The sequence below is a fragment of the Melozone crissalis genome, unplaced genomic scaffold (assembly GCF_028551555.1).
Source record: "Melozone crissalis strain CALT ecotype California unplaced genomic scaffold, PUWL_Pcris_2 ptg000111l_1, whole genome shotgun sequence".
Lineage (NCBI taxonomy): Eukaryota > Metazoa > Chordata > Aves > Passeriformes > Passerellidae > Melozone > Melozone crissalis.
In genome coordinates this window covers 9,526,910-9,815,267 of record NW_026535888.1, presented here as the reverse complement: position 1 = coordinate 9,815,267, position 288,358 = coordinate 9,526,910, and the positions used below count along the sequence as shown (strand labels likewise).

General features: G+C 46.7%; 1 protein-coding gene across 2 annotated transcripts; it reads right to left on the bottom strand.

Annotated features, from left to right (window-relative positions):
- Positions 1-130,988: 130,988 nt before the first annotated feature.
- On the bottom strand, positions 130,989-257,153 carry GRIK3 (glutamate ionotropic receptor kainate type subunit 3). Of its 2 annotated transcripts, none has more exons than XM_054292492.1 (16): positions 256,943-257,153; positions 185,742-185,918; positions 184,496-184,753; positions 182,970-183,151; positions 178,863-178,916; positions 173,754-173,927; positions 171,089-171,232; positions 168,585-168,692; positions 164,986-165,099; positions 162,263-162,466; positions 152,478-152,701; positions 146,610-146,728; positions 144,034-144,251; positions 136,317-136,539; positions 135,117-135,367; positions 130,989-132,758 (listed from the first exon to the last, which is right to left on the bottom strand). In XM_054292492.1, the coding sequence occupies exons 1-16, from the start codon at positions 257,055-257,057 to the stop codon at positions 132,240-132,242; spliced, it is 3,084 nt and encodes a 1,027-aa protein (XP_054148467.1). In that variant the 5' UTR covers positions 257,058-257,153; the 3' UTR covers positions 130,989-132,239. The 2 variants fall into 2 exon arrangements, with proteins under 2 accessions (XP_054148467.1, XP_054148468.1); XM_054292493.1 differs by lacking the exon at positions 130,989-132,758 and adding an exon at positions 133,058-133,257.
- Positions 257,154-288,358: the final 31,205 nt, after the last annotated feature.

Genomic DNA, 288,358 nt, shown 5'->3' with positions numbered 1-288,358 from the left:
AGCCTCATCATTTGTGTCTCTAAAAAGTGACCTTTCCCCACCTGGTCGGAGGGGACTGAGTGACAGCACGGGGCTGATGGCAGCTGTAAATCTTGGCCCAAGAATGAGTTAGAGATGGAAATTCATTGCTGCACCTTCAGCAGGTGGTAAAACCCGTTGTAAATCTCTGAAAGGCTTGTCAGGACGCTAATGGATTGAGCTCCCGATGCTTAAATTTCACAGCTTCCAGTTCTCCTGAAATGTCACCTGGAGGACTCTGCAGAAGGACAAGGGCACAGGAGAGAGCCCCTTTGGCCTTTGGTGAGCTCTGACAGTGGGACAGCCCTGAATTCTGGCGCTGGAAGGGAGAGATGGGGGCTTGAGGCTCGCACGGGGAGCTCGGCTCCTCTCCAGCACCACTTTTGGGCCAACACAGAGCAGCCAATTTTGGTCTCCACCTCCACTGCCTGGCTGGACACATCCCCCAGGCCCCCATGTCCCCTTCCTGGATGGATGTACGTCCCTCTGCCACCACTCTGCTGCTCTCTCCCCTCCTGTGCTGCCTTTGGGCTCCGGGACAGGGCTTGCCCAGCTCCAGCCCTACATCTGGGGGCAGCTGGGGTGGTCACCAGTGAAAAACCAAACTCCTGCCTGGCTTGGCTGCCTGCAGCACAGGGAAGGTGCTGGGGCTGGCCTGGAACTCAGCAGCAGGAGACAAATGGGCTGGGGGTGAGTGGCATTAATGTGCCTGTGGTGGCATTAATTTTACCTCTGCCTTGCCCAGGTGAGCAGCGCTGTGGCAGCACCTCCCCGAGTGGAGGAATGATGATCCCTATTTATCTTGTCTGGCACCTCAGCTCTGGAAGCATTTTTAATTCAGTTTCTCCATTTTCCCCTCTTTTTGTCTTCCTGAATGTAAGTCCCATTAAAATCTGTCTTGTTGGCTGCTTTGTGGAGCCCGGTGATGGCAGGCAGGGGAGAGGGATTTCAGGTATTTCTCTTCTGAAGGTCTGTCCTGACTCAGAGTGAGTTAACTCATTGCTATTTCTGAGCTAATCCTGTTGTAATTTCTGTCGCAGACATCTTTTATGAAAAATCCTTTTCTTTAGGATTTTTCCTCCTGAGAAGCTGAGAAGCCTCAGGAACAAAATGTAAACATTGATTATCTGCTGCTGTGAAATGCAACAGGTGCATCTGTGATTGGCCCATGTTGGATGTTTGTAATTAATGGCCAATCACAGTCAGCTGGCTCGGACAGAGAGCCCGAGCCACAAATCTTTGTTATCATTCTTTGCTATTCTATTCTTAGCTAGCCTTCTGATGAAATCTTTTCTTCTATTCTTTTAGTATAGTTTTAATGTAATATATATCATAAAATAATAAATCAAGCCTTCTGAAACATGGAGTCAGATCCTCGTCTCTTCCCCAATCCAAGAACCCCTGTGAACACCTTCACAAATTTCTTTCTTTTTTTTTTTGAGTAAACAAAAGGCAAAGGAAGATTCTGCTCTGTGACAATCCTGAGTCAGTGCTTGTGGGGGCCTCAGGAGTGGGGGAAGAGTGGCTTGGAAGAGGGAACACAATGCAACCATTTAGAAAAAGGAAACATTTCCCCTTACCCTGTTCTAAGCAGGACTCCCAGTTCTGCCTCTCTGCCCCTCCCCATGGCTCATGCTGCTGGCAGACACTGACCTAAAAGTGCATTTTACAGCCCTGATGCCACTGGTAAACTGCTGCCAGCTGGGAGCTTTCAGTGCATGAACTGGCTCTGGTGAGACTGCCGGGATTTGCAGTGAGCAAACAATAGGAAACAACATTTTTCAACAAATCTTCTGTAATTTCAACATCATGCCATTGATTTTGAGTCCCTTGGGCTGCAGTAGTTGAACCATTATAGGTTTGTGTCATTAAGGACTGGGGCAGGGGAGCTGTGCAAATCCCTGAGGCAAGGGAGTAAATATTAGGGCTGTTTTTTTCTTTTTGTACCTTACTGCCTTCCTTTCCAATAAGCTCCTACGCCACAGAAGACCCCAATCAATTAAAATAAAGCAAATTAAGAGTGGAAAAATATCAGGCAGAAAGACACAAACTGAAGGGATTTGCTGGTGCTGCTGAGGGTCGTGGTGGGAGGCTCTGGAGCAGCACTGGAACTTCTCCCTTTCCCAGATTTCGATGTCTCAGCCCTGCAAAGGAGGATTAGCAGCGGCCTTAAGAGTCAGGATAGATTTTGGGCATCCTAAAAGCATCCCATGGTCTCGGGTGTTGGTTGTTAATTGCTGCCCCGAGATGTGCAGGATGTCTCTGCTTCGGCCCGTGCAACTGAAGAACGAGTCTGGACTCTTCAGTTTTCGGTCTTGAGGTTGTTTATTAATTCTTATCTATAAAATTTTCTTTCTGCCCAGCTGAGGTCTGCTCAGCAGGGCAGCCACAGGCACTCTGTGTTGTCCTTTTATACTACAAACTACGTATAACATATTTACACTTAATTCCCAATACCCATCACATATGTTACACAGTGCACTTCTACTCTAAACCAATCCCAAAGTGCCAATATCACTGCAGAAAATGGAGACCAAGAAGAAGAAGAGGGGCTGGACACGCCCAAGTTCCTCCATCTTGTCCCCATAACCCCAATACCAAAAAATCCTAAAATCTACATTTTCACGCTGTGATAATTTTATCATTACACTATTCAAACTTGTGTGACTTTCAGGTCCTCATACAAAGCTGGTAACTTTCTCCAGGGGTCACAATCAAATCCCCAGGTGTTCTGGGCTGTGTGCCAGGGTCTCTGAGCCCCTTGGTGGGGTCCTTGGCAACTCTGGACACCGAGAGGGATGTGCTGAGTTTTAACACCAAAGGAAGCAGCTCTGCCACACCACAGCACAAAACCAGCAGAGAGCACTCACTCCCCACCATGGGGGCTGTGGTGTTGTTCCACATCCCCTTTCCAGGGGTCCCCAAACCCCTCCCAGTCTTCCCCAAGCATGGAAGGAGCCACAACACCCAGAAGAGAACCCTGAGGGGCAGCAGGAGCACCTGCTGGGGCAGTGGGCAGCATCACCTGGGCTGGGATAAAATGTTCAGCCAGAGAGCAAACAAGCTGCCAGCAGTGAATGGATTCTGGGGTGCAGGTTGCCTCCTGCACAAAAGGAATATCATAGCATGCAAATGTCGTTTGTATTGTGATCATTAGCTCGAGCTGTGGGAGGTGCCTTATATCAGTTAAATTCTTCCAGGGTCTCCTGCAGAGCTGCCTTAAGTGCACAGTGGCATTTAAGAGATTGCTGCCTGCTTGGAGCAGATGTTCCATGGATTAGACAGCTCAGTGTGCAAGACAGCTTCAAATTAAAACAAAAAAATATGCAATATTTATGGGCTGCTCTGCATGTGCTGGAAATCCTAGAGGAACACACCGTGTCTGGTAGCGAAGGGACAACCAGAAATGTACCTGAAAACATCCAGAGTTTGGCTTCAAAGGCAGAGCAGCAGCAATGGAGGCTGGTGCAGGGATGGCTGAATTAGCATATCTTGAATATTTACAGTAATTTACACATTTCTTCACTGTGAGGGTGCAGAAGCCCTTGCACAGGTTGTCCAGAGATGCTGTGGCTGCCCCTGGATCCCTGGAAGTGTCCAAGGCCAGGCTGGATGGGGCTTGGAGCCACCTGGAACAGTGGAAGGTGTCCTTGCCATGGCAGGGGGTGGCACTGGATGGGCTTCAACTCAAAATATTCTGTGATTTCATTTATCTGGATAGTGATCATCAGCTTTGTTTGTGTCTGCATCTGCAGCAATCCTGGCCTGGCCCTGCCAGGATGGCAGAGCTGGGGCAGCCCAGAGAGCCAGATTGTTAGAGATGTGTCTTTGTCTTTCTCCTTCTCCTTGGCAGCACGGACCCAGACTGTGCACAGGCTGTTTGTGCCTATCAGAACAGAAAAATTAATCCAAGGAAGGAGAGGGCAGCTCTGAAGGCAGCAGACTAAAAGGGAAGCACAAGGAAGAGGAGCAGGCGTGGGTGAGGAGGGCTGAGGTACAAAAGAGCAGCATCAGCTGAGCCTTGGATTGACTCAGCCATGAAGGGAAGGGCAGGTGGGGGCTGTCTGTGCTGCTGACCCCTCCTCAGTGGCAGTGGGGCTCTGGTAAGGCTGGGGATGTGCTGGTGCTCATTCCAGGAAGGCTGGCACCACTGCCAACTCATGCTGGTTTGACAGTGCAAAGTAACTCCTGCACACGGACACCAGGAACCTGCTTAGAGATTTGAAAACCACAAAGCCCAAACCACCAAGCATACTGCAGCTGCAAACAGGCCTCTGAACATCAGCTTGGGTGGGCAGTAAAAGCAGCCTAGAGCTAAGGCTGGTTCCAAGGAAAAAGCTGTGGTGGAAGCCATGTTGTGGCAGTTTTGTGTTCCCCTTGGGATGCCTTTTGCAGCTGCGGTGTGCCTGGAGCCCTGGGCTTTGTGGTTTTAAAACCCTAACCCTAGGCAGTAAATGCAGCCTAGGGCTAAGGCTGATTCCAAGGAAAAAGCTGTGGAGGACGGCAGGTCTTGGCTGTTTTGTGATCCTGTTGGGACGCCTTTTGCTGCTGCAGGGTGCCTGGAGCTCTGGCCTTTCTCATTAAAAAACCCTAACCCTAGCTCTAACCCTTATCCTAACCCTAGGCAGTAAACAGTGCCTTATGCTAAGGTTGGATCCAAGGAAACAGCTGTAGTGGAAGCCTGTCTGGGAGGCCTCCTGCGCAATGCGGAATTTCAGGAGCCAGCTGGCCACTCCGGCCCAGAGGCCCCTGAACAGCAACGCCAGCCCTTTTCCCAGGGAAACCAAAATCACCCTTCCAGGTTCCTGATGGCAGATTGCAGGAGCCCCTTGGCACTGTCAAACCAGCCTGAGTTGGCACTGGTGCCAGCTTGGGTCTGGGAGGCCTCCTGCACAATGCGGAATTTCAGGAGGCAGCTGGACACTCCAGGCCAAAGGCCTTTGAAGCACAATGGAAGCTCTTTTTTTTAGGGAAACAAAACTCACCAGGTCAGGTTCCTGATGGCAGATTGCAGGAGCCCCTTGGCACTGTCAAACCAGCCCGAGTTGGCACTGGTGCCAGCTTGGGTCTGGGAGGCCTCCTGCACAATGCGGAATTTCAGGAGGCAGCTGGACACTCCAGGCCAAAGGCCTTTGAAGCACAATGGAAGCTCTTTTTTTTAGGGAAACAAAACTCACCAGGTCAGGTTCCTGATGGCAGATTGCAGGAGCCCCTTGGCACTGTCAAACCAGCCCGAGTTGGCACTGGTGCCAGCTTGGGTCTGGGAGGCCTCCTGCACAATGCGGAATTTCAGGAGGCAGCTGGACACTCCAGGCCAAAGGCCTTTGAAGCACAATGGAAGCTCTTTTTTTTAGGGAAACAAAACTCACCAGGTCAGGTTCCTGATGGCAGATTGCAGGAGCCCCTTGGCACTGTCAAACCAGCCCGAGTTGGCACTGGTGCCAGCTTGGGTCTGGGAACCATCCTGTGTATTGTGGAATTTCAGGAGTCAGCCGGCCACTCCGGGCCACAGGGCCCCTGAACACCAAGGCCGGCCCTTTTCCCTGGGCAACAAAACTCACCAGCCCAGGTTCTGTCCTCTACCCTCTCATAGCTCTGACAGAATTCCAAGGCTCCCTATAAGACTCTGATATTTCTGGTGTTTCTTTACTGAAAGTCTGTCCTGATTTAGAATGAGTTAACCTGTTGTTATTTCTGAGCTAATCCGGCTGTATTTCCTTTCATTTCTTTGATTAGAAAAAGGGCAAAGGAGGATTCTGGTCTTGTTACAGTCCTGAGTCAGTGCTTGCAGGGGAGTCAGGAGTGGGAGGCCTCTGGCAGGCTGCTGGGGGGACACTTCAATGGCATGGAAGAGGGAACAGTGCACCCACACTTTGAAAAAGCAAACATTTCCCTTGTTTCTGTGTGTGCTTCAGGGGTTATTACAGGGCAGGCTGGGCACAGGTGGGCTCTGTGCCCAGGTCTGTTCTGTGCTCTCTGGACATCATCTCCAGAGGCTCCTGCCCGAGCGCCGAGCCCAGGTGTGGCTGCAGGAGCTCCTGGAGCTGCTCGCTGCTGCACAGTCACTATAGGTGGCAGCATTGGTGAGCCAGAGGGAAAATTCAGGCACAGAACAGCAGCAAATATGACTCAGGTAATCCCGAGCACGAACCCTTCCCTTGCTGAGCTGCAACTCCCGAGCGGATCTGTCCTCAAGGCTGGGCAGGATCAGCTGAGAAAGGATGAGCTGGGCCAGAATCACAGAATGACTGGGTTGGAAGAGACCTTCAAGACTGAGTCCAACCCAGCCCCAGCACCTCAACTCAACCCTGGCACCCAGTGCCACATCCAGGCTTTGTTAAACACCCCCAGGGATGGTGACTCCACCACCTCCCCGGGCAGAACATTCCAGAACTTTATCACTCTTTCTGTAAATTTTTTTTTCCTAATATCCAACCTGTATTTCCCTTGGCACAGCTTGAGACTGTGTCTTCTGGTTCTGTCAGTTCCTGGAGAAAGAGACCAACTCCACCTGAGCACAGCCATCCTCCAGGAAGTTGTAGAGAGCAATAAGGTCTCCTCTGAGCCTCCTTTTCTCCAGGCTAAACAATCCCAGCTCCCTCAGGAGCCTCCAGCTCCTCTGTGGTTTGGGACACTGTCACCTTCTTCAGGCAGGTGTGATGTTTTCTCACCCCAAATCCTTTCCTGGGTGAAGGGATGCTGCCACGGGTGCTTTGGGAATGCTGCAGGGAGGATGGGGAGCGAGGTTTTCCCTTGCAGGGAGGATGGAGAGCGGGATTTTCGCTTGCAGGGAGGATGGGGAGCGAGGTTTTCCCTTGCAGGGAGGATGGAGAGCGAGGTTTTCCCAAGCCCTGGTGACCCCAGTGTTTATAACAGTGACTGACAGTAGCTCCAGCACAGTTTGTGCTTCGACCTGATGGACCTGGAGCCCTAAATCACACGGATGTGCCAAGGGAAGCACTTTAGCCTCTGCCCTGGCTGCCATAAACAGCGCCCGGCTGCGGCTCCTGGGAGCATTTAATGAACTGCCAGCAGCCTCCTTAATGCTCCATGTCCAGCAGCCTCCTTAATGCTCTCTGTCCCCCCTCTGCACGTCCCCTGCCCCTTCCCCAAGCTGCCTAAAACCTTCTCCTGCAATTGCTGCCCTTCTGCGAGGCAGAAGGAGCAGCTGGGCAGGGGATGGGCTCCTGAAGCGGCACTTCCCTGGTTGGGAAGATGGGATGTGCCAGTTCCCTTCACCTGGAGGGGAAAAGGGGGCACAGAGATGCCAGTGACTCTTTGGGGAGCAGGGACTCTGATTTGTGCCCCACAGGGGAAGGCTGCTGAGAGCAACAGCAGCTGTCCCCCAGGCAGGGACAGCTTCCCAAATGGATAAGGGAGGCCAATGTCTCCTGAGGGCACTGACTGTGAGAACGGGGCTGTGCAAAATCCCACCCAAAGCCTCTGTTATCTCAGCAAGTTCCCTATTTATTTTCCAGGCACAACACACTCTGTAACCTCCTGTTTTACTCAGAAGGGAAACCCCCTTTATTTATTTCATTATTTATTTTAATTGAGAATCCTGATGGAAAACAAGCTTTGCTTCCAGAATCAATTACATTCCATCCCTTAACAGGATTTGGTACCTTGATAAAACTCCAGTGGAAAAATATTTGCTCATATTTAATCATTTGTTGACTTGGCACCTCACGAAATAAAGCAAAATTAAATAAAAATGTGGAAAGGGCAATCCACTTGCTGATAAATCCAGCCCACTCCGAGCAGTTTATTACAGGAGCAACGATCCATTAGCTCACACATAAATTAGAATCATGCATCCGGTTTATGGAGTTGCGAATTGTTGGCTGCTGCTGTTGTGTCAAAAATAGGCTGTGCCAGGAATGAATCATGGTTGTTGTCTGGACTGCCTGCCCTCAGCAGTTTAGGGTTAGGCGGAATGAAAAGCAAAAGGAATTCAAGCCCTTTAATTTCATAGAATAATATAGAATCATGGAATGTCCTGAGTGGGAAGGCACCCACAAGGATCATACAGTTCAACACCTGGCCCTGCCCAGACACTCCAGCAGTCCCACCTTGTCCCTGAGAGCGTTCTCCAAACGCTCCTGGAGCTCTGGGAGCCTTGGGGTAATGAGCATTCCCTGGGGAACCTGGGCAGTGCCCAAACACACTCTGGGGGAAGAACTATTTCCTAATATTTAATTTAACCCCCCCCACCAACATAGCCATTCCCTTGGGACCTGTCTCTGTCACAGAGAGCAGAGATTGGTGCCTGTTTTTTTGTGCTGCTTGTATAAACAAAGCAATCAGCATGTTTGCATGGTAACAGGGTGTGCAGCTGCTGAATGAATCCTCTGCTGGTGCCCTGAAAACCAACCCAGTCCATCTATTGATCACAGCTCTGTGCTGTCCGTGCCCACGTGTGGGAATGCAGCCCCTGAAATGAAATCCAGCCATCAATATTCTCCCCAGGTGTACCTGCTGCTGGGCTCCTTATTGCAGGTCAGATCACCTCCTGAGGAGTTTCCCATTATTTCTCAGCCCAAGAGGAGAGAACACTGCCTGACACAGCCACTGCTACCTGTGTGTGCTGCTAACAGGGAAATGAGAGGTTCTGGGGTTACCTGGGCTTCCCAGGTGATTATTATACAGCTCCAGTGGCAGGAAAACAATTGGTCTGGGGGGAATTGCAGCAGGAATCGGTTCAGCCAGGTATTGGCATCATTAACCCTGACAAGGCTCTCTGATGTGCAGCTGGGCTGAGGCTTCAGGCTGGGTGGGATTTCCAGGAGCATCAAAATCAGCAGCAGGTGAGCCAATCCCAGGTGAAGCCCATCTGGGAGCCATGAGCTGGGCCATCCTCTGCCTTCCTCCTCCTCCTCCTCCTCCTCCTCCTCCTCCTCCAGAGCATCTGGTGCAGCCCTGGCAGAGCCCAGCCCCAAACCTGCAGCTCCTCTCGGGAATGTTTCCTTTTTGTAAGTGGCTGTGTTTTGTTCCCTCTTCCATGCCACTGATGTGTCCCCCCAGCAGCCTGGCAGGGACCCCCCATTCCTGAGACCCTCACCAGCACTGACTGCAGTGACAGGAGCTGCAGGGCACTGGGGATGTGCTGCTGTGGGGCAGTGGAGATGTGTTCCTCCATGGCTCAGCCTGGCAGGGGTTACACACACCCCTGCAGTGCTCACACAGGGCCCCAATGCTTCCAGGTGGCATTTTTGCCATTGTCAAAGTGACCTGTTTCACTCCTGCCTTTCCTGAGAGCTCAGCTCAGCTCTCACAAGGGAGGTAAATACCTGGGGTTCCCCAAAAATTTCTTCGCTAAAAAATTTCCCCTGCAGGTTCTCTGCTAAAATTGTCCTGTGAAGAGCAGTGTTGGGGAAACTGCAGGTTTGTGTTTCCTGAGATTCCAGGGGCTCTGAGGACCAGCCTGTGGCCTGTCCTCAGTGTGCTGCCAGCGTTGTGTCCCCTCCACACGCAGGTGTCAGATCAGACACAGATCTGGCACAGGTTCCCTTGGCCAGGCCATCGCTCCTGCTGGTGCTCTGCAGAGATTTGGAGATCTGGAGAGGGCAGAGCCACAGGGGAGGATTGCACAGCTTATTTGGTGTTCTTTGGCCCTTAGAGCGCTGCCCACACTGCAGGGCTGTGTTTAAGCTCCCCCCAAGGCCCAGCATCCCCATTCCAGGGTTTCAGCTCTCCCTTTGTTGGTGGCTGCAGCTGCTCAGGGTCTGTGAGCTGGGTGACCCTCTCCTTCCAGATGTGCTGATTTAAGCAGTGCTTAATAACCCCTGCTCACCTGCCCAGACAGAAGGAATGAAATAAAAGAGGTTCTGCTTTATTTATTCTTCTTAATATGAAATTCATGCCCTGATTGCCTTTCCTCTCTCCAGCCAGGCTTCTGGGAGGGAAGAGATTCAGTTCATGAATCTGAATTTGGGGAAGCTTCATCTTTTGAGCTTTCTGTTCAGGGAAAGTTACTTGATAGCCACAGAGCCAAGGGGGAAATACATTATTGAAAGAAAAGCTTCCTTTTTAATCTAAAATTCAGCAGGATCTTTGAGATGAAAAAGGTTATTTCCAAGAGTCTGTCCAGCATGTCTTGAGGGCTTCTCCTTCCCATACAATAAGTAGTGAGTGGGAGGGAGGGAGAAAAGAGCCTCAGTCAAAACCAGGCTGGTGTTCTCTCTCAATTACACCAGCATCCCATCTCCTGACAAGGGAATAGCAATTCCCCTTGCAGAGAAGTGCTTGGAGGCTGGCTGGAGAAAGAGCAGAAAGTAATTATGGCTAAACTGTGCAAGCAGGGACTCCTGGGAGCAGCCTGGCAGTGTGCAGGGGCTCCTCACAGGAGTAAAGTATGAGTTAAAACACTTCCACCCAGGAAAATCGCTTAAACAGGAGCCTTGGTCCCTTTGAACTCAATTTGTTGAATGCTGGTTAAGAGCATCTTGAAGCCCAGAAAAGGGAATTTGGGGATTTCTGAGGACAGGTGGATGCTGGTGGTTCCCAATCCAGGGGGTTGTGGCTGGATGCCAAAAGCTCCCTGCAAGAGACATAGCTTTTTGGGGGGATTGGTGCCTTCTGCTGCTTTGCTGTCCAAGAGTTTTGCAGCAAGGCCAGGATTTGGGGGCCTTTTCCTCTGAGATTTCCCCAATCCCATCACTGAGGTGGGATGTTGAAGCTGGTCCTCATGTGAGGCAGCAAGAGAAAATCTTGCCAGAGAGCCAGACTCATCCTTGGGAGAAACTTATTTTTCTCTCTGACCTGGAAAGGCTCCAGCTTTGCTTCTGCTCCCAATTTAAAACTATTCTCTTGCCACGGTCAATCATTTAAAATCCTCTCCCTGGACTGTGCTGTGCTCGAGGAGCTGCAGGAGCTGTGTGTGTGTGTCTGCACAGAGAAACAGGGAGGGACAGGCTCTGGCTCCTCTCTGGGGATGCCATTAGGTGGGATTTGTGTGCAGGATGGAAAAGCAGCAGCTCTGCTGTCAGCAGTTTTCTCCACAGCCACGCTCCTCTCCACTCCTCTGGGTGGATTTTGGGGTTTGCTGTGCTAAAGGGACGCTTTAATTGTGCCACTTAGATGGCAAATACCAAAAGAGACATTCTTGTTCCTAAAGATGTCCGAGCCACATCTCCCTGCATCACATCCAGGCTTGTCACAGACATCTTTTATGGAAAATCTTTTCCTTAGGATTTTTCCTCCTGAGAAGCTGGGAGGCCTCAGGAACAAAATGTAAACATTGATTATCTGCTGCTGTGGAATGCAACAGGTGGATCTGTGATTGGCTCATGTGGTTGTTTCTAATTAATGGTCAATCACAGCCCAGCTGGCTCAGCTTTCTGTCCGAGCCACAAACCTTTGTTATTCATTCCTTTCTATTCTTAGCTTAGCCAGCCTTCTGACGAAAACCTTTTCTTGTATTCTTTTAGTATAGTTTCAATGTAATATATATAATAAAATAATAAATCAAGCCTTCTGAAACATGGAGTCAGATCCTCATCTCTTCCCTCAACATAAGACCCCTGTGAACACCACCACGCAGGCTCTGCTGTGTCCTTACCCAGCCTTGAGCACCCACATCTCAAAATCCCAGGAATTCTCACAGAATCAGAGTCACCGAGGTTGGAAAAACCCTCCAAGACACCAAGTCCAACCTGTGATTGATCCCCACCTTGTCACCCAGCCCAGAGCACTGAGCACATCCAGGTATTCCTTGGACACCTCAGGGCATGGGGACTCCCCCATCTCCCTGGTCAGTCTGTTCCAACCCTTTTCATGCAGGCTCAGTTCCATTTATTTTGGAATGCCATTAATCTGGGAGGAAATGCAAACCCCTCTGTTGGTGCCAGAGAAACAGAATTACACCAATAATGTGCTCAGATCAAATTATCTCTGCTACTTTCCTTTTGCTGGGGACAAAACCTCAGTCATGGCATTCCAAAGCTAACTATGGCATTCCAAAGCTAACTATAAGGAATTAAAAATTTAAAATACTAGTGATTTAAAGAAGTTTCTAAACAATATTGATGTTCTTTCCTGGGTAAACAAGAAGTATTAAAACTTGTTTTGGGGCAGTACTCCCATGTAAACTCTGTACCACTATTCCTGTTGTTATTTCCATGTCTCTTCATCCCAGTTTTTGCCCTGCCTCACACAATGTCATTTTCCAGTGTTTTTATTCCTAAAGTCATCACCCAACAAACCTGCCAAAGCCTTTATCTGAGGGGAGGTCTCAGTTAATATTGGTTAAAACAGCTTTTTTCTGAGGACAGAATATTGCTTTTTTATTATTTTTTTTAACACCTAAACTGCAAAGTGATGCCTTGAAGATGAGATTAGTTCATTATTTATAAAAGCAAAATCCCTCAGAATGTATTAAATATGAAAACATTGTACCAGGGTGTAAGATTTGGGAGGATTAGGCTCTGAAGTCTAGACATTTATCTGCGACCGCATCGCATTTGCATTCATTACGTGTCCTGCTGTACCTCTAAACAGGAAAACTGATCTGCAGAACAGATGATCAAAGCAGGGAAATGCAGATCAGAAAACACGCTGTGTTCACTTAGGAACGAGAAATGGTGTAAAAAAAAATATAAAATTGTCTGATATTGTGGTACATGAGACTCTACCAGGCCCCCAGCAGCGAGGGGGGGACTCAGGAGCAGCTGCTGATGGGTTTGGAGATGCTGCTGGTGTTTGGATAAAGCTCCTTGGTGGGGATGGGTGTGAGGGGGGTTGTGGCCCTTAGGACAGTGCCCTGGGGTGATCCATCCTGTCACATTCATATTTTTTGAAAAATCCCTTGGCCAGGATTTCTTCTCCTGGGAAGCTGAGAAGCCTCAGAGAAAAATGAAAACAATAAATATCTGATTTGCTTCTCCTGTGTTTTGCTGCTTTGGAATGTGGTTTGGAGGTTGTTTATCCAACTGGTCATTGTTTGATTGGTTTAATGTAAATTGTTTTAAGTTAATGACCAATCATAGTTAGGCTGTGTCAGGACTCTGGAAGGAGTCACAAGTTTTTCATTATTATCTTTTTAGCCTTCTGTCTGTATTGTTTCTGTATTCTTTAGTATAGTTTTAGTATGGCTTTCTTTAATATAATATAGTAACATAAAATAATGAACATGGAATCAGATTCTCAATTCCTTCTTTGTCCTGGGGACCCAGCAAATACTAGACCATCACCTGTGCACCCATCCCCAGCACCACCAGCCCCTCACATCCCCATGTTGACAGCAACAGGTAGCTGTAGGTAGAGGCTGCTCCAGCACACCCCCAAACTCCTCAAAATCATGTCATCACTTCTTATTTTTCTCTAATCCATACCTTCCTACTCCTTGCACTGCTTGGATGATGCATTAATAGACATTCCACAGCTCTATCCCCACATCTTCCCTTTTCCAGCCCAGATGTGGCATCCACCTCACTCCGAGCCTCTGAGCTTGATCCACTCCTCCAAGCTTAATGCAAAAAAGTAAAAAATTCTGTATGACTGATGCAGAGCCCCCTTTGACCAGGCCTTCAGCAGCCATTGGATGACCAGCTGTCCAAATCAGTAGAGTTTAACATTGGTTTTAGCATGACTGACTGCTGTTGAACATTTCCCTGAGCTCCTGTTGCATGGAGGTCTGCTGGCATCCCAGTATGAACCAGTGGCACTAGGACACATTCTCCTTAACAGAATCTTGCAAAACTGAGTATTTCTGCCTTTTCTGTGGGAATACTGCCATCAAAGATGGCCAAGAAGTTTGAAGTTAAACCCTTGAAAATGGGTGCAATTTCAGGTGAAATTCATCTAATTTTCAAGGCGCTTTTATTCCACGCTGGGACTAACGCCAGGTCTGCTGGAAACATTCCCAAGGTTCATGAAGCATTCCAGCGAGTTTGGAATCACTTTAGGATGATTTATACGTTTGGAGAGGCACCAGGCTCCCAGGTTCCCTCTGCCTTTGACCCAGACACCGCTCCAGCCTTGATTTATCCCTTGATTTATAACGTGTGGGGTTTTTTTTTTGCGTAATTTCAAATCAGAATAAAATTTGAGTCCACAAAACCGTGCAAAGACTGACAGCCTGGTCTGCAGCAATCCCTTCTGGATGATTCATTTGCCTTATCTCTCCAGCGTGCTCATTTCCCAGCCCAAATGCATCCAAATCCCAGATCAGAGGTTCCATTGTTTCCAGGCTCTGTCTGCTCTACAAAGGAAAGCTCATTATGCCTGGAGTCTCCCTATCTGTTTAGTGTGACAACAGAACCACTGGAGCACTGTCACAGCTTGTGCTAACTGGTCCCAAACTCTGCTTTTAAATCAGAATTCCCTTTCTTAATAGAAATTATAAGTGACAAATCCATGGGATGAATCTGGTATTCATTGTTTGCGAGAGAGAAGAGAGGGGATTTAAACGAAGCAGATATTCTGCGAGGAGCCTCAGGAAATCAGCTCCAGTGAGAGGGGAGCTGTGTTATCAGCAGAATTTACATGTTACATTAGCCAGGAGTAGGAATCTTTCTATCCAAAATCTGCTTGCAAAATTAGTGGAATACTGTTGTTTTAATGCCCTTTTCTTGTTATTAACAGTGTAAATCTTCCCCTCTTTGTGGGAACCGGAGGAATTAAATTTGTGAACTACTGTCCATTCCCCAAATAACACTGCAACAGGAGCAGAGGCTTTCAAGGTTAAAAATGATGAAAGTTGCAAAAAAAAAAAAGAAGCATTTTTAGCCTCTAAGAACTGCTCACACAGAGAAACAACCGTTGCTCTGTCCTGCTGCTGCTCCATCTGGATCTGGAACGTGAGGGCAGAACAACCTGAGGCTTGCCACTGGCTCTGCTTCTCCCTGGAAACAGGGCAGGGGATGGACAAACCAAGGTGGGTTTGGTTCATCAGAACCCACCAGGTCGTGGGCACCTGCAGAGCCTTTGCTGAAACAAAGTTAAATAGTAAATTAAAGATTTTTCTCCCGTCTCTCTTATTGCAAACCTTGTTGCTTTTAACTCTGTTGGCCCAAAAGCAAAACTACCACGAGGCGCATGTAAATCTGAGTGTCAGCAAGGAATTCAGTGGAGCCAAGGATGTCCCTGTGTTTGGGATGCCCTTGGAACCAAGGAATCACTGGGGCTGGAAAAGAGCTCCCAGATAACCCAAAATCCCTTCCTGCATTGCAGCCCAGGTGCTAAGATTTCTCATGGTCAAAAATTTCCCCTTAATGGGAAAAAAAAAAAAAAGGAAAAAGACCCCCAGTACTCCCTGCTTAGACTGCTTCTTCTCAGCAGTAAATCCCTGCTTGGCCAAGCAGGAGCAGGAGGTGCCAGTGGGAAATCCTGAGTGTCCACCCAGCCCAGCTGGAAACAGGATTTTCGTGAAGGCAGCTGGGAATGTCTCTTGTGCAGTGGTTTTTTATCCCTCAATAACAAAACATCTGGAGTTAGGAGAGCCAGGAGTGAGGCAGAGAGGGGGATGCTGCACCCACAGTGTGCCAGGGGTTGTGGGATGCTGTCCCCTGTGCTCTGGGGGACAGAAATGCCCTGGGTGGTGTAATGTGATTCGGAAGAGCTTTATGCTTGGATTAAAAAGGCCTAATTGAGTGTCCTGGTAGGATAAGACACAGCTCCTGGTGCCCTGGAACGGAGGCAAATCTGCACCATGAAATATGCTCAAACCTGATTTTCCTCTGTAGCAAACCACTGCCCTGAAACCTCTTTATTCCTCCTCACAAAGGCTGAAAGCCATTTCCTGGCACCAGATCCCCCAAATTTCCAGTTAATAAGCAGGCTTTGTGCTGTTGACCTTACACATGCTGGCACAGCCAGATTTTCCAGCAGAAATGAGAGGCCAGCAGCCAACTTGCATTGCATTTTAGAGCTCTGCAGCTTGGAGAGGGAAGGGAAATGATCCAGCAGGGCCTCAGGCACGGCACGGTGACTGGCACCCTCGGCGGAGCGCGGTGGCACCGGGACACGCTGCTGAAATTACTTTTGGATGCTCTGTCAAGCACAAGATATAAATTGCACAATGTTTTTAAATGTTTTGGAGAGATTGCCTTTTGAGTGGCACCCTCCATTCCGGTGTGTGTCCAGTAAGGTGTAGAGAATTCATTTGCATTTTTCATTTTTATCGGTGTCTTTTAGCCAGGCTGGACCAGGAGAGTGAATCCAGCTGTGTGGAGGATGCCAGAAACAGCTCAACCTCCATCTGCTCAAAGATACAAATTTGATTTCCCCCCTCATCTTTATTTTCATGTCAAAAAATTTCTGCACTTTTTCAATATCCTTTTACTTCCTCTTTTATCCCTGGTGTAAATCCTGACTATCAAATGAAATGAAATGGAAGGGAATGGACTGCCTGAAGCTATTCACGGCACGGGAACTCACTACACCTCCTAATAACCCATTCCCTATTTATTTTTAGCAGCATACCATCCCTATCTTTCCTGTTACTGTTCAATACTCAAGTGGTGCTGCTGCTAAACATTATGACTTCCTTTTCTTTGCTTAATTACGTGCCAATCAGTGGAGAGCAGAGTGTGCTCTCAGCTGGTTGCTGGATAAATATTGAGTGCAACGTGATTCCAGCCATTACTACGGAAATGGGCATTTCCAAACCTCACATTGGTGGAGGTGTGTGCCAGCTGTGTTTCTAGGGAGCACTGGGAGCAGCTCATGGAAAAATTGGACATTTCCAGCTTGGATCACCCCCCACAGGGCTTAGAAGAGAGTGTGTTGATTTTTGGATCCAGTAATGAACCCCCCGTATTTTGGTACCCAGTTTTCAGCTGGTCCATGTATTTTTTACCTGTTCAGTCAGGAAGATGAGCATGCCCTGGGTAACCTGCCTTGCCCTTGGCTATTTCTGTAAATAAATCCCAGTTTCCAAGAGGTGCCCAATTTGCAGCAGCTGCCCCCAGTGATCCCTGCAGTGGAGCTGTCTGGGGATCAACATAGGAGAAACAAATCAGCCTTTTTCCTGTGTGTGGATTTTTAATTTTAATTTCAATTTTTAAAAAAAAAAAATTGTCTCTTCTGGTGTCTTTACTCTGCTCTTTGTTGTTGTTTTAACAGAGCTGAAAATATACTGTCTGCTGCTAATGAATAGCACAGAAACCATACGCTTGCAAGGCTCTGGGGTCGTGCCGAGTCGGCTGCTGCTCCCCATATACTGCTGGGATATATTTGCCAGCATTTCAATTAGATCATCAATAACCCAGTGCAGCTGCTGAGAGAAGAACTCAGATGTTCATAAATGTTATAGTCCATTAAGTTCAGATACTTCAAAGGCAGTTTGGAAAGAAAGTCATTTGTTAGGCCGAGTGTCAGTATAGTGGAATGCAAATCACGCTGGATGCCAAAGAAAGGGATTAAAAATGGAGTTTAAAGGTCAAATTAACTTAATTTGACCACTTCTGACACATAATGTTACTCCCTGACTCTTAAAATAGTGCAGCCATGTGCCGGGGTAAGGATTCCTCTGGGTGCAAGATGCTCGGGGCACTGCCATCAGCAGCACAGGGACATCCCAGTAACTGGGGGTTATGAGGGGTGTGGGAAGTTTGGGGTGTGTGTGGAGATGTAAGAGGGGTGTGTCAGTGTGTGTTTGTGTGTAATTTCCTCATTCAAAATCCCTGTGATATTTCCTGCCCTCTAAAATCCGAAAAGCAAGTCAGCGCTTCAAGCGCAGCAAATATTGAAGGAACTGATTAACATCATGTGAGATTTTTCCCCCATTTTAAGATTATTTCTGTTTGGAGCAGGCAGAGAACTAAAGCTCCTTTTCCAGGATGCTTCCCTGCAGCCTCCCTCTCCCCTGGGGTGTGTGCAGGAGGGAGAAGCAGCATGATTTGTGATGCTTTGGAAGGAGAGAGGAATGCAAACATCAGGGTGAATTAACAGCTGATGGGAAACGCAGCCAGCTCACCTCGGAGGAGGGATGGCATGACAGGGAGAGAGAGGAAAACACTACATCACCCTGGAACTGCCAAACTACAGCTGAGATTCAGCAGCAGAAGGAATCTGGGCATGGCATCTGCTTTCTGCAAGTGGAGCTGCAGCCCAGGCACGGAGCAGATTGGCACCGACCCGGGGGGAGCAGCACGGCAGATCCTGCCCCAGGAACGCAGCCAGCGCGTCCACGGATTGCAAGGACTTTCCTGCAAAGGTGGGAGCTTCAGGAGGCATAACAAATGCTTTCCCCACCTGGCAAGGGCAGGGACAACCAGGGGAATCTGTCCTTGGTGCTGTGTCCTTGATGATGGTGCACATATGGCCAGGCAGGGTCACCCAGCCTGTTCCCAGCTGCTGCTGTCCCACTGTCCTCTGCAGAAGCTGGAGATTTGGGATGGATAAAACATTTCTGTGACTGCTTTGCTGCAATATTGGTTGTTTGGTTTAACAGACACTTTCCCAGCAGATCCTTGCTGCTATGAAACAAGTTCTGTAGTTCAGGATATTGATATCAGGGCTGGTGAACCAGCTACGTGAAATGTCTGTGCCAGATTTTGACCTCAAATGGAATAGTTTTTAAAGTTACTTTAAAAATCAGGGCAGCATTTCTCAGAAACCTGCCCTAGCTTTGCCCAAAGCTTCTGAGCCTTGGCATCTCCATCTGCAAGGATGGGGACAGCACAGCTGGTGGGTGTGACCTGGGTTTGGGGGGTTTCAGTCCCCAGGATTGTCCTGGTGGTGGGGACAGGAGCCAGGCAGGGTTTGTGGCCCTGGTGATGAGGATCTGCAATGGGACACACAACTTCAACCCCATGAAAGCTCAGTAGAGAGGAAGCCAGTGGTTCTCCTCTTGGGAAAAAAATCTGTTTTATTCCTCAAGCCAGCTTCTTCCAGACAGCACAGAGGGAAGATCCATGTCGTGTTCTCACTGCCTCGTTCCTCCTACGAGCCCCAGGAGGCCTCCTGTGAGAGATCCCCAAGGATTTCTGTGGGGATGCCTCTAAGACATCTCTGGGGATGCCTTTAGGCAGCCTGGGGCTCTCCCTTGCCGCTCAGGGAAGGGATGCTCCTCCCTGGGGAGGCTGCTGGGATCACAGCCCAGGCAGAAAACAGGGTGGCTGCACTCCCAGGCTGCCTGCTGGGTACCTGCAGGAGCCTGTGCCCAGCCGTGGAGCTGCCAGGAGCTGCTGGAGTGTCCCCTCACACTCATTTTTGGGTCAGACAGTGTAGTGGTTTTGGTTTGAAAATTTGAGATTTCTCAGCCAATGAGGGTGGTGGGTTCAGGGCTAGCTAATTACTAGTGTACTCATTAGAATGTACTGACTCATTTTCTGTTGTGATATAAGGTTAGGAGAAAGGCAAAGCAGGCTCAAAACTTTAAAAGGGTATAAAGAAAAGTTTATTAAAGCAACTAAAAGAAAGAGTATAATAAGAGTACAATAAGAGTGTAATAAGAATCAGAACAAAACCTTCAGGACACTTCTCCTCCCCCTACAATCTTTTCTTTCCCAATGATAATGTAAAGAAATAAAACCTAAAATTTCAGTCAGTTTACCCCAGAATAGCCTTTTTTCAGTTCACCTAGGGAAGTGGTGGCAGGAAAAATCCCTCCTAGAAAGATGATTTAATATCTGGTTCATCATTGTCACTGGTGATGCACTCTGTGAGTAATGAGGGGAAAGGAGGAGGGAGGCAAGGACAAGGATGAAGCTTGGGAAGTGACTCATTAGCAGGATGTTAATGAAGATCTCGGCATAGCAGGGGCAGAGGCAGTTCATGGTGACTTGCCTGGTCTCCTCTGTGCCCAGCACCTGTGACAGTTCAGGGAAGGGCAGTGCGGTCACTGTGACAGAAATTCCTGGATGGAACGGGACAGGATCACAGCAGGTACAGATGCAGAATGTTGTGAAATGCAGAAACTCCTGGGTGCTGAGGCATCCAAACCTCACGTGGCTCCTGCAGTGAGTGGCACTGCTGTGCTCTGTCACAGCTGAGCTTCCACCAGCCAAGCTCTGGGAGAATTCACATCAGGTTATCAATTCCATCTCGGGCGGGAGACAGCAGGGAAATTTGATAAGCGCCTGCGATGGCTGATTAAGATGGAGAGAAGAGGAGCCCCAGGTTTAACTCCCACCTGACCTTTCCAGAAGGAGGCAGCGTGTTGAAAAATGCCATTTGCAGCTCTTAAAGGTTTTATGCCCCTGAACACCTCCGAGCTGTTTAAGGAGGATGATATTCAGCTTGCTCAGGCCCTGCCAGCTCCTGCTTCCCCTCACAGCAGCCCCAGTGGGAGGCTGAGAGGGATTTATGAAAGGTCAATATTTGAATGTGCAAAACTTACTAAGTCTATCAGAGCACGGGGAGAGATTCTGCATCAGCTCACTGAAAATCAGCCTAAATTCCCACTCAAATAGGACAGCAGCTGGAAAAACTCTACATGGCTCCATTGGTGCTGGCTGTGGTCAGATGTGCAGCAGCAGCTCCATGAATTCCTGTTCTCTGCTGGCACAACAAGGTCTCAACACGCTGCAGGATGGGGCAGAAGGAACAGAATCTGCCCCAGTGTGTCCAAAACCCCTGAGGTTCCTTCTCTCAGAGCCTGCTGCTCTACAGGAGCTGATGTGAGCTGCTGCAGAACCAGGACATTTCCCGTGGACTCCTCCTTCCCATTTCCAGGGAGGAGCATTCCCAGTCTGTCTGATAATATAAGGATCAAATATTGGGATAAAATGTGTCTAAAATCATGGGATATTCAAGGGAGTTGGAAAGAAGGGTTGGGCCTGGTAGGTCCTTGGAAAATGTTGAGCTTTACTGGATCATGTGAAACTGGACCTGTATAATAATTTAATGACTATGATAAAGTCATTCATGGTATGATTATTATACGATAGTAAATCATGGCATGACTATTATATGATATGATTGTTAAAGGTAATGACTGTTTGGTAATTGGATATAATTATTATTTAATTGTAGCAATAGTCATGAGAAACTATGTTGGGGGGTTTGATGGAAATTACAAAATCCATGCTTGGATGAGATCAATGTATGCAATAGAAAAATATAAGTTTAATAATTAATATGTAGTTATATAATGATAAGGGTATAAAAACGTGTTCATCCTGAATCCATGTCAGAGTCAGATTTGGGTTTGTGCCCCTGACACCCAGAGCTCTTCAATAAAAGCACCTACATAGAGTCATTCTGTGATTATGTGTTCCTGAACACCAGCATGGCCAAGCTAGGGACACTTTGCCAGTGCTGATCACTTGTGCTGGGCAGGTGACATCCCAGAACTTCCTCTCCCAAGCTGCAGATATGGAAAGCAAAGCTGCAAAGCAAGCCCAGCTCTGAATTGCAATGCCAGGGAATGTTATTCCTTGTTTGCAGGATCACAGCAGCTGCAGCTTTCACAGATTTTGAGGGAAAAGAAGCAAATTTCACTGAAGCAGAAGAATGAACCCAGAGCAGAGGAGCTGCTGCAGCCACTGACATCTGCTGCAAAGCCAGTGTGAATATTTCATATCACACAATATCCAAAGTTTGCTCATGTCTCCCAGATGGGGCTGGGTGGTGATGTGTAACCGAGGGGTAGCACTGCTTCAGCAGGAACATATGACATGAATTTGCTCCAGATTTCAGGATTCTTAGCTGTGATTTTATTCTCATTCAGCGATTTGACAGGCAGCCAGTTAAATTTCAACAGAAGAGAGAAAGCGAGAAAAGGCTCCCATTCCTTGGGATCATTCAGAGAACATGCTTCCCATTTTGGTGGCACTGTTGGTCCCAGGTCAGGACTCAGGACAGGGAGATTCCAAACCCTCCAGGCAGGGCTGGGCAGGCTGTGGCTGTGGTTCCAGCACAGGCAGATCTTCACTCTTGCTGTGCAGCCACAGTGTGACGGTGTTCACAGGGGTCTGAGGATGAGGGAAGAGATGAGGATCTGACTCCATGTTTCAGAGGGCTGATTTATTATTTTATGATATATATTACATTAAAACCATACTAAAAGAATAGAAGAAAGGATTTCATCAGAAGGCTGGCTAAGAATAGAATCAGAAAGAATGATAACAAAAGTTTGTGGTTCTCTCTGTCTGAGCCAGCTGACTGTGATTGGCCATTAATTAGAAACAACCACATGAGACCAATCACAGATGCACCTGTTGCATTCCACAGCAGCAGATAATCATTGTTTGCATTTTGTTCCTGAGGCCTCCAGCTTCTCAGGAGGAAAAATCCTAAGGAAAGGATTTTTCATAGAAGATATCTGCGGCACCACAGAGATTTTGGAATCCCCAAAACAAAAAGCAAATATTTTTGCATCTGGTTTGCAGCAGGAAGCAAATCCATGTGAGGTGAGGGGATGTGGGGTTATCGAGAGACTGGGATCCTGTCTGGGTGAATTTCAGGGCTTCCCCTCTACTTCCCAGCCCCTACAAGTATTAGCCAATTCCCCAGTATTTAAACTCCTTTCAAGAGCTGAAGTGTCGTTAAGTCTCCCATTTTGCCACAATTTACAATTAGTTTACCTCATTAAGCATTGTAAAAGCTGTCGGGAAGCACCTTGGAGGTTATCTATCACCCTTATTGCTGCTGCTGCTGCTGTCCTGGCTCTGCACAGCAGGAAAGTCCTGGGGGACCCGGGGCTCAGAGAGCCCTGAACAAGGGGGTGACACCACCAGGGACAGCACTGAGAGCAATGAGGGATTTGTCTTTACAAACAAGCTGTGGGGCTGCTGGAAGATAAAACCAGCACTGGGAGAGAAAATAAACAATGGCAAGGATTCCACTGATTGGTGAACGGAAGAAGATATTTGATTTTACAAATAAACTTTAGGTTTGCTGATAAATGAAATTAGAGATTGAAAGATGAAAGAAACAGTGAGGAAGAAAAACCCCTAAATTCAGTAAGAGTTAAAAATTAAAAGGGAGGGTTGTACATTAGAGGGGAATCTTTGTGATCAGGCATATCAGGGAGTCTGAACCTCTCAAGTACCTCAGAAATGGGGAAAGAGAGAAGGGAAATGCAACTGGGATATTGGGATAAAAAGGAGGCTGCATCCTCCAAAAATTTGAGAGATCCCAGGGGAATGCCCCATGGCCTCTGCCTTGATTGGAATAAAGTTCCAGGACTCCTCTGTCTCCTTTTTGGACACAAACCTCTGGTGTTTGTGGATGAATTTTCCTGGCAGCACCAAATCCACGTGTGGCACCTGCAGCCCCTGGCACCTGCCCCGGCCACCAAGGGACAGCAGCAGGTGTGGGGTCAGGGCTGCAGCTCCTCTGCTGAGCCCCTGAGCATCACCCAAGGGCCAGAGTGGTCACTGCTCCTTGTGCTGCCTTTTCTGGCTACCTAAACACAGAGGCCAGATGAAATTAAGGCAATAAAAATCAGTCCTATTTATTGAAGGCCTTCAGGGACATTTAGGGCAGGCAGGGGCTGCACCCAAAATGGACAATGGGTCACAGGTTTTCATATTTTTATAACTTCGGTCCATTTGCATGTTGGGAGTTCATTTCCCAATTACAGCTTCAGCTGATGAAGTCATTGACCCCAAGTTTGCTCCCTCAACTCACTTTTGTTTCCATCTCTCAGGGCCTGAGGCAGTGAGGTGTCCTTGACTGCCAGGCCCGGAGAGGAATTGTTGTGTCTGCCCAAAATGGGGAAGCAGCAGCTCACACTGTGTGTGGAGTTTGGAGTTATACACTAAAGAATTGCAGGATTACAAATACATGAAAAATAGAAAAGCTGAAATCCTGAGGCATCACTTGCATTTTCCTTATTTTAAAGCCTGACACTTGGATAACCAGAGAAGCAGAAGGAAGCAATGCACTCCGCACAGCACAAATAAAAGCAGCAGAAGAGAAATAGCCAGTTTTTACCAAATCCTGTGTAATAGCAGCCCAATATCAGCATGAGATTGGAGCTGCATTTTAAGAGAACAATCTCTGTTCTGCATGTAAGCAGCTCTTATCCCTTCCAGCAATCCTGGATCTATCCTGATGCTCTTCCTCTTGTCTTCTGCCTGTACTTGCAATTTCTAGTGAGTAGTTAAATTTGACCAAAAGATAAATCTCACATTTAGCAAGCACTGCCTGAGGACAGAGTTTGCATCCAGAGATGGGTCCTTGCTTAAGTGATGTAACTCAAACAGCTCAATTCCCTTGGGAGCTGGTGTGATGCTCAACTCTGGAAACCAAGACACTTCTACTGAGTCATTGAAATTGCAGGAAGAAGTTTTATTTTAAATAATTGAACTTGAATAATTTGGGAGGTGTTACCCCAAGCAGAACTTGCACATTGGCAGCAGGGAGGGTTAAACTACTCTGTCACCTGTGTCTGTGTCCCTTCAGGAACATTCCATTGGAGCATGTTGATTTTTTGCCAAATTTCCAACAATGATGTTTTAAGTTGCTCCACAGGTTGTCTTACAGCCTTGCTTTAGGTTCCAGCCCAGGGAAAATAGGGGGAATAAGTGAAAGCCACCAGAGCTGCCTGGTGCCATTGTTTACCCCAATTCCTGTAAAAAATCCTCATATCAGCAGCGGATATTTGGAATTTAATTGTTTTGATAAGCACGGGGCACTTTGCCAAACAGTCAATTGAACAAAACTGTGGCAATTAGCAGAGAAGCTCTCCCTGCAGAATTACAGTCCTTAATCTCCATTCCTATTTACGAATGAGATTGGATGAGTGGGGATGTCCATGCTCATCCCTGTGCCCACCCCCTCCTGCTCCCAAAGTCTGTCCCAGCTCTGTGCTCTGACCTCCCATCCGAGTATTTCTGGTGATATTTACACACATTGAGAGAACAAAAGGTGATTTACACAGTCAAGTGAGGATTATATTTTGTAGAGAAGTTCCCGCTAGATTTGTGTCTCAGTTTGTCTCCAGTGTGGAATTGCAACCTCACTTTTATATCACGAAATATTAGTTTACAGAGTCGCCTCACCTCCCAAAATCCCAGCTGGAGGTCCAAGAAAAGGGCTCACTTACTCAGAACTTCCCCATCCTGGAGCTTTGCAAGGGAATATTTTCTCCCAGTCGAACACATCTATAGGAAAATTAATTCGGGAAAGCGATTCTTTGGGTTTATTGTATCTGCTTTTAGGGAAAAAAAAAAGAAAAAAAAAAAGGAAAAAAAGGGAAAGGAAGAAAAAAAAAGCTTTGTTTCCTTGTTTCCTCCAAGAGGAGCTGTGATTATCAGAGATCTGTCTGTGTTCATTTCCCTGCTCTCCTCACAGGGCCGGGTGTGCTGGTGCTGCTGTCGATGAGAGCTCAGAGATCGATCCGAGCTCTGACATTGATGAACAGGCAGGGCCCCAGCACCTGCAGGATCCCCACCGAGCCCAAACTTTTCTGAAAGGCCAGGCAAGGAAAGTCTCTGCCTGCTGGTGTCCTACAAGGCAGAGCAGGGGGTGAGACCGTGGTGAGGCCTGGAGGAAGTTCAGGGACTGTTCCCTTTGTTCAGGAATTTCCCTGCGCTGGTTTTAGGCTGCCTTGGTGGGGTAACCTCTTTCTGGGCACAATTTTTTGCCCCAGGATGGATGAGGAGCCAGGGGACAGAGCAGAGAGGCTGCTCTATGGAGAGGCTGCTCTACTTCACCCGTGCTTTCAATACAAATCCAGGGTGTGACACAGCCTGCTCAAATTTTTCCCATTTTCTAGGAATTCCCTTGGCTGGCAGCAGGTGTTCCCAGCAAAATCACAGTTTCAACAACCTGCCTGGCCCCGTGGTGCAGAATCTCCACATGGCAGCAATTGTGGCTGTCACATCCCCTTTGATAACCCCACCACAGCCCCTGGGGCTGCTGCTGATGTGGAACACACTGGGCCAGTCAAACCAGCTCGAGCTCTGCCTCTTGCTCTGCTAATTAATTTTATCTCCTACTCAAAGCCAGGCAATCCTCAGCCTTGTAGAATTGATTTCAGGGCAAAGGAGGGATATTTGTGTCTTACCAAAGCCACTCCACTTACAAATCCCAAGCACTTGCTCCTTGTTATTTGCATCAGCATGTTCCAAAGTAGGACACAGTGCTTGGACTGTTTCTATTCTGGGTAACCTACAATGTATTTTTATAATGTCTTTTTCCTTCCCCTCCCATCTCTTTTCTTTTCTCAGAGACAAACAGCAGCTGTGTTGTTGGCACAGTGCTGAGAAAGGGAAGCAGAAGGGCAGCAAGGGCATGGAGATAAGCAGTTCTGGTGTAAATCAGATCCTTCACAAAGCCGAGATTAAAAATTGTCGCTTGCCTACAAATAAGTGATGATTTCTTGCCCTCCCCGTATGTGCAGGCGCTTTGATTTCCCATTCAGACGCTTTCTGAGCACTTCATTTTGGAGTGGGAAAGGCAAGGATCAAGTCTCCACTCGTCTGCAGGAGGACAGAGCTCAGTTCTGTTCTCAGTGCAGGCACAGCACACAAACCCTGCAGTGATGCCATCACTAAAGCAAGGCTGAAGCAGCAAACCTGGCCCACTTTCGGTGACTTTTGGTGGCCCACTCACCCCATGGTGGCCACCAAAAGTCTCCAGGCAGGTGCTGGGCCAAACCTAGAGATGGCAAACCCAGCAGGACCTACCACACTCAGCTTCAGAGAGCTCTGCACAGGTTGGCAGGGCCGCTGAAGGGCCCAAAAAACCTCCTGGCCCAATAAACCAGGCTCAAGCCTGTGGTTATTAATTGCTGTGGTTTTGTTGTGGGTCCCAGGATGAGGTGAGAGATGAGAATTGACTCCAAGTTCTTAGAGGGCTGATAAATTCTATTCTATTCTATTCTATTCTATTCTATTCTATTCTATTCTATTCTATTCTATTCTACACTAAAGAAGGAAAGGAGACATCACAAGGCTAGGCAAGAATAAATAATAAAAAACCTGTGACTGACCAGAGAGTCTGACACAGCTGGACTGGGATTGATCATTAATTAAAAACAATTCACATGGACCCAATCAAAGATGCACCTGTTGGTAAGCAAACCCCAGACCACATTCCAAGCAATCAGATAGTTATTGTTTACATTTCTTTTCTGAGGCTTCTCAGCTTCTCAGGAGAAAAATCCTGGCAAAGGGATTTTTCATAACATATGACAGTGACACAAACCAGACCCAGCTCAGGCCATGGGCAGCTGGGTTTTAACTGTGCTGCTCCAGAGCCACATCTGTAACCCACAGCACCCTGAGATCCTGGGCAGGATGCTCCATCCCTGTGTCCAGAGGCTTTGGACAGGGATTGCTCAGCAGACATCACATGCTTGGCTTCTGGGAAAGCTGAAGGATGATCAATAGTTGATTAATCTAGTGAAGAAATTAATGTATTAAAAGCAGTGACTGATGTCAAATACATTCTCTCTTGGTCATCGATTTCCTTCATTTTAACCTGCATGTGCCAAAGTCCTGAAGCCCAATTCTAGTGTGCAGCTGGCACATCCATCTCTTTAATTTCATATGGATATAAGATACTGAGCAATGCATTTGATTGAGTAAATGTGGTGCCATTGATTTTGTGGCTGAATTATCTGATTTGATTGGCACCGTGTCCCGTTTAATAGAGAAAGCAACCAATTCAATAAGTAATGTTAGTAATTGGGTAGTTGTTCTCTGAAGAAAGATTACTTGAGTTTACAGGACTGATGTTTCTCGGCTGCAGCATAAACTGGATAAATTTCTACACGAGATGAACATGATAACATTTATCCATGTAATAACAGAGCTCTGGGCTCTCTAATGCAGCTCCTGGGCAGCCCCACTGAGCAGCTCCCACGCTGTGAATACACGAATACAAAGCTCAGCAGCCAGGGCCATTCATTAATTAACCCTCTAAAGGCACTGAGGAGTGCTGCAGAGTGTGTGTGTGCTCTAACAAACACACTGTGGGGGATAACACTGACTGTGGGCTTGAGTGGCAGCAGGAGCAGCCCTGGCTGCAGTGGGGCTGGATCAGAACCCCAGTGGATTCTGACCCCTGGATCACAACCCCAGAATTATTTAGGCTGGAAAAGAACTCGAGTCCAACCTGCAATGAGCCAGCCCAGAGCACTGAGTGCCACATCCAGCTGTTCCTTGGATGTGTGACAGCACATCCTTTCCCAAAACACCTTCCCAAGCCTGAATCCAAGGTGGGTTGTTGCTATAGGACACCAAATAAAACCATGCAGACACTGGAACCACCGAGGTAAAAAGAAGGGAAGTTTATTTTCTGATTCTAACATTTATAGATTTTCAGAAGTGGATTGGAGGATGACAGTGTCACCTCTCCAATGACACTGAACAAACTAACAGTTCATCAAATGTCTCTTCCTCCAGAAAAGAATGTAAAACAATAATTATTTACATAAAACTGCATGAGAAAGTTCATTACAAGAATGTAAACATCAGAAGGCTCAGAAGAACTTAAAAGAACAGCAGTGGGTGATTTTATTCAAGGTGGTGTTCAATACTAAGAGGAAAGATATTTAATTAAGTGTTATACTCAGCAAATTTGATACCAACAATCATCTGTCAAGTTCCTGTAAAGCTGATAGAAATAAAAGCAGGACGACTCATATACTGATTTTTCAGCCTGTGCTGTATTATTTTCAAAAGAGAAACCAGCACACAACAATTGGATTCCATGTTGATATATTACAAAATACAATCTAGCCATAACGCTGATGTGACAGCCAAAAGCAGATATTAGCAGAAGAAAGTGATTTTTTTTTTATTATACAATTTTATCAGTGGATGGAAATTTCAGGACTTAAATTTACCATCACATCCACATCTGAACCTGAATATCTGGGAGGTCATTTACTCCACTGTACAATAAAAGGGAGTCAGACAAGGTAATGCATAATGGAAATCAAAGTGGAGCTTCCATTTGCGACGCTGCTGCACATAAACTATCGGCTGCAGGATCTAAATTATGAGGAGATTCACTCCCAGGTGATGAATGCAGAACATGACGAGTGGGGAAGGACAGACCCCGAGGGAGGAGGAATGTGCCACTTGTAGAGGTGTTTATCAACACAGAGATATGCTTCTGTATCTTAAAATGTTATTTTTCTCAAAATTTATTTCAGATGCTGATAAGCGAGACCTGTTTATTTATTTCATGGCAATTACAGGGTTGCTCAGAACTGCCTGTTCTGGCAGATTTTCCCCACAGAAAAGGCTTTGCACTGAGCATTTCAGGGCTTTGCTTCTAAAAATTCAGAACTTCAAAACCATTTTTAAATGTAGAAATATTCGGTTTGGTTTTTTTTTTTTTTTTCTGTTGCGGAGGCCCAGGCTGCATCTTTCAAATTCCCGACTTCTTAAAAAAGAAGGAAAGATGTTTCAGGCTCCAGAACAGCAAAGGATATTTTGTTTTCCTCAGGGTGCTGCAGGGCAGGAGCCCTGTGGGTACCCCTGCCCCAGGGATGCTCCTGCTGCTGCTCTCTTCATCTGACACATCAGATTTATAAATCTGTGACAAACGCCAATCACTTGTTTATTAAAATTTTAAAAGTTTAATATTAATAAAATGGTTATAAAAATAGGAATTTAATTAGAGTACTAATAATTTGGACAATTAGGATTTAGGACAATATGAAGCAATAAAAACAAAGAGTTACAGACAGTCTGGATGTCCTTTCTGGGCAAAATAAGCCTGAAAAAGGACCCACGTTAACAGAGGATTAACCCTTAAAAGCAACAGCCTGTTGCATATTCATACACCTCATACATGATGCATAAATTCCATTCAAACAAAGGATTCTGTCTGGTCAGTGTCAACTTCTTCCTCTGAATCCTCTTCATGGCTGAGCAAGGCAGGAAGAAGTTTGGTTCTTCTGGTAATGGAACAATAAATTCTTTTTCTCTGAAAGATTTAGGTGTCCTGTGGCTGCTCTCTGGTGTGAGTACCTCATTCCTTTATTTAAAAAAATATATCCCACATACATAGTTTCTATGTTATAACCTAAAACTATATTTAACACACTACTTAAAAAAATTAATACAGCATCACTTTCTAACATAACACATATAATATTCATTTTAATATTTGCCAAAAGCCAATCACAAAATACACATTTTTCACACAGTTATGGCCATAGAAAGTGGGTGAAGTAGACAGAGAACTGCTTTGTGTTAGGTTTCCTTGGCTTTTCAGAGGAAACACTCAGTGTTCAGCCTCTCCTGCCTCTCCTAAGCCGCTTTGTGCAAGAGCTGGAATGGAAAACAGCAATGACTCCAGTTTTATCTGCCCTTAATTAAATGCTGAAGTGCTCGTGTGTAGTGGTGGGATTGTGTTGTGGTGAAACCCAAACCCTGTGAATGGGGTAATTATAAGCTGAGGGATTTTGCTAATACCAGACTTCCCCTCATTTTCCCTCAGTAATTAGAACACAGCAAATAAATCAGTGTGCAGTTGACTTAAACAATCCGCCACTGGAAGAATTGCTTGCTGATGACTTCCCTGGCCAATCACATCCCTACAGCTGCCACATATCAAAGAAATTGGTTTTGTGTCTTCATATTAATGGCATTTCTTCCAGCTGGCAGGATCCCGTTTCCCTGCTCCTGGACAGGACAGGAACAATGTTGGAGGGAGAGGTAAGACAGGGGATGCTCAGAGTTCCGATGTTCAAACCTGAGAGCCAGAAATGCTTAAATTCAGAGTGGGGGTGTGACGGTGTTCACAGGGGTCTTAGGATGAGGGAAGAGATGAGGATTTGACTCCATGTTTCAGAAGGCTTGATTTATTATTTTATGATATATATTACATTAAAACCATACTAAAAGATAGAAGAAAAGTTTTCCTCAGAAGACTAGCTAAGAATAGAATAAGAAGGAATGATAACAAAAGCTTGTGTCTCAGACTGAGAGTCTGAGCCAGCTGACTGTGATTGGCCATTAATTCCAAACAACCACATGAGACAAATCCCAGATGCACCTGTTGCATTCCACAGCAGCAGATAACCATTGTTTACATTTTGTTCCTGAGGCCTCCCAGCTTCTCAGGAGGAAAAATCCCAAAGACAAGATTTTCCATGAAAGATGTCTGCGACATGGGGGCATGGATTTGAAAGCAAGATATTGGTGTCTAAGCGACTGACAGAGAGAGAGAGAGAGAGGTCTCCAGAAGTGAAGCCTCTTCCTGATTTCTGGCCAGCAGAACCAGATCCCCCTCAGGGCTCTGTGGCACACATCAGCTGTCCCAGTCTGGAGTTTATGGGATGCACACCAGCCTGTCATCCCTCTGAACCACGGGCTCCAGGCTGGTGCAATACACAGCGCTAAAAAGCTGAATCTGGAAGCATCAGTTTCGCTGAGCAGGATCTCTGCCGTGTGGTTGCAAGATCTGCAGTAGATCTGAGCCCTCCTGACCCACCTGAACCTCAGAGGGCAGAGGGATCCTGGTGTCTGGGTTAGGGTTGGGGTTAGGTTTAGGGTTAGGATTAGGATTAGTGCAAGAGTTAGAGTTAGGGTTAGGGTTGGAGTTAGAGTTAGGGTAAGGGTTAGTATTAGGGTTAGAGTTAGGGTTAGGGCAAGGATTAGGGTTGGGGTTGGGGTTAGGTTTGGTGTTAGGATTAGGATTAGTGTTAGGGTTAGGGTTAGGGTAAGGGTTATGGTTAGGGTCAGGGTTAGGGTTAGGGTTGGGGTTAGGTTTAGGGTTAGAGTTAGGGTTAGGGTAATTTTTAGGGTAAGGGTTAGGGTTGGGGTTAGGGTTAGGCTAAGGGTATGGTTTACAATTAGTTTTATGGTTAGAGTTAGTGTAACGATTAGGGTTGGGGTTAGGGTTAGGGTAAGGTTTAAAATTAGTTTTATGGTTAGAATTAGGGTTAAGGTAAAAGTTAGGGTTAGAGTTGGGGTGAATTTTAGGGTTAGGTTTAAACCAGTGAAACCAGCCCAGGTTTCCCACCATCAGTCACACTTTTCCCATTGCAGGGAGATATGTCCTTATGTAAGCACCATTTTCCCATCTCTGTGCATGTGCTGAGGCTGTAAAAGCCCTGACAATGTGTACCAGAGCAGGATCTCTGCTTACCAGCTGTCAGCTAATAACAGGAGGTGTTATCCCAGCCCTGAGACCACTGCCAGCACGAGCAGCAGCTCCCAAGCTAAGCTGGCTGATTTACTGACTGCTCACGCCCGCGTTGCATGAGCTGGTGTGAATGTAATCTGCTCAAAACACCCCGCTGGGACCCATAAACTTTATATAAGGAGCCTTAACTCAAACAGTAAGAGGCTCCCAGGGCCTATGGAGAATGGCTCAAATGCTGCTTGGGATGGATTTTTTAATGCGCTTTGGTTTTTTCTTTTGTAGTCACAAGGGGTGCTTTCTGTTTATTTTGCAAAACAAAAGCAATACCCCCTCCCCAAACTGTCCCCAAATCTCTCATGCCACAGGCACAGGCAAGGCAGGAAAGGTGTGCCAGCACCTTGTTATCCATGCAGACTGGGATGGGGAAACAGCTGGGCTGCATTTCCCGGTCCTTGTCTTCTGTGGGGATTTGTGAAAGGAATGATTGATGTTATTTGAAGGGACATTTGCCCTCTCAATGCAGCAGGGAAGTTTAACAGGAATGTAAAAGTGGTAAAACCTCGACCCTGGGATGAGCTGTGCCAGGGCTGTGCTGGTTGGTGCTGTGGCAGGAGCAGATGCTGTCTCTGGGTGACATTCCAGGACATTCCAGGACAGACAGAGCTCTTCCTGCTGGTGCTGCTGCTGTGCTCAATAACACACCTGCACAAACCCTTCTGATCCCACCTTGCACCCATTTCTTCCCAGAAAAAGAAATTTCTCTTGTTCAGCCTGGAGAAAAGGAGGCCCAGGGGGGACCTTGTGGCTCTGCACAGCTCCTGACAGGAGGGGACAGCCCCAGGCTGGGCTCTGCTCGCAGGGAATGGGACAGGAGGAGAGGAAACGGCTTCAAATTGCACCAGGGCAGGCTCAGGGTGGGCACCAGCAGGAATTTCCCCATGGAAAGGGTGCTTGGGCCTCGGAACTGCCCAGGGAGGTTTGGAGTGCCCATCCCTGGAGGTGTCCAAGGAATTCCTGGAGGTGACAATGTGGGGATTGGGCACAGCTTGGACTCGATGCTCTTGGAGAGCTTTTCTAACTTTAATGATTTATTTTTCTATGATTCTACAAAAAAAAAAAAAGAGTAATTTGAATGTCCACAAATGATGGAGAGAAGCTGGAACATTATCTCTCTGAACCCAACACCAATAAGGATTTGGCTGTTTGGCACCACTTTGAGATAATTGTTTCCAAGGATCTGAATGCAGAAAATACTTTAAAAACAACTTTAAAATCAATAGCTCTTTTAATTTGCAACTTGCAGCTCACTTTGACAAATAACCCAAAAAGGGAGGATAAATAATGCAGCTTCAATTATATTTCTGTACAAAATTTGTCTTATTTTGTGTAGTGTACTGCTGAGCTAATTCAATTTTCTGCTGCCAGCCCATGCTTGTTTCCCTTTCACTTGTAATATATAACTTTATGAAGAGGGACTAAATCTTCCTACGTGAATGGCAGTTTATCCTTGAATGTGAATGTTTCTGGAAAATAAGAGAAAATGAACCAACAACAAAACTCTTCATAAAACCAAGAAAAGCTGAGTTATTTTTTCAGCAGGGGCAAAGGATGCACAATAGAGGAAAGCAGGTGGCAGCTGGAAAACATCCAGAAACCCCCAGAGGCTTCTGGTTTTACAGCTGGAAACCAAGACCTGGTACCCCCTGCTTGAACACATTCCTTTGAATTCCCAAGCTGGAGGGAAGCTCTCTCCCTGCTCTTCCTGCTGCCTGGCTGAAGGATGCACCAAGTTCTGAGATGCAGGAATGGATCCTGGCCCCAAAAGATGAAAATTTAAATTGGTTTTAGAGCTTGGGGGTGGAAATTTTGAAATTTTAAGCATGAAGATAGAAGGGCACTGAGATGTTCCAAGGTGCCCAGGAGGTTATTGGAGCATGGTGCCACACCACAAAACCTGTGCTTGTTTTAATGGTGTCACTGTCTCTGCCTCTCTGCTGATATAAACTAGGGGTGGAATCTTCTTTGCAGTGACATAGGACATGTGCTGGCAATGGCCACAACCCCTCTGTGCTGAGCATAACAGGCAGGGGACACTAAAACTGTTACCCCATTGCTCACTTCCTGACATTTCCATAACTTCTGCATCCTGTAATCCACTCTCATGAGCTGCCATTGGAGCTATTTCTGCTCCTTTAATTTCTTCTTCTCTAAACTGCTGCCTCTGGAGGGGGAAAACAAACCACAAAGGCTTCTTTCATGTCTAAAGGCAAAATGTCAGTCAGGCTCTGCCTGTCCCTCATCTCACAGCGTCCCAGTGTGGCCAGCCTGGCTGCTGGGAGGGAGTAAAGAGAGAGAGGAGATGTTCAGCTAAAGGCTGGGAATTGTTTGCAGCAAACCAACAGATGTTTATGGTTCATGAGTACATTCCCAAAAGGACAATGTTAGCAGCCTGAAAAAAACGGGAGGGCGGAAAGATGGAGGAATTGATTTAACATCTGTGTTTTTCTTGAAAATCTGTTCTCTCAGGGATGTTGGGAAGCTGACATTTTCACAAGGCAGGAGTGGGGTTCGTGGCTGATTGTGGTCCTGATAGTGAAACAGCAGAGGATGCAAAGGAGAGAGTTGGAGGCTGCAGCATCTCCTTCACAGCTCCTGCACCACCTGGAGTACTGACAGTGAGGAAACATGGGCTTGCTACAACTTTGTCCTCTTGGCTTCTCCCACACACAGGTCAGAAAGCGATGGCTTTGCAGCCTGTCCCTTGTCTCAGCCGACACACAGCCTGGAGGGAGCACCACTGCTCCAGAAATGTGCAGGGAGAGAAATCCACCCTCACTCCTGGCTTGTCCCTCTGCCTCTCTCCTCTTCTGATCCTGCTGCTCTGCAGACTCTCCCATGCCACACTTTGTGCTACAGGTGCTCGATTATATTTTAATTTTCCCTTAAACTGGTGTTGCTCTCACACAGACACCCCACACAGCAGCAGGAGTGGGTGAGCTGAAAACTCAGAGCAATAACACTGTCCATGCCCCCACAACCCAGACTTACGAGATCCACATTCTCTGCATTTCAGCCTGCTTGGTGTTAATTTTAGATGGCAAAGTTCCTGTTTTGGAGCTGATAACATGGTTAACAACTGTCGCTGTGCCCTGTCTCGGCAGGAGGCAGCAGCATCCCTGTGTGTGCTGCTGCTGCACTGCCAGGCTGGGCTCACAGCTCCTCCCAAAATCGTACAGGTGCTGCTGAAGCCATGGGCACCTCGGCCCTGCACTCCCTGCTAGTCTGGCTGGATTGTTAGACAGAATTTAGGGTATTTCTGCCCCTGGAAATGTCAGCTTTTGTGTGCTGGATGGGTCTGCAGGCACTCCCTGAGTCTCCATCACCCATCTCTGCCCTGGCTGTCACCAGGACACTCTGCTGGCAGGACATATTTTTGTCGCAGACATCTTTTTATGAAATTCCTTTCCTTGGGGTTTTTTCCTCCTGAGAAGCTGAGAGGCCTCAGGGACAAAATGTAAACATTGATTATCTGCTGCTGTGGAATGCAACAGGTGCATCTGGGATTGGTCTCATGTGGATGTTTGGAATTAATGGCCAATCACAGCCAGCTGGCTCGGACACTGTCTGAGCTACAAACCTTTGTTATCATTCTTGTTTTTCTATTCTTAGCTTAGCCAGCCTTCTGAGATGAAACCTTTTCTTCTATTCTTTTAGTATAGTTTTAATGTAATATATATAATAAAATAATAAATCAGCCTTCTGAAATATGGAGTCAAATCTTCATCTCCTCCCTCATGTGAAAACCCCTGTGAACACCGCCACACATTTTTGGGAGCTGGAGGTAGGGTGTGCATTGAGAACACACAAAACTCCTTCCCTCATTTAGCTGGTGCTTGGTGCTCTCTCTTTGTCTGGAGCTCCTCATGGAGCTCCCAGTGCTGCTGGCCTGTGGGGATGCTCCAGCTCTGCTCCTCACTGCGGCCCTGGAGCTGCAGAGGCTTCTGGAACACACTGCTAAAGTTCTGGGGTATCCCAGCCCTGGACCTGCAGGGAAAACTAGCAGCTGCAACATCACTGTCATGTTTTCTCAACCAGGCCCAAAAGTGTGAAGCTGCAGACCCCAAAATTTGGTTTCAAAGAACAGGGTGCAAAAGGGAAGCCGCAGATCTCCAGGACACAGCAGTGGCAGAAATCCAGATCAGCCAAAAGCAGAACCAGCTGAAGCTGTGGAGTTGTCCTTATTTTCAAAGTAATAAACTCTGTAATTAACCATAGCTTAATAAGTCATCAATCTTATGTTAAAAAAGGAATAATGAACTAATTAACTAGAATGCATTTCCCAGTGTAGACAATCAATGCCTTATCTTAATGCTGGGTATCTCTAGAGGGGAAGGAGGGAGGTTAGAAACAGTAAAGATACTAAATATTGAGAGAGAGAATGATTTGCTTTTCCCCATAAAAGAAAATTGATTAAGAGACAAACTCCAGTGCTTGAAACCCAGGACACTTTTCCCCTGTTTTAATTCTTAGAGAAGATATAGACTAAGAGCTACCCTTAGTATTCTATGAGTAACTGTTTAATGTATAAGACAAGAACCACAAGGCTGGCAAAGTCCCTTTAGATCACCCTCCTTCCCCCTCCCCAAGTTTAAAGAAATGTAAATTGCCATTCCAGAGGCAGTGCCTTTAAAAAGAGGGAGTTTGCATTTCTGTGAGATTTTGGAATGTGTCTTTCTAATCTTCCAGTCTCACACATATTTATTCCAGCGATTCCCTTTGCTTCCTCTTGTCAGACTGAAGTTAATTCAAGTCATTTTATACTCCAAAAGCAAGCCTTTTCTTGTATGTTTAAAATCCAGTTTGAACCTCTCCCAGTTCAACAGAGTCACTTGGGCTGTGAGCAACTGCTGAAGCAATTGCTGCTTCTTCCCTGCAGAATATTACATTCTCTGGTGCTCACAACAAAGCCATCACGAGTGTTAATATTGTTGTCATGGTGACTGACAGCTGCTGCAAACATGGCTGATAGAAAGTTAAATTACTGCACTTTGGAAGCAGCACAAAGCTTTGAACGCCGCTGGGGGATCTCTTACATCCTCCTGGGGAAAGCTGAGAGCTCAGAGCCTTCCCCACCACAAAAAGCCTTGCACACCCCTGTCTCCAGTCAGAGATTTCTTATCTCATCCCCTGGGCAGGGAGTGGGGGGCTCCTCCAGCCCTGCAAGCAGGAACAGCCAGAGGGGAAGGGAGGTCTCTGTTAGCAGCAGCTTGTGACAGTGTTCACAGGGGCTCTTGGATGAGGGAAGAGATGAGAATGTTGACTCTATGTTCAGAAGGCTTGATTTATTGTTTTATTATATATATTACATCAAAACTATACTAAAAGAATAGAAGAAAAGGTTTCATTAGAAGGCTGGCTAAGAATAGAATAGAATAGAATAGAATAGAATAGAATAGAATGATAACAAAGGCTCTGTCTTGGACTCTCTGTCTGAGCCAGCTGGACTGTGATTGGCCATTAATTAGAAACAACCAACATGGACCAATCCCAGATGCACCTGTTGCATTCCACAGCAGCAGATAATCAATGTCTACATTTTGTTCCTGAGGTCTCTCAGCTTCTCAGGAGGAAAAATCCTAAGGAAAGGATTTTTCATGAATAGATGTCTGTGACACAGCTGGTCCCTGGAGGAACAAAAAGGCTCCCATGAGTAAGAGACTGAGACCAGAGATGTGGGACTCCAGGCAGCTCTTCAAAATGCTCTTTATTGTATGGAAGATGTCATTGCAGTCTCAGGTTTTTGGTAGCACTGCCACACCTACAGCTGTAGGCAAGCCTGAAGACCCTTTAGTTCTGGTTACATTGCATTATATACTTTTATTTGCTGAGCATCTTAATACATAAAAACCCATAAATACCTTTACTATCACCTACAGCCTATCATTACTGCTATTATTACCATATCATGGTCATTACTGTCCAATCACATGAGTTAGTACACTACAGTTTAAGCTTAAAGTTGTTTTTCAGTTTTCTTGCAGTGGAAAATTCTTACATCTTTTTTCTGCTTGCCACACTGGTATGTTTGCATGCCTGTGGTATCTTCCTGCTTTTCCTAAGAACTATTTCTGCTTGGTAAAAAACATCTTCTTTGTTTGTGGTCAACATATTGCTCTAGTCATAAAACCCTCTTCCAACTCAACATTTGCTGTTTGAGTTGTCCAGTAATGACTGGCTCAGCAACTGTCAATTTCTTGTCAACATCTATTTTCTTCTGTATCAAAATTTGTTTCCATCTCTATTCCACTCTCAGGTCCTACATTCAGAGAGCTTTCTGCCGAGCATAAACATCTGTTGAAATTTTCTTATCAAACTTTCATCTTTTAAAACATCCACGCCTGGTCCTGGTGGGCACAGCACAGCCCAGCTGAGTTCCCAGGGATGTGAATGTTCCCAGAGAGCTGCAGGATGTGCAAAATCCGAGCAAGCCAGGGTCTGAACACAAACATCTGAGAGCTCACAGGAACCAACACCTGCACCAGGATGCCTCTGCTCTGTTTATTCCCTTCTATTCCATGGTGATTTTATCTTCCTGCTTCTTACCTGGGGCTCTGGGATGGGCTCTGTTGGGGAAGATGAAACAGGAAAGCCTTATAAATATGATTGCCTGGCAAAAGATTTTCAGAATATGGAAACTATAAGCAAGATTGAAATGAAAGCAAGCTTTGAGATCCCTCAGTTACTGAACAACTGGAAAACAATGGCATGGCCAGCTGAAGGTGATCCCCTTTGGATCAAACAATCCCCTCTGCTTGCAGACAGGCCCAAGGCTCAGAGCAGACCCTGCCAGCTTGGCAGAAGGGGCCCAAAGAGGAGTTTTTAGGGTTTAAAATGTAACCCAGTGTGGTAATGTAATGATTCTTCTAGGCTGTATGTAAATGCTGTAGGATTTGTATCTTGTGCTAGATTGGTTAGTGAGAATGAGAATATTCAACATAGAGGAACATTTATTGTATTGTAATGGGAACCTCGCACTCTTACTCTTAGCTCTTACTTCTTGTCTCTGAGCTCTTGCCTTTTATGCTCTTACCACTTTTACTCTCTTACCCCTTTTACTCTCTTATGCTTTTACTCTCTCACCCTCTCATCCTCTCTCCCCCTCTCTTCTCTGGGGCCTGCTCTGAGCTGTGGCTGGCAGCTCCCAGCAGGGCCCTGCACCCAGGCCCTTTGCAAGAAACCCCAAATTCCAAGACCAGAAGAAGATTTATTGTATTGTAACGGGAACCTCACCTTCTGATCCTTTCTTTTACGCTCTCATTCTCTCTCTTTACCACTCTCTTTATCTCTCTCTCCCTCTTTAGGGCCTGCTCTGAGCTGTGGCTGGCAGCTCCCAGCAGGGCCCTGCACCCAGGCCCTTTGCAATAAACTCCAAATTCCCAGCCCTGGCTGCAGAGATCTCTCGTCTCTGTCCATCCTGACCATCCTACCTCCCCATCAATCCTACAGCCTGCACACAGCAGGGATGTGAAATGCATCAGAGCAGCCCTGCAGGATGGGCTCCCATAAGTGACATTCCCTGGGCAGGTTTAATGTTCACATCCAGATCCTGGTCCTTCACCAAGCCCCCAGCACAGCCCAGCAGAGCTGCTGGAGGGGTCAGTGCACCTGGAAACAGGTGAGCAGCACCTGGGCTCAGGAACTGCCTCCCACCAGGTCTCTGAGGGCTTCACCAAGGAATAAAACCCACAGGGGAGTCAGAGGAAGAATCAGTCAAATGGATGAAAGTGTGGGAGTGGAGTTAGGTTAAGAAAGGCCAATCTCAAACCTTATTTTTAATTAAATTGGGGGAAGTTCTTAACTGATAAAAACATCTTTAGTTGGACTTAATGGCATTTAGCTGCTTTAATTGGGATGTCTATATTTGGTGTTTGTAGACAGAAACAGATAATAAGGCAACAAAAACAGATCACAGGGGCTTAAAATCCTGGCATTTGCATAACCCAATTGTTCACATTATGAAACGGAAACCCTGTTATCAGCTTGCATAAAACAGCTTGTTTTGGTAGATTGCAAATACTGTGTTTAATTAACCAAGCTTCAGGGACAGGGAATCTTATTGTTACAAGATACCACTCTGTGGAAATAAAGGCATTTTCATTTAAATAAAACAAAAGGGGATGTTTATCAGGATGTTACTTAATTGTCAGCATTGCTAAAGAGTTTTGTTCCTACTACGATTTATGAAGTGGAATTGATCAGTGAAGCAGGGAACCAGACGCCTTTGTCCTGTACAATTAAAGTTCTGTCATCTTAAATCCTGGCATTAATGATGCCAGCAGCCAAGAGGAAAGGGGGGAAAAATCTGCAAGTGCATTGGAAATCCTGGGTTGGGCATTAAACCCAGTTTTAACCAATTGCCCCCTCAAAGGACCTCAGTAAAATTTACCTCTGGCTCTTCTAGAAAGTTCATTGCAATATTACTGAGGTCCCATCATGTTCCTCACCAAAAAGCAGGGCAGGAAGCTGAGGGTATTTGCCACTGACACATTCTTTGCCACCTCCTCCCTCAGCATTCAGATCCTTATCTGAAATCCAGGAGCTGTCCACGGAGTGAGATGGAAAATAACTGAGCTGCTGTGAAGAGAATGATTGGGTTTTCCTTGCAGAAAACACTGCTGGGAATGGAAAACATTTATTTTGAGCTTAAGACATGATATAAACTAAACATTTCTCTATCTAGATGTATATTCACATTTCCAGTATGTCAGAAATCATTTTTCTTTAGGGGAGGAAAAAAAACTACTCAGACATCTCCAGAAATGATTTTTGCTGTGCTGCAGCCTCATTGGGAGCAGCTGTGCCACAAGGGCATGGCAGAAGTGATAGTAAAAGGTTTTAAAATCACAAAATTCGGGAAATTAGAAAGAAGCTAGACTTAGTGGGGCCCTGGAAAAATGTTAAAAATGGATTCTGAAAATGTTTGGCTTTGTGTTTGCCAGATCATGTGAAATTGCACCTGCGTAAGCAGGATATGATAAATGATATAATTGTTAGATGTGATGATTGTTTAGTAATTAAATATAATTATTGTTTAATCATAAGAAGAATCATGAGAAACTATGTTAGAAGTTCGAGGGGAACCACGAGGAGCCCATGCTTGGATGAAATCTATGTATACAATAGAACAATATAAGATTAATAATTAAGATGAAAGTTATATAACGATAGCATATAAAAACATGTTCATCCCGAACCCATGTTGGAGTCAGATTTGGGGTTGCACCCCTGACACCCAGAGCTCTTCAATAAAAGCACCTGCATAGAATAATTCTGTGATTATGTGTTTCTGAATGCTAACAGGAGCATCCCCACCCTGGGAGCATCCCAAGCTCTGGGAAAAGCAAAGGGAAGGGAAGAGGATGCTGAGTGCACACAGGACAGTGCTGTCCACATTAACACAAATGCAAAGTACCAACCACAGGGTGTTTCTGTGAAATGTGCAATTGTGTTTGAAAGGACACAAAAGCTGCAGTTGTTGAGCTGCTTCCAGCAACAAATGTATCCTGTGGCATGAAAAAAAATCTTATTTATATGCTGTGTTTTCCTGTGATTGCTAAATATGCTTATCACACTGGTCTTGCTGCCATGCAAGGGCATTGAATTTCTTCTGTTCTGATGTGGCAATGTGCAACATCTGATTTCTAACCACAGCCAGACCCCCCAAATACCTGGAGGCACTGGGGGGTTCAGCCAGGGCAGGAGCTACTGGTGAAACCAGCAAGGCAGAGAACCAAAGAAATGTGCTGGAGTAATTGAAGGGGAGAGCAGATGCTGCTGGCAATAAAAGCCTGTGTGAAACCCAGCTGAGAAGCCAACTGTGAGACCCACAGGGGCAAACTTCCCCGTGCTGGGACAAAAGAGACCCAGCGAGTGAATAGCAGAAAAATCTCTTGCAAGGTGCCCATTATCAGGCAGCAGCCAAGCTGCAAAAAGGAGCAAATTGGATTTGAGGAGGGAAGGGAAACAGGCACCCTGCAGACACAATTACAGAGCCAGCTCAGGAATTGCAGGGTGTGTAAATGCAGGAGCAGCTGATGGGACAGCTCTGAGCAAGCACTGGGAGCCCTCTCCTCACACGTGCCAAGGAATTGTCAGCTCCTGCTCCTGTCCCTCCACACTGCCCAGTGCCACCAGCTCCTCCCTCTGCCTCTGTCCACACCTGTCACCATCATATTTTCTGAAAAATCCTCTTTGCCCAGGATTCTTCTCCTGGGAAGCTGAGAAGCCTCAGAGAAAAATGAAAACAATTTTATCTCATTTGCTTCTCCTGTGTTTTGCTGCTTTGGAATGTGGTTTGGACATTATTTACCAACTGGTCATTGTTTGATTGGTTTCATGTGAATTGTTTTGACTTAATGACCAATCATGGTCAGGCTGTGTCAGGACTCTGGAAGGAGTCAGGAGATTCATTATCAGTCTTTGTAGCCTTCTGTCTGTATCCTTTCTCTATTCTTTAGTATAGTTTTAGTCTAGCATTATAATATAATATAATATAATATAATATAATATAATATAATATAATATAATATAATATAATATATAGTATAATAGTATAGTATGTAATAGTATATAATAGTATAATATAATAGTTTATAATATAATAATAAATTAGCCTTCTAAGAACATGAAGTCAGGTTCATAATTTCCTCCTTCATTCTGGAGATCCAGCAAATACCTCACACCCCCTGGCAGCTCCATCCCCTCTGTGTCCCCAGTGCTGCCAAAGGCCACCTGGGGCTGCGCCCCAAGCACAGGAGGTGCCCAGCAGCAGGGCAGGACCCCACCAACACCCTGGGATTCTGCTCCCAGCTGGGATCCAGTGAGGAGAATGCGATGCTGTGACTTCCACTGGAGGAGGATCTTGTAACTGTGGCTGCCAGTGAGGTGTGGGATAAGGGAGTAATTAAAATAAAAAATCAAATCCTGCCCCGTTGCTGACTGCAAAAATCTGCTGGGAAATGAACCCCTGGGCTGTATTTGGGGGGGGGTGAAGGTTTGCAGAGGGTTGCAGGAGGTGGAACAGGGTGCAGAAACACCCTGGTGTGTGAATTACCAGCAGTGTCATTACCTCCCAAAATCCCAGATCAGTGAGGTTGGAAAAGCCCTCCCAAGTCACAGAGTCTAAACTGTGCCCAATCCCCACCTTGTCCCCAGCCCAGAGCTGTGACTGTCACATCCAGACCTCCTTGGACACCTCCAGGGATGAGACCCCAAACCTCCCTGAGCAGTCCCAATCCCTGACCACCCCTTCCATGCAGAAATTCCTCCTGGATCCACTGCACAGCCTTACCCTACCCCAGCCCTGGAACCTCCCAGGAAAACTTCCCAGCAGCCAGACTGCTCTTGGAAAAGGTGAACCTGCTTCTTGAAAGGCACTGAATCCTTTAATCCCTGCAGCCACTTTAACCCTTGGCCTCCAGAGCCTCGCTGAAGGATCTGAGAGCTTGCTGAAATCCCAGAGTATCACAAGGATCATTGTACATCCTTAAATAAACCTCCTTTCTTTAGCTCTCTCCCTTTGTGAGGATTTATGCTGCAAGAGGCACAGCTGCTCCTGAGGAAATGGCTTGAGGTTCCAAACCCCCTCCTGGTTTTCACTCCTTGCCTCTGGAGGGTTAACAGTCCTGGGGAGAGCACAGCAGCCTGTCTATCCACTTTGGTAATTGAAATCAATTTCTCTGCCTTATCTGTAGGAAACCTATATAGTCAAGACACTAATCTGCTGGCTCTGGCATCTTTTAAATGAAAACCTATTTTAGAAAAGAAAAAGGGTCCTTTCCCTGCCTGCTGCTGCTCCTTCCTTCAGCTTCTGAGGGTGGGGACAGACAAAACTCCAGGGTCTGGACTTATTTTAGGAGCTCACACTTTGGCCAAGAGGACACCCAGCTGGAGAACGATGCCAAGAACATTTGGGAGAGGGGCTTTCAGCTGGATTTCTGCCTGCTGCAGCCCCCTGCAGTTACCCCAGGCTCTGTTCCTGTCACAAAATGGATTGGAGTCACAAAATGCTTGTGGCATCGTGATTTTGTGGCATCCTGATTTTGTGACCCTTCTCCTACTGCATTAGGGTCACAAAATCAGGATGCCACAAGCACAGCCACAGGCAGGGATGAAGGAAATAAAGCCCCCAGCCTGCTCTGCTGGGATCAGTGCCTTCCTTCACAAACCTTGTCAATCTCCAGTTACCCAAAACCAATCCAGCAGAGAAAGAGCAGCCCCAAACCATGTTCTCTGCTAATCCTGGTCATTAGGAGTCCAGCCAAGCCAATAGATTTCTATTTTGCAGTCAATCAGGCTTGAAATCCCCGTGGTTTTGATTGTAATTACACAGATCAAGTAATCAATAGAGAATCACACCTTCCTGGGCCTAAAATATAGGAATGAGAACCCTCAGAGCAGGGAAAGTGGGACAAAGCACAGAACTGGGGCTCCCTCAAGGAGCAGAGGCTGAAAGGACCTGAATTATTACTGACCCAAGAGCTTTCTGTGTATTTCTGACCATTCCCAAACTGCCATCCCACTGCTGGCTGCACAAGGCACCAGCTCTCACCATCCTCTAGTGAGAAATGTGCATTTACCAAAAGTTAACAGTTTGTACTTTCCTTCAAACTAAGTGCACTTTTTGAGCAAGACAATATAATTAAATGAGGCACATTAATACTGTGAGATAAGCATCACTGACCACATTTATGACAATATTAAAGGAATTCACAGAGAAAAGGGACTTATACCCCATAAATCAAAGCATTTGGGTGCACATAATTTGGGAACACGAGTCTATGAATTGTAATAGAGCATGAAAAAGTCTCATCAGCAGAAGTAAATATTAAGCCCCTGATGACAAACAGACACACACATCCTATCTGAATGTTTTTTCAATTTAAAGCAGGTCCCGGATTCTTATTCTCTTAATTGAGGTAATTTGCTTGAAGTGTCCCCTTGCAGCTGAGAAATTACAATTGCCCCTTTAATATTCTGGTAATTCTAACTGCATTTCCCCCATCTGATCCTAATCCTCATGTTCCTCTGAGGAGGAATCCTCTTTGGGTGAAAAAAGCTTGATAAGAGGCCAACATGCACATCAGAAAATGAAATGTCTGTCAGTGATTTGACTGCATAAGGGTAGAGGAGGGAATGGCCATTTCCCTGGCCACTTATCCATTATGGGAAATTGCCATTATATTCCTTTCAGCTCCCTGAGAAGTCAATAGAACATAATGAAGTTATCACAAGATGCAGCTTCCTGAGCTAATTTGGTGATGGCAATATAAACCAGCTCTGGGTAAAGGTGGGGAAGAGCTTTGTTTGCAGAAGGGAAGACAGGAATTGTTGGGGTTATAGAGGACAGAGAGGAGTTTCTTCCATCCTCCTCCCCCTTCCAGACCAGCCCTTCTCACCCAGGGTCCCTGTGCTATTTAGATTATTACTAAATTCTGTGTACAAGCACCCCTGGGAAATTTTTTCAGCCTCTTGCTGTAGCAAGTCACCAAGGAAGGAGGGTGGTGTTTAGTTTGGGTTTTTGCAAGAAGAATTACCAGAATGAAGGTCAAGGAGCAGCGTGGGCTGACCTGTACAAATGTGGCATTTTTCCTCCTGTCTCCAAGCACCATGATAAACCACTCTGAGCACAAGCCTGCCTCAAAATGAATCACCAAGTGCTCCACAGAGCAGGAAATTGCCAAGGGGACACTGGGCATGGAGAGCAGATATTCTCTCAGCATTTCTACCAGTTTTCCTTCCCCCTCAAATTTCGATAGGCCATGTCTAATTATTGACTGACACGTGTTCCCCTCACTCACACCAGGGTATTGTCAGACCACGTCACTTGTGTCAGTCCACAGAATTAGCAGCCATAATTGGGCCCTTTTAACAAGGTACACAACACATTTTAAATTAAATTGCATTCCATAAATCAGGTTAACCTTTTCAACGTTGCTCTAAGAAAATTAATTACTCATATCGAAGCACATGACCTTTTCACAGTGCTTGGGATTAGCTTCCACATTTCTTCTATTTTCCCTTCTCTCTGCTCCTCCCTCCAGCCCAGATTTCTTTTTTGACTTAAAAGCATCAAAGCCCAAAAAGCATCGAGGCTGAGCACCTTGCTTCAGCTCTCATAGCTCCAGCCTGGCATGATTTAATTGCTTAATCTCCTCTGCTAAGCAAGCTGCCCCTTGTCCCCCTCCCCTCTCTCCTGCCCTGTGCCAACACTCAGTTTTATCATCAGACCCTTCACTTGTGTTTCATGTTTGCTCAAAACACCAGGGAACCTTGTTGTGTGAGGATCTCCATTTCCATCACCAGCAACTGGCAGTGTTTCTGCTTTATTAGCCTCACAACCGTAAATAAAGTGTGGATGAGTGCTTTTTCTAAAAAGCTCAGAGGGAAGAAAAGGGAGAAGTGCTTTGTGTTATTGAAGTTTGCCAGAACTTTCCACCACATTTCTGCAGGGTTAAGGGGAATAAATGTCAGCAGAGTCCCATCAGGGCACCCTCCAACCAAACCAGGTGGGAGAAACCCCAACAGGTACATTCCCATCACCTGCACTTGATCTAACCTGTAGTTTCCATGTGATTTGGGGTCTGGGAGCTTCTTTCCACCTTCCACAGTGAGTTCCAGAGCTGCGTTGCACTTACAGGTAACAAATCTCAATTTTAGAGAATTGGACAAAGCTCTCAGGGAGCAGCTGCAGTTCAGGTGAGCTCAGCCTGTCCATAGCTGAGCACCTGCCCCAAAATCCTACAAATTCTCATTGGGCTTTCCTCCTTGGAAATTAGCACTACTGGGGTATTCAGTGGGAGTTAAATAAACTAAATGCTCACTCTGGAACACAAGTGAGTGCCTGGATCCCTTCAGCCCTGTGTGTCATCCCAGAATCCCCTTTGGGATAAACCCAGGTGTTGGTGTCTCTGTCCTGTGGGACCCACAATGGTGGGGATTGGTGTCAAACTCCACACAAATGTGTGACTTATGGAAGATCCTCAGTAGTTAAGAACATCTGTTGTGCTGTTTCTCCCCTGAAATAGGATAATCTATGTAGTTTTACTATAGACTGTATTTCCCAGCTGCCTTAATTTCTTTAAATTGCTCTGTGAGTTGCTGAAGTCATCAGCAGAAATGCTGGAGTCAGCTGGATTTTAAACATTTAAAATGATATAGTGCCATTTTCCTTCAGAAAGAATCTTAAAAAATTTAATTATTCTTTTTTCTTTTTCCTATTTCTTTCCTTTTCATTTAATGATGGTGTTGTTGAAACCTCTCATTAAAAGTGCCATAAAATAAAACAGACAAAAAAAGGCTTACAGCAGAATCTTAGAGTGTGACAAAGTTTTGTTGAAAACACCAAGTATTTGCTGCTGCTTTAGTGCCTTTTTTTTACACAGAGAAGCAAGGAATGAGGAGGAGGGGGGTGATTGAAGGTGGCTCCTGTGTTTTATGCTCAAATTAATGCTTCATATTCAGCATTGCAGTGTGGTACCTGCTCCTTGGAAACCAGATATTGAATAGATAAACATGTTAATGACCTAAGCACAATTAAAACAGCTGTTGAAGCCTGGCCAGGCCCATCTGGCCTCAGGGTGAGGATGCTGAGTACTCTGAGCATGTGTTGCCCAAAGGATGGTGATGCAGGATTAAATTCTAGCCCCCTTAAACTCATTGGGAAGACTTATTCATTCTATAATTTCCCAATTAATCAACCTGCTTCAGAGTTTTAAGTTGGAGACAAAGGCAAAACCAGGAGCTGATTTGGAATGAGGAAAGAAACACAGCTTTTCCCCCTTGTAGTGTGCTTAAACTGTGTTTGTTTTTGTTCCTGTGTACCCAGACACACATTAAAAAGATTGAACATAATAAGTTAATTGTTTGCCTAATCCTTAATGAAGATTGCTATTTCCTCTCCAGAATTGCTGCTTGAAGTAAGATGCATTAAAGCTCCCTTGGAAGCATTGGGAGGTGCTGGAGCTCAGAGGGAGTTTTTGTCTTATCTCTCAGAGTCCCCTCCTAGCAGGGGGATCCTGTCACTGCTCTGCTCCTCAAAGGCAGATTCCCCAAAAGCTGCACAATTTTTATTCCTGCAAAATCCATTCAACATTAAAATAGTCCCATCAGCCTCAGTGTCCTGCAGCAATTGTCCAAGATTACTTTGAGGGTCATTTCTGGGCAAATGCCTGTAGTAAATGTTTGCTGGTTGGTTGTAACAGTGAGGAGCTCCTGAGGGGTCTGGGGACTCTTTTTTGTCCCTTGTTTCTATGAAAAAAATTGAGTTTTTGAGGTTGTTCTGAAGGCCTTTTTCTGTGGTTGCTTCTCTTCTCCGTGGCAGTGCTGGCTACCCCAGGCTTCTTGTCATTTATAATAATTATGATGGTTTTGCTGGAGTGATTTTGCATCAATCCATCCATTCCCTACCCTCCAGTTGTAATTAGGCTTTTTGATGCCATTGAATTGCAAAGATCTGGGGAAAAAAAAGCTTTCAACATCTTTGATAACAAAATGTGATCCATCACTCAGTGGGGCTGGGGCTGTGGCTCCTCCAGCTTGCTGTGAGCATTAAATCAGATGTTTTGATGGAAATGTCCCTCAAATCCAGGAGTTAAAGCCACAGCCCTGTCCATGACATTGTGGTGCTGATGCCTGAGCAGAGAGTGTGAACTCAAACAACCCAAACCAGCACCAAATCAAATAAAAGCAGATTTGCTTCTAGGAGATGTGTTTTGTCCTAAAGTTCCATTTGCTGCATTTCTCTTGTTTCAGATGTTGCTCCAGCAGCTCCTTCATTACAGCAAATCAAATAAACAAATGAAAAATTAAAGCTATTGTTATCCAGCCGTTCCCTGGGGGGGAGGTCTGTGGTTCTTTGCATATTTATGATGTTTTTTGGGCTATGTGTGGGATGAGAACAGATGGCTGATGGCTTCCACTGCCTTACCTGCTCCAGCAAACTGGCAGGTGTCCACACCTCCAGCAAATGCAAACCCACAGAGCAGGTTTGGGAAGAGAAGTACCTTGTACTCATTGAAAACTGCTTCCAATTGCTTACTGTGGGTTTTTTTCTTGTGGTCTCTTCTCCTGTGCTGTTCATTAGCCCTTCTGGAATTTAAATGGCACATTTTATGGATGAGAGTTAACTGGGTTTGCCAGATAGAATTGCTGCATTGCCATTGCCTCTGTGCATGAATATAGAGATGTGGACATTGATAGCAATGCAAGTCCCTCGGAATGTTCTCGCTGCTAGAATATTTCTTTTCCCTCCTTATTTAATTTTGCTGTTTGGAGTGAAAGGAACGCATTTAAATAATAAAAAAGAACCACAATGTGCCTGCTGCTCTATTCAGGGAGTTTTTCTAATTTCAGTCCTTTCTGCAGAACTGCTATAAATACCCTGACATGAGAATGCCTGAGAAATAGGTCACAAGGAAAACTGCTAATGTGTACATTTGATAGAAGTCCTTCCAAAGTTGATTTCTTTCAGAGTGTTTCATAAAGCAAATAATGTGAAGATTAGGCTGGAGTTTTCAAGAATACCTGCCTGAGAGTGGGAACCAGATGAACTCTGCCTCTGTTCACCCCCAGACATGCTCTGAATAAGAGACAGGTGAAACTGCTGCAGGCTGGAGTCCTGCAAGAGCATCAATAAGGTGATCATCTTCTCTTAGGACAGTTTGCTGTTTGAAATGAGCATAATTTGCTTTTTGAAATGACCATTTGGCAGATGCTGCTCCTCCCAGGGCTGGTTACTGGGGTGTCTCCTGCAGGGTGCACCCAGCAGAGCTGGAATGGAGTCTTCTTCTTGGAGTTCTTGGAGTCCTCTTCTCTTAGAGAAAACCCTCATCATCTTTGCTCAGAGAAAAAGGGAACAAACAAAGCATCAATGTGCTCACTTTCAGAGTTCTGTTCACCCCCAGACATGCTCTGAATCCAGATCTCATAAGGGACAGGTAAAACTGCTGCAGGCTGGAGTCCTGCAAGAGCATCAATAACGAGATTATCTTCTCTTAGGACAGTTTGCTTTTTGAAATGAGCACAATTTGCTTTTTGAAATGACCATTTGGCAGATGCTGCTCCTCCCAGGGCTGGTTACTGGGCTGTCTCCTGCAGGTTGCAGAGCTGGAATGGAGCCCTCTTCTTGGAGTTCTTGTAGTTCTCTTCACTTAGAGAAAACCTTCACCATCTTTGCTCAGAGAAAGAGGTAACAAACAAAACATCAATGTGCCCAGTGCCAGAATGAGCAGCAGTGGGGAGAAGCCCTGCAGCCCCCAAGCTGAGCAAACCTGGCAGGCAGGGCTGGGGCTGGGATACCTGGGTGCTGGAGTGTGGGGTTGTGAGGACCCCAGGATGAGGTGAGGGATGAGAATTTGACTCCATGTTTTCAGAAGGCTGATTTACTATTCTATTCTATTCTATTCTATTCTATTCTATTCTATTCTATTCTATTCTATTCTATTCTATTCCATTCCATTCCATTCCATTCCATTTTAAACTATACTGAGGAAAGAGAAAGGATACAGACAGAAGGCTACACAAGAATGAATAATAGAAACCTGTGACTGACTCAGAGTCTGACACAGCTGGACTGTGATTGGCCATTAAAAAAAACCAAACAATTCACATGCTGGTTAAACAGTTCTCCAAATCACATTCCAAAGCAGCAAAACAGGGAGAAGCTGAGGCTTCTCAGCTTCCCAGGAGAAGAAATCCTGGGAAGGGATTTTTCATAAAATATCCCTGGTGAAGGGATTTTTCATAAAATATCACAGTGACGCTGGAGCAGCCTTATCTTGTGTCACAGAGGTTTCCAGTCCTGCTTTATCAGGTTGTCCCCATGTGTGTCAGCACGTGGCACCTTCCCCCAGGTGCTGCTGTCACCTCTCTGGGAGGCCCCAAATGCTGGACAGGCTCCTAAACAAAAAAATCTTCTGGAAACGACTGGTTTCTGTAAGCAAAGCAGAAAAAAAGGCATTTAAGTCCTCCTTGACAAAATGTGTGACATAATAAAATTCTAAACTGGCTTTGGCATCAGACTAAGCAGAATTTTTGGCTGGGATTCTGGAGGTTTTGGTGTGATGTGAGCAGTCAGGCTGGAACTCCAGAGGAGGGTGCTGGGCACTAACAGGGATCAAAGCCCAGTGTGTTTGCTGCATTTTGGCAAAAGAATTGGAATTCTGAAAATCTCTTTTTAAGCTTTTCTCCCAGGGCCTGGGAGCTGGATCTTTTAAGAGCCACAATACACACTGGGCTCAATCTGATTTATTTTTTTCCCCACAGCAGTTTGGAGGAACTTCAGATAATCATCAGAATGTGTGGACACTTATTTAAACTGAACAGAACTTCTTTAAGCTGTGGAAAGTTGCTTAGAAAAGCTCTTTTGGGAGGAAGAGTAATCTTAAAAGACAGAATGGAAATATGCATTTTATTTTAAAAAATTCTTTGTGGTCTTCTAAGTATTTTTGATGATAAGGGAATTCATGGGCATGGTTGAACCTGAGTAGAAAATCCAGGCTAAACTTAGGTGTTTTCAGATTATGTATTACACAAAATCAAATTAAATTTTAGATTTTCATTAAGGTAATCTGTGTATTTTATTTACGTTAATATAAATGAACTGCTTTGATCTAAGATGGTTAATAAACCAAATATGTCCTGAGGTTTTCCAAAAGGATAACAAGGCTGGTATGCTTTAGGGCACTTGTATTAAATAAATCTGGAAGCATTGAAAAAGGGAGGAATAGGAAAACATGATGCAAACAGAATACACTGAACATTTCTTGTGGCAGCATAAATAAATGTTTGGAATGTTGGAGCCTGAATCTGAGGCAATAACTGGTAAAAGAAACCAGTAGGAAAAACCCACACAATAATGGCAGAATGGAAAAGTTAAAATTTCATTCCAGCACCAGAAGCAGAGCTACAACAATGATTGTTTTCCATGGATGCTGATCCCCTGGGGTGCTGCTGATATTCCCACCAGGATTAGGTCTTATAAATGACCTTTTATACCATACATTAATAGCATGAATTATCCCTACCATATATTACATTAGGGAGGCTGAGGGGTTCCCAGACTGTCTGTTGGCATCTTCTGGGGTCCCCCTGGTCTGCCCAGCCCAGGTGTGCAGAGTGGGAATTTGGTGTTTAATTACTGCTCTGCTGCTGTTAATTCTTAATATACTCACAGCAATAAGTGCAAGACGATCTATCCTAGCCAGGCTTCCAATGTTTATCATTAATAGAGAATGAACATAAAAGCTTTAAGTACCTCTTTCCCTTCCTGTAGTGAGTAAAAACTTGATTTCCTTAACTAATAGATTGCTGTCAGTGTAACAGGAACAGAGTTTCCAGCCTGTAGTTAAAGAAAAAAAAATCACTTGCTCCATTTACTTCATAGAGCAAAAAAACCCCAACCCCAGAACGCCGAGGAGCTCGTGCTTTGTGTGTGAAAAATCCCGTGTTTTGGAGGCAGGGATGGCATTAACATTCTAATGGTGGCTGCTGAAGTGCAATCAATGTATTGCAGGTGTTGGACAGATCCCGGGCGTGGAGCTCTCCTTGTCTGAAGCTGGAATTGGCTGCCTGCCTCCTGCTCTCTGGGGGCTGATTCAGTTTGTCTGTTTGCTCATATTTTACAGTAAATTAGAGACCTGTGACCATCATATTAATACTTGGAACAAAAGCCTTTGAGTGCTTTTATCTTTAGAGTAAATTATACTGACTCGAATTAAGGGACGTTTGGAATTTTCCTGATGAAACAGGAATGTCAGCAGAAGGAATATGTAAATCTCTTTTGCCATTTTTTTCTATGTCAAAGCCTGACATCCAGCACCAGGTTGGAGCTCAGGAGATGGACAAAGCACCAATGGCTGCTCTGTTTTATCTCTTTGGGGTAATATATATATTTTATATTGCTTTGGTACAGCATGAGCTGCAGGAATGCTCCTGGCTGGGCTTTCCTGACCTGCTCTTAAACCAGCACACAGCTCATAAGAATCCAGGCTTGGAATCAGCTGGACAAAGCCAGGAAACTGCTGATCCTCCCCTGCCTTGGGGCAGCATTTGCTCAGCAGAAATGGTCCCAGCTGGAGTGAAATGTAGTGACCAGAGTGATACCGGAGCTGAGGCACATGGATAAATGATTTATACCCGTGACTGGTGGTATTTTGTAATTTTTTTAAAAAATTACAAAATTTTTGTAATTTTTACTAAAAAGAATTTGGTAGTTTTTCTCCCTTGAGCACTTGTGGCCTTATTTGCAAGGATGTTGGTCCCTTTATACAACTATTTATGAAACTGGGTTTCAGAGGGAAAATGAAAACCAGGATTTCTCTATAGATTTTAATGATGACCATGTGAATTTTGGGGTCTGGTCCAGAGCATGCTGCAGGCAAGGGAGTCCTTCAAGTGACTGTTTGGGCAGTAGAGCCACAGAAGAACAAAAATTGGCACAGCAGCAGAGAACCCCCAAATGCCTGTGGGCACTTAAATGTGGACAAGGCTTTTGTCAAACTGGGAGTGACTGGGGGGCAGTGGCACCCCCAGGGAAAGGAGAACAGACATTTTAGAGAATGAATGTGTTCTTTCCAGCCCGATAGTCCCTGTGGACCTGGGGAATGAAGAGCAATCTCATTGTAAAATATTCATAGACAGCTGCTCTATAGCATTTATCCCAGTGTTACTTCAGTCTTGAGCTAGTCTATAATTAAAGCATTTATGTTTCAGATGCTTAACAGGGTGTTTTAAAATGTTTAGGTCTTGTAAATGATTTTTATTTATGGTTAGCTAATTAAGCCAGCAGAGTTCAGCTTGGTCTCCAATCCAGCCCAAAAGACAAGCAGTGACATTCCTGTTACTTCGGAGGCAGCTGATCCAAAAGGGATCCCCACTCCCTCATTCCCTGGGTCTGTGTTCCAGGCATGGGATGGAAATGGAAATGGGATGCACAGGGATCCAAGAGCTGTTAAATGAAGCTGCCTGTCCTGGGTGCTGACACTGTTGGAACTTTGGTGTCACCCATCCCTGCAGCCTCTCACTGCTCTGTTTGTGCCCAAGGTGATGCCTTAATTTTTAGCTTTTATATTTTTCAGATTCTGTGCTGCTTTAGTGTGTAGCTCTGAGCTTCATATTAAGTGTTAACACTTAATATGAAGTGTTCATATTAAGAGTTCTCTTCACAGGGTAGGTAGACAAAAATAATCCTTTTCCAGCATGACCAAGGACAACCATTGCAAGCTCCAGGCCCAAAGAAGTATAAACATATCATAAATAATATTATAATAAAGGGTGAATTGAAGAGAGAAAAACAAGAAGGATGGGAGTTCATGACCTAAAGCTGTAATTGGATAATTAACTCCAATATGCAAATGGAGCAGAACTTATAAAAGTGGGAGACCCTGTGAGTGGTCGTGCATTTTGTGACCATTTTGGTTCATCTTGGGTTAATTTTGGGACCATTTTGGTTCATCTTGGTGTAGCCCTGGCTGGGCTCTTGTGCTGCCCAAGGTGCATCCATTGAGGACTTTAATAAATCCCTGCTTTATTCTTTAGCTCTGCCTTGTCTCTGTTCTAGCCCAGCCTTCTCAAGGCTCCTCTTGGCCTCATCCCTGAGCAAGGGGGGTTTGGTGGCAGCTTTGCTGCTCTGCAGAGGGGTTTTGGTTATGGGAGGGGAGAGTAAAAGTGTCAGATGAGTGCTGGCTGCTGCCTGGAGCAAGGTGAGCTTTGGGACAGTGTCCTGCTGCTGCTTGGCCCTGGCCCATGGCATCCATGGGGACCAAATGGAGTTTGGGCTCTTGAAATGGAAGTGAAAGTTTGCAGCCACACCGCTGGCAGTGAGTGGGTTTGGGGCCAGCCCTGCCTTGCACAGGGATGCAGAGAGCCCAACCTTTACTCCCAGGAGCCTGGGGAGAACACCCAGCCTGGAGAGTGTGAAAAATGCATGTATTTTATGATTGGCTTTTCGCAAATATTAAAATGAATATATGTTGTGTTAGAAAGTAATGCTGCATTATGAATATTATATATGTTGTGTTAGAAAGTAATGCTGCATTAATTCTCTTAAGTACTGTTTTAAATATAGTTTTAAGTTACAAAAATTGTTAAAATAGAAACGATGCTATGGAAGATACTTTTTTAAAGAAAGGACTCGCAGCGAGATAGCAGCCACAGGACACCTGAATCTTTCAGAGAAAAAGAATTTATTGCCTTCTTATCAGAAGAAACAAACTTTTCCCCGCCTCAAAGGCACTGTTAGGATTCAGAGGAAGAAGTTGACACCGACCAGATAGAATCCTGTGTTTGAATGGAATTTATGCATCATGTATGAAGTGTATGAATATGCAACAAGTTATTGTTTTTAAGGGTTAATCCTTTGTTAATGTGGGTGCTTTTTCAGGCTCGTGCTGCCCAGAAAATGTACCCGGACATCCGTAACTCTTTGTATTTGTTGTCTCATATTGTCCTAATTCAAATGGTCCAAATCATTATTACTCTAATTGTATCACTATTTTTATAACCATTTTATTACTATTAAACTTTTAAAGTTTTAAAAACAAGTGGTTGGCGTTTTTAACAACAGGAAACCTGGTGCCAGCACTGAGGTGGGTGCTGCGGGCTGGAGCTCACTCTCCAAACGCACTTCAGCGCTTCTCTAGCGAGCAGTTAATTATCTTCCCTCTTTTTGTGAGCGTGAACTCCCAGGCTTTCAGGGCAGGAATCCTGTCTCTGCTGCTGGCTGGATGCTGAGCCCTGCTCACAATCTCTGCCATTGTGATGAAAATACCAATAACACGAGGCAACGAGAAGGTAAAGAGCTGCTGGCACCAGCTGGCAAGCTCGGGTGCATTTTGTTTCCACCAGATAATCCTGCAGGGCTGTGATACCCTGTCACTATTTCTCAATTTCTTTTTTCATGCAGTATTACTGTGAGGGGTTGGCCTTTAGCATCCTTAAGTTCTTGCTTTTAATCTTTGACTCCTTCTATTCATGTAATTATTTCCATCCTCTTTCTCCCCACTGTGAAGTTCTGCTTTCAGAAGAATTCTGCCTTTAAAGCAGCAACTAAATGAGGTCAAAAAGTGCATATATGGAAAGACTATCTTGTCTAAAACATGCCAGTTATGGTTCATCAGCCCCTTGGTTGTGTTCAAGTGGATATTAGCAATAGCATGTGTAACCTCCCGTTGCTTTACTACCCGTGTTTTTTACTTTATGCTTTATCCACCAATGCAAAACCCTCTGCTCAATGAGATTTGCTGATGGACTGGTCCTATAAAAAAATTCCTGATGGTGATCAAAGCACAGCTCAGACATTGCCCCCGAGGCTGTGATGCCCTGTGTGCTCTTTACAGGGGCCAGATGGTTGCTACGTGTGCCAAATGCCACATAGAAATTCATGGCATCTCCGTGGTGAACCAGTACATTTTAGTTAGCGTAAATCAAAACACAGCCCCAAATTACTTCTTAACCAAATTGTAACACTTTAATGTAACTGCTCCCAGGCCGGCTGGAGTGGGGTTTGCTTTTGTTCATTTCGGGAACCATCTGTGCCTGCGAGCACAGCTCCAGTGCAATAAAAATAACTCCAGAAAGCAGAGTGAACATACAAAGTGGGCTAAATCGGGTTAAATTAGCTTCAATATAAAAACTGGTAGAATTCCTCACTTCAGTGCTGCCTGGAAGAGAAATGTGTTGCCCCCTTGCGCAGGATCATCCAAATCCTGCTCCCTTCAGGTGAGTATGGAGGGAGGAGAAATGCAGGTGGGACGGAGCCACAATGGGTGGTTTCACCTTTGTGTCTCCCCCATGGGCTGCCCTGGTGTGGGACAGACAGAGAGACAGACAGACAGACAGCAGTGCAGCTCCACGGCACAGACACCACCAGGGTTATTAACCAGGGATGTATTCTCCAGTGCTGCACAGGAGGGGGAATTCTGGGAGCAATGTAATTCAGATTGGAGCTGTGATTCAGCTCCTGAAATTCATTGAAGCAGCAGGTCTAAAGCTGAACGATTTTACCTGGATCTATGCAAATTTATGGCATAATATAACATGGAAATGTATGTAAATGTTGTCAATTATTGTAAAGCAAAGAAGCACATAGATGGAATATTCCATAAAATGTTTTATACAGCATTTTTTGAATTCCTAAAAGAGAAAACCTGAGAAATAGCAAATGAACTGGAATTGAGTGTGGATGTTCCAAGCCCATTACATCGGGACATTTTCTTTGAACTGCTTATTAATCTCACCTTCCATGTAGGTTTTCAAGAGCTCACTTCTTTCCACTGCTACATTATACCTTTACAAATCAGGGAAATGTCAACTCGTGATTTACTGACAAAGCCGACAACTGACATAATTTATCTCACTTGAGATCAGTTCATCAAACTTGGGAACATCTTGGCTGCTGTAAAATCCAGGCATTTGATACAATCGTGGCTGCTTAAAATGCAAAGGCTAACCTACATTTTTAAAATGCTGTAAAAAGAACAAGAAGTGATGCCAGGATGAAAATTTATGAGGCACGGAGCCGGGATCTGAATTTAGCGTTTGCTGCGTTTGGAGTGTTGTTACTATCTTGTTTGCACAGTTGAAAACGAGTGTTAATGGGAGGATGGAGCTTTAAAATTCGAGTCCAGTACTGGCTGTGACCTGGTGCTATGCAGGAATTTTAAATGCTCATCCTTGATTTAATATTACATTGTTTGATACCAGTGGCTCCTTGTTAGTGAAGCTCTGATTAGAGCAGCACGTTCCGGCAGTTTGAGCACTTGCTGCATTCATATTCAGAGATAAACCTATGAAAACACAGATGAAGGTGGAGGGATATAGTTTAATATCAACTACTCTGATAATATTAAAATGGAATTAGCTTTTTGCACCTTCTGTCAGAAGGTGTTCTGTCTGATGTACCAGCCTTGTAAGGTTTTGGGGGTGTAAGGTTTGTTTTGGGTGTTTGCACAATGAATGCTCTGACAAACAACAGCTCCTACACCTCTAAGCACCAGGGTGAGAGATTTCCTAGGATATTAAAACACAGAGCTTCAGATTAAAGCCTGATAGCCCCTTTCTGTTATCTCCAAGTGCCTCGGTAATGGCCAAACTATTGGCACAAATTGGTACAGATTCCTCTGTGGGGACTGAGAGCAGAATAACTGCTGTGGGAGATGAGTTCTGGTGTTGTAAAACAACTTCGGGGAGCACTTTGCTCTTAAATATTCATGACCAAGCCATCAACTGATGTGCCAAGAGCCGCGTTGACACAAAACCTGATCCAAGGGTAAGCCAAGGCTCAGTCTCGATGTTTAGCTCAGATTTTGCACCCCAAATGTGTTGGATGCTCCTGATCTCTTTTGAGCCTGGGAAGAGCAGGGCTGGGAGTGTCTGGGGCTTTCTGCAGCTCTGCCCGGTGATGTGTGTCCTGCTGACACCCGAGAGAGCTCTGCAGGTTATGAGGAAAAGCAGAGCTCGGGTTAACATTTATCTCAGCTGTCATCGCTATTTGCAACACTAAATCTTCCTCATAAATAAGTGCAGAAATCTTCGCTTCAAAGTGAAAAATTCATGCTCCAGTTAAACCTCAATTATATTTCCAAACAATATTTATCAGATTTTCGGATGTGTGCTTAGCGCAGTTCAATTTTGTGCTATCAGTCAGGAGTGGCAGTGCTTGAGAAGGGGGGCTGGGGGTGTTTTTCAGGTGGGAAATGGAGCGTGCAGAGAGGAGGAGGCAGCGCTGCCAGGGCAGGTGAGAGGGGCCTGTGGCTTGGGTCCACTTCTAATGAAATATCAGTGCATTAAAAAGAAAAAAAAATCTCTGTAATGTTTCTCCCCTTGTAATGTTTCTCCCTGCAGAACAAGGGAAGTGGATCTGAATGTTAAAGTCTGCTCCCGGGGCTTGGAATGGGAAGCTATTGTTTCATCCCATAATTCTGGGGAGGTAAAAACCAAGCACCTCTAATTTCATGACTCTCTGAATTTATTTCACCTAATCTTTTTTTCTACAGCTATTTACCACATTAATTTAGCAAAAAACCTGACAAGTGTGCACATGCAGAACTTAAGCTCTGTCCTTAGGTACACATTAAATAAAGATTTAAGGTTTTAAATATAAGATTAATTCAACTCTTGCTTACAGTTCCATTGTAAAATTGTTGATTATGTAGAAACTCATGTTTCTTGTTCATGTGAATCTGACCAAGTGTAATTCATTCTATGTATAGTGCTAACACTTATGATCAGAGAAGCAAAACTCTGGAGCTGAATGGGAATGAAATGTGTGTGTTTTGAGGCTGCAACATGGAAGTGTTGAACAGATTCTTCTCAAAGTTTTGAGAGGAAACTTGTGGGCTGGAGCTGTGACAGGCTGCATACGTGAGGTGCTGGCTCTCAGCTCGTGTTTTAGGCAGCGTCCCCAGAATCTGGAGCCTCCCTCAATGTTCCTACTCCCACTCACCCACCCATTTACACCTGGAGCTGCTTCTTGGAGTCATTTGTGCTTCTTCCATTGATGTACTAAAATTGGGCTGTTCTCTTTGTTCTAAGGGAGCTTATTCTTTGGTCCTGTCCTCAAGGCAGGAATTAAACATTCATTTCAAAAGGGATTTGCTTTGGGCATGGGTAAATTTGATTCTTCGTAGGTTTGTGGGAGCACAAATTACAGCTCTGTGAAAGGAGGAATGGTAGGATGTTTCAGAAAGTCTCTGAACATGCAAGGCACATATTGTTGTTTATCTTTGATCTGTGCTTCAGAACGGGGCATTTTATATAGAAAAAGGAGGGACTGAGACAAGTGTTGGAAAAAACCACCAGTGCCCAGCGACCAGATTCCAAGATTCCCATTTCAGATACATATAAAGAGGGGAGCTATAGCAGTATCATTCAAATGTGACAGCAGTCACTCCAACCTTTGCTATTACGGCACAAAATTACATGTTCTTGCCAGAGAAATAGGAAGGGCTGATAGGGGCGACAGCTGGGATTTGCTTTCTTATCTATATTTTACACACATGCTCTTTCATTTCCCTCTCTCTCCCTCTGTTCCAGGATCCAGGCTGGCTCTTAGAGCTGCTGTTAGTTTGCAAACAATGGGGCAGCTTTGGATCCTTTCATCCTCAGCCCCATAGATCCAGGTTGAAAATTAAATTACTTAATTCCTGTGCTTTGTAATCGGTAGCATGAAGAGTGAAGCTCTGCCTGCAATGGGCTGTTTGTCCTGAAATGTCTCCAGAGGTCCCTTCCTGAGCTGTGGGTGAGGGATCCAGCTCTGGGGAATCGATGTGTGGTGAGTTTGACTTGGCTGTAAGGAAATGGGAATGGCAATCTCAGCCTGCAATGCTTCATGGCATGTGGAGAGAAAATGCTGAGCTGAAAATCCTCAGCAGAAGAGATTCTGGGAGCTTGCATGACCTTGCTCCGCTGGAGTTAATGGCAGCTATTACTTACTGCTAATAGCTCATCAAAGCACTTGAAATTATCCACCTCTTGGGTGCATATTATAGATTCCATAAGTTGTAAGATGTGTAGTACCCTCTTGTCTCTGCCTTCCTGCTTCGTTTCTTGATCTCTGCAGCACCTGCTCATGGGTTCACCCACCAGTACCATGGAGAAGTCCATTCCCATGTTCCATTAGAGATTATGAGGGATTTTTGCACGGGGAGACCCCTGTGACAGGGCTGTGCAAACTGGAGGGTGTGGAAAAGATGATCCAGCAGTCACACTGGAGAGGAGTGATTCTGAGCTATATTAAATGTAAAATCAAAGCAAGACGAGGGGCGCTGATTTGATGGATTAATAGAAAAGTTAATTGGCCTTCCCCAGAATGATTATCATTAACAAAATGCAGCTGCTAACCTGCCAGAACCAATCTGTGCAGACAGGGTTTGGGGCTTTTTGTTGGGCTGGTTTTTATTCTGCTCATGACTACTTGGGATAAAGGTGCTTTTTTCAGCCTTTGCATTCTCTCCTGATGGGTCTTGGCGTGGGCAGCTTCAGGGGTGGCTCTGGGAGTGGGTGAGCTGCAGCTCTGAGGATGGCCATGAAGCTGGATCCATGCCTGTGGTTCAGGAAACTTGAACTGACAGGCACTGTGGGCTGGCAGTGCGAATGCAGGGAAGTTTTCTGTGCCAAGTCACTTCCATTAATCTTGGGGCTGTGACATGTCTGTGCTCTTATTGATTTCCCAGCAGGCTGATCATCACCAGGCTGATCACGTTAGGAGCCAATATGGAGAAGGCACAGGGGGGAAATGGGGCTGGTGTGTTTATCTCTAGGGCACAGGATGCTCATAATCAATGCCACTTGGAGACAAAGCCAGATGGGCTGAGATAATTGATGAAAAGTGCCTTTAAGTAGGAGAGGTTCTACATAACTTACGGGGAGGGGGAGAAATGTTTTTGTTTTGTATTTTTTTTTTTAGGACAGCAGATATCTGTGTAGCCCTGGTAGGCAGGGCTGGTCCAGGGAGCACTGACCACACCTGGCCAGCCCCATAGGCCAGGTGGGCACTAAGTGTGGTTTGTGCCATGCTGTGCCCATGGGGAAAGTTCCTCTCCTTCAGCTGGACACAGCTGAAAAGGGTAAATAACAATCAGGAGCAGCAAATCTGGCCCATGGTCTGCACACGCACCACCCATTGCCACAGACCACCACAGAACCACCCTCAGCTCCTGCAGCACTTGTGCAATTCTCTTGCTGCGCCAAAATACACAAACTCCCCCCTGAGTCCTTCATTTGGTCTCTGAAACTCTCCTCAAAGTAGTCTCAAAATGTATTTTTCAGGAACTTAATTATTTCTCCTCTACTCAATCAATAATGAGCTATCCCAGTCAAGCCCTACATATTAAGTTGTTTTCTTGTTGTTCTTTAAGACAGCTGCTTGGAATTAAAATAGCTCTTAGGCAAATCTTAGAGAAACAATTAAAAGCCTGGTGCTTGGGAGATTTTTGCAATTATGAACTGATCATGGTTTGGTCCTGGAAACACTTGTGCCTCTGGCAGTAGTGGATGGGAGCTGTGTGCAGAGATAAGCACAGGAATATTTTTTTTCCCCTTGATTGTGGTCTGAATGCAAACTTGGATTTGCTGTTTGTTTATTTAGTATCACTTAATTTATCTTGTTGTCTGTCTTGCACATCCTGGAGTGGCTTTTGGCCAGGGGAGTGAGGACTGGGACAGGTCAGTCCCTCTGACCAGGTGTGCTCTGCAGAGAACAAGGCTGGTGGTTAATTTTGCTTTCATCTAAAGAGAAATTACAGCCCAAATCTGAAAATTCTTTCCTTTAAAAGCCCAAGGAGGGTGAGCTGCTCCCTTGAGCTGCAGGTGCAGTCCCAGGTGTGCACTGGCCCAGCAGAACCTCATCCCAAAGGCTGAACTCTGGACCTCTGGCCTTGCAGGGAAGGGAGGAGAGCCAGGCTGTGAGGGCCTGAATGGTGCTCTTGGAGTTCTTGTCTCCCTCCAACTATTATTTAAAAGAAACAAACCTTGAACAGCACCACAAAAAAACCAAAAAACCAAAACAAACACACACACAAAAAAAAAAACCAAACAAAAAAACCCCACAAAAAAACCTCCAAAAAACCCACAGAAAACCCCCAAAAATAAACCACCAAAAAACCCACAAAAAATAAAAAAAAAAAGCTCAAAAAACCCACAAAACCCCAAAAACAAAACAAACCCACCCCAAAATATTTGTGTATATAGAATCCCAGAATGGTTTGTGTTGGAAGGGACATTAAAGCCCACCCTGTTCCACTTATTTAAAAGAAGCAAAGCTTGAACAGTACCACAAAAAAACCCCCAAAAACCAACAAAAAACCCCCACAAAACAAAAAAACAAATAAAAACCAAAGCAACAACAAAAAAACCCTCAACAAAACAAACACAAAAAACCCAACAACAACAAAAACAACCCCACAAAAACCCCAAAAAACCCACAAAAAACCCCAAAAACAAACCACCAAAAACCCCACAAAAAATTAAAAAAAGATCAAAAAACCCCACAAAATCCCATAAAACAAAACAAAAAGCACCCCAAAATATTTGTGTATATAGAATCCCAGAATGGTTTGGGTTGGGAGGGACTTTAAAGCCAACCCAGTTCCACCCTTTGCCATAGGCAAGGACAACTTCCACTATCCCAGGTGGCTCCAAGTCCCATCAAACCTGGCCTTGGACACTTCCAGGGATGCAGCAGCCACAGCTTCTCTGGGAAATCTGTGTCAGGGCTTGCCCACCCTCACAGGGAACAACTTGTCATTATCTCTCTCTCTCTTTTTATATATATATATATATACACATATATATGTATAATTGACCTCACCTTGCTGATGGGAGCCAGAAACTTGGAAAAAAAACCAGAACAGGTTCCATTTTCAAAATTAAATTATTGTCTGGGTGTTATAACAATTTATTGTTTCATGTTTCTGGATATCAAAGAGCTTTTTCTACCTACATAGAGTAGAGGAAAGAAAAAAAATCTAATTTATTTTCTGTAGCTCATAAAAGGAAGCTCCTTCCCCATGGCAGGACTTCTTCCTGTCAGTTAATAAGCTCCTACAGCCAAACCTATTAGGAGCACTTTTAAGTGCTTGCCAGCATGGTTTAATCTGCAGTGCCCCAGTGTCTGTTCCCACCCTCTGACAACTTCAGGTTGACACAATTGTTAAACCTTTAAGCTGCAAATAATTACAGTTAGTGTCTGATCAGGGACACATTTATACACCATCAGTATCAAGAGTCTGTGCCATGGGGAGCTGCTGAGGGAGCTGGAAAGGGGCTCAGGCTGGAGAAAAGGAAGCTCAGGTGGGACCTTCTGGTTCTGCAAAACTCCTGACAGGAGGGGGTAGTTTGGGTCTGCTTTCATTGATGTCTTAGGATTCTAGCTTTTCTATTTTTTAATCTATTTGTAATCCTCCAATTCTTTAGTGTATAACTCTAAATTCCATAGGCAGTTTTAGCTTCTGCTTTCCCAGTTTGGGCAGGCACAACAATTCCTCTCCAGGCCTGGCAATCAAGGACACCTCACTGCCTCAGGCCCTGAGAGATGGGAACAAAAGTGAGTTGGGGGCAGCAAACTGGGGGTCAATGACTTCATTAGCTGAAGCTGTAATTGGAAGATGAACCCCCAATATGCAAATGGACCAAACTTATGAAAGTGTGAAAACCCCTGACTCATTGTCCATTTTGGGTGCAGCCCCTTCTGAGGGTCTTTGTCTGCCCTAAATGTCTCTGAAGACTCTTCAATAAATAAAACTGCTTTTTATTCCCTTAATTTTGTCTGGTCTCTGTTTTTAGGTAGCCCCAAAAAGGAATCCCAGGGAACAGGGACAGGAGAAGAGGAAACAGCCTTGAGGGTCAGGCTGGATATCAGTAGGAATTTCTCCATGGAAAACGGGTCAGACATTGGAGTTTTGGAGTCCTCATCCCTGGAGGTGCCCAAGGAGCACCTGAATGTGGCACTCAGTGCTCTGGGTTGGAGATCAGGCACAGCTTGGACTCGATGCTCTTGGAGGGCTTTTCCAGCCTTAATGATTCTGTGATTTTCTGCACCTTGGAGAGAAATAATAGTGTAAATTCTGTCATCCCTATCCAATGTCAGAGCTTATGAGAGAGAGCTCTGTAATTAATGTATTTCTTTCCCAGCTGTATTTCTTTTCTTTCCCTTTTTATAAAAGACTCTCATTCCCAAGGTGGGCACAGCAAAAGGTGGGCTTATAACGTGTCATTAGAAGCTTTAGACCTTGTGCCTTGCAGGCTGTTATTACTGTTCAGTGTGGGAGAACAGATGCTATTTTACTGGAAAAGCAAAACTGCATTAAATTGACAGCACTTTAATTTTTCATGGTAGTAGCAAGAATCCTTACTTCCCATTTTATTTGCATTTTTATTACTGAGGAGCACGGTGACTGAGCTACCTTGTGGTTTTGTCAGTGTTGCTCATCCAGTCTGGCTCTGACCATCCAAGTAGCAGCTGGACTATGAATATGTATCATTTATTCATGTGACAAAGTTTTGGTACAGGATGCTGAATAGATGGAGGCTTCCTGCAGTTAGTGACCTGTGGAGCAGAGGGCAAAATGAAGTGTTCTGAAGTGGAACACTCCATCAAGGCATTCATTTTTACCTAGAAGTGGTTCTTCTCTTGTTGACATTCTTGCCCAGACCATTATTTGCTGCTTTGGAGCAATGTTTAGGCAGTGTTTGATGTGGGTTATTGAAATCAAAGATGCTGCATTGAAAACCGCCAAGATTTTGGTGTTTTTCTGGCATTCTCCAGCCAAGAGTCCTGGTAGGCTTCAGAAAACCCAGAGAATTTACTTTTCCTTTTTAAATATAGCTTACATTAAAAGTTACCAAGGTTTCTGATGCCCTCTGACCCCCTTCCTACAGAGGGACAAAGGGCTGATTTATATATAAAAGTGATATTGCTGTTGTTCAGTCTAGAAAAGATTGGCTGGAATGTTCTTCAAATGTGCAAAAAGCCCCCCAAACAAACCCAAAAAACTCCTCAAACTACAGAGGGAGGAAATTCTCTTGTGTGTTCTAGACTGGCCTAGGAGAAATGGTGTTAAAAAGCAAAGAATAGAGGTTTTATTAATCTTGTGCAAAAGCTGTCCATGATGAACCAAGGGAAGCATGGGCTTGTCATGGCTGGGGAGCACAGGGTGCCTGACACTGGGGGCTCTTTAAGAAAGTTGAACAGGGATTTGCTTGAAATTCTTCCCTGCGAGGGTAGCTACTCTTTCCTACATGGATATGTTTAGCTGTGTAGTTATTTATAGCCAAAATGTCTGTCCTCCTGTGAAATTGTGACAGGAATCAGTAAAAATAGAAAAAACTTGTGATGCTTCAGGGCTGCATGGACGAAAAAAGTCTGGAAAGCCACGAGTGTGATCCCTCAGTTGGGTGAGCACCATCTGGAAGGGTCAGTCCCACTTCTCCTGATGTGGCTGATGATCCTCTGGGGCATTGCTGGCTGGTTTCACTGGAGGGGCAGGTGGGTGAGCTGCAGCAGCAGAACTGTGCAGGAGTTCAGAGTAAATAATTGAAATGTCTCATGGCCTTAAACTCTGTGAAACTGTGAAGGATTCAGTTTGCTGCTGATGGGAGCACCAGCGCTCTGGAGATGTTCATCCCTGTGCCTGGAGGGTGGCCAGGCAGTTCCAGCCCCTTGGTCTCTTTGCTACAATTATTTATATTTATAAAAAGAGTGAAGTGCCTGCAGCACTCTGCCAAAATGGTAATAAACACTCCTCAACAATGCAAAAGACTTTCTTTTGATAAGATCATTTTAAAAGGTAACTGCTTATGATAATACAATTTATTCGTAATGGCTTGAGGGCAAGCTAGGATGGAAATGAAGCATGTCTTCCATTAGAACCATACAGAAACAAACTAATAGGCTGCAGAGAGAACCATTTGTAATGTTACTATAATTCACATGATTCATTAAACTGAAATGGAAAATGATAGCATTTCCCCCTGAAAAAAAATCCGTATGGAATTACATGCTGAGATCACTTAGCTGAACTATTTTATTGACTAAGCATCTTGTTGTGCTGATGTGGAGATTACAGAGGCCTGCAGCCATTTATTTTTCTGATTTCTAAAATTAGAACTCTTTTTTCTTATGGGATTGTTGGGATTTGTTTCCTGTCTGGCTGTGGCTGAGGGGTTGCTCTTGGGGCATTTCCTGGCAGTGGGAATTACTGGATCCTTGGAAATGTGCTGCTGGTGCTCACCCTCGCAGGTCACTGCAGGGAAGTGAAGGATTGAAGGGCTTTGAGGCAGTAAAAGGCACACAAGTGATGGGTTTTTAGCAGCCAGAGATAAAAACACAGTTGCTTTCCAGGTGATTCATGTCTTTGGGATCTGGAGAAGTTTCTCTTGACATGCACACTCAGCCCTCCCTAGAATGTCACCCGTGATTAATGTCAGCAAACACGCTGTGCCATTTAAAGGATTTTTGGAAAACAGCACATTGAGCAGGTTTTAATGCTGATTTTTTGACAGCCTTCACGTTTGGCCCTGACATCCTGCAGAGGAGACTCTGTCTTCCACTGGCCATTTATCAGAAGTATCACAGGACAGAGAAAGAATATTTCAAATGAGCTCAGGATGACCTCAGAGTGGATTAATGTATTTGGGAGGACTGATCAACCTGACAATCTCACATTCATCAGTGTGAAATCAATCTGAAAGGTACAATGGATTGTATCTACTTAACTGTTGATAGAGGATGCCAGAACTGACAGAATAACCTGGCACTTGCTATTTATTGCATAGGGATGCAGAATACCTGCCTGTATACATAAACATCTCTTCCCTCTTTTGCAACACATTGTATGGCAAGAAAAACTAATGGCAGTCTGGGATAACTGGGCATTTTCTGACAGACCCACACATCTCTTCAGTCATCTGTAATTCCAGTGAATTCCCGCATCATGCAACAAAGGAAAGCAGGAGCTTTCCTTCATTCCAGTGATGGAATGTAACTCTTGTGCCAGTGTCATTTACATTTTGCTTTATTAGACAAAAGTCAAGTAATTAATCAGTTGATTGCTTAATTCAAAATTCAGTCGATTGCAATTGAGGCTTTATCACTCTGCTTTCCACATGATGAGATCTGGCTGATAAATTTGATTCTGTTTTGGTTGCCTGGCTCTAAATAAAGTGAGTTTGGGAACAGGCAAGCCAGGGGCTTCAGGTTTTGTGTGTGAGTAGAAGTTGAAAAACTGGGCTGTGAGCAACATTCCACAGGGAGGCTTTCAGACAACCCAGTTGGATTTCAGAAAGTGCACTCAGGGTTGTGTTTTCAGAAATGCTGAGCTGATGCTGGAGAGAGGGAATCCCATCAACCCATACAAATAACTCCACGGGGTGCCAAGAGGATGGTGCCAGACTCTTTTCAGTGATGCCAGTGACAGGATGAAGAGCAATGGCCATAAAAAAAAATACATCTCAGCATGAGGAAGAGTTTCTCTGCATGGTGTGCAGCTGAGCACTGGAATAGGTGTCCAAGGAGGACATGGAGTCTCCCTTTCCAGAGACATTCCAACCCCACCTGGACACCTGCTCTGGGTTCCTGTGGTTGTGTCTTGGTAAGAGATTGGACTGGGTCATCTCCAGGGGTTCCTTCCAACCCCAACTATTCTGTGATTGTGTTTGCTCCACTTATTTCAGCTCACTTTGGGTGAATTTACCTGTGAAAGGTCAGATCCTGTATGTTCAAGTGAGCAAAACTTCCCTGCTCTAGACACCCATACATTGTAAAATACACCTGAGCCCCTGTTCAGACCCACAAGGAGGAATCAGGGCTCTCTTCCAGAGCTACTTCTGGGCAGAATTTCTGCCTTTGTGCCAATGCCCAGAGGTGCCTCGTGCTGTGGAGGAGAGCACTGGGAGCAGTGGGTGCAGGCAGAGGGGGGAACATGAGGGGCTGTGAATTCCATGGATGTGTTGGGTCCCTCTCCAGCTTGGCCATCAGTGCCTCTGAGCAGACCTGAAGCAAGAGCAATACAGAAAAGACCTAAATTTCTGCTACAGAGGAGACCTAAATTCCTGCTTTTAAGCAAATTGAAGTATGAGTACAAAGAACAACCAAATGTGTGGCTTTGGAGATGCTCAGTTCCCCGTGAAGAATATGCATTCAGTGGTCTCCTACCTGCAAAGTCATAAATCTGCACTCCAGCCTGGATTCCCCCGGTAAGCTCCAGCAAAGCTGTCATTTCTTATTGTCTAAACAATTTACAGCTGCCTTAAAAGGGTGTCTCAGCAATCTTGACATCTTGACTTGATCATAAATTCAGAGCTATCGTTGAAGGAAATGCTTTTCCCTTTAGATAAGCAGGCCAGTGGAAATCTCCCCAGCCTGAGCTGCAGGAGGGTGGCTGTGTCTGCCCCTTCCCTGGGCTTTGCAGTGCCAGGCCCACGGGGTTTGTCCTCTTCCCAGGGCCAGGGGCAGGTACAGGGCTGCTGCTCTACCAGCAAGTATTTCATTATCAGCTTGTATTGCTTTAAGAAACTCTGCACAGTGGAATTGTAATCGGGTAAACCTGGGGCCCATGAAATGAGATTTTCAGTTCTGTGAGTTAGCAAGAGGTGTGATACATTAAAGCAGATTTACTCCCCAGGTGAGGGAGATTTTTATGAGAAATCTGATAAATTAAGCACAGAGATTTGTGGTACAGAGCACAGCTCACCTGCTGACCCACTACCCTCATTTGGCTTTTTCATCTGCTGGCTGTGTTTGAGGGAGTGCTCCACAAATAAAATTAGCCATAACATTACTGATACTTTTCTGCAGTGGCAAGGCCGGGAAATCTATTCTTGAAGATGTGTGAGGTTGTAAGAAGGTGAAACTGCAAGGATGTGTTCATTCCAGGGATAAAAATGGGGGTCTGGAGCATCCTGCTGACATCAGGAACATCTGCTCAGGCTGCTTGGCACTGGTAGAGCAATTCATTCTGGATCCCTGGTGCTTCCCCGGCCCTGCCCCTGCTTCCCAGGAGGCAGGAGAGGTGCCAGGTGTGCCAGGGCTGTGAGCTGTGGTGCAAGGAGCAGGTGTGACCCTGCCCTGATGCTGCCCTGGGTGTCCTGGGGCAGTGCCAGCCCCTGTGTGGGTGTGTGTCCCCACTGCCAGCCCCGTCCTGCTGCTCCTGTGGGGACAGCTGGTGCCTTTTCTGGCTACCTAAAACCAGAGGCCAGGCAAAATTAAGGCAATAAAAATCAATTATGTTTATTGAAGGGCCTTCAGGTACATTTTGGGCAGACAAAGCCCCCCAGGGACTACACCCAAAATGGACAATGAGTCACAGGTTTTCACACTTTTATAACTTTGGTCATTGGGGGTTCATCTTCCAATTACAGCTTCAGCTAATGAAGTCATTTACCCCCAGTTTGCTGCCCCCAACTCACTTTTGTTTCCATCTCAGGGCCTGAGGCAGTGAGGTGTCCTTGATTGCCAGGCCTGGAGAGGAATTGTTGTGTCTGCCCAAAATGGGGAAGCAGCAGCTCACACTGTGTGTGGAGTTTGGAATTATACACTAAAGAATTACAGGATTCCAAATATATGAAAAATAGGAAAGCTGGAATCCTAAGGCCTCACACCCAGATACACTTGGCACCAGAACTGGCCCAGTGCAGCATCAGAGGGTGGAAAGGCCCAGTGACATCAGTGAACTTCTGCTCATCATCCAAAAAACCACCGGGCTTCCTGGATTTCCACAGTTTTCTTTTCTTCTTTCCATTGCTGTTATTACAAATTTTCTTCTTAATACAATTTTTCTCTCTCTCTTAGCCTTCCTGGGCTGTTGTGCCCTTTGCCAGGCTTCTCCAGGTATGGCACAGATGGGGTCAGGGGGTTCAGCGTCCAACAGCCGGGGTCAGGCCAAGCCCATCTCTGGTATGACACCATGGAGACAGCTCCAGTGTTCACCTGTCAGCCTGTTTGGCCCTGCAACCATCTGAAATAAAGGGTCAGGAATAATTAAGGGGCTGTTTTGTTCTCTCTGTGCTGCCCTCCTTGCAGGAGGGTGGCTGTCCTGAGGCACTGGCAGAGCTTTGGTGTGGAATTGTTCCATGCAGAGGGAACTGAGCAGGAATCTCCAGCTGCACTGGGCTTCATGCAGCTGAAAAGCACGTTCCTTACAGGGAATAGCTAGAAATTCTATTTCTGTGAGGGGTTTTAACAGCCCCCTGGGTGAGATTCACAGCTGGGGTGGCAGTAAATGTAAAAGGAAACGGGATGGTGCAATATTGACCACAGTGAAAAGTGTCACTGGAGAGGGCTGGCAGGAGTGTGACCATGGAAAAGTTATGAGGGCAAAAGTTACAGGAATCTTCTTCCTATTCACCATTGGAGCACTAACAGGGATTGTCCTAGCAAACTCCTCACTAGACATTGCCCTACACGACAGCTGCTACGTGGCAGCCCACTTCCACTACGTACTGTCTATAGGAGCAGTGTTTGCAATCCTGGCAGGTTTTACCCACTGATTCCCCCTATTTACTGGGTACACACTCCACTCCACAGGCAGCAGGTCATGGGGTATCCTTGCAAGCACTTCTGTGTGATTCCTGAGGGAGAAATGAGCCTTGTTGTGTGTCTGTGAGCTGGGTACAAGGGTACCTGTAATTACCCTGTGCAGGTGGGGCTGTGGCACTGCCCCTCCCAGCTGTGACTGTTTGTGTTCACTGCACACAGACCACTCCTGCTATGTTCATTTATTCCAAGTTTTTAATAAGATGTAATTGGAAAGGACTTCTACAAGATCTGCATGTGGATTTGACATTTAAGGATATGATTAAGTGAAAGCTGCTGAGGTCATTGCTTGACTAAATTGGCTTAATGAATGTTGATTACACTGTACAAGTTAATTTAATTTAGTGAGATTTTTATCTTCTGGATTGGGTATCACCTTCTGTTCTGTTATTGATTGAAATATGGGAGGATGCCAGGGCTGGTTGTGTCTGAGTTGATGGGTCACTGCAGCCCTGGCTGCTCAGCATGCCTAGGAGCAGGGGCTGTGTGTTCCAGGAGAAAGCCTTTTTCTCTCAAAAAAATTCCTCCAGGACAAGGAAGGGCTGATGCAATGCTCAGATTCTCACAGGAGCTGCCCACGCAGACGTTTTTGGGCTGTGGTTTGTGAGTGTGTCACTGATGTGCTGCTGCCTTTGGACAGCTGTGAGAACAGCCTGGCCAGAGCTGCCTCTGCTCATGGAACTTTCCTGGCTGGTGGGCAGGAATCTGTCTGTGCAAGGCAGTGAAGAGAACAAAGTCGCCTCCACAAAAAGGCTGCAGGAAACTTTAGTCATGAGGAGATGAATTTGTCTGAGTGTGTTTTGTGCAAGGCTGTGCTGCCCTGGCCAGAGTTTCAGTGTAGTGAGGCTGGAGCTTTGCTGGCTGACACGTGTCCCTCTGGTGTTTTGGGCACTTCTTTCCCTCCATCCCTTTGCATTCCCATGTTTCTAGAGCCTGCCCCTGTCACTCCATCCTGTGATAATTCACTTGTGGGGAATTTTGTGGGGAATTTGAGATGGGATCTCTGAATTGTTTTTGATGATGTGGTTAATTTTCTTATCTTCTACTTAAGCAGGAAGGGTGAATTCAGCTCACATCTTTACTGCATGGTTCAGAAGGTCTCAAGACCCTTAGTTAAAAGACATTTTAAGGAGTTATTGACCAACAAAACACTGCTAACAAGGATGTTTATGCTTTTGACCCAATCCTTAAATATTCTGTCTTATGGACCCATGCAGTGTAAGATTTCTTAGCCAATCATGTTATGACCCACAAAGCTACAGTGCTGCATTTTAAACTCCTTTTTTACCTCTGTAACTACTTTTATTTTTTCTATATCTTAAACTCTAAAACTCTGAACTTTACTTAGCTTAACATGTCTCTCCTTTAAACTATAAATCCACATTCTCGATTCTAGCACCTCAGTTTGGAAGCCTTTTCCAAGGTCTCAGATCAAAATCCTGTGTTTAATTCCAAGCTTTGGCTTCCAGCCCCAAAGTTCTGAGAGTTCCCTGAACTTTGGATTCCAGCACAGCCTGGGATGGCAAAGGAGCCCAGAGAGCCCAGGGCGTCAGGGCTGTGACACTGCCAAGGAGCCCCTGCCCTCAGCACAGTGCTTGGGGAGCTGTGCTGGTGCCTTTGGAGAGAGCAGCTCCTCAGGGAGCCGTGCTCCATATGGAATGTTTCAGTGGCATATGCCCTTAATCCTGTGTGCTGAATTATTCAGCACTTTGGAATAATGAATCACTGAACAAAGCCTGCCTGTGCAGCTCCATGGGCCTTGGGCTGCCTGCTGCATCCGTCCTGGCCAGTGCTTCTGGGTGGGACTCTGCTGGAGCTGTGATTCCAGGGAAAAATTTGGATTCCAGCTTTTTGGGCCATTGCTTGTGGCTGCTAGAGCAGCACCTTCCAGCTGGCTGCCCAGGAAAGCTCAGAGGAGCAGCTCTGGCTCAGGCTGCTCCTCTCTTCCATGTAGATCTGCTAGAAGGTTGTTTGGTTGGAAAAACCATCCAAGATTGAGTCCAACCATTCCCCCTGCACTGCCAAGACCACCACTAACACACATCCCCTAGTGCCACATGTCCTAAATCCCTCAAGGGATGGGGCTCCACCACTACCCTGGGCAATCTGTGCCAGGGATTACCAATCATTTTTTAAAGAAATTGTCCCAAATATCCAACCTGAACTTCCGATGGTGCAGCTTGAGGCCATTTGCTCATATCCTGTCCCTTGTCCCCTGGCAGCAGAGCCCAACATCCCCCTGGCTGTCCCCTGTCGCAGACATCTTTTATGGAAAATCCTTTCCTTAGGATTTTTCCTCCTGAGAAGCTGAGAGGCCTCAGGAACAAAATGTAAACAATGGTTATCTGCTGCTGTGGAATGCAACAGGTGCATCTGTGATTGGTTCATGTTAGTTTGTTTGTAATTAATGGCCAATCACAGTTAGCTGGCTTGGACTCTCTGTCCAAGACAGAAGCTTTGTTATCATTAATTCCTTTTCTATTCTTAGCTAGCCTTCTGATGAAACTTTTTCTTCTATTCTTTTAGTATAGTTTTAATGTAATATATATCATAAAATAATAAATCAAGCCTTCTGAAACATGGAGTCAGATCCTCATCTCTCTTTCATCCAAGAACCCCTGTGAACATCGTCACAGTCCCTTCCTGTCAGGAGTTGTGCAGAGCCAGAAGGTCCCCCCTGAGCCTCCTTTTCTCCAGGCTGAGCCCCTCGAGCTCTGCCAATGTTTTCAGAATATTTTACTCTATGTAAGTATTGCCATTCTTGTGATCATTTAAGATTCCCGTAGTTCTACTGCTCATGAACTGAATTTGGAATTCCTGCCCACAGCCCAGCTCTGGTGTCACAGGCGTGGCGCTGCATGGAACCTCACCATGAATCTTTTGGGTGTTCAGAGGTGCCACAGGATTGATAAGGAGGGCAGGCAGCCCCTGCTGCAGGGTCCCCTGCTCCTCCCCTGGCTCTAAACCATGGTGTCCCAGGGCAGGCAGGTGAGGGGTCCCTGAGCAGCAGCCCTGGGCAAGCAGGAGCAGAGCTGGGCAGTGCTGGGCTCTGCAGAGCAGCAGCTCAACCCAGGCACATTTCCATGCAAATGCAGGCTGGCCCCCTGACCAGGCTCTGTGCAGCTGGGCAGGATTATTCTGGATGTGTGAAAACTATAATATAAACTATAATACCTCAGGGGGAAAACTGCCACCCATTTGTCCTCAAATCCCAGCCTTGGTGGGGCTGCTGAAGCTCAGGGGGGATTATGCATTTTCTGGCTTCATGTTCCTCTGTCCCTTGCCCTTCCTTCTGCTCCTGGAATGGTTTTATTGTGATCTATTTGTGCTCAGAATTCCTTTGCTCACTTGCAGCAGGTCTGAAGTGTGCTCCAGGACAGGCTGGGCACTGCTGGTGCCAGGAGCTGTGCTGGTTCTGCTTCCCCCACACGTGACCCACAGAGCTGAAGGAAAACGCTCAGGGCGAGGATTAAATCTAGATTTTTATCCAAGTGAAAACTTTGTCATCTCAGCAGATGTTATGTGCTCCAAAGCAGTAAAATCGCTGTTATTCATAGGAGAGAAGAGGAAAATGGGTCTTCTAATCTCTGTTCAGAGCTCAGCAATACACTTTGTTTTCAGTTAATATCAGGCTAACTTTCCAGGCAAAAGCAAAACCAAGTTGAATTTGGCTAAAATGTTGACCTCAAAAGTGTGGACTGCCTTAAAGGTTGAACTCTTTTGCTTTGTTTGACAAAATATTTTTAACAAGTAATTTTGGCATTTTTATAACAAGATTTCTCATTTCAGAAATGTGTTTATTTTGATAGTACTGCATTTTTCCTTTTAATTTCAGTGGCATTTAAAAATTAATGTTAAAATAATACAGTTCTGCTTAATATCTTTCCACTTGTTTTCCAAGTTGTTTATCTCCACTCTCCAGAGCATCCAGTGGTTCTGAACTGGTATCAGTTGCTGAACATTAGATTGCTCAGTGTAAAAAATGCTGGAGCTCTCTGGGGTGCTTCAGCAAAAATGTGGTCAACAGTTAAAAATGCTTAAAGACCAACCACCCTGGAACTTCTTGGGATGATGCACTGACACTGTCTGACATCTGCACTGATAGGTCTCATCACCCACCACAAACCCTGACCCTGCAGTCATGGACTGTGTGTGAAACAGAGAGAAAAAAACCCAGAGAATGTAGGGCTACAATTCATAATAACTTCCAAAATAAGTAAGTCCCAGAGCAACCCATTTAATGAGGAACTGAGCTGAAATACACTACAGTGGAATTGCTGACGTTCTGATGTTGTTCCCACAGAGCCCATTAAACCTCTTTATGTAACATTGCTGCAGCCACACGTTGCTGAAGATTTCCTCATTGTGCATTTTGCTCGATGGTTTCACGGATTTTAATAATCCTTCTTTTTGTCCTTTCAATTTAAAAAAGGGAAAATCACAGTTCAACAACTTAATAAGGGGCAAATGAAATGTCTCATTTCTTTTGAAGGCAAATTCTGGTGTTTCAGGTTTTAGCAGCGCAATTCCACCCTAGAAAATAAAAAGCAGTGTTTGTTGCCAGCCCTGAGAAGCTGAGCAATAAGAAAACTGTCAAAAGGAAAACATTCAGAACAGCATTCTCCGGCAAGCCTATGAAAGTTGCCACAGCCTGTTTATTGAAAGGAATGGGTTTAGCTTTGCCCTGTTGCATGGGGAAGTGGTGGCAATGGCTCTTTGGGACCAGAGATTTTGAATGGGAAATCGAAGGCCGTGCATGCTTAGCAAGGATTTTGGATGGAAAACTGGTGGCTGTGGCTCTTTGGGTGGGATTTTGAAAGGCACAATTACACCAGCTTGGAATTAGTGTGTGCTGCTCCCCAAAAGGCTGGAGGGGGAGTGGCTGCTGTGTGGGTGCTCTGCTGCCTTTGAGCACCCCAATAACACGTCTGTGCTGCTGCTGGAGGTGGGGACTGGTGCACAGTTCCTTAATCACTCTCTGACAAACACTGTTAAGCCTCATTAATGCAAATTACTACATGATCTATTTTTGCAGAGTCTCAGTCCCATCACTTGAACTTGCACTACACAGCAACTTTAGAAAAATCAATTTTTAGTCCTTACTACAAATTGATTTATGGTTTTTTCTGCTTGGAGCTGCTGGGACCTCGAGCCCTGATCAACCAGGCTGCACGTTCCCCTGTGTGCCCCCGTGGGGCAGAGGGGGAACAGTGGCATGGGGGAAGAGTGTCTAAAAGAAAAATTAGCCTTGAGAGTTCTTTCTGAAAGGGTGTGTAAAATCTTACAGATTCACAGGGTTGGAAAAGCCCTTTAAGGCCATTGAGTCCAACTGTTCCCCCAGCACTGCCAAGGCCACCATTGACCCATGTTCCTAAGTGCCACATCCACATGGATTTTAATTCTCCCCACTCCACCACTGCCCTGGGCAGCCCTTTGGATGAAGAAAAGTTTCCAAATATCCAGATGTGCAAAGAGAAGGAAAGAATTTGTGGTGGTCATATTTGAGTACTCTGCAATCCTTTCCTTGAAGTGTTAGAGTAAAAATGTTCAGATTAGTGACTTGTTTGGTTACATCACTGCTGATGCCTCATGGTTATCTTGGTGACAAGAATCCTCAACTGAAAGCTGGAAATCACAATCACTTCACTTGAAAGTGGTGTGGTCTCCTGGGCTCTGACCAAGTAATTACGTTTCAAACTTGAAATGAAATGTCTTCCTTGAAATGAGAATTTAAATGAATTAGCTGCATCTCTTGGCAGGCACTGGTTTAATTTAAACTCCAGGTATAGTCCTGGCTTGGCACACAGAGCTTAACTGCAGCCACTCCTAACAAAGAAAAACAAGGGGAGAGCGGAGCCTGGCTGAGGCAGTGCTGGGGTTTGAAGTTTTTTACAACTATTGAAATTGCTCTCTAATTAATTAACCTTGACATAATGGTTTGCCTGTTGAAGGATGTTCACTTGAGCCCACAGCTGAGTTCTCATTTGCCACTCAAATCTGACCCATCAGGGCAGGGCTGAGGGAGCTCCTGCTGGTTGACAAGGTGGGGTTTGGTCACAGGTTGGACTCAATGATCTTGGACGTCTGTTCCAACCTGGCTGATTCTGAGAGGCTGCAGAACTCCATGCTGTGGGGGAGGCTGTCCTGGTGCTGGTTTTGGGGTGTAAGAGCTGTCATTTCCCCCTGGGAGAGGTGGCAGGAGGCCTGGGATGGCAGCACCCTTGAGCAGGATGGCTGGGTGGGATCTGGGAATGGCTGTCTCTGTGCTGGGGCTGGGTGGAGTGACTGGGATAGTGGGAGTCAGCATAAAAATAAGTGCATTGGAATATTGGAAATGCTTTTAAATGTACTGCACCCCTAAAAAAAGGGAAGATTATACCCCAAATGCCAAAGCAACAAGAACAATTTCATTACTCCTGACGTGAAATTGTTGGGGGAACACCACGGAGCTTCCCAAAGAGAACTCTTAGCTAATCATGAAGTCATTTGTTGATACACCTCCTAATTTTGCATCTGATATTTATTTAGCTGCTTAAAATGTTTTTGTCACGTCCTGGAAGGCACCTCATTAGCTTTGTTATTTGTCCCATTAGTGCAGTTGATCACACGTTGGCGTTGGCGGCGCGTGCCTCAGAGCACGGGCTGGTGTGGAGGCAGATGTGTTTCACAGGCCCGAGTATGAGCTGGAGCTGGCAAAACAGGGAGTGATTTAATGAAGTTTTGATACAGCTCATCAGATACTGAAATGGGAAGATGCAATATTAATTTAGAAACGCATTATCATTTCAATTGTAGTCGTTCCGAAGAGTATTAATAACAGGGGAGCTTGTGGCGGTTTGGGAGGATGATGTATTATTCTAAAGGCAAAAATATTTTTCAGAATTATGTTTCATTTGACACCTAAACATCTAGCATATTCCTATTATCACTGTGTAATCAATTTTTTTTTGCTGTGTCTTCCGTGCTTACAAACATAATCACTGGAGGCATTTCAGCGCTGCACAGGAGGTTCTGGAGGGGGGAGGCAGGATGAGCTTAAAACACCAGGCTGACAACTTCTATCTTTTAATCCTCAATTCTTCTGTGGATTTAAATGACTTGAAATTCTTTTTGACAGCAGGAAGTCCTTTTGCTGTCACAAGCGAAAGAAAGAGAGAATGCAAATGTCATTTAAAACTTGTTCCATCTGTGTCAGGTCAGGCCATGTCCCACGGGAGGGACTGACCACCTCTGAAAGCTTTGATCCTTTTTTACATGGAACTTGGTGGATCCTGGGATGAGTGAGGGGTGTCCCAGTCTGCTGAAACAGATTTGGCTCAACCAGAGCAGCATTCCTGGTGATGAGAGATATAAAAAACATATCCTGATTTTTCTGACCCCAGGAGATTTGACAAGCCTGATTTGGACAATCCTAAATTAACTGTTGCTTGGTAATCTATGAAACCACCCTCCTTTTTACTGTGACACTTGTTCAGGGCATAGCCCCACCCTAAGTGCCCAGCCTGAAGTCCTCATGGAACCAAAAACCTTGAGGATCATTGAGTCCAACTGTGAAATGTGCAAATGGTGAGCTCAGCCTCTGAAGAACAGTCAGGAGGAGCTGGCAGGAAGGGATGTGCTTTAAAAGTCTGCTTGGGGATGTCCCTCCTGCTGTGCCTGCTCCTGTAGCATGTCCCTGCTCCTCAGCTTTCTGAGATGAGATAAAAAGGAATATTCTGGAAAATACTTAGATGGAACTGTGCATTGTACTGTTGAAGCATGGAAGCATTTAAGTGGCTCTCACTCCATCACTAGTAGGAGCCCTGCCAGCCTGCATTTGAATAATCCAGATCCTCCTGTGATGTGGGGATGTGACCAAGGCCATCAGTGTCATCTGTTCCTGCTGCCTCTTGGACCCATCCCAGTGGGGCAGCTCTGGAGCCTGTGAAGAATCTGGGGTTTTCTTCTATGGCTTGGGCTGTAATCAAGGCCTATTCACACCCTGATGGTGCTTTGGGAAAATGTACAGGTTCTCTCCAAAAACCCTGCTCATGGCTTGGGTGAGCTCCAGCCCAAACAACCACTTAATTACCACAGTCTCCTGGCACTGATGTATGAGCAAATTCCCAGATAACTGCAGAACAAAGCGATATTTTGTGTTCATTTGTAGTCACAACCATTTAATGCGTGAATTCTTGAAATCCTAAAGCTTCACAGTGAATCCCAGCCTGCTGCCTTCCTGCCCAAGATGCAGGGCTAGATCATGGGCTGCTCCAGGCTGATCTGGCTCAGAGGGCTCTGGGGGATTGGGGCAGTTGTCCAGCAGCCACACCAGCTCTGCACAGCAGGCACAGCATCCTCGGGCATCCCAAAGGGCTCATCTCACACCACATGTCATCTTCTGTTTCCAGCTGCTCCTGAAGATGCCTTTCTGGCAGTGTCCCAGGAAGTTCCTGAAGATCTCTACAGGGTCTCTGGACTTCAGCTTTTCTGCCTGGGTTTTAATAAACCCGTTACTGCTGCCTAGCTGGATGCTTGGCAGCTCTGCTGGGCTCCAGCTGCTCACACTGCAGCACCTTCCATAATTTTCCTGACACAGGCAGCAAAACAACCTTGGCTGGTTTCTCCCAGCCTGTGGGACCTGTCATTCCCCCAAGAAGGCTCTCAGAGCCTGCTGGCTTTTTTTTTTTAGCCATCCAGAGCTCTGGTGGGGACAGGCAGGTGATGGATGAGTAGTGTTCCCTCAAGTGTGCAAGCAGCCGTGCATCATCTCGGCAGGCAGAGACAGCTGGGCACGAGGCAGAGCCTGTTTGCTCGGAGCACACTCAGGCTCAGAAATATGTTTGCTGGACACTGTTCCCCCAGGGAGAATGCTGGAATTGAGCTTTTCTTAGGGAGCTGTGAGCCTGCTCTTACAGGCAGGGTAAGTCTTTCCTGACACTGATTTTTAGTGGAAATACCATCTAGTGATTTCCTAGTTCTGAGACTGTCACTGTGGGGGCTCAGCTGCACTGCTGTGCCCAAGGACTGCCATGGTGGGCACTGCTGGTGGCAGGGTTTTGGGCTCCAGGGAAAGGAAGGAATTTCAAACTGAATATTCAAATAGAATATTAGGAAGAAATTCTTCCTTGTGAGGGTGCAGAGGCTCTGACACAGGGTGCCCAGACAAGCTGTGGCTACCCCTGGATCCCAAGGCCAGGCTGAATGGGGCTTGGAGAAACCTGAGATAGTGGAAGGCGTCCCTGCCATGGCAGGGGGTGGAACTGGATTGCCTTCAATGTCCTTTCCAACCCAAACCATTCTGGGATTCTCAGTCTGTGCTCAGGCCTGAGGGATTGTGAAGGACAGAGTCACGGGAGGAAGATCTCACACACCTGATCTCACACACCTGATCCAGGTGTAGGTGAGAAAACTGCTTTGATGGTTTATGCAGAAGTTCAGAGGCAGCAGCCAGACATGTGTTGTTGCCTCCACCATCTCATGGAATGAGAAGGCACCCGTTGGTTAAAAAGGACCAGATGCTCCAACATCTGCCAGCAGACACCTCCTCCTCCTCTTAGGGTGTCTGTTCTTGGAACAAGGATTTTACCCTGTTGTGTGCCTATATATGCAAAAAGTAACCAAGGATGAGCAAAGGCAAATCTGTCACTTCAAATGAAATTACAAAATTCAAATTTAAGGGAATATTTCTGTTAGGTAGAGATGTAGAAAAATAATTTCCTCAGTAATTTTTTTACTTGATTCCCAAACCAGGGTAAAAAAAAGATGGGCTTAAACATCAGCTTTTACAGTGGTTTTCCTCTATGGGGACTGTTTTGTGGCTGCCCTCTGAGTTGGATTTTGAGCCTTACTTGAGTTTCAAATTTTTTGCACATTTGGGTGCTCTGAGTGGGAGTGCTGGAGCCTGAGTGTGCTGGAAGGGCCCATCACACAGTGCTGGGCCTGAGGAGTCACCATGGGTCACAGGAGCCTCCGGGACAGCTTTTGGCATGTTCTCATTGAATTGAATCTATAAAAATAAATCTTTGTGTTATACTGCTGGTTTCACAATAATTTAAATCAACAAAGGCCTGAGCTCCCTCTCCAGTGGCTGCTGCTCTTGCCATGTGATGGAGGAAGACAAATAACCAGGCAATATTTTACTCCTCAGGCTCTGCCACTGGCAAACACTTCCAAACATGCTCTGTGAATTTATGCTGCTGGTGGCAGACTTCCCTGGCAATCCTGGTAATTAATCACTCTGTTTAACAATGAGGAACATTTCACTGCTCTGATTAGCACCAGGTGAAGTGATCAGCACAATTAATCAGGTGCAGGGAAGGACTGGCATTGGATTTGGGCAGAAAAAGTTTCATTTGAAACCAGAGTTTCCTGTGTGTGGTGTGAGAAGAGCCTCAGCACTCGGTTGTCCCCCAGACTGGGGACAATGGTAGAATAAAGGGCACAAGGGTAGAATAAAGTGCATCTGGGAAAAAATACCCCAAATATGGCACCAGCTTCATCACTCAGGGAATCTGGGAAGGCCAAGTGACTCACATGAGCTGCCACAAGCACCCATGTTTGCACATTCCCCTGGGAAAAACTCCACTCCGAAACTTCCACAAGTCCCAAAACACTTCCTAAAAATATATTCTTTAAAGACACTTTTCCTCTTTTTGCTGTTTATATCAGCTTTGCACTGCCTGCTCTTTGACTGTAAGACTCTGGTGAATATTTCATGTGGCTCAGTTGCCAGCAGCTGCTCTGGAGAGCCCTGAAGGAGCCGCTTGTAGCCGTCACTGCGGTGCCAGGTGATGTGACAGTCCCTCCCACGCAGCTCTGCCGTCAGTGCCACAGCTCCTGTCCTGTCCTCACCTTCTGAATCCATCCTGGAGCCACAGTGCAGTGTTTGAATTGCAGCTCTGGTCCCTTTCTGTGCCCCACAGAGGCTCAAGCTCAGGGTTTTAGGGTTGTAGGATTGAACAGCCTTAGGGAACCACTGTCAGAACCAAGAGGCTCCCGGCGATGATTTGAATCTGTTGGTGAATTACAACATACATTTTTCAGATGTTCATGTGTTTATCCTTTCCCATGGTGCTGTGTTTCCTTTGGATAGATGTGCTGATGAATTACCATCACAGGACAGCTTTCCTTTGAGCCAGGTGACGTGGGCAGCCTTCAGAATCACTGAAAATAACAGAACAACTTGAAAACAATGAGAAATACCTTGATCTGTGCTTATTCTCTTACCCTGTGCTACCATGAAGCTTTTTTACATGTTCCCAAAGCTGGGCTGGCAGCAGAGGGGTCTGTCAGTGAACATCCAGAGGTGGAATCATAGAATCCTGGAAAAGACCTTTGAGACATATCCAACTATCAACCCATATTCACCACAAAATCATGTCCTCATGGTTTATGAACACTTCCAGGGATGGAGATGCTACCACTGCCCTGGGCAGTCTGTGCCAATGTTTTATGACCTTTTCTGTGAAAAAATGTTTTCTAATATCTCATCTAAACCTCTCCTGGCACAGCCTGGGGCCATTTGTGCCTGCAGCCCATGGTCTGCTGAAGCATTGCTGGCTGTGGGTGATTGTTCCATGGAATTCCTTGATACCTAACCAGGGGTTTTCCTCTCTGGGTGGCTGAAGTGGGAGGAGATTTTTCCTGGTCATGCTCTGCCTGCTCCAAGGATCAGTTCACACCTGACCCAGTTCTGCCTTGCTGTGGTTCCACTGAGTGCAGAAAAGGGATTCTGAGGGAGGAAATACCAAAAAATTAGAAGTTAGAATTAGAATTAGAAAGAATTAGAATTAGAACCAGGCCTGGTTGTGCCTGTTGCACCCTCTTTGAGGACCTTGAAGCAAGTAGGACACAGACACTCCAGACTGTTTTCTCTTCCTATTCCACAAGTTCCATGTTTCCCAAAGGCAGTGGGTGAGCACATGCAGGATGTGGCAGCACATACAGTAATTTCTGTTAGGCTGGAGTTTCATTATTAAGGCTTTCAGTGCATACCAACATCTCCCTATTGTTGCTGGTCCCCTCTGGAGTAAGAGGGAGGCTCTCCCAGGAGGAGGCAGCAGCAGCTGCTGAGCTGTGGAGCCTTTGTCAGCAAGTGGCAGAGAGGATCTGAAACACGGACAGGGTGATTAATCTGGATTACGGCAGGAAACATGTTTTCCTGTGTCAGATCCATCTTACAAATCCCAAGGCAGCTGCTGCTCTTCATCAGAGTTCAGTGAATCTTTTGCTGAAATTAAACAGTCCAGTGACAGGAGAGATGCATGAAATGGCTCTCATTCCCTTTAAGCTGACTGCTCACATTCCTTGCTGCCTCTGTTTGCCTTTTCCAAAGGTAAGACCAACCATTAATTTAGTAATTTGTGGGCCCGACAGACTCGGAGGCTTTCAAAGGTTATTGCTCGCACAGCCTCGTCTCCCAGCCCTGTGGGACGTGCTCTGTGAAGTGCTGGAAATGGTGCATGATGAGGGGGATGCCCTTTGGAAAAGGTTAAGCCTGCTGCTGGCTGATCAGGGCCCTGGAGCCGGGGGAGGCCGGAGGGAAATCAGGGAGAGCAGAGGGAGGAGGCCGGGACTGAGCCCGGGCCCAGGGGTGCAGGGGGGAATTCAGAGTGATGCCTTGGGATTTCAGCTTTTCTATTCTTCATACACATGTAATCCTGGAATTCTTTAGTGTATAACTCCAATCTCCATGTGCAAGGGAAAGAAGAAAAGCAAAATGGTGGAAATCCAGGAAGCCCAGTGGTTTTTAGGAAGATGAGCAGAAGTTCACTGATGTCACCAGGCCTTTGCACTCTCTGATGCCCCACTGGGCCAGTCCTGGTGCCAAGTGTATCTGGCTGTGAGGCCTTAGGATTTCAGCTTTTATATTTTTCATCTATTTGGAATCCTGGAATTCTTTAGTGTATAACTCCAAATTCCACACACAGTGTGAGCTGCTGCTTTCCCATTTTGGGCAGACACAACAATTCCTCTCCAGGCCTGGCAATCGAGGACACCTCACTGCCTCAGGCCTGAGAGATGGAAACAAAAGTTGGGGGGAGCAAACTTGGGGTCAATGACTTCATTAGCTGAAGCTGTAATTGGAAAATGAACCCCCAATTTGCAAATGGACCAAACTTATAAAAGTGTGAAAAAGTGACTCGTCGTCCATTTTGGGTGTAGCCCCTGGGGGGCTTTGTCTGCCCAAAACGTACCTGAAGGCCCTTCAATAAATAGATCTGCTTTTTATTACCTTAATTTTGTCTGGCCTCAGTTTTAGGTAGTCCCAGAAAAGGCATCAGGATGAGTGGGATCAGATGAACCCTGCCACTGCCCCTGCTGCATTTCAGCCCCTCATCAGTGTCCTGGTGAGGGGATGCAATGTCATTGTGGCAGCTTCTGCAGCCCCCCTAGCTCCAATGGAGTGCTGCTGATTTTGGCTCTGTCCTGTTGGTAACCAACAGCCAAATACTCTGTCCATGCCACTGGTTGTGCTTGGTTTATTTTTTTTTAATGTAGAAAATCACAGAATCGTCGAGGTTAGAAAAGGCCTCCAAGGTCACTGAGTCCAACCTGTGGCTGATTCCCACCTTGTTCTCAGCCCAGAGCGCTGAGTGCCACGTTCAGCCTGGACACCTCCAGGGGTGGGGACTGCACCCTGAGCAGGCCATTCCACTGTCTCACCACCCTTTCCATGGAGAAATTCTTCCTGGATATTCATAATTGTACATTTGCAAGTGAAACAAGCCACAGACATATTTTGGGCAACTGGAAAGAATGAGAATAGGAGCTGATATTTAGCTATTGAAATTTTATACTCCAGCATTGTCTACTTAATAACTTCATTATTGCTGCCCCGAAGTGCCTCCATTACGCCACAATTGCAAAACTGGTTTTAGTCTGTGCTTTTGGATTAATTCTGTTTGTTCCTGTTTCCATCTACTCGGTTTTTCTTTCAAATCAGGAGAACTGAAAGCTCCCAGCAGCCAACACAAGGAGAAGGGGAAACCTGAACAGAAAATCCCAGAATTTGCAGCCTCATCCAGGGAGGTGAGCTGGGCTCTGTCACTACCCCCTGTCCCTGGTGAGCTGTGTCTGCAGAAGGCAATTCTGTGGGTTCCCTGCCCACAACCTGCCCCGGGAAGGAACATTCAGCAGCTTTTTCAGCTCCATTAGGTGGTCCAGCTGAAATGGATGGGGCTAATGAACATGTGCACAAGCTGGATGGCTCAGGAGCTGGAGGGTCTGGGAGCAAGTGAGGCAGAATTAGGCAGGTAAAGATCCTGATTGTTTATCAGGTGATAAAAGATTGGTGCGAATTGCAGGAGACACTGGAAATTTGGAAGATATGTAGATCTAAATGGGTACATTTGTTCCAATTAAATAAGGGTAAGGGAGCAGAATGCCTGTTCAGAAGCATCACAGACTGAGGTTTTCATCTTATTTACTCTGATTCCAGGAAGAACAATTAATGGGAATGGTCCTGTGGCTGCAAAGCCCCAAGGTGCTGGTCAAAGCCTCCCTCACATGTCCTTAAGAAAGGAAGGGATGGCAAACCAAGGTGACATGGAAACCCCTCCTGATAAGTTGTTTTTAGTATCTGAACCTTCCGCTTTGTTATGAGGCTTGGTTTCTTCTCTGTAAAGTTTTGTTTGGTTTTAAAAACAATTTTTAATTGGGAATTTTACCTGGTTCATTTCCTGAGCTGGTATTGCTTTTTTTCCAATTACAAGTGTTCTTCCTGCAGCCTTTGGAAAACACAATATTTCTGTGAAGGTTTTGGGAAGCATCTCAAAGAAAATTTTGATTAAAACCCTGCGAAGTGAAGCATGTGAGAAGTGTGTTGTTACGGGCAGCCTCCCCAAAGTAATCTATTTTTATGAAAAACGGAATGTGCTCATTTACACCCATTGCCCTGAGGGCACAGATCTCTCTTGGGAGGGGGGAAGGATGTTTCCAGAGGTTTTTGATACAGAGAGAAAACTCAACCACTTGAATTTCTCTTTTTTATGTCCCATCTTGAAGCTCCTGCTGTTCCTGTCACCCCTGTCCTCTCACAGCTGCTGGTGCTGAATGTAAACACAGAGATCTCCCAACCCCAGTGCCCCCTGGAAAAATCTCCTGGCAGGTTCATGCAGCCACTGCTTGGCACCTTCCTCCCATTCAGGGCTCAGGATTACTTTGGCATTGATTGAACAGGAAATTCATGGAGGAAAATTAAGCCTCCAAAAGATACAATAATTTAAATAATTGGCAATTTTTTGTGTGTATGTGAGAACATGAGAAATGCAGCTTGTTCATTCACTGTCAGTTCCTCCAGGACTGCATTACAGGAGCAGATGAATTCTTATGAAACAAAGATTCTATTTTCATGCAAATATCCCTCAGTAATAAAATACCCAGGGAATAAAAATGACAGGAAAATGTATGAGGTACAAGCAGAGTTGTTTCCAGAGCAGTGTGCTGCCCACGGAGCCTCAGTGGCTCCTCACACCCCAGGCTGTGGTGGGACAAGGTGCAGGATCAGGCAGGATCAGGCTCTGGGAGCAGTGGGATGGGGCAAGGGCTGCACCTGCTGATCATGGAATCAGGGAACCATTCAGGGAGGAAAAGATGCTGCTTCTGAGCTGCAATTTCTGGGCAGAAATGATCTTTTCTGCTCCCATATTGTGACAGGGAAACCCCTTTGTGCAGGGTTAGAAGAGGCTGCCTGAACTACCGTGAAGGGAGATTTTCAGAGTTACAAATGTGAAGTTTTTCTTCCTTCTATTTAAAATAACTTTAAGTTATTCTGTCAAAGCAAAAATCTTTTGTTCAGAATTCCTTTGAATGCCAAAGCTGATAACGAATTCTTAACACCTCTGTTGTGATCCAGGTGTGAGGAATTTACCTGGAATGGCAGCAGAATGGTGGGATGTGGGACAGGCTCAGCCTGTCCATACCTGGGTGGTTCCCAAAGCTAATTTCTGCATATTCTTAATTGGTCCTCTCTTCTCTTCCCTTTGGGAATGCCATGTCCATCTCTCAGGCTCCTGGGTGTCCTGTCAGCCTGTTGCAACATTAATCAGTTTATTTCCTGCTGTATCTCCGGCCTTCCAAGCATGGATTTAAACATTAGATGAAACTAAATTAATCAATGTATAAATTAATTACCAAAAATGACTTCGCCTCAGAGGCTGAAGCAGGGATGGGTGAAAGAGAGAAACCTAAATACCCAAATTAAAATCTCGATCAAACTTTAAAAATAATGGATAATTACAGGGCTTTTTTTCTTTTAATGTTCATATTAAATTGTAAGGAATTATTAGATATTTAACTGACATTTATCCAGATAGCCCACAGCAAGTTAGGTAGCGCTTACATGCTGTAATAAATGTCAGCATTTAAAAATTAATTGCTGTGCTATCTAACTTGCTGTGGGCTGTCTCGTTAAATATTAATGGGATGTCTAAAAATATGTTATGAGCTGAAAGGATTATTTGGATACGGGATTGCGGAGTTCTAAAGCCTAGAGGGGAAAGCTGTGTTTGAGCATCAGCAGTTCCTTGGGATTGCTGTGTGATGAGGCAGCTCTGGCTGTGCCCTCTCCAGCAGGAATGGGGTCTGGGAGAGCCCAGGGCTGTGTGGAGAGCTGGGCTGTGGGAGGAATCCTTCCCTGGGAGGGTGGGGAGGCCCTGGAACAGGTTCCCAGAGAAACCCCTGGATCCCTGGGAATGTTCCAGGCCAGGTTGGATGGGACTGGAGCAGCCTGGGACAGTGGAAGGTGCCCCTGCCCATGGCAGGGGTGGAATGGGATGGGTTTAAGGTCCTTGCAACCCAAACCATTCTGGGATTCTGTGATCCTTCAGCTCCTTTGATAATGCATTAAAGGAAACCAGTCCTGGTAGAGATTGATCAGCTCCTCAGCAAGGAGATAGGTTTTCCCTCTGCTCACCTGGAGGAGAATCAGGAGCTGTGGGTGCCCTGGTGATGCCTTCAGTTTTAACTTTTATATTTTTCAGATTCTGTGCTGCTTTAGTGTGTAGTTCTGAGCTTCACATTAGGGGATGGTGAGCTCTGCACAGAGTAGGGAGACAAAACAAGTCCTTCTCTTGCTGGGGACCAAGGACAAATGATCCAAATCTCAGGCCCAAGAGCAGAAACAACGTGGACTGAAGAGAGAAAAACAAGAAGGATGGGACTTCAAGCTGTAATTGAACAATTAACTCAGAACTTATAAAAGTGAGAGACCTTGTGACCAGTTGCGCATTTTTTGACCATTTTGGTTCATCTTGGGTGCAGCCCTGGCTGGGCTCTTGTGCTGCCCAAGGTGGATCCATTGAGGGGATCCTTTTAATAAATCCTGCCTTTATTCTTTAACTCTGTCCAGTCTCTGTTCTATGTCAACCTTCTCAAGGCATCACTGGGACCCTGCTGGTGCAGGAAGAGCCAAGCAGTTCGCACCAGACCCAGCTCTGCCTTGCTGGGCTTCCACTGAGTGCAGGAATGGGATTATGAGGGAGAAAATACCAAAAAATTAGAAGTTAAGGCCTGGTTGTTCCTGTTGCACCCTCTTTGAGGACCTTGAAGCAAACTCAGTGTTGCTGTTTCACATCTCTCCTACTCCCCCATCTCCAGGGTGGGGATGGCCCTTGAGGTCAGGCTGGGAAGGAGGAGGAGGAGGAAGGGAGAAAGTCTGAGCATGGCCTCAGCTGCTCCCTGCCAGGAGGAGATAACACACAGTGAGGAAGACAAAAGAGAAGGAAGGGAGGTCCTGTCCAACACGAGTACTGGTATTTATTATTTATTTTGAGCAAGCCTTGCCAAGTGCTTTGCAGGGAACATACAGTGTGAGGGGTTTGGTTTAAAGAGCAGCACAAGCACCAGGAGGGAAAAGTCTTTTGCAGCTCAGTGAAAAACTGAAGGGATATTTCTGTCCTGTGTCAGTCTCCCCTATGAATTATGCATGCTGGCCTCCCAGAAACACGGGGTAATCAGGAATAGCTGTGACCATGATAAACACAATGCATGTTGCTGTAATAGAGCTAAAGACCATTCCCAGCCACTCTTACTAATAAATCTAAGAAAGTGCAGTGTTTTCCCACTCAGCCACCACTTTAACTCCAATGCTCTGCTATTCCCCAAACACTAATAAAGTGTTTAGAGTGAGTGAGAGCTTCTGCATGCAGAGGAAAGGCTGCTGGATCAGACTGTGGGATGGTTCTTCCTGTGGCTGCAGGGGTTGGAGCCAGGACAGGTACCTGCTGGGGTTCCCTGGTGAGCTCCTCCCCGAGGGTTCACTCACAGAAGGATTTAACCCTACAGCCAACGAACTCCCAGTCCTGGGATCATTTCTGATAATTTCTGTCCCCTGGGTCCCCCATGCTCAGCCAGGTTGTCAGAGAGTGGGGTCAATCCCAGAGGAGGATCTGTGAGTGTTCCAGGTGCTGGTGCTGCAGGGGAGCCACAGTTTGGTGGGATGAGCTCAGAGGCTGCATCACCTCTCTCTGCCTCATTTCCACTTCTCTTGTTTTTGTCCATGTCAAACAAAATCCAACAAAATTTGGACTTGGTGATCTTGGAGGTGTTTTCCAACCTAAATAGTTCTGTCATTCCCTGATTTTGTAGCCTCTGAGATGAGATCCACCGTGATGTAGCTTTGCAGTCAGCTGAAGCATGTGGAACAGATCTGCATGGATTTTGGAGAAGTGGCATCTTGGAAATAGAATTGGTGGGATTGCTGAAGGAACATCTGCTGAGCCCTCTGCCCACCTTGAGCAGGAGAAGACAAAGCATGTCCTGCAAAATTTCTGTTATTTCCAGCCTCAACCTGTTCCCAACATGCTCTGGAATGCCCACATGAAGTAGAACATTCTCTGCAAACACTCATCCAGCACGTTGATTTTGATTAAAAAAAAACCCAGCAGAGAATTGAATTGAAGATGATTCAGAATTCCCACTGCCTTTCCCCTGAACAGACCAAGGAATGTGATTTCATTCATTGTATACTCAGTTCAAGGCACCATTTACTGCTAAAGGATCGAGCAAATATAATTTAAAGTTCCACTGTGCATGTGACAGATTTAATTAGTGTACTTGGGAGCTCGAAGTAACTCAGAAAGTATTTGTTTGCATAAAACCAGGCTATGTCTGCAATTTAAACTGGAATAAAGTAATGCAGTTATGGAGGATTTAATGAATTGTTGCGTAAACATCATCCTGGATGGGGAATTAGATTAGGAAATAAAACTGGGTTAGTAAGTGCACCCAAATCCAGCCTGCCATATTCTCTTGCCCACAGAGGCTGTTAATGCCATTCAGGAAACATGGATGGAACTGTGTGGCTGTGGGAGGAGCTGGAGTGAGGATTCCTGGTGTTGTTATCCTGTCTGTGCATCCACTGGAGCATCACTCCCCTGGCTGGAAGTGACAGTGGTGAAGGCACTGATGGGATCAGCTCCTTGACAGGAGGAAAGTCTCACAGATAACTTCATCCCCTGTGGGCATTGGAGGTTTGTCCTAAAATACCCCAATGTTTTGTGCAGGGCTGTCAGAAACAGGGTGAGGCAGAGATAGAGCCCAGTCTGCTGTTTCTGCCTTGTACAATTCTGTCCATCACACTCACAGGTTGGGCTGGCAGCCTGCTCAGAACCTGCCTGTGAAGCTGGTGAGGATCCAGGCTGGAGGGAAAGGTGATGGCACAGCCCAGATGTTGGAGCCCTGGACGCTGAGAATTTGAGACTTTCTGTGTTTTTAGGCACAGACACTCAAGAGAACACTACATTTGACCTGAGGTCATGGAGAAGGCTTCCAAAATTGAATGGTAGAACTGGGATTGTGGCATTACCCAGATTTATGTGAGGAGCAGAGAAAATGGATCACAGGGGTGGGGAGCAGGGTCACTGGCCGTGGGCAGGATGAGCGATGCTCCGTGAGCCCTCAGGGAGAAACCCTCAGGTATTGATTAAAGCCAGCACGAATTGCAGGAATTGCAGGCAGATGGTTCTCTCTGCCCACTCCCCAAAGGAATTTCCACCCTGAATTTCACATATAAAACCCATTATCTCCTACAGCCCCGAGCTGCAGTGATGAAATTGGGGGAGCGAACTCTCGTTTCCGACTTGGAAACAACTTTCAGTTGTTACCTGGTACCTCTGGAGGTCACTATAACAAAGAAAAATACAGATACTGGAAGAGGGTTTTAAGGTTTTTATTTGACTATTTGCTCTCGAAGTTATTTTTTGTGTTATAGCATGTGCATGTGTGAAATCTGATCAATTAATGTGGCTGTTTCAATTAATTTCTCTGTGGAAAGTTCTTGATCCTGCAAGATTTCAATTTGTCTGTCTGTCCTTGTTACCTACAGCACTCAATGCCTGCTGTGCCTTCCCAGTTTGAAGATTTTCCCACTGGTTAGAACTGGAAGATCTAACCTGGCACTCCACATCCTGCTAACCTGTGCAGACCCTCCAAAAATCTGAGGTGTAAGGAAGGCTTGATGTAATTTAATTTAATGTTTTTTTACACTGATGCCAGAACTGCAACATGGGGTTCTTAAGAAAATGGGAACAGTTTTAAGGCAAATTATCTCAAGTAGCACCTAATCCATGTCCAGTAGGTCATGTTGCACCACTGGAGAATCAGCTGGTCCTTCTTAATAAAGCAAAAAGCTTTATTAAATAATGAAAAAAAAAGATGACAAACTGCAGTGGAATTTAATAGCTGCTAATTTTATTTTTTTTTTTTTGGTGATGTATATCAAACCAAGAAAGGACTCAATACAGTCATTATTGTTTCTCTAATGCTTCTCTAAACTGCAAAGTGGTCAAAAAGACCTTTGACAACACAGGAGTAGTAATTTCTCCTTAATCCATCCCACATCCCTCCTTCCCTTGTCCCCCTTCCCTCCTGTGCCCTGGAGGTTCTCAGGTGTTTCGTAGAAGCTCAGAGCACAAGCTAAAGGCTCCCACCCTGCGTTCTGCTGCTCTCTCTCCTCTCTTTCCTGACTCTTCTCAAGGAATTTGTTGAAACAAGAGTTTGACATCTGCACTCTGCCAGATGTGGCAGAAACAGGCCAGGAAATGAAGGGGTTACTGCAGAAAGAGGGAATGAAAACAGACTCCCCTGAGGAAGTGTTACCTTGTTCCATTTTTCCCTTAGCAGAAAAAAATAGTACAGAGGACCCTGCAAGGAGCCACCCAGCCCTGGCCCTGTTGTCTCTGCTGCTGACAGTGCAAATGGCCTGAAGTTTGAAAAAAAAAAAAAAAAAAGAAATATCCCTGCAAAGGGAATTTTTGTTAATGCCATCATTTAAAACATTGTTTGTTTGAAAGAAAGATACTGATGGAGCCATTTCCATTGGTTTCTGTTCTTAGTCCTTGCTGGTAGAGATGGGTGCTCATATCAGCAATTTCACACCCTGTGTTGTGTCTTTATTTCAGGGTACACAATTGCAGCATCACTCACAAGATGTGATTTGGGAAGTTTCCAGGAGAAATAAAAATTTTTCATCCTCGTGATATGCAACATGACCTTCAACTCCCAACACCCTAAAATAAAGTTTGTCTGAACTTTCCCATTGATGTATGCAGGCTGTAGGATAAAGCCTGAAGGTTCCTCCTGCTTGGAAGCTTGTGCTCTCCAGTAGTTTATCACCTGGAAAGTACAATGTCTGTTCCCTGATATGTCAGGATAGAGACACTATTTTTTGTTTGATGGCTCAGCTTGACTTTTCAATGACTAAAATTTACATCGTGGGGTTTCAATCATCTGAGTTAGTTCTCGAAAGCCTTTGATCACTGCCCGTGGGTTAACTGCTCTGAGGAGTCTCAAAACTGTTGGTATTGTTAAACAGACAACATATTTTTCTTTTGATTAGACACCGAGGCCAGCAACACTGTCTGCTGTGCAGAGTTATCTGAGCAGTCTTCTCAAGTGCTGCAAGTTTACCCTTGAATATGACAGATATAAACCACCTTTTCTGTGTCTGTGTATCTTTCAGTCAAGTGATTGATCTGCCACATTAGTGTGAGCTCCAGTTTTGTCACCCTGGCACTTGCAGGCTGAGCTATATATTCTGCAAGGGGAGCTTGCCAAGGACACTCCTAGGATGGAGTAATCACCAGAAGAAACCTTTGCATCATTTGCAAATATATGAATTTGGTTTGTATACTTGCAGGCACAGAATGTCCCTAACAGAAATTGTTTTCAAGGACAAGCACAGAGCCCAGAGAAAATCCTCCTGCAGCTTCCAGCCTCAGTCACACCACTTAACATCTTAACTTTTCAGAGGTGCTACCAACCAGCTGGTTAAAAACCTCTGCTGAAATTATTTCAAGAGATCTGTAAGGACATACAGGAAGGACACGAGGAATGTGGTATGAGCTCTGATTCATAGTTTTTCTTTAAATTAATTTTTGGAAATGAATGCAAAAAAGATGAAGATGCATTGCAGAAGCGGGACAGAGCATGGCAAATTCAATCACTTTATTCAGGACACGGATAATTCCTAATGACAGTAGGCAGGACAGCAAGGCCCTATCAATTAGTGCCAATCAGGTGCTAAGTGTAGCTTCTGTTCCAGGGTAAATGTGGGCAGGAGATGAAGCTCCTTCCTTTTGCTGGAGGAGCTGTTGGAGGAGCTGCACGTTCTCAGTGCTGTCTTGCACAAAAATCAAGCAGGAAAAAGCCCCCACTGTCATCCCTCTGGGCTTCCTGAATTTCAAGGGCTTTAAGTGTGGAGTAACTTCCTTTGGTGAGAGCACGTACAGTTCAGAGTGAACAGGACACATTCAGTGGGGGAGAGGATGTGCAAAAAAGAAGGGAAAAGAGCTCAGTAAGAGTTAAACAACTGCTTAAAGCCTGTATAGATAGGAAACTGTAAATAGCAATTAAAAAGGATGGGTTTTACAGTGGCTTTGGAAAGTGATTTTTTTGGAAATGAACATTTAAGAGAAGCGAAACTTACTGCGTAGTAATGGAAATGGAATTTTGAACAAGAATCAGCACCTGTGACCTGATGAACTGGGCAGCAGCAGGTCCAGGGTGTCCTTCCCTCAGTCCTGCCTCTGGCATGACTGTGACATTCCTTTAGGGTTTGGGACCTTTCCTCTCCAAGCCTATTGGTGCCACAGCAGTGGGTGGCATTGACCTGTGGGGAGCTCAGCAGAGTGCAAACTGTCAGATGAAGTTGGGGAGAAAAGAACCCTTGGAAGTTTGAATGGCAGCTGTCAAATGTGCAACCTCTGTTTAATTTGCCTCAAGAGATGAGAGATTCCTTGGTGACATTTAGCTCTGTCTCCAGAGGTGTAGAGGTGAGGGGTTCTGGAGACCACTTCTCTGAAGTGCTACAGAATAAGTATTCAGTTCTCTTTTCTCCTAAAAGACTCTGGGCATTTCGTTGAAATACCAAGGAGAGAAAGGTAGAAAGACATAAAAAGGTCATTAGAAAAATTTAAGAAAGTGGCATTTAGCAGATGGAATGGCCCTGTGATGGCTGCAGTGCCAGCCTTCACCCTAATTGTGGCTCAGAAAGATCAGCAGGAATGGTTTTTAGATGAATCTCAGAGAAATGTTCCAAGTCTCATTTGTCAATAGACTTTACTAAAGGACTGTTGATGGAGTAAAACAGAAAGCAACACATCCTCTTCACTGCAGGAGCTGGAGTAAGTGATCTCTTTGAAGCTACAGTTGGAATTGCAAACACCAACAGGTTTTATCTCCCAGCTCAGTTTTGGGCAGTCTCAGAGGGGATGTGGAGTCCTACCCTGCTCCTCACCTCCTGGAAGAGTGAAAAGCTGGACATTCAGTGGAATCACTGAATTGTGGGATAGCTTGGGTTGGAAGGAGATTAAAGATCATGTAGTTCCACTCTCTTGATTTGGGCAGGAACACCTTCCACTAGAACAGGCTGCTGAGAGTCCCCTCCAACCTGGCCTTGAACACTTCTAGGGATGGGGCAGTTCCTGGAAGAACTGGAGGAGATTTGGTGGTTCCTGGGTTGTGTTTATTTGCTTTCAGAATAATCTCACTGCTGAATTTTTCATTAAGAAACCAAACAGGTATTAAAAGGAATTTAGTTGCTTTTTTGTCTGGTGTTTTTTTTTTTTTTTTTTTAAATTAACATTTTAGCATGAACACCCCCCACCCCATACCAAGTCCATGCTCTCTATCCAGGGGAGAATATTCCCATACAGGATTATTCCCTGGTGTTGGTGTTATGACTGGCTGGGAGGAAAGCTTGTTAAGAGGATTTTTTTTCCCCAGTTCCTCCAGCTCTCCTCGTTGCCTTGTTTGATGTGGGCAATCTGATATGAAGGCAAACACACCTTCAAGTGCTCAGGAAGTGCCAGGATCTGTGGAGATAACGAATTAAAACGCTGCCATGGAGCTTGTTCCACCTCAGATGTGCATGTTTAATTATGTGACAGGTTTTGATAGAAAGCACAATGTTTAAGTGTCTGTAAATTCCAAGCATCCGGTTTGATGAACTGATCTTTATGTATTCCTGCCTCATAAATGGCTTTGAATGCACTTCTAACAAGGGACTGGATTAGGCATAATAGGACAGGGACAGCACGGGGAGAACGTTTCAATTGGCATCTAAAAGGCATCAGTTTCTGTGTGGGGTGAGAGTGTGAAAGTGCCTTTTAGAATAACCCGTGAAAAATGCAGGAGATGAGTTAAATGTGAACCCAGGAGGAAGGTCTTGAAGATTGTGCTTGCAGCAAAAATGTGATCAATGGGGAGCGAGAGCGAAACAATGCGGGGCTGCCGGCGAAGTAGGTCACCCGTTAACGAGGCACTGCCTCACGCAGAGGGAGAATTTAATTTTTAAACACCAGATCCTGCATTTGCCTGAAATAAAACCTAGCTAGAAATTTAGCAGCTGACCAAATAAGAAAAGAAAAAATAATTATGTTTCATTCTGCTGTGTTCGGTTTTTATTAAATTTACTTTTATAGTGGTTTAATAACTTTTAAGTGTTATTAGATGTGACTCCTTTGTGTTGCTGCTCAGGATTCCCATGAACCAGGAGCTGTTGAATGATGGTGGTTGTTGGGGTAGTGCATTTCTTGCACTTATGCTATGGGAAATTGATAAATTCAAGTTCTTTGTGTGCTGTCTGTTCACAGAAATAATATAAAAATCTATGTGTGGGTATGAAAAGCATGAGGTACGCAAACCTTTGAGAAAGCAGCTGCTGTTGGAGTATCCTTTATGTAATTCCAGGGCTGTATAAAGTGTGAGTAAAGTGACATAATTCAGATTAAGGCTTTCCCAGAATATTTGCTCTCCATGAACAGTCCACAATTTAACACATTGCTGTTCCTCCAAGAGCAGCTCCACATTCACTTGAACCCTTCCTGTTGTAATTAGTATTTTATCTTATTGATTAATAGAGAAAGATCTATAAGGCCAGTCTTAAAATCATTTAGCAATAAAACACTGTGCAATAATAGTGTCGCTGTAATCCCTTTAATAATGACACAAAGGAGTTATTATTTCTTCTCAGGTGTCCACACTGGATTTATGTCAATGAGAGGGAAATTCCTTGTGGGTCAGGGTGGTCACAGGCTGCAGTTTTGGAGTGCAGCTGAGCTGTGTGCAGCCAAGGCTCAGAGAGTTTAATAAATGCTGATAAACCACTAATCTATAGTATTTAACCCTTCTGTCTTCTTTCATCTGCTACAATTTTGTGTTAGTGGAAAAATATCCTGTTTCATGGCCATACATTTTCTGCAGAGCAAAATTTTTTTGAGAATGTAATTTTTAATTGTTGTTTTTGCTGGTTAGCTGAGGGTGTAAGGGAAGGTCCTGGAAAATGCCCAGAGCCCTTTGTCAGGATGATCTGTTCCAAAACAGCATGCACTGAAGGCAGGATGCTCCACTTTTGGGCACACACCAAGCGACTTTTTATATTTTGGTCCCAACTGAGCCGAGTTAAGCCCACACCATCCCATTTTAAAGAAAGTATAAAATATCCACATGAAGCCATGCCCTGATTTAATGGGAACAGCTCTTGTGAGCTGCAGAATTCTAAATTGCAGCTGGTGACTAAAGGTTGAATTTTTGCCATTGTGCTTGGGCTTCTGCATTATCCAGAGCAACTCATCCTCACGAGGTATTTAAAAGCAGCCTTGAGAAATGAGCACAAATTCTAGACAATGGCCAGCATTCAGCTGGCAGAAAAATGTTTTATGTCTGGAAAATATTTGAAAAAAGAGATTTGAACCTTCCCCAGGCTTCATTAGGGGATGAGCTATCTGAAAAAAACTTCAGTGGAAGGAATGAAACAGGAATTGGGACAATGATTAAAACAAAAGCAGAGTAATTGTCCTTTTCTCACCTGAGAATTATTTTCCCACAGAGCCAAACCTGCCTGTCTCTCTCCTTGGAGCAATGATGCTCCTTTGGACCGTGGCAAAGGCCTGAAGGAATTAGGGGGGAGTCTCTGTGCCTTCATTTCTGGTGGGTGTTTTTACAACTGTCTGCTCCTAGGCATTGGTCTAACATAATGAAATGCACATGTATTTTTAGAGGTGATATGAATTTTGGATTAATTAAGAATGTAAGTCCCAGGCTCCTTCTTTAGATGTTAGCTCTTATTAATATTTATAAAAAACCAATTCCATATTAATACATTCATAATACATCAGATATGTGGCACTACCCTGTTTAATAGATTTTTTTTAGAACATCATTGTAACTGTGAGGATGTTCTCCTCTGTCCTTCTCTGAGTTGAAAGAGTATTCATATGGATTTTTCTTCCAATGTTTAGACAGGATTTTTCTGAAAAGCCTTCTTTTTAATTACCTCACCAGTCCATCAATAGAGGGCCGTAGGCAACGTAATTTCAGCAGCGAGCAGAGGTATAAACTGCAATGGGAACAGTCAAGGAGCAGAATTGCTGCAGGTGTGGATTGAATCACATCCAATACCTGGCACTGGTGATGGGGAATGTGAATGGATGTGGGGCTGGGGGGCTCAGCCCTGCTCTGTGGTGTATCTCAGCTGTGTCCCCCTCTTGATGCCCACTGAGGGGCTGTCCTGGGTCACCCAGGGCCAGGGGCTGCTGTGGGGGCACTGCTGGGGCTGGCACATCACAGGGACCCCACAGGGCACCAGGGGTGTGCAGCTTAAAACTTAAAACTGTGTGTCAGTGTGACGGTGTTCACAGGGGTTCTTGAGTGAGGGAAGAGATGAGGATCTGACTCCATGTTTCAGAAGGCTTGATTTATTATTTTATGATATATATTACATTAAAACTATACTAAAAGAATAGAAGAAAGGATTTCATCAGAAGGCTGGCTAAGAATAGAATTGGAAGGAATGAATAACAAAGGTTTGTGGCTCGGATGGAGAGTCTGAGCCAGCTGACTGTGACTGGCCATTAATTAGAAACAACCACATGAGACCAATCCCAGATGCACCTGTTGCATTCCACAGCAGCAGATAATCAATGTTTATATTTTGTTTCTGAGGCCTCTCAGCTTCTCAGGAGGAAAAATCCTAAGGAAAGGATTTTTCACAAAAGATGTCTGTGACATGTCAGAAATTGCTTTAAACCACGGCTAGGAGTGAGGCACATGGAGGAAGGAGCTGCTGGTTTTGAGTCCTTCACAGAGCTGTAGAACCATGGAACGGTTTGGGTTGGAAGGCACCTTAAAGATCACCCATTCTGCCCCACTGGGCAAGGACAATTTCCACTGTCCCAGGGTGCTCCAAACCCTGTCCAACCTGGCCTTGGACACTTCCAGGGATCCAGGGCAGCCACAGCTTCTCTGGGCACCCTGTGCCAGGGCCTCAGTGCCCTCACACACCCAGGAATTTCACCCTGGGTTTTTCTAACCCAGGATATTCTAATTCTTTCCCCTAACCCTGCCCTGTGGCAGTGTGAAGCCATCACCCCTTGACCTGTCACCCCAGGCCTTGTAAATCCTCTCTCTCCATCCTTCCTGCAGCTCCCTTTGGCCACAAGGAGCTCACAAGGCTGCAATGAGGCCACTCCAAAGTTTCTCCTCTCCAGGCTGAACAATCCCAACTCTCTGGGCCTTTCCTCATGGCAGAGAAGCTCCAGCCTCTGATCACCTTATATTTAACCATAAATCAGTGAAGGTGGGGCCTTGTGGCACCGTTTCCTTTCTCTTTTGTGCTGCTCCTGGGCTCAACTTCCCCCAGCTCCTTCCCCTGCAGTAATTAGGATTCCGTATTTTTTTAAAATCTTTTTAACATTCCTCATTTCAAAGTTAATTTGCTTTGAGAACAACCCAATTAGAGGTGAATCACTCTCTATATGTGCAATTCTGCACTAATTGCTTTATTTGATCATTTTATATTTATAAGCTAAATGCCTTATTTTCTTTAGGAGGGAGCTCTCGCTGCCTCCCACCTCTCACAGCTCAAGGTCTTTTCCATTTGTGGGTGGCTGTTGGCAATAAAGAACAATGTTATTATACCGTTGCTCAGAGAATTATGTCATTTGCAAAAGAATCACAGCTCAGACCGTGTGAGGGGAGCTGTGTGGGGCCTCAGGGGAGCAGCGTGTCCTCCTTGACATCACAGGCTTGGAGGCTTGGCTTGAATCCCTGGCCCAGGAGCTGGAGAAAATACAAAATTTGAGACAGTTTTCTGTGGGACTGAGGGAGATCTGATAGCTTGTCATGCCCACAGTTACTGAGGGTTCACACTGAAATTTAATCACACATGATCCCATGTTCTGGTGATGCCTCAGGATTTCAGCTTTTCTATTTCTCATATATTTGTAATCCTGTAATTTAGTGTATAACTCTAAACTCCATATGAAGTGTGAGCTGCTGCTTTCCCATTTTGGGCAGCCACAACAATTCCTCTCCAGGCCTGGCAATCAAGGACACCTCACTGCCTCAGGCCCTGAGAGTTGGAAACAAAAGTGAGTTGGGGGAGCAAACTTGGAGTAAATGACTTCATTAGCTGAAGCTGTAATTGCAAGATGAACCCCCAATATGTAAATGGACCAAAATTATAAAAGTGTGAAAAGCTGTGACCCATTGTCCATTTTGGGTGCCTTTGTCTGCCCTAAATGTCCCTGAAGGCCCTTCAATAAATAGAACTGCTTTTTATTCCTTTAATTTTGTCTGGCCTCTGTTTTAGGTAGCCCCAAAAAAGCATCACTGGGACATTATTTTTTGGGGTTGAAATGGGTGTCTCCAAGTTGTCAGTAAAGATAAATCAATAATTATCATCTGTTCTGTTACATGTGTTTAGGATTGATTCTGAATTACTCCACAGTGGTTTTTAATAAAACTAGCTGTAGGATATTTTGCTGCTGTTAGCAGGAGTGTGAAGCCAGGCCTGGGGGAGCCAGCTCAGGGCAGCAGCTCCAGCTGCTCACAGCACTTCCTCAGGCTGGGTTAATGTCCATCAATCCTCACCGCCAAATTAACACCCAACATTTGAAGCTGGGATCTTTATTACCTAGGCTCCAGCAAACTTGTTGGAAATATGAATTTTCCCAGTCCGGGTTTTCCCGTGGAGGGGGTTGTCCTGACTTTGTACCCATCACTGTCATCCAAATCTATAATTTCCAAAAAAGAGTGAGTGTGCTGTATGTACAGATCTAGAAATAGAGAAATTCTGAATCTAAAATATTGAGGAGGAGGGTAAAGGTGAGACAGAGAATGGGTAAAATTCCAGATTGAGCAGTGGGAGCAGCTCATGAACTAGGCCTGGCAAGAGCCAGATGACTGTGCCAATCCCTATTTATGTGGTAATAAATATATGTATCTCCTTCAAATAAACCCAAAAACAAACAAACAAACAAACAAAAACACAAAAAACAAACAAACAAAAAAAAAACACCGAAAAACCACAATAAGAGATCATGTTGTGTTTTGAAGGTTGGAGAAAATTTTCAGCTGAGAGAAAGAAAGTTCTGTTTGTTAGTTTTTTTAATGTAGTAAATAAATCAATATTTAGGTGAGTTTCCTGGTGGTATTTACAACACTGACATGTGAACTCTTGGTTTATTTTTATTTCCAAGGATCCTGTATCCAACTTAGTAATATAAAGATTGTCACCTTGTCCCATTTCAGAGCTGCAGGCAGCCCTCTCCATCCCTATCAGAATCCCATCTACCAGCCCAGCAGCAGGGAAAGAAATTGGCACCAATTCAATTTATTCAGGCTGGAAATAAGATTGGGAAATACCATCACCTTAATTCATTATTATTTTCACTATGTGAGTTGTAATCTTGTCATTATCCTTTCTGCCAGCCTTAAGATCATTCAGTTCTCCAGGGAGTTTCAAATGTTTCTTGCCAGGTAGCAGTGCTGGAACCCCAGCTGGCACTGAACCCTGGGGGAAATCAGGGGTGCCTGGTGTGGGGCTGGGGAAGGTGCTGTGCCCCTTTGTGCCACCCTGTGTTGCTCCACAGGTGTGTGTTAGATCAGGCTGGTTGTTAATTTGTTAATTCCATTCCTGACAATCACAACTCTGGGCACAGAAAGCCCTGGGGATATGGTCAGGCCATAAATGTGCTTCCTTACCACTGGCTGTGTTTGAAATGAGGAGCTTTGGTGAGCAATTTCCAAACCCACTGGACCAAGCAGGCACAGGCTGAGACCCTGCAGCCTGCAGGGCCAGGACAGCTGAGGAACACATTGGGAACACATTGGGGACACATTGGGAACACATGGGGACACATTGGGAACACATGGGGAATGCTGATTCTTCTGGCCTTGATCCAGTGAAGTCGTGTGCATTAAATGGGGTCTGGGACAGAGTTTGAGCACCTGGCTGGGACAGGACAGCTAAGGAACACATTGGGAACACATTCGGGACACATGGGGACACATGGGCAATGCTGGTTCTTCTGGCCTTGGTCCAGGGAAGTCGTGTGTGTTAAATGGGGTCTGGGACAGAGTTTGTGCCCCTGGCTGGGACAGGAGGCAGGGAGATCTGTGTGGAGCCTGCCTGCCCTGCCCTGAGCAATCCCTGCCAGTTCTGCCCTACTTTTGGCATCCTTAGGAGCTCTGTCCTGCCCTGAGTATCCTGACAGTTCTATCTCAGCCCCTGATCAGGCAGACTGCCACAGACATCTTTTATGAAAAATCCTTTCCTTAGGATTTTTCCTCCTGAGAAGCTGAGAGACCTCAGGAACAAAATGTAGACATTGATTATCTGCTGCTGTGGAATGCAACAGGTGCATCTGGGATTGGTCTCATAGAGTTGTTTGTAATTAATGGCCAATCACAGCCCAGCTAGCTTGGACTCTCTGTCCAAGCCACAAACCTTTGTTATCATTTTTTGCTATTCTTAGCTTAGCCAGCCTTCTGATGAAATCCTTTTCTTCTATTCTTTTAGTATAGTTTTAATGTAATATATATCATAAAATAATAAATCAAGCCTTCTGAAACATGGAGTCAGATCCTCATCTCTTCCCTCAACATAAAACCCCTGTGAACACGGTCACAGTAGACTGGACAGCAGGATGGGGAACATGTGCTGATATGGGGGACAAAAATCACTGTAATGCAGAGGGAAAATAAACCAAGCCCTGAGAGGTGCACAAGACCCTGTGGGTGCTGCTCCTGAGTCCCCAGCAGCTGCCACAGCCCCAGCAAACACGGAACTCCTGCATCCTGCAGGCTATAAAAACCCATGATGGGAAATATCTGCAGGAGCATCAATCTTCGTGAATGAGGAGAGGAAGGAGCAGGGGAGTCACGAGTGAGTTATCCTGTCACTCCTGACAAATGGAGATAAATGGTGTGACACCAGCTATTTATTTATACACTTTGCTGGCTTTGCATATGGGTGTGAGCAGGAGGAGCAGCATGGTGGCACATGTGCCACTGCTGCTGCAAAGGGCTTTGGTCTGGGTTTGGGGATGCCATGGGACAGAGAGAGAGAAACAGCAAGCATTTCTCACAGTGGCTTGTGAGAATTTTTAGGGAGTTGTAAGGATGTGATAACTTGTAAAGTATAAACAGTCTAAAATTGGTGTTTTTCTACTTCATCTTTCTGTTCTTCTCAAGAGCAGTAGGTGAGAAAAATGTTTTTGTTAGCTAGCCAATCAAATAAAATCTATCATATCACTCTATAAAAACCACATGGTTCTCTTAAATAAAATCTTCTTTCTACAATCCTGCCTCCTGCCTGTTCCTGTGTCATTCTTGGCACAAGAGTAACAAGGGTGAGCTTTGGGAGGTTTTCGCTGTGTGGTCACAGCAGGCAAGGACTGGGCTCCACAGAGAGAGATCAGAGAAGAGCTTTTCCAGCTGATGCTGTCTGGGCTGGATCCCTTTGTTTCCTGAAGCCCAGAGTGCTGTGAAGATTGAAATCTGTAATTTTGAGAGCTCTGTATTGTTGGAACCCGGCCCTGATGGGGGTAATCCCTGATGCTTTGCAGTGCTTGAAGCACAGGTCTGACCGAAGGAGCTGGGAAGCTGTGGGATGTGCATCATGCACTTTGCATTACGCATCTTAGAAATGCAAATTTATTTTCATCTTGACCCTCAGCTCAGTGCAATCCTGCTAATCCTTTCACAAAGGCATGAACTGCTAATCCAAGTGCTGCACAGGTCTTGCAGATCTCTGAGCAGTTTCCCAAATTCCTCTCCACGTTGAAAAGGAAATTTGTATTATTTGGATATCAAGAGTGCAGCTGGAATTGGGGGTGAGTTCTGCTTCTCTGGAGAGGTTTCCTGGGAGTGAGCTGGTGTGAAACCTTCCCTCCTTCCAGCTGCCTGAAACAAGGAGCTGCTGCAGCTGAGTCCTGCTTCTCCTGGAACTCCTTCTGATGGAATTGCACTAACACAAAGTGACAAAGAATCAGACAAACTGACACTGAATTTAGGGGGCTGTGGAAGCCTCTGTTGCCTGTACTTGGCCTTGTTAAGGAATAGGAAATCTGAGTGGGTTTAAATGTGTGTTCATTCAGTGACTGATTCGTGAGCTGGTTTCTGTGCTAAAAAAACCCCTCATTATTGTTTTGGAATAAATTCCATACACAAATGTAATCACCCAGAAAAATATTTACTGTGACCAGCACAATCAATTCTCTGACCCCTTTGTCTTTATAAAATCACCCAGCGACGCTGCTTTATCATTTATTATTGTTTTATTAATTTTATCTCACTGTTCTTTCAGCAATCATTCCTGTCACAGTCAGGGATTTGTGATCCAAGCCAGCCAGCCAAAAAAACCCAAACCAGTTTGCAAACACCCAAACAGGAACATTAACAGGGCAATGCTGAATGTGCATTGCTGGTGTCTCAACTCTGCTGCCAGCCCCATGGATGCTGAGGGTCCTGCAAGGCTGGACATGCTTCAGCCACCCCTCAGAGCCTCTGATTTACTGTGAGTGAGACATAAAAGGTCCCATGAGGTTAGGAAACGCTGCCTTTGGGGAGAGAGGGAAGGAGCTCACTGCCAGCATGACAAAATTGCTGCCCCTCCTGCCAACCTCCCCTCTCTCTGTGCATCAAGGGTTTCTCTAACATTTCTGGCTGGAGGGTGTGTGTGTGTGTTCAGGTTTCTTTATTTATTTCATATTCCATGGACACATGAGATGAGACCAAGCTGTATAATTTTCTTCCCACTCCCTGTGTGCAGCCACTGAATTCATCTTAATTTCCTGCACCAGTGCCCATGGACTGGGAGCTGCTTTCTGCCCCCCCTGAAGTGAATGATGCTGTTCAGGAGCTCAGGTGATTAAAACAGGCAGACTCCAGCTAGGCACAGAAAAGGGCATTTGCTCATGTGTGCTTTTGGTGTAATGCAGCAAAAAGCTGAAGGATTGTGGGGTGGTGCAGAGGGATGGAGGGTGCCTTGAGGTGCCACCACTCTTTTGGTCTGTCACCACATGGAGTCATGGCAAAGCTGAGCCCCAGAGACCCCATACAAACCACAGCCTTCCACTAACCCTTGGCTCTACTTGAGTTTTTGATTTTTCAAGCCCTTTTTCCATGTTCTGGTTGTGTATTTGTGGGGACTCCTGGGGTGCTTTGTGTAGGAAGTCAGAACAAGGCTCCTGCAACCCTTGCACACTGTGGAAAGAGGTGCTGGCACATTGTGGCTCACAGCAGGGCAGGGATGGAGGGAGGTAGGTAGGATATTTCCCATTAAAGGAAATTTTGCTTCCCTCTTTACCCACAGGCTCCTCCTGCCCAAACAGAGCCCCTTGGAATGCCTGGGCCTTGGAAACTGAGCTGCTGTCTCCTGTGTAGAGTCAGAACTTCACAGAGTCACAGAATCATAGAATGGCTTGGGTTGGAAGGACCTGACAGCTCATTTTCTTCATGGCAGGGACACCTTCCACCACCCCAGGTTGCTCCAAGCCCTGTGAATTTGGCCTGGAACAATTCCAGGGATGAGGCAGCCACAGCTTCTCTGGGTAACCTGTGCCAGGGCCTCTCCACCCTCACAAGGAAGAATTTCTCCCTAATATCCCATCTAACTCTGCCCATTGTCCTGTCACTGCATTCTCTTGCAAAAAAAAATTAATAGAAGTAAATAAAGTAAACAAAGAGTGTTTCATGAGCAGCTGAAAGGTTGGCAGAGGTCGCACCAGATCATTGCTGATTCTCAACCATCCATTTCTGGCTCCTTGTTCATGCCCAGACAGAGAAGCCACAAGTGCAGGAGTTGTGTCTGTGCTGCCCCAGGGCCAGGGCCTGTCCCTGCTGTAACCAGCCAATGCTCCCACCTGCTGCAGGGGATAATTTTTTGTTTATAGAAAAATCCATAAGGTTTGAGTTATCAAAAGCTGTGTGCACTAGTGAGAAGGACACAAAATCAATGCTGAAATATTGTCTTATTTAATGGCCGCTGTAAATAGCTCTGTTCTGATTCTTTAGTAGCAGTGAGTTATGGCAGGGAGTGGGGGGCAGTGGGGTGGGCTGGTGTGCAACTCAGAGCTCCACGAGCCCCACCTGGCCCTGGAGGAGCTGACAGAGGCTGTGACAGAACAGGGGGAATGGCTTCCCATGGCCAAAGGGCAGGATTGGATGGGATATTGGGAAAGAATTGTTCTGTGAGGGTGGGCAGGCCCTGGCACAGGGTGCCCAGAGCAGCTGTGTCACTCTAGGACATGAAATAGAAAGATGTGGACACTGGAATCTCCAAGATAAAAAAGAGGGCAGTTTAATTTCTGGCTCCAACATTTATAGATTTCCAAAAGTGACAGTGGATTGAAGGGTGAGAGTGCCACCTCTCCAATGACACTGGACAAACCAACAGCACATCAAATTTCTCCTCCTCCAGAAAAGAATGCAAAACAATTAATTATTTATATAAAGTCCGTGAGAAAGTTTGTTACAAGAATGTAAACATCAGAAGGCTTAAAAGAACTCAAAAGAACAGAGCAACAGAGCTGTGGCTGCCCCTGGATCCCTGGAAGTGCCCAAGTCCAGGTTGGATGGGGCTTGGAGCACCCTGGGACAGTGGAAGGTGTCCCTGCCATGGCAGAATTTGGAACAAAACAGGCTCTAAGGTGTCTTCCAACCCAAGATATTTTGGGATTCTGTGATATCTTAGTTCATGGGCTCATGGGAGTGAATTTAGCAGAATCACAGATGCCACCTGCAGGGACACTTTCCACTAGACCAGGCTGTTCCAAGCCCCTCCAACCTGGCCTGGAACAGGGATGCCCAAGGGATGTGACATCTATAACTTTTCTGGACAAACTGTGGCAGTGTTTCACATGTGTCCTCTCCCCTTCTCCTTTTGTAAGACATGTTTTTAGAAACATCACTGGGGCTCATAAATGAGGCTTTTAAAACTGTTGAAATACCTGTCAGATTTATGGTTTGTTTCCATGTCATAGCATGCAATTATCTGCTGGAGAAGTTCTTTCTAGAATATATTCAGGTAATTTGGAAACCACTGGTATTTTCCCCCTTTTCTGGAAAGGCCTGAGGTCTGAGTTGGGGATTCTGGAGTAACCCAGCTGTGTTTCCAGCAGCAACAGTAATCACTACAAGTGAGAAGAAAATAATATTGCAGAGTTCTTTGCTTGAAAGTCAGAAGGAATTAGGAAATCCTGCTCTGCACCGCTCCTTGAAGGTCAGGCAGGCATTGTTCAGTCCAATCACATGTGCAAACTCCAGCATCTGAGGGCTCCCAGAAGCTGATAAAGAGTTTTCCCTGAAGTCCTGCCGCAGCCAGCGGGATCGTGCAGGCATCACCTCTGTCAATATTTAACTCTGGGTCAATACAGCTTGATGTTTGGCTTAACAGAACTTAATATCTGCTGAATGTCAGCCAAGTTCTTGCAAGTGCAGGAGCTGCCTGGTTCTGTGGGGAAGGGGTTCCTGGCTGAGGAGTGGTGGGGAAGGAGCCCAGCTCTGCTCACACGTGAGGGCTGGAGTGGCTCCTGCTCCTCTCCAGCCCGACAGCCAGGGCTGCTAACCCAGCATGGGTTACTGGGGCTGTGCAGGGAGCTGGATTCCAGGGGATGAGCCTGTCACTGGTGCACAGGGCAGTCACCACCTCAAGGAGCAGCAGCTTCTCAAGGCATCTGCCCCTTTCTGTGTGAGCTGCTGGGGCTCATGGAGCTCCACCTGGCACAGAAGATGCACAGGAGAGAATCACAGAATGGTTTGGGGTAGAAAGAACCTTAAAGTCCATCTTGTTCTAACCCCCTTCCACTAGACCAGTTCTTCCACTAGAGATCTTCTGGTCCTATTGACATCCCCAAAGTGTTGTGAGTGCTGCTGCTTCTCTCTGGATTTTTTGCTCTCATGAATTTTCCCTTTTACCTGCCTGGCAGTGATGCCCTGAGGCTGCTGGCAGCTGCAGTAAGGCCATGCTGTCCCTCTGCCCTCCCTCAGCCTGGCACTGTCCCCTCCTCCCCACAGCCCACATCTTTGGGCAGCACTTAGCCAGTGCCAGGGGTTTCTTTTTATCATGGTTTTAATATTCATGCCACATGCAAATGAAGGAAAAAGGTAATTGTCCCAATTAAGACTAAATAGGTTTTTCTCACACATCTTGAATAATTTGATGCTTCTGCTTATCTCATAAAAAGTTTCCTGGTGGAACTGCCTCAGCCTTGGTGTTCCTACAGGAGCCTGCTGAGCCTTGGTAATTAAGCTGTGATTAGCCAGCTATAAATACATGGGGTGGAATTCTACATTGCACTCGGGCACCCGGAGATGCTAATAAAGTGATCAGATCAGTGAGCACCTCAGGTACAGCAGCAGAGCTGGGAGGAAGCTTTTGCTGTTAATGCAGGTCAGCTGCCATGGCTCAGCTCCTCTGGGCTCTGAGCTGTGGCTGAGTGCTGGACCAAGGCTGGTACTTGTCAGAACTCAGCACATCCCTCTGTGTCCAGAGTTGCCAAGGACCCCACCAAGGGGCTCAGAGACCCTGGCACACAGCCCAGAACACCTGGGGATTTGATTTTGATCCCTGGAGCAAGTTGCCAGCTTTGTATGAGGACCTGAAAGTCACACAGGTTTGAATAGTGTAATAACAAAATGATCACAGGGTGAAAATGTAGATTTTAGGATTTTCGGTATGGGGGTTATGGGGACAAGATGGAAAACTTGGGTGTGTCCAGCCTTTCTCCTTCTTCTTCTTGGTCTCCATTTTCTGCAGTGATGTTGGCACTTTGGGGTTGGTTTAGAGTAGAAGTGCACTGTCTAACATAGGTGATGGGTATTGGGAATTAAGTGTAAATATGTTATACGTAGTTTGTAGTATAAAAGGACAACACAGAGTGCCTGTGGCTGCCCTGCTGAGCAGACCTCAGCTGGGCAGAAAGAAAATTTTACAGATAAGAATTAATAAACAACCTCAAGACCGAAAACTGAAGAGTCCAGACTCGTTCTTCACTTGTGCGGGCTGAAGCAGAGACACCCTGCACATCTCAGAGCAGTAATTAACAACCAAAACCCGAGAATGCTGGTGGATCACTTCCCCTGGGACACCAGCATTTCCTCACAGAAAGGGAGGTTTGTTGCCCTGTTCTTTTCAGTTCTTCTAAGCCTTCTAATGTTTACGTTTTTGTGATAGAGTTCTCATGTGCTTTTCACATAAATAAGGATCTTTTTGCATTCCTTTCTAGAGGAGGAAAAAATTGATAAACTGTTAGTTTAACCAGTGTAACTAAAAAAGTAACAATTTCATCCTCCAATCCAGAGTCACTTCTAAAATTCTATATATATAGAAGTCAAAAACAAACTTTCTTCTTTTTACCTTAAAAATTTCAGCGTGTGTGTCATTCATTTCGTGTCCTATTGCAACAGAGGTCAGGCATTGGAATGGCTCCCCAGGGTGGTTTGGAGTCCCCATCCCTGGAGGGGATCAAGGAATGACTGGACATGGCACTCAGTGCAATGAGTGACAAGGTGGGCATGGGGCCACCTGGATGATCCTGGAGGTGTTTTTGGACCTCGGGGATTCTGAGATTCTGTGATTCCCATGAAGGAGAGACTGGTGGTGAGTTGGCTTTTAAAGGAGGTGGCTCGTTGGGTTCCTCTGCTCCTCCTGCCCACTGGGGTTTGGGCTCCAGAGATGTGATGAAGGGTCCAGTGAGTGAGATCCTCCTCCCACCCACAGCAGAGGACGACTCCTGGGCTTGAAACCAAGGGCCATGAGATTGTGCTCATTCAGCCACAGACATGATGGATCTCATGGCCTCTGGACCCAACTGCAGCTGTTTGTGATGTCAGGGGACTGCTGTCCAGTGAATTACAGCTGATACTTCATCACACACATTATTCTGTAAGGAACAAACTGGAGGAAGCCAGGGCAATTTGGAGAAGAAAGTGAACTGACAGTTCCCCAGTAAATGATTCATTATTCACTCAGCTCTGGCTGCTTATTGCACTTGCCCCGACTCCTGAACAGAACTTGGCTCGTTTCAAACCCTGCTGCATTCCTATTTCTCTGCTGTGACATGACCTGGCAGCTGAAATGTTCATGAACACACTTATGAATTAAAACTTCTGTCAAACCTGATTCTGTGAACTGCTCACAGGAAATTCATATCAGCTGCTAATTTCCATCCCTTTACGTCTCAAATACCATTTGTGAGCTTTCTAACTCAATGCTATTTCAGTTTTAAAAGCACTTCAGGAAAACAACGTGGGATTATTTGGCAGGAGGCAGTTGTCTAAAGCACTGTCAGAACAAGCACTTTCTCTTTAGCAGCCTCTTTCCTCACCATTACAGCTCCTGCAGGGGCTGCTACAGACTCAGCCCCTTTGGGCCCGGCACTAGAGGAACAACGTGCACAAAATCCTGATGATTTTGTAGAGTTTGACATACTGTCGTGGAACTGTTCCAGTCATGTGAATGAGGAGGCAAACAGGGAAATCTGAAACTTCAGAACACTGTGCAAGAGCAAAGGGTTGGATGCAAAGGAGTGCAGCACCAGAAAGGGAATGGGCAGAGCCCCCGTGCCCAGGTGAGGGGAGAAACAGAAGTGGAACAGAAAACAGTGAGCCAGTTTATGTAAAATCAGAACCGAAAAAAAATATTCACAAATGTCACTGTCATATTTTCTGAAAAATCCCTTTGCCAGAATTTCTTCTCCTGGGAAGCTGAGAAGCCTCACAGAAAAATGAAAACAATAATCATCTGATTGCTTCTCCTGTGTTTTGCTGCTTTGGAATGTGGTCTGGAGATTGTTTACTGACTGGTCATTGTTTGATTGGTTTCATGTGAATTGTTTTTACTTAAAGACCAATCATGGTCAGGCTGTGCTGGGACTCTAGAAGAGAGAGTCACAAGTTTTCATTATTATCATTGTTGTTAAGCCTTCTGTCTGTATCCTTTCTCTATTCTTTAGTGTAGTTTTAGTATGGTATTCTTTATTATAATATAATATAATAAAATAATAAATTAGCATTCTAAGAACATGGAGCCAATTCCTCCTTTGTCCTGGGGACCCAGCAGATTCAACACACAAAGAAGATCCCAAGCAAAATATTCAGAGAAAGAAAAACAAAGCCTCAGCCAGGGGCCTGCGCTCTGGACCGTGTCAGGAAAATTAATCCACAAACACCAGTGGTTTATGTCCAAAAAGGAGACAGAGGAGTCCTTTATTCCAATAAAGGAGAGGCCATGGGGCATCCCCTGGGATCTCTCCAATTTTTGGAGGACGCAGCCTCCTTTTTATCCCAATTTCCCAGCTGCATTTCCCTTCTCTCTTTCCCCATTTCTGAGGTACTTGAGAGGTTCAGACTTCCCAATACACCTGATACCAGAGATTCCCCTCTAATGTACAACCTTCCCTTTTAATTTTTAATTCTTATGGAATTTAGGGATTTTTCTTCTCCATCGTTTCTTTCATCTTTCACTGTCTAATTTAATTTATCAGCAAACCTGCAGTTTATTTGTAAAAGCAAATATCTTTTTCCATTCACCCATCAGTGGAATCCTTCCCATTGTTTCTTTTATCACCCAGTGCTGGTTTTATCTCTCAGCAGACCCACAGCTGATTTGGAAAGACAAATGCACCATTCCTCTCAACCCTGATGTGTGGGTGGATGTGGTGTTTTCCACATCCAGCCAGCCCTGGATGTGAATGCAGATACCTGTGAGCATGAGATCCGAGCTGCCAGCAGGAACCTTCATGCAGAGGGCTGTGAATGCATCCCACGTCATCCCACACCTCTGCTCGCTGTTCTAGCCCTAGGCAGTGTTAGAATAACCACAGAGAGCTTCGGTTTGGGCTGTTTGGCACAAAGCACCGTGTCCCTGTACGTGCTCATTCAGGCTGGGAGGGGAGATGGAAGCGCTGCCTTTCATTGCTGATTTCTCCATCTGTTTTGTGTCTCTGCTTTGTTCGCCTGCAGCGCTGCGTGGGTGCTTGTTGGGGAAGGGCGTTCCGGAGCCCTTGCACAGTTTTCCTGGTAAACACGGTTTGATAGTCACTTCAAGTGTGGCTTTTGCAGTGCTCTCACATTTCATTCCTTTATGCTCTGCCAACCCGAGTCCTGCTGCTCCTTTTGTCCCTCTGCCATCCCAGCCCAGCCCTGCCCCCAGCCATGAATGCAGCCAGAAGTATTTTTTCCAATTTAACGCTGACCAATTTTTATGTGTAGCTGTAAGTGGGTCCATTAGCGCTGGTCAGAGGAAAGCTGAAGAACATTTGGCAGATAATTGGGCCTGGATCCATCAGAAGGTCCTGATGTGGAGCCTGCAGCTCTCTGTGCTGGTGAAACATCTGTGTAAAGAGCTCTGCAGCTGAGGCTTCGTTAGAACTGCCCGTCACCACAGTCCTCTTAAAGCTCTCAATACACCAGGGACTCCTCTGGGTCTACCCAAAATAGCAACTCTCCACTTAGGCAGCCGTGTGTGAGACAGGAGTCATCTCATTTAAATGTTCCCGGCTGCAGGCACGACCTGAGCCTCTTTGTAGGATGTGCTGAGCTATCAAAGCCTCACTCTTCACAGCTCTGGAGGACGTGGGGCTGGAGATGGCACCCAGCTGTGTCCCTGAGCTGAATGTGTAATTTTCCAGCCACATCTGGAAAGGGGCAGATGTGTAATTGCAGGCAAATGGTCATTTGTCACAGTGAAACTGTCTTTTCTAGTAGGATTATCCTCGAAAAGAAGGCTGTATCTTAGGATGAGGAGATAATTGTAGTGTTTGTGGAACTGAGTGACAGTCACATAAAATCTGGGCCACTTTTCTGTTAAAATTCTGCTCATTCTCAGCCTGGCACATCCTGCTGCTGCTCTGGGCCCCTTGGCACTGGTTCATGCCTGAGCCTGGCATTTTCCAGCTGTACCTGTGCCCACATCTGCTGGGACCTGCTGCTGGCTCGGGACCTTCTGCATCTCAGCCCTTGTCCATGGCACAACGCTCAGGGTGTGCCTCCAAAACCAACATAAAGTTTATTTAAGTGACTGCCAGGGGATCACAGTGTTATCTGGACCAACAAAACGAACCTCCCATGAGTCTCTTATTCAACACTGAGAAAAGATGCAGAACGGACCAGGCACATCTCTGCATCTCTTGCATGGGGCGTGATGAGCTCCTCCAGAGTCTCCAGTCTGTTACACCCTGACTGATAAAAATGAGAGCACACTCCTGGTACTAAAGTGATTTCAGCATTTATTATAATAAAAGAAAGGCCTAAAGCAAGGGGAACTAAAAGTGATTTCAGCATAAAACTATTTATTATAATGAAAGAAAGGCCTAAAGCAGGGGGCCGGGTCAAGCAGGAGCGTTCCCATTGAGGATGCTGCAAGTGCTGGTGCTGGGGCTGCTCAGCAGCGATGGCCCCAATGTTCCAGGGGAGCAGCACAGCTTCCCTGGGTCAGATGTTCCTTTTTATCCTGCTTTTTGTCCCTCTGGATTGGTTTTTGTTTGGATCTTTCATTTACATGAAGGTTTTAGGCCTTGATTGGCCATTACAGTTCTGTCCAGGCTGGCTCAAGGAGCACTTTACTGAGGTGTAATTTCTTATAATTCCCCTTTTAACCCCTTTTACAATATAACAACCAAACTAACAGTACATGTTAAAAACGAGAGCAGGCTCCTGGTACTAAAGTGATTTCAGCACTTATTATAATAAAAGAAAGGCCTAAAGCAGGGGCCCGGGCTGAGCAGGAGCGTTCCCGACTAGGATGGAGCAGCGCCAGCGCTGGGGCTGCTCAGCAGTGATGGCCCCGATATTCCAGGGGAGCAGCACACCTTCCCTGGGTCAGAAAACCCCTTTTATCCTGTTTTTTGTCCTTTTGGATTGGTTTCTGCTTGGATCTTTCATTTGCAGGAAGGTTTAAGGCGCTTGATTGGCCATTACAGTTCTGCCCAGGCTGGCTCTTTACTGAGGTGCACTTTACTGAGGTGTCTTAATGTACATTGAGTACCTTATTTCTTATAACTCCCCTTCTAACCCCTTTTACAATATAACAACCAAACTAACAGTACATGATTAACGACCTATTAACTATTTAACAACAGTTTCTAACCTATTTTTAACACTGATCATCTCAGCTGTCCTAGGATCCTCCAAAAGCCCTTCAGAGTCACCCACCAGCCGTGCTGTTCTGCTGTCTGCATCCCCGCCCTTTCCATCAGCACAGGGCAGTGTGCCATGCTGCTGGGTCCCACCTCCTTGTCCACCACCAAACCCTGCACACGCTCATGGTGTCAGCCTGGGTTGTGCAGAGGGGGTGAAGGCTCCCAGCCCTGCTGATTAATCTGGAAGAAACATTATTTAAGATTATTGTTGCACCACTGAGATGGAGTCAGAGGATGCTGTTGGCTTGCTGGCATGTGGGATGGCTTCGTGCAGGATGAGCACGCACCAAGGGTGATGCTGTGCGGGATGAATGCCAGCAGAGCAGGGAGTTTTCAGACATGCAGATTTGTTTTGTGGATCATCATCTGTTCCTTCTGTGTGCTACTTAAACTGGCTGTTGTTATGCAAATCCCGTAATGTATTTAGGAGTGCTCTCCAGAGATTTTAAATGGCATCTAATCTGGTTAGCAGATCCATTCTGCTAGGGACCTGGCTAATGTGTTCAGCTAAAGATGAGATATTGGTATTTTATGCATGTGACTAGCACAGAGGCTGTTTTATCCCATTCACCAAGCACTTACAGCACTCTGACTGACCCAAAACCCGTGTAACTGCCAAGGAGAAGAATAAACACACCAATAATGTGAACAAGCAAGTACAGTGTATTTACAGCTCCTGACAGTACCTCGGAGTCGCTGCAAACTCGAACTTGCCTGTTCTGAGTTAAACAAGGCTGGGCTGACTCTGTACCTGGATGGGAAATGCAGGAGCTCCCAGAGCTCCTGATCTTACCCTGCCTGTGTCACTGTCACTTCAGGCCCCAGTGCCCCTCCCCTCTGCTCCCCGGATTTAGTTGTTACCAGTTTGATTTGCAAACAGCCAGGGAATTTTTTTGTGCCTCCAGTCTGATGAAAATTCCATGCCCAAACTTCTTCCTGATGTCCTTCTGTTTGTCCTTCTTGGGCTGTGGGATGTCCAACAGGAAAGAGATTCCTGTCAAATCTGTTTTTAATGCAATTATTTTCATGCAAATAAGTGTTTCTATTTTATTGATTGAACTTAAAAACTGTGTGTATCCTCTTGGAATGTTCCACTGAAACCACTTCTTTCTAGCCCAAATGACAACCCAGACTTTTGGACCAAATGTCACTTTACTTTCTGCTAGTTAAAACAAATGTTTCTGATTTTTCTTTAAATGCTACATTAGAATTGGATCGAGATAAATCAGCTCGAAAGTACCTCATTGAAATAAAAAATGCTAATTGAAAAAGTTTTTACTCTACATTTAAATTTAAAAGGCAAATGCCTTCAACAAAGCAACGTGAACGATTAAATAATTTTGACGTACATGAAACACTTTATCAAATTAATCTTTCATTTGAAGATTGTAAATACATTAACATTCACATTTGTGTATGCTGAACATGCAGGGTTTGGTGGAGTTCTTGTTGCTGGTTCCATGTAGCTCTGGGCTGGCTCCTCATTCCCTTCTCCACCATCTGCTCCGTGTCTCCTACCCCAGAACTGTCCCACGTGCCACTGTAATGTTCCTTGTCAGATGACAGATTTCGGGGAGCTTTGGTAATTAGGAACTCCACTCTCATCAAGGAAAATAATTAGTGTGAATGCTTGTGGTTTACTAAAGCAGCTCAATTAAAGAGAGTAACAAGCTTTTTACAGCAACAAAGGAGGGACTAAGCAGGCCTTGGTGAGTAAATAAAGCTGTAATCAGTGTGATTAAGTTAAAGTCTTAGGAAGGCAGGAATTGGATTGATATTCCAAAAGTTTCACATGTCTCACGAGATCTCAGAAGAAATCATTCCACATTTTAGGGCTAACATGAGGCCTCGCTAATTGTGAACAAGAAGTGGTAAAAACCTGACAAATGTAATTTGCTATTAATTTCCTCTGAAATGAGTGTTTTCATGGGGCTCCTAAAAATTCTGTGTATGTTTCCTGGCTAAAATAAATTCACAAAAGGTTTAGGAAGGGACTGAATTTTAACCAGGATCCTTAAAACCATCCCTTATCTGCATTTTCCCCCCCTAGCACTATAATGGGGACTCCCTTGTGCTGTTTTTGTTGCTCAAGAAATCACTGCTACTTCTCCTTCTCCTCCACCTGAAATTTGGCATCCCTCCACAGTTTATTTAGGGATACAACAAACCCTAAACAGCTGGACAGGAACTGGGACTGTAAATCGTAACCAGCTTTAATTTCATTCATTTCCCACTGGTGACTGATGGTTTTATGGTGCTTTACTGCACTTCATAATAATTTAAAGCAGGTATTTAGTATGTCTATAAAATCTCTTTCACGAGCTTCTGGGGTAGGGAAGGGAAATACTCTGCAGGTTTTTGTTTGAGTTACAAACTGTTGACAAGCCAATCTACAAAATAAGTCATTCCTGGGGATGGAGGAGTTACTGAACCTCTTTGCTTATAGGAACCTGTTTATGGGGGATTCTCAGTTTTTTCTGATTAAATCCAGACAGGCTTAATGCTGAAATCAGTCTTTGAGCCTGGGAAACATCCTGATAATGCTTCAGTCTAGAAATGTCATATCAGACAATTCTTGGGTCTCGTTTTGCTACAGAACACAAGAATTGAATAATTTCCTTTGATAAGTATTTTTCATTCTTTCTCATTTTTCTAGTGTTTCCAGCATTCTCAAATTTTCTCCTCAGCGTTTTTCAGTGGAAAAAGAAAAATCCTTTGAGTGTCTTATAACTGACGATTTCCATGACAATTATCTGAGAATAAGCACCTCTGATTGATGGCTGAGTCTTTCCCTTTGTATAAGAGAGGTTCTGAGTGATTTAGCACAAATCCAGCAGCCCTGACAGCAAAACCCTGGGTGCACCTGGCTGGGTAGCGAGGTGAAATCTCCTTTTCGAATTGCAGCTCGGGTGCTGCTCATTCAGTTGTATTTTTCCGAGTTTTCTCCTGCTGAAAGTGGTGAAATCGTGTCTCAGCTGATGAAAATAAACACTCCAGCGCTGTGTCAGTCTGCTGTGGCACCCCGAGAGGGATGTGGCATTTCCAGCAGACAAAGCAAAACAGACCCTAACTGAGACTGCAGCTGGATGAGGACAGCCCTGATGTGCTCCTGGCAGCCCCTGGAGATGTGGAAATGAGGAGGGTCAGCCCCTGCATGAGCACAGGCAGGAGTGATGGTAATGACAGGGCTTGGGTGTTCTCTGGAGAGACTCTGGTCACAGCAAGGTCAGCCTCCAGTGGGATAAAAACCTGCAGAAGAAGCATAATTCTCTATGCTAATTCTAAAATTTATTAAGCTGTCTTGATACTTTAAGTCTTAACTTTTGCATTTTTCAGATTCTGTGCTGCTTTAGTGTGTGGGTCTGAGCTTCACATTATGGGATGGTGAGCTCTGTGCACAGAGCAGGGAGACAAAACAATTCCTGCTCCAGCTGGGGACCAAGGACAAATGATCCAAATCTCAGGCCCAAGAGTGCAAACACCGTGTACTGACAAGAATAAAACAAGAAGGATGGGACTGCATGGGCTAAAGCTGTAATTGGACAATTAACTCCAATATTCAAATGGAGCAGAACTTATAGAAGTGAGGGATCCCATGACCAGATCTCCATTTTTTTGTGACCATTTTGGTTCACCTTGGGTGCAGCCCTGGCTGGGCTCTTGTGCTGCCCAAGTGGATCCATTGAGGACTTTAATAAATCCCTGCTTTATTTAATTCTGTCCAGTCTCTGTTCTAGCTCAGCCTTCTCAAGGCCTCAGCCACTTTGCAGGGTTTTCTGGTCTGGCTGTGGCTCCTCAGAGCATCCTGCCCATGCATTGCCAGCTCATCCTCCATGGATGGACCCAGGGCATCCCCATGCTGCCACCTGCCCTCCCTGGCATGCTCCAGAAATCACATCCTCTTTGAGAGGGAATTTCATTTGCAAGTCTCCAGGTTTTGGATTGCCCTTCCCAATCCCCTGCAGTATTATGAATTATTTTCGAATTTAGCTCGAGTGTTTCTGTGAACCCTGCCCGTGAACTCTGCAGTAATTTGTATTGTAATGGGAAGGGCAGCACGGCATGGAAAGAACCTTTCCATAAATAAATGCTGAGTGCTGGGGAGCACCTGCAGCAGGAATGAAAAATCAGAGGCGATGGGGCTATTTCAGCAAGTTCAAATTCCAACCAACCTCCTTTCAGCAGAGGAAAATACCATTCCAATACCTGCCCTGGTGTTCATTTGCACTGGAGAAGGATCAGCTTTTGCATTAGGTTCTCCAAATTTTGATAACCTCATTTCCCCTGAGGGAGTTTTTGGGCAGGATAATGTATAGCCCCATGTTGTGTGTTCCGAATTCCATTTGTGAGAGATCAGGATTTTATTGCCGGAGCAACATTTAAAAATTGCTCTCTCTTTTCTTGGCTTTGTGGGAATTTGCAGGCCCAGAGCGGAAAGAAAAGGATTTTTTGATAAGATGTAGGCTTGATTTTTATTTATTACTTTTGATGGGAATCTTTACCCCATGGATGAATCTTGCTAGTTATAAAAAGCAGTTGCTGAAAATGCCCAGCTCCTTCCTGCAGTGGTGCTGGAGCTGGCAGTGCAGGAAGGGCTGGTCTGGAGCTGGAACACCTGGTGGTCTGAGTGCCCAGCCACCAGCATTGCCAGGCAGGCAGCTCCAAGAGTGAGTTCTCAGCTTTTCCTAAAAATAGGACTTTGAAGTGTTTGAAGTATTTTTTCCTTTTTTCTTGCCTTTATGCCACCGCTGAGCAGCTGCTGGGGCAGCTGAGTTGTGTGCTCAGGTATCTGCCTGCAGTTGCTTGGATCCCTGCAGCCCCTCCTGCTTCTCCTGCAGAGGGATGAGTGCTTCAGTGGCTGGAGCCATCTCCTCTTCACTCTCCTCCTTTTTATGCTCCTCCTCCTCCTCCTCTTCCTCACCCCAAGTGTTCTCCTGCCTCCCTGCTTCCTATTCCCTGGGACGCCAGACTTCAGGGAACAGGTTTGGTCTAGGAATTGTCACCTGTGAGGCTGGAGGTGTGACAGACTCTGTCTTGTGCATCCTGAGCTCCTGCTCCAGCCCAGATCCAATTTGGGGTCAGGAGGTGTGACAGACACTGTCCTGTGCATCCTGAGCTCCTGCTCCAGCCCAGATCCATTTTGGGGTCAGGAGATGTCACAAACACTGTCCTGTGCTTGCTGGGCTCCTGCTCCAGATCCATTTTGGGGGGTCAGGAGATGTCACAGACACTGTCCAGTGTAGGAATGTTTCCTTTGTTGACGTTCTCTCCTTTGTCTCCTTAAAAAGGAAATAAGCCCAGAAGTTTCTCTCCTCAATTAGGTGAAATGACACCTCATAGGACTTGAGGGACTTCACCTCAGACTTAAGGATGGCCAATTGGACAGAAGCTAAAAAGTCTTGCCTAAGCAATTTACTAGAAAAAGAAGAGAACCAAAAAAACTAATTGCTTTTGTGAGGTGTTTTACCAAGAGCAAAAACCTTTTGCGCCTAGCTCAATTTTTCTCTGTAAACAGTTTTGTTATTTTGCCTTTTATTAAAGCGTTTTTGTTTCCAGCACTACTAGAGAAGCCCTCCTGCTAATTTTATGCCTTCTAAACTAGTTAAGCTATTTTAAGTGTGATAAAAATTTCCAAAAGCTTATGAGACCTGGCTCCAAAGACCAGTTATCAGTCCAGTGCTTGCTGAGCTCCTGCTTCAGGCCAGATCCATTTTGGGGTGTCTGGCTGCTCCCCACTGCTGGGTCAGCCCTGTCTCCAAGCTTGGAATGTGCATCAACTTTCCCCACTGAGTTTCCCACTTGTTTTTCATTTAATTGAGCATCTCTCAGCGTGTCTCCTGCTTCACTGGGCTCCTGAAGGACTGAGGCACTGATGCAGATCATGGGAATTATTCCTGGGACAGTGGTTTGGGCTGTTCCACTCCAGCCCAGCTAGAGATCCTGGTTTGGGCTGAGATCCTTTAAATGCACATATTCCTTTCCTGAAGCATTAGCAGAGGAACTCATTAATTCCTAATTGCTGCTAATTAATCCTCTGTATGGTTTCTCATGTTTATGAGCAGATGAAGTAGAACCTTCCCTCACTGACGCCTTGAGAACATTTAAGCTTTTTGCGTGGCTTGTTAAATCATCACATTTCAAACTTCCCAGTTCCCAAAGCAGTCAGTAATTAGTTGATATCCCCGCGGTACGAGGTAACTGTATGTTGGTTTTCTACTCCTGCTTTACTTTGTGTATTTTTGTGTCATATGGCAAATTAATTCCAGGTTCCAAATTTTTCTCTGAGCACTTTCAGAGCCATGGTCCCTGTGAGGCTGCTTTCTGAGGTCCATTTGCCCACACAGGTGACCTTTTAAGAAGTCTTTATTCCAGCCCTTCTCCCCTCAAAGTTCCATTCTTCTAACCCAGCCAAAGAACAGCAGCACTGGCTCCACAAATCTCATCCAACTTGTTGCTTCTTGGTAGCAACTGGAGGTAAATGGACATTCCCCTCCCTCTGGGGGTAATGATGGCTTGAAACTCCCTGTCCTGCCTCCACTTCCTTCATTTGGCATGTCTTTGGGAGTTTATATAATCTGGCACTGATCCTCTGTCTAAACCCTGTCCAGCATTTCATGCAATAAACTTAATGAACTTTTCCATCTTGGAACAGCTGAATTCTTTCAGAGCAGCTGCTCTGGTTTATTGATGGGCTCATTAGAGCACTGCCACTGGCCCAGGAGGGGCTTTGTGCACATCCCAGTGTGGAACATAAACTGGGCATTTCCAGATGATGCTGCTTAAAGGCTGGGAGGGCTGGGATTGATGTTTGGGACTGCAGGAGCTCAGACAGGGAGCTGAGATGGAACTGTGAGTGCAGGGAAAGCCTGAGGGAGTGTGCTGAGCCCTGGCTGGATGGCAGGATGCTGTTCCAGGGTTTTCTGTGGGATTTGTGTCTTTTTAGGGTAGGAGATTGCATTGAGAGACTGAGCTGTGGGTCCCCACAACCCTGCCAGGGAAAGTGGCACTGCTCTCACTACTACATTTGGAGGAAATCTAAACAATTTGAGATTGTTTTTAAATTTTCTTTGGAGGGTTTGTAATGAAAGTGATTCCTCCCCAAGCAAGAACATTGCCCTTTCCACACAGCTCTGTTGTTTACTTCATCCATCATCCTTGCTCGGGAGCTCAATTCATAGGACTGCCCTGACTGCTTGCCTGGGTGTGAAAATTGAAATTTCAGTTCTTGTCCTTGTCTACAGAAGCCACCTGGCCTGTGTCCATCTGTGAGCTGGTCCAGACTGTCTTATCAGACCTCAACTTTCAGGAATAAAAATTCCAGCTCTATTTTATTTTATTTTTATGGGAATAAAAATTCCAGCTTTATTTTCTGAGACTGTTCTGCAGCATCCACCTCAATCACGCTGTGGTAGAAAACATTCAGGATTGTTTACAGGGCATTTCTAGTGATCAGCACTTCCTGGGAAAAAAGCCTCAGAGGAGTAAGAATAAACCCAAAAGATTTCCAAGTCTTGTATTTAACATTCATGATAATTTTAATTGTTCTTTAGGTTCTTTAGACCTGCAGAACAGCCCTGTCTTGCTGAGCTGGGAGATGAGAGTGAGAGGAAAAGCCTCAAGCAGCCAGTCTGGAAGGAACAGGAGCATTTGGAGCACAGGCTTTAGGATAATTAGGCTTTTGTTTGGGTGAGCAAAGGCTGCTGGGTCCAAACTGCCCCTAACCCAGACCACCGTGTGCTGTAAATCCTGTTGGAAATAAATAACTGAGCCCACAAAGTGGTGATTGAGCGCTCAGAACCTCAGACGGTTTTGTTTGTGTTATTTCCATTTGCCTGGGTAATCGAATTTGCTGGAATTAGGGGTTTGTGTAGATAATAAGGTTTTTCTCCCCCTCTGGCAGGGGAGGGGGATGTGGTGAATGCTGGATTGGAATAAACTGGCCCTTGATAGCATCAATTACCCACTCCTGATGGATGGCTGAGTGCAGGCTGCCAGCTTTGGATTGCACAGGATCAGCCACATTTCTCTCTGATGGAAATGCTCTGAAAAAATGCAATTGCAGCACTGGTGGGGACTGTGTGGGGGGACCCCACAGCCATGCTGGGGACAAGGACTGTCGCCACATTTCTCCTCACAGAGAAAAGCAAGGCACAATTCAGCCCAAGAACATTTCTGGGTTTCACATTCTCTGAACCTCAGACAAAGGAAAAAGAATTCTTATCATTTGCTGTGCCTGTGTTTGTGCAAAAGTAGAATGCAACATGGAGATGCTCACCCACAGTGATGGGGTTTTGGTTCCTTGGCCTGTCAGGCCAGGTGTGTGTGTGCGTTGGGACTGTCAGGACAGTCATGATATTCTGTGCAGTGTGAGCAGAATTGAGTTCTTGGTAGATTCAGTTTAGATGTAATGTAATATCGTATAGTATAATATAATATAATATAATATAATATAATATAATATAATATAATATAATATAATATAATATAGTAATAATAATGTAATATAGTGTGACGGTGTTCACTGGGGTCTGAGGATGAGGGAAGAGATGAGGATCTGACTCCATGTTTCAGAAGGCCTGATTTATTATTTTGTGATATATATTACATTAAAACTATACTAAAAGAATAGAAGAAAGAATGTCATCAGAGGGCTAGCTAAGAATAGAAAAAGCAAGAATGATAACAAAGGCTTGTGCCTCAGACAGAGAGTCTGAGGCAGCTAACTGTGATTGGCCATTAATTACAAACATCCAAGATGGGCCAATCACAGATGCACCTGTTACATTCCACAGCAGCAGATAATCAATGTTTACATTTTGCTCCTGAGTCCTCTCAGCTTCTCAGGAGGAAAAATCCTAAGGAAAGGATTTTTCATAAAAGATGTCTGCGACCCTATAGTAATATAGTATAATATAGTATAGAATAATACAGTATAATAAAGTAATTAATTAACTTCTAATATCAATGGAGTCCTCCTCATAATTTCCTCCATGCCATGAGGATTGTCTTGATTCAATACAAGAACAGCCTGGCATCCCTTAGTGCCTATGGGCCCTGGGCTGTGGCAGCCTGGCCAAACCCACACTGGTGACACTGGTGACACTGGTCACACTGGTGACAGAGTTCTGCTGCACTCTGTGCCAGGTCACTCAGAAATTGACCCTTTGCTGGTGTTCCATGGGGATTGCTGGAGCCAGGCCCTGGCAGAGCTGTGGTGACAGTGACAGGAGCACCTGGGATGGCTTGTGGAGCACTCAGAGGCTGTTCTCTATCACCGGCCAGGGTCTCTGTACAAATCACAAACAGGATGGGACTGCTGGGGAAGGCGCCTGGAGCTGTTTTATTTTCCAGCATCAGTCTCATTACATGATTATGACAATGGGATAGCTGATAACAGCTATTGAATGTCCCTGCATGGCTGATAAGAACTACAGCATCCCGTTGGGAGATGGGAGCCCAGAGGGAGGAGCCAAGCATTCCTACCCGGATAGAATCTGGAGATTCTGGAACACCAGCACGGCTTCTGCACTGGATTGCCCAGAGGAACAGCAGCTGCCTCTGCCCCTGGATCTTCAGAGGAAGAGACTGCACCTTTCTCCAGGATCCCTGCTCCAGCAGAACCAGCCCTGACACTGCAGGAGGGCTGAGCCACAATTCCAATGGGACTGCTGCCAACAGCCTGACCCACAGGGTGTCAGGTTGGGTTCTGACTCTGGCACTGTTGGTTTAGTTCCCTGCATTGTTTATTTTATCCTTCTTTTCCCCCTGTTAAAGAACTGTTATTTCCTGCTCCCATATTTTTGCCTGAGAGCCCCTTAATTTAAAATTTACAGCAACTTGGAGGGGTAGGGGGGGGTTTACATTCTCCATTTCAGGGGAGGCTCCTGCCTTCCTTAGCAGACTTCTGTCTTTCCAAACCAAGACACTGCTAAAAGACAAATTATCCCACTTGCATTACCTTTGGTAGCTGCATGATCTGCAGGATGGATTGGGATTAGTGTTGTAGCACCAACCTGCTGAGCAGCCCCTGCTCTTCCAGCCTCTCTAACACTGCTGTGAGCCAAAGGAGCTGTGTGTGTCCCCGTGCTCTACTCCTGTGAGGAGACAAGAGTGGCAAAGCCATTAGCTTGGAGCACATTCCTTAATGTGGCATAAGCAGCTAAAGAAGACGTATTTATGCTCCTTCATTTGCAATTGATAATCTCAAGAGTGAGAACTGGTAATAAATTCCCTCACTGGGGCTCCTCTCCCTCCAGCCCCGCCACAGAGGGGGAGAGCACCTCATTTGCATGAGATAATGAAACTGCAGTGAAATAGTAAAATTGCAAAGCAACTTTGTTTTAATAATGACAGATGCTTCTTAAACACTTCAATTATGTCTCCCTGAATTGTTTCAGCAAGGCCACAGAAAGGGAGAGCAGTATTCCTGAAATACTTGGAATAAATCTCATTCCCTTTACGCAACATCTCTGTGAAAAACGCCAATCGCTTGTTTTTAAAATTTTAAAAGTTTAATAGTAATAAAATGGTTGTAAAAATAGTGATACAATTAGAGTAATAATGATTTGGATTAGGACAATATGAGACAATAAAAACAAAGAGTTACGGACGTGTGGGTACCTTTTCTGGGCAGCACCAGCCCGAAAAAGGACCCACCTTAACAGACGATTAACCCTTAAAAACAGTAACCTGTTGCATTGTCACAGACCTCATACATGATGCATAAATTCCATTCAAATACAGAATTCTGTCTGGTCAGTGTCAACTTCTTCCTCTGAATCATAACGGTGCCTTTGAGGCAGGAACAAGTTCGTTTCTTCTGATGAAAAAGCAATAAATTCTTGTTCTCTGAAAGATTTAGGTATCCTGTGGCTGCTATCTCACTGCGAGTCCTTTCTTTAAAAAAAAGTATCCTACATAGCATCGTTTCTATTTAACAATTTTTATAACCTAAAACTATATTTAACACTACTTAAGAGAATTAATACAGCATTACTTTCTAACACAACCCATATAATACTAATTTTAATATTTGCAAAAAGCTAATCATAAAATACATGCATTTTTCACAATCTCCAAGTGGAAACTTTTCCCCTTTGTTCAAATGAAAGCATTTGGCTTTTTCCTGGCTCAGGGCTTGGGTGTTTCAGGTCCTGAGAGGGGACAGGTGAGTGATACCAGGCAGGTAACCCTCCCCAAGGTGTGGGATGTAGGCCCTGGGGTGCTGGGAATTACATTTCCTTGTGCTGTCCTTATGGGAATTGTAAAAATGGTGCCAATTTCCACAGTTCACGACCCTTTAGTGACACAGCGTCAGCACCAGCCTCAACTTCCCCCAGCAAAACTGGCTCCCGAGGTGCTGCAGACACTTTGCTATAAAGAAGCAGCAAATGGTGCATCCAACAAAGCAGAGGGAGCAAGATAAACACATTAATGGAAAAAAAGCCATTATGGGAGCACACAGCGTGCATGGAGAACAGGGAGAGAGATTCTGGGCAGCAGGGGAGGGTGATGAAAATCAGACAACAAGTGCTGAAGGGTAAAACGCCTGAGAGACAGGGATGCTCCGTGCCTGAAATCTTTCTGCAGCAGGTTTTTGTGTTTTCTGCAGCGATTCTCCAACCCTGCTCTCTGCGGTGTGCCCCTTCCCTCCTCTAATGGTGCCCTTTTCCCTTCTGCTGGGGGCTGTGCTCTGCTTGCTCCTGCCTCCCTTTCAAGCCCATGAAAAGAAACCTCTTCAGCCCTGCTCCTCCCCTGAGCCCGAGCAGCTCCGAGGTGTTACCTGTGTCACATCACTTCGCTAATTTACGACAACCATTTCAAGGCACATTATACCCCGAGCCCATATGTCACCTCGGCGCTGCCAAAAGAGTTCTTGTTTACTAAGCCGATGCTTTTCAGCGTGCTCAGAGTGTGCTAAATAGCACCATCGATACTACTTAAAATAAAAGGTGTCAGCACCTTGTCTGCCCCTGCAGATTGCTCGGAGCTCTCAGCTCTGAAATGTCCCTGAGGCTGCGCTGCTCCTGCTCTGCTCCTGCCCCGTCCCTGCAGCTCTGCCCTGCCCCAGCTCCCCACCAGCAGCTCCTGGGGCTGTGACAGCAAGGCAGCTCTTGGTTTGGGGCAGGATCACACACTTTTGGTGTTTTTAATGTTTGGGGTTCCCAAGGAAAGCCAGGGAACCCCAAACAGCTGATGGTGCTGTCCAGCTGTGGCAGAGGAGGAATCCTGGGGTGTGCAGAGCCTGTCCCTGTCCCTGTCCCTGTCCCTGTCCCTGTCCCCCAGTGCATCTGCATCCCTGGGATGTTCCCAGCACAGTCCTGACAGGAAGAGTGGATTTGTCTTTACAAACCAGCTCTGGGTCTGCTGGTAGGTAAAATTGGTACTGGGAGATAAAGGAAACAACGGGAAGGATTCCACTGATTGGTGAATGGAAAAAGATATTTGCTTTTACAAATAAACTGCAGGTTTGCTGCTACACGAAATTAGACATTGAGAGATGAAAGAAATAGTGGGGAAGAAAAACCCCTAAATTCCATGAGAATTAAAAATTATAAAGGGAGGGTTGTACATTAGAGGGGAATCTTTGGGATCAGGTGCTCTGGGAAGTCTGAACCTCTCAAGTACCTCAGAAATGGGGAAAGAGAGAAGGGAAATGCAGCTGGGACATTGGGATAAAAAGGAGGCTGCATCCTCCAAAAATTGGAGAGATCCCAGGGGATGCCCCATGGCCTCTCCCTCTATTGGAATAAAGTTCCAGGACTCCTCTGTCTCCTTTTTGGCCATAAACCTCAGGTGTTTGTGGATTAATTTTCCTAACATTGTTGTGCTGCAAGTCACTTCAGTTTCTCATCTGTGGAGCCAGAGATGGAGGTGGCATGAGCTGGGATCAACCTGTCATGCTCAGTAAGCTGGGCTGGGATGAGATAATGCCATTTGTGAAAATCTCAGGAAGATCCTGGTGCTGGACAGACAAGAGTGTTATTAAATGGAAAGTTATTATATGCAGGTGCTGCTCCCCATTTCTGTGGTTGTTTGGGCTTTGTGATAGTGATGCAAACACAGTTTTTATACCAGGCAGGGACTGTCCTGCCCAACCCACTCTGGCAGGCACTAGAGGAGACAATGGATTTCCTGCTGCTGTCATTCCCTCTGTTCCATCCCCAAATTTCCATTAAGGCAATAAAGTGTAATTTACCTGTGAAAATATTCAGATCCAAACTTGCCTGAGTGGCAGAGATTTTGTGTGGTTTGTTTTGGGGAGAAGGCAGGAGTTGGTGCTCACAGAGAGCAAGAGGGCACAGAGGGGTCGTGGTGGCCCATGTCAGCTGCCTGTGAGAGGGCACAGGGATGGATCAGAGCACTGACACCCAGGGTCAGCAAAACACCTGCTCACAGATGTACAATTACTGCTTTGAAATGGGATTTTGCTGGAAGAAATCCAGGTTAAAAATTATTCTCTGCTGAGCTGACAATCTAAAACGTCTGAAGGTGCATGGCTGGGTGGTGGGAGGGTGGGCAGACACCACTCACCATTCCCTGATTTTTCTCCATATTTTGCCCAGAGGGATTAATTGATGCTTCAAGGGAAAGGGAACTGCTGTTTTATGAGTGAAATCTGTTGTCTCATTCATTATTCATCGGGAGGTGATTGGCAGCTCGCAGGCGGTGGGTCACAGGCACTAAAGGGTGAGCTGCTGACTGACAAGGTTAATTGCTGCCTGCCGTTAATGCTGATAACGATTTATGTTGACAATTCCTGGTGTTCCTGGCGCAGCCGGAGGTTTGTCATGCGGGGTCAGTCCCTGCTGGCCCTGCTGTCCCCTGCTGTCCCCGCAGCTGGGAGCTCCCATTCCCTCCACATGAGGGAAGGGAATTCATTCCCTGAGAAGGTCTCTGTGAAAAAATGCATGTATTTTATTATTAGCTCTTTTGCAAATATTCAAATTAATATTATATGTGTTGTGTTAGAAAGTAATGCTGTATTATTCTCTTAAGTAGTGTTTTAAATATAGTTTTAGGTTATAAAAATTGTTAAAATAGAAACGATGCTATGTACGGTACTTTTCTTTAAAGAAAGGACTCACATCAGATAGCAGCCACAGGACACCTAAATCTTTCAGAGAAAAAGAATTTGTTGCTCTCTTATCAGAAGAAATTAACTTCTTCCCACCTCGAAGGTGCTGTCAGGATTTGGAAGAAGAAGTTGAGGATGACCAGACAGAATCTTGTATTTGAATGGAATTTATGCATCTTGTATGAAATGTATGAATATGCAACAGGCTATTGCTTTTAAGGGTTAATCCTTTGTTAACGTGGGTCCTTTTTCAGGCTGGTGCTGCCCAGAAAAGGTACCCAGACGTCAGTAACTCTTTGTTTCTATTGTCTCATATTGTCCTAATTCAAATTGTCCAAATTATGATTACTCTAATTGTATGACTATTCTTATAAGCATTTTATTACTATTAAACTTTTAAAATTTTAAAAGCAAGTGATTGGCGTTTTTCACAGTCTCTCATGCTAAGTGATGCAGAAGCAGCTTTGCAAAGGCATCTGCTGCTTTTACCTTTTTCCCTTCTTCTTTTTTCGCTGTGTTCTTTGCATATTGATCAGGGTTCAGAGCATAAAAGTGAGGCTGGGCTTGGCTCTGCTGATCCCCCTCAGCACCAGCCTCAAAGCTTTGCTTTTCTGGGGGCTCAGGCGAATAGAGATGTGAAAGATTTTTGAGGGTGACCCTTAAAAATACTTTAAAAATGAGAAGGAGTTGTCTTTATTTCTCAGTGTGCAGAGTGGGCTCTGCCACTGAAGCCCAGAGCCACCCCTGGGGCTGTGCCTCCGCTTTTTGGGGTTTGTTTCATCTCTGTAGAAAGGGCACAGCTCCAACTGCACTCACCGCTCCCATCCTTGGAACCACAGATGTTTCCTCCCTGCCTGGATATAACAAAGCAGAGCCATAAAGATTCAGACTAATAAACACCGGCCTTTAGGGTGCTCTCAGCTTTTATGGGGCTAATAAGATTTTTGACTTACATGGGAGGGGAGAGGCAAACAGAGCCTTTATGAACCTGGAGGCCTCGCTGGGGCTCCTGCACCTGTCTGTGATGAAAAGCTGAGGCAGCCTGCAGGCAAAGCACGGCAGAGAGAGCTCCTGTGGATGGATGGCTCTAATGGAATATCCAGGTTTAATTACCTGTCTGATACCAAGCTGTGAGGGCAGGGAGAACTGCCCTGTCTGAGACTCATTGTCTTTTCCCTCCCTCTGGCCAAAATTGGGACCTTCCCTTCTTCTCCTGAGACCATCACCACTGCCCCAAATGTGCCTCAACCCCCTTGGTGAGCAGCACCAGCATTGCCAGGTGTTTGGGTCCAGTTGGGAACTGGTTTTATCATCACTGGCTGATAAAGTTGGGATGTTGTTAAACAGTGGGAGTTTGGGACAGAATCTGAGCAAGAAAGAGGGGACATGTTAAGTATAAACAGGCACAAACTTCATTATTTTCTAGAAATTATTTATTTAAAATTTAAAACCATATTACTTCATACAGCAAACTGTGCAATTTGATATATCACAGTGTCTTAAAAAGGAAAATAATCAGAATTTTTTCTTTTTTTTTTTTTATTTTTTGGAAATTGTATTTACATCGGCCTAGAATGATCAGCAAGTAACACAGTTACTATGAAACCAAAATTGTTACAAAATGTTTACAAAAAACTATATTCATAGAAATTCTGCATGTCCACAAAGGAAAATCCCCTGAATGTCACGGAGAATATTTTTTCCTTTTTTCCCACTCTTTTCTGTTTATTTATTTTTTTTAATTTTTATTTTCTTTTTTTTTTTTTTGAGAAACATGTCAAAGTAAGGTACAGAGCAGAGGGCTCATGATGCCAATGCCTGGGGATGCCCCTGCCCTGCCAGCCCCAAGCTGGATGCTGGGGTGAAGCCACCAGGACCCACAATGTCCCTTTGCTGTCCCCTTCCTGGAGAGCCTCTGTGCTGGCACCCAGGTGGAGCAGTGGGTGCCCAGAGCTGGCTCCCCTTTGCATATTCCATCTCTCTGTGGGTCTGTCCCCTCCACACCAGACCTGGCACGTGCTGTTGGCTGACTCCAAACAGAAATTCCACCCCGGGGAAGCTGCTGGCCGTCCCTGCTCTGTCTCACAGGAGAGTTGGAGGGAAAAAGCAAGTGATAAGGGGATGGTGAGCCGAGGTGACGACAGTTTAGATACAGTTTAATAACCCAAACCTGCTTTTTCTGTATTTCTGCTCAGTTTTCCAAGCGAAGGAAGGAACAGCGTTGGAAGTCCGATGATTCCAGACTGAGCTGTCGCCAGTCCCAGCCAGGTCATGGACGCGCTCACAGAAGGCTTTGAGGCTTTGCCATCGGCTCTGTCCCTTCCCAAGCCTCCAAGGACGTGGCTGTGAGGCCCTGGGCTGGCTGCTCCTCCTCTGGCATGAGCACAAATGGCTTTGGAGCACACGGGGAGGCTCCGGGAGCTCTCCTGGCCGAGCTGCCCCCGGTCCCGCAGGAAGGCTGGGGCTGACATCCTGCATTTCCCCTCGGGTCACAGTGAGCGGGGCCAGGGGCAAGGCTCTGCACCAGCCTGGGGTCCCTCTGCGTTTTTTGGGTGCTGCAGAACATTCCCTTGTTGGATGTCAAGCGTTCCAAGTGATCAGCACAAAGCCGTGGTGTAGATGTGGGAATTTGGCTGCAGTTCGTGGCTGATTTAGGGGTGTGGGGATGGGAGGAAAAGGGTTTGTACACCAGTAATTCCAGATGCTCACCTGTTACATTTGTGAGTAAAATCAAATCAGGCTGGTGTCAATAAATAAATGGGGTTTGTGGTGTTAGCAATATTTACTTATTTATTAAAAAATCTGCCAAGAAGCAAAACGAATGCTGATTTCTCTGGTATTTTACTCTCTGGACATTTAAAGCCAGTTTCAGGCTTTGTTTGCATCTCTGCTTTTTTTTTTTTTTAGAGCTTAGAAATCCGCAAGGAAAACATAAAATCTACTGCTCTGACAAGCCTAAGGATTTGCAAAGGAATACAGAAAGCATGTCATTAGCTTTGGGAAGCTGCCCCACACTTCAGCTTGTCCTCTGCTCAAGGTATTTGTGCAGCAAACTAGTAAGAATCTGCAATTGGCAACTTTCATCCCTAATTTTTCATGGTTTTTGTGAAAAGGTGAAAATGAATGTAAATTCTTTGCATATCTTTACTTCAGTCAAAATATGACAAATCACCTGGCTTTTCTTGGGGTCCCTCTGTTGTTTCTTTACATCATGGAAGAAGCAAAATAAGGACAAACTGTGTTCCATGGTGGGGTGGGGGAGCAGCTCTTCCCCCTTGAGCTGATCTGCTAATTCTGCTCAGCTGGAGACAACCTTCCCGACTGAGCATGGAGAGGGAGAGGTGGGGAAAAATCCAAAATCAGTCAGGTTTGTTCCTTTGGGCAAGGATAAACTTTCCAGAATGGCTGTAAGCTCAGGAGGGCTGTGGTGGCCTCAGCACCCTCTGAGCCAGGGCTCGGGCACTGCTCCATCCCTGCCCTCCACACAGGTGGGGTCCTGCAGGGTCTCTGTCCCTCTTACCCCTGCAGGGGAAGGGTGTTGCTGTTTTCTACACCACCAGTGGTTAAACCAGAGCCTTTAAGCACCTTTGCATCACATGTGTGACATCCTGGGTTATGGTGGGCAGAGGAATTTCCATTTGTTTGATTTTTTGAATGAATCCCACTGGCTGCCAGGTCCCCTGGCAGGGATGGAGCTGAGGGAAATAACTCGAGTGTTACCTTAGGTCAGCAGAGGGGTCTTTGGTAATTCTGCCTAAATTCATCTGCAGGACCAACCTTCTGGGTTAAGCAACCTGAAAATAAGAAGACAATTCATGGAAGATTTCCCAAAAACATTTTAGTGTGTGTTTGCTTAAATCCCATGGAGAGGCTGCCTGAGGGGTGGCAGTTCGTGGTCAGAGCAGGAGGGATCCCAGGCTTGGCTCTGCTTCTCCCTGGTCAGCTCTGGCTGAGATTCATCTTTCAGGTCCTTGATGCCATGGAGAGCTCTTAGTCCTAAACCAGGCCCACAGTCCCTCCCAGTGTGGAGCTGCAGGTCAGCACTGCTGAATTTCATGGAAATCCGTACTTTTGGCTCTTGGAAGCAGCTCTGCTCCTGCTGCTGCTGCTGGAGCCTGTGGACATGGTTGCTTCCCATGCTTCTCTGCAGGAGAGACTGAGCTTTGCAGGAAGAGCAGAGGCAGAGCTGAGGACCTGGAGATCACGGTGTCACCCTGGGCTGCAGCTTGGCTTGGGGAGCGTGGGTGCTGTCACTCGGAGGTGCAGGATGTCCTGTGCATGCCACGCTGTGCCCTCCCTGGCCCAGAGCTTGGGTACATTTCAGGCTCACCTTCCCCTTCCCAGCCAGCTGCCCTGGGTCTGCTGAGGAACTTGCGTCACCTTGTGCCACCACGCTGCTGCCACGTGGCTGTCCTGCTCCGGGGGGCTGCGGCCAGCACAGCCGCGAGGTGACGGCCACCGCCAGCTGCTCTGGGGCAAGCACAGCCTCCCCCATCCTGGGGCTTCCCAGATGCCTCTCCCATTCCAAAAATGTGCTGTGTGTGTCGGTGTGGGTCAGGTGCTCACACCTGACCGAGTGTTCCTGTTTATTGCCATGCTGATGGAGCCACGCTCGCGGCTCCTCCTCACCCGCTCGGGCTTGGCTCAATTCTGCTTCACCTCCGCCTGTTTGCAGTGTGTAAACATCAGACTCCTGGGTGGTGGTTGGACTCCATGAGGCCTGGAGGATCGAAGCATTAAAAAAAATAAAAGGAATGAAAAGTAACAAAACAAACGCAAAAAGCCCCAAGACCCACGTTACTGTCCGTGCTTGGAAGTTCTGGCTCCTCTGCGGTGATGGATGCAGCTGGCTTGCAACGGCCTTGTTCTCGAAATGAACAAACCAGGCTTTTTTTTTTTTTTTTCTCTTTTTTTTTTTTTTTTTTTTTTCTCTCACGTTGTTTAATCCATTCTTCCCTAGTTCAGGGTGCATCCAGCCGTGTCTGCCGCCATTCCTTCCCTCCCACCCCCCCCAGTGCCATTCCCTAGGGGAACACAGGTGCCAGTCCGGTGTTGCAGGTCATGCTGTCCTTGCCGGGCAGCCGGCGGTCGTTGAAGGTGTGCATGTTGATCACGGCGTCCGTCTTCACCATCACGGGGGGCTGGGGCTTGTGCTTGACCCGGCGCTGGCAGGTGAGAGACAGCCGGATCTCGTCGGCCATGGCGCTGCAGAAGGAGCGCTGGGGACAGTGGGGGTGATGCCTTAGCATTTCAGCTTTTATCATTTGTTTTTGTAATCCTGCAACTTGTTAGCGTGGAACTGTAAAGCTCATCAGCCACTGTTCTCCCATTTTACTGGGGACAGTGAGGGTAATGCCTTAATGCCTTAGCATTTCAGCTCTTATATTTTTCAGATATTTGTAATCCTGCAGTTTGTTAGGGTGGAACTGTAAAGCGCCTCTCAGCCACTCTTCTCCCATTTTATTTGGGACAGTGGGGGTGATGCCTTAGCATTTCAGCTTTTATAATTATTTTTTTGTAATCCTGAAATTCATTACTATGGAACTGTAAAGTGCCTGTCAGCCACCTTTCTCCCATTTTATTTGGGATAGCGGGAGTGATGCGTTAGCATTTCAACTCTTACATTTTTCAGATATTTGTAATTCTGCTATTTGTTAGTGTGGAACTGTAAAGCTCATCAGCCACTGTTCTCCCATTTTACTGGGGACAGTGAGGGTAATGCCTTAATGCCTTAGCATTTCAGCTCTTACATTTTTCAGATATTTGTAGTCCTGCAGTTTGTTAGGGTGGAACTGTAAAGCGCCTGTCAGCCACTGTTTTCCCATTTTACTCGGGACAGTGGGGATGATGCCTTAGCATTTTAGCTCTTATATTTTTTTTTTGTAATCCTGCAACTCCTTAGTGTGTAACTGTAAAGCTCCATAGTCTGTCAGCCACTGTTCTCCCATTTTATTTGGGACAGTGAGGGTGATGCCTTAGCATTTTAGCTCTTATAACTTTCAGATTTCTTTTATTTTTTGGAAATTGTATTTACATCAGTCTAGAATGATCAGCAAGTAACACAGTTACTTACAATTTTCAGATATTTGTAATCCTGCAACTTGTCAGTGCAGAACTGTAAAGCTCCATAGCCCGTCATCCACTGTTGTCTCATTGGGGACAGTGGAGGTGACACCTTTGCATTTTAGCTCTTTTTTAAAAAAAATCCTGCAATTTGTTAATGTGTAACTGTAAAGCTCCATAGCCCATCAACCACTGTTCTCCCATTTTATTTGGGGCAGTGGGGGTGATACTTTAGCATTTCAGCTTCTATAACTTTCAGGTATTTGTAATCCTGCAGTTTGTTAGTGTGGAACTGTAAAGCCCCGAAGCCTCTCAGCCACTGTTTTCCCATTTTATTTGGGACAGTGGGGATGATGCTGAGACATAAACTTTAAGGAATTTAGAGATTTTAGAGGAGCTCCTTCTACTGGGCAGCTTTCCTTTCTCTGTCCAGTCCATCATGAGGGCAGCTGGCTTTGATTTCTGGTCATGCACACAAGTGCACGTTCCATTTACTGCACTGGGACACCCAGGGCAGGGGAAAGACATAAAAGCAGTTCTGTTTTTTCCTGAACACTGATCAGCAATGATGGGCTGTGTCTGTGAGTGTGGCTGAGTTCTGAGACAGTATGAGGCTTCCTGGTGAGCCCTGACTTGCTCCTCTTTCAACAGAACTGGGGAGAAGGCATGAGTAGTCACACCTGGAACGTGCAAGGTGATTTCAAGAGGGTGTAACATCTGAGAAAGGCCCCTCCTAGGGACTTCTGCCTATATTTTAATGATTTGTTTTCAGCTTGCTCTAAACCACCCTACCAATGATGTGTCCTGCTCTGGCTGCAGCAGCAGCAGACTCTGATCAGAGCAGACGTGACTTTCCCTCGAGTGGAGGTCATCAGAGGGACAGCCCAGTGAGACTGTGGGGATGGCATTTTATGGGTGCCAGGCTGGATCCCTCTGCCCTCTCCCTGCCTGTCTCTGGGGTCAGCATGCACGGCTGGGCTAAGGGGACACAGAGAATCAGGGGAATCAGTCATACCTGCTCGCGCTCCGCTGTTTTGCGCAGCTTGTAGATGAACTCCACCATGGCCACAAAGACAGATAGCACCAGGCCTGCTGCCAGGACAATGAAGATCCCTCCAATGTTTTGAACACCTAGAGCACTGGCCTCCTTGTTCTCATCCTCAGGGCAGCCATTTCCCCGCCACCACTTCTCCTTCATGACGTGGAGCTTGTCCTCCTCCTGGAGCTGCAGGATGGCGATGGTGATCTTGTCCCTGTACGGTGACCCTGGGGGTGGGGACAGTGTTATACACAGAGGGAAAGGGGGGACAAAAATCCCACCCAGCGGGGAAGGTGTCTGTGTTAAACAGCACAGTTCAGACCTCTCTTCAACGGGCAGACAGTGCTATTTGGAAATTTGCTGCTGGGAGTGGATTATCTTAATCACCTATTGGAATATTTACCAATATAGCCAGATGGGACCTGCCTGAGCTTCTCTGGCCCTTGCTGCTGAACCAAACAGCAGCACTGTGGAGTTTCACCCCACAGACACTTTTGGCTGGTTGGATGTGGTGTTTCACTCCACAGACACTTTGGGCTGGCTGGGTGTGTGGTGTTTCACCCCACAGACACTTTGGGCTGGCTGGGTGCTGCAGCTGGGCCCGTGGGGACAAGGCCAGGCCTGCAGGAGATCTGGTGGTGCTGGGATGGAGCTTCCCCCCATAACAGGGGCTGCTCCTCAGGTTTCCCTCTGGCAGAGAAGCTTTAAGGCGATGGTGAAGGAAAGGAGTCGGTTCTGATGCAGGGTTTGGATGCAGAGCTTCATTCTGGCCCATAGGCCTCTGAATGCAGCAGCAGCTCCAACAGAACTCCCTGAGCCCGTGGCTGCTGCTCCTTTGAACCCCGGGGAGAGGGGCAGGGAAGGGGCAGGGAGCCACCAAGCAGGGACAGGAGGGGAGGGACAAAGGGACAAAGGGACAAAGGACACCTGGATGGCCCAATGGCCCCCAGGGGTAGAAGGCATCCTTTAAATCTGCCAATCACTCGATGCCCTTCTGGAATGCCAGGAGTGACAGACAGTGCTGGGAGGGGAAAGGAGAGGTGACTGACACACCTGGGAGGGAATTATCAGGGGAGAGACCAGGTTTCTGAGGTAAATCCTGAAATCACAATGCAACGATCACTTGTGTTTGTGCTGACCAGCCCCCCCTGGGGTCGCTGCAGAACTGTCACTTACCCATGGGTGTCCCAATGCCATAGCCTTTGGTGTCGATGAGCCCCCCAATCTGGGTGAGGTTGCAGTTCCTCTGGGTGATGTACTCGATGGTGGTGGACTCCATCAGCAGGGCATAATCAGCTGTCAGGGTTCGCTGGATCCCCTCCTCGTTGTTCTTCACCAGGGCCGTGGGTTTGCTGCTCATGAATGCCCACATTTTTTCAAAAGTGGAGATTTTGGATTTCTGGAAAAGCGATACCCCCCCATCATCAAAATAAGAATGAATTCTCCATTTGCTGAAAGCTGGTATCTTTTCAGTAAATAATAATAATAATAATAATAATAATAATAATAATTTAGAGCAGATCAAACAATTGAGCAACCATGAATTTTACTTTGTCTTAAATGCCTTCACTGCCCAGCATTGTTTAGATTTATGTTGCCTTAAAGAGACACAAGGGTGGCAGCAAACACTCCACTGTGCATGTGCTTCAGGTCCTGAGGTGAAATTGAACCTGCCCAAAGTCCTGCAGTCCCCTTAACTCCCAGGCCATTGGCTTAAATGTATTCACTTAAATCTGCTTAAATGTGTTCACTTCCTACCCAGCATTTGTTTACCCTGTAATGTTTCTGCATGCAGAAAGAACAGAGAGTTTTGGAGGACGTGGTTTTCTCTACACACACTCTGATATTTTTGTCTTTCCTCAAGCATGGCAAGGAAACGAGTCTCCTCTGAGATATGTGCAACTGCCAAACAGATTTAACGTACCCACGTAAACAGAAGCACAGAGATATTCAAGAAGATTGTCTTACGGCTAAAAATAAACATGGATATTCTTCCACTATCAGCAGACATTCTGTTGCAAAGGATGGAATATGTTTTCTAGCTTGCTATTCATGTGAATGTTTTTTTTTTCCTTACAGAAAATGTGTTGAGTGAGAAGAAATATGGTTATTTTATGTCTTGCCATAACATTTGAAAAGTACCATTTATCTATGAGCACCTTCTGAGTTGTCCCTGTCAGTCATCACCAAAGGCACAGAACGGTTTGAGATGGGAAAAAAGCTCATCCTTAAAGCTCATCCTGTTCCCCCCCTGCCATGGGCAGGGACACCTCCCATTAGACCAGACTGTGGTCAGAACTGGTTTTAGTTCAGGAAGATTTTCCAGACAGGCAGAGCAGTGTCCTCTTGTCCTTTGCTGGTCCCAGCACTCCTGTGGGTCAGTGCTTCTCCCTCAGCCCAGCCCTGGGACAACACTTGGATATTCACACTTGGATATTCCCACTGCTGCCAGCTCCTTTATGCACAGTTCCTCTTCCTGCCCCATTTCTTGTTTTTCCTGGGTCTGTTTTTGCCTCCTTATTTCATAAGAAGCAGCTTAGGCAGGCAAACCTCTTCCTCCCCTGTGCTGCTCGGTGAGCCTGGAGCTGGCTGATAAGTCAGGGGGCAGATAATTCCCTGTGCTGTGTCTGGAATCAGGGTGGCCTCTCAGCAGCTGCTGCACGAGGAGCGGCTGCTGCAGAGCTGTGATTTCAGCCTCGTTTATCTCTCCACAGGTCTCTGTCCTTCCAGGAGAAAGCAGGAGATGGAGCCCAAGCCCAGCCCAACTGCTGCTGCCACAGCTCCCCATCATTTTGTCAGTATCACCCAAAATGTGCCAGCACGGGTTCTTGTGATAAAACCGTAATAAATAATGGTGAGGCAGCTGAAAGCCCCTTGTAATGCTTCGTTTTCCATGTGCTTTGCCCGTCCACCTCCTTTATTCCAGCGTGTTTAGCCAAAGTTAAACAAAAGCTCATCACCCCGAAGCTGGGTAGTGCAGTGCTGTTCAAACAAAGGCTGCTCCTCTGCCTTTAACCCTGTGGGCCCCTTCTCCTGACTGAAATACTCAGGGATTCATTTCTTCTCCATTAAAGCTTGTGCTCGTTATAATCCACTTGATGAATGCTCAGCAGTGGATGTGCTGGAGCAAACTTCATTCAAGAGGCAGGATAATCTCCCTCGCCTGAAAATCTGGACCAGTGCCTGTAAGGTAGATTTGTGGCATCTATCAAACCTCAAAGAGCAGCAAGAAATGTAGCCTCCAAAAGGATTATTAAATATCTGTACATTACAATGGGTAATTGAAATGAATCGTGTGCTCGGCTGGCTGATAAGGACTTGTTTAACATTTATATAGTTCACATCAGAGGCCTCTGGGTTCCTTGGCTCTCCCTCTCTCTTCTTCTCTTTCTGCATTTAATGCTCCTTGAGTGTTGACACAGAGCTTTTAACATCAGTGTTCTCCCAGTTTAGAGCACAGAGCAAAATAAACTGGCAAAAAATCAATAGGCTGCATTTAGTGAAGCAAATGGGACTTGCATGAGGCACTGGACCTCTTCAGGCAACTGAAATTACACGAGACAGGGCTCCCTGGAAGAGAAAAACCACTTTTCTCTTCTTCTTTTAAATCACTGCTCCTGACCAGCTTGAAGGGACTTAATTGTGTTTGGGATGCCAGGAAGAGCCCGGATTTGTCACTTGTGGCTGTGCTGCCTTGAGCCCAGCTCAGCCCTGCCAGGGGTGGAGCACACCTGCAGCAGCTGGGGCACACCTGGCAAGGGCTGGCAGGGAGGATGGAGCTGCTGCCACTGCTGTCACTGCTGTCACTGCTGTCACTGCTGTCACTGCTCACTTGTGCCTAAAGAGAGCTGGGACAGAGATCTGGGCTCAGGGCTGAGACCTGTGATGGTGTTCACAGGAGTCTCAGGATGAGGGAAGAGAGGAGGATCTGACTCCATGTTTCAGAAGGCTTGATTTATTATTTTATGATATATATTACATTAAAACTATACTAAAAAAATAGAAGAAAAGGTTTCATCAGAAGGCTACCTAAGAATAGAAAGGAATGATAACAAAAGCTTCTGTCTCGAACAGAGAGTCCCAGCCAGCTGACTGTGATTGGCCATTAATTAGAAACAACTCCATGAGACCAATCCCAGATCCACCTGCTGCATTCCACAGCAGCAGATAATCATTGTTTTCATTTTGTTCCTGAGGCCTCCCAGCTTCTCAGGAGGAAAAATCCTAAGGAAAGGATTTTCCATAAAAGTTGTCTCCAAAGGAGACCCAGCAGGGCAGAGGAGCTGGGGGTCCCTCCAGGAGCCCATTGGTGCTGCCAGGCCAGTTCACACCCAGCCCTGCTCAGGGCAGCCTCAGGCTCTCAAACCTGATGAGAAAACTGCTTTTCCAAGGGAAAATCCCCCAGCTGTAATTCCCAGCCCAGCCCTCACAGGGTGATGGTTTGCTGCAGACCCAGAGGCAGCTGTGGGAGTGATGTTGGTCATCAATCCCGAATCACAGGAGCAGCGAGGGCAGGAGTGGCCCTGCTCCAGCTCACACACAATTACGCCACAGAACATGTTTTGTAGTTGAGGGAAAAGTTCATTTCTCCCCTTCCTTCTCTCAAATATGTGGTCCACACAGCAAAGCTGTTGCTCATTGATGGGAATTTGGATGTTGTCAGCCAGGACTGCAGCACAGAAATAAGCAAAACCATCTTAGTAGTAATTTAGTAATAAAGAATGGCTTAAATTGTGTTTATTTTGCTGGTGGTTTTTTTTCTGTGTTCTTTATTTGTGTGTACCTTTTACCATGATTTTACCATAGTTTAACTTTAATAACTGGAGTTAGTTGCTGGTCTGATCTGCTATTTTCTGTGCTGTGGCTGGGTGCTAATTTCTTCTCAAGAGATTCACCATTTACTTTTATGGGCTTCATAAAAGAAGCATATCTCAGTTGGTTGTGGGCAAAGGGATCCTCCTGTGCCCCCATATCCTCTGAAATGTCCCCAGGTCCCCCTCAGTGACAGCTTTGCTGCCAAAGGTAGATGAGGAGGAGCTGCTTGGGTGCTCTGAAGCATTGAGATAAATGATCTGACAATGGCAGAAAAGTTCCTGTGTCAGGAGCCCCGAGATGTTGGGAATGAAGGAGATGTTGCTAATTACCCAGGGCTGTTGCTGCTGCAGCAGTGGCTTGTTGCAGACATCTTTTATGGAAAATCCTTTCCTTAAGATTTTTCCTCCTGAGAAGCTGAGAGGCCTCAGGAACAAAATGTAAACATTGATTTTCTGTTGCTTTGGAGTGGAACAGGTGCATCTGTGATTGGTCCATGTTGGATGCTTGTAATTAATGGCCAATCACAGTCAGCTGGCTTGGACAGAGAGCAGAGCCACAAACCTTTGTTATCTATCGTTCTTATTCTATTCTTAGCTAATCTTTTGATGAAATCCTTTCTTCTATTCTTTTAGTATAGTTTTAATGTCATATATATAATAAAATAATAAATCAAGCCTTCTGAAACATGGAGTCAGATCCTCATCTCTTTCCCAGTCCAAGAACCTCTGTGAACACGGTCACAGTGGCTCACACGGTGGGCTAGAGTCTCACTCCTGCTCACACGAGTGGAGCTTCTCCTTGATTTATTCAGGATAAATAACACCAGAATCTGCTCTGTTGTGCTCTGCATCTTAATCAGCCCGTGTTGGAGCTAAATGAGATGTGTGTGTGAAAGCAGAGTGCCAGCCCCTGCGAAGGCAGCGACGCCGAGAACGCCTCCGAGTTCATTCTTCAGAGTCACAGCTCAGGAGCCACCTTTAATAAGCAGTTCTGCAGGGCCAGCCACCCAAATCAATTAATGGAATCGTTTAGAGGAGCCCCTACCAGGCATCTTGCCAAGACATATACGCTTTTTTATCAGCCAAATTGGCAAGAAAGGAACTTTCAGGCTTAAGATTTTCAATTCCAGCCTGTATGAAAAAAAATAAATTGATTTCCACCAAGTGAAGATACTTAGTCTTGAGGATTTAACATTTCTGTATGAGTATCTGTGTACACACACTCACAGCCAGACTCCAAACTGCACATGAGATCTGGCCTTCCATTCAGAGAGGCAGCATCCTCAGCAAGGATGGGAAGGATTTATGAGTTATAATGAACTCTCGATGCTGTTCCTAAATTAATTGATCAGTGTTTATTCCTGTAACTCAATCTGCATTGCCAGGGAGTAAAGAGCTTCTCAAGGGTTCTTTCCATGAAGTCAGAATGTGCCAATAAAGCTCTCTCTTCTTCCATCTCTTGGTTTGCTTGGATGCATGGGGCCAAATTTTGTGGGAGCAGAATCCTTCACTGTGGGGCTGTTCCAGAGGGTTCTTGGCTCCATATGGAACTTCCATTTGGAATTTCTATTTGGAACTTGCATTTAGAACCTCCATTTGGAACTTCTGCAGTGTCCCTGGTGAGCTCTGCACAAGCTCTGTGCTTTGGGATCCATCTCATGGAACAGCATGAAAGGTGTCTGCCTTCCTCTTCCTCTTCCTCCCGCTGTCCATTCTCAGGATCAGGGTGCTGCTCTCCTCCTGCACTCCTGGGGGGATCCAGCATGGTCAGGATGGGCTCTGACAGAGGGGCTGCAAGGCCCAGGAGTGCTCAGGGCTGGTGTGAGCATCTTACAGTTGATTTAGCAGAGAGAAATGAAGGAGCTGCTGTGATGGGAGTGAATTTGGGGAGCAGCCACACAAGGAGGCAGGCAGCAATTTGGGCCAATTATAGCTAAATATACTAAAATATATATTAAAATATATAGATAAATAATATAATGAATATACTAAAGTATACTAAATATATAGGTAATCCATGGAGCAGGTGAGATCCTCATGGGTGTGCTGCCATCAGCCTTTTGTGCCAGCAGTGACAGTGTGTCCAGAGCTGCTGGGATGGTGTGTTCAGAGCTGGGATGGTGTGTCCAGAGCTGCTGGAGTGCTCAGGCTCTGCAGGAATGATTCAGGAGCCCTGGCTGATGTGGGTTGTCTCTGCTGGAACCCCTGGAGCAGGGCAGAGAAGGGAGGGAAGCCAGGTGCTGTTCTCCCAGTGGGAGGGTGGATGCTCAGCTGGCACCTGGAGCTCTGTGTGTGACAGTGTCCCCATGGAGGTGGCACTGACAGAGCAGCTGAGCCAAACCCACCACAGGAATGACCCAGGTGAGAACAAAGCCCTTGCTGGAGCTGGGAGAAATCCTGTCTGTCCCAAATCCCTCTGTACAGGAAGGACCAGTGAGCAGAGCTCCCCACGTGGGAGCTCCCACTGCTCCAGTAATGGAAATGCTTGTCAGGAGGGACATTCCTGAGAATTCATCTCCATACAACAGTGATAATAAAAAGGGAAAGGAAAATGCTCTGCATCAATAAACCATGCCAAGGCAGTTAGAAGCCTGAAGTATGATTCTGATGGATAATGATATGAAGCAATAAATATACTGTGTCCTGATGATTGTTAAAAGAGACAGTTTCCTTTTATTCCCATATAAAACTCGTATTGGAAGGCACAGTTAAAGCACACAGTTACAGCCCTGCTGGTTGTTCCAGGGTTATTTGGCTTTGGAAAACACCACCACACATCTGCCTGTGCCATGGACAGAACTGCAGCTCCATGGCAGGAGGCAAACTGGGCATTCCCAGAAACACTAAAGATCAAACCACCCCCTCTGTGGCTCTTTATCAACTGCAAACCACCCCCTCTGTGGCTCTTTATCAACCTCTGCTGCTGCCTGTCAGAGTCAGGACACACATCCAGGGAGGACAGTGCCTTCTCAGCCAGATCAGAGCCAGGAGAAGTTGCATGGGAACAATGCTCCCTCTATTATTAAAATCCAGCATATTGCCTTCCTTTAATGAGTCTTGCCAATTAAACTGCTGAGGCCTCATCAAGCTGCCATCACCCTGTGCCTGCTCAGATCTTGCAGCACCAGGCACAAACTGCTTGGTAAAGGCTGAACTGTGCTAGTCACATGGATTTCCTTCTGCATTAGGGTGGTGGAGGGGGAAGGAGCCAGAGGTGAGGGGGAGCCAGCTCCCATTCCTGAGCCAAAGCCTGGGATCTTCCTTTGGGCGTCTTTCCTTGCCAGAGTGATAATTCCTTAATCACCCTTCATTTCTATCCTTTTATTCTCTCTCTTTTCAAACTGGGTTTTTACAGGCCAGCAGTGGTTTTAAAGGTCATTTTACATCTCTCAGTTTCTTTCTATTTTTGAGGCTACGGTGGAATCTGACTGACTTCTGAATTTAATTATGCTTTAAATAGACGAAATTAATGCAATTGGATTGTGATGCACTGGTAGTGTTACCTTGCCCTGGATCTCAGAGGTTAATAAAACTAGATTACATTGATATGAATACCTGAAGGACAAGGGAGATATTTCAGCTGTAAAAAATACAGGTCAGGGAGGGCACTTTGCAACATCTGTCCAGCTGTGGGTTTCATTTGGGCTCTCCTCTGTCCCTGAAGGCTGGCTGGCTCAGCCTGGGGGCTCCATGGGGCAAGGAAGGAGCTGGATGGGTCAGATGTGGAAATTGGGAAAATGCCTTAAGGAATATAAGATGTTTCTGCAGGGCTTTAATACAAGCTTCCCTTTGGCACATGCTGCATTTTAGGGTGTCCGAGCCAATATTGGGTAGAGCCTGCAAAAGTGTAAAATCAGTTTAATTTAGTACCTGTGACTTCAGTTAACAACAGGGAGGGGGATTTAGCCTTGGTGGGACTCAGATGAGTGTCAGTCTCAGTCTGGGCAAGATGTGAGACTGAAAGAAGCAGCAAGAAGGAGCAGCAGGGGCGGCTTGGGAGGATTTCTGTCTTTGGATCTTTGTCCTGGCTCCCGTTGGCATCTCTGCCTGGAAGGCAGAAAGCCTCTGCCTGGTCTCACCTTGAAGAAGGTCATGGTAGCTCCATCCTTCACTGCTCCATACTCTATTTTTGTCTGCTTTGCCAAGTCATCTGCCGAGTCGATGGGGGACTCCATCCTCTCCACGGTCAGGAAGGCGGCGAGGTTGGCCGTGTAGGACGAGATGATAATGAGGGTGAAGAACCACCATATGCCACCAATGATCCGTGTAGACAGGGCTTTGGGCATCAGCTCCGAGCCTGGGGGGGACAAGGGAAGGAGGGCAGAGGAAATAGAGGGAAAAAAACCAATTTTATATACCCATATGTACATTTTATATACATACATATATATATATATACACACACACACATATGTATATATGGTCAGATTTCACTGTCAAAACTGTTACAGCCACACAATTAAAGCCAACTGGTTTTGAGACAAATTATCCAGACATCTTACATGCAAGGACATCAGTAGACAGGGCTTTGAGCATCAGCTCTGAGCCTGGGGTGGGACAGGGAAAGGAGAGGAGAGGAAATAGAGGGAAAAACCCATTTTATATATCCATCCATACATTTTATGTACATACATATATATATATCTGATCAGGTTTCACTGTCAAAACTGTTACAGCCACGCAATTAAAGCTAACTGGTTTTGAGGCAAATTATCCAGACATCTTACATGCGAGGACATCAGTAGGGTTTTTGTAGCATTTGCAGAAAAACCCTCTTCCTTGATTACTGACCTTGGGTACAGTGCCCAATTTACAGGAAACATCCAAACTGAAGTAATTAACTGGGCTGCTTTTATGAGATTTAAATAGCAAGCTATTTATGAACTTTTATGAGTGTTTTGTTCTGCCATTTAAAAAGGGCTTTGCTTTTATACAGATTATTTTCAAAAGACTCACTCTGGGGAGTGCGTTCAAATATACAAGGTTTTAAAAAAATCAAACACCAAGAGAAAGGCACTATCAGGGTCCAGGGCTTTGAATGCCAGTCAGAAATGGGGAAGCAGGAGATGTTACAGCATAAAAGGTGTAGTGGGTCTGGAATGACTTTTATTGAGCAGACATGAAGGGCTAAATGGGTTGTGCTATTTTTGTAATCACCCAAAACACCTTTTAAAGCCAGGCAAGAGCTTTGGGTTTGAAACAGCTGTGCTCAGAGGATTTATCAGCCTGGAAAGTGCAACAAAGATTGCAAAGTAATTTTAGGCAGTGTGGCATCAAAGCAGAGCATGGGGTGTAGTTTTCCTCCCTTCAGAGTGCCGCAAGGAGACACCAGGAAGAGGAGGAGTCCTGGATATTGAGGGTGCTTTGGTTCTCCTCAAGATCCTTCTTCTTCCCTCTTCTATCTCCGGCCCTTTGATGCATTGGATGCTGTGACATCAGTCTGGCTTTGAAATATTTTTCTTCTCAGATGCAGAATTGAGTTAAAAAGAATATAGCTCTTTTCATTTATCAGCATCTGATAAGAGGGATGATTCATGCTGCTAAACCGCCTTGCTGGGAACTGTCACTGTCCACGAGGGCAGCTGAGATCCAGGAGGAATCTCTATTACAGGCAGCAGCGGAGCTCAGAGCAGCTCTGTGCCTGCCACTGAGCCAAGGCTGTGCTTCTTTTGCTCTCTGGATGTAACCACTGATACATGGTAAATTAAAGTGTGACAAATGTTTGACATTTTCCACTTATTTCTATTCCTGGATTTTCTGCAATTAGATCGCAGCTGAATTTCGTTCCTTATTCAGAGTTGCTCCCTGCTGCCTTCTGAACAGATCTATTCTGTTCGTTGCATCTCTCTATTCCATTCATACACACACAGGGGTGTAATCCTGTCCCTGTCCCATTTCTGGGGTCCCTGTGACCACTGGAAACTCTCCTGAGGGGCTGATGGGCACAGGCTCCCAGGGCAGCTCCTCCAGGCTGGGGGAGCTTCAGGGCATCTCATACTGCTCAGAGTGACCAGGGGAGGGGAAAAATGGGGATGGAGCAGAGGGCAAGGCACCCTGTCTGCTGGAAAAGTTGATTTAGAACAGACAGAGAGCCAGGTCAGAGATCCTGAAACTGAACAACATTTCTGCAACTGTGTTCCCCCACACAAGGATGTTATCAATATACTTTAGGTGTTCTGGAGCCTCACCCTTTTCTAGTGCCCCACGTTGGGCACCAAATTTTGCCCTGGTTTATGGCAAATTTGGGAGAGAATCTCCAAAGGGGGGCCCCTCCAGAAAGCAAACCCACATGGCCCCTCCCTGCAACTGGTTCGGGAAGAAATGGTTGGAATGAACAGAAATAGGAATTTGCAGTCTGTGGGATGTGGCGGACTGAAGCAGCTGAGGGAGACGAAGGCAGTGCTTCTCCTTGGAGCTGCAGGGGCCAGTAGGTGCTGGGAGGTTGCATCCAAGACAAATTTTGAATTTAAAAAGCCCTAAGAGCAGGTGGGTGGTCTTACCTTGCTGCATCAGCGCTCCTGTACTGAACCAGAAGCTGTTCAGGAGGGTGAAGTTGTTCTCTATGATGTCCGAGCCCGGGTTGCAGGGGTGGGAGGTTGCAACCAAACCAAATTTTGAATTAAGAAAGCCCTAAGAGCAGGGGGGTGGTCCTTACCTTGCTGCATCAGCGCTCCCATCCCGAACCAGAAGCTGTTCAGGAGGGTGAAGTTGTTCTCCACGATGTCCGAGCCCGGGTTGCAGGGGTGGGCATCATACCACTCATATGGGCTGAACCTGCAGCACACAGGGAAACAGAGCTCCTGATGGTGCCTTGGAGGGGCTCCCTAGGACAGAGACTAGTCAGGATTAAGAGAATAAAGTGGGGATTTATTAAAAGCCTTCAATAGATACACCCTGGCCAGCCAAAGCCTTCCGAGGCTATACCCAAAATGGTCTTGAGTTTTTCATTCAGTTATGAGTTTGGTCCATTTGCATAGCAGGGATTAATCCTTAATTACAGCTACAGGTAATGAAGTAAAATACCCCCAGTTTGCTCCTCACATTTTGCTTTACCTTATATTTTTCAGGCCCTGAGGCTGTAGGGTGTCCTTGGATGTCAGGCCTTGAGACCAAACGTGAAGATAGTTAGCCAACACTTCTCTATGGAGTTATGGACTAATGCAGCACAGGATTTGAAAAATATAAAGGCTAAAATATTAAGGCATCAGTTAGTTGGGATGTGGCAGGACAAGACCCTAAAGGAGCTGGAAAAAAAAGTCTCAATGCCTCTGGTGTGCAGGGGCTGCCGACCTGGTGCACAGCTTTGTAGAGAAAAAGGCAAATTCAGCCCAAGCCACCCACAGAGCTGTAAATCTGTGTCCAGCATTTTGGAGAGCAGAGGAGTCCTTCTGAGGTGTCTCAGGTGGCTTCCCCAGAGCCTTTGGTCACTTTGGATCATCTTTTCAATACTATGTCCTACAACAGCACCTGGAGCATGTGATGGTGGGATGGGATGGGATGGGATCCAGACACATAACCTCTTGTATGTAACAGTTTGAAAATGTGGGGGGAAATGACATTTTTGATTGATTAAGGAGAAGCCTTGATCATTCTGCAGTAGTAGCAGGGACAAACTGGTATTTCAGGAGATTCTCCCACTAATGCACGTGGGAATCAAGGTGGGATTTAGGTCACTTAGAAGCAGAACCTTCCACCATCCTGACAAGCAGGAGTTTAGCCCAGTCAGGGCACTGGCAGAACACTGGAATGTGGTAGCAGTTTGCTGTGGGCAAACTTAATCCCTGTGGGGATGAATTTCCATGGATAGCCCTGAAGTTCTTGAGCAAGACTGAGGGAGTTTCCAAGGAAAATCTCTGCAAATTCTGCCCAAGACTGGCAGGCAAACACTGCTGGAAATGAGCTCGTTTAGCCAGGATCTGGGGAGGATGCTAAACAGGAGAGATGTTAATATTTTTAGAGCTGTTTATTTACATTTTCTGAGAGTCCCAAATTTTGCAGAGATTAAATTAAAAACATAATTGGTATAATTGCTTTTGAACCAGGCATTAATTATCATCTCCGCTTCCTTCTGGAATCCCTGGAGATTCACAACAGCCCCTTCTCAGAGCCCAGCCCACAGCCTCTATCAGGAGATGCTTCCCTCTGTTATTCCCCACCAGATGTGCCACCACCCAAGGAGAGGGCTCATGGCTCCATTCCAGGGTGGCCTCGCTCAGACAGTTGGATTTGTTTGGAGAAGGGCCCCAGATCCCTGCCAGGAACCTCCTGGCACTGAAACCTGCCCTGGGCACATGGCAGTGCCAAGTGTGCGAGGGGTCTGGGGGAAAACCATCCCTGAGGATGGACAAAACACAGCCCACACTCCTGTGGCTTTGGAAAAGGTTACCCTGAGCACAGCTGTGCCACTTTTTGCTTCTGTTTTCCATCTCCAAGATACAGTCCAATGAGCTCTCCTTTCCTCTCTGTTTTTTCTCACTTTCCTGCAGCAGTTCCCTGGGCTGGGTTTGGGGTGTGGAACCCCAGGTCCTGCTCAGGCTGCACCCTGGCATTGCTGCTCATTCATCCAGGTTGGGCTCTCCTTGCTGCTCACCCTCTTCTGCTCTCTAAATCAGAGGAAATCAGCAAGAACCAGGCTGAACTCAGACCTGGCTTTCCATGCTGCTTATTCCTTGGAATTTGCTATAGATTCACACCAGAGGTGGATAAAGGATGGTGTCTTGGTCCTTTCTGTCAGATAAAGCCAGAGTTCAGGAATTAGATTAAAACTTTCTTGGGCTGCCAATGAAAGACTATGAAAAAAAGAAAGGGAATGGGTGAGATCAATGAGCCTGGCAAGATGACACGCTGGAGAACTTCAAGGCCTGAGCAAAAACCTACTGGTGCAGCTCAAATGACAGAGAAATATTCAGAAATCTGCAAAGCAGTCACAGCCTCCAGAGCGGAGAAACCATTAATGGAAGCAAGAGGTAACGAAGGAAGGAGGGAGAGGAGCTCATTGACCCCAGAGCTCAAATCAATTGGGGAATTCAGGATCCTCTGTGGCTGGCTTCCCTCATCCTCACATGCACTCTGGGCTCTGAGAAATATTTCATCAAAACCTAGCATCATTCTCCTGCCTCTTTCAGCTTTTTGGGCGGGAAATTGAAGCATTTGGAAGAAATTTGAATGATCTAACACAAAATACTTTTGAGTCTAAATTGTGTCTCCAAAGAAATATTCAACGGAGGACCCAGGCTATTGTATTTGCAGGGAATGTCCTGATGAAGGCAAGAATAGTGCATCTGACTCCATGAAGAGCTAATTTTATTTTTTGACTCCAGAAGCTAATTTATTACTTTATAATACTATATTATATTAAAGAATACTATACCATACTATACTAAAGAATACAATGAATGCTAAAAAGATAATAATGAAAACTTGTGACTCTTTCCAGAGTCTCTACACAGCTTGGCCCCAATTGGCCAAAGAGCCAAAACAACTCACAGCAGAATCCAATGAAACAATCACCTGTAGGTAAACAATCTCCAAACACATTCCACATGAGCACATGTGGAGAAGCAAATGAGATAAGAATTGTTTTCCTTTTTCTCTGAGGCCTCTCAGCTTCCCAGGAGGAAAATCCTGGGTGAAAGGATTTTTTCAGAGAATGTAAATGCCACACCAGACCTCGCTGCAATAATTAGGATGAAGATTAAATGCACCCACCCACCCTGCCACGCAGCCAAAGGGGTTTGGTGTAATTTGGAGGCTGTGTGAGCCCAAGGACTGGCACCAGAACCTCCAGACACAGCATCCCACAGAGCTGTGGGTACAGCCAGTGTTGGTGGCTCTCTGGGGGCTGGGAGCTCCATCAATAGTGAAGAAAGGCTGATTAAAATGACAGATGAACCAAATCCATCCTTTGCCTGCCTCTAAATAGTTCCTGAGTCTGTTTTAAGTGGCATTGACCTATGGTTATGGCATGAGCAGAGGGCTCTGGTGCCTAGTTCAGAAGAGTCATGTCTCTGAATTAAGGCTTTTCTATTTTGATTGTGGTTTTCTGCTGAGAATTGGATTTCAGAGGCCTCGCTGGGGTCAAAAGCAGATATTGTTTCCATTACTTCTGAATGCAATAAATATTTTCCCTGTGAAATCTCTTGCCTTCCATCTCTATGTGTTAAAAGATCATTCCAGCAGAATTTTAATTACCCTGAATACTTGGTGTTATTTGAAAAATAGGATGACAGAAGAAATGTCAGGAGCAAAATGTGAAAAAGGAACTGTAATTGCAATATTTTATGTGTTGAATTTAGTCCAAAAAAATAGCCTGATAGGGAAAAATTGTTCTACAACATCATAATTGATGTGATGGAGTGGGATGCTGAGGTTCATGTCAGAATAAACCTGAGACAAAGCCACAGTTCTTCAGGTTTTCATCCCTCAACATCAGCCAAAAGCCAGGCAATGCTGCCATGCTTGGACAGACATCCCTGTTTGTGCAAAGTGGTGACTGGGGGCTTTCACATCAGGGTCTGCCCCAGCATTTCCTTCAGCCTTTCTGCAGCATTTCCCATGCAGATACAATTTGCACATTTAACATGCTTTGAAAGTGGAATCTGGACAATTTGGGCTGGATTTGGTCATTATGTGCTGGGAAAAATAAGCTCCAAAATGTAAAATGGTGTTTGGATTGTCCCTGCAGGCCACAGGAACAGGCTGTGCCATCAAAGCCCACTCAGCTGTGCCCTGCCTGGATGGCAGGGACAGACAGACAAGGACAGACAGACAAGGGCTGTCTGTCAGCCACTACAGGATTTTCCCTCTCATGGTTACCTTGCACATCCCCAGAGCAGAGTCCTGTGATGCTGAGAGCCCCTGGTTATCCCTGACAGGTTGGGTGGGGAGGGAAGGCAAAGACAAGGCAGGAGGGTGATTGCAGGATCTGGATCAGGGAGGGCCCTCCATGTCCTCTGAGAGGAAAACTGTGGATGCTGACAGTCTGGTCAGGGAGAAAGTCAGATAAACTTGCCCAGGCATTGCTCTGAGGGAGCTTTGAGAAAGCTCAGAGAGAGAATTAAAATAATCTTTCATCTTTGCAGCTGGTGTTTTGAACTTGTTTTTTGCTTGTAAGATGTGTACAAGAAGAGTGTTCCTAATTAGCCAGTGAGGTGTGGGGTGTTGATTGAGGACCAATCAGGTCCAGCTTTCTCGGAACAGTCTATAAAATAATGTGATATTTAATAAACTTCACTTCTGAGAAGACTTTGGAGTCTGTATTGCTTCATTCAGCTGTCCCTAATACAACAGTGACAGAAAACAAATGTCCAGCTGTGCCCCTGTGCAGAGGAGGGGCCAGAGGATGTACCTGCCTCACCATGCATGTTTAACGTGCTTTGAAAGTGAGGGCTGGACAGCGTGGGCTGGGATCTGGCCATTATGAGCTGGAAAAAATAAGTTCCTAATGTGAGCCCTGCAGGTGCTCACAGCACTCGTGCCCAGCTCACTCTGCTGTTCTGTGTAATTAGGATATGACAGAGTGAATGCTGGAAATGTGCTCTAAATGCCCCCCTGGACTGAGGGATGCTGAAAATTGTAGATTTGTTGTACCATCAGGGTTAATGGAGTCTGTTTGCTCCAGCTCTGTGTCTGATCTTTCCTGTGAGTCTCTAATGCCAGTGCATGAGGGGGGAATGTTTCTGATGGAAGCTCCCAGGGAGGTGCGGCACAGCAGGCCTTGGGGAAAAGGGTCTGCATGGACCCCCAGACCAGAATAGGGAGGGTTCTGAAATCCCCACTGCTATAAATTCAACTGGAAATAATGAGAAATGAGCGTCGAAGTGCAGAGTGGGCTGAGGATTCTTTCCTGGACTAGGTTTTTATGCAAAATATCCCATTGAGGGCTGTGTGTGGTAATGGAGGGCACCTGCCTGCAGGAGGGGGAAAGTGCTTTGTTTTGGTTTGAAAAGGTGGGATCATGGATTGAGAGCAGCCCTGGACTGTGTCTCATCAAAGGCCCTGTGGAATTAACAAGATATGCAAATGTATGCAAATTCTGCCTTTAAACATAGAGGATTTAAACATGCTAATTAGATGCATATTAATTTTGTAAACAGACACAATGTCTGATCCGTAGCAAAGGCATCTCCATTCTTTTGGTAGAGGGAAAGGTTTGTGTGAGCTTTACAGAGACAAAAGTGGGAAATGGTGGGGGAGATGGGAGCTCAGGTCCCAGCAGAGGCTGGGAAAGGTGTGAGCAGAGAGCATGAATGGACAATGATACAGAAATACATCTCTTCATACACCAGGAGGTGCTGACAGAAAAGCTGAAAAACTCCTGAAATCTTAAAATTCTTCCATGCTGTGAGTGTGTGAAAGTGAAACCAGCCAGCCCATGGTGATGGACCAGGGGGCATCTCAGGGGTGACAAGGGTTTTCATCAGAAAATGCCAATTCTTATCTCCAACTTCTCAGTTATGTGGGAGACGTGGCCTGTGGGCCAGGACAGCTCTTGATGCTGCTGCTGCCAGCAGGGAGCCCTTACCTGGCTATGACAAAGAGCACACAGCTGACCCCCAGGTAGGCAAGGAGGATGTACATCCAGATGTCAGGAGAGAGAGGGTTGAGGAAGGAGAACACGCTGGGGTTGGTCCCGTTGGGCTTCCTGTAGAGGATGCTGACCCCCAGGGTCATGAAGGGCTTGGAGAAGTCGATGGCTTTCTCCCGGACGTGCGTGATGGTCAGAGGAGCCACGGCCAGGTCAGCTTTCTGCAAAGAGGGGGGGACACAGGCAGGGAGAAAGGAGGAGTCACAAACCGAGGTGTTTCCATCCCCTTGAAGACACCACAGCTCTCACACAGCAGAAACAGGCCAAGAACCCCCAAAGTGCAGCCCTGGGGTTCCCCCCGATGTGGCACATGTGGTACACATTTGGTGTGAAATACAGATGTTGGGAGTACAGTGCTGTGAAGTACAGATATTGGGGGTACAGTGTTTGCAGTGAAATACAGATGTTGGGTGTATAATGTTCACTGTAAAATACAGATGTTGGGGGCATGGCGTTTGCTGTGAAATACAGATGTTGGGGGTATGGTGTTTGCTGTGAAATACAGATGTTGGGGGTACAGTGGTTGCTGTGAAATACAGATGTTGGGGGTACAATGTTCACTGTAAAATACAGATGTTGGGGTACAGTGTTTGCTGTGAAATACAGATGTTGGGGGTACAATATTCACTGTAAAATACAGATGTTGGGGTGGAATGTTCACTGTAAACTACAGCCCAACCAAATGGATTTGGTCCAACCAAATTTCAGCTGAGCATATTCTTTATCCTGACAGCTTGTATGAGTTGTGCTTGTTTCTATTATTTCTAATTATTTACTAATTTGTGTGTTAATTCAACGAGCAGCCACATTCACCCTCTTTCTGTTGGTTAAGAGCTGCATTCATTCCTCTCACTAAACACTCATCTAGGTTCTTAAAAGCCACAAGTAAACACATCCAAGGTTTCTTCAATATCACCCTCCTTGCCTGAGCTTTGCAAATCATTCTTTGGGATTGTGAACTTCCAAAGAAACACAGACACATAAATTACAGCTCTGAAGTTGAGCAGAACCTCCCCCCATGCCAGGAGCCCGGGCGAGATTTATTTAACATCTGGTTATGAAAATTAAAATTCTAAATTACCCATGGGTGATAATTACCTTGAGATACAGTAGATTTGTCATTATTCATGGACTTTAAATCAATACTGGCTGGAACATACTTTGCTTCAGCAGGAACTGTAGGAACCAGAGCAGGCCTGTGCTGGGGGTAAAGGTTGTACTAAAGGTTTCATTCGACCTTGCCAATCTGTGATCAAGTCAGTGCAATATTTATAAATAAAGGAATTTGGGCCTTTTACTGTAGGAGGAATCTCTACATGAGCTTTTGTCCATTTACACGTGTGTGTGTAAGGGACCCCTCCTTTAAGTGCAGCCTTAGAGCTCCTGAACAGAGGCCTTCAGGAATGATGTAACAAGGGCAAAAATGATGTGGTTTTGTTCTAACATGGCTCTCCAGCTGCTCCCTGGTTTTCCTTCCTTCTCACTTTACAGATGGAAATTCATTTTTACGTCAGAGCTCATTTCAGTCACCGCCATTTGTCAAAACCTGTGGAAAATGGGAACAACATTTTCCCAGTGAGCCCATTGTGCCAGCTGTGCTTGTGGTGACATGGACAGAAGCTGAAGGGGGTTGGAGGTGGCATTGGTGTTCTGCACCCTGGGGACCATCCTGGCAGCTTTGGAGCTTGGCTGCTCCCACCACCTCACAGCACACCTGGAAATTTTGGCTTAGCGCTCCGCACAGTCACAAGGCAGAAATGGCAAAAGAAATGCAGCATTTTCCCTCCTCCATCACTCCTGTGTGGGTGTCCTGACTCACCAGGGAAAGGCAAAGAAGATGTGGAAGGATTTGGCAATGGGTTTTTCTGAAGGAGGCAGCAAATGTTCTGTGGTCAGAGCTCACTGGCAATGGCCAGGCTGGGGGATCCTCAGCCAAATTAGTCAGAACAATGCAGTGAGCTACAGAACAGCCTGGAGTTTGTGCTTTGCCACAGAAAATGAAGAGAGAGAGCTCTGCATGGATGCCCAGGGATCCAACTGCTTTTAGCACAGGAATAAAATTTTACTGTGTGTCTCCAGCAGCTCCTGTGATGTGCTCCCAGCCCTGTGTCCTTGCAGGGAATGTCACATTCAGGCAGGGCGGAGCAGGGATCCTGGAGCCTGGGCTGGGGTGTGTTCTGAGCAATTAGAGGCAGCACAGGGCTGCACTTCCACATCCTTTTTATCAATGCAGATTTTTCTGAAGGTGGCCTCTAATTAAGGCTTTGCTGACAGAGAGGATCTAAATCAAACCCACCAAGGGTGAAGCTTTGATTTGTCGTGCTCTGACATTCCAAACTGGGCAGTCAATTACCAGACTCTGGCTGCTTCCTTTACTCAGCCCTGGCTCGTGTGCTGTTGCACAGTCAGGTGGGTTTTATTAAAGATGAGGAATTAGAGCAAGTGCCAGTGGCTTAAAGACCCTTGTCCAGCAAAACCACTTAAGCCTGCACCTCTGTTTTACTGGAGCTCACACGTCTTCCAAGTCTTGTGCCTGTTCTTAAGTGTTCTGCTGAATTGAGGCCAAAAAGATGAATTCTGCCAAGGCACATCAAACACAGACACTTCTCCTACACACCTCCAAGGGTTTGGATCTCCTCATTCACCTACTTCCAGCATTTCACTTGGCTGGAACAGCTGTGAGTTCACCACAGGGTGTTCAGCACAGGGATGATTGTATTTGCTGCAGAGATATTTGGTTTTCATCAGAAAATGCCAATTCTTATCTCCAAGTTCTCACTTATCAGGGAGATGTGGCCTGTGGGTCAGAACAGCTCTTGTGCAGCCATGGTCACTGTGGGAATCCTGCAGTGCCTGACCTCAGCCAGAGCCAAGCTGCAGGCAGTGACTGGTCATGGCAGAGCCCACCAACAGCATAAGCACCAAGATAAATATTTATTCAGGAAAAGAAGCTGCCTCTGTGCTTATTTTGCCAATCTGCGTTAGGTATTTACATAAACTAATCATGTGTGTGTTGCCTGAGAGACAGAAATAGTGTGTGTGTGTGTGTTTTACTGATTTAATTGTTACCCAGGTCTGGCACTGTCATCCCTCAGTGTCTCTTGCCACTGCCAGCACTGGGGCTTCTGCCTTGGGCCCTGTCTCTGCTCCCTACTCTCCTTGCTTTGTTGCTGTGCCCTGCTCCTGCTCCATTCTCAGGTTTCTGTGGTTGAGATGACCCCTGAGGTATCAGAAAGTCTCTTTTTTCCCAGCCCCAAGACCGAAGAAGAAGTTGAGATTTGTCAGTTCTGCTTTTCAAGGTTGTTTATTTTCTCTTATCTATAACATTCTCTCTCTGACCTGCTGGGGTCTGTCTGGCAGGTCAGTTTGTGGCACAGTCCCTGCCCTTGGGGTGGTGTTGGCTTTTTATACTAAGAACTACCTGTACTTTATTTACAATAATTTTCCAATATGATTCACCTATGTCAGACACTCTGTCTCTACTCTAAACCAACCCAGAAGTGTCACCATCACAGCAGAAGATGGAGGGCAAGAAGAAGAAGAAGGACAGGACATGCCCAGATCCCTCCATCTTGCCTCTTGAACCCCCATTCTAAAACCCCCAAATTCTACTTTTTCACCCTGTGACAAATTCACTATCATTCTACTCAAACTCTTGTGGCTTGTAAATCTTCACACAACATTGGTAATTGTTTCCATGGGCTAAAATCAAAGGCTCAGGTGTTTGTGACTCTGTGCCAAGGTCTCTGAGCCCCTTGCCAGGGTCTGGAGTCACCCAGGGCAGCCAGAGGAATGTCCTGGGTTCTGACACTCCCTGTCCCCAGGTTGTGCTGGGCTCACACCTGCCCAGCAGCAGAGCATGGCTCAGAAAGGAGGGGCTGCTGCTGCTGGGGCAGGTGTGGGGGTCTCTGAGAGCCCTGTGCCTGCCCAGGGGCAGGGGAGCACTCTCAGGGGATGCTCAAGGAGAGCAGGGTCAGTGCCAAGTGTCTGACTCCAGCTCTTAATGGCTGCTCTTGCAGTCTCAGTCCTAACTAGACATCATTTTTGTCAATGGATTTATTCAATATTGGGGTGAGTTAAGAACAGATGTTGGCAGGAAAACCCTGAGCTGAAGGGGAGGAATGAGGGCCATGAGATCCTGTTGGGCCTTTTGTAATCTTCACTTTAAGGAAGAACTCCAGAGCTGGAACTGCCATTAATTGTACCTGAGGGATGTGAAGGATGGAGGATTCAGGTGAGAATGGCCCTGCTGTGAGAAACAAGCCCTGTCCTATGGATGCCTGGAAGGTGAACCAACCAGCAAAGGGCAGGGACACCTGCAGAGCACACAGAGAACCTGAAATCCCAATACACTGATCCTTCACCTGGATCTCTGAGCATGACCCAATCATGAATCCACCCAATAATGATCTGAGCACAAAAGGAAAAGCTCTTCTGGTTTATTTCCAACCTGTGACAGTGTTCACAGGAGTCTTAGGATGAGGGAAGAGACGAGGATCTGACTCCATGTTTCAGAAGGCTGATTTATTATTTTATGATATATATTATATTAAAACTGTACTAAAAGAATAGAAGAAAGGATTTCATCAGAAGGCTGGCTAAGAATAGAAAAAGAAAGAATGACAACAAAGGCTTGTGGCTCGGCTCTCTGTCCGAGCCAGTTCACTGTGATTGGCCATTAATTACAAACAACCACATGAGACCAATCACAGATGCACCTGTTGCATTCCACAGCAGCAGATAATCATTGTTTACATTTTGTTCCTGAGGCCTCTGAGCTTCTCAGGAGGAAAAATCCTAAGGAAAGGCTTTTTCATAAAAGATGTCTGTGACACCATCCTGTCCCTAACACTGAGGTCCTACAGTGTCTAAACAAAAGGTAGAGGACACATCCAATTGAATTATTTGCTCCATATCCCTGGCCCAATGACATCCAAATGAAGCCCCAGTTCATGACAAGTGAGATAAAACATCCACCAGTGCAGGAGCATTAATGGGGAACTGGCAGTGTGGTGCCATATGTATTTCTGCCAGAATTTACTGTCAGAAAATGCCCACTTATTGTGGAATTGTTAAATCAACTGTCAAGAATAGTCCCTAAGGATGGATATTACAAGTTCTCCACAGTTGCCATTGGCAGGGATTTCCATCAGAAACCCCAGTATTTGCCACATCTCTTTTACTCCCACCTGAAGTTTCAGATTGAATGGCAATGTGATGTGCACTGTCGCAGCAGAAGACAAGTTTTATTTGCGAACAAGTTTGTGCAAAATGTCCAGAACAACTCATTCTGCTGGTTTTATGGGATTCTGCCCACAAACAATAGGGAAGATTTGCAGACATTGCTTTGCCAGACAACTGGAATTTATAAATCAGAATGGATGGGCCACGGTGTGCAGTGGAGCTTCGCTTGTATCAGTAATAATTTCTATGAATAAACATCAATAGCAGCTCACTGTTGCTGAAAGGAGGAGGTTTGGCAGTTGTCAGGCTCCCTGTTTGCTATGAATAAAGGGCTCAGGAGCTTCTCTGCATCACCTGGGTTGCCCAGACCTCCCTGAATACCTGAGTTCAGCTCTCGTGGCCCTTCTGATCAAGGCTCCTCTGCGGGAATGGCCAGAGGGGTGACAATAAGCAGTGGGCTGAGGTTACTTCTCCAGGGAATGAACTGAACTCCTCAAAACAGGGACTTTTTGTGCTGAGGATGAGCAGCAGATGAAAGGCAGCAGGGCAGGGCTGTTGCACGAGGCTGCATGAGGCTGTTGTCTCTGGATCTGCTACTGGGGACCTGTCAGAGGCAGGGTCGTGCTGTGGCTGCTCTGATTGCTGTTGCTTTTCCTGTTTATGCTTAAGGCCAGACTAGAAACACAGGGATTTTACAAAGGATCATAGCCTGAGGCATCCCTGCCTGTGGCCAGGCACGTCTGGATCAGAGGGAGAGGAGGGGGAGGATTCGTGACTGCAGCCAGCTCACTGCGTAAACACCTGTCCCAGCACATTATTCACCTTTGGGGTGCCAGCTTCTGGGGATTTACCCCTTTGGTGACAGCACCTTTGTCCCCTAGACACTGCTGTCATGCACCTACCCAGGCCACCCTCACCCAGCTCCTCTGATGCCATCTCCAGCCCAGGGGACAGGTGCCCCTTGCTTTGCCCATCTCCTCCTCTCCAAATTTCAGCCTCAGCTGAGTTGGCTGATTCCTGGGATGCAGAATCTGCTGATTCCTGGGATGCAGAATCTGCTGATTCCTGGTATTCAGAATCTGCTGCTCCCACAGGTCCCAGGCCCTCTGAGCAACAATAATCACCCTTTTAGCCTCTCACCTCACCCCCTGCTCTGCCCAGGTCATTCAGGGAGCCCATACCAGCTCAGCCCACCGGTGTCACAGCAGCCCAGCGGGCTAAGTGGGTCTTCAGCAATGCAATGGATTTCTGCACTGAATTAATCCTGCCCTGGGTATTTGGACTTCACAAAATCCTGCCTGCTTTATGCTCCCACCTGAATAATTCCAATTTGTTTATGAGAAGGAGACGCTGAACACAGAGGAAAGCCAGCTCAGACGTCAAACTCTGGATGTGGCAGCCCTGTTTTCAGGGCTTAACACGGAGGAAAACCAGATGAACACAGAGGAAAACCACCTCAGATACCAAACTCTGGATGTGGGCAGCTCTGTTTTCATCACCACCACTCGATTTGAATGCTGTCTCTAACACTTTTCCTCCTGGGTGTGAAATAGGCTCAATCTGGCCTGTTGCAGGGTCCATGAGTTGTGCCTTTCCCCACACCAGGGGAAGATGCTGCTCAGGAAGGGCCCATCTGGCTGCCATTTCACTTCTGAAGGCTTTACATAAACACTGCTATAAAAAGCAATGGCATGCAGATAAAGGAGCTAATGGCTTCATGTGGGGCCTGGGCAGTGTCCCTGCAGGCACCAGCTCAGCCACGCAGGACAGAGCACAGAGCTGCATCTCAGAGCTAAGAACTCAACTTGCCTTGGAAGAGGATGTTTGGCCCTTTCCTGCTGCTGTGTGTTGGTTTGCTTTGTAGATAGTTACCCAAGAAATGCTACCATGCAGGTTTGACCATGAAGTTTGTATTATTTAATGAGATTGCTCCTCAAATCTCCTTTTTGTCTATCTCAGGTAGCTGACCACAGCTTTGGGAATGACTGAAGCCTCCTGAGAGCCTTGTGGCGTCTTGCAGGACACTGGAAGTGGCATGGTTTGGGCTGATTGACTGTCTGGCTTCTATTCACTTGGGAGGGATTTGTTCCTTGTGAGCTCTGCAGTGCAGTGAGAGCTCCAGAGCCCATCCCAAGCTTTGAGAGAGCTCCAGAGGCTGCTCCCAGCACTGAGAGAGCTCCAGAGACTGCTCCCAGCAGTGGGTGAGCTCCAGAACCCATTCCCCACAATGGGAGAGCTCCAGAGGCTGCTCCCAGCACTGAGAGAGCTCCAGAGGCTGCTCCCAGCAGCAGACCCAGGCAGAGGAGCTGTGTCCCAGGGGGCTCTGCCGAGGGGCACAGCTGCCACTCGGTGTCAGCTCTGATCTGTGTCACTCACATCACTCGGAGCAGCAGAGCTTCCACTGGGACACTGCCACTCGTCCAACTCGGCAGGGCTGTTGTGTAAGAGGCTCTAAAATCTGTGGTTTGAGCTGCACGGAGTTTTCCAGAAGGAAAAGCACCAAGGCAGGTTTGCAGAGCTCCCCCATGAGATGGAGTCCTGCTCCCCAGGGCTGTCCTTGCCTGCCCTTGCTGCTCTCCTGCTCTTTGGGCCAGGCCAGCCCAGGGCTGCAGTGCTTGTCACAAACTGATTAAGCATCACTCTGTCCCTATAAAGGGACATAATAATTATCATCTGCATTTTACAGATGGAGGAAGCAGTGCACAGAAGCAACTTGTCCAATGTCATTTAGGGCAGAGAGAGCAGATTGGAAGCCCAGCCCAGCTCCTGAGCCACTCATCAGTCCCAGCCAGTGCTTGACTCTCCCCACACCACAGTGACTCACTCAGCAAACTCATTCTTCCCCCATGAATGGTAAGACCATCACAGCTCTACAGGGGATTATTTTTGTGTCTTTGCTGCTTAGGCTGTGGATTCAGAATGTAGCCAGGACCTGGGGGTGGTCGAGGGCTGCCCCACTTGAGCAGGATGCTCAGGAGGAGAGCACTCTGCACTGCCTGCGCTGCTGCCTGTGCTGCAGAGAGCAGCATTCTTTTTGTCCTCAGCTTTTCTTCCAGAGGCCTTCTCTGGGAATCAGATATTCACAAAAACACCAGCTTTCCTCACCTCCATAACTGGGCCCTTGGGATCACAGGATGTGCTGGAGGCAAGATATCTAATTAGCAAACTGAGCAAGCTCTGGCCGCGAGTGGCGGTTTCAGAGGCGGCGGCGCTTTGGCGGCTGCGGGAGCAAAGCTGCTGCTCCAACAGGTTCCCTGGGGCTTAAAGGGCTCCTGGAAGTGGCCAAGGAAGGAGAAGCACAGCTGCTGTGTGGCAGAGGGAGCTCTGTGTCCCAGGAGAATTTAGTAAATAAGTTGCTCTTATAGAAGATAAAAAATGAAACTGTCCAGGGCACACCTGCTCCCGCAGTGTGGATGTCTCCTCTGGGCTGGGCTGTGTCTGGGACATGCCTGGGCTCCCCAGGCTGCATTGGTGCTGTGCCCTTGCCTGTGTTTGTCCTCGGGGGTGAGAGCAGCTCATGCTGCCAGTCCAGGACACCCCATGTGCCCCTGGTCCAGGGGAAGGCTCTTCCCTGTCCCCACACCCAGCCTACGTCCCACTGTGGGACAGGCTCTGCCTGGAGCCACTGAGCACATTTCTGTGCAGGGAGAACTGCCCTTTTCAGGAATTTCAAATTAATATTTGGAAGAGCCAGACACAGAGATATTCTGGCAAGCAGTGCGACAAGGAGCCAAACAGGGTCAGGAGCTCGCTGTGGGTATTATGGGTCAGTGAGAAATTCACCTGTCCCACCCCAGAGAGCCAGCCCAGGGATGTTGGGAAGGATGAAAGTTTGACAACAAAGCCTCACAGATACGTGTGCTTGGTAGAAAGATTTTTGACTGTAGAATTTGAAGAAGGAATAGAAATGAAAGCAAGTTTTGATAGAGAAGAAAAGAATTGTTGAGCCAATCTTACTGGATAACTAAGGAGGCAAAGGGTGTGTTAGTTAGAAGGGATTTTTATGACTTAGAGCAAAGGATAAACCCACCCCAAACAAGAAGATGCTTTTACCAAGCAAAAAGATAGCACAGGCAAACAAGTCAACAGATGTTGCAAGTAAAAAAGAGTCTCAGAATTTTCCACTGCAAGAAAACTGAAAACCAACTTCTAGCTTAAACTGTAACGTACTAACTTTTAGTGATTGGAGAACAGTAACATGAATATGGTAATTATATTAGTTATGATAGGCTATAGATAAAAGTTAAGGTATAGATTGGTTCTGCTGTATTAAGATGCTCAGCAAAGAAAAGTATATAATGCATTTGTAACCAAAAGAAAAGTATATAATGCATTGTAACCTAAACTAAGGTTTCCAGGCCTGCCTGCAGCTGGAGCTGGCAGCTGTAGGCACAGGCTCTGTCACCCACTATTCTGGACTCCTGTAACATCTTGAGTGTAATAAACTGCATTCTGGAGAACAGTCCTGCATCCCTCATTCAGGCTCTTACAGTGGCGGGCACAGCCAACCCTCGTCAGCCACCCATGGGCTCACTCACATGGTCGATGAGCTCCTTGATCATGCCATTCCACTGGCCCTTCTCATCCTGTGCCCCGTATTTGCCGTCCTCCACCAGGCGGATCTCGTAGGAGAAGCCCAGGATGATGGCCAGCTCCTTCAGGAGGTCGATGCAGTAACCCTCGAAGCGGTCGTTCCCAAACAGCGCCGTGTCAGATTTACGGAACATCACAAAGGGCTCCTCCTGCCCAGGGAAAGCAAAAAGTCCCAGTTCAGGGTCAGCTGGAGGCAAGGCCACCTCTGCAGGTCAGCTCGAGCCGCCAGGCACCGGCTCTCCAGGCAGGGCTGGCACTGTGACATGTTGGGAATAAATTAACTTTGCACAGCGCATCAGCTAATTAGCAACCTTGTTTACCCCACAAAATTTAATTTTGTCTCTTCTGAGCAGCCAACTGTTTTCCATTTGGTAGGATTTCAGGGAGAAAAATAACCATTTGATGCTCTGAAAATGAAGTGTTAGAAACAGCAAAAGAGGGGGAGGACAAACTCACCCCCGTGCCCTGCACACAGTACCTGCCATTCACCACAGGATTGTGGTGGAAATTCAGGGTTTGGGAGCTGTGCATGGCTGGGGCGACCCCAAAACCTCCCCACTCAGCTCACTCTGTGCTGGCACTGCCTGATGGACACTGCCCTGCTGCTGCCCAGGGAATCTTAGTGCTGTGTGCTGCTCTTCTGGCTACCTGGGAGAGCTGGGGGTGTGTAACCTATAGCAGGGCTCCAGCACAGGGGACAGGAGCTAAAGCACCTGTGGATCCCTCCCCTCGAGCAGGGGCTGGCAGGTGGAGTTGAAATGGACACACAGAGAAGTCCAGCATCCTTTGGTGCCTCTCAGGCTTGGGCAGCCACTGAAGACGAGCAACACTGGGGAGCCTGAGGGAAAAACGTGTGGAGGACAGATGGAAATGGAAAAGGTGGTGGGCAGCAGGCAAGAGCTGGAAGGCAAGAGGAGGCTGAGGTACCTCCAGTGAGTCCCTGGCTCAAGCTGGGGGTGTCTGCAGGATTCCTGTCCTTGCTGTGGGGTGGCCAGAGAGGGAGGGTGAGGGAGGGCTATGCTTTGTGCTGGAAAATGCCTCCTGTGATTTTACCCAGGCATGGGGGGGCTTGAAGAGGTGGGAGGGCAGGTCTGGAGCCATCATTAGAGCCCTGTCACAGTGCCTGGTTTGGGGTGGGGTGCTCTGGGGAGGGGGCTCAGGTGATGCTTGTCTTTGCCCACCTGCCAGCCCCAGCTCTGCCCTGGGGCTCTGTGCTCCCACGGAGGGGCAGGGGATGCTCCTTTGACCCAGCAGCAGGGTCAGGAGGGGACGTGGCAGCACACAGAGCCCCATTTGCAGAGTTCTAAAGCCCAGCTGATCACATCACGCCCATGGAGTTTAGCTTGGCACGCGCAGCTCGGCTCAATCCTGCGCTCCCCCGCCGCCTCCTCAGCTTTCTGCTCTGGAATTAGTGCTTTGTTTGTGAATCAGCTGAATCTATGGATCTCGATATAAATCCATGGCTCCAGAGCAGCCATAAAGCACTATTAATTTTGGGAAGCGCTGTAGGGATTACATACATATTTAACAGCCGAAGCACTGAACATTAGGACGCCGCTCGCTTCAGTAATGTATCTCCAGGTCTCAAACATTTCCTAGGGGGTAATTCTGAACTCTGTGAACCACTTATTCACGGACTATTTCACAATTTATTACTGAAAATAGCCAGACATCCAATTCACAAGCTCTCTCAGTTTGCTAATCGATTTCTCAGTGAAGGTGCCCTCAATTTCATAACTTCACAGTTCCCATATTGCTTGGGGAGAGCGGCACTGGCTGCTGGGGTAATATTTCTCTTCCAACAAGTCACTGCAATACGAGCAAAAGGGGAAAAAATAGCCTTTCATGCTTTTTCTTTTAAAGGCTCCTCCTATGGCTCTTCTCTCGTCATTTACAGCAGTGCAGAACTACAAAGGGGTGTTGCAAATGCAAATAACATCCAGGGCTCTATTTTATGTTTCAGACTCTGGCATACGCAGTGCAATCACTGCAGAACTCGGGTCTGAGCACATTCCCTCCTCCTCTGGGCACAGGGATCCAGGACAGCCCTGGTTCCAAGGTGGAAACCCCCTGGCACATGTGCAGGCCCATGGAGTGGCACAATTAATGGGAACTGATATCACCCCATGCCTTATGTAATTCCTACGTGCTCGCAGAGCTCGAGATGGAAATGTTGCCTGAAAAATGCCTGTCAAAGGCAGATGGCTGACAGTCCCCTCCTGGCTCCATCATTTTGCATTATGCCACGGCCTTTGAGGTATGGTGGGAACCACGGCCTGGACCCAGACAATTCCACAGCCATGGAAATGTTTAATGGGAAAAGATGTCATGTGGTAGATGGGAAGTTCGTCAGGAGGAGTGGCTGATTTGCAAGGAAAGCTGCTGCAGCATCTGTCTTTGGCTTATGTTCAGCTTCCACCCTGCTAACCCCTTACTGAGGAATACAAGACCTTTGATTCCAGCCCTTCTGCCCTAGACCAAGTGTCCCCTTCCTCTGCTCCCCTCTGGGCACCTTGGTCCCATTCCTTTTATGATACAAATCCACACTATATTGAGTCCCATCCTTTTAAAAGGCACTGGGGTGCTGTGAGCTTTCAGAGACATTGGGGATCCCTGGGATATCCCTGGGGTTGTGGGGAAGGACAGTGACAGGCTGGCAGTGCCCTACCAGCACCGTGGTGACAATCAGGGATCTGTTGCTCAGCGAGTCCGTGACGTTGGGCCCTCGTCCTTTGGAGATTTCTGTGATGTTCAAACCATCTGAAGGGCTCCATGCTCCAACCTGAGAGGAAGCAAAGCAACACAGTGAACCCCCATCTGCAATTCATCAATCCCTACCTGCATTCCTTAATGTTCCCGGCATCCTACTGGCCTGGAAAAGAGAATTTCCCTCTTTTCTCTGCAGCAAACAGCAGCAAAACTGGAATTACCATGAATTAACCCTTCAGCTGCAGGTGAGCCCATGTTCCACACGTGGTACATGTTCCACAGCCCCTGTGCTGCTGCAGTGGATGAAGACTGTGGGGGCTTGAATTTAGGGGCTGAATGAATGAATGAATAATTTGCAAAGGCACTGCATTGAGCAACAATCAAACTGCACTAAAGAGTCAAATCTGGGCAAGGATAAAGCACAACGAAAGAAAAATAACCACAAATCAGAGTCCATTTTCTTTCTTTTCCATTTCCCCACCAATTTGCTTTGGTGGAGAGGATTAAAAAGGGCTCGACCAGCTCTGCAGATCCCCGATAGGGCCCATTCCTGCTCTCTGTGCCGTGGCAAATCAGCTGGAGGTTTTTAACACACCTCTAGGCAGGGCCCTGGCCTCCCCTTTGGGAAATTCCTGCAATGGGGGGGTCCCAATCCTGGCTGCAAACCTGGAGGAGGGGGTGGCACAGGCACATCAGCTCTATTTCAGGTGCTCTGTTTTCTCAAGCTGTCAAACGTAATAAATTATTAGACTTCAATGAAGTCTATTGATCCAGAAATGGCAAAGCATGTCTCTGTTTAAGGAAGTCATCTGGCCGAGGCTAAGCCTGTTAACCTGATCTCCACGGTGCAGGGGAGCCTTTGGGACAAACTTTGAAGGCAGGAGTGGCTAGAGGACTGTGACAGAGAGATAAAATGTCAGGAAAGCTGCAGGAATGTGGGAGTGCTGCCAGAAAATGGAGCGGGGTGGCCACGGAGCCAGCCTGGCAGGGAGAATAAAACAAACCCCACCTGGAAATGGGAACAGAACGATCCATCTGTAGGGTCAAACTGCAAGGTGGGACTCGGAGAGAAGCCAAAGGCAGGCAGCTCAATCCACCCGGGAGCCAGCAGCTTCCCATCTTTTATTTATTGCTGTTTTTAAGATTCTTCAGCCTCTTCAGCAGTCCAAGGGGAGAACTTGGTTTTACTGCATCCCCAAAAAGAGACTTTGTAATGAGCAATGCTGCCTGGCAAAAAAAAATTGTCATAAATTCTGGAAGAGTTTCCGTGAACTTTGTGAAAGGTTTTAAATATTTCAGGTAAAACCGAAGCGATCCCCCATCTCTGCCTTGGATCACACAACAGCTGCAATGTCAAAAATTATTATTATTGTGGATGGGAAAAAAGCAAGCCTGAGAGGCCCCAGTTTGCTGCACTGCAGCCCAACTCACTTCTGCCTTGCTACGTTTTCTTTAAGAAAATTAAATGCACGGCACTTAAGACTGAATTAATCAGTTTAAAATATTAAAAAAGGAAGAAAAAGGAAAAAGTGCTTGAAGAGAACTGTGTGAGTCAGATAGTCAAACTATATGTAATTAGGATTTGGTAATACTCCTGTAATCCCTGGAACATCCAGGAGGTATGAGGATCAGGGGGTTCAATCCTAAAGCTCAACAAACATAAGCTGTGATACATAAAGCACAATCCAGCTGGGATTTGTTTGTAGTTTGGTGTTTTGTTAGTTCAGATTAACTATTGACAGAATTCTGGCTTCAACAGAGATTTGACATCGATACTTTAAAACCCCTCTGGAGCTGACACGAAGCTTTCAGGAGAATAATGGTGGGAACTGTGAAATCTCTGAATTATTGGCGACAAAAGTTGATGGGGTGTGCAGGGGACACGTTGAGGTTTGGCAGCTTCCAGTGGGCTTGATGTGACAGAGAACTGCAATAACTCCAGCTGGTGCCAGCTCTGCTCAGCTCACCTGAGAGGTGTTGGTTTGACAGGTGATTCTGTGGCTGTGCTTAAACATTTGGATTCATGTGGTACAAAAGGCTGGAATGTTTTCTATTATCTGCCCAACACAGCTCTCCAGCAGCGCCTCGGTGCTGCTGGACTTCAAAAAAGATGTGTTGTTATTTTTGGGTTAGGCTCTATAAACAAAATATTTTGTGAGGAAATAAGGCTACAAAGGTCAGCTGCTGCTCAGTTCTTGCGAGCACCAGCACCTTCCCCAGCTCTGTGAGACTGAAGGTCACTGGGTTGATTTGAAACGTTTCCTTTATTCCTTATTTGACACCAAAATCTCCCCAGCAGGAGAGAGCTGTGGTGACCTTGAGCTGTGTTACCTGAGGCACCGAGCTGCTGCTGTGGTGGGGAAGTGTGGCTGCCATTCATTTCAAATCCCAGGAAAACCAAACGGTGAGGAAAGGGATGTGGCACGGGAGCCTCCCCTCCAAACAGAGAATAGATCCATGGCTGCCTCCAGCCCTGGGGCTGCCTCCCTGTGCTGAGTGATTAAATTGAAATCCTTCCCTGCTGCCAGCCAGGTGTCCTGTGGGTTCAGAACCTGTCCCCCTGCCCCGAAGGACAGAGCCAGCGCCATGCCCGGCTGCCACGGGCACCTGGTACCTGTCTCAAAGCAGACTCTGCTCTAGAAAGTGCCTTGCTGCCCTGCCAAATTCCTCCTGCACAGGTGATAGACACCTGTAGCAGGAGAGGGACGCAGAGCTGCTCATAGAGTAGTCAGAATCATGGAATTTCCTGGAAATCACAGCTCCATGTGCTGCAGCCACTCGCTGCTCTGTTTGTCATCAGCTGATCTCACCTTGAAACCTGCATTCTAAGGGTTTTAAGGCTCTGTGTGTTGCCTTTTTATTTTAAGTTTGCTTTTTTTAAGTAATTGAAGAGAAAGAAATTAAGTCCCCAGGCACACCTGGGATCAGATTTGCACATCAGCATGGTTTACTGTGCCCAGAGGGGATCTGCACTAATTTGTAGGACCTAAGGCTGCAGTATTCATGCCTTTGACCCTCATGACACCCCCAGCCAGGCAGGCAAAACCACCTTATCTTTTTTCCTTATTGTCCCTTAGATAATAAACAAAATACCCAGCGCATTGTCCTGCAGATTCCAGGCTGTAATAAACTGGGGCTGTTCCCAGCCTTGGGCAATTTCATAGTGGGAAATGACTGCAGATGATGATCTCCAGTGCTGAGGTCTCCTCAGAGAAGAACTGAGGGTTTGTGAGCCAGGCCAGCAAGAGGGAGTGGGACAGGCATCATTCCTGCCTGCTTAGGGCAGGGAGGGGTTAATGGATGCTCAGAAAGTTTCTTTTGCCTCCACTATCCCAGGAAAAGTGCCACAAGCACTTCTGCAATCTGTAATCCCACGCACTGGCTTCAGGGCGAGTGAGTCATGGTTGAGCATGGAAAAGGATCTGAGAAATCCCACAAAGTGAATATCCTTTTATATAAACCCCAGAAACCTGGAATCAATACAGCACCAACCATCTCTCTGTTGCTGAGCACCAGCGTTATCCTCAGCCACATGCAGATAAAACAAACCCTGCCTACCTTTTCAAGGCCGTCTTCTTTGAGACTGATGATATCCAAATCAAAATCTGTCCGTAAACCACTGGTTTTATTAAAGACAATGCGTCCCGTTAATCCTTCCCATTGGGCCTGTGGAAGGGAGAAAAAGTAGCAGGGCTGTTACTCAGTATCATAAATAATCTTTTGCCCTCCGCTGTATGTTCTTTTAATTAGTCCTTATGCTGGTTCTTTCTCCCTAAAGAGCCTGATTAATTAATAATCCCTCCGCTGCTGCTCAGACTGCAGACGGAGCTGGAGATTTCCTTCCCTCTCTTGCAGTCCTTGCTACAATTTCTGTTCGCACCTTTTGTGCTCACCAGCTGTTGCAGGACGTGATGACTCAGTAGAAAACTACTTGCATTTATCACAGCATCCTTGTGAGCTGCCTTCATCCTTGTGGTGCTGATAAACACCACAGCTCCAGCCAGGAGAAATCCCTTTGTGCACCAACTTGCTGCTGCTTCCAAGGTGTGTGGAAGCTGAAATGATGGGGATGCTTCCCTTTGTCCTTCCAGAGGGAGAGTGGAGCAGAAGAGGCCAAAAATGTGTTCATGTAAGCAAGCTCTGAGGTTTGGGGGCATGTGCTGCTGGTGCTCTGCTTCATTTTTTGGCAGCATAAGGATGGGAAGGTGCTCACTGGGACTGGGGACATCCCATTCCCAGAGATTTTTCAGTGCTTGGCTGACTGAGGTCCTGAACAGCCTGGGCTGACGGGGACCAGGAAGAGGAACTTGGGGTAAAGATGCCTCAATTCAATTCCACAAAAAACCTCCTGTAATTAAATTTCTTTCCCACTGTTCACTTTGCAGCACCCCTAGAATGAATCTCTCTGATTTAGGAGGTAATAGAACCCCCAGTGCCAGGTGCTGTGTGCCAGCAGAGCAGGAGCTGGAGGACAGTGAGGTGTCCAATGCCTGGGGACAGTGCTGGGTGTGCTGTGGCATTGTCCTGAGGAGGATGCTCCTGCAGCAATGCCAGGCTGCTGCTCAGCATCACATCCCAGCAGTGTGGAGCTGAGCCTGGGGATCTCTCCCCTGAGCAGCCCTGTGCAGGCTGCTCACTGAGAAATGTGTTTATTTTATGGGTGGGGGAGCTTGAAATATTCCAGTGTGATCAAGGTGGCATAATGTATTCTCAGGGGGAGTAACTGGCGTTTCTCCCAGTAAACACGCTCCTCTGGCTCTCCCTCATTAATTCCTGAGCAGCAGTGACAGCCTGCTCCCAGCCTTGCCACCCTGGAGTCCTGGGGAGGCTCTGTTTGCTCATTTGGGCGTGCAGGTGGTTTGCCTGTGGGATGTGCAGCCCTCGGAGCCCCCCGGGAGCCAGGGAAACACGGAATGTTTGAGGAGCCCAGCTGGAGCAGACACAGCTGCGTGCTGAGCCCCGCAGCTCCCGCGGGGCTGGTGCCTTTGTGGGCTACCTAAAAACAGAGGCCAGACAACATTAAGGCAATAAAAAAGGTTGTATTTGTTGAAGGGTCTTCAGGTACATTTTGGGCAGATGAAGGGCTGCACCCAAAAAAATTGATGACGACAGGTTTTCACACTTTTATAAGTTTGGTCCATTTGCATATTGGTGGTTCATCCTCCAGTTACAGCTTCAGGTCATGAAGTCATTTTACCCCAAGTTTGCTGCCCCCAACTCACTTTTGTTTCCATCTCTCAGAGCCTGAGGCAGTGAGGTGTCCCTGATTGCCAGGCCTGGAGAGGAATTGTTGTCAGCCCAAAACGGGAAATATGTCACAGACATACTTTATGAAAAATCCTTTCATTAGGATCTTTTCTCCTGAGAAGCTGAGAAGCTTCAACTTCTCCATGTTTTGCTGCTTTGGAATGTGATTTGGACAATTGTTTACCCAGCACGTGAAATTGTTTTTACTCAATGACCAATGACAGCCCCCTGTGTCGAGGCTGCGAGCAGTCACAAGATTTTATCATTCCTTTTCTTTTCCTTGCTAGCCTTGTGATGAAATCCTTTCTTCTATTCTTTTAATATATCATTTTCTTTTAATATAATATAATATAACATAAATATGTATAATAAAATAATAATATACAATATAACAACATGGTACATATAACATAATATATATAATTATTATAATTATACATAATTGTTATATAGTTTTAATTATATGTATTATTATTATAATTAATATACATAACATAATAAATCAGCCTTCTGAAACATGGAGTCAAGATTCTCATCTCTTCCCTTGTCCTGGGACCACCTCAGCAGCTCACACTGCATATGGAGCTTAGAGTTCTACACTAAAGAACTCCAGTATTACAAATACATGAAAAATATAAAAGCTAAAATATAAAGCTAAAAATAGAAAAGATAAAATCCTGAGGCACCAAGGGTGCAGAGCTCCAAGTCTAGGGAGTTTTCCAATGCTGAACCTACCAAGCCTCCATCACCTACCCCTGGAAAACGGCTCCTCAGGGGGAATCATATTTATAGTCAATTAAAACCATGTTTTTTACCTCTTTTATGAAGTTCATGAAGCGGCCGCCGAACCTCCAGGCCTTGTGGCGGTGGCACTGCAGGGAGTTGACGGTCATCTGCGGCGCGCGCTGGTAGCACACGGACACCACGTGCACCGCGTCGTACAGCAGGGCAGCGTCTGTCTAAAGGGAAGGGGGACAGCGTTGGTGGCTTGCAGAGTGAAAAATGCCAATTTTGTGATTGGTTTTTTGCAAATATTCAAATGAATATTGTATGTGTTGTGTTAGAAAGTGATGCTGTATTAATTCTCTTAAATAGTGTGTTAAATATGGTTTTAGGTTATAACAAAATGTTATAATAGAAACTATGCTATGTAAGATACTTGTTTTTTCTAAAGAAAGGACTCACACCAAGCTAGCAGCTGCAGGACACCTAAATCTTTCAGAGAAAGAGAATTTATTGCTCCATTATCAGAAGAAATCAACTTCTTCCCGCCTCGCTTGGGCAGGACGTGGTCGTTAGGATTATGAGGAGGAAGTTGACAATGACCAGACAGAATCCTGTGTTTGAATGGAATTTATGCATCATATATGAGATGTATGAATATGCAACAGGCTATGGTTTTTAAGGATTAATCCTCTGTTAACGTGGGTCCTTTTTCGGGCTGCCCAGAAAAGGTACCCGGCCATCCGTAACTCTTTGTTTCTATTGTCTCATATTGTCCTAATCCAAATTGTCCAAATTATTATTCCTCTAATTGTATTACTATTTTTATAACCATTTTATTACTATTAAACTTTAAAATTTTAAAAACAAGCGATTGGCGTTTTTCACAGTAGGAAAAGGTGGAACCCGCTCTGAGTTACCCCTGCCAGCCCCAGGGTTTCTCTGCCTGTGTTCCCTGGTGGTTCCTTGGTTGTTTAGATCAAAAGCTTGGGGTTTTGTCTAAAATCAGCGATTCTGGAAATGCCGTTTGTCTGTTTGGCTTGTTTCTTGCACATTTCCTGCTGTGGTGTCAAAGAGGGAGGCAACGGCTTCTAAATGTGGAAGGTAGTAACAGAGTTTTCTTATTGAGTCTGTTTTGTCTGAGTGTAAAAAAAATATACAAGAACATATTTTCTACACCATTTTATACATGGGAAAATAAGAAACAGAGATGTTTGTGGGCACACAGTTTTCCAAAAATGACACAAGCTGTCACCAAAATCAGGACCTCATGGCTTTGCAACATATTTTAGCATTTCAGTGATCTGAACTAGGGAGAACTTTTTTCCCTCCGTATAATGTGATGATTTTAGATTCAATTTGAGATGCCCCATCTTACATCCAAACACTGATCAGGAGAATTAGATTTATTTTTCACTCTGATGTGGTAAGACCTCCTAGTGAAAATACATTATTTGCTGGCTTCACGGAGCCACGAAACAGATGTGAGTGTAGCAGCAGCGTAATAAACCACAATAAAACAAAATAATACAGCAAATAACTGAGCAAACATCTCACAGGACGTAGCCATGGAGAAAATCCTCCAGCCTTGGCAGCCATCCCTGTGACCTTCCCTTCCCTCAGCAACCAAGCATGAAGAGCAGGAGCCCCACCTGCATCCGTGGGCGGGTATGGACCACAGCAGGGACAGGTTTGGGAATTTGGGGCTGGAGGAAAGGGGGGGCAAGGATATATCCATGCAATTTCATGGTGAATTACAGGCTGTAATGCCCAGCTGAGTCCAGGCCCCAGTGGATAGACACCTGGCAAAGAGGAATCAAAGGCAGGATCCCTCTGAGAGAGCAAAGAGGGGATGGGGACCAAGCTGTGCTGCAGGCACAGGGGGGATCAGCCTGGGGAGAGGCAGGAGCCTGCAGGAGAGTGGGGGTCTCTCCCCAAACAACAAACACAGCAGCAGGGATCTGAGAAACCACTTCAAGGTGAAAGTCTGGGAGGCTTTGCCACTTTCTGGCAGGTCTAAAGGGAAGGGAAGGAGGGAGGCAGTCAGCAGTTCTGGGGGTCGGAGACAGCCTGGCAGGTAAGACAGATGGGCGAGCAGGTGCTGTACCTTCCCAGCAGTAACTCAGCAGGGCAGAGCTGCCATCAGGCCCTAAAAGGAGTCATCAAAGCTGCAGCTCAGCCCATCTCTGCCCATTGCTTTGGCTCTTTCCCCTGCCTCAATCTCTGCAAAATGCCTGGTCCAGCCTGGCCGTGTGCTGTGCTCTCAGCCCTGGGTGCTGGTGTGCCTTTGCTCTTGGGGCTGAGAGCAAAGCCAAAAGGGGTTTGAGGGCTCACAGCTGGACCCCTTTGGGACACGTCCTGGCTACCTGCCTTGTCTGGTGGCAAACTGCTGGCAGCTGGGCCCAAGCAGGAGCATTACCACAGCAGTGGGGTGTGGGCTTCACCCCAGACTTTGAGGGACAATTGTTAAAGAATCCGTGTCCCTCTGCTCTTGGGGACAGCTGGAGTCCTTTGGGACATGTCCTGGCTTGTCTGGTGACAATCTGTTAGCAGCTGGCCCCACAGCAGTGGGGTGTGGGTTTCACCCCAGACTTTGAGGGACAGTTGTTAACATAAGAAAGTGCCTCAGGGCAGACATCTGGGATGAGTTGTTACTTGTACAAAAACCAATAAAAGTAACATTTAGGCCTCAATGACTGTTTCTGCCTTCCCTGCCCTGCTCCCCAGACCCCTGTGCCCTGTTTGAACTGCCCGTACCATCATCACACCATCCAGGAGCCCCAGCTCAGCCTTGGGCGCCGACTGCAGCCTCTCCATGGACCACTTCTCAATGATGGAGGACACATGGGGGTTCTCCACGTTGAGGATCCGGAAGCCGGTCAGGTTCACCCCAGAGTAGCGATATGGTTCTAGGTCTAATGCATAAAGATCCTTAAAAGAGAGAAACCGATTTTAAACATTTTGCTTAGCTTTTGAGTTTTCTGTGTCAATTGGTGTGTCTGTGTTTGGAGCGAGACAGCAGAACCCACAGGAGGTGGGAGGGAGTACAGTGTCACAGACATCTTTTATGGAAAATCCTTTCCTTAGGATTTTTCCTCCTGAGAAGCTGGGAGGCCTCAGGAACAAAATGTAAGCATTGATTATCTGCTGCTGTGGAATGCAACAGGTGCATCTGTGATTAGCCCATGTTGGTTGTTTCTAATTAATGGCTCATCACAGTGAGCTGGATCAGACAGAGAGTCCAAGCCACAAGCCTTTGTTATCATTCCTTTCTATTCTATTCTTATCCAGCCTTCTGATGAAATCCTTTCTTCTATTCTTTTAGTATAGTTTTAATATAATATATATCATAAAATAATAAATCACGCCTTTCGAAACATGAAGTCAAATCCTTGTCTCCTCCATCATCCTGTGAACACGGTCACAGTACAGATCCCTCAGGAATTCAGAGGATTCTCAGAGGATTGTGCTGTCTGCTGCCGTCAGTGGCTGCTTGCAGAGGCCTGGAGGTGTTGGTGCAATTTGGGTGCCGTATGTGCGTGTTCCCCCACACACAACAGAAGGAAACCCCTGCCAAAGAGCCAAAGAACCTGCTCTCAGCATGAAAGAGAGTGGATTGTGGGGAGAAAACTGCCTGTGACCCTGAAAAAGAGATTTGTGACCCAGGGAGGGGGGACAAGGCAGAGTTTGTGTCTGGAGCTCCCTTGGGCCTCTCCACAGAGGATCTGCTGGCAGTACCGAGGCCCACAGGGTGCTGTGGATGACAGAGTCACTCTGAATGCAAAACACCAATTTGCAGACTATCAAAGAGGAACTAAGATGCATTTCTTGACATTCTGGCCAGCCTACACAGTCTGCAGATGAATGAGGGTGCCCTTTATGGGATGTGAAAAGCAGAGCCAGGCAGTGCTCAGCTCTGCTGGCTGCCAGCAAGGCTTGGCAAGGGGCACTGGGACTACTGGGGGGCACTGGGGGAGCAATGCTGTGGGGCAGCTCTTGGCTCTCCACGTGTCTGAATATCAGCTGCAGTGCTCAGGAAGGAGTTTGGGGTTAGACAGCTCATCAGGAGCATGTGGCAGCTGATCTGCGCCCCAAAGCCAGCTCACCTGAGGGGGAAGCGAGGGAGTGTGGTGAGATGGCAGCCAGGGGTGAACCATTTGTTGGATGGGATATATTTCATCAGCATTTATCCTGAACAGCTTCTGCAAGGGTTTCCTGGCAGTTTAAATGCGGGGAGGTGGAAAGGCAACACCACAAGTCTGCAATGGAGCGTGGGGGTGAATATGTGACATTCCCTGCTCTCACAAGGGCTGCTCAAAAATGAGCTTCAGTATGGGAGGAGCTGCTGGGGCTGTTGTGTGCTGTGGCTGTGTCTGTTCTGTGCTCTGTGCTGGGGCTGTGCTGGTGGGACACAGCCACACTGTGGGGCCACCCATCTGCAGCACCCATCTGCCCACAGGGGGCTGGCAAAGTCCCCCATGTGCTGCCCTAAGCAAAGCAGGACAGCAGCAGCACTTGCCAGCAACTGAGACATCATTCTATGTGGGGGAGTGAGGGTTTTATGGCTGCTTTGCTTTAACAAGCTTTGGGGGTTTGATCTTTTCTGTAAGCCTGGCCCCAGCCTCTGCAGCCCCAGGGCTCACTGCTGATGGATGCAGTGCTCAAACCTGCAGGTGCAGCAGGGACCAAACCATTAATCACCCTACAATGGCAGTTGGGACTTGGGTTTTTGGGCCGTTTTTTAACCCTGAAAAATTGCAAGTGCAAACCTGCACGTTCTGTTAAAGGGCACTGTGAAGAACAGGCCACAATGTTGACTTTTAAATGACTTAAGGGAGCTAAGGGCAAATACAGTGGTTTGACCTCAGATAGGTGCTCATGTCTCTGGCTGGGAGGGGTACAGCAGTTCTGTGCCTGACCTGCTGGAATGGCTCTGTTGTTTCAAGATTCATTTTTAATCAAACACTTCAGTTTGTATTCCAGAAATTGTTGTGAGGAAATAATTTTTGGTTGCAAAATCTGATGATTTCCCCCTCAGAATGTGATAAGTCAGATCCCTGAGCTCCAGACCCGATGGTCTCTGCTGCCCATCTGTCAAACCATCACCCCTGGCCACCTCTCAGATCCCACTGGTATTTTGGGTGCTGTCCCTGCCCTGCCGCACCCCACTGACCCTTCCTTTCACAGAATTCCTATAGAAACCAACCTCCCATCAGATCCCTCTTTGATTCCAATTTAAATCTCAGCTGCAGCCTGATTTATCACCTCCCGGAATCAGAGGATAATTCAGAATACCAGCTGAGTGTCAGGACATGGGGAGGTGTGGATGGGAATCATCAGATCAGTTTCTTCTGGATTTTCTGCTCCTGCACAGCCACAAATTGAAACATCTGGTTCTATTTTCCACCTCATCTGCATTCCCTTTCACTCATTATTTTCTGTACTGCAGATTAATTCTTCCCTACACAATTTTGCTCTCAGTGCTGCTGTGATGCTCTCCCCCTTCCCCAGCTTGCCCAGTTTGGGCTCTTTGGTGGCAGCAGTGCTGGGGACTGATCCTCAGTGATGCCACATCCTCAGAGGAGACTGGAAAAGTGGTCCAGGACAGGTGAGGTGTCCCCACATCTCTGCCCTAGGACCTGGCAGGGCTTAGCTGTGGCTGCAAAGCCCCATTTTACAGATTGCTGAGTCTTTGTTTATTTTTCTCATTGCAATTTTGCATTATCTCACTTCAAAAATGTCAAAGAATTAGCAGACTCAAATATTGAGCAAAACAGGAAAAAGTGTTAAGATATAACAAGAGTTTCACCAGGGCTTTGAGAAGTGTTGATAAATGTGTAGTTCCATCTCCAGAAAAAGGCTTTATTTTCTACCAAAAAAAATTGAAAAATACAGAAATTGCAAAAATAATTTCTGTAATATTGGCTTAAAACATGAGAATTCTTCCTGGAAGAAGAGGGACAGAGAACTGCAAGGTGACTGATGATACCAAACACAAAATTTTAAAAAATTCTTATTTTTTTGCTTCCCATTAAGATTTTAACACCTGGTTTCCCATGTTCTGACTGCAAAAGGAAAGACCCTTTTTACTTCACCAAAATGTCACATTTGGACCAGCATTTTCCGTGTGTTTTGAGACTAAACCTGTAATGCAGCTTTTAGATCTGCATAGCTCATCCAAAGCCCCCACAAGGGTGGAGATCTGGGGTGTTCCCTGCAGGGCTTTGGATGTAAAATCTGCATGTATCTGGATGTAAAATTTGGATGTAAAAATGTGACAGGGACCAGTGCTCATCATAGATCCTCCTCCTGCTCCTCCTGTGGTGGAAAAGGCTGATGGGGCTCTTCTTGCTGGAGCCAGTGAACTGTAGTCGTGCTGCCGAGCAAAATGTTGAAGCATTTCATGCCAAGTGTTGATACACTGTGCTCAGTATTGACTGGGGACCTTTTAGAAACATTCAGTATAACATAATAGACTAATTCATTAGCACCCCATGGGTCTCGTACTGGGGAAGCTGAAGCACAGGCATTGCAAGCTAGGAAAACATTGCCTTAAGGAATGACAGATTAAAATATCTTTCCCATGATATAACTGTTATTTCAGGAAAGTGGCATTAATTGTGATTGCTTATCTATTAATTTATTATAATTCCTCTTTTCCCACCTCCGGGCTGTACCTACACATGAAATGTACTCCAGGCTCAGCTGGGGCTGATTAATAGGAGGTTATCTGGGAAATGCTTAAAGCTGCCTGGAATAGATAATGGCAGCAGGGGTAATTAAAATGTCTTTTGCATTTGAAAAATAAATTTTGTAGTTTTTAAGGGTTAGTTTCGTCTGTTTCTTTCCTAAAGGCAAAAAAAAGATAAATTGGATTTTCAAAATCGCACAAAATTCAACAGTAGACTAGACAATAGCATCTTAAATGGAGACAAAAGTGACCCTGCCATGAAAGCCAAATGCCTCCCAGAGGCAGAGAGGACTGGCTCATGTTTAACAGAGGGGTATTGGTGTCAGGCTGAGCTCCCCTCCTGCAAAATAAACCTGCAGGGCTGAAGCTTGGACCACAGCAGGGCTGCTCCTGGCTCCAGAGGAATCAGGGTCCCACCAAATCCTGGATGGGAACTGCAGCCTTGCACTCTCCCTGTGCTCACTGTCAGTGTGTGGGGAGCTACACTGAAATCAAAGCGGCTGGGAAGGAAAATAAAGCCAGAACCCATATCTGTGCACTCCAAAGGAGGGACTGCCCCAAAATTCCTGAAATTCAGTCCCAAAATTCCCGAAATTCTGTCCCAAAATTCATGAGCCAGGAATGGGGAGACATCCTGCAGGAAGAGATGGGAATTCCCCAAATTCCCGGAATTCCTAGAATGAATTCCCAAAAATTCCCAGCATTCCTGAAATTCAGTCCCAAAATTCCTGAAATTAATACCCCAAAAATTCGCCGAATTCCTCATCCAAGAGAGGGGAGCCATCCTGCAGGAAAAGGAGGGACTGACAACTCTCAGGCAATGCTGCAGAGCAGAGGAGTTAGAGCCTGGGGGTCTGACCCTGACCTGCAGCCAGCTCCAGCTCCAGCCCTGCCCTCTCCTCCTGGCAGGGTCCCAGGTCTCCCTTTTCCTTACACTTCCCATCCCATTGCAGTGCAATGCACACCAGGATCAAACACCCATCCCACACACATCCCAGCCCCATCAGTGTGCACAGGTTGTTTTCTGTGTTTCCTCACACCCCCATCAGTGTGCACAGGTTGTTTTCTGTGCTCACATCCCACATCCCATCAGTGTGCACACGTATTTTTCTGTGTTTTTTCACGTCCCACACGCATCAGTGTGTACAAGGTGTGTGCACAGGCAGATACTTTACCAGAGTGGTGAAGATGAAGTGGTAATATTCTGTCATCATCCCCATCGCCATAGCCTTAAGGAGAGGAGGGAAAAGGGGTTAGTAAAGGGATACAAGAACATAACAGCAGCCATACAACATAAAACTCAGAGCTCATAGGTAAATGTGGCAGGAGAGACCCAGAAACACCAGGTTTGGGCTCAAGATTGAGGCCATGGAGCAGTGAAGAAACTATAAACACCAGGTTTGGATTCAGGATTGAGGCCATGGAGCAGTGAAGCAACTGGAAACACCAGGTTTGGATTCAGGATTGAGGCCATGGAGCAGTGAAGAAATTGGAAACACCAGGTTTGGCTTCAGGATTGAGGTCATGGAGCAGTGAAGAAATTGGAAACACCAGGTTTGGGTTCAGGATTGAGGCCATGGAGCAGTGAAGAAATTGGAAACACCAGGTTTGGCTTCAGGATTGAGGTCATGGAGCAGTGAAGAAATTGGAAACACCAGGTTTGGGTTCAGGATTGAGGCCATGGAGCAGTGAAGAAATTGGAAACACCAAGTTTGGGTTCAGGATTGAGGCCGTGGAGCAGTTAAGCCAGGCTTATCAGCAAGAGGTACATGCTCAAGCTGAGCTGAGCAGAGCTGTGGTCCTCAAACCATTCTGAAACCGTGGCAAAGCCTCAGTGTGCAGCTGCCATGAGGGCTGGTGGCATTTCTGGGTGGCACTGGGTGTCCCTGAGTGTGCCAGGATATAGGAATGTGCCCTCTGTTGATAGAGTGACAAAACTATCCTTTGTCCCCATAAAAAGGAAATAAACCCAGAAGTTTCTCTCCTCAATTAGGTGAAAAGACACCTCATAGGACCTTGAGAACTTCACCTCAAACTTAAGGATAGTTAATTGGACAGGAGCCTAAAAGTCCTGCCTGAGCAATTTACTAAAAAAGAAGAGAACAAAGAAACTAATTGCTTTTGTGAGGTGTTTTACCAGGAGCAAATACAATATGGGTCAGTGAAGGTGCAGGCACAAGGATGGGGAGTGGGAATATCCCCTGTCCCTCAGCTTTTGGGGATCAGGGCCCTGAGTGCCCTTGGCCAGCACAACTTGAGATTCCCTGCCAGCCCCTACACGCAGGATGGCTCCTGCAGATTGCTGGGATTTGCATAACTGAGCACTGGAGAGAACAGACTGTCCTGGAAGCTCTTTCAGAGGACAACCATGGGCTGAAGGGGCCTTGGCTGCATGACCATGTCCAGACCCTTCACAACATGGGGAGAGCACATTTTGGTCAATGAGAAAGGTCACCTTGAAGCTGGTGGCTGGTGACAGGAAGATTCCTGTGGGTTTGGCTGGGATGCTGACTGTGTGAGCATGTTTTCTGGAGAAAACACATGCAAGAGCACTTTAAAATCCCCACTGATGTGAAAGTGACTTCGAGTCCCCCCAGGAAATGTTTGCTTCCCTTGGTTTTTTGCTAAAATTACTAGGGCGGAATTTACCTCCGAGGAAGGAAGTGACAGTCTGAAAAGAAGTGAGATGTCAAAAAAACAAGGGAAAAGAAAAGGATCTGGATTGCAAGCCTAGATATTGTCACTCTGGAGTGTGAGTTCACCCCAGGTTTCCTGCTCTGGAAGCAGCTTTTAGAGTGTCTGGGGGCAGTCCCTGTGGCCATTCCTGTCCCCCAGTCTGGTCAGTCCATCCACGGGGCTGCAGTGAAGTTCTCTCCCTCCTGCACACCCTGGTTCAGAGAGCTGAAGCAGGGAATGGCACCTCAGTGTGGGAAGCACCAATTAGTGATGGGGAGCCAGTCTGGAGCAAATAATGAGATGATCCCAGTTCATGTTCTACAGCTGGATCACTCTCGCCATAGCTGAGGAACCCAAACCCGCTGTCAGAAGGAAGCTCCAGCTTCCCAGCCCTGGCAGCCTGGGGCAGGATGCATCTGGGTTTGTGGGGAAATGAATAAATGATCATCCTGGTGGATAAGCCACAGGCAGTGGCTGGGATGAGAGCAGGAGCTCGGTCAGAGCTGACAGGCACAGCTGTGCCCTGTGGAGCACAGAGGCTGCTCGGGACAGCCTGGGAACAGACCTGGAGTGACAGCAAGGGACCAAAACTTAGGGAGGCTGGAGAATCTGGGGAAAGCCTCACAAGCAGGACTCACTTTGTGACAGGTTTCTACAATTTGTTTTCCAAGAGGGCAAAATAATGGATGTTTGATGTCTGGTCACTCCAAGGGACCCAGGCTGGAGCAGTAGGTGACAGTCCCATCTGTACAGCTGGTTCATGTGGTGTTACTCATGGATTACTAATCCATGCATTTTTTACTACTCCAATTTCAAAACCTGCCCAGATGATCAGTGCTGGGCTGATCATGGAACCTTGAATCTCTGGGGAGCAAGATCCTGACTGGCACGATGGTGTGTGCACTGCTCAGTCAGAGCTGCTCAGCCAGCACAGGCTGTAGGTGCTCAAACCTTCTGTATTTTCTGAAGATGTGCAATGAAAATCAGTGTCAAGGAGTGGAAATTTTAGCAAGGCTCTTGTGAGAACCTTGTTGCCATCCATGGGGGTGGCAGAAGGGCCAAGAGACTCCAGGGATTCCGTCCAGCCAAATGTCTGCAGAGCCGACTGCTGTAGTGACCAAAATGTTACAAAAGACACATAATAGCAATAAAATATTAATATTACTGATTCTGCCATAAACAGAGTGCTGGGCCTTCCTCAATTTTTTTTAGTCCATTATTTATTCTGCGCATTGTTTTGCTGCTGCTGTGAAGGGAAGCAGACTCCCCTCCTCCAGGAGATGCCTTTGCCTAGCTTGTACTTTCAGTGGAAAAGAAATGAAAGTGGCACCTCTAGGCATACATTTCTTGCTACAGGTAGAAAAGTGAGGAAAATATGAGGTTTTTACACTTCCTAGTCTCCAGCAGGTGCAGGTGACCTGCAGGTCGTGGTGCACTGCTCTGAACCTGCCTGATGTTACACACCAGTGGCCAGGCATGCAAAGAGCAGTCAGGCTGTGGTTTGGGTCTGTGCAACTTCCCAGACTCTGAAAATACATCAGTATTTCCCTGAGTAAAAATACACTGTCTTTTATTGCTAAGCTGAAGTCCATGGCTTCAGGTCCTGACAAAACCCCGACACACACACAAACCCAGCCAGAAGGACTTAGAGAGACTTGTCTCCCCTAGTCCCCCCTCTCCTCCATCTTCCTCACTCTGCACCAGCGGTGATGAGCTGAGCAGATGGCACAATAAACTATAATAAACTGCATAATAAGTGAGCAGCACCAAACACAACCAGCACGGGAAAATAACTGGCAGGAGACAATGAGCCCCTTCTATTGCTTCCCATAATAATCCCTCCCAGGCTTCCCAAGTTCTCTGAGCACTTCCCTTCATTTTGCATCAAGCAGGCTGCAGGAGAAGGCTCTTGCCTTGTGCTTGCTTTCTCATCCCTTCAGGGATTTATTTAATCTGTGTGGTGGTGTTGTGCTGGGCTGATAGGAGCAACACTTCCACCAGCTGGTTTTTAACATCTTTGTGAGAGCCTTTTCCTCTGCCTCATATTGATCCTGAAACCCAAAGGCACTCGGGAATGAGGAGGAGCTGGGGTGAGCTGCAAGAATTCCAGTGGAGGAAGGAAGGAGCGAGCCCAAATGAATGGAAAATCACTGACATCTGGCTTAAAGTCCAAGAATTGCAGACGCTGCTGGGGCAGGGACAGGGGATGCAGTCCCTCCTGGCTGGGAGAACCAGCCTGAATGAAGGGAGAAGGAGGAAGAGGGAAGAAGGCTGGGGCTGTGCAGCTGCAGGGAGAGCCATGGAATTGTCCAGTACCAGCCTGGGCTGGGCACAGCATTCAGCACAGCCCCTTCTCCTCCTGTAACTTTTGCTTGCTCTTACTCACAACCACTTTTTGGTACTTCCAGTTTTTCAGTGAAAACACCATTTTCTGTAGAAATCCAGCAGTGTCCTTGGAGGATGGACATGCTGTAGCTCTTTGTGTGGCTGTGGATTGAGGCCCAATGTAATGCTGCACCCAGGGCAGTGTCAGTTTTCATTACAGCCACCCCACGCCCATGGGCTCCTGGGCAGCCACTTTGCTGTCCTGCTGGCCCCCTGCTCACCTGCTTGAGGATCTGAGCTGCCATCAGGTGGCTGCAGTCGAAGATGATGCGGAATTCCCGGCCCCTCTTCATCTCCTTGAGCAGCGGCCGCGCGTCGTCGGTGTCCAGCGGGAGCTGGCGGATCTTCAGGCGGATGTTGTAGCGGGACGGGGCCATGATGAGCTCCTGCAGCCGTATCAGGCCTTCAGGTGTCACACAGAGACAAACCCACAGCGTTACAGGGCTGCCTTCCTCACTGCTGGGCCACAGCGGCTCAGTGCTTCTCTTGTTCTCCATGGAATGGGATCAGGACTGACATCCATCCATCCATCCATCCATCCATCCATCCATCCATCCATCCATCCATCATCCGTCCATCATCCATCCATCCATCCATCCATCCATCCATCCATCTCTCATCCATCCATCCATAATCAAAGCCAAGGTGCCACACATCAACCATTGACCCCAGAGGAGCTGTTCTAGGACAGAATGGCTTTTCCTGGTGCTTCCCTGCCGCCACTGCAGCCAGTAGAGCTGGATGGGTCCCTGCACTGGGTAGGAAGGGGAGAACAGCAGGCTGGTCCTAACCTCACAACCTCTGGGATCACAAAAGATTTCCTTAAGCAGATGTGCCCTTGAGAAAGGACAGGATGTGGTAATCAGCTGCACAACAAATTAAAATCTGCATATTTACCATGCACAGTAGCAAAAGGCAAAAATGAATATGCGCTTGGATTTATGAGTCGCGTAGATCGTAACGGTCACTTAATCACAACTCATAACTTCCTACTACCCTCAGAATTCATTTCTGTTTCCTGCACAAGGCAAAGAGCCACAGTGGACTCAGCTGAGCAGGAATTACTGGAATCTGAGGTTGCAAGGAGAATTTCAGCAGATGCCTATTGCAAGGGGGAAGAGAGAAGCGTGTCCCTCTGCACAGAAGAAACACATTAGAATATGCCACGAAGGGAACATACTGTGACCCACATTTGCAAAACAGGAATGTCAAACTGTGTTTTCATCAGCCCTCCCCTAAAGAAACCATTTGGTTTAGTGAAATTAGGTTGGACAGGCTATCCAATGTGGCTTTTGTTTTTTTGGGGGGTCTATATCTAGAGCTGCACAGCACTTTGCTTTGTTTAACTGTCAACAGCTTTCCTTACGTGAAGAACTTTGCCAGCTCTGTGTTACAGAGTTATCCAGAAAACACAAAAACTTTCCAGAACTGCTTTTGGTTTTAGCTGGGAACTGCTCCCTCCATGACAACTTTTCTGTTGCAGAGGGGTACCTCACTGCCAAAAGAACCAGGCTGAGATGGTCACCCCATGCCAATGAACCCCTGCATGCCAGCTCAGGGCCCCACTTGCTGAGAGCTTTGAGAATAAAATGCTTAGAAAGCTCCACAGCACTGTGTAGAACTCCTGAGAACCCATCACTCCACGGGACACCATTTGGCTCGAGAGAGGGTTCATTGGAAAAGCTCCCACAGAGTCCCAGGACAGAAAATCTCCAGGATTCCTTCCCTGAGCCCCTCCTTTACCCACCTGTGCTGTCGTCGTACACCACGGTGGCCGACCTCCACTTCAGGTACTGCACCAGGTCCAGGATGGCGTGGCTCAGGGAAGCATAGTCAGGATACAGGTTGACATAGAAAGTGTCCTTGTTATCCAAAGGGTGATGCTTCCACCGGAGCTGGATGTGGGGCACTTCCAGGGCATTGCAGATAGACTGGACAGCGTTGGTGCAGGAGCCTTGGGAGGGTCCAAATATTGCAACGACCCCCAGAGCGAGCTGGTCACAGGCTGGAGGGGGAAGGCAGGGATGTCAGCAAAGTCTGGGGGGGGCTAAGCATGGGGCAGCTGTGGGTACAGCCATGGGTACAATCCAGACACTTGTGGGCACTGACCCAGCGCTGATATTGGGTAATTACAGCAGTGATTGGGCACAGAGAGAACGATTTATGCCAGGTGGGTATAGACCGGTGGGTAGAGGCACAGAGGAGTCCCAAGCTCCTCTGAGAGATTCTCCTCCACAAAACATTCAGAAAAGAGGCTGATTAGAGGCACAGAGGAGTGCCAAGCTCCTCTGAGAGAGCCTCCACCACAAAACCATTTGTAAAGGGACTGGGTAGAGGTGCAGAGGAGTGCCAGGCTCCTCTGAGAGTGCCCCCACCACAAAGCCATCTGAAAAGGGGCTGATTAGAGGCACAGAGGAGTGCCAAGCTCCTCTGAGGGAGCTCCCTCCACAAAACCATCTGAAAAGGGACAGGGGGTCACTGGGCTGGCTGGGAGCTGATAGCTCCCTCCTGTTGATGTCCCTCCAATAGCTGCCAGCTCAGGCAGCAGGTTTCCTTTCTCCCCAGCCAGAATCAAACTCCAGGAGCCCTCAGGTCACCAGCTCGCAGCCTTTGCTGTGCAGTCCCTCCCCTTCAGCAATTCAAGTGTGCTGCTGTTATCCAGTAATCAAAAGTGACTGTTGTGAAGAGAACAGAACATCCACGCAATGGATGTGAGCACTGCCAGGGATGCAGCGACACAAACACAGGAATGGCCTCCAGACCTTTGCTCAGGATTAGAGCAAACCTGAAAGGAGTTTTCTGAAGTTTCAGAGGCAAAAAAAGGTAGTTGTTCCCCTTGTATTAAAATGCCTCTGGAAGGTCAGCTCCAGCAGGAGCTCTCATCCAGATCACTAGTGAGAGCAGGACAGAACAAGCTGCTGGTCTGGAAACCAGACCTTTCTTCTACTGAATAAATGGTCACAAAGCTGCTCAGAAGTTTGCTCTGCTCTTACCTTTCTTAGTTGCTTCAAAGCTGTCGTGGAAGTGTATCCTCTGGATGTCATAGGTGAGGGTTGTGTTGGGCAGCAAAGTTCTGTTCCTGTTAATGATGTTGGCGGAGAATCTGAAGGCTTGTTCCTCAGCACTCATCACCTGTGTGTTGGGGCCATCTGCGTACTCAAAGATTCCTCCTGCAAGACAAAAAATCCGTATTTAAGCCACAGCTTGTTTCACAAATTCATGCAGCAAGGATGAGAAAAGTCTTGGAATGTTTGCAGGCGGAGCAGAGCTTGCTTGAGTACCTGTCCTGCATTGAAATGAAGATATGAAAACTTGGGTTTTTTCTTATATCCTGGTCTATGAGAATGTTCAGGGTGGCAGCTTTGTGGGGCAGTAACAGGTGGTTTAAAGTCTTGGAATATTTTTATGAGTGAGATAAGTGGTTTCCCATAAAACTTTAGGACCAGACCATGGTCTGTGCTCTGATGAGTTACTGGGTAAAAAACTAGCACTGCCCTCGTCTTGAAATCCTCTTGTCTCATCACCCATCTGGTCCTTGCACAAGAGACAGGCAGGGCAGTACTGCTGTTGGCTATTTTCAGTGCCATTTTCAATCCCCTTCTCCTTTTTCATTGTTCCTCATATTTAGTCCTCCAAGTTTTTAATTCAGACCAGCAGAGACTTCTGGATTTGCCTACCCTACAGCTCCTCTGCTCAGTAATGCACATCTCAGATGCAGCTTCCCTGTGTTCAAAAGTTGTTAATGCCATTACACCTCCCCAAGGGCAACAAGCTCATGTCACAACATGGCTGGGTTTCTTGGCTCTGTGTCTGTGAGTCTTGTCCTCAGTTCCCACTGACAGCCACTCTAATTGGAGTGACTTGGTGCAGGCATGGGTTATGTAATGGAATGTCCTTGTCTCTGAGACGCAGGAGCCACCCTGAGCCCCTCACAGAACCACAGAAAGACACAAACCTTGCTCGTATTTTATTCAAAAGTAAACCAAAATAATTAATGGATGAGCGAAATAAGCAAGTACAATTGGTAACAGATGGTCTCAGGGTTCATTAGCAGAAGGAAAAACCTTCCTCTTCAATTTAAGATAGTCCTCAAATGTTTTCTTGTAGACAACAGATGTCTGCTCAGCCCTGCTGGCTTTCAGGCAATGCCATGAATCCTCCTCCAGCAGCCTGAGCACATTTTCTATAGTTTTGTGGCAGTTTGGTGCTGGCCAGGAGTTCCGGTTTGGCCAGAGCCAAGCTGACAACTCGGTTGATGGCCATGCTCTGTGTGTCCTCCTGGAAATGTGACCAGAGCCATGGACTCGGTGAAGCACAGGAGAGATGGTTGGAGATGTTCTCAGCAAGGAAACAGAAGGATTTGCAAAATCCCTCTGACTTTCTGCTCCCCTTGATTGTGACAAGTCCCTTTCCTCCTCTTCCTCTGCAGTCTTTGTGCATCCTGTCCCCAGTTGTGAAGTGAGTGTGGGAATTAATTTACATTCATAGACGTAAAATAAGTTTGAGCTGTTTCCTGCATGTCTCTGCTACAAAAAAACACTGAGCTCAGTGCTAATTTTGGTAATAGGCAGAAGAATAAAGAAAAAAGAGGCTGAATGCTCATTCTGGAGTGTCATTTCAGTCTCACGTGATTTTCAGCCAGTCGCTCACGGGCAAGTTTTCAATCCAGAGTGCTGAGCAGCGTAGGCAGGAGTGTAGCAGAATTGTCCACGTGCCTCATTCTCACTGGATTGTGCCAAAACATTTGGGTTTTGACTGGTGCAAAGAAAATTATTCATCCACATCAAAGCTTGCATATGCTGGCAGCTCAACTTAAGTTTCTTAGGGCAGAAGAAAGTTCATCTACAATATTAAATCATACACAATAAACAGAACTAAAGTGAGTGTGAGATTCACCCCATCTCTCTGTTCAAAGCTTCACTGTCCAGGCTGTTTAGCCAGGGATTTTTTGTTTTCTAGCATTGTCCTGAAGTGATAACTGGTAAATGTTACATTGATTATCCACTAGCTGGCATTAGCCTTTCTTCCAGCCCAGCACTTTCAAAGTTGCTTTGGAGCATGTCTTATTATGAGATAATACAGAAGGGCTGGGAATGTGGATTATTGGTGTTTGATCCTAAATAAATTCCTGTTCCAGACATCCAGCTGGATATAATAGGGTTTTTGGCAGGAAAGAATTTTCTGTGCAGCCACCCAGCACCTTGAGCTCAGGACCAGGCAATGACAGAACTGACAGGCAGCAGGGATGTATTTCTGTATTTCCCACTGCTGGGAGCACACCAGGAATACTCTGGGACATTGGGAATCTCCCTGAGGTGAGAGGGCAGCCATGGCATGCCCATTTTGGTGTTGTCTCATAAACTGGTGAGACTGGGAGCACCTGATGGTGCTGGGAGTACTCTGGGAATAGTCTGGTGTCACTGTGATATTTTCTGAAAAATCCCTTTGCCAGGATTTTTCTCTTGGGAAGCTGAGAAGCCTCAGCTTCTCCCTGTTTTGTTGCCTTGGAATCTGATTGGGAGATTGTTTATCTAAACATGTGCATTGTTCTCACTTAATGACCAATCACCGTTTAGCTCTGTTGGGACTCTAGAAAGAGTCACAGGTTTTTATTATTCATTCTTGTTAAACCTTCTGATGTATCCTTTTCTCTATCATTTAGTATAGTTTTAGAATAGCATTCTTTTAATATAATATATATAATAAAATAATAAATCAACCTTCTGAGAACATAGAGTCAAATTCATCTCTTCGCTCATCCTAGAAACCTCACCAAAACTGCACTCTGGGAATACTGGGAGTACTCTGGGACATTGGGAATCTCCCTAAGGTGCTGAGGGCAGCCACAGCATGCCCTAGCCTGTTGTTTTCTCAGAAACTGGGGAGACTGGGAGCCCCTGATGTCAGATCTGTGCCTGGCACACCCCTCTGGATCCTCACATCCCTCTTGGCTGCGCGCCGCTCCTTCAGAGACGTTCACTCCCATCATTATTTAAAGAGCCTAATAACTGGCTTGAAACAGCTGATTAATGCATAATCTTCATCATGATTACACAGCATAACTGGCATTAATTTGCAAAGCCAGCTAATTATGAAAATAATTGTTGCAGTTCTTCCATTTGAGCAAAATGGAGACGCTCGGCTCGTGGCGTTGGGAGCACGAGGGGTGTGACATCAGCTGGCTGATGGCCAGGCTGGGAGACCCCAGGGGACCCTGAAAGCCTCAGCAGGAGAGATGAAGGAGCAGGGCTGGACAGCTGTGGGCAGCTCAGGCTGATCCCACAGGGGCCTTGGGCAGAAACTTCACCTGGCTTCACTCCCAGAGATGAGAGTCAATGGGTGTGAAAAGCTCACAACAAAAGTTTTCTCTTTTAAATACCTCATACCCACAAATCCCACCCAAGAGAGTAGAACTGGAGCTCCTTTAGTGCTGCTGTCCCTCTCTAAACCTACTTTGGAAGCTAGATCCCATGTCTTGGAGATCACTGGATGTTCTGTGGTGCTCCTGGCCTTTCCCACTCTTTCCTGTCTGTGCAGGTCTCAGCTCCTCATTCCTTCCTTCTTCCCCTCCTGTGGCTTGGCAGAGAGATAAAAGATGGCTGTGACAGGGTCAGTCATGCCTTGTGACACCCTCCTGAGGTTCATGAGAGGATTTGCTGCCTGATTTATGTGTGCTGCTCCTTGACCAGTCAATAGAGCCCGAGGACTCCCCACTGCAGCACCAGGTGCTGTTCAACACACACTGAAGTTTATCAATTCAAGTTGACTTTGTTTACATAGCTATTTTTCTCTGGAAACCTTTTTATGCCATCTTTGGTGCAGTGGGATCTGGGACTGGGAGCCAGCCTTGTAGGAGATGCCTCACACAAGCTGCTGATGAAAGCTTTCAACACTTATCACTTATTTTACATATTTTTTGATGAAGCAATCCATTATTATATCTGACTTCTTGGATTTTAAAATCAATCCCAGGCAGGTTAAATAATTATTCAGTTGTCTTTTACTCTTAAAGCAGACTAATTGCTCCCTGGAGAATGTCAGCCAGCGTATGGGAAAACACACTAATTACAATCAGCTTCGTGTCTGACTGCTTTATGTTATTTTATTTGATGACCTCGACATCACTGCTAAGGTGAGGAGTTTTCAAAATCTGAAATGAGATCCCAGAGGAAATGCCTGAAACTCCCTCAGGGTTTAGACCAGAGGAGCAGGGCTGGGCAGGCAGAAGGAGCCTGGCCTGGCACAAGGGGAAGTTTGGCTGAAAACCACAGAGGCTCTCACTCAGAGCAGCAGAACTTGAGCCTCTCTTCAGGGTAAAATCTGGATCCCACAGAATGCCTAAAATCCCATTGATGGCAATCAGAACATGCCCAGCTCTGTCTGCATCCACAAAACTGCCCTGCATCCTTCTGTCCCCAGGGATGGTGCTGGAAATCCTTGGGAATGGTTCCAGGAATGAGCCAGAAAGAGACCTGGACAATGTGCTGGGAACCCTCCTACACTGCCCCAGTGATCCCAGGACACGGCTGCATGGGCTCAGTGCCAGTGCAGTTATTTTTAGCTTTGTCAAGAGCTAAGTCAAGAAAGTCAAAGTATTTTAGATTTTTATTTCTCCCCTCTTTTGCTTTTTACCAAAACAAACAGCTTTCATTCTCAGAAAGAAAATTCCAGCAGTCCTCAGCGTGCGGTGTGATCTCTTATCTTCTACTCCTTATAAATCACAGAGTTATTTAGCTTTGAAGAACAACTATTTCTGATAACACTTTTCTCTCCCCCGCTGACAGTGTTGTTCACACATTTAGACAGCTCTGACAGCCTCTTTCCATGTGACATCCAGGAAGAAATACCTGGTTTGAGGCAGCTCTTACCAAGGATGGAGCTGGCAGAGCTCCTCAGGGACACGGGAGCTCCCCTTCCCTCTCACAGCCCTTCCATGCCCTGAGCTGTGTTTTTGTGGGGTTTTTTTTCCTCTGAGGTTATAAAATGTTTTTGCTGTTGTCTTCTGAGATATGGGATTTACCCTCTTCTGAGGACAATCACTCTCTTTTGGGGACAGTATTAGCAAATGGGCCAATCGGGACAGGTACACAGAATTTAGTGTGTACTAAAATTCCCTGAGGCAGAGAGTGGAGAATCTATGCAGAGTCTTCCTCACACAGCTGCCGCCCTGGGAAGGCTTAGAGAACCTGACACTGCTGCTTGGCTGAGAAATCCAATGGGGAGAATCTCACTGTCATGGCCCAGGTCCCCTGAGAGCTGCTGTTTATACAGCAGCATTATATAGAAAATGAGATAACACTGAAAGAAAGTTCCCTGGAGCACGAGGTTGTGCCTGGGAATGGAGCTTCAGCTCCCAGAGCCTGCCCATACTGGGGGACTGTGGCAGTCTCAGGTGCAATAATAAGGATGCAGAGAGAGCAGGGAAATCCAGAGGGCAATAAACACCAGCAAAACAAGAAGGGAAAGCTGTTGGGGAAGATGAAACAGGAAAGCCTTATAAATATGATTGCCTGGCAAAACATTGTGAGAATATGGAAACCACAAGTGAAATTGAAATGAAAGCAAGCTTTGAGATACCTCAGTTACTGAACAACTGGAAAACAATGGCATGGCCAGCTGAAGGTGATCCCCTTTGGATCAAACAATGCCCTCTGATTGCAGACAGGCCCAAGGCTCAGAGCAGACCCTGCCAGCTTGGCAGAAGGGGCCCAAAGAGGAGTTTTTAGGGTTTAAAATGTAACACAGTGTGGAAATGCTATAGAATTTGTATCTTGTACTAGATTGGTTAGTGAGAATGAGAATATTCAGCACAGAAGAAGATTTATTGTGTTGCAACTGGAACGTCTCTCTCCTACCTTTTTTACTCTCTTATGCTCGCACCCTCTCACCCTCTCTCCCCTCTCTTCTCTTGGGCCTGCTCTGAGCTGTGTCTGGCAGATCCCAGCAGGGCCCTGCACCCAGGCCCTTTGCGATAAGCCACAAATTCCAATCCCTGGCTTCAGAGATCTCTGGTCTCCGTCCGTCCCGACCATCCTACCCCCGACACTCCTACAGAAAGCAACGACAGATTTATTCACAAGAAATCTCTCCTTGCACCTTCCCCCGAGGAGCTGCTGCAGTGAAATTCTCCAGGAGCGTGTCCCAGGGAGCTGATGCAGTGAAATGCTTCAGGAGTGTGCTCCAAGGAGCTGTGGCAGTGAAATGCTCCACGACTGAGCCCCAAGGAGTTGCTGCAGTGAAGTGCTCCAGGAGGTGCCCCAAGGATCTGGTCCTGTGCTCACCCAGCACTGAGCAGAGCCCCCAGGTCTGGTGTTGATGCCAGCTGGGCCCCAAACAGAAACAACCCCACTCCTATAAACTGATGAGTGAGGAAAGCAGTGCCAGGAGCTCTGGGGGCTCCCACCCCTCCAGAACCCTTACTACTCCTGGACAGCCCTTGCTGGCAGAGAGGTGCAGTGGATCCCTGCCCAGCCCTCCACAGGCTCCCTTCCAGCCCTGTGTGTCAGAGGCAGCATCCTGGGATGTGCCCTGCGGCAGGACCACGGAGCTGCTCCACGCCAAGGCAGCGAGCACAACTTGTGAACTGATTGAGACAAACCTTCTGGGAAGGAGCTGAAAATAATTCCCGTGTTCTGTCAGTGGGTTCTGGGTTTTGACAGAGCGGCAGGATCCGAGTCCCTGTCCCCTTCAACTGCTGCTGATCATGCACTGGCCCTGTCACTTCAGCGTGGCACTGCTTAATGTGATGCAGCACAGCCACGGATCCAAAGCAATTTCAGGCTTCATCAACGCGCATCACGCAAGAGAGCTCCGGCTCGGGGCTGAGCTGGCCCTGCCCACGGGAGCTCCTCGCTCTGGATGCTGATTGCTAAAAACCCAGGAGCAGGAGCTGCCTGGAATGTGGGGAGGGATTAACCTCGGAGCCGGTGTGTCTGCATCGCTGGCGCTCACACGCTGCCTGCCTTCGCTCTGCGTCTCTTTTGTGTGAATTTAAAAGGCACCAACCTGTCCCTGAGCTGCTCCCACCCTGGCTCCCAGGTCATTGGCATTTCCACCTGCTTTTGCTGTGTTTCATGGGCCTGATGGAGCCCATGATGTACCTGCCCACCCAGGAGCTTTCCCGGTGCCCACCATGCCCTACAGAGCAATGGAGCCAAGCAGGGGCTGAGCACAGACCCCTGGGCTTGGGTCTGGGTGTTCCTGAGCTCCTCAGCACACCTGGCTGGATTTGCTGCTAAATATCCCTGGGAAGAGGTAGGACAGGGAGCTTGAATCCACCATTTTTGGGGAAGACGAAACAGGAAAGCCTTATAAATATGATTGCCTGGCAAAAGATTTTGAGAATATGGAAACTATAAGCGGGATTGAAATGAAAGCAAGCTTTGAGATCCCTCAGTTACTGAACAACTGGAAAACAATGGCATGGCCAGCTGAAGGTGATCCCCTTTTGATCAAACAACACCTCTGCTTGCAGACAGGCCCAAGGCTCAGAGCAGACCCTGCCAGCTTGGCAGAAGGGGCCCAAAGAGGAGTTTTCAGGGTTTAAAATGTAACCCAGAGTGGTAATGTAATGATTCTTATAGGCTGTATGTAAATGGTGTAGGATGTGTATCTGGGACTAGATTGGTTAGTGAGAAATAGAATATTCAACAGAGAAGATTGATGGCATTGTAACGGGAACCTCACTCTCTTACCCCTTTTACTCTCTTACGCTTTTGCTCTCTTGCCTCTCTTACTCCCTTACCTTCTCACCCTCTCTCCCCCTCTCTTCTCTCAGGCCTGCTCTGAGCTGTGGCTGGCAGCTCCCAGCAGGGCCCTGCACCCAGGCCCTTTGCAATAAACCACAAGTTCCCAGCCCTGGCTGCAGGGATCTCTGGTCTCTGTCCATCCCCACCATCCCACCCCTGACACTCCTACACCCCCTGAGCTCAGAGGAGAGACAGGCACAGTGGGGTGGGCAGGACACCCCCAGTATCCAGGAGCTTGCTGTCCCCAAATGTGACCAGGAACATTTCTATTTCAGCTGCTGTGACCCTGCATCATGCAGCCAAACGTGAGTAGGAGCAGTCCTGCTGTCACCTCCCTGCCCCAGCCCCACATTCTCGTCACTTTGGGGGTGTCCCTGGGACCCCAGGGTGGCTGCTGGAGGAGCTGATGGACAGAGATGCATTCCCAGTGCCTCTGGTTCCACCACCTGGTGCAGCAGGAGGCAGAGCCAGGTACTTGCTGAGTAATGCCAAGGAAATGAATTCAACCAGAAAATCAGACACACAAAGTGTAAGTGTGTCCCACGAGGAGGGATTTCCCACCTGCCAGGACAGAAATCCCATCACAGCAGGCTGAGCCATTCCCAGGAGACGGTGTCTCCTTCTTTTCTCATTTTTGTATTGAATATGCAAAATCCTATTTCATTTGCTCTGAATTAGGCACTTCATGTCACAGGGGGTGACATTCTTCTATGTATAAGCTGCTTAACAGATGAGCAGTCAAGTGGCAAAGCAATACATTATTAATGCTTCTGGTTAAATTAACTGATTAAAACCACTGGAGCTAAAATGTATGTATCAGCACTTTACTCTCACTAAATGAGGAATTAATGGAACATGGCAGGTTGTGTTTTTAATGAACAGTAGATAGGGAAGGTCTGGAAAGGTTTGTCACTGCTCCTGGGGGTGACCTGTTGCATCCTCAGCTGGATGCTAGCACTGCTTGTCCCCACAGGCTGGGTAGTCACCCTGATTTTTGGAGATTTTCTAAGCCTTCTGGTGTTTACATTCTTGTAATGAACTTTCTCACACACTTTCTGTAAATAACTTATTGTTTTGCATTCTTTTATGGAGGAGGAGAAATTTCACAGACTGTTGGTTTGTCCAGTGTCATTGGAGAGGGGGCACTGTCACCCTCCAATCCACTGTCACTTTTGGAAATCTATAAATGTTGGAGTCAGAAAATAAACTTCCCTTTTTTCACCTTGAGAACAGCAGTGTGTGCACATTGTGTTGTTTTTTGTCCTATAGTGACATCGGGGCACAGCCAGCAAAGAACAGAACAGGCTGTGGTGTCACTGTGGTATTTTCTGAAAAATCCCTTCACCGGGATTTCTTCTCCTGGGAAGCTAAGAAGCCTCAGAGAAAAATATAAATAATAATTATCTGATCCTCTTCTCCTGTGTTTGCTGCTTTAGAATGTGGTCTAGAAGTCGTTTACCAACAGATGCATCTTTGATTGGTTCCATATTAATTATTTATACTTAATGACCGACCAATCAAATCCAGCTGTAAGTGACTCTCTGAGGGGCCACAAGTTTTTATTATTCATTCTTTTCTAACCTTTGGATATATCCTTTCTATTTCTTTAGTATAGCTTTAGTATATCATTACATTGATATGATATGATATGATATGATATGATATGATATGATGTGATATAATATATTAGAATGTAATATAATACAATATAATGTAATAAAATATTATATAATATAATATGATATGGTATTATATAATACAATATGATATTATATAATGTAATGTAATGTAATCATTAAGAAACCTGTTGCTAACTTAATTTATTTCTGCTGTAGCAGCACAGAAGGCTTTTTATCTGAGATTAGTAATATAATATAATATAATATAATATAATATAATATAATAATACAGTATAATATAATACAATAAAATATTATGTAACATAATATGATATGTATTATATAATATAATACAATACGATATGATTTATTATATTATACAATATGATATGATATGATATAATGTAATGTAATATAATATCATATCAATCATAATATAATAAATCATCCTTCTAATAATACAGAGCCAGCTTCATCCCTTCCCTCATCCTCAAACCCCACACTGTGGGTGCTGGGTGCTGTTTCTGAGGGTCCCCTCACAAACACCACACTGCGGCTCCTAGAAACAAATTCTCCTTGCAAACCCTCCTCGTTTGGCCTAATTGGCAGCGTTTCCTGTGCCTTGCTCTGAACAAGCTGTTCTGGTGTTGCACGTTTGACATCTGAGCGTTCGCGTTCGCTGCGGCGTCACCCCGGCCAAGGGAGCGGATCAAAGCGCTAATCTCAGATCAAAAGCCTTCCGTGCTGCTACAGCAGAAATAAATTAAGTTAGCAACAGATTCCTTAATGATATTTAAATTTCTAATTTGCATAACACATGATTAAAATGAAATGGGCTTGCTTGATTTTTTTTTTTTTTAAAGCGGCTCAATTAATTGAAAAAAAAAAAAAAGAAAGCGGCATCATAATCTCAGAGGAACAGATTTCCTATCAAGATAAAGGCAAGGAAAATGCCACGAATCTTTTAATTTACACAATATTCAGCTCACAGGAAATGCAAACCTCCCAAAGTGGCCGTGGGGTTGCAGCCTCAGAACTCCCCTAGGGACTGATGTCCTAGTGACACCATGTCCCATCATTGCCCTCCTGGCTGGGAAAGGCTCCCACAGGCTCTGAGTGGTTTATTTCTCTGCAAAATTATTTCTCTGGCAGCTTTGGGCTAGTAATGCTTGTTTTGTTCCCACTATGGGACACCTCACCAGGTATCTGGGCTCCCTGGCATTATTTACCTGCTCAGATTTGTGTGTGAGCTTCCCAGAATTCAACCATGGTGTCAATTCCAGCCTCCACTCTCTGCCACCCCACTGCCAGCTGGACTGGACTGTGCCTTCAGTCCCCCCATGCCCAACCCTCTCCTCCCATTTCTTAATTTTCAAAACCTCACTGGAACAGCCTAAACTCAGCAGATGTGTCCTGGCAATCACTGAGGCTGGATAAATCAGGCACACTCAAATGTCACTTTTATGGCAGTGCTTTGAGCTGACAGCACGTGTTACCCTGCAATATATGGGGGAAAAAAAGGGGTTGAAAGCTTCAAATTATTGTAGATGTGTAATCCCAAGTTGAGGTGGCATGGCTGGGAGAGTATTTTCTGTGGGGTTTTATTGCCCTGTGGAGGGTTCTGGGGTGTCCATTGGGGTGAGGTGCAGAGCAGGGAGTGAGGCCACACTGAAACACAAATCCCACCTTGTGCGGGGCTTCTAATAAAGCCCGCAGGGTGATAAAATACTCTGGATTTCTCTTTATTGTGTGCTGGCCCCATGTCCCCCTGCACACACTCCCCAGTTTGGGGAGCAGAGACTCCTCTGAGCAAGTGACATTCTTCCAATTTATCCCAGTGCAAACTGTGTCCAAATGGTTCATTTATGAAAATTCACTGTAAACTGAATACAGGGTGCTGGAAACCAAACCCTCTTATTTTGGGGAAAAAATTATCTTCCCAGGTAAACTGGATTTTGCAAATCTTTGAGCTCTGCACTGGGAGACCCCATTGGCTGCACACAGACTTGCCAAGCTAAATTAAAATGCCAATTATTGCATGTTAATTAAATTTTTCTCCAATATTCATTGCTAAGACGCAGCTAATAAATGTTAATACCCAACTGGTATGTAGCATATATTAGGCACAAGAAACCTGCATTAAATCCTGTTTTCCATTCACAGTGTAGCCAAACACCAGCAGTCAACTTGTTTCTCACTCTTGCATTGATGCTTCCAAAAAATTGGGGCCTTGACTGAGACAAGGCATTGAATGGCAAATGCAGTTCTGCAAATATTATGACACATTGTTTGTCATCTGCCCTAAATATTTAACAGTTCCATTTTGCAAGATTTTTTTGCCACATGCTGAGTATTTGCTCCTGATAGAAGCTAAATTTGACTGATGGAATGGATTCCATTCAGGAGCTGACAGCCCCAAAACCTTGTGAGGATCTTTGCTGTTGGCATCTTCTGTTTAAAAGAAAGCAGAGAAGGGGGGGAAAAAACCCCACAGAGTGCTCTGGGGAAATTGTTCCTGCTTAATGCCATCTCCTCTCCTCAGAAAATCCTTTTTGTAGGAAGAGATCAAAGGTCTGTAATAGATTTCAACAGGTCTCCAGGACGTGTGGGATGCAGAGGGAGTGTGGAGCTCTGCAGGATTGACCTGCCCCTGCTGCTGGTGCTTGGGGCAGCCAAAGGTGTAATTGGGAGATTCAGAGACTGATTTTGCCTTTTCCTCTTCCTATTTTAATGTTTTAGTGTTGTTAAGCAGAGGGAAATAATGGATTTTTCCAGGATGTGGCACTTACTGGGCATGGAAGTTGGGGGCAGCACAGGGGCCCACACTGGGACCTGTGAGAATAAAAGCTCACAATTTTATACAAATTCCTTCCCAATGTGTCTTGACTGAAATCTTTTATGGTGGGAAAGGTCTCCCTGGGGAGGGCATTTTTGAAACCTACAATCTTCAATATATTTTATGAATGGCTATTTTCCCTCTCTTTGTTTTAACCATTTCTTAATTTTCAATTCTGAATGCCCAGGCTAATTACAGCTGAAAGATTTGCTGGCTTAAAAGCAGCATTTTACTCCAGGGAATGAAAGAAAAAAAAAAGGGAATGACAAAAGGATCTGCTGTGAAAAATGCTTTCATTATTTTCCTGTCATCTGTACTCTTGGTTTACAAACAGCCACGCACAGACCAGGGGATGTGAGGGGACGTGCTGGACCTGCCTGGCAGCAGGGCTGCAAAGGGATTCCACATCCCCTAAATGATCAAAACTGTTGGGGAAGATGAAACAGGAAAGCCTTATAAATATGATTGCCAGGCAAAAGATTTTGAGAATATGGAAACTATAAGTGAGATTGAAATGAAAGCAAGCTTTGAGATCCCTCAGTTACTGAACAACTGGAAAACAATGGCATGGCCAGCTGAAGGTGATCCCCTTTGGATCAAACAATCCCCTCTGCTTGCAGACAGGCCCAAGGCTCAGAGCAGACCCTGCCAGCTTGGCAGAAGGGGCCCAGAGAGGAGTTTTTAGGGTTTAAAATGTAACACAGTATGGTAATGTAGTGATTCTTATAGGCTGCATGTAAATGCTGTAGGATTTGTATCTTGTACTAGATTGGTTAGTGAGAATGAGAATATTCAGCACAGAAGAAGATTGATGGTATTGTAAGGGGAACTTCCCATCTCTTTGGGGCTCCTCTTTTGGGCCCTGCTCTGAGCTGTGGCTGGCAGCTCCCAGCAGGGCCCTGCACCCAGGCCCTTTGCAATAAACCACAATTCCCAGCCCTGGCTGCAGAGACCTCTTGTCTCCATCCGTCCCCACCGTCCTACCCCCATCACTCCTACACAAAACCTTTTAAAAACCTCATGGAGGAGCAGATCCCCATGGAGGAGCAGGTGGCATGGGGATGGGCTGGTGCTGTGCTCTGAACATGTCACTGCCCTGGCTCATGGAGGGTGGCTGGGTGTCCCTGTCACCATTTGGGTGCCCTGCCAGCTCCCAGCCTGCCCTGGCTGTGGGTTTATGCTGCTCCTGCCCCTCTTCCCAGGGTCAGGGCTTGGCACGTGCCCGTGCAGACCTGGGTGCTCACAGCAGAACGGGGTCCTGGTCCTGTCTGTGCTGAGATTTTCCCCTGGGAAAAGGGCTCTGATTGTGCCATGGGAGGGAACTGCACCCAAACTGCACCAGGGGCTGAGCTCAGGGGAGGGCAGAACCTGCTGAGGGCACCCTGCTCAGGGAGGTGATGGGCACCAAGTGCCATCAGTGCCACGTCAGTGCTGTGGGCACCATGCCACTGCCATCAGCACCATATCAGTGCCATGGGCACCGTATCAGTGCCATGGGTACAGTGTTACTGCCATGGGTACAGCGTCAATGCCATGGGTACAGTGTCACTGTCATGGGTACAGTGTCAATGCCATGGGAACAGCATCAGTGCCATGGGTACAGTGTCACTGCCGTGGGCACCACATCAGTGCCACGGGCACCCCATCAATGCCATCATCATTATGTCACTGCCATGGGCACCATATCAGTAGCATGGGCACCGTGTCACTGCCACTGGCACAGCATCAGTGCCATGGGCACCACATCAGTGCCATGGGCACCACATCAATGCCATCATCACTGTCAGTGCCATGGCCACCATGTCAGTGCCATCAGCACCGTGTCCTTACAGAACTGGGAGCCATTGCTCCAAAGGGAGATCCTGCTGTCACAGGATCCACTGCCAGTGACCCCACTCTGAGAAGGATCCAATGTCAGTGACCCCACTGCCAAAAGGATTCACTTTCAGTGACCCCACTGCCAAAAAGATTCACTGCCAGTGACCCCACTGCCAGAGGGATCCACTGCCAGTGATCCCACTGCCAAAAGGATTCACTTTCAGTGACCCCACTGCCAAAAGGATTCACTTTCAGTGACCTCACTGCCAAAAAGATTCACTGCCAGTGACCCCACTGCCAAAAAGATTCACTGCCAGTGACCCCACTCCCAGAGGGATCTGCTGCCAATGATCCAGCTGCCACCCTGGCAGAGCTGAGTGTCTCAGTAGGAACTGAACCAAATATCTGCTAATGAAGCTGAATATTCATTATTATGACTAAACACAGTGAATCACAAATTAAAATGGGTAAATTATTAGTTGGTGGATCAGAAAATGGGGAATTAGAAAAGCATTCCAATTCTAGAGGAGGTGGAAGAGGAAAGCTTTATTATGAGATCCAAATCCAGTTAAAACTGAGTGTTAGTCACTGTGCAGTGCTTCAGACAGCCCTTTGTCACTCGAGACAGAGGATGTCACTGTGCCACTGGCAGCTCAGCACTGACCTGACCCTGGCACTGCTCACACCAACCCTGCAGCCCTGATGTTCTGTGGAATTCTGAGATTCATCATCATGATGACTGTTTATTTAGTGCTGAGGACACTGTTTCCTCTGCTCCAGAGTTATGAATTACCAAGGATTATGTGTTCAGTGGCTTCCATTGATTCATGCAGAGCTAATTAATGGGATACATCAACCTATCATAAACATGAGCAATAACTCATGCCTCGTTAGCACCAATGAGCAAACTGCTCCAGGGAGCAGGCAGGTCTCTGGAAGGGTTAATGGATCTACTGATTGAAGTGAAACTTCTTTTTTTTTCTAGAATAGGTTTTTTTTCTGCCATTTTTTACATTTTAAGTGTGTCTCCTTTGTAATGGTGTAAACTGGGAGCTGTAAACTGGGAGCAGCATGAATTCAATGGAAAAGTGGTTTGAAGAAGTTTGAGAAAAAGGGATACTGGTGAGTGGGAGCTGCAAAAGGAGCTGAGCATGCAGTTAAGCTGAATTTGACTTTAATTAAAAAGCATATTGAAGGAAGAGATTTCTGACAGGAAAGCTGAGGAGTGAAGGGTTCCTATTTCCCACCCTATTTATAAATCAGTGAACACGAGCTGGCATCCTCCTCTCACAGGGGCTGTACAGTAAGCAGATTGTCTGGGGGGAAACCACATGAAATTGGGCAAAACAATCCTCCTCCTCTTCCTCCTGTGTGTGGGATGAGCAGCAGGAACAGCCCCATGGGGGTCACTGCTCCGTGCCTGGACCATGGAATGAATTGGGGACAGCATCCCTGAATTTCCTCTCCTTTACAGATAACTGCTGCAGAACTTGAGTGATATCCTCAGTTTCAGAGTTAAGTGACAAAAAGCAAGATTAATAAGTAGAGCTGCCCATGTGAAAGCAAATGCAGAGAGGATGCAGCAGACACCCCCCACTGCAGCACCCAGCCAGTTCCTGCAGCACTTTCTTCTTGAGGCGTGTAATATATTTAAAAGCTATTTGGAAAAGATGCTTCTAGCATCTTCTGGCCCAGCATTAAGTGGGGCTGTGCTGGGCAGCAGCACGTGAATCTGATTAGATGAAGTGTCGGGTCACTGCCACTTGTCCTCTGCAATATTCAGAATTAAGCTGCTGCATGTCAGAACCCAGGACATCTCTCTGGTTGTCCTGGAGGGCTCCAGCCCCTGTCAGGGGGCTCAGAGACCTTGGCACAGAGCCTAAGACCCCTGTGCCTTTGACTTTGACCCATGGAAAAAATTACCAACCTTATATGAGGAGTTACCCTTATATGAGGAGTTACAAGCCATGAAAGTTTAAGCAGAATGATAGTGAATTTATCAGAGGGTGAAATGTAGAATTTTAGGGGTTTTAGGACGGGGGTTCAGGGGGCAAGATGGAGGAATCTGGGTGTGTCCAGCCTTTCTCCTTCTTCCTATTATCCTCCATCTTCTGCTGGGATGGTGGCACTTTTGGATTGGTTTACAGTAGAGGCAGACTGTCTAACATAGGTGATAGGTATTGGGAAGTTATTGTAAATAAAGTACACATAGTTCTTAGTATAAAAAGCTAACACCACCCCAAGGGCAGGGACTGTGCCACAAACTGACCTGCCAGACAGAGCTCAGCAGGTCAGAGAAAGAATGTTATAGATTACAAAACATAAACAACCTTGGAAACAGGAACAGAAGAATCCTGACTCCTTCTTCAGTTGCCGGGCTGGGAAAAGAGATTCTGACACATCCCAGGGTCAGCAAGGAGCACAGAGACTCTGAGACTGCAAACATGTGAGTCCCAGTAAAACCCCAGCAAGAGGGATGGATGGGGGCACAAGGCTTTCAGGTTGCATCCTCTTGCCCTGATCTGTGCTCTCCTACAGCTGCTCTTGATCTTGGCTGCTCTGCCAGGCTGTGTGTGAGTTCTCCTGCTTTGTGGGATTCCCTTAGCTAAAATCCACCAGTAACATGTTGGGGCTGCAATGATGCCTTGGGATTTTAGCTTTTATATTTTTCAAATCCTGTACTGCACTAGTGCGTAAATAAACACACTCTATACGCCATATAGAATGATAGTTACTGTCTTCACATTGTGGTCAGACAATACAATACTTCTAGGCCTGATCCAGGGGTACCCTCTACCTCAGTCCTCAAAAAGCATAAACAAAAGTGAATTGTAGGGGGAGAAATTTAGGGGTATCTGACTTCATTACCACTGTAATTGGAGGATTAACCCCTGATATGTAAATGGACCAAATTTATATCTGTCTGAAAAACTTGCAACCATCTTCCAACGTGGGTGTAGCCCCTGGAGGGGGCTTTGTCTGCCCAAAATGTACATGAAGGCCCTTCATTAAATATATCTGCTTTTATTCTCTTCATTCTGTCTGGCCTCTGTTCCTAGGTAAGCCCAAAAAAGGCATCAGCAATGATGAGGATATATAAGGCAGCACTGGGAATCAGTGGTGGTGTTCCAGCTCCTGTGGTGCTGAAATGCTGGTCCTCCTTGCTTCTGAAATGCAGCAACACTGCAGAAAACATCTGAAACTAAACCATGGAGTGAGGTGGGGTCTGTCCTTGCCCCTCTCTCTGCTGCCCTAGGGGTGCCCCAGCCATGGAGGTGACCTTGCCTTCCTTGGAGCTCTGTGCATCTCCAGGCTTTGCTCAGGTCCTTCTTGAGAAAATTCTCACCAGAAATGTGGTGTGAATTATTTCACTTCCTAAGCAGTGTTTATGGAAATGCTGCCGGGCCTGACCCAAGTCAGGTCTCAGCAGACAATGAGTGGGATAACCCAGCTTAGTGCTTCGCTCAGCTTTGTAGTAGAAAGAGAATCCTCCAGCTTTATAGTGCAAAGAGGAAAAACAGACACCAGCTAGAAGGCAAGGAGAGGAGGGATGTGACTTTTGGAGCTTGCAGGTGGTAGGATTAAGGCCCAGGAAGGTAATTCTCTGCTCAGGATCAGCAGTGACCTGGCTCAGTGTGAATCCTCTCCCTCTTGGCAGGTATGAGGGAGCCAGTGCTGCCTGGAGCTCCAGGTGTGATCCTTTCCCATTTTCAGTGATAAAATGCTTCTACCCCAATAAACAGGAGTTCATTTCAGTGCATTCAGCTCTTTGTTCAGTTTTGTGGATTTGGGAGGTTCTTTCCAAAGCATTCATGCTGAACTAACAAATTTTTATTAATGCTTTCAAATGGAGATGAAAATTATGTGTTATCTCAGAGATGTCAGGCTTGATGAAACCAAAAATCCTACAGCTACAACTCTTGTTCCTCCTGCTTTGTTTAGCTGAGCCTTCATGCAGTGATGATCCTGAAGTCCCCTTGGAGATGAAGACAGAAACTCTGACTGGATTAGCATGTGGAACTGTTTATTCCAACTGGGTTTTTTTGCTTGCAGGAGCTGCTCTGAGCTTCATTCATTAATGTGCTGCTAAAACAACTGAATGGGTTTCAGACATGAGTTTCATGACATTTCTTTCCTTTTTCCTCTCACCTAAGGAAACCCCCAACTCCTCATTTCTTCTACTAGACTAATCCAGACACAAGGGTGTCCCAAGTTAATCTCTTTGGCAGCTGCAGCTGGTCAATAGAATTCCCTGGCAGTGTGAATATTGCAGTTGGTCAGAGAGAACCCCACTCTCATTCCCTTGTCCCTCAGGGAGGGATGGCTGGCAGCCCTCCCAGCTCATCCTGGCAGCACAGGGGTTTGGGGACAGGTGGGTTTGGTGCCACAGCTCCTGTGTCACACACCTGGCTTTGGCTGCTGTTGAAGATTGCAATGCAAGATGTTTTCAATTACCATCTGTATGGCAGTTGTCTTTTGTCAAGTGGGCAGTTTGCCTTATCTCTCTCTTTGAGTGACCACAATCACACCTCCCTCGGGAGGGGACATCTGCTGATAACAGCTATTGAATGTCCCTGCATGGCTGATAAGAACTACAGCATCCCATCTGGAGATGGGAGCCCAGAGGGAGGAGCCAAGCATTCCTACCCAGATAGAATCTGGAGATTCTGGAACACCAGCACGGCTTCTGCACTGGATTGCCCAGAGGAACAGCAGCTGCCTCTGCCCCTGGATCTTCAGAGGCAGAGACTGCACCTTTCTCCAGGATCCCTGCTCCAGCAGAAGCAGCCCTGACACTGCAGGAGGGCTGAGCCACAATTCCAATGGGACTGCTGCCAACAGCCTGACCCACAGGGTGTCAGGTTGGGTTCTGAATCTGGCAGTGTAGTTCTAGTGTACTGCATTGTTTATTTTATCCTTTTTTTTTTTTTTTCCTTTCCCTCTTAAAGAACTGTTATTTCCTGCTCCCATATTTTTTGCCTGAGAGCCCCTTAATTTAAAATTGATAGCAATTCAGAGGAGTGGAGAAAGTTTACATTCTCCATTTCAGGGGAGGCTCCTGCCTTCCTTAGCAGACTCCTGTCTTTCCAATTCAAGACAGCTGCTGAGGATGTTGTGGCTTTCCTGGGGACACCAGGACATGCCCCCACGGGCTGGTGGCTCTGCTCAGTCACAGTGATGGGCCATGAGCTGAGGAAGGGCCATGGTCATCAGTGCAGCCATGTGTGTTGCTTTGTCCTTCACAGATTTTACTGTTAATAATGTTATTTTCAGCTTTCCCTCCCAGAACTCATCCAAGCAGAGGTTGTTCATCTTGCTCAAGTGTATTTTGAAACATGTTCTTACAGGGTATATTGCATGAATATTAGAAACTTATTTTTTCCTTGGATGTTCTTCAAATAATCCTTGCTTTGAAATGCTGAAACAAAGACACACAAAGGTCTGGCTCTGCAGGACGAGTGCAAGTGAAAGGTCACAGAGGAACATGGGGGTTGTCTGAGGAGCTAAAGGGATAAACACAAATGCCTTTCTGAACTTTCCTCCTGCTGCTCACCCGCCTCCACTGGAAACACTTTTCCAAAGGAAGGGGGGAGATTTTTCTCTCTTCTGAATCTTTCTGCAAATTTTCATTTTTTAAAGTGGAATCAGATAGTAATAACTGTGCCTTTTCCTGGATTAATACAAGGAATCTTCCCAATGTCAAGGCAGTATTAGAACCAATGGGGCCAATTCACTCCCTGGGTTTTCCTGTGACCTTTCAAGTCTGCACAGAGCTACACTTTGTATAAATAGACTGAAATAATAGCGAAGGATGTGGGTTGGTTCTTTAGTTTAGAAGCAAAAAAGGCTTTGCTTAGATAAACACGGCAATCCTGTGCAGAAAGGTCAGAAACTGAGCCCCGTGGGCAGTGCAGGACTTGGAACTAAAACCTGAACTGTCCCTTGGAGTCACCTCCCCACACCAGAGCAGCCCTGGGCTGCATTTTGACTGCAGTGTGGCCAGCACCCAACATCTTGTAGGTTTAAACCTGATGCCTTTACACTCGTGGGGGACAAGGTGGAGGCTTGTACCTGGTGCTGTCACAGGAAGCTGTAAGAGGAGCCAAGAGCAGCCCTGTGGATCTCATCCCCCAGGGAGATGCTGTGCCAGTGCATTATCCTGCTTAGAAACCCATTGGAACAGCCTGGCTGGGGTTTGCTGTGGCTTTTGGGGGACAGCCAGGGCAGTGCCCAGGGCAGTTCAGCTCTCCAGGAGCCCAAGGCAGTTCAGCTCTCAGATGTGCAGGGCAGGTATTCAAGGTCTCCAGGTGTGCAGAGCAGTTCAGCCCTCAGGTGTGCAGGGTGCCCAGAGCAGTTCACCTTTCCAGGTGCCCAGGGCAGGTACTCAAGGTCTCCATGTGCGCAGGGAAGTTCAGCTCTCAGGTGTGCAGAGCAGTGCCCAGGGCAGGTACTCAAGGTCTCCATGCCCACCCCACGCCGGGCTGGCAGTGCCCAGCCAGGAGAGCCCTCTGCCAGGGCACAGCTGTGTCCTACTTGTGTCCCTGCTGCCCTGCCTATTAATGAGCAGGTATTTTAGGGCAGAGCAACGGGGAGTTGGTTTAATTAGCAGGTGACAGGGTATTTGTGCTTAAATTAACTTTGGCTCCGTTTTCCTTCCATTGCACAGACTCAGTTAAAACAGAAGTTACTGGTTCAGGGTCCTGGGCAAGAGGCTCAGGCTTCACCTACCAACAACCAGAGGCTGGACTGAAGGCTGTGATGTGACGTTCTCCATGGATGTATAAAAATAAACACATGCAATGGCCTTTCAGTAATTCTGTGCAGGGTTTGGGCATGGGGACAGAGCATAAACACAGCCATAAAATCACTGTAACATCACACTGCTCAATGCCAATGTCTTGTCTAATTATGGAAAGCTCAGAGACATCCTCAAGAAGATATAAAATGGAAATTTAGGCCTGTGGATGGATCCAGGATGAATCCTGAGGAGACTGAGTAAAAGAAGTGGGTATTAATGAGTAGTGCAGACACAAGGACTTGAGGAAATTCAACTATAAAAAGATGGGGAAAAGGGATTGTCTGTATAACCAGGAAACAGCTAAAACAACAGACCAAAAGGGAGGCATAAAGCTGGAAATTGGGTAATAAATCTCTGCCCTCATCAAAGAAGAGACAGTTCTATTGGAAAATAAAAATAACATTCTAGAACACAACAAAGTGGAATTTATAGTCCAATTAAAAATGCACGACTGAAAAAAAAAACCCCAAACCTCAAATACTTTTCTTCCTACTTTAGGTAGAACACGGTGAGAACACAGCATATGGTGGGGGCTGATCAGAAACTGCAAGGAAAGAATAGCTGGGATGTAAAATTGACTCAGGGCTTCTCTCTGCCTTGGAGGTGGTTTGCAAAGTCACAGACTATCCCAGAGCTGCTGCCTCCCCCAGTCCTGGGAGTCATTTGCTCTCCAACAGCTGAAAGTCTGGCTCTGGTGCTCCAAGATAAGTTTGGGAAGGGTTTGCAGGGGATGGCTGTGCTGTTTATGACAGGACTGTGTGTGTGGGTACCAATTGTGGGTTTCTCTGGGTCTGCAATGAAGGCACTTGAGGCAGTATTTCATGTTGAGACTCAGGTGTTTATTATTTCTATTATTTCTATTATTTCTATTATTTCTACTATTATCAGTAAAACAGTTGAGTTCGGCAGCTTTTCATTAGAAGGCACAAAATGGCCAACAATCTCTGGTTACAAGGTCTTTGAAGACTAAGGTGTCCAATTAAGAACTGACACCTGGATTATTTTCCTTTTAACCCAATAACTGATCCCAAAGAGCCACAATGGGGAATTTTTTGCCCAATTACAAAATGTCACCCAAACCCATGAAGAAGAAACCCAGGACAACACCCTGTGCCCTCCATCTTGCTTCCATCCACAACATACCAAAAATTCCAAAACCTCAATTTCCCAACAAGTGATACACCTACACTACTGTCTATAATCTATTTCACACTTTTGTGGATTCCGGTCTATTCTGGAGTTTAGGAAACTTTCTCCATGAATGAGGGGCAAAGTCAGTGGGGCACCCCAGAGCAGACAGGGAAATATTCCCAGTGCCCTGGGTTTCCACAGGTGTGTGGGGATCTTGTAGGTTTAAACCTGATGCCTTAACACTCGTGGGGCACAGGGTGGAGGCTTGTACCTGGTGCTGTCACAGGGACCTGTAAGAGGAGCCAGGAGCTGCCCTGTGGATCTCATCCCCCAGGGTAATGCTGTGCCAGAGCATTATCCTGCCTACAAACCCACTGGAACAGCCTGATGACAACAGATTGTCTCATTATAGAGCCCACAAAAACATCTTTAAGCATCATAAAAAACAGAAGTGCAGGTTTGAGGACGAGCCTGTGACTCCCAAACGACACGGAAAAGGGGGAGGATCACCAATGTGCTGCACAGGGACAGCAGGTCCCTCCTGTCCAGGGCTGGTGGTGGCACTGGGGAGGACAGAGGGGGGAGAATCCCCCTGTCAGTGCAGGGAGGCAGAGAGGAAAGCAAACCCTGCTGCCATCATCACAAACGCTCCTGAAAACACAGGGCAGCTTTTGCATGAGCAACAAAAGCCACACTGGCCACACAAACCATCTGGAGCTCCCTGTGGGGATTCAATAAACTCCTGCAAATTGCTTCAGACATTTCCCACTCTCTCCACTCATTTTATGTGCAGAGTTCAGTGAGACGCTGTTTCCTATTCAAACAACACTTGTCACTTACATTTGGGTCGTTTTTCTTCTCTCTGGCAGCTCTTTGCTTTTCTGGCTCTTTGGTTTCCTGCATGCCCTCAGTGTGGAGGGGCTGTGAGCCTTGGCAGGGCTCAGGGCAGGGGCACAGCAGCCCCAGTGTGGGTGGTGCCTTTCCCTCAGTCCTAAAATTAACAGCCAGGCACAGTTAAGGGATAAAGGGTTTTTATCTTGGTATTTAATAAGGATCTTTATGGTGCACTGTGACTGTGTTCACAGGGGTCTGAGGATGAGGGAAGAGACGAGGATCTGACTCCATGTTTCAGAAGGCTGATTTATTATTTTCTGATATATATTATATTAAAACTATACTAAAGGAATAGAAGAAAGGATTTCATCAGAAGGCTGGCTAAGAATAAAATAGGAAAGAATGATAACAAAGGTTTGTGGCTTGGGCTCTCTGTCTGAGCCAGCTCACTGTGATTGGCCATTAACTAGAAACTACTACATGAGACCAATCACAGATGCACCTGCTGCATTCCACAGCAGCAGATAATCATTGTTTACATTTTGTTCCTGAGGCCTCCCAGCTTCTCAGGAGGAAAAATCCTAAGGAAAGGATTTTTCATAAAAAAATGTCTGCGACAGTGCACCACTTTGCCAAGGTGGAGCGTGCTGAAATGCACACACATGATAGATCACGTATGTAATTTAATAGACCTTGCAAATTAGCATATCTAATGAAGATCCCCCAATGAGAGGCTTGAATGAATAGTGTGACATCCTCCTATTTCAAAGTATTCCTCCCTGAATGGGCCCAATCCTGGTTTATAGGATGTATTTTAGAGGGGACCTTGGTTTTTCAAGATAGTACAGGGCTTTCCACCCTCTAACTGCAAAGCCTTTAGGATGTTTGATCTTCCAGCCTAACAGAATATTAGGACTATGTTAAGTTATTAGATTTAAGGAATCACAAATATGCATGTTAAGGGCATGTTACTGAGAATTCATCCAAAGTATATAAAAGAAAAGGAAAAAAAATCATGGCATTCAGCAGTGTGGGATCCAGAACCATCCACAGTGACACTTGTTGTGCTCTGGGGCTCAGTGCCTGCCCCTCCCCTCCTCTCCCACACAATTGCTGTGGTTTCCCCTCCTGTCCTGCTCCAGCCCTGCTGCAGTGCAGGCAGTCGTGCCAGCAGCACCAGCTGGTCACCACGTCCTGCCTGCCTGCTGCTTATCAGGAGTCCAGCCACAGACACTCACACTCCAGCAGAGAATTATGATATAAAAATAAGCCCAGGCCTGATTATTCCCTTTGTCTGCTTTTTGCAGACAGATGCTCCTTTATTTGTCGAGCCTGTTCTCAAACTCCACCAACACGTTCGTGGTGTGAGGTGTCTTAGATTGGCAGGCACTTTCATGTCTTCATTTTTAAAGTGCTTTCTTTGAAATGCCCTGCAGATGCATATTTTGAGTGGTGTTTTTGAGTGACCTTGTGCCCCAGGACAGAGCAGTCAGCAGTGACCAAAGGCCAGAGGAGCTTTGCTTCTCATCCCTGCATAGCTGATAAGAACTACAGCATCCCATTGGGAGATGTGAGCCCAGAGGGAGGAGCCAAGCATTCCTACCCGGATAGAATCTGGAGATTCTGGAACACCAGCACGGCTTCTGCACTGGATTGCCCAGAGGAACAGCAGCTGCCTCTGCCCCTGGATCTTCAGAGGAAGACACTGCACCTTTCTCCAGGATCCCTGCTCCAGCAGAACCAGCCCTGACACTGCAGGAGGGCTGAGGCACAATTCCAATGGGACTGCTGCCAACAGCCTGACCCACAGGGTGTCAGGTTGGGTTCTGACTCTGGCACTGTTGGTTTAGTTCCCTGCATTGTTTATTTTTTGCTTTTATTCTTCTCTATTAAAGAACTGTTATTTCCTGCTCCCATATTTTTGCCTGAAATCCCTTAATTTAAAATTGATAGCAACTCAGAGGGGTGGGGAGGGTTTACATTCTCCTTTTCAGGGGAGGCTCCTGCCTTCCTCAGCAGACTCCTGTCTTTCCAAACTAAGACAAGGCTCATCTGAAGGAAGGAGAAACTTTGTTGTGCTGACTCAGAATCAGTTTTCTGCTGGACAGTGTGGGAATGTACTGAAGGAGTGGTCACTGACCCCTGGTTGTGTCATCTCATGACATACAGAAGGCTGAACTCTTCAGAAGCTGTCCAGTGCATGTTCTCTGCTCTACTGAGTGACCAAATAGGTATTTCTGGAGCCTGCCTACACTTAATTTGCTCAGCTACAAGTTGTCTGTGAATATAGGAGCTCACATGATGAAGAATTATTACCTTGTGTTGAGCACATTTTCCCTTATCTATCTGCATGGCATATACATGGCAAGCAGATTCATTAAAAAAAAAAACAAAAGAGTTTTACATTGAGGATATTTGAAAATGTTGTGCCTACCAGGGTTGTTATGCACATGGTGGATAGAAAAGAGCCCCTGCCTGCTCATGGTGCTGCTTGTGACATTCTCAAATCTCAGCCCTGTCCCATCTACCTATGCTGCAAGAGTGTGTCCTGAATAAGGGGATTTGGTGGAGCTCTGCAGCACTCAGCAATTTCAGCTCCCAGGGATACAGAGGAGCAATTTCCCTCATCCTCCTTGCCATTTCAGGTTTCATTTCCAAAGAAACTTAAAGGAAAATTCAGCCCAAATTACTCTGTATTTGCCTCCCATCAGAGCAAAATTGTATGATAGCTTTTACTCGATTTCTGCATGAAACCCTGGGTCTTTGTTGAGTTCTTTTTGGATGGATCCAGCTAAATAAGAAAGAAATGCAGGTGTTTGAAAGTGTAAAACCCAGGCTTGAATCACTCTCAGCAAGCCTGACTCACTGCAGCACTCCAGCCAGGGAAAATGAGGGAGAAAATCTCCTTTCTAAAGTCCTTTCAGCTCCAGTGAGAACTTGTCCTGAAGTGAGTTCCTCTCTGGGTACCTGGAGCCCCTCAGCATTTGGCAGTGCTGGGATGGATTCCTGTGGGAATGGAAAAAGCCCAGGCAAGAAACACTGACCTGGGCCAGGCTCTCTGCTGCTGGTGCCAAATCTGTTTGTTCTGCTTCTAAAATAATAATAGAACAAATTTTCTGAGCATCTTGGCGCCAGACTTCTCTTCCCTGGGTGCTTCAAAGGAAAGAGCTCCTTTTTTCAGCCCTGGCTGAGGTCACTGAGGCTGCAGCACAACAGCACTCCATGGCTTTCAAAAGCATTTTCAATTAACACAAAAATCTAATGAAAGCACGTAATCACAGGTGCTCAGCTGCCACGGGACTCATCGGAGACGCCAACTTCAAATGCCTCATCTACAGAAACTCTGCTAAAAAAGGCTTTTTATGCCTGTTAGTCTGAGACTTGTGCCTTCAGCCAAGGGGGTGGTATTTACTTCATTCTGACAGAAGGAAAAACCACTTTGCCCTGCAGGGGCTCACACTGGTCCCAGCCAGCAGCAGCCCAGTGGTGAGCAGGGCCAGGTCCTGCTTGGTGCTGCCCAGCCCAGAGCCACCCCTGGTCATCATCATCATCATTCCTTGGGAGATCTGGGAGCATCTCCTGGTTCTTGCCCTTGGCCTGAAAGAGTTTGACTTCTGTAAACCAAATTGAAGCCTTCTAAATGATGTGCAGATGTGCATGGCTGTGTTGGCTGAGAGAAGGAACTTCAGCTCCTCCAAAAAGCCACAAATTGCTCAAATTGGGCCACTTGGTTGCTTTGATGGCCAGGGAAAAAGTGTAAATTCAAAAGTGCTCAGACGGGTCCCAGCCAGCAGCAGGTCAGTGGTGAGCAGAGCCAGGTCCTGCTTGGTGCTGCCCAGCCATCCCTGGTCATTTCTGCCTCCAACCAGGACATCATCCCTTGGGAGGTCTTTCTGCATCTCCTAGATTCCTGCCTTTGGTCTAAGTTTGACTTCTATAAACCAAATTGAAGCCTTGACCTGGGTTCTTGTCCTTGGCCTGAAAGAGTTTGACATTTATAAACCAAATTGAAGCCTTCTAAATGATGTGCAGATGTGCATGGCTGTGTTGGCTGAGTGGGGAACTTCAGCTCCTCTGAGCAGCCACAAATTGCTCAAGTTGGGCCACTTGGTTCCTTTTGATAGGGAAAAATCTAGTGTAAATTTAATAGTGACCAGACTGGTCCCAGCCAGCAGCAGAGCCAGGTCCTGCTTGGTGCTGCCCAGCTCAGAACCACCCCTGGTAATTCCTGCCTCCAACCAGGACATCATCCCTTGGAAGGTCTTTCTGCATCTCCTGGTTCTTGCCATTGGCGTGAAAGAGTTTGACTTCTATAAACCAAACTGAATGTGCAGATGTGCATGGCTATGCTGGCTGAGAGGAGGAACTTCAGCTCCTCTGAGCAGCCACAAATTACTCAAGTTGGGCCACTGTGTTTTGATAGCCAGAAAAAAAAGCCAGTGTAAATTCAATAGCGACCAGAGTTAGACAGTCATGTATTAGATTTGTGCCCTGGAAAAGCAAGTGAAAGGAACTTTTATTATTAAGTGTCCCTACAGCACAGAATATGTGAGCATGAATTCACCAGGCTGATTCAATTGGAAATAATGTTTTCAAAAAACAAGATGCATCTGTTCTCACCTCCCCTAATGCGATTATTTAGTGCCCTACTGTTATAGTGTTGCAAGAAATAAGATTCACTGCATGCTAAAAATGACACCAAAAATTGATGCAGGCAGAGGAAGTGTGTCTGGAGCACCAGTGGTGACCCGAGCAGCTGTGCCACACTAGCACACTTCATGGGAAGTGCTTTTTATAGCAGCACCAGTAAGTGCCTCACAAATGGGCTGTGTTTTGTTCACAGCCCTCCAAACACAGCACATTGTTTGGAGTTCTTGGTGAAGGGACACATGGGATGTGTTACTTCCCAGCAGTGGGAACAGTTGGGGTGAGGGGAAGAAGGATTAAACCACATAAAGCAGAGAAGAAAGCCCTTGAGTGCCTTTTCTGCCAGAATACTGTGGTGTTGTGAGGCCCCCAGAATGAGGTGAGAGATGAGAATTTGACTCCACGTTCTCAGAAGGCTGATTTATTCTATTCTATTCTATTCTATTCTATTCTATTCTATTCTATTCTATTCTATTCTATTCTATTCTATTCCATTCCATTCCATTCCATTCCATTCCATTCCATTCCATTCTATGAAATATATACTAAAACTGTACTAAAGAAAGACAAAGGATACATCAGAAGTCTAGAAAAGACTGAATCATAAAAACCTCTGACTCAGAGAGTCTGACACAGCTGTCTGTGATAGGCCATTAATTAAAAACAATTCACATGTTTGGATAAACAATTTCCTGACCACATTCCAGAGGAGCAAAACATGGAAAAGCTGAGGCTTCTCATCTTGCCAGGAGAAGAAATCCTGGCAAAGAGATTTTTCAGAAAATATGACAGTGACAGAATACAATTTCTTGTTCTAGGGTACAAAGCCATGGGTGGTGCTGGTGCTTTTTTCCTGCTCTAAAAACCAGAGACATCACCCCTTGCTCCCAGAATTGTGTGAGCTTTCCACTGGACTGCTCCAAGGTGATGTTGTTTCTAAGAAGGGTTCAGAGATAGTGGTACAGTGATTTTTATTTTTTTTCCCTCTTAAATTAGACAGGAAAGCAAGAAATGCCAATCTGCCCCATGTAGACCCCTCCAGAGGCGCTTCACCAGTTTCTGGGCCTTTCCCCATCCTCCCAAACAGCTCCTCACACCAATTTATGCCACTAGGCTCATTCAACACTGAACTCCAGCACTGGATAAGAGAGGCTGTATCACCCAAATCCCAAACCTCCTCAGAGAGCAGAGTCAGATTCATTTGATAACTGTTTTCCATGGAAATGTGTGCAGCAGCATTACACCACTGCTAAATGCTCCAGTAATTGACTTTGCTGTCAGCTCTGCCAAGCCTGCATTAACGGCTCGTCTTGCTCTCCCCTCCCTCACACCAACCACTCTCTCCCAACATCTTGATCTCCCCAAATCTCACACATTTTGTTGGAATTAGCCCTTCTGCACCCAGAGCTGCTCCAGGGCGTCTCCCAGGCCTGGGAGTAGTTGTTGGGATTTTAATTTCTTCTTAAAATTTGTCTGGGCTCTCTCTCTTCAATACCCACAGGGAGAAAAGCACTTAATTCCCTCAGTGGTACTAGATGCCACTTGTCTTTCCATGTAAAGATCAGGAAATCTGAATATTCTCCTGGTTGCCTCTGCACTGCTAACAACAATTACCTCACATTCCCCTAACAATCAGTTCAAGAATTTCATAGGTTTTCACCCGTTCTCCTCTGCCCTGCTGACCATGGATGTTCTATCAGGATGCCTTTAGATTTTTTCATCATTTTTTTTGCTTCACATTATCTTTATTTTTACCAATTTGCCACTTTTCCTTTTCCTCGACAATGCTTTTTTGTGGTTTGTTTCTGCCTTTTAATTTCATTGCTGGGTCCCATTCAGGGTGGGCTCCCAGCCAAAGCTCTCTTCCTCTGTGATTTGCTGAATAAAATTTATCTCCATATTCTGGTACATTCCCTGAGGCTGGGGGTGCAATGGCTGGGAGCTGCTGGCCAGGGGTGTGATGCCAGTGCTGTGTGAGCAGCTGTGCAGGACCAGAAAGTTACTCTGAAAGATTCCCCAGCTTGAGGAGCTGCACCTCAGCCTCAGGGAATGTACTTCACAGAGCCTCTGTGATGTTTAAATGAGAGAATCTGGGTGCTGCACTCCAAGTTCTCAGAAGGCTGATTTATTTTTCTATTCTATTCTATTCTATTCTATTCTATTCTATTCTATTCTATTCTATTCTATTCTATTCTATTCTAATGTGAGGAAAAGGGTTTCCAATTCCCTGAGGGCGAAATCTTCTCCTGGTGTGCTCATCCCTGACCCCAGAGCCCAAACTCAGCTCAGGGCAGTAGAGAGATGCTCTTTGGCTGGCACAGTTGTCTCTGTGGCTCTGCAGCACCTTATCCAGACAGTTTGGAGCAGGTTCTTCCTTTAGGCAGACAGGGATTGAGCCCTGTCCATGCTCATGTGTCTGATCAACCCATGGTTGGTGCCCACAGAGTGCCTTTGCCCCGTGCCCATGGAGCAGGCAGCCCTTGATACCTTTTAGGGCTACCTAAAAACAAAGGCCAGACAAAATTAAGGCAATAAAAAGCAGTTCTAGTTATTGAAGGGCCTTCAGGTACATTTAGGCAGACTAAGCCCCCTGGGGGTTGCACCCAAAATGGACAATGGGTCCCAGGTTTTCACACTTTTATGAGTTTGGTCCATTTGGATATTGGGGGTTCATCTTCCAATTAAAGCTTCAGGTAATTAGGTAATTTACTCCAGGTTTGCTCCCCCAACTCACTTTTGTTTCCATCTCTCAGGGCCTGAGGCAGTGAGGTGTCCTTGCTTGCCAGGCCTGGAGAGGAATTGTTGTGTCTGCCCAAAATGGGGAAGCAGCAGCTCACACTGTGTGTGGAGTTTGGAGTTATACACTAAAGAACTGCAGGGTTACAAATAGATGGAAACTATAAAAGCTGAAATCCTGAGGCATCACCCTGTGGATGGGGAGGAGGCAGCTGGCTGACCCTGACTCAGGGGACAGGGACAGTGCATGGAGCACCCATGGGGTGGCAGCTCAGTGCTCCCACCCCAGTGTGTGTCCTCTGCTACCTGGCACAGGATGGTTTTTCCTAATGGGAATTATGGGTTCTTTCATCTGCACTGCTGCAGGAGCTGCTGCACAACCCCACCACTCTGCAGGATCCCCAGTGCAGCCTGGAAGGAACACAGCCCCAGCTGTGAGACTCAGCCCTGTGCTTTTCCAATGGACTCCTTTCTCCTGGGCCCTCTCCAGCCCCAGTCCTGGGTCAGCCCAGGGCAGTGGAACACCTCTGAGAGCCTGCAAAAGCATCTGCTGGGCTCCAATTCCTCTTTTATACCTCCTCCAGCATTTCCTGCCGTTTAGTGGGAGCTGCAGAAAGCTTTCAACAACCATGGAAAATTCAGAGTATTGGGATTTAAAACCAGTGGTCACAGGGGTCCTGATGGACCTGGCTGAGAGAAGGCTCCATTTGCTTTGCTCTCTGCAAGCCCAGCAGTGCTGTTCTGAACAACACACCAGTTCCTGGAATCTCAGACACAGCCTGAGATTGCAGTGTTTTTAAGACATAATGAAAAAGGTAATTTTCCAGCCTCCCTGCAATCTTCATCATTGGGGAGGTATTTTGTGCAATTTTCAGTCCTGGCTATAATCATGCTCCCAGAGATGATAGCGTGCTGCTGTGACACTGGGGGTCCTTTGAACCCTGCCGTGCTTTGGACCCCCAAGTAAATGGAAGAAAAAGGGAGTGCAGCTACTGAGGTGCCATCCCTGCTGGGGCTGCCTGTGTACAAACCAGCACAGGGCAAAGGCTGGCAGAACACCCAGATCTGGCTCTCTGCTCACAGGGGGAGAAGTTAAAATAGCTCAAAGGTGAATGGACCCCTCAAATGTGTTGGCACACAGGCCTGAGATCCCATGAAGGGAGCACTGACCCGTCCCTGGTGTGGTCTGTTGTTCCAGGGGGAGCACCCAGAGCTCTGAAATTGTGGCAATCATCATCATCATCATCATTTTGGCAGGATTAGTTGCTATGCAATGAAAGGGACATGCAGTTCTTGTGATGTCCAGCACCTTTGAACACATAATGGGGCTTGCAAAAGCTCCTTGCTTGCCAGGCACTCTGCAGCCTTGGCTTTGTCTGGGATGGATTTGCTGAAGCTGAAGGCAGAGTGGGAGCAGAACAGGATTTGTGGGGGGGATGAGGGCTAGGGTACAAGGTGTATTGGAATATTACCATTATAGCTGGATGGGACATGCCTGAGTTTGTCTGGCCCTTGGTGCTGAACTAAACAGCAGCAACTGTTCTGTTTCACCCCACAGACACTTTGGGCTGGCTGGGTGTGTGGTGTTTCACCCCACAGACACTTTTGGCTGGCTGGGTGTGTGGTGTTTCACCCCACAGACACTTTGGGCTGGCTGGGTGTGTGGTGTTTCAGCCCACAGACACTTTGGGCTGGCTGGGTGTGTGGTGTTTCACCCCACAGACACTTTGGGCTGGCTGGGTGCTGCAGCTGGGCCCGTGGGGACAAGGCCAGGCCTGCAGGAGATCTGGTGGTGCTGGGATGGAGCTTCCCCCCATAACAGGGGCTGCTCCTCAGGTTTCCCCCTGGCAGAGAAGCTTTAAGGGGATGGTGAAGGAAAGGAGTGGGTTCTGATGGAGGGTTTGGATGCAGAGCTTTATTCTGGCCCACAGGCCTCTGAATGCAGCAGCAGCTCCAACAGAGCTCCCTGAGCCCGTGGTTGCTGCTCCTTTGAACCCCAGGGAGAGGGGCAGGGAAGGGGCAGGGAGCCACCAAGCAGGGACAGGAGGGGAGGGACAGAGGGACAAAGGACACCTGGATGGCCCAATGCACCCCAGGGGTAGAGGGCATCCTTTGAATCTGCCAATCACTCGATGCCCTTCTGGAATTGCAGGAGTGACAGACAGTGCTGGGAGGGGAAAGGAGAGGTGACTGGCACACCTGGGAGGGAAATATCAGGGGGGGGACCCGGGTTTCTGAAGTAAACCCTGAAATCACAATGCAACAAAGGTGCAGCTCTGTGGGCACCCACCTGGGTGCTGTTTTAGCTCCTACCCTGGCAGTCCCTGGACAGGTGATGATGTTGGGGAGGTGCAGGAGCAGTGCTGGGGCTGCCACCTCCAGTGGCACAAGGCACAGAGCCGCCCACAGCTGGGTCTGTCACAGCCACAGCCTCCTGTGGAACAGCGTGTTCCAGAGCTGTGGGACAAGGCCTGGGAAGAGCTGTGAGGAGCAGCTTGCTAATGCCTGAATATGTAAATGTGTGGAGTATTAATAACAGAACAGCAGCTCTTTAGTCAGGAGCTCCCAGCAGAGAGGCTGCCTGGCATGGGCTCCAGCTCCTGACAACTCCTGGTGAGGCTGCATTTCACTCCCCTGTGGCATTCACATTCTCTGGAAAAATCCCTTCGCCCAGGATTTTTCTCCTGGGAAGCTGAGAAGCCTCAGAGAAAAGGAAAACAATTCTTATCTCATTTGCTTCTCCTGCGTTGTGCTCATGTGGAATGTGTTTGGAGATTGTTTCTCCACAGGTGATTGTTTCATTGGATTCTGCTGTGAGTTGTTTTCACTTTTTGGCCAACTGGGGCCGACCTGTGTTGAGACTCTGGAAAGAGTCACGAGTTTTCATTATTATATTTCAGCATTATATTTTATTATTGTATTTTAGGATTGTTATATTTGGAAAGAGTCACGAGTTTTTATTATCACATTTTATGATTATATTTTAGCTGTGTCAGGACTTTGGAAACAGAGTCACAAGTTTTTATTATTATATTTTAGCACTGAGTAAGTATCCTTTCTGTATTCTTTAGTATAGTATAGTTTACTATTCTTTAATATAATATAGTAATATAATATAGTATTATAGTACAATATATTCTTTAATATAGTATAGTATTCTTTAATATAATATAGTATCATAGTATAATATAGTATATTTAATATAATACAATATAGTCTAGTAATAGTATATATAATATAGTGTAGTATAGTAATAGTATAGTATAATATAATTACTAATAATATTAGTACATTGTAATTATATATATAATATAATATAATATATAATTGTAATTATATATTATAATATAATTACTAATAATTAGTAATAGTATACTATAATCATACTATATAATTACAGTATATAATATGGTATAATGTAGTATATAATATATTCTTTAATATAATATAGTATTATAAAATAATAAATTAGCCTTCTGAGAACATGGAGTCAGATGCATCATTCCTGCCACGGGGGTACCCTGCAAATACAATACTCCCCAACTGCCTGCACCCCCAAATGAGATGCTGAGGGGTAACAGAGCAGCACAGGGTCTGTGATGCCCTTGCATCAGCAGCTGATGGGAGAAAAGTGCAAAGTTGTGTTCCTGGCAGAGCAGAGCCCAGGAGCCCTGGCAGCAGCCTCGGAGCGCTCATGAAATAAAAACAGGCTCTTGTGCTACCTGCCAGGAGCCATTAGCCAGAGAGCAAATGATCTACAGAATGGTCTGTGAGGAGAGCAGAGCTCGGAGAGGGGCTGCAGCAGCTCATCTGCCATCCTTCACTTCATCAGGACATCTCTGTCACAGCCTCACGCCTCGTGCTTGCAGTGTGAGGGCTTGTGATAGAAATTTGCAGGCAACAGGATGCAAACAGGCTGTAATGCTCAATCAGATGATGTTAAGGGTTTCAAGGAAAACAGAAATGAAAATGTCAAACCTGTTAAGCTGTGGAGTGCTTTCAGCAGAACGTGGGCAGAGGGACTCCAGGAGGGTGTTTAAAGCAGGAGCCAGGGGAGATTGCTCTCACAATGGCACCATTCTGGTGCCAAAGCCCCGCTGGGGCACGATGCACTTTGCTTTTTATAGATCTCTAAAGGGAAAAGTAAACCATGTGATGCTGAATTTATGAACCCACTCAAAAAGCAGGGGCTCCAAACTTGGCTGTCATCTCAAGTTCAGCCTTGATAGCGTCTGTGTCATCGTTCTGAGAGCCTGAACAAAGAAGCAGACAGGGGAGGTGAGGCACAGGCTGCCACATCCAAGGCTGGGGCCTCTTAGCATTGTTTTTAGGACACTGACACCTTGGAAAGGTGGCATCTTGCACCTTTTTTGCAGCTCTTGAGTACAGATTTCCACTTCAGAACACAGAGAACTGTAGGCCAGCTGCCTGTGCTCGGCTCATGGGGGCTGCTCAGCTCTCTGGAGCTGCCTCTCAGCTGAAGCACAGCATGGGTGAGAAGCTGCTGAATCGGCTGGAAGCCTGGCAGGGGGAATTAATACCAGAAATCTCAGAAACTTTCCATGTTAAGGTGCAGTTTCTCCTCCATGAGGGCACTGAGCACTGAAGAGACCAGGAAGGGTCACTGAGTGGGATTTTGCAGTTTAAGCCATTTCATTTCCTGTGTAACTCAGACCTTTGCTCAACTAAAATATGCAGATGTGATAGCAAAGGCTTTCCTCATGTTTATTTACATGCGGAGCTTTTGCTTGTGCTATGCTGGAGAGGAGAGGCATTACTGCAAATCTGTTTGTTAATGAAACCAGAGCACTGGGAAAGGGGAAAGGGAGGATTCTCCTCTCATCTCCTGCCCCAGCTGTGACCTTACAGGACCCCACAGGGTCCCCAGCACTGGCACCAGCCCATGGTCACACCCAGCATCTCTGAGGTGTCACAGGAGCTCAGGAAGGTTTTCTTTAGCAGCTCTTTCAGGCCACCAGGGTTCCCTAATGGCTACAGCTGCTCTGCTAACATAAAAGTGATTTGTTCCAAGCCTACAGATACAGAAACATTTTGTCTACCCCATTTTTCTTCTTGCCTGAGAGGAGGGCAGGCAAATACATCATCACCAGGTCTGCAAGCAGCATCACAGCCAGAACTGATGTGTGAAAATGCTCTGAATCCTCTCGCTATGGGTCAAACCACAGGCTGGGGACTCTGAGTGTCCCTGCCCTGCCTGAACAAGGTTCCTGCCACACAGGACAGAGCAGAGGGCTCTGTGTGAGTAAGGAGGGATGTGCTCAGCTCCCTCTGTGCTGAACTGAGAGTTGGAATGCTGTGCTTTGGGAGAGAAGGAGGGATTTGTAACGTGCCATATGCTGTCCCTTGGTAACCACGCTCCAGCCACTCTTCCCTCCATCTGCATGACAAGGCTCCCACCCTCCCTCTCCTTCCCTGTCTCTCCTTTCTCTCTCTCAGATATTTACAGCCCCAGAAGCTCCTCACAGCCATGGCTGCCTTTTGCCTGGGTTTGTAGGGCCCCTCTGGGACAAGTCCTTTTGCTGTCAGAGCCTCTCACTGTCCCTGGTGCTGAAGGCAGGGACATTGTCAGAACCCAGGACATTCCTCTGGCTGCCCTGGATGACTCCAGACCCTGGCAAGGGGGCTCAGAGACCTTGGAACAGAGTCACAAACACCTGTGTCTTTGATTTTAGCTCATAGAAACAACTACCAACTTTGTGGGAAGAGTTACAGGCCACAAGAGTTTGAGTAGAATGATAATGAATTTGTCACAGGGTGGAAATGTAGAATTTTGGGGATTTAGAATGGGGGTTCAGGAGGCAAGATGGAGGAATCTGGGCATGTCCTGTCCTCCTCCTTCTTCTTCTTGCCCTCCATCTTCTGCTGTGATGGGGACACTTCTGGGTTGGTTTAGAGTAGAGACAGACTGTCTAACATAGGTGATAGGTATTGGAGAATTATTGTAAATAATTTAGTAGTTTTTAGTATAAAAAGCTAACACCACCCCAAGGGCAGGGACTGTGCCACAACCTGACCTGCCAGACAGATCCCAGCAGGTCAGAGAGAGAATGTTATAGATAAGAGAAAATAAACAACCTTGAAAAGCAGAACCAACAAATCTCAACTTCTTCAGTTGTAGGGCTGGGAAAAAAGAGACTTTCTGATACCTCATCTCAACCACAGAAACCCAAGAGGGCATGTCCGTGGTGGCTCTGCCATGGGTGTCAGTTCTTAATTGGATGCTTTAGTCTTAAAAGACCTTGTAACAAGAGATTGTTGGCCATTTTGTGGTGCTTTTCCAGCATTCTGCGCCTGGTGTGGACAGCGAGCAAGACTTCAGATAAGATAACAATAAACAAGAAGCTGAAGACTGAAAAAGTCCCATGAATCTTCTTTTTCCTGGCACAGAACTGCTACAGGAAGGTTTCCCCCAGAAGGGAATCCCCCAGGAAACAAACATCAAAAACTGGTGCCCTGACAGTGCAGATGTCAGCCCCTCTCAGAGCTGTGTAGGAAATGGAGAGAAGGATGTGAATCCCTCGGGGCTGGGATGTGCTCTGGCAAAGAGGCACAGAACCACTACAGGAGGGTTTCCCCTATCCAGGGAGCCCCCAGAAAGGTCCAACATGAAACAAACATCAATAACTGGTGCCCTGACAGTGCAGATCTGAGCCCCTCTTAGAGCTCTGCAGGGAAATGGGGAGGAAGCTCTGAATCCCCCAGGGCTGGGATGGGCTCTGTGCTCTGGGAGAGAGAGGTGAGGAAACAAAAACTTCAGTCCCATAAAAAGTCGTAACGTTCACCTTATAAAACACACAAACTCAGTGATTTAAAGGGGGGAAAACTACTATTTGTTTCCAAATTTACAGGCAATAACACTTGATTTAGATCCCTGTCTGCCTCCTGTATAGACTGCAGTATAATTTAAAGGACAATAAAGTCTGAGGCTGTAACACCATCACCACAATAAATCAGGGCAGCTACCACCACTCAGAACAGAAATTATTAATCTGGGTTCCAAATGATATGCCTGCATATTGCTTATTTGAGCTGTTTATGCAGTGAGCTGAGATAGCACTTTCCCTCGTTATTATTTTTTACTTTTGCAATGAAATACCTTCTCCTCCTACCAAGGGGGCATTTATTACCCAGTATATATGGGGGCAGCCAAGTGTGCTGTGCAGAGCATCCAGCATCCATAGCACTGCCCAGAGCCCACATTCTGGGATGTTCTCAGGGCTGAGGGCACTAACTCATCCCCAGCCAGGGGATGTGGCACTGCTGTGCCCTGGGCAGGGCTCCCAGGGCTGCCATGTGCTGGGGAAAGGATGGTGCTGCTGCCTTTTTGGGGCTTACCTGGAAACAGAGGCCAGACAAAGTAAAAGAGTAAAAGAGGATATGTTTATATATTAATTTTATATATATCTATATTTTATATACATTTATATATTATATACCTTTATATACTTATAGATATATTTTATATATTTATCTATTTATATATTTTATATCTATTTATTTATATATTTATAAAATTTTTTATTTTTATATTTTTGTATATTTGTGTATTTATATTTTATAATTTTATATATTTATGCTTGTATATTTGTGTATTTATAAAGGTATACATTTGTATATTTGTGCATATATATTCATATATATTTTATATTATTTTGTATTTTAGATTATTTCATATACATTTATATACTTATATACTTATATATTAATATATTTTTATATGTTATATATTTCTATATTTCTATATTATATATTTTTATATATTGAATATATTTATATATTTATTGAAGGGCTTTCAGGTACATTAAGGGCAGACAAAGCTTCCCCAAGGGGCTACACCCAAGATGGACAATGGTCATGAGTTTTTCAGACAGATACAAGTTTGGTCTATTCCATATCAGGGGTTAATTCTCCAATTACAGCTTCAGGTAATGAAGTCAAATACCCCCAGTTTGCTCTACCCAATTCACTTTTGTTTATAATTTTTGTTTATAATTTTTGGCAGTGAGGTGTCCTTGGGTCTCATGTCTTGAGGAATTTTTTTGTCTGACCAAAATGTAAAGACAATTAACTACACTCTATATAGAGTTTAGAGTTATGCACTAATGTAGAACAGGATTTGAAAAATAGAAAGGATAAAATCTTAAGGCATTGGTGCTCCAAGCACCAGAAGTTCCTGCTGGAATTCCCAGGACCCCCAGACCTGCTCTCCTCTCCCAGCTGAGGCACCTCTGGAGTGTTTGTGCCCTCTGCACTTACAGACCATCAGTGGGTTTGGCGAAGTATGTTTGAAATTCAAACTTTAAAAATTCACATTTGAGGGGATTTTTAATGCTACAGGGGAGGGAGGAAAATCTGTTAAATTTCGAGGGAGAAAGCACCTTTTAATGAAAAAGTACAGAAAGGAGTTTGCAGGAGGCTGAGCTCCCTCTTCACATCATTCCTCAGTAACTCTGAAGGAATGGACTGAAAATAGTGGTTTTTTTCTAGATTAGGGGGCACTTCATACATCTTTATTGAGACTTGATTGTGCAAGGTCCACCCTCTAAAAAAAAATCCTTGGAATCATATTTTCTGTTCAGGAATGATGAGACCAGCCTGGAGCAAAGACCACCCCACCAGGGGTCTTCATCTGAATGCAAAATATTCAAGTTTAAATTTAGCAGAAGTGCCAACTCTCCTGAAATTGCAGGGATTTCCTGAGAGGAGGAAGTGCTGCTGTCATAGGCAAACCCACTCACAGCTGCACTCAGGATTTTGTCTGCATTACCCAGGGATTAGCATCATTTCCATTCACGGGAATGATCTGCTTTCATCTGGTGTAAAACATGAAGATGTTAACATGGATTTTAACACACTCCCCAGGATGACTTCAAAATTTGTGTTTTTAATAAAGTAAAAATTTATTTGCTAAACAAACAGCATTTAAAAAAAAATATTGCCACCTCCCACATTTTCTGCAAATCCCCTTCTGTCTGAAGCAAAGGGCTGTGAGTTCCATTTGTTCATCATGAAACATTCAGCACTCAAATTGTCCCCAGGAATGTCTCCATCTGCTGCTAGCTTTCTCTTCAGCTAATTATTAAATATATCAGAACAGAAATAAATAATAGATTTACTTTAAAGAACCAGAAGTAAAATTTAATGAGCGTTTTTGGTGTCAGGATGTGTTTTTCCCTCTGAAATTGCAGTCCCTTAACACGTCCTGAGCTATCCTGGGACAGCACACCCAGATTCCCTTTGGCCACGTGCTTTTGTTCCTTTTCCATTTGCTATCTAGCCCTTTTCCAAAGCCAGTTCTCAGCTAAAAAAATGTCATTTTTTGTTCTCAAGTAGACTGCAAGACCTCCTGCCCCAGCTGTCCCCGGCAAACTCAGACTGGAAGAGCTCCAGTTGCCTCCATCATTTCCCTTCCTGTTGAGTGAATTTCTGGAAGTTTTATCCAGGAATAAGGGATTGTTTCTGTTGCAAATCCTCTCACAGTATTATGCCCTTTCTTTTAAAATGTGATGCGCAGCATTAGGTATAATTATTTATATTGCATCACTTAATGCTGCAGGCAGGGCCAGGGCTGAGGCAGCAACACCAAAAGCCCAAAAAGCCCAAAATTCCTGGCCCTGTTTTCACTGATTTTTGAACTCCTGGGAAATCTTTACTGAGAACAAGGAACCTGAAGTTCCTCTGGTTCTGCCTTGGTGGAGCATAACAGTGTTGGTTCTTGTGAGAGATGTGATTCAGAGCAAGGCTTCTCTGGAGTGTTGTGGGGAAGGTGTTTTCTCTTCTTCCCTCACATCAAAAATGTAGTGGAATCATTGAGAAACATGAAGGAATGACAGTGTTATACTACAGACACAGAAAATGTGGGGGAAAGAATGAGAAAAAAATTTATTTCTCCTCAGAGTAATTATTGACATGCCTCTGAGCTGTGGGAGCTACTGCCATCTCCATCCCACACCAGGCCTGGATGTGTCCAACCTCTTTTGTGGGGTTCTTGGCCTGTTTGGTGATGATTTATTGGGTTACCTAAAAACAGAGGCCAAAATTAAATGAATAAAAAGGCAAAATTAAAGGGATAAAAATCAGTTCTATTTATTGAAGGGCCTTCAGGTACATTTAGGGCAGGGGCCTGCACCCAAAATGGACAATGGGCCACAGGTTTTCACACTTTTATAAGTTTGGGCCATTTGCATACTGGGAGTTAATTAATTCCAATCACAGCTTCAGGTAATGAAGTCATGTATCACAAGTTTGCTGCCCCCAACTCACTTTTGTTTTACATTTTTCAAGGCCTGAGGCAGTGAGGTGTCCTTGATTGCCAGACCTGGAGAGACCCTGCCCAAAATGGGGAAGCAGCAGCTCACCCTGTGTGTGGAGTTTGGAGTTATACACTAAAGAATTACAAATATATGGAAAATATTAAAGCTAAAGGCATCAGAGGGACCCAATGATGAGGTGTTTGCCCAGAGATCTCCATCTCCAGGCCTGCAGCCCATGGGAGGTCCTGGCTGCTGACACCATCCTTACACTGCACACTGGTATATTTTCTCTCCTTACACTCCACACTGGTTCATTTTCTCTCCACTTACTGGAAGCAAATGTGTCCCTAATAGTGCAAATTGCTGCAGAAGTGTTAATGAAACACATTGCAGCTGTAAAGGCAGAAGAAATCTGTTACTATAAACTGCATTTCCATTTCCTTGTTTCCAGTCAGACTCAGGGAGTCGAGCGGGTCATGTTTGTGTACAGCTCATCAAGAAGAAGATTCACAGCTAAAATACCAGGAGGAAGAGTTGTTTAATTGTTTAATGTGACATTTTTGAGGGAAGGCATGGAAGGGTCTGATTGGGATGCAGCTGCCTGTCTGGGGACTCATCATCAGGGATTTTCTTTCCCCAAAATCCTAAATATTCCTTCTCTTAAATGAGGAACCTCTTCCAGTAATTACATATTCTTACCTCTAGCAAGATTTTCTTAATCCATTATTTATATCCCATGTGTTTCATGTTTTAGGGTGGTTTTAAAAATCTACAGAAGGGTGTCTTGTTGATGACAAATGTTGAAGTACAAATCCTGTTTGCAGCTTCCCCCCTTCTGCCACAGGAACTTCCCAGGGAGGAAAAATGAAAGCCACAAATGTTAAGATAAAAGATCTCTATAAATAAGGTTTGATTCATCTTTCCATCATTTCTGGAAGAAATTAAATTAAGTGTACCAGAGTTCACGAGGTACCTGTGCAACTGTACCTGTCCACGAGGATTTCAGATGAAATCCTAAACCACTTTAAATCTGTTTGTTTCTGGTAGAAACTACAGGTCAGATGGATACGATGCAGAAGATTTTTTGGGTTTATCACCTGAACAAAAAGCTCCTTTGATTTTAAGAAAATCCCATATTCCTGCTCTGGAGATGAGCATTAATTGTGTGGGAAAACAGTTTGGGATCCCCAGCAGGCAAGGTCTGTCTGTGTGTCTGTCTCCCACCACCTGATGCCAGTGGAGATGAAATCTTTGTCTTCTCCCATGCTGGAATATCTCATTCCTGCTCACATCTGTTTTCCCCGGTTTATTCTAGATGACAGTGAGATTAACATATATCATGGCAAGGAAAATCTGATTTTAAATGTTTTCCATTAATTTTATGTCCAAAAAAACTCAGCTGTGTCCCTTCCAATTGGCATTTTGGTTTTCTCTGGGGTAATTGCAGAGTAGTCACTGTGATAGCCCATGGTACAACAACGAGGAGACTGAGGCAGCAGCCAAAGGCTGTGAATTATTCAGAAATGTGCATTTCTCAAGGGGACCCAGGTGATGTCTGTTCATGCCCAAGACCTCAGAAGACCCAGAGGAAGCTTGGGAGTTGCTGCAAGCCTTTCAAGATGTCCCACTCAGAGATAAGGCTTTGTCCATTAGCAGGTCTCTGTCCCTGCGCCCTGACAGGAGCATCCCAGAAACACACACCTGGCACTTCATTACATTTAAAAACTGCTTCTCTGCATCTTCCCTCTTGCCCTGAGCCCCAGACACACACACCTGGCACTTCATTACATTTAAAAGCTGCTTCTCTGCATCTTCCCCCTTGCCCTGAGCCCAAACTTGTTGGTGCTGCCCCCTTCCCCTGCTCAGCTTGGAGCTGCAGCTGCTCTCAGGCTCCACAGCTCAGCTCTGGGGACACAGTGTTGGTGGCTCTGGGGACATGGGACAGGAGCTGTGGTCACCCCCAGGGTCAGGACCACAGGTTGTCACCAAGCCCAGGACACTGCCCAGCCCACTGGCAGGTACCAGTACAGAATCCCAGAATCACTGAGGCTGGAAAAGCTCTCCAAGAACTTTGAGTCCAACCTGTGACCACTCCCCACCTTGTCACCCAGCCCAGAGCACTCAGTGCCACCTCCAGTCATTCCTTGGACATCTCCAGGGATGGGGACTCCAAACTTCCCTGGGCAGCCCCTCCCAATGCTTGGTCACCCTTTCCATGAAGAAATTCTTCCTGATGCCCAACCTGACTCTCCCCTGGAGCAGCTTGAGGCCATTTCCACTCGTCCTGTTCCTTGTCCCCTGGAGAAGAGGCTGATCCCACCTGGCCTCACATTTAGAGAGCCAGAAGGTCCCCCCTGAGCCTCCTTTTCTCCAGGCTGAGCCCCCCCAGCTCCTTCAGCTGCTGCTCATCAGACTTGGAGTGAACCAGAGGATCCAAACTCTGTCACCTGGGAGGGCAAAGCAGGCAGGGGGAGCTGGGACAGGAGGGACAAGGGCAGGGACAGGAGGGAAAAGGGCTGGGATGGGTGGGACAAGGGCAAGGACAGGAGGGAGAAGAGAAGGGACAGGAGGGACGAGGGATAGGAAGGGAGAGAGAAGAGCAAAGACAGGAGGGAGAAGGGCAGAGAAGGAGGGACAAGTCAGGGACAGGAGGGAAAGGGGCTGGGAAGGGAGGAAGAAGGGCAGGGACAGAAGGGACAAGAGCAGGGAAGGAGGGACAAGGCAGGAACAGGAGAGGAGCTGCGGAGGGATGGGAGGCAGAAGAGCAAGGCCAGAAGGAAGAAGGGCAGAGGAGGGAAAGAGAAGGTCAGAGACAGGAGGAACAAGTCAGGTACAGGAGGGACAAGGACAGGGAAGGAGAGACAAGGGCAGGGAAGGGAGGGAGAAGAGCAAGGACAGGAGGGACAAGGACAGGGACAGGAGAGAAGTGCAGGGAAGGAAGGGAGAGGAGCTGGGAAGTGAGGAAGAAGGGCTGGGACAGGAGGGAGAAGGGCAGGGACAGGAGAGACAGGTCAGATATAGGAGGGATAAGAGCAGGGAAGGGAGAGGGAAGGGCTGGGACAGGAGGGACAAGGGCAGGGACAGAAGAGACAAGGCAAGGACAGAGGGGAAAAGGTCAGGGAAAGGAGGGATAAGAGCAAGGACAGGAGGGAGAACGGCTGGGAGGGAGGGACAAGGGTAGGGAAGGGACGGAGAAGGGCTGGGACAGGAGGGAGAAGGGCAGAGAAGAAAGGACAAGGCAGGAACAGGAGAGAATTGCAGGGAAGGGAGGGAGAGGAGCTGGGAAGGGAGGAAGAAGGGCTGGGACAGGAGGGAGAAGAGCAGGGAAGGAAGGACAAGGACAGGGACAGGAGAGGAGCCGCGCAGGGATGGGATACAGAAGAGCAGGGCCGGGAGGAGCCGCAGCTCCAGCCGGGGGCTGTGCCCGTCTAGTGGCCGGTTTGGGAGCACTCCCAGCCCCACCTTTCACGGGTCAATGTTCCCTATCACGGCACAAACTCGCCTTGTGTCTTTGTTATGCTAATGTCCCAGCGCCGCACAATTTAAATAGCACTTCCAGAAAAATTAAGTATGTTCATTGACACAGTGAAATGTTTTCACCCTCCATGTAACCTTCACAGTTTCTGTACAAAATCTATCAGTCAGTAAACTATTCATCTGCGAATGCTTACCAATTATTATGCTAATGCATTACAATACATTACAGTGAATTCTTTTTAAACGCCAGGAAATGCAGCTGTCTGGCATCCTACCTCGCCTGTATTATGGAGCTATCAATAAACAGCAGAGCATTTGCAACTGGATTTTGACTGCTTTGTCAGAACTCTGCAAAAAAAAAAGAAAAAAAATTCTTATCATTTAATATTATGAAGAAATTCTGGAATTAAAGTGGTGTAATGCATTCTTCAGGCAGGGACTCACTCGGAAGCTGAGGCTGTTGCAGGGGTGTGCACTGAGGCAGAGTGTGCAGGACATGGGTGTGTGGCCCATGGCATTCGCAGCATGCTCAGATATGTAACTGTTCCCCAATTCTTGTCCCTTTTTGTCACTGAGTGACACCAAAACTTTGACTAGAATATCTAGACTGCAAGTGCAGATACCAGGTTATATATGGAGTGTGGCATATTAGTAGTTCACACTGAGATTTTTTTCCCCAGATCGTGGGAAGTGCTTCCAGGTACCAAAAAGAACTCTCTCTTTTGTTGCCTGAGAGAGGAAATATTCAATATTAATATAAATCTGGCTGTACTCTAAATCATCCAGGGATCATATGATAAAAATCCCAATTTATTATCTAGAATTAATATTGCTTGTTGGAAAGACGAAATTGCTTAGTCTGTGTATTTTAGATTTCATTGCATTTTTAGTGCCCTGCCTGTGCTGAGTGTGTGCAGAGCACTGAGCAGCAGAGCCTGCATTCCCAGCAGCACTTTCCCTCTTCCATTCCCTGGGAACATGTGCCAATCCCCATCCAGCCCCTCACAGGGCTGTGTAGGCTCCCAGAAACGTACGTACTTGGTATTTTTAAACATTTGCAATTGCATAATTCTTTAATGAATGCATTTATTCCTCCGTAGCATGACACAGAATATAGGAGAGAGACTGAGCATACATTAGTGCCACAGAAAGCTCCTGGGCTCCAAGGAGCCCTGACCACCAGGGTTTGCATCCCTGGAGAGCAGCAGCTGTCCTGTAGGACAAGCTAAGCCTGGCTGCACTCAGGGCTCTGTCAGAGGCAATAATCACATCCTTGAGGCAGAGAAAATCTCCATTTTCTCAGAGGAGGTGATGCTTGGGGCCAGGAGGTGCTGCCAGAGCCTGGTGTCCCACAGAGCTCAGCTGGCTGGGCTCAGACCTGGCTGCAGCCAGACCTGCCAGGCATTGACTGGCAGGAGGTGGTGGCCCCAGAGGGCAGAGCAGGAGCACTGGCACTGCCACACAAACAAATCACTCTGTAGGTACCTGCTCCACCATTCCAGCAGCTCTGTCTCCCCTGCAGGATGCCCAGTCCTGGCAGGGGGCTCAGAGACCTTGGCACGGAGTCAAAAACACCCGTGCCTTCAATTTTAACCCATGGAAAACAATTACCAACTTTGTGTGAAGAGTTACAAGCCACAAGAGTTTGAGTAGAATGATAGCTAATTTGTCACAGGGTGAAAAAGTAGCATTTTGGGCTTTTTGGTGCAGGGACAGTCAGGGTGCTCCCCACTCCCCAGTCCTGGGGTGCTCAGCCTTCTGCAGCTGCAAAGGAGGATATTCTGCAGGAGTATATTGTGGATATTCTGCAGGAGTATATTGTGGATATTCTGCAGGAGAATATTGTGGATATTCTCCTGCAGGAGTATATTGTGGATACTCTGCAGGAGAATATTGTGGATATTCTGCAGGAGTATATTGTGGTTATTCTGCAGGAGGATATTGTGGATATTCTGCTGGAATATATTGTGGATATTCTGCAGGAGTATATTGTGGATATTCTGCAGGAGCCCCTCTTGCCACCAGCCCCATGGCTCCAGCCCTACCTTCCCCTTTCAGATTATGGGAAGTTGCCTCAGCGTGGAAGATGTTTGGGAGTTTTAAATCAAAAATGCAAAGTAAAAAAAATGCAGCTAGAGGCATCCATCAAAACTTCTCTGGTTCCTCTATTTGTCTTTTCTCGGAAGCTAATATCCATGAATTTGGTTATTAGAGTCATAATGTTATAATTATTTCGTTTAATACTCTAATTATCCCTTGTGATTAATCCTGACCATAACAGGGATATCTGTGAGTCTGGAAGGCATGTTCCAATGGCTTCTGCATTATGAATGTTAATTTGAGTTAACAAGTATGAGAGCTAGAGGAAAAGAAACCAAAGAGCACGAGGACTCTTTGCTTACAAGCAAGTGCAGGATTTCTCCTGCCTGATTTTGGTGGTAACTGGGCCAGCAGCCCCAGAGATTTCTGGGGCCTTTGCATTCCCACCACTGAAACAGTCAATCTCTGAGGAATCAGGAATCCCAAAGTGTTGGGCAAGATGAAACAGGAAAGCCTTGTAAATATGATTGTCTGGCAAAAGATTTTGAGAATATGGAAACTATAAGTGAGATTGAAATGAAAGCAAGCTTTGAGATCCCTCAGTTACTGAACAACTGGAAAACAATGGCATGGCCAGCTGAAGGTGATCCCCTTTTGATCAAACAATCCCCTCTGCTTGCAGACAGGCCCAAGGCTCAGAGCAGACCCTGCCAGCTTGGCAGCAGGGGCCCAAACAGGAGTTTTTAGGGTTTAAAATGTAACCCAGTGTGGTAATGTAGTGATTCTTATAGGCTGCATGTAAATGCTGTAGGATTTGTATCTTGTACTAGATTGGTTAGTGAGAATGAGAATATTCAGCACTGAAGAAGATTTATGGTATTGTAAGGGGAACCTTGCTCTCTTACCCTTTTACGCTCTTACCCTCTCATCCTCTTAGGCCTGAGCAGCTCTGAGCTGTGGCTGGCAGCTCCCAGCAGGACCCTGCACCCAGGCCCTTTGCAATAAACCACAAGTTCCCCACTGTCCTTCCCCCCCCGATGCTCCTACACCAAAGATGATGTTCCTGCTGTCAGTACCTTAGCCTGTCTTGGAGCTCCAATGTTTTCCTGTCCCCACTGGTGGTTTTTGGCTCCCACTGGTGTTTTTTGGCAGCTCCCAGCCTGGAGAGAGCCCTGCAGGACCAGGTTCCTTCTCCACCTGGGGACAGGGAGCTGTCACTCTCTGACATGCTCCTGCTTAGAAACCATCACTGCTCAGAAGGAAAGGAAAAGTCCCTAGTGGGGAATTGCTTTGTCCTGCCTGTGTTTCATCAGCTGCACAGCTCTGAATCCATTTGCTTCATTTGTTCCCAAAATGAGCTGCATTGTTTCGCAAAGCAAGTTTACCAGGGATAGACAAATTACCAAAATTTACTAACTAACATAAACCACCTGCGTACACAAACTTACTTTTCCTCTAAATAAAGAAACACCTGGCACTGTCTGGCTTCCAGGGGTCTGCAAATGTTGTTCTTTAAATATTTCTTCATGTGCTTGCAGACGTTTGCACATCGACCTCCCTGGAGCTGGGAACTCCAGGAGTGCAGGGATGGAGCACAGGCTCTAATTTTAGGTACAGAAATGTGAAAGATTGAGCTAAATGTGGCAAAGCCTGCTGTACAGCCTGAGGTGGGAAGTGAGGCTCAGGAGAAGCTCCTGAGGGATTCCTGTGCCCCTGGATGGCTGAGGGCAAACAGGGAATTGCCCCAGGGCTGGATTATAGATAGGAAAATAAATGTTACCTGGTTTCTTCTCTACTAATCCCTGACCCTCATTTTTGCTCCCAGTTTAGTTCCCATTGTAGTAAGCCCACAGGATTTGGCCTGTGGCAAACTGGATCTCTGTGCCTTTATGGACAGGGAAAATAAATGTATGGACAAAGGGAGTGGGTGCTCTGGCACAGACCCACGGGGCTCTGGGATCCTGGACAGAGGCTTTGCCTCTTTCCAACAGCATGGTGTCAAAACCAGCCAGTGCTACCTCATGGGCTGAGACAGTGGCTGTAAACACAGCTCAGGGTGCAAAATGAGGGTGTAGGAAAGGTTCTGACCTTGTCTCCTACGTGCAGGGGTTGGACAGAGCCAGCTTGGCCCTTGTCACCATGTGCTGCTGCCCTGCTGGCTGCACTAAGCTCAGCTTGCTGCTCATCTGCTCACTGCAGGCTGCTGACCCTCCCCTCCCACCTCCTGCAGCATTTTAGGTTTCCAGAACTGCCCACAGCCCTCTCCTGAAGACAAACACGTATCATCAGGGCAGAGCTCCTGGCTGGAGCAGCTGTGCCCTGCCCAGTGAGCCATGGAGGAGAAGCTGGAGCAGTTGTGGGTGCTCAGGCTGTGCTGCCATCACTTCCATAGCATGGACAGAGCAAGACAGAGATCCAGATGTTGAGCAGCTGCAGAGGGCATGCACAGAAGGCTGGCTGGTGGGAAGAGACTCTTGTGCAGGGGCACACAGGTGGCTCCTGATCCCTCCCAAGTCCTCCAAAGCAGCTGCCCAGGACTGCCAGCACACAGCAGAGCTGCAGCCCTCAGCTGCTGGAAAGACAACCCCAATTCCACTGAAAAGTTCATTGTCACAGACATCTTTGAGAAAAATCCTTTCCTTAGGATTTTTCCTCCTGAGAAGCTGGGAGGCCTCAGGAACAAAATGTAAACATTGATTATCTGCTGCTGTGGAATGCAACAGGTGCATCTGTGATCGGTCTCATGTGGTTGTTTCTAATTAATGGCCAATCACAGCCTAGCTGTCTTGGACTCTCTGCCTGAGCCACAAACCTTTGTTATCATTCTTTCTTTTTCTATTCTTAGCCAGCCTTCTGATGAAATCCTTTCTTCTATTCTTTTAGTATAGTTTTAATATAATATATATCATAAAATAATAAATCAGCCTTCTGAAACATGGAGTCAAGATTCTCACCTCTTCCCTTGTCCTGGGTACCCTCAAACAACACCACACAGGAGAAGCATGGCAGTGCCCACACAGGAGCTGCCCACAGCCTGGCCATGCCCTCATTTGATTAATTAGCACACGGATTTGGCTCCAGCAGCAGCCCCTGTACAGAGCAGCCAGACTGGGGGAAGCCAAGTCCCCTTTTCTGTGTCTCTGGCAGCCAATTACTCATTTCCAGTGCGACAGTCTGTTCCTAATTTGGCCAGTCAGGGGTTGTTGAAGGAAATAATGCAGCAATGTCCTCTCAGAGGGAGTCTCAGAAACAATATTCTAAGAGACAAGAGCAAATTAATGCAAGTCTGTAATGTTTACCAGCCCCTGTCACTGCCCATGCCTGAAGGACTGACTATTAACACCTGGTCAAGAAGAATATCTTTCTCTGCAGATTTTTTTTTAAAAGGCATCAGGGATGATATTGAGGTGCATGAAAATAATCTGATTAGTATGATGTCTCCTTGAAACATTTCTGAAACGTGTGAAGTGTTACTTTTACTGCAGGGTTCTTTTCCTTCACATTGTGGAAATCGAAGTGCAGAACAACACAAAAAGCAGAGATCCTTACCACACAGAATAATGAGGCCATAAAACCAAACAATAAACTTAATAATTTACCATAAATATCGAAAGCTCCGAAATTATTCTCTACATTAACTGCCTATGTTTCAAATGATCTTTGCATTCACCATGTCACAGATGGCAACATCAGACAAGAGAGTCCTTGACAAAATCTCGCTGTAATTATTCTTTCCACAGCTGCAGTTATTTTAATGCCTTTTCAGTTAAGCTGAAAGAGACGCACACGTTTTATAAATAAGGGCTTTTAACCAGTTTGACAATGAAGCATTTGAAACGTAGTGTGAAGAAGAAAAAAAAAGAAAAACCAACCCGAAAACTTTCATTGCATCTTGAAACCTGGGAGAGCAACTGTGAGGACTTGGAGCAGAAAGACAACCAGTCTTTCTACAGCAATACTTAGCAATTAAGACCAAAATTATGTTGATTGTGATGGTCTGAGATAGCTGTTACTGGCAACTTTCAGACTTGCTCAGACACAATGCAACAATTAGGTTTATTTTGGCTGGTAGCTCCGAGGAGTCTTTTCTCCATTGAGAAACTGCCCCTCAAGGACAGGCAGGGACTGATTCAGGAGGAAAATACAGCTTGGGTGAGGCCAAGGTTACACACTGCTCAACACCAAAGTGTCCAGCTGCAGTCTAGATTTGGATGGCTTTTCTTGCATGTTCTGGCTTTTTCCAACGTGCTTTAAACCATTGTGGAGGGTCCTTCTCCTCAAAGAGCACCACAAACCCATGGCCATTGTGGAGGTCCCTCTTCCCAAAGAGCACCACAAGCCCTGGCAAGCTTCAGCACGTCAGGAAAAGCAAACTCACTTTGGAGTTGTCCTGAATCACAGAATCACAGAATGACCGAGGTTGGAAAATCCCTTTAATATCACCTAGCCCAACCCATGCCCTAAAACCTCCTATCAGCTAAACCTTGGCTCTGAGTACCACCTCCAGTCTGTTTTTAAACTCCTCCAGGGATGGTGATTCTACCTCTCCCTGGGAAGACAATTCCGTTTCCCAGTCACTCTTTCAGTGAAGAATTTCTTTCTAGCATCTCACCTAAACTTCCCTTTGTGCAGCTGAAGGCAGTGTCCTCTCCTTCTGTCACTCCCATCCACTCAGAGCAGTTGGGGAGTTTGGGACACATCAAACAGCACAGCTGAGGATTCCAATAGGGATGAAAAGTTGAGCTGAAGCATCAAAATTCCATTTCCTATGGGAGTTTGTGGAAGTGTAGCCAAGCACAGCAGCCAGTGGGGCTCTGGGGGATCTTCATTCCTGCTCCCAGCTCTCTGGAGAGCCTGCAAACACCTCTGCCCCGAATCCATGTTTCAGGAGCCTGAATGAGTGGCCTTATTTTTTAAAGGTCTGAGCACTCAACAGCTCTTGTGGAAAACAAAAGGAGCTGAATCCTCTGGAAGTGAAGTTCCCCCGCTCCCAACAAGTTGCAGCTGCTTCTCCTTCCCACCATAAGCTGTCAGTTAGTTTAAAAGAAACGTGTGGAGATGCAGCTAAAGCAGTGGGAGCTGTGCTGGGAGGCTATTTTCCTGTTTAAACCAAAAAAAAAAAAAAAAGGAAGAAATGAAAGAGAGGGAGATCGGTGGGAGGTTTTTCACTCTGGAATCCTGGCAAGCTTTGGTGTACAAAGAGGACGTGGCAGTCTCCAAGGCTTGTGGACTGGGGAGGCCTGATTAATGGGGGTTATTGTCAGGGAGGCCTGGCTTTTATGCTCAACACTGAAAGGCACCAACCCTCAAAGTATTCAACATCACACAATAACAGATTGTGTGCAGTTAGCCTCAGAAAACAAACGTGTTCTCTCTCTATAGGATTATAGAGCATCCATCAGTGGCTGGCATTAAATACCACCCAAGTGTATGTAATTACTGATACGTGAAATCTAAACATCATTTTAAAGCAGTTGGAACAACAAAAAACACCTGGAGATTTCTGTTTCCTTTTCACTTCGAAGCATCCTTGCTTTCCCAACCAAAATGCCAGGGAACAGCCTTCCCTGGCCCATGTATCCTGGATTTCTGACATGTGGCTGCATCAGTCACCACACCCAGGACTGGGACCATTCCCTGCCAAAACCTCCCTTCATCCTCTTGTTAGATTCAGACTGCAAACAAAATAAAACTGCAGAGCTGAGAGGGTGTGGGAAATGGATTTGTAGAGAATGTAGAGAGGTGAAAAACACCTCTCAATTACCTCATCTCTAAATAAAAGAAAAAAAAAAAAAACTTAATCCAACAAGAGGGGGAAGCAGGATTTTTATGAGATGCTGTGCACTGAGTTGTTGGGCAGCTCATAAACCTGGGCTGGCTTAAAAATCCCCTGCAAAACCCAAAGAGCTGCTGCACACAGATCCCTCTGTCCTTGTTCTATCAGTTCTCTGTGGGAGAAGGGTTTGCTTCACTCTGGGGCCTGGACAGTGACCCAGGGAGCAGAAGGATTTCCTATCCTGCCTTCCTTGCACTGCACTGCAGGATCAGCCGCACAATTAAGAGCTATATTTAAGCACTTGAACAAACAAGCTCCCCTCCTGAAAGATTCAGGCATGCCTCGTGGGGTCCCCGTGTTCCTCAGTTTGGAATCTCAGGCTGATAAATTAAAAGCAAAAGAATCACTTATACAAATTAACTTCACATCCCGCCACGGAGCGAGCACAAAGCTGCTGTCACTTCTGATTTCAAACAGCCTTGAATTAAAGGGGGCTTGGATTATTATTTTTTATTTGAGAGAAGCAGAGCAGCCACTTGGTGGGATGGCAAGCAGCTGGCTGCAGACAGATGTCTGAGAGCTCTTGCACAGAGACAGCCTGGCACGGGGCAGGGTGACCACACCAGCATGGCACTGTGTGCCAGGTTTATGATTCACAGCATGGAACTGTGATTTATGATTCCCAGCAGGGCACTGTGTGCCAGGTTTGTGATTCCCAGCAGGGCACTGTGTGCCAGGTTTGTGATTCCCAGATGTGGAGAGGCCGGGGCAGAGCAGGGCAGCCCATGTGATGCTCAGGCACAGAGCAGGGCTCCCAAGGTTCCCATGAAGACAATGCAGCTTTCTGGCCTTGGTGTGCCTTCCAAGGTTGTCCTTCCACATCAGAACTCACTGCCCTTCCACATCAGAGCTCCTGGCCAAAGCTGGAGTTGGCTCCTGCCAGGCAGGGCCTGCTGCTGGTTCCCATGGCAGTGATGGGAACTGCTGGGATGGGCAGCTGCTTCTGAAGAGCACCCTTGATCAGGGATATTCCAGCCCTTGGAATCCAGAATCATAGGGTGTCCATGGTCCAGCCTCTCTCCCAGAGAGGAGGAGAAGATCAAAGCCATCCCATATGGAGTGGGAGAGATTCCCCAGGGCCTGAGAGCCCTGTGGGGTCAAGGCCCTGCTGATCCAGCCTCATAAAAATCCAGCCTCACACAGACTCAGCTCCACATGGAGCAGCCCCACATGTACCCAGCCACAAATGAACTCAGCCCCAAATGGACCAAGTCCACATGGACCCAGCCCCACATGGACACAGCTCCACATGGAACCAGCCCCACAAAGATCAGCCCCACATGAACCGTCTCCACACAGCCCCAACCCCAAATGGACCAGCCTCAAATGGACCCAGCCCCACACAAACCAGCCCCAAATGAACCAGCCCCAAATAGACCAACCCCAAATGGATCAGACCCACACAGACCCAGGCCCAAAGAGATCAGCCCCACATGAACCAGCCCCACACAGCCCCAACCCCAAATGGATCAGCCTCAAATGGACCCAGCCCCAAACAGATCCAGCCTCACACAGAACAGCCCCACACAAACCCAGCCCCAAATGGACCCAACCCCACATGGAACCAGCCCCACACAGAACCAGCCCCAAATAGACCAGCCCCAAATGAACCGGCTCCACATGGAACCAGCCCCACACAGAACCAGCCCCAAATAGACCAGCCCCAAATGAACCGGCCCCACATGGAACCAGCCCCACACAGAACCAGCCCCAAATGGACCAGCCCCACACAGACCCAGCCCCACACAGACCCAGCTCCATGTGGAACCAGTCCCAAATGGACCAGTCTCACACAAATCCAGCCCCAAATGGACTCAAGCCCAAATTGAAGAGCCCCACTTATACTTAGCCCCAAATGGACCCAGGCCCAGGCTCACATGCAACAGCTCCACGCTGCCACTGTGTCATTCCAGGATGAGCCTGGCACCACTGACAGGCAGAATCCTCCATCGTGTGGGTCTGGCTGAGGAGCCAAACAATTGGGAACTCATTACAGCCTCCCTTTTAATTAAGTGTCTCAAATAGGATGTAATTGCAATGTAATAGCACACGCTATTGTACATTAGTTAAATACAAAGGGATTATTAAGAGCATGTTTTAAAGGCTTTCCAGTACTGGATTGAGTAAACAGTTGCTAAGTTTCGATAAATAACTTTTAAAATCTACATTAAATAAGCAGTTAAGTGTATTTAGGATACTCTTTTTTTTTTTTTTTTTATTCCCCAGAATTGCTCCAGTCAGAGAGTCCTGGGTTATAATCTCAGTATTTCACTAGTAATAGGGCTGTGCCTGCTCAAATCTGTTTGTTCTGCCTCAAAGATCCTGCTGGGTGTGGCAAGCTCAGCTACTGACATCTGCAGGCTCTAAACCCTTCCCATCCCCACAGCCCAGAGGAGCTGCTGGTGTGCTCAGCCCTATTTTACAAGTACAGAATTAAGGAAAAGAAGAGCAAAGCCATTTGTTCAAAGCCATGCAGGGAGTCTGTAATAGAGCAGAAGAGGAGCCAACAACAGATCAAAAACGATTCCTCTAAAAATAAGGCTTTGAAAATCCATAAAGGAAAAGTGGCTCTAACAAAACTCTTCTGTTACGATCAAAAATGCAATTAGTCATTAGTGACTTTGGTAATGAATGTACAAATGTCCCATGACCCACAAAATCTAACAAACATCTCCATCCATTTGCTGCTTGTGCCCAGGGGATGCCAGCTGGGCTGACAGCAGTGGGTGGGCAGCACTGAGTGGTCCCTGGGGGCAGCTTTTGCCTCTTTTGCACCAGAGAAGGCTGCCCAAGGTTGCACATCACAAAAAAGGAGGTGTCATCACCCTGGGAGTCACAGCCAGGAATAATTTAGAGCTCCCTTAACCTTTGTAAGGCTGATCTTGAGCTCCCTGCTGCTCCCTGCAGCCAGGGTGTTCCTGCTGGGAGTGACTGGAGCATCCCTGGGAGGAAAAGGGTAAAAGCTGCTGTCCTGTGAAGTGACACAGGGGTCCTGGTGGCATTTGGGGGACAGGACACAATGGGGGGCACAGCTGAACTGTCAGGGAGGGAGCAGGAGCAGTGATGGCTGCACAGGGACCCCTCAGTGTCTCGGGGTCTCTGCTGCTCAGAGTGACCCCAAGATGTGTTAGAAATTCTCTTTTCCCAGCCTGGTGCTCAAAGAAGGAGTCAGAACTCTTCAGTTCTCGGTCTCAAAGTTGTTTATTTTTTCTTATCTATGAAATTCTTTCTCCTGTCCAGCCAAGGTCCACCAAGCAAGACAGACAGAGGCACTTTGCCTGCCCCTGGGGCAGTGTTGTTACCTTTTTATATAAAAAAACCTACATGTACAATATTTACAGTTACTTTTCAATACCTATCACCTATGTTAGACAGTGAGCTTCTACTCTAAACCAATCTAAAAGTGCCACCATCACAGCAGAAGATGGAGGCCAAGAAGAAGAAGGAGAAAGGCTGGACATGCACAGATTCCTCCATCTTGCCCCCTGAACCCCCATTCTAAAAACCCCACAAATCTGTTTTTCACCCCGTGATAAATTCACTGTCATTCTACTTAAGCTGTCGTGGCTTGCAGATCCTCATATAAAGTTGGTAATTTGCTCCATGGGTCATAATCAAAGTCACAGGGGCATTTTGGGCTCTGTGCCAGGGTCTCTGAGCCCCCTGGCAGGGGTTTGGGCAATCCAGGACAGACAGAGGGATGTCCTGAATTCTGACATCAGTGATGCTGAAAAGCCACCGTGTGCTGGGGCTGGGACAGCTGCACTGCCCTGGAGGGCTCCAGGGTAGCTCAGCAAAGGCAACCAGCTCTGGGTGATGGGAGTGTGAAAAATACATATTTTATGATTGACTTTTTGCAAATAATAAAATGAATATTATATGTGTTGTGTTAGAAAGTGATGCTGTATTAATTTTCTTAAGTAGTGTGTTAAATATAGTTTTAGGTTATAACATGATGTTAAAATTGAAACTACGCTGTGTAAGATACTTTTTAAAAGAGAGGACTCTCACCAAGATAGCAGCCACAGGACATCTAAATCTTTCAGACAAAATGAATTTATTGTTCTCTTATCGAGTTCTTCCTGCCTTGCTCAGCCCTGAAGAGGCATCAGGATTAAGAGGAAGTAGTTGACACTGACCAGACAGAATCCTGTGTTTGAATGGAATTTATGCATCATGTATGAGGTGTGTGAATATGCAACAGGCTGTTGCTTTTAAGGGTTAATCCTCTGTTAACGTGGGTCCTTTTTCAGGCTTATTTTACCCAGAAAAGGTACATGGACTGTCCATAACTCTTTATTGTCTCATATTGTGCTAAATCCTAATTGTCCAAATTTTTATTACTCTAATTGTATTACTATTTTTAGAACCATTTTATTACTATCAAACTTTTAAAATTCTAAAAAAAAGTGATTAGCATTTTTCACAGGAGCCACCAGGCAGGCTCGGGTGACTGAGCCCCTGCACCAACCAGCCCTGTTGGGGAGGCTGAAACCTCACTAAAACCTCACTAAAACCTCTCTAAAACTCTCTAAATCTTGCCCCTGCTCCCAGGTCCTTGTCCAGAGCTTCCTTCTGCTGTTCTCCCCCTGCAAAGCAGAAATCTCCTTTCAGAAGTGTCACCTCCCCTGCTGCACGCTGCTGAACAGGTAACACTAATGAAGGAGCAGAGAAGTCGGAACTCTTCAAGCAAGTGCTCTGAAAAATTAATGAGAAGCAGCAGAAGAACATAAATAATCCCTGCTCCCCATTAGAGGTGGTTAGCACCTTTCCAGTGATCCAGGGAAAACCTGCCCAGGCACCACCATTCCCCTTTAGAATCACTGTCCTGTGGATTTTGTCAGCTGGAGTCAAAGGGCAGTTAACCCTTTAACACTTGAGCGCTATTTTGAAGTAATTATTGTTAATCTAAATCAAAAGTGACAGCTTAACTGGTGGCAGAAATAGATACATATATATATATATATATATGAACCAAAACGAAGTTGCATTTTTCCTCAGAGGAAAAATCATTAGCTCCCTGGTGGGTTTACAAGTAATTTGCCAGCAATAAAAATGCAAAAACACATTTTGGTGTGCAACGATCATAAATAATCCTCGGACAAGATTTCTTTCTAGGACTCACAAGTCCACTCCCTTAATGGCAAGTTTTATTACCCTGGTTTCTCTGTGTTCTGTTACAAAATGTTGCTGTCAGAACAATTTACGAATTACAGCCCTGTTGGTATCAACTTCCATAATTCATATGGAAATTGGTTTCCCCACAAACCCTCACAGAGTACAAAGAGTCGTGTAACCACATAGAATGACCTTAATAACACAGAATATAGAGACCTATAACACAAAATATAGAGGTGCCTGGGCCAGCATTAAATATCCATGGTCACCAGGCTGGGGGGAAACTTCCCTTTAAATCATGTGCACATAGTGCTGGGGTGAGTGTGGGTGCTCAGAGTGTCACCAGTGCTGTCACCCGGGCTGGTGGCACCTCACAGCATCTTTAGGAAGCCAGGAACATTCTGTGGGTTCTGTTCCCAAGTGAAAAATCTCATCCAGCTGCTGAGGAAACTCTGAATTTTCTTAAAATTCAGCATTTTCTTAAAATACCAGGAAGTACAGCTTGTTCAGGATTTCAGCTGTGCTCATCTCTCTTCCCTCCACTTTTGAGGCCTGGGGATGAGGAGCAGCTGAGATGAAAGTCACAGAGGGAGTGGCTGTGCCAGGGGCACCAAGTGTGTGTGTGATCCTTGGAGTAGGAGAGAGAAGGAAAGGGAGTGACAGTCAATTAAGTGGGAATTGCCTCAGAAAAATTCTGAAGTAAATGCAAATCCAAAGAGTAAAGAGAGGGATCTGCAGCTCAGGCTGGATTTTGGGTGTTCTGAGCCATTGCTCTCCCTTCAGCAGGAGGAAATGGATGCAGCAACTGAAATTGCCACATTTCATAGATGAAGTTGCACTGCAGAAAAGAAAACCACTCAAATAGAAACCACTGCATTGATGTCTGAGAAAATTAGGTAAAGATGGTTCTAACTATTTTATTTACTGATCCTTTATAAATAGATAGGCACACATCCAAAGTCAGTCCTGGCTATTGCAATACACCACAGGGTAGAAGGTAGCTGCTCAAAGAACTGAGCATTTCTTGTATTCAGCACCTCATTTGTAACTTTAACCTAAAGGAAATTTGATAAACTGTGCAAGGACAAGCCCTCCATTTTAAAAAATATTATCAGCTTCATCTAAGATTTTGCAACACCCGTTCTGGACAGCCCTTTTGCCATGATGTAGATGAATAGGAAAGAAAACTGCAGATCCTATTTCCATTCAAATATTATGAGCCAAGCTGAGATGCCACCCTGAAGCAAAACATCCAGGGTCTTACTTTGAATTTTGTCTAAGCAAAGATGACAAAACCTGCTTTTGCAAGAAGAAAAGTGCATAAAATGAGGAAGAAAATGGTTTTCTTTCCCTATAAAGAAAGAGCAGGTCCTTAAGATTTTATAGACCAGAGATTTAAACCAAGAACACCCTTTTTACAAGTCCCTGGTTCAGCTTAAAATGGTAATGGCATTGCTGCTGAAACAAACAGCACCTGGAGCTGCAGGAGGTGCTGGGCTCTGCAGAGCTGCTTGGATGGGAGGGAAATGGATTCAGAGATTTTCCTGCAGCTCCTTCTCCTCCCATCCCAGGGACATTCTGGAGAGCAGCTGCCACATGGGAATCAGGACAGCATCACCAGCTCCTGCTCCTGGGAGCTCCATGGGGCTCTGCCACACCTCGAGGTTTTCAGTTTCGGTTAAGTTCTCAACTTTTGAAGAGATGGTTCAAATCAGGAAAATCCCATCTCTGTGCCAGACAGTTAAAACTGAAAGTAATTAAGGCAAAAATCTTTTCCTGCACAGAAAGTACCTAACATGTGGCAATAGTAACATCATCAGCATTTCTGCCATCCTAAGCCCAAAAAACAAATTGGATTTTGAATGGAACAATGACCTTTGTGTACAACTTATCTTGACTTCTGAAAGTAATGGCATTTTGTCTCCAATTCTACTGCTAATTGCAAATGCTGGATTCTGAATATTCACATTTGAGAGGGATTCATGGCTTGCTTGTTTCAGAAATCTGAATGCCCCCAGGAGAAGCTCCCATCCTGCAGGAACAGCGTGAGCTGAAGTTCCCAGACCTGTTCTCAGAACAGTTTCCTGCCCTGCCCAAACCCCAGCATGAACACCCAGACTGTGGGAGGCTGAACCCAGGCTCCTCTTTCCCAACTAAACCACCCATCAGCTCCAGACTTGGCAGCTGTGACTCCTCTTACTCCCTCCTACAGCTCCTTTCCCAACTCACACATCAAATTCCACTTACCCCATTTGTGAAAAATGCCCATTTTATGATTGGCTTTTCACAAATATTAAATGAATATTATATGTGTTATGTTAAAAAGTTCTGCTGTATTAATCCTTTTAAGCAGTGCGTTAAATATAGTTTTAGGCTACAACATAATATTAAAATAGAAACTATGAGATGTAAGATACTTTTCTAACTAGCTCAAGGAATGGATAAGATTATCAAGAAATTCTTTGCACAGAGATAACAGCAAAAAGACATTAAAATCCCAAAGAGAAGAAATATTGCAGGAAGAACCAGACTCCTTCTACCTCCTATCAGCCCCTATGGAGCCAAACCATGATTTACAAGATGAAGGGGGAGAAATTGATAATAAACAAAAAAATCCCTAGTTTGAAAGGAATGTTTGCATCATGTATGAGATGTATGAATATGCAGCAGGCTGTTGCTTTTAAGGGTTAATCCTTTGTTAGTAGACATGCTTTTTTGAGGAAAGGTTTGTAATTCTTTGCTTTTTTATTGTCCTTTATTGTCCTAACTGTGATTGTCCAAATTCTTATTGGTTAATTTACATTTATATAAAATGTGTATATATATATATATATATATATATATATATATATATACATATATATATATAAATATACATAATAATTTATATATAAATATATAAATATATTTATATATTTATATAGTGTAGTATATATCATTTATTTTTATATATTTCTTTTCATATATTTATTTATTTATATATATTTTGCTATTTTTATTACCATTTTATTACTATTAAATTTTTTAAAATTTTAAAACAAGTGATTGGTATTTTTCACACCAGCACAGCACAAATGTACCCCCCCAGCCATGGGGAATCACACCCCACCTGGGCTGAGCCCCCTCTGCTGGGCCAGGACACTGCTCCAAACCAGCACAGAGACCCCAAAGCAGATTAAGAGCAGTTAAAGCAGCCAATAATGCAGAGCAGAGCAGAGACCAGAGCACGAGTGACCTGAAGCATGATTTGCAGCGAATGTCTTTCCCTCTCATAAATAGGAGAGACACAGTGGGACGATTATCCACCCAGATTTATCTCCTCAGCTCTGTGTATATCCTTCTGTGCTTAAAAATGTCTCACTGCCCTTTGCGTTATTGCATTGCCCTTTACATTCATAGCACATAAACCTCTCAAGTACTGTAAAACTTACAAGGTGTAATATAACGTTGGGGGGTTTCTTTTACACATCATAAACAGAAGTCACTGGGAAAGGAAAGGAGCAAAGAAAGGGAGACATTACTTGGCCTGACAACAGCACAGGAGGAAAATATATATACAAGTATACATATATACACTTAAAATCACGAGCTGGATTGATTATCTGGCGTTGATGGATCACCTGAATGTGTTACGTAGATAAGGAAATTGATTGTTCAATAAATCACTGTCTGCACTAAGAATCCTGTGTTAGAAAAGAAAGGGGAAAATATTATAAATCTGTCTCGCATGGGCAATGAAAAAGCTTAAGCTTTTAAGGCTAATCATGATGTACCTTTTGCTGCACATCTGATAAAGGAATATCATCTCAGAGTTCTGCAGTGCTGAAGGACTGGTGTCTGTCCCAAGGCTCTGCAGGGAGAGAACTTCCTTGGCATGGCTGAGGGGCTGTTCTTGGTGCCAGCAGTGGGCAGGGTGACCTGACAGAGCCCTGTCACCTTGATTTTTTAAGTTTTTCTAAGCCCTCTGATGTTTACATTCTTGTAACGAACTTTCTCACACGCTTGCTGTAAATAACTCATTGTTTTGCATTATTTTATAGAGGAAGAGAAATTTGATCGACTGTTGGTTTATCCAGTGTCATTGGAGAGGTGGCACTGTCACCCTCCAATCTGTCACTTTTGGAAGTCTATAAATGTTGGAGTCAGAAAATAAACTTCCCTCTTTTTACCTTAAGAACAACAGTGTGTGTGCATTGTTTTATTTCGTGTCCCATAGTGACAGAGCCTCAGGGGTGCATCAGCCCAACCCCTGGAAGTGTCCAGGGCCAGGCTGAGCAGGGCTTGGAGCACCCTGGGACAGTGGAAGGTGTCCCTGCCCATGGCAGAGGGATGAAATGAGATGAGTTTTGATGTCTCTTCCAATCCAAAGCATTCTGAGATTGTGGACTGAGCTGAGTTTTCACATCCCTTCCAACCCAAAGCATTCTGAGATTGTGGAATGAGCTGAGTTTTCATGTCCTTCCAACACACAGCACTCTGAGGTTCTGACATCCAGCCTTGTCTCCTCTGCAGAGCAGGTGTTGAGGCTTTTTGTTCCATTCAGAACAGAATCCACCCCGTTCCCAGCACAAAACTTCTGCTGCAGGCAGGAAAAATCCCTGTCAGCCCAGGCAGGCACGGTGTCTCGCAGGGGGTGGAATTTCAAATCACTGCGGTGACTTCCCTCAGAGCGCTTCGAATTCACTGCAAAACTAACCAACGAGTCTAACACCTCAGTCCCCACAGACAGCCGTAACTCAGCTAAATTTGTGGGTTATACCAGATTTTATTTACTGCTTCATCCTGGGAGAAGAGTGCGAGCTGACAGCCGTCTATTCATTAGAGTGGGGGAGCCGCCCACGGCGCCGCCGGCTCTCTCCCCGTACTTTCCACGGCTCTAATCGAGTTTGGGCTCTGCAGAACCAGCTCTGTTATTTTGGGAATGATGTACCTTCCTACTCACCTGGGAACTGGGGAGTTCAGAGATCTGCTCTGTTCACCCCCAAGTCCCCACTGGGAACAAAGGAAATATCAAAACCATCAGATGTCATTACGAGTTAATGAGTGCCAGGGCAGGCAGTGGCCTCATCCCAGTCCTTACTGGAGGCAGGAACCACCATTTCCACCCAAACTGCTGCTTGCAGGTGCCAAGGAGAAATTGGACTTTGTCACAAAAGCCTGTGTAACACTGAGTGCTCCAGTCCCAGGGGAGCTGGGTACCCCTTAGAGGGGATCCCCAGTGCCCAATTTCCACAGCAATGAGCAAAGTGCAAGGACCAAATTCACAAATTTATCTGAACACTTATGTAATTTTAAGTCTCTGTTTCGTGCCTTTGGTATTAGCTAGTTTATCTGTGCTTAAAAACTTCTCCAAATGTCCCCACAGGATCCGTGCCTTTGGAAGCCCAGTCCCTCCTGCTGCTTTCCAGGTCACACTGCTGTGCTGAATGTCCCAGGCACAACAAGCTGACACAGAATGTGCCAGTTGTTCCCTTATTACTTCCCAATACTTATTTTTATTCTCTGAATCTGACCCCACGCTGGGGAGTGCAGCTTCTCGGCTGGGGCACAGCAAAAAAGCCAAAGTCTAACGAGGTCCCTGGACTGAAGTTTGAATAATAGAGATACTGTGTGGTGCCCAAGGCTGGTGCCTGCTCTTCTCTCTTCCTGCCAGTGCTGCAGAGCTGAGCAGCGTGGGGGAAGCTCAGAGCAGCTCTGGGGTTGCCTCTGACGCAGGGGTACCCCACGCTCTCCTCAGCCGCTTGCAGCTGAACCGCGTTTGGCTGATGATCTTCCCTGCCAGAAATAACGGAGCAGTCACATCCTTATTTGTGTGTTCATGCTCAGTCTCGCTGCAGATTTAAAGCACAAGGAGCCAGGTAATGCTGGCGAGGTGAGAGTCTCACAGAGCAAACCTGAGCACTGGAGCTGTGGCTCCCCCGGGGGCAACACAGCAAAGGGGGGTGAGAGGGGGCAGAAAGGGTTAACAAAGGCGACCACAAAGAAAAGCTGGTGCAGGAGCAATGACAAAGCAATGAGCTGAGCCCTCCACCTGCTTTAAGAGCTCTCCCTTGTGCTAAGGACCTGCATCTGTTTTAGTCTTTATCACAAGTGGTAAATAGCAGCACATCACCCCTGTTTTCACTGTCAATAACACAAATCCATGTATCAATGCATGAACCCCCATCCCACTGAAATCCCCTCTGCACCGGCCCACACTGCGACAATCCCTGCCTGGCAAACCGAGCTGGGGCACAGCACTCCTGTTCCTGCCATGGAGCAGTTCTGATCCTCTCGTTCAGCCCTCAGCTCCTCTCAGCCTTCCCCTCTATCCCCCCTCCGTGACTCCGGTGCTTTCAGCTCGCTGTCTGCCATTCCCAGAGACTCTGCTGTGCACAGGGAGCAGCCCAGACAGCATCGCCGTAAAGCTGCAGCCGAGAGGAGGCGAAGGAGATTGCGAAACTGGTGGAGACACACATTACACCGGATTAGGGGGCTTAATGCTGGCTACGAACACCGCGACGGGCGGATTTGCCGCCGTGACTCCTCCACGAGGGACTCCAGCACCGCATCTCTGCGGGCACAGCTCGGTGCGAACGCTGGAGATCTGCTCTGCTCCGGAAGGAGACTCCAGCACCTCCAGCACTTCCAGCATCTCCAGCAGCTCATCTGGCACAGCTGGCACAGCTCTATTCGAGCACTGGAGATTCGTGCTGGTTTGGGTGCAGAGACTCCAGCATCCCCAGCAGTTCAGTTGGCACAGCTCTGTTCGAGCACTGGAGATCCACTCTGCCTCGGGAGGAGACTCCAGCATCTCCAGCATCTCAGCTGGCATAATTCTGTGCGAGCGCTGGAGATCCGCTCTGCCCCGGGAGGAGACTCCAACATCCCCAGCATCTCAGCTGGCACAGCTCGGTGTGAGCGCTGGAGATCTGCTCTGCCCCTGCAGGAGAGACTCCAGCATCTCCAGCAGCTTGGTGCCAGTGCTGGGGATACGCTCTGCCCTGGGAGGAGAGGCTCCAACATCTCCAGCATCTCTGCTGGCACAGCTCCGTGTGAGAGCTGGAGATCTGTGCTGTTTTGGGAGGAGAGACTCCAGCATCTCCACAGCTCGGTGCGAGCGCTGGAGATCCGCCCTGCCCCGGCAGGAGACTCCAGCACCGCATCTCTGCTGGCACAGTTCGTTTCGAGAGCTGGAGATCCACCCTGCTCCGGGAGGAGACTTCAGCAACTCTGCTGGCAAAACTCCTGTGAGAGCTGGAGATCTGTGCTGTTTTGGGAGGAGAGACTCCAGCATTTCCAGCATCTCTGCTGGCACACCTCCGTATGAGCGCTGGAGATCCGCTCTGCCCCGGCAGGAGACTCCAGCATCTCCAGCATCTCTGCTGATCCAGCTCGGTTCGAGCGCTGGAGATCCGCTCTGCCCGGGAGGAGGGACTCCAGCACCGCAGCTCTGCTGGCACAACTGGCACAGCTCTGTTCGAGTGCTGTGGATCCACGCTGCCCCGGGAGGAGATTCCAGCATCCCCAGCATCTCCAACATCTGTGCCGGCACAGCTCGGTGTGAACGCTGGAGATCCGTGCTGTTTTGGGAGGAGACTCCAGCACCGCATCCCTGCCGGCACAGCTCGGTGCGAGCGCTGTGGATCCGCTCTGCCCGGGCAGGAGATTCCAGCATTTCCCGCATGTGTGCCGGCACAGCTCGGTGCGAGCGCTGTGGATCCGCGCTGCTCCGCGGAGGGTGCGGAGCCGCGGCGGGGCACTGCCCTCTGCCGATGCGGGGCCCGGCTGGGCGCCAGCGCATATCGCGACAGGCGGGGAGGCTGGGTGTCAGTCAGGAGCGCTGATTCCCTGCAAGCGCTGCTGCTCTGTACCCAAGGAGAGCCTCATTGCCCGGGGAAAGGGAGCCAGCTCAGAATGAGTTCAGTGTCGCTCCGGGCAGGCTCTACAGGAACCTTCTCCCAGCATCAGCCTCTGCTTGGTTTCATTAATAAATACACCCGAGATGCAGAGATTCGGGTCAGAGAGGGGGATTTGCACCTGCTGGGGGTAAAACCAGAGGTGGCACTGCAGCATGAGAGGAGGGGCCAAAGGCACGTGTGACACGGTGTCCCTGTGTGTGTCAGTGGTGTGTGTCAGGGTATCCCAGTGTGTGTCTGTGTGTACCAGTGTGTCAGGGTGTCCCAGAGTGTGTCAGTGTGTCCTGGTGAGTGTCAGTGGGTCCTGGTGTGTGTCACAGTGTCCCAGAGTGTGTCAGGGTGTCCTAGTGTGTGTCAGGGTATCCCAGTGTGTGTCAGGGTGTCCCAGAGTGTGTCACTGTGTCCCAGGGTGTTGGTGTGTCCCAGTAAGTGTCACAGTGTCTGAGGTGTGTCACTGTGTCCTGGTGTCATGGTGTCCCAGTGTGTGTCAGGGTGTCCCAGTGTGTCAGTGTGTCCTGGTGAGTGTCAGGATGTCCAAGGTGTGTCAGTGTGTCTCAGTGTGTGTCACTGTGTCCTGGTGAGTGTCAGGGTATCCCAGAGTGTGTCAGTGTGTCCTGGTGAGTGTCATGGTGTCCCAGTGTGGTCTGTGTGTCCTGGTGAGTGTCTCTGTGTCCTGGTGTCAGCGCGTCCCAGTGTGCATCACTGTGTCTCAGTGTGTGTCACTGTGTCCTGGTGAGTGTCAGTGTGTCCCAGAGTGTGTCAGTGTGTCCTGGTGTGTGTCAGGGTATCCCAGTGTGTGTCACTGTGTCCTGGTGAGTGTCAGTGTGTCCCAGAGTGTGTCAGCATGTCCTAGTGAGTGTCAGTGTGTCCCAGTGTGTCTCACAGTGTCCCAGTGTCAGGACAAGTGCAGCCCCTTCTCTCCACTCACCACCAGCCCCCCAAGGCTCCCTCACCCCTCAAGTTGTGCCCACCCCTGCTGCCCCAGCCCGAGGGTGCCCAGTGCCCTGAGGTATCAGCCCAGCACAGAGCTGTCTGCTCTGGTGTCTCTCGTGCCTCGTGATAAATGAGAGTCTATTCTTTCCTGCTATGTGGTTTGATCTTAATTTCCTGTATGAAGTTCTCGAGAGAATGCCAAGATCAAATAATTAGACTGTTCTGCGATAAAGAGTTAACATTGTTATTCAAATGTATTCAGAATTCATTTACCACCAAACAATTTACACTGCCGCCCTCCTATCCTGCTGAAATTACCAGAATGTGTTATCTGACACACAAACGTCTCGTGACCTGAAATAACTTTATCAACCATGAAATGCTTGAGCAGTGGGTGCACGGTCACAGAAATGCCCAAGGGAATGCAGCAGAAGCTGCAAAGGCAATAAGTGATTTAAAACCACCCTGCTGCCAACCCCAAAGCACTCTGGCCACTCTGGTCACCAGGCAGAAAAACCCTGGAGCTGCCTTGCTGAGGATTCCCACTCCAGCATTCATGTCCACTGTGGATGTGCAGCTCTCAGCCCTTGGGTGCTGCCTTTTCAGCCTGGAAAAGCCTGTTTCTGCTTTATTTTTAAAAATACAACTTCATTTGCAGAGTGTGGGAAGGTGGTTTCAAAATAAAATTCCTGACAGGCATAATAAGCCTCAGAAAAGCCAATCACACAGAGCAGGATAATTATCCACAGAATTTGTTTTCTGTGTATTTGTGTAAAATAATCAATGATATTTTTCTCACACGGATTCCAATTTGATTGTATTTTTCTGTGTTACTTGCAAATCATACAAACAATCGATGCTCTGACCCCTTCTCTATGCAAACACAGCTTCGAAAGACACTACAAGAAATAAAATCCGATAAATTCCTCACTCAGGGTTGTTTGTTTAAAAGCTTTGCTGGAGTCTGATCCTGCTCACAGCGACTTCAGAGATACAGGAGTGGGACTTTCAGACGTGCTTGAGGTGGGATTATTGCCACAAATATCAGCAGGAATAGAATGTCTGTAAAATCCTGGCACAAAAGTGAGGACCCAGATGTGGAGGTGATGCCTTTTATAAGGAATAAGGAAAACGAGCCCATTTTCTGGCCTGGCACACTCCTCCTGCAGAGGGGCACACAGCTGGGCTGGGGGTGACCCAAGGGAAGAGTGGGATCCTTCCTGTCCCCTTGCCCACACAGGGGGCACATCAGGGGCACTCCTGGCTGGAGTGGGGTGGCCAAGGGCAATGATGGCAGCAGGGCAGCGTGGTGTCACCTTCTCAGCAGCACCTGAGTGCAAACCCACTCAGGATCCTTGAATCCAGTTCCTGAATGCAAACCAACTCAGGATACCCCAAATCCGAATCCTGAGTGCAAACCCACTCAGGATCTCCCAGATCCAAATCCTGAATGCAAACCCACTCAGGATGCCCCAAACCCAGCAGCACCTGAGTGCAAACCCACTCAGGACCCCCTGAATTCAGCTCCTGAATGCAAACCCACTCAGGAACCCCTGAATCCAGCTCCTGAGTGCAAATCCAGTTCCTGAGTGCAAACCCACTCAGGACACCACAAATCCAAATCCTGAGTGCAAATCCACTCAGGACCCCTTGAATCCAGCTCCTGAGTGCAAATCCAGATCCTGAATGCAAACCCACTCAGGACACCCCAGATCCAACTCCTGAATGCAAACCCACTCAGGACCCACCAAATCCAGCTCCTGCTGCCTGCCCAGTGCCAGGGGTCTGTTCTTTACAATTCACTGATCTCAGCCCATTGGCATCCGATCCTCACCGTGTCTCACTAACACATCATCCCTCAAAAGCATCACTCGGAGGAATTCCTGGTGATGCTTCAGCCACAAAATGGGTCTGCTGGAGCCGCCAGTCCTGCTCCACCTATCCCAGGCATCCCGCCCTGCTTTGTTAGGGACGGTGCCACCAGCTCTGCAAAATGGCATCGGGCTCTGTCTGTGTGCTGCTGTTTAATCCGAGTGCAGGGTTGGACAAAGGGGCTCTGCACGTCCCACAAGCACCTCCTGGCACTGCTTTAGCTGCGATGGTAGAAATGCTCAGCCGCTCCTGGTGCCAGGTGTGAAGTGCCGGGCTCAGCCGCAGTGAGGGCGGGCAGCAGTGCAGCATCCCTCAGCGAGATGAGCACGGGCAGCTCCTCTCAGCACCACCACCCTCCTCTTCCTCTGCTCCAGGGCACCTCGGAGCTGAATCGAGCACCCGGGTGGTGTTTTCTGATACGGCGTTTTCAAATATTTAACAGATTGCGTAATAACCGAGCAGCTGTTGAAGGAGCTTCAGATATAAAGTCCTGCTTTAAAAACCCATCCTGCAACAAGGCACAGATTTTCTTTGTACATGTGCATGTATAGATTATGTTTAGATGTGTAGATTAAATATTTATATTTTACTGGGGAGAGAAAGAGCGCTTTTGGCTTTTTATTCCCTTTCTTAGATATCTCTCTCTGTATTTATTTTAATAGTCAGCTTCACAGGGGAAAAAGGAGAGCTTTGAGAAGTTACCTGCTTTCTCTCTGGTTTGATTTTCAGTGCTAAACCAATAGTTACTTAAGTGCTCTGCACCTCTTGGTATAACCTAATAATTAAAATAATTACTTGAAAGCCAGGGCATCTTTGCACAAATTAATGCAGGGCAAGAAGCTGCAGTTTTCCAGTGGGCTGAAAAAGAGGTCACAAAATGATGCCAGTTTTAGCTGAGAGAGAAGGTAAACACAGATCTCCCTGCAGCCCCGATTAAAGCCTTTTCCTGATCTTTTAAGTTTCTTACTTTAGTGATCAAGAAGGTGGCTGGATGAGGGGCTGGCTGTTGTGGGATTTCTCAGCAGGTAAAGGGAAATTGTTCCTGTGGGAGGCACGGCAGTGCTGGCAGTGGCACAGCTGTGCTCCTGCAGTGGGCAACGCTTCCTCCCTTCCTGTCTGCCTGCCTTCATCCCTCCATCCCTCCCTGCCTCCATCCCTCTGTGCCTCCTCCATCTCTCCATCCCTGCCTCCCTCCCTCCCTCCCTCCCTCCCTGCCTTCATCCCTCTATCCTTGCCTCCATTTCTCTCTCCTTGCCTCCATCTCTCCCTCCTTGCCTCCATCTCTCCCTGCCTTCATCCCTCCCTCCTTGCCTCCATCTCTCTCTCCTTGCCTCCATCCCTCCCTCCCTGCCTCCATCTCTCCCTGCCTTCATCCCTCTATCCTTGCCTCCATTTCTCTCTCCTTGCCTCCATCTCTCCCTCCTTGCCTCTATCCCTCTCTCCCAGCCTCCATCCCTCCCTCCCTGCCCGGTGAAGGGGAGCAGAGCTGCAGCAGACCCAAGTGTTTTCGTGAGGGGCTGGCAGCAGTCTCTGCATTGAAATCTCCTCTGTCCTTTTGTGCAATTGCTTTGAGCCTGGAAAATCCATTTTCAGGACAACTGAGGCACTGAGAGTCGAGACTAAACATCTCCACAGAGCCCTCAGGGATACTCCTGAGTATCCTGAATATTCCCATGAGCCAGGCGAGCCTCCCCTGGAGTCTCAGCAGCTGCCAGCCCCAGCGGCCCCAGCCCATTTCCCCACCAGCATCTGCCACATCTGCAGCCGCCCCTGGCCGCCTCCTCGGAGCTCCAGCCTGGCAGCAGCCGGCTCTGGGCACCGAGAATCAGCCCCAGCCCTGCTGCTGCCAAGCCCGAAGCAGGAGGAGCTGCCAGCCCGGCAGCCCAGCTGCCACAGCTCCCCCTGCACACACAGCTCATGGTCCCTAAGGGGATCAGAGCCCTGGGACCTGTCGGGGAGGGAAACTCCAACACTGTGCCACCCCAGCACTGCGGGGCTGGCCTGGGGACAGGCTGGTGACACAGCGAGGGGTCTCATAGCAGGACTGACGCCTCCTCCCCACTCCTGCAGAGCCCTGTCAGCAACCACAACCAGCGTTCCTGGGAGTGGGTTTGTGTGGCACAAAACATTTCCAGCTGTTCCAGGAGGAGGCTGAGCATACTAAACAGCTTGGCTCTGGTGAAAGTTCAGCAGCCGCCAGGGCCCCAGGCCCGGAGGCAGATCTGTTAACCTTTTCCACCGATATTCCTGGCACCACAATGTGCACGGGGTAACATCTGCCTGGAGCACCCCAGTCACGGGAGTCTGGGGGGTACCAGATGCTCACCCTGCAGGAATCAAGCCCTTGTCCATGACACGATCTGGGCCATGCAGCCACTTCAAGCCGTGCTGGAGGTGACAGTGTTTCACTTCAAAAAGCACCTGTCCCTCAGGAACAGCATTTTTCTCTTTCTGGCTTTCCCATTGCTGCTGTGCAGTTGCACTGGCTTAACTAAGACCCATTCTTTTTTCCCCCCCAGTTTAAAATTATTCACAAATCTATTCAATTTTCACTGGTTTCTCTGAGTTAAAATTTGAACTGTCAAAAGGCAGGTAAACCTGTCCTTGTAATTTTTAGTGGGCAGACAGCAAATCCCCGGGAATGTGTACCAATGGCAAAGTGCATGGGATGTAACAGAAATCAGCGCCGTTCTTTACATGACATGATTAAAACAAGTATCTCGTTTAATTAGAAAAAGAAAGATCGCAGACTCATTCCCAGGATGTTATCTGTGCAATTACTTTATGTAACATTATTAAAAATTAATTTTCCCCAGAACCTCAGCAATTTAATGAAACATGCCCGGTCCTCAGCAGCAGCTGCAGCGGAGCCAGCCCACTGCCATCCTCCAGGCAGCGGCACTCGGTCCCCCCGGGCTGTCTGTCCCTTGCTCTGGGCACATCCAGCCCTGGGTCAAAGCAGCCCTGCACAGCACCCTATTGCCGCAGGCTCAACAGCTCTCCTCGCACCGGGTACCGCAAGCAACCGCATCCCCCTCTCCTGGGGCTCGGCATCCCGCATCTCCGTGAGCAAAAATCCTTTTTCTCCAGGGAATCAGCATCCCTACTCTCTGGGTGCTCGGCATCCCCCCTCTCGGGGTGCTCGGCATCCCCCGTCTTTGCGGGCTCAGCATCCTCCCTCTCCAGAGGCAAAACATCCCTCCTCTCCGGAGCAAAGCGTTCCCTTTCCCCGGGGAAAGGGACAGAGGGACAGCACTCTCCTCTCCTCCTCGCAAGGTGCCCGGCACCCCCATCGCTCCTCGCCCGGAGCGGCTGCTGGCACCGGGAGCTCTGCTCGCTCCGTTCCGGGACACAGCCCCCGCCTCGCCGCCGGCACCTTCCACCACGGCACCCGGCAGCGCGTCCCCAGCCCCGGACAGCGCATCCTTCCCCCCAGCCCCGGACAGCCCATCCTTGGCCGGGGGAACCTCCGCCCCGGCTCCGGACAGCGCATCCCGCAGCCGCGGGTACCGCATCCCCCGGGCAGCCCCGGGCAGTGCGGTCTCCGCCCGTTCCCGAAGTTCTCCCGCAGCCCTTACCGATCCGGATGACATGCGGCATCCCGTGCGAGCTCTGTCCCCAGAAGCCGCCGACCAGGAGCGCTGCCCAGTATTCCCAGAGGACGCGGCGGAGCGCCGGCCAGAGATGGGGCATCGTTGGGTCGGGCTGGGGCCGGCGCGGCCCTACGGCCCCAGGGGCAGCGGGGACAGGAGCGGCTGCTGCTGCCCGGGGCTCAGGAGCGGCCGCTCGGCGCCGGGGCCGGGCGGCTCATGGCACATCTTAGAGCGGCCGCGCCGGCCCGTCCCGCGGCTGCCACGGCTCCGGCCGCTCCCTTCCGCTCCCTGCCGAGCCGAGCCGAGCCGAGGCGGGCTGTTCCGGGCCGAGCCGTGCGGTGCCGGTGCCGGTCGGGCGGCACCTGCGGAGCCGGGGCTGCCGGTGCGCCCCAGGAGCGGCTCTGTCCCCTCCTACCGCTGATGCGCGGCTCGCGCAAAGCCCCGGAGTGGAGCGTGCACACACCGACACACTCACACCCCCTGACACACTCCCCCTGACACACTCACACCCCCCGACACACTGACACCCCCCGACACACTCCCCCTGACACACTCACACACCCCGACACACTCCCCCTGACACACTCACACACCCCGACACACACCCTGACACACTCACACCCCCTGACACACTCACACCCCTGACACACTCACCCCCCTGACACACTCGTACCCCCCGACACACAGCCCCTGACACACACCCCGACACTGACACACAGCTGGTCCCCCGGGTCGGGATGCCTCGGCGGGCACTGCGGGGCGGGGGGCGATGGCCAAGGGGTCCGGGGGGTCCCGGCAGCGCCTCTGCTCCCTCTGCCCCCGATGGAGCCCTGTCCCGCAGAGGACACCCTGTGCCCGGTGTCCCCCAAGCGCTCGGGTGTCCCTTATGGCCCCGGGGTCGCGGTGTCCCCGCCGGTGGGCACCGGGAGAGGCCGGGCAGGGCGGTTTGGGGCTGGGGGCGGCATCCCGGGGCCGGGGCCGCTGCAGCAGCGGTGGGAGCGCCCGGCCCGCGCTCCGCAGCCGGAGTTTAATGACCTCGGTGACAGAGACAAAGGGATGCCCGTGCCGCGGACCGGGAGCTGCTTTGTCAACGTGCTGGGCTAGGCTAGGGTGAATTTCTTTTTCTTTTTTTTGTTTCTCATTTAAATAATTTGATCTATTCCATCATTTCCAATCGTTCCCATTTGCCAGCTGTCTGCTCACTCCAGCCTGGAACAGCTGAAGAGCAAATCTTTAATTTTCTTACAAACATACTATCACTCTGTACCGGCTCATCTTTTTAATTTTCCTCAGCAAGCTCGGCATGCTGAAACGCTGATCTCCAGAGCCCCATCCCGGAGGAGGTTTTGGGAGCCGGGGTGTGTGGACTGGAGGAGGAACACTGCAATAATGCAAGCCATTATTGATGTACAACTCAAAGAGAAGTTGCTGGCTGTCACGTCTGCAGGGAGGTGGACACACAGGGAATTCCCTATTTTAGTGGTGTCTGGGCTCTGGCTGATGGGACAGCAGCAGTGGGGGATCAGCCAGGGAGTGTGACAACCATCATCAGCACGGAATCATACAGAAAAACTGGAAAAATCTCTGTCAACACAGCCAGGGCAGGACCAACCCCTCGCAGAGATGCTCCCCGATGCGATGGGAAGGTGCAGCTGGTGTTTCATCACTGTATTGTGGTGAAGGGAACGTCTCACTCCTTCCCCAGCCCCAGCAGAGAGGCAGAGGGGCTGCTCAGCCCCCTCCAGGCTCTGAGGAGGGGGTGTTGGTGTTGGTTGTGGGCAGGGCCGAGGCTCCAGCTCTCCAAACCTTCCTGCCTGCGCCAAATCGGTTACAGAAAAGAGTGGCTCGTGTTAAGGATATTTTTATCCCTCCTGACACCAGCCATGGATAAGATTTAGCAAAAGGGCATGGAAGAAAATTTCTTTAAATACTGCTTAAGTGAAGGACAGCTGTTTCTGTGAACTTGTTATAAAATTAAATGTCACAACCTGGTGACTCTTTGCACCTGCAGATAAAAAAGTCCCACAAAGCTGTTGGGAGGGAGCAGGTAAAAAGGGCTGTGGCTGTTCTTTGCTCTTTGCAGACTCCAGCACATGGAGCAGAGGTTTGATTTTTGTGGAGTGTTTAAATTAAACTGTAGCTGGGAGGAAATATTCTGTTAGTTTGGGATGCTGCTTCCTGCCTTTCTGTCAGCACCAGGCACTGATAATGCTCTGGATCCTACTGCAGAGCCAGCACAAACAGTTTATTTTGTATTAAATTATTTGATTAGTGGCAGATGGGTGTGTGGAGGTCACGGACAGACCTCATCTCCTGCGTGTAGGTCAGAGAGGGCAGGACTGAAATAATCCTGTACCAGAAATTACCACAGCATCGAGCTTGGGCACAGGCAGAGGAGCACTCCAGGGCTTTCATGGCTTGTCCTTCCCAAAACAACCTGAGGGCATTCAGCAGAGCCACACGGCTGTGTCACCTTTCCTTTGTGTCCCCACACTGTCCCCATCCCACCCTGGGTGTGTCACCTTTTCTTTCTATCCCCACTTGTCCCCTTCCCACCATGGCTGTGTCTCCCTCCCTATGTGTCCCCACACTGTCCCCATCCCATCCCTCTCCTGTGATTTGGCAATTCTCCCCTCTCTGGGCAGCACCCAGGGCAGTTCTGTGGCAGGATTACAAAGAGGGCACTTTGGAAACTTCTCTTAGGTGTTGCTGCTTGGGTTTTTTTCCCCCATACAAAGACTCAATTTTCACCCCACTCAAATTTCCTTCCTTCTGCCTGGACCCAGACCTGTGAGCAACGACCTTCACCAGCCAGGCCAGATTTCCCCTGGAGCCAGAGCCAGGCTGTGAAGGACAATTACAGCACAGGCAGGATGAAAGAAGGAGGATCCTGGAAGGTTGATAGAGCTCCTCAAGGGCCCAGAGCTCTGGTTTGGTGCTGCTGCACAGGTGAGTGCTGCCCAGTGGGATGCTGGCCTGGGGAACAGGATTTATTTATTAAATTTCATTTGTCACCAAGCTGAGTCAGGATTTTCCTCAGGAATCTTTGGCCATGCCTTGAGGACAGTCAAAGGTAGCAGAAAGGCTTTGGGTGACTTCTTACAGCAATGCTAAAAATACAAGATATTTGCCCAGTTCATAAGTGCTGTGAAAATAGCTTTAATGTGGTAATTCATCATTTAAGAGTGTATCAATTAATGCAAACTCTGGTGTATTTATAACTTGTGAACATAGCGTACCAGTGAGGAGAAGCCGATTGGTTATTTTGAGTTTGTTGAGAAGATATTTGGATGTTATTTATTTCGTGCTGCTGTTTTTACTATGAATATGTGGGGTATTTAGAGCTCCAGGTATTACAAAGGTCAGATTTAAAATTGTGTACATCTTATGGGGTTTTTTATATACACAAAAATTCAGCCCTCTCACCTACAAATAAAGCTGTAGGTTTAAGGGTGTTCTCAAGACACTGATTTAAGACTTCTTATTTTTGAGTATGAAAGGGAACCACTTGCAAAAGTGGGAAATAGTGTTGAGGTTATTGATATCTAGAGGAAAATGCTGATTGAAGAAAGACATTTTCAAATCAGACTGATGCTTTAGAGCAGCAGCAGAACTATGAACCTGGCAGAAAGAGACATAAGCATTTCTATAGCCACAGCATTTTTCAATACTAATGAAGAAAAAGAGGCTTCTCTTTATTTCTGTAATGGTATCTAAACTGGTTCGTTGGAATTAGCTCCATCCACATGTGTTTTGTTTAGATTTATATGCATCAGCTCTAATAGAACCACCATCAATCTGAGTTATGAGGCTCAGTGCTCGCATTACCGAGATTCATGTGCCGGAGTCGGCTCCTAAAACATCCGAGAGGGAAAATACCTGGGAAATGCGGATTTCTGGGACTTGAGTGCCCTCTACTGAAACCGTCCCGGCTCCGACCCTTCACTGTGGCACCCGCAGCGTGATTGATGCTTTGCTAAATTGAATTGAAGTCTGCGGTTCGCAGATCCATTATGGAGCATCCCTCCTTTCCTTCCTCCCTGGTCTCACCCCGCACTCCAACACTCTGGATAATCCTGGCTCCTGCAGCTGTGCCACGGCAGATTTGCTGGTTTTAATGGCAAGTTTAGATAGTGAAAGGAGGATTCCTTTGGGTATGTTAGGAAAATTAATCCACAAACACCAGAGGTTTGTGTCCAAAAAGGAGACAGAGGAGTCCTGGAACTTTATTCCAATAAAGGGAGAGGCCATGGGGCATTCCCCTGGGGTCTCTCAGATTTTTGGAGGATGCAGCCTCCTTTTTATCCCAATTTCCCAGCTGCATTTCCCTTCTCTCTTTGCCCATTGGCTGAGGTACTTGAGAGGTTCAGACTTCCCAGAACACCTGATACCAAAGATTTCCCTCTAATGTACAACCCTCCCTTTTAATTTGTAATTCTTATGGAATTTAGGGGTTTTTCTTCCCCATTCTTTCTTTCATCTTTCAATATCTAATTTCATTTCTTAGCAAACCTAAAGTTCATTTGTAAAATGAAATATCCTTTTCCATTCACCAATCAGTGGAATCCTCCCCATTGTTTCTTTTATCTCCCAGTGCTGGTTTTACCTACCAGCAGACCCAGAGCTTGTTTGGAAAGACAGATCCACTATTCCTCTCAGGTGTAACCATGCAGGAGCTGTGCTGGCACTGAGGAACGCTGAGGCTGGGCATGGTGATGCTGCAGGAGAAGCTGGCTCTGCCCGAGGGGTTTGGGTCTGCTTGGTGCCTCTTCTGGGAGAGATTTAACTTTGTGCCTTGATGCCTTTTTCTGGGAGAGGCTTTAACTTGGTGCCTCTTCTGAGAGAGGTTTAACTTTATGCCTTGGTGCCTCTTCTGGGAGAGATTTTAACTCCATGCCTTGGTGCTTCTTTTAGGAGAGGTTTAGCTCCATGCCTTGGTACTTCTTTTAGGAGAGGTTTAACTCTGTGCCTCAGTGTTTCTTTTGGGAGAGGCTTTAACTCTGTGCCTCTTCTGGGAGAGGCTTTAACTCCATACCTCTTCCTCTTTTGGGAGAGGTTTAACTCCATGCCTCAGTGCCTCTTTTAGGAGAGGTTTTAACTCTGTATCTTGGTGCCTCTTTTAGGAGAGGCTTCAAGTCCGTTCCTTGGTGCCTCTTCTGGTCCGGACTTCAACTCTGTGCCTCGGTGCCTCTTTTGGGAGAGGCTTTAACTCTGTGCCTCTTTTAGGAGAGGTTTAACTCCGTGCCAGCAGCCGGGATGAGGTGGCGCTGCCACCCACGCCCCAACAGCTCCTGCAAAAGCAAACCCCAGCTCTCCGCCTTTCCCCCCACCCCAAACACACTGCGATTTGTGTCACATTTGGCTTGTTGTGGGGCGGAGGGAAGAGGGAAAATTCCCACTTCCTACTCGGCATTCCATCTGGAAGGGAGAGGCATTGTGTTTGTTTTGTGAGCAGGGTTTGTGTGCTTGGGATGGAGGCAGGTGGGGCTGGGGCAGAGAGAAGTTCTGCCAATTCTTGTGTTGTGCTGCTGGGCAGCTGATCCTAAAATGGTTTGTTTCCTCTAGCCCCACATTTCTCTTCACAGAGAAAAGCAAGGCATAATTCTTCCCAAGAATATTTCTGGGTTTCGCATCCTCTGAACCTCAGAGAAAGGAAACACAATTCTTATCATTTGCTGTGCCTGTGTTTGTGCAAAAGTAGAATGCAGTATGGAGATTGTTCACCCAAAGTCATGAGTTGGGGTGCAGTTCTGTGCAGTTGTATGCAGAGTTGGGTGCTTGGCAGATTCAGTTTAGACTTAATGTAATATAGTATAATAAAGTAATTAATTTGCCATATATGAGTGTGTCTATCTACATACATACATACATACATATATGCATACATATATATACATATACATATACATATACACATATATATATATATTAATAATGGGGTCCTCCTCATCATTCTCTCCCCTCATTGAGGTTCCCTGCCAATGCTATAGTTTCCCATTTAGGTTTTATGAGGTTTATTCTCCAATCAATTCCCGTGGTGAAGGTGTGGCTGCTCTGTCCGGGGCAGGCAGTGTGGTGCTCCTGCAGCCTGTGCGGTGCTCACGGAATTGTTGCTTCGCTATACTGCATACATTTGTGTTGGAACATACCGCGGTATAATAGCTGGTTTGAAATGTATCCAGCTCTGCTGAATACATTATTGTGAAAGTCAGGAGAACGCGCTAGGAGAACGCGAGCTCCTGTCAAACGCAGAGCAGCGATGCCCCGCAGGAACCGGGAGGGTGGGAAGGGGCTGGGAGCGAGTGCTGCACTCCCTCCTTGGCTGGGCTGGCTGCTGAGCTCGGATCAGAGCCCCGCGTGGTGTCTGAGCACATCAAAAGGCTCTCGGTGCTCTCTGATGTGGTTGGCATCGCCCTCGCTGTGCAAACCCACCCGCAGCAGCGGGAGCGGCTTCCTTCCTTCCTTCCTTCCTTCCTTCCTTCCTTCCTTCCTTCCTTCCGCCACTTCCTTCCGCCACTTCCTTCCGCCACTTCCTTCCTTCCGCCACTTCCTTCCGCCACTTCCTTCCTTCCGCCACTTCCTTCCTTCCGCCACTTCCTTCCGCCACTTCCTTCCGCCACTTCCTTCCTTCCTTCCGCCACTTCCTTCCTTCCTTCCTTCCTTCCGCCACTTCCTTCCTTTCTTCCTTCCGCCACTTCCTTCCTTCCTTCCGCCACTTCCTTCCTTCCTTCCGCCACTTCCTTCCGCCACTTCCTTCCGCCACTTCCTTCCTTCCGCCACTTCCTTCCTTCCTTCCTTCCTTCCTTCCTTCCTTCCTTCCTTCCTTCCTTCCTTCCTTCCTTCCTTCCTTCCTTCCTTCCTTCCTTCCTTCCTTCCTTCCTTCCTTCCTCCCTCCCTCCCTCCCTCCCTCCCTTCCTTTCCTCCCTGTAGCTGAGGCTAATGGAACCTCTTTGAATGAGACAATAACAAAGGGTGTGAATCTTGTTATTATTTTTAATCGGTTTTGCTGCAGTTTCCCCTGTCCCAAGGTGCCCTGCAGGCTCAGAGTGCCACACACCTGGCACAGACCCAGCAGGGTCTCTGCACCAGGGATGCCAGACCTGGCAGGCTACATTGGGGCTGTGGCACCCTTGGGTGGCATGGGCAGGTAGGAGTTTTGGAGATGGTTCAGCCACCCTGGCTCTGGTGCTGGGGCAGCTCTACCCCTGCCAGCTCTTGCATGGACCCTGTGCAGCCAAACACTCCCTGGGCACCCCTGGCAAGGGCCCCTTTGCTCAGCCCCTGCCTTTGAGGGCATCCTGGTGCTCTGGGAGTCTGGACCAGACACTTCCCAATGGAGCCACCCCAGGAAGGTGAGCAAGGTGGGATGCAGAGACCTGCCTGGCCTTTCTGGATGTGCTGTGGCGGCTGTGAGTAGGGACAGAGCTGTCCTGGCACCTGAGAGGTGACAGATCCCCCAGGGCTTGTGGAATGGAGCCACGTGCATCCCGGCTGATTGTCAGCCCCGTGCAGCAGCAGCTGAATTTGTACAATTGCAGCGTGTCAAACGGGCTGAAAAGGGCAACAGGGAGCAAATGACTAAGTAAGACCAGTTCAAATTATTGTCTTTATCACCCCCTGTGCTCGTATCTGACAGAAGAAGCTGTTTTGGCCAGTTGGTTCCATCAAGGTCTCCTGTTTCTGGGCTGCAAGATGATCTTTTTGAACTAGCTGAGTGAAAATACATATTTGTGTCAGACAGCCTTTGCATGTGTTTTTCATCCTCTTTCTGCAGAGGTAGGAAATCATCTTTTTTTTCTTTTTTTTTTCCCCCTTAAAAAAAAAAGAAAAAAAGTCCTCTATCTTTAGGATTGGTGGGAGAAGCCATTTGCAACTGATGGGTGTAAATTATGCCTGCTTAGTCAGACAAGAAAATTAGAGACTGCAGCATTAGCCTCTGCTCGCTATTATCTTTGCATGGAACCAGTTTACAAAGAGACTTGGTATGCTCCATGGCATTCTGCTCCACTCTTCACGTGACCTGTTTGTGACCTGCCAGCCCCAGCACGTGTCCATTGTACACACCCAGCTCCTTTTTCTCCTCAACAAAGGTACCAACTGGCACAGCAGAAGGTTGGGCACCTGCCAGCCTGGGGAGTGCACAGGGCTCTTTGCTCCCCACATGGCTAATTACCCATGCAAAGACTGGGAATGAGTTGTTAATACCTTTTTTTTTTTTTTTCCCCTTTTCCTTCTACACATGCAAAGGGCAAGAAAAGATCACGTTATTTCAAATGCCTGATAAATTCCACTTCAGTGGAATTAGGCTGGGAATTAATTTGGCCAGCTGCAGCCAGTTGTTTTGCCCAATCCCTGCAAATTCCGGCCCATTTCCAATTCACAGCAGATTTCTTGGTTGTTCCAGCACGTCCAGAGGAAGTTTGAATGTTGGGTGAGAACTGTGGGTGGATCTGGCTGTACCCACTGGCCTGATGTGTGGAGACAAGGGGATCCCTGCCCTGGGAAGGGAGAGGGGGGCTAGAAGGAGCAGGGGGTGCTGCTCACAGGAGAGATGCTGTGGAATGTTAAATGAGGAGGGTTAAATGTGTGGAGGCAAAAATTATCTGCTTGCCAGAGGAAAATGAGCTGACCCTGAGCTGTGGAGGGATCCCACCTTTGGGCAGGGCTGTGAGAGGGCACAGGGGGTGCCAGGTCCTGCCCTGAGGTGGCTCAGGGGCTGGGATGATCCTCGTGTTCACCTGGCACCTCTCAGCCAAACTCCTTGTGATTACCTGCAACCACCCCAAGCATCTCCCACAATTTCAATCTCTGTGAGATTTGCAGAGCCCATTTTCCCCATGTCCTGCCTGGATAGTGAAACAGCAATTCCCAGTGTCCTGCCTGCTCCTGGCTGTGTCCTGCTGCAGTGGGCAGTGCCAAGCCCAGCACCCACAGCTCTGATGGGCAGCAGGGCTGGACGTAGTGCAAAAACCACCCTCAAATACAAATGTTTGGTTTTTCAAGGCTTGTTTGTGTCCAGTGAAAGCATGGCGCCTGCATGGAAAGAGAACGTCTCCATCAGGCACCACCACCAGCTCCTCCCTCCCACCTCAGATCATGGGATGTGAGGAGCTGTCCTGGATTGCCAAGCAAATTGTGTTTTATTTGCCATCTGTATGTCAGGTGTCTCCTGTTCAGTGGGCAGTTTTCCTTATCTCTTCCACACCCACTCCTCCCTCAGGGGAGACACCTACTGATAACAGCTATTGAATGTCCCTGCATGGCTGATAAGAACTACAGCATCCCATTGGGAGATGTGAGCCCAGAGGGAGGAGCCAAGCATTCCTACCCGGATAGAATCTGGAGATTCTGGAACACCAGCACGGCTTCTGCACTGGATTGCCCAGAGGAACAGCAGCTGCCTCTGCCCCTGGATCTTCAGAGGCAGAGACTGCACCTTTCTCCAGGATCCCTGCTCCAGCAGAACCCGCCCTGACACTGCAGGAGGGCTGAGCCACAATTCCAATGGGAATTGTGCTGCCAACAGCCTGACCCACAGGGTGTCAGGTTGGGTTCTGACTCTGGCACTGTTGCTTTAGTTTTGTTTTATCCTTTTATTTTCTTCCCTAATAATGAACTGTTATTCCTGCTCCCATATTTTTGTCTGAGAGCCCCTTAATTTAAAATTTATGACAATTTGGAGGAAGAAGGTTTATATTTTCCATTTTCAGGGGAGGCTCCTGCCTTCCTTAGTAGACACCTGGCTTTCCAAACCAAAACAAGACCCTCTGGAACAGGGATTTCCAGTGGCCTTGTTTTAAGCTGCTGTGAGACTCCCTAAACCAGACCATTGTATCAGTTCAATCCCTTTTATTCCCAGTTGCCAGTGTCTGGGTTAAATTTTGGCACTTTCCAGCTTAGCAATGAACGGGTTCTGGTTCTTTCCTATGGGAAAGAGATTGTGCAGCATGTGGGGATTTGTAGATTGAAACGGGAGTGTGGGAGGCTTCCAGTGTGTATTACTATTCACAGGAAGAAAGAAATACTGCTTTTTATATATTTATTTTTTTTAATCTGATGTTTATTTGGCATTTTAATGGTGGTAAGAAAACAGAGAAAATTCATTTCAAGAGATGGAAAACAAACCAGGTTTTTAAAAATGTGCTGCACTCTGGTTTTCCTGCTTCTCCCAAATCCCAGCAGTGATGCTGGGCATGGCTGCTGCTGCTGGGAGACACCTTTCCCTCCAGCCCAGCCTGGTGCCACCGAGCACCTTGGGCAGCTGCTGACATCCCCGTGGAGGAGGATGGAAGATGATGCGCCTCAGGCCAAGCTGTGGGTGGCTTTTTTTGGAAACATTTTCCAGACGGTTCCTTATGGCAGTGCAGCAGATGCAGGGCTCCAAGATCCCCCAGCAGAAGCTCTGGAGGTGCCTCATGCAGGACATTTTCTTCTTGTGGCTCTAAATTGGAGTTAAATCCCTTTAATTTAATTGTGCTGCTGTTTCTGTGTGTTGTTTCTGCTCGGTGATGAGGCAGGAGAATAATACATTTAAGCAGCTCTTAGCACAAGCAAAATGAAGCTGAAGTGGCTTTATTTTACACAGTGTACACAAAATCTTCACTAGATTGTATCTGTGCACAGTCCTCCATGGTGAGAGCGTGACTTGCATATTGAAACTTGGTGTGAAAATCCCTTGGAAAAATAACAAGCCTCCCTTCCTGGTTTATTTCCATAATTTTTCCATGGGAAGCATTTGCTTTTTCCAAATGTAAAGGAAAAGCCAGAACTGTGTCCAGTAAGCATCTGATATTTAAAGTATTTGTACACAGAGAAGCACTCTGTGTTGGCTTTTTACAGTATAAAACAAAACAAAAAATGCATAATTTTGCATAACTATTTTTGGTTTATAAACACTCCCTGGGGGACGGGAGAGGAAGGTCTTGCCAAAGTTATGTGTTCTGCACAATTTTGATTTTACATTTTTTATCCCCAAAGCATTTAATTGCATCCAAGATGCAGCTGGGGGTGTGATGCCCACTCTGCCCAGGATGGGGGGAGGCTGATGCTGGACTGGGCTTTGAGGTTGTTTTTTAATAAATGAAAGGCAAAATCACATGTAATAGATCCATTAACACTTATTTCTACATCCCACCAGGGGAGTCAGATGCCTTTCTGTGCTGACTGGAAGCAAATACATCTCTTTCCAGGAAAGCCATCACAATCCTCATATAATATTTCAGTGTGTGGGGGCAAGCAAAATATCCCAGCTCTGCCCTCCTGGGGCTCAGCCACTTCCAGCGGGCAGATGTGGCCTGAAGAGAGGCAATTACACACCCTCATGTAGCAGTTTAAAGGTCAAGTACAGAGTAGTTTGACTAGAGATTAAATATAAAGATACCCATTTATGAATTGGGAAAAGAGAAGGAAAAACCCTGCGAGTAGATTAAAGTCTTGCAGAGCTGACTAATAAATCAGCGGCTGGTGGAGCGTGGCAGCCTCAGCTGCCACTCTGGAGTGACTGAGGATGAGTTTAATAAGGCTTTGCACTTCGGAGGCTAAATGAAGAGCAGGAAAAGAGAGAGCAGCACACCCAATGGCTCAGGGTGGTAGAGAGGGACTCAGAAGGGGCAGGAGACTTGGTTGGGGGGCCCAGGGCTGCCTGTGATTTCTCAGCATTTTAGCTTTTATATTTTTATATTTTATATACTTTATATTTTTTATATTTTTATTTTAGCTTTTATATTTTTCATATATTTGTAATCCTGTAATTCCTTAGTGTATAACTCTAAACTCCACAGACAGTGTGAGCTGCTGCTTTCCCATTTTGGGCAGACACAACAATTCCTCTCCAGGCCTGGCAATCAAGGCCTAGAGAGTGCGTATTACTATTCAGAGGAAAAAAAGAAATGCTGCTTTTAATTTTTTTTTTAATCTGATGTTTATTTGGCATTTTAATGGTGGTAGGAAAACAGAGAAAATGAATTTCAAGAGATGGAAAAGAAACTGGTTTTTAAAAATGTGCTGCACTCTGGTGCAGCAGATCTCACTGTCTCAGTGAGGTGCAGATCTCTCCGTCTCAGGCCCTGAGAGATGGGAACAAAAGTGAGTTGGGGGCAGCAAACTGGGGGTAAATGACTTCATTAGCTGAAGCTGTAATTGGAAGATGAACCCCCAATATGCAAATAACCCAAACTTAGAAAAGTGTGAAAACCTGTGACCTATTGTCCATTTTGGGTGCAGCCCCTGGGGGGGCTTTGTCTGCCCTAAATGTACCTGAAGGCCCTTGAATAAATAGAGCTGCTTTTTATTGCCTTAATTTTGTCTGCCCTCTGTTTTTAGGTAGCCCAAAAAAGGCATCACCATCATGTAGGCCCAGCCTTTCCCATGGTTTCTTTTATCTGTCAGTGCAGTTTTTATCTACCTGCAGACCCAGAACTAGTTTGTAAAGGCAAATCCTTCATTCTTCTCACCCTGGTGGGAGATGGACCTCACAGGGCAGGTTCAGTGGCATCAGGTGAGGCAGGAATTCACTCCAGCAGCAGCACCCCCTTGCTTTTCCTGAGTGAACATTCCAAACCAGGGAGAGCAGTGGCATCAGGTGAGGCAGGAATTCACTCCAGCAGCCCCTTGCTTTCCCTGAGTGCTCACTCCTGACAGGGATGTTCAATGTCACCAGGTGAGCAGGAATTCACTCCAGCAGCAGCCCCTTGCTTTCCCTGAGTGCACATTTCCAACCAGGCAGGTTCAATGGCACCAGGTGAGCAGGAATTCACCCCAGCAGCATCCCCTTGCTTTCCCTGAGTGCTCACTCCCAGCCAGGCAGCCTCAGGGGCCAGCAGCCTGCAGGATTGATTGCTGGCTCAGGCAGTGAGCAGCTCTAGGTGAAGTCAAGGGTGATCAGCCTCAGCCAGACAGTCAGCTCCCAGGAGATGCTGTGTGCCAAGGGTACCTCTGGCTATAAATTGCTTTGGATGTTTGAATATAGACCTCTTGTAAAGCCAGGCACTGCACAGGACACTTGTGTCCTCGCTCTGCCATCACACTCTCAATCACTGCCTGTTATTCAAGGTCATAAGAGCCTGTAGTGATCCAGAATTAAATCAAATTGGTTTGACTGCTGGATTTTTTTTTTTTTGTCTTGTCTTTGCACACAGTTTGCACATTCCTGTTCACAGGTAAAAGCCCCGTGCAATGCCAAATAGGCTGGTCTGCACTGGGGACAGGCTTGGGAAGCACATCTTACCCCTGTCAGGAAAATTAATCCACAAACATCAGAGGTTTATGTCCAAAAATTAATCCACAAACATCAGAGGTTTATGTCCATCACAGGAGTCCTTTAACTCTATTGGAATTGGAGTTTACCCAGTTTTCTGAAGGCTCTGCAGTTGTGTCCTGTGGGGAGCTCCCAGGTTTAGCTCAGTGCTGACGCATCAGGCATCTCCTGAGCAGCCACAACTGGATTATTTCTGCAGGGTGCTCTCAGAATCTGCTCCAAGAGGGAGCACGGTGCTGAGAGCCTCTGGCAAGCAAAGCACTCAGGCCCCCATTAAAAACAAGCAGAACAAGTTTAATCTCTGGATGGCAGGGAAGTTTGCATCGTCAGCAGGGTTTGATCCAAGTTTTCAAGGCAAAATTGAAATCATTCTTCACCAGGCTCAACACATTGATCTTTAGAAAAGAGCACTTGTAAATAAGCTCCTTGAGACTGTGTCACCCTCTTTCTCCTCCAAAGCTACTCCTCTGTGCGAAGGGCAATCCCTGAGGATGCTCCAAAAGCAAGAATGAGGATAAGCAGAAACGGCTTCAGGGAATTTCTCTCTCTCATCCCTTCTCCATCCCACCACTGCATGCACACATCACATGCCCCAGATCACAGGCCATTAATGAGGAAAAGCATTGATGCTCGTTTCCCGTCTCCCAAGAAGGGCTGAGTTACTTTCCTAAGCAGTTCATCCTCTCTGCTGTCAGAGCAGGCTCAGGGCAGGACTGACTGCACATCCTTGGGTCTTCTGTGGGTACCAGGGTGGCAAAACTGCATTGATTGGGTTCTGCAGGAGCTTTCTCCCCCAGCATCCCTGCTCTTCCTCTCCTTAGGGCCATGGTTTTCCCTGTCCTGCTTTGGAGGAATTTCAAGCTTCCTGGAACTTGCAGAAACCACCTTGTTCGTGCTGCTGCTGGCTGAGGCTCCTCTCAGTGCTCAGGTGCCTGCAGGCAGCCCCCAGGGCTCTGCTCATCCTCCCTTATCCACATCAAGAATTTATTTTTTCCACCTGGCAAAGCACAAAGGCCAAGGCACCACCTCTCACATTTTTTTGGCAATTATTGGAAATTACGCAGCACTTAAGCAAAGCCCCCTCTATCAAAGTTCCCCTCTATCTTATCCAAGCCACCACCTCTTATTCTCCAAATCTCTTTTCTTTTTGTACACCCCAAAAAAAGGAGGAAACCCAGCCCATGGGAGGCACATCCCTGGGGTGCTGTGCTGCAAATCAGAGGCGATGGAAGGGATGCATTCTCCTGCCTTTGGGCACGGTGCTGTGGCAGCTGGATGCAGGTTCACCTTCCCTCAGTGCTCATCCCATCCCATCCCCTCTCTGGGCTGCTTCAGTACGGCCTTTGGGGCACAATGAATGATCCTCTTAGGATCCATCAGATGTTTTTAGTAATATTTTCAGTTGAAAGGAGGAGTAGCTAATGTTAGACTTGCTCTAAGCATGAGATTTCCCTGGCAGGGCTGGATATATTTAGGGCATCTGAATGCCAGGGAATTATAAAGTGGTTTTGGTTTTTTTTTTTTCCTTCCTCACAAAATGAAACACAGCGATCCCTTTCAGCATCTTGTAAATTGCACTTGAAAAATGGCAAAGTTTCCTGTTTGGAGACTTAAATTTTTTATTTTTTTAATTATCTCCTGGTAAAGCTTGAGATGGCTCAAGGTTGAAAACCCTGCACAGTGTGACTGGTGTGACTGGTGTGGCTGCCACCAATGTCTGCTGGAATAACATTGCCTCTTGTGTGGGATGTGATGGTGCAAAATGCTGAGCACTTCAGATCTGATCTTCAAGTGTCTTTTGACTTCTCTAAGCTGATTCATTAGTGTCAAGTTAAGAACATGTTTAAATGATTTGCAGAATTGAGCCCAGCCAATGTGATTTGCAAATTAGATACATTTCCACGGGTCTTTTTCCTTAGACTTATTGGATTTTAAATGGGTTTGAAGGGATTCTGTGACAGTTGCTGTGACCTACTTCAGAGCAGAGGCTGGTGAGTCTATCCCACAGCTCTGTGCTGACTGACAGTGTTCTCTCTAAATTCAGACCTGGCCATTTAAATGAAATTTTTCTGTTAGGGGGAAAAAAACAATCAGGGTGTAAATGGGGCAAAATCACAGGAAAAGCATTACACTTAAATGTGTCTCTCTAAATTCAGACCTGGTCATTTAAATGTTATTTTCCTGTTAGGGGGGAAAAAGAATAATCAGGGTGTAAATGGGGGAAAATCACAGCAAAAGCATTACACGTAAATGTAATTTTCCTGTCAGGGGAAAAAAAAATAATCTGGGAAAAAAATGGGGCAAAATCACAGGAAAATAATCAGGGTAAAAACATGGAGCAAAATCACAGGAAAAATATATTTTAACAGTGGCAGGCATCAAACCCCTGTTCCACCCTGAAGAAGGAGGATTTTCCCTCTCCCTCCCTCCTCATCTTATGTGGACAAATCTGCCTGACCAGGGACAGAGCCAGGACTGTGCTGACCAAGCATCTCAGTGGTGACACGCAGCATTTGATTGTGTGTTGTTCCAAAATAATGTATTCCAAATTTCCTGTTGGTCCAGAAGGGCTGGCTGAGGTGGATTGGGGGTTGGAGGATACTCCTATTGGGGGAAACAACTCTAATTTTTTTTTTTTTTCCCAAGCAAAGCTGTGTCTGTGCTGAAAGTGAAAATGGCCATGATGCATTTTTCAGAGAGAATCTCAGAGGAAGATGCAGCAATGCCAGTGTGGGAGAGGCCGCAGAGCTCCCACTGGGGCTGGGATGGCTCTGGGCACACTGGGCTCCTCAGCAAGGGGAAAAAGGGTTTTTTGAGCTGGGTTGGCATCAGGATTGTGGGTGCTCTGAGCTCTGTGTGTTCTGCATTGTGCAGCACCTAATTTGTGGTGTCAGAGCACAGCCAAAAGCTGCTGGGATGGGCACAAGGCAGAGCCTGATCAAAGGTGGCCAGCACTGGAACCTCACTGGGTCTGCCAGGACACAGGGCCAGGAGAACCTCTGGTGGTTCTGGAAACCCAGGGCACTGGGAATATTTCCCTGTCTGCTCTGGGGTGCCCCACTGGCTTTGACCCTCATTCATGGAGAAAGTTTCCTAAACTCCAGAACAAACTAGAATCCAGAAAAATGTGAAATAGATTATAGAAAGTAGTGTAGGTGTATCACTTGGTGAGAAATTGAGGTTTTGGGATTTTTTAGTGTGTTATGGATGGCAGCAAGATGGAGGGCACAGGGTGTCACCCTGTGTTTCTTCTTCATGCTTCTTCCTCCTTCTCCTTGGGTTTGGGTGGCATTTTGTAATTGGGCAGAGAAGTCCACATTGTGGGCTCTTTGGGATGAGTTATTGGGTTAAAAGTGAAAATAATCCAGGTGTCAGTTCTTAATTGGATAGTTTAGCTTTAAAAGACCTTGTACCAGAGATTGTTGGCCATTTTGTGGTGCTTTTCCAGCACGCTGAGCCTGGTGTGGACAGCATGCAAAACTCTAGATAAGATAACAATAAACCAGTCTCTGGATCTCTGCTGGTCAGACTGAGCCCGAGATCCATACAAGTCTCTTCTTCCTAGACCAGCAGTCAAATAAGGAGGCAGGATTCTTCTATTCTTGTTCTCAAGGTTGTTTATTATTTGTTATCTATAACATTCTTTCTCTGACCCGCCGTAGGTCTGTCTGGCAGGTCAGGTTGAGGCACACTGGTGTTATCTTTTTATACCAAAATCTACATGTACAATATTTACAATAACTTCCCAACACCTATCACCTATGTTAGACAGTGAGCTTCTACCTTAAACCCATCCAAAAGTGCCACCATCACAGCAGAAAATGGAGGCCAAGAAGAAGAAGAAGGAGAAAGGCTGGACATGCCCAGATTCCTCCATCTTGCCCCCTGAACATCCATTCTAAAAACCCCAAAATTCTACATTTTCACCCTGTGATAAACTCACTATCACTCTTCTTAAACTTTCTTGACTTGTAGTTCTTCATATAAAGGTGGTAATTTGCTCCATGGGTCCAAATCAAAGGCACAGGGGTCTTGGGCTGTGTGCCAAGGTCGGGGCTTGAGCCATCCAAGACGGCCAGAGGGATGTCCTGGCTGCTGACAAACCAGAACCTAAAGATTGAAAAGATGTAGTGTATCTCTCTTCCCTGACACAAAACCACTCCAGGAGGGTCTCCCGCAACAGGGGAGGGCCCATCCAGAGCCCCAGAGTCCCAGAAATTGGGGAATCAGCAACACGAACCCAACAGGTGGTTCTGGAAACCTTGAGGAGAAAGGAGCTGTGGGTCTGGGGAAGCGCAGGCAGGAGGGGAGAGAGAACAATGCATCGTTTGGAAATGAAATGAAGTCATCTTTAATGAGGCACTTCAAAAATAGCTTTGTCACTTTTACTCACAAAGGGAAGTCATTGTGGTGAAATTACCTGCTCATCTCGTGCTGGCTTCCCACCACGCTGTGCCTCCAGTGGAAAGGGACTCGAAAAGCTCTGAGTTTTGGTTTTTTTCTTTCTTGGAAAGCCAATGCAGTGTGGGGGTGTGTTTGTAATCAATGGGGGCTGGTAGCTAATGGATTCGAAAAGTTTAGAAGCCAGCAACAAACTGAAGGCATTAATAACTGTTGCTTTCAAGTCAATGGGATTGATTAGCAAATTCCCTTTATTTCTGAATGATCATTGCAGAAGAGTGGAGAGCAAACCAATAGCGAGAGATGTACCTGCAAGCAATAACACATGATTGCAGAGCCCGGGCTGGTGACACAACAGATCATTCATAATTGTCAGCCAAATTACCCAGCTGGTATTGAGCTTTAAAAAATGAACCATAAGAAGAATTTCAGATTGATTTTTGTTTCGTTAGAAACAATATAAGGCTGCCTTAAAGAACTGAGAACAGACAGCAATTGATTCTTTTTCCTTTTGAGCAAATTCTAGTAGAATTTGATATTGGTTATTAATGGAGGATTTATGAATGCTTTTCCTCTCTTTTTCACATCTCTGTTGCTGTAGGAGAGATTTGAAGGAACAGGACCTGAACTAGAACTTGGGGAAAATTGGTGCCATAGGACACAAAGTGCCTTGAAAGTGGAAATTTCACTGATCTTGTAGAGAAGGGTAAAAAATTAAATCCAGAGTCCAATAGAAATCTTCCAGGCCAGAGACTACTGATTCCTGGCAGGTAGGGAGGATGTGCTGCTGCCAGCTCTGCAGTTCATTTCTGCTCCTCTGCCAAATATTGGGATTATCACCAGCTCCTCCTCACTGCCCTTCCTCTGCTGTAAAGGTGCTGCCATTAAACCATTTATTTATGAAATATTAGGCCTGTATTTGCAAACAGAGAGTTCAGATGTCCAGTTCCTAAATGGTTGTTAGGCTTTAAGGTGAAAATGCCCTTTCTGTGACTCTCAGATGTTGGTTCCATGGGGGTTTCTGAGTCCTCAGCCCACCAGGGCTCCTTCCTGAGGCAGACAGAGACATTCCCTCCCCAGAACCAAAAAAATTACGTCCCTGCATCCTCAGTGTGTGTGGGATTCAGCTCCCCTGCTTCCTTCCGAACAGATCCATTTGCTCCTCCATTCCCCCACAATAAATACACGGCCCCTCATCCATGAAGGTTACACATCCATCCTTCCTCCTCGGAGGCAAAGCCTGTAAGACCTAATGTTATTTAAGGTCCTCCTTATGTGAAAATGAGATGTAATCACCCTTCACAGGTGAGGTATTCTGAGGGGGTTCATTCCACATAATTCTGCATTAAGGTGGCTCAGTGAGGGTGTTTTGTGCTGGTAGTGAGGAGGGGGAGGATGGGTGGGGTCTGGCCAGGTGGGCTGAGCCAGGTGGGGTCTGGCCAGGTACCTGTGGGTGAGCATTTTCCCTTTTTGAGCTTCCTGCAGTGAGGCTATGCACAGCACTGGTGTTTGAGATAAACCAAACCAAAGCAACCAGTTAGCTCAGAGTCACACTGGAGGTGTTTGTGTTTTCCCTTTAAAATACTTCCCTGCTGCCAATGGCAATATGATGTGAAAACAGATATTATTTTTCCTCTACTGGCATCACCTGGAGGGTGATGTGGTCCTGTTTGAGGGGAGTCACTTGCATCTGCCATTGTGCTGGCTATCAAAAACAATTTTTTGGGCCAGGATGTTCATTACCTGGTGCCATTTCCACAGCCAGTCCTTGGCAGGGTCTGGCTGGGGGTGTCAAATTCCAAATTCTAAATTAACATCTGCGTGTTTCTGATTTCCTGGAATACCAGATGTGCTTCAGCACAGCCCTTGGAGCACCAGCTTCTGCAAGAGCACTGCTTTGTAGGGGCTGGTTATTCACACCCTCCTGTTAATGGTGAAGATTTAAAACTGCCAAAATTAATCACAGGATCAACATTACTCACAGACACACCAAGGCCTGAAGCTGCTGCAAGCTGGTCAGATTTACACAGATCATATGGCTAAATAATTGGAGTTGAGCAGATTAGTGTGTTATGCATCTGATGAAATGATCCCTGAATGTGCCACGGCCTCGTGCCAGGGCATTATGAGAGGTGGAAAATCCGTGTTTGCTGCCAGTGACATTCAAGTGACAATGAAAGCTGTTGCGTTTACAGATGCTAAAAACCAAAAAATTAAAGATGTAAGACTCTTATCAGGAGCTCAGGAAGATAAGTCATGTCAGGAAAAATACAAATCTCATATTTTTGTGCATTTGTGCAATGGTTTTGGCTCTAGGAAGGGCGTGTGTGAGATGGAGCAGCTTGAGGGGGGGACAGGACTCAGAGCATGGCAGCAGCAAGGCTCTGCTCACCATCTCAGGCTGGTGCAGTTGTGCTGATGTTCCCGTGGTTATCGTGGCTCTGGCATCTCCACAGATCCAGAGATGCACACAGCATCAGCACAGAAATCTATTAGCATAAATTACTGACAAATTCACCTCAAAAGCCAAGCCCCATCTCCATGATTAAAAATAGTGACAGAACTTCAAAGGGGCAATAGGCATGATTTATTTTTAAGATAATGTGAATAATTTCAAGTACCAAAGGAAATGCTTATGCTGCTTTCTGTAGTGTTCTGCATAATCTGCTGTGTCCAGCTAAGATTAGATAAAAGTCAATGCAGGATCTTTTTCCCCTTCCACATTAACTCTTTGACTTTATCCAGAGATGAGCTTGCAGAGCTCCACACGCAGGATGTTCTGGGCCCTGATTGCAGATAAAACTTTTGGGGAGGTTTGTTGTTTAGTTTTTTGTTTTTTTGGGTTTTTTTCCTGCCTGTGCTGCTCGTGGTTGCCCTGGTGTGAATTCTGAGGGTTGGGAGAGGCACGGGATGGTTTGGGTAGGAAGGAACTGGAGGGATCATCCAGTCACAATGATGATGCCCTGGAGTGGCTCCCTAGAACAGAGTTAGAAGAATAAAGTGGGGATTTATTAAAGGCTTTCAATAGATACACCTTGGGCAGCCAAAGCCTCCCAGAGGCTGCACCCAAAATGACCAACTATTGTATTTGTGTTGCCCCCAGATGAAGGCAGGAATGATGAATCTGACTCCATGTTCTCAGATGGCTAATTTATTATTTTATGATACTATATTATATTAAAGAATACTACACTAACCAATACAGAAAGGATACTTACTGAATGCTAAAAAGATAATAATGAAAACTCATGACTCTCTCCAGAGTCCTGACACAGCTTGACACCAACTGGCCAAAGAGCCAAAACAACTCACAGCAGAATCCAATGAAACAATCACCTGTGGGTAAACAATCTCGAAACACATTCCACATGAGCACAACCCAGGAGAAGCAAATGAGATAAGAATTGTTTTCCTTTTTATCTGAGGCTTCTCAGCTTCCCAGGAGAAAAATCCTGGGGGAAGGGATTTTTCCAGAAAATGTGAATGCCACAACTGACAGGTCATGAGTTTTTCAGACAGAAATAAATTCGGTTACACATCAGGGGTTAATCCTCCAGTTACAATTACAATCCTGCAATTACAGCCTCAGGTAATGAAGCCACATATCCTCAGTTCCCCCCACCACCCAATTCACTTTTCTTTATCCTTTTTGGATCCTGAGGCTGTAGGGTGTCCTTGGATCTCAGGCCTGGAGGAATTGTTCTGTCAGACAAAATGTGAAGACAGTAACTAACACTTTATGTGGAGTTTAGAGTTATGCTCTAATCCAGTAAGGATTTAAAAGATATAAAGGCTAATATCTTAAGGCATCAGCAGGCCCCAGCCATGTCTGTGGCAAGTGGGGTGTGTGGTCACATCCCTGCTGGCCAGGGGCCATCCAGCTTCACCCTCCCTGCCCGTTTTCATCCAAAACTTTTTATTTACTCACACTGGGTGCAAATGAGCCTTCCACACAACCATCAGCAAAGCTCATTTGCAGTGTGCCAGGCGTCTTTAAAAGTCCATTTTGTTTCATCAGGCCTTTAATTCTTTGCAAATTACCCAGGCTCAAAAGGGAGTGAATGCTTCTGTAAAACTGACATGATCTGGCGTCTCTTTTCCTGCACTTAATCTACTTTTGGTTCTAATATCATGGCAATCTTTCTTGTTTCAGGAACCCTGGAACACACTTGTGGCGCTGGTGAGTCTGTTCCCACATCAGAAACCTCCTCCAGGCCACAGTAGCTGTGCGACTTTGGGACAGCACTAATTCATTTCCAAGTTTCTCCAGGATGGGCTCCAGTGAGGATGAACTGGGCTCTACCTGCACTCTGGTTTTATCCACCAATTTTGTTTTATCCCGTTTGGACGGCAGAATTCTTCAAAACAAAGCCAAAAGAACTCTCAGGACCAATCCAACCCCAGCCAAGAGCATTCTCTTGCCCCTCAGTCATGCAGGTAGCCCAGCCTGTCCCAGAGTTGAGCCCTCCTCATCCTTCCACTCTTTCTCTTTGCTGTTATTAGTGGCAGCAGAGGGGGGATCGATGCCTTTGGTGTCAGGGCATGACAATAGCTGTGTGTTCTGGCCATGATATTGACAGCTCTGCTGCTTTTCTTGTGTTGTCTCTGCTTCATTTGTGAAAAGTACCACAATTATCCCCTGGTAGTCATTTCGGGAATGGCAACAGCTTGAAAAGAAAGCACAATGGGTACACCTGATTGAAAGAAAACACTTTAAATATTGAACCATTTTTTCTAAATGGTTCAATATTTCCAGTTTTGTTCAATTTTCTATCTGCCTCAGCACTTAGCATGTGCACAACTGTTTTGTATGAGCCTTAACAATGGACATTTTACATCGAGGGCATTCAGAGCAGCAAAAATGCAGAAAGGTTCATCCTCCCCACCCCTTCTCATTGCTCTGCATCTCTCCTTCCATGTGCTCTCAGGCAATTACTAAACCCTTAAATCTGCCTTTCCCCCCCATCCATGCAGTTCTGCCCAGCCTAATTGTCAGTCTGTCTTTCATTAAGCCAACTGCAGACTTTTGATCTACTCCTTTGGAAGAGCTTTTGTGCTCAGCATTTGAACGAACCAGTCCCCTGTTTACAAGATTTACATCAAAATAAGATTTCTGGAAAAGAAAATGCAGCTTAGCAAAATAAAAAATTGTGCAAAGCCCCGAGAGAACTAATTCATCTGCATCTCAGCAATAATAGTAATAATAAAAAATAGCATGAGACAGGCTGGCTTGGCAGCGTGGAGCTGCAGTAGGGGTGGGGTGTTGTCTGTTCTCCAGTTTTTGGGTGCTTGTTGAAAGAGCTGCAAGCCTGTGGGATCAAGGTGCTGCACCCCCATGCCTCTTTTTATTTTGAAAATGTATCTGATATCAGCTCTGTGGGCTTTGTATTCAGGTAAATCCCAAGAGCTCTGAGCTGGACAGGGGCAGGGGTTCCCAGCCCTGCTCTGGGATAACTCTGCTCCCTGGGGATTTGCTCAGCTCTGGAGTGAGGAGGAGCTCCTTGTGCCCTTGCTCTAGACACGCACCCTGTCACTTAGGGAAAAATCAATTTAGGAGCTGACAAAAGCTGAGGGAAGCTGCAGCAGTTAATTAATGGCCCCGTGTCTCGCACAGTTGGCTCCAACAGCAGACGCCGGTGTCGGAGCTAATTGGGAAGTCAGGCCAGATCTTATCCTACAGAACAGGTTCATGTTAATAAGTGATTTCTGTATTCAAGGGTAGTTTTTATTCAATTTCTAGTTTTATTTTGACTAGCAAGTCAAATATTCTTGAAGTATCAAAACAGTCTTTGTAGCTGTGGAAGAGGAGCGTGGCGGTGTCATTAAAACCCAGCCCAGCTCGAGCTGGATGCTGGCAAAACAACTTCAAAAGTATCCCAGTTACTCCAGGGGGAAGGCAGCTGTGTTCTCTCAGGATGAAAGGATCCACAGGAGAATAGTTTAAAGGGATCCTGCCTGGAACCAGCCTGGGAATCTGAGGGTGGACTTTGGAGAGCCTGTAAGGGCTGGGGGCAGCCCCTGAGGTCACACAGACCTGGGAAGGAGAGGGGGAGCAGCAATATTCTGTGCAGTGGATTTGCTGTAAAACAGAGGGAAATGTTTGTTTTCAGAGCATGGAGGGCTTTGGTGCTGGATGCTGTGGAGGACCACGAATGGGAAGGGAGGGCATGGGGGATGTCCTTGGGTGGGAGAAAATCAGGAAATTCCTGACACTTTACCGGAGCTGGAAGTGCAGAGAGTGGGAAATGTCATTCTGCCCATACATCCTTTTAGTTTTTCTCCTTACATCCACTTCTGCTGTTCAAATCAGGAATGACAAGACTCAGTTTACCTCAATCTTTAAATTTTTTTTATTTTTTTCTTTTTGTTAAAGTTGTGAAAATGTTACTAATGATGAGAGACAAGGAAATGCTGGAGGAGTCTTTGGAGAGTCCTTGTTACATCATTCAAAGCTGTGTGCCTCAGGGTTTGACAGAGCAGCCAACAAGTAGAACAAAAAAATTAATTTTGTATTGGTTATGGAGGCTGGGATTCTGTGCATTCCCTCCTTGCTTTGGGATTTATGCTTGGTTTTCTTCCTGGATTGTCCCTTGGATTTAAGGAATAGCAGGGCTGTTATTTAGTGGCTTTTCTTGTACCAGTAGAGAAAAGGAATGTCAGGTTAATTCAACAGCCCTGTGGGATGAGACTCTTCACTGAAAAACTGTTAAGGAATTTGGGCTTAAATTTCCTCATCTGGTAACATTCCTGTATACTTATAGAGCCCAGCAGGTACCTCTTGGTTTCCCCCCCCCACACCAGCTGCAGACAAACATGGCTAATTTTGGGGTTGAGGCATTACAAGGAGGTCAGGATGGAGACTGTTACAGGTCAACAAAACCTTTGTTTATGAGGCAGTGGAGCAAAACCCCAGAGGTTTGAGAAGTCGGTGCAGAATCTACATTTCCCCCAATATTTCTCTCGCCACTGTAAAACCTTGTTCACATCAGCCACGAACAGTCCTGCCAGAAGGTCACTGTGCAGTGAATGTGCAACACAAACTATTTCTGCATATTAACAACAAAAAAAAGAGAGAGAGAGAGATTTTTCTTTTTTGCATGCAATTTTTAAGAAGCAGAGAGCAAAGAGCCATAAAGTTTCCTTTTATAGATGGAGGAGACAGCAGCGGAATGCGCTAAAGGGAGCGAGGAAAACCCAAGGTGACACATAATTTTAGTGATAATAAGCAATGGCAAAACTCCTCTTGTTAAAGACCTAAGGCAAAACTGTGCAGAGTGTGTGAATTCTGGAGCTGAGAACCACAGGGAGGGAAGGGAGACGGGGTGAGACACCTTGAGCAGGATTCAAAGAGCCAGGCTTTAATTTTAGGGATGAAGAATTTGAATATCTCTGCCGAGCAATGAATGAATAATGCCTGTCACAGTGGGATGAGCTGTTCTGCTCCTCAGGTTCACACAAAGGGAATTCTCTGGGTGAGGTGAGTGAGGTTGCTGCTGGGGCTGGGCTGGGCTGCAGCCCCTGGCACGAGGTTCTGCAGCTCATGGCCCCTGAGCATCCCTGTGTGAGCCATTGGAGGAAATTTCCAGTGTTGGAAAGGCTTGCAGGGAGCTGCTGGCTGTGCCTGCAGCATTGAAGGGGCCAGCCCTGCTCAGGTGCTGCTTTTTGGGTCCAGACAGAGATGGGTCTTGAGGGGCAAGTCCAGCCAAATTATCCTCCAGGCTCCAGGAGACAGAAGCTGCCACCTCTCATCCAGAAACCCTGCAGCCTGTGCATTAGGGGAGCAGCTGGGTCAGAATTGGAGCTGACAGGTAGAAGGCATGCAGAGGGAGGTGTTTTCTTTAGCAGGTGACCAGCTAGCTGGTCTGTGCCCCACCTCAGCCTCGTTTGGCAGAAATGCCCATTGAAACCTCAGCTGTAGAGCATGAAGAGACAGAATTTCTTTCTTTTTACAGGCTATGGGGTGAAACATCATAATTCCCATTTTGCGGTCACCTCCAGCACACAGGGGTGCATTCTCTGGGGCTGGGGGCTGTTGGTGGAGTGGGGGTCAGGTAATTCCCCCCTGGGGGCACAGAGCCCTGGCTGGTTTGTGCTGCAATCCTCACCAGTTTCCCTTCTCTCACTGTAAATTCTCCTGACTGAACGTTTCCAGAGGGACCAGGGCTCCTTCCCACCTCAGCCTCATTTGGCAGAAATGCCCACTGAAACCTCAGTAGTAGAGCAGGAAGAGACAGAATTTCTTTCTTTTTACAGGCTTAGGGGTGAAGCATCATAATTCCCATTTTGTGGTCAGCTCCAGCACACAGGGGTGCAGTCTCTGGGGCTGGGGGCTGTTGGTGGAGTGGGGGATTACTCCAAATAAATCAATTTGCTGGGGGCACAGAGCCCTGGCTGCCTCATGCTGCAATCCTCCCCAGTTTCCCTTCTCTCACTGTAAATCCTCCTGACTGAACATTTCCAGAGGGACCAGGGCTCCTTGCACAGGGCTCTCTGCAGATGCTGATTCCCGGTGGCAGCTCTGTCTGCAGATAATTGCCCAACACCTATCCTGGCAGCACTTCCTAGAGAAGAATTAATAAACCCTAATAAGGCACTTAGAGAGTCTTGCAGCTCTGCTGGCTGCCTGTTAGCAGCAGGATATCGAGTGTCTGCTCCTCCCAGGGCTGCTGGTGCCTCCCTGAGCTGCTCCTCTGGCCGTGGCACTTCTGCAGGGGTGGCCCACAACAGGGATTGCCAGGGAGCTCCAGGTGTGTTTGTTAGACCCACTTGGATGGAAAATAGACCTAAGAGCCCTGAGTGGCTGCTGCACTGGGAGGAATTTGCAGTTTTACCCTCTCTGTGCCTGTTCTGCTGTTGTGTGGTCCTGAGACAGTGCAGGATGTTGTGCTGAGCTTTGGGTCATGATTCCAAGTCTGGTTCATTTCTGCTTAGTGCATTAGTGCACAGGAACTCACAGTGCCCTTCAGTAGAGGCAGGAGGATGTTTGTGATGCCTGTAAAAACTCACCTGCACAGAAATCACCATCTCTAATATGTGAGATGAGTGCTTGAACACCAAACAGCTGCTCCAAGGTGCTGCCTGTGGCTGTTTCCTCCCTGGAGGTCTGTGCACAGGGAGGGAGAGGGGCTGTGCTCAGCCCTCAGTCCCATCAGAGTGATCCTCATTCAGCTCTGTGGCTGCAGAGAAACTGGGGATGATGCCTTGGAGTGGCTCCCTAGAGCAGAGGCTAGCCAGAGTGAGGAGAATAAAGTGGGGATTTGTAATAAATACACCTTGGCAGTCAAAACCTTCCAGAGATGGACAGCGGTCATGAGTTTTTCAATTATAAGTTTGGTCTATTTACATATCAGGGGTTGATCCTTAATTACAGCTTCAGGTAATGAAGTAATTTACTCCAAGTTTGCTCCTCTTCCCCCAGTTCACTTTTGTTTATACTTTTTGGGGCCTGAGGCTGTGAGGATCTCAGCCCTAGAAGGATTGTATTGTCTGACCACAACGTGAAGACATAGCTAACACGCTATATGGAGTTTAGATTTATGCACTGATGCAGTATTGAAAATATAAATTTGAAAAATATAAAGGCTAAAACCCTAAGGCATCAGTGACATCCCCATTGCTCAGAGTCTCCAGCTGTGCAGGTGTAACCCCTGTGTTCACCTCCCCTCAGGTGTGTCCATGCCCAGGTATTGTATTTATATTGCCCCTCAGATGGAGGAAAGAATGATGAATCTGACTCGTGTTCTCAGAAGGCTAATTTATTATTTTATGATACTATATTATACTAAAGAATACTATACTAATCTATACTAAAGAATACAGAAGGAATACTTACTAAACGCTAAAAATAATGAAAACTCGGGACTCTCTCCAGAATCCTGACACAGCTTGGCCCTGGTTGGCCAATGAGTGAAAATAACCCACAGCAGAAACCAATCAAACAATCACCTGTGGGTAAACAATCTCCAAACTCATTCCAAAGGAGCAAAACACAGGAGAAGCAATTCAGATACTTATTATTTTCCTTTTTTCTCTGAGACTTCTCAGCTTCCCAGGAGAAAAATCCTTGCCAAAGGGATTTTTCCAGAAAATGTGAATGTGACACCCTGGAGCATATTGGACTCACTGTCCCAGCCCCACGAGGCTGCTGGGGCAGGACCTGGCTCTTTCTGGGGGGGGCAGAAATGGATGAGGCAGCAGGGCACGACCTGAAACCTCCCCAAGGGAAGCATTGCCTTCCCTTCTGCATCTGCAGGGGAAAGGAGGCAGGCTGGACTGACAGCTCCTGCCAGGAGGGAACAGGACAGGGAGATCAATCACTCCCAAATCCATTCCTGCACCTCTGTCTCTCTCCTCCAGCTGGATCAAAGCAGGGCTGCCTGGCCCAGACCTTGGCTCTGAATTTCTGATGTTAAGCTGCTTTATAGCAAGTGTGTGAAGGCGAGCAGAAGGCAGCAAGAAGGGGCATCCTGCTGACCAGCAGCTGCTGAGCCCTCAGCTGGCTGCAGAGCCAGCCCTGTGAGGACGGGGGTATAAATAGCCGTGGAGCTGAGGGGATGAGTGGGTTACACAATGAACCTCAGCACTCTCAGAGCCAAAAATACCTGCAGCAATGATGGGCAGCTTGAATGGCACTCACAGAACTCTGCTAATGGGAAAAAATTGCTGCCATATTGAGCAGAGTCCCTGTCACAGAGTGACTCATCCTGTCCTGCCTGTGTGAGCCTCACACCCCGAGCTCACTGTGCACTCCCTGCTCAATTCTGCCCAGGGAGGGACAGGGAGCAGCACACCAAAGGCTTCCAGAGCTTCATGGCATGCTCAGCCCCGCAGCTCAGGTTTCAGGTCAATGTTATTTTCCTTTTCCATTTTGCAGAATGACAGGAGGACTGATTGTGCTCACCTTGGCAAGGCAGCGAATCCTCCCTTTGTTGCTGGATAATAAGGGACAATAATTCTCAGAGAGTGAGCAGAAGACAGAGTTTTTGTGAAATGCTCCCATTTTGTATATAAACCTGTCTCATTTTTCAATCCTAAATGACCCTTGAATTGAAATCCCAGTGTCAGAGCTGTCTCCATTCAGTGGGAAAGCTGCAAAGAAATGAAAACTGTCCCGAGCTGCTCAGCCTCTGGAGAGGGGATGTGCTTCTCAATGGATGTCTGTAACTGTGTCTTTTCTGTGAAACTGCAGTGATTTTATGTTCATGATGTTGGGACAAAGGGTATTGAGCTCATCCTCTGGCTTTGGGCACCCTCTAACAGCTGTGGGGTCACCCCTGCAGGGTCCTGGGTGCAGAATGGGGACCTGCCCTTGGGTGGGTCAGTGCAGCCCCTGGAGCTGGATGGCCCTGGGCAGAAAATGCACTGTTCCTCCCCTCTCTTCACCTGGATTCTGGCTCCTCTTGGCTGTTTCCTGGCTATGGGAGCTGAGATTCCAGCAGGAATGGGCTGTTAAATGAGGTGTGCAGCAGGTTCTCCTCACTCTGGGAAGGTTGGAGACTGGCTGGCACCACAGGGCTGAGCTGTGCTGAAAACAAACAGTGAAGTCCAGAGCTCCTTTCCAACACAGATTCCAAGAACATTCTCCAAAAATCCTAAACTGAAAATAAGGATGGAAATTTCCATCTGTCTTCCAAGGAGGCAGTGCCCAGTTAAAACTGCCTTCTTCAAACTCCACCCTGTGGGATTTCAGTATTCTGTTTACCTTCCTCTAATTTCAATATTCTGTTTATTTCCCTCTGTCTGGAGTGGTGAAATGCTCCCTTGCTCCTGCCTGTACTTCTGCCTGAGCTCCTCCAACCAGCACCGTGTCCCTGCCTGCTCCCAACCTTTGGATCCTCTAGACATATATTAGTAGTTGCATGACTCAATTGTATGAGTTGTTGCATTAAATTACACAGTGCTACTCAAAAAGAATGCTAATTTAGTTTCCCCACAACCGTGTTCAACTTAATTTTTAATCAGATCTGACAGCAAAAATTTAAATCAAGTGCTGCATCTTGGCTCAGAGAGGGCCGAGTACATCATGAAGGCACTGAAGAGATCAGGACAGTTTGCAACACTGATACTCACTAGATGTAGGCTGCCTGCTGTGTGGGAGGCAGAAATTATCCCTTTGCTCCCACCAGGCTTCAGGGAGGAGCAGCTCTGGGGTTGGGAAGGCACAACCAGGGATGATCAGACCCCAATGGACACAGCAGCTGGAGCAGGAGCTGCTGGCACAGGGCTGGCAGCAAACATAAAGCAGAAGTAGATTGGAAATCAGGCTTCAATCTTTGTCATTTTGGAATTTGAACAGTGCTGCAGGCCAGGGAGGGAGGAACCAAAAGCAATTTGCAGCCCAGAGGAGTGTGTGACTGCAGGAATGGAGGTGACAGGGAGGTCTCTGGGCATCACTGAACTGCTCCAGGAGCAGGAGCATCTCCCCAAAGGAGCAGCTTGGTGTCTGCTCAGCACTTCCTGCTCTGCACTCAGGAGATCAGGTGCTGCAGATAAAGAATGACTGATTCATTAGGTGTGGTTGGCTAATTAAAGAAAAAATAAACCACTAAACCCCTAGCAAGCCAGTGGCCTGTTAATCATAGTAATGTTCTGGGGGGAATTCAGGGAGATGTGCAAGTCCTTAAAAATCCCAGCAGAAACACTGCACTGCTCTTCTTTTCCTTCTTTGTTGAGATCATGGCATTTAAAGTGTCTTAATCTGCTGAAAATACCCATGGTCACTTGTCCAGCTGCATGGGTAGGGGCAAATGTGGCCTTGTGTGTCACTGTGATATTTTCTGAAAAATCCCTTCACCAGGATTTCCTCTCCTGGCAAGATGAGAAGCCTCAGCTTCTCCATGTTTTGCTCCTCTGGAATGTGGTCTGGAGATTGTTTATCCAAACATGTGAATTGTTTTTAATTAATGGCCAATCACAGCCAGCTGTGTCAGACTCTCTGAGTCAGTTATGGGTTTTTATTATCATTCTTATTAAGCCTTCTGATGTATCTTTTCTCTATTCTTTAGTAAATTTTAGAATAGAATAGAATAGAATAGAATAGAATAGAATAGAATAGAATAGAATAGAATAGAATAGTAAATCAGCCTTCTGAGAACATGGAGTCAAATTCTCATCTCTCACCTCATCCTGGGGACCTCAACACCACACTGGTGCTCTGGGTTTCTGTCTTTGTTCCATCAGAGGCAGGAAAGGGTTTTCTCTTTCTGGAATCAGGCTGCATCACTGCGTGTCTTCTAATAAAAAAAGCAAGATCTGTATAAATTCATAATGGCTGCAGTAATCTTTCTTGCTTGTGAAAAGCTGGTATTAATCAGGAGTGTCACAAACTATGAATTTTATTGTGGTGATATTCATTATATGTGATGTACAGAGGGAAAACGTGCTGCAGAAAGTGCAATGAATTGCATTTGTTGCAATGACTAGAGCTAAGTGGAAATAAATTAAGCGTGATGTGTTTTAGGAGGTTCTGTGCTCTGTAGCAGGTATAAAAAACTGTCCAAAAATGTTGATATAGAAAAGATTTCTAAGGTGTAAGCAGAGCTACAAACAGAGCAAAAGAAAAATAAATTCATTTTGATGCACACAGACATATCCTTTGCTGTGCACTTAACAGAGGGCTGCAGAAAGCAAATATTCTTTCTATTCTAGAAATTTCCAGAACCAGGATAATTGCTACCTGCGGTTGCTGTGGGAACCAGAATTTTCTGATTCCAGATTTTAAGAGCATGAAGTCTCAGCCAAAATGT

What these genes read in the sequence shown, in the direction of transcription:
- GRIK3 (XM_054292492.1), bottom strand. Translation starts at nt 257,057, where the DNA reads ATGCCCCATCTCTGGCCGGCGCTCCGCCGCGTCCTCTGGGAATACTGG. An exon ending in CAGCTCAGATCCTCAAGCAG is followed by an intron (nt 178,917 to 182,969) that starts GTGAGCAGGGGG and finishes CCTCTCCTTAAG; the next exon opens with GCTATGGCGATGGGGATGAT. An exon ending in ACTTCATCTTCACCACTCTG is followed by an intron (nt 173,928 to 178,862) that starts GTAAAGTATCTG and finishes CTCTCTTTTAAG; the next exon opens with GATCTTTATGCATTAGACCT.